Source organism: Salarias fasciatus, chromosome 4 (genome assembly GCF_902148845.1).
Source record: "Salarias fasciatus chromosome 4, fSalaFa1.1, whole genome shotgun sequence".
Classification (NCBI taxonomy): Eukaryota; Metazoa; Chordata; class Actinopteri; order Blenniiformes; family Blenniidae; genus Salarias; species Salarias fasciatus.
Window position 1 is genome coordinate 17,445,818 of NC_043748.1, and position 237,411 is coordinate 17,683,228.

Consider the following 237,411-nt stretch of genomic DNA (forward strand, 5'->3'; position numbering starts at 1 on the left):
ACTCTTCAACTGTCCAGTGCTTCTTTTCCATAGCCCAAGTCAGACACTTTTTCCATTGTCTTGAGTTCAGAAGTGGCTTGACCATGGGAATACGGCTATTGTAGTCCATTTCCCGGACACGTCTGTGAACAGTGGCTTTTGATACCTGGACTCCAGCTTCAGTCCACTGTCTTTGAAGCTCCCCCAAATTCTGGAAGCGGGTCTTCTTCACAATGCTGTTAAGCCTGCGGTCATTTCTCTTGATTGTGCAGCGTTTCCTGCCACATTTCTCCCTTCCAACAGACTTTTTGTGAATGTGCTTTGAAACTGCACTCTGTGAACAGCCTGCTCTTTGAGAAATTTCTTTTTGTGTCTTACCCTCCTAATGGATGGTGTCAATGATGGTCCTCTGGACAGCAGTCAGATCAGCAGTCTTCCCCATACTTGTGATTTAGTTTACTGAACCAAGCTGAGTGTTTTTCAAGGCTCAGGAAACACTTGCAGGTGTTTCGAGTTATTTAGATGATTCAAGTGATTAGTTAAATAGCCTACTAGTATACTTTTTCATGATATTCTAATATTTTGAGATAGGATTTTTGAGTTTTCTTAAGCTGTAAGCCATAATCAGCAATATTAAAATAATAAAAGGCTTGAAATATCTCAGTTGATTTGTAATGAATCCAGAATGTATGACATTTTTGTTTTTTCAATTGCATTTCAGAAAATAAAGAACTTTATCACAATATTCTAATTTTCTGAGACAGTCCTGTATGTGCCGCCTCAAACTAATGCTAAGCTAGCTATGGAGAAGCTACATGCTAGCATTAGCCTACACCTAGCGGCCCAGCCAGACAGCATCGTTATAGTGGCGGGGACTTTAATCACTCCAACCTGAAGTCTGTGCTGCCGAAATTCCACAAATATGTGAACTTCCCCACAAGTGAGAAAAATACACTGGATCAGGTCTACTGCAACATCCCACAGGCCTACAAAGCCAGACTACTGCCTCATCTGGGTCTCTCTGACCATATGTCTCTGGCCCTGACCCCAGCATACAAGCCACTCATCTGCAGACAGAAACCAACCTCAAATCACAGTCAAAGGCCCAATTCCAATTCTATTTTTCATCCCTACCCCTAGCCCAAGCCCTTAAACCCTCCCCCTCGCCCTACCCCTTGAAACGGAGTGTCAAGGGGTAGGGCCTGAAATTCCCCCCTAAGAAATGGGACAGCCCTTTGAGATCATCATACGTCATCAGTAGTCGCCCGTTACATAGTAAACTGATGCTGGTACTGTATACGAAAGAACTTATGATGCCGTCTCCAGCTGCACTAATCTCCCTTTCCTGGATAATTGGATTGTTTTTCTGACACCTCCTGCTTAAAACCCAAAAAGTCAGAAGGACCGTGAGGCTCCGCTTTCACGGTCTGTACCTACTCCAGTATGTGTCACGCTGTGCCTCCTCGCCCCTGAAAAGTTGTATTCAGTGTGTTCAGCTTCGCCTTCATGTGCACCATGAAGTTCAGCTTTTGCAGCACAGGAAAGGTGAGCCCTTTGCTGTTCATGAACGTTTTCACCTCTCCAATTCATGCAGCAAAGCGTTTCAGCACCTCTCCTCTGGGCAGCTACCGGACTCTGTTATCCAGCAGGAGATCAGAGTAAGTGCTCTCCACCTCATCCAGTAACGAATGGAACTGACGGTGATTTAAACCTTTTGTCATTATTTTACTGATAATCTGAATGACAACGTTCATGACTTCTGTGAATTCTGGAGGAAAAGTTTGGGCACACAATGCCTCTTGGTGCAGGATGCAGTGAAACGTCAGCAGTTTTCTATCCAGGGACTTCTGCAGCAAGGCCACCAAGCCTCATTGTGGTCCAGTCATACTGGGTGTACCATCAGTAGACACTGACACTGGGTGGGTTGTATTTATTTCTTTGGCTCCCAAACAATCAAGCACAGCCTCACAGATGTCATCACCCCATGTCTGGCATTTTAGTGGCGTCAGCTCAACCATTTCTTCCTGTGGTGCAGCAGAGTTCACGTATCGGCAGAACAGTGCTACTTGTTCAATGTCACTTTTGTGTTTGGACTCATCACAGGCGATGCTGGAGTGGAATTAATGTATTTGATTTGCTGTCTTGTGATATTTTCTGCCATTTTTAGTCTTCACAGAGAGAGGTATCGCTCTGAGTTTTTGCACAATTTCACTTTTGTTTCTAAAGTCCACAAATAGGTGTTCTGAAATCTTAATGAATGACTCTTTCAGATATTCTCTGTTTGTAAAAGGCTTTCCATCACTGGCCACAAAACAAACATATGTAGTTGAATTTGCAGAATTCATCCACTTCTTGAATTGATTTTTCCGCAGGTCAGCCCTCTGCATCAGTTCCGAAACAGCTTTTGTTCTCTCTTCTCCCTCCGGATATTTTTCAGCAAGGTCTGTGTGTTTATTTTGCAAATGTCATCTGACATTTGATTGTCAGCCAGTCTCTCTCCACAAATTAGGCATACCGGTAGGCCTCTCTCATCAGACATAAATGCAGATGAATATGTCCAGGCAAATTCTGTTTTCTTCAGATATTTTTATTTTCTTACATGTCTCCATACTTGACCAACCTGGGGTTGAAAGTCTTGATAAATGTACAATGTTTTAGCGGGCATAACGGCTTCCGTGAGTGTGACCCATATTTTGAGCCACGAAAAATAACAAAATGTAATTTTATTTTAATATTTCAAGATCATATTTTAAGATCAAGATCATTAATTCCATCAAGCTACTTGTCTGACACATTAAGTCAATGCTAATTAACCCTTCTGTTATGTTACGGTTCAAAGGGTGGTCGTCGAGAAACATTAATCAAAAATCTTTTTTCAAAATGATGCTTCTTCTGTTTGTCTTACGTATAACAAACATACAAAAGAAAAATTGTTCATCTCACATGTTCATTGGCCTGCCAGTACCCGTGAGCTGCTTCAGAAGTTCCACGACCCATCAAGACTCTATGGGACTCTTTCTTTAGCTCAACAACATCCTTTACTTCTGGTTTCCACGGCCAACACCGGAGACTGTATATCCACAGCTCTGAGCAGTTGCTTCAAGAATGGAGGCGGAGAACATTGGAGAAATGCTTGCGTAACGCCATCGTAGGAGCAGCAGAGCAGGTAGGATGGTCTGGCGCATGCGCGTTTTTCAAAAAGTGAGTAACAGATGTTTGGCTTCGACTTTTTCGAGAAAATCGTCCATTATACCTTTAATGTTACCAGCTTCCCGCGGGATTTGGGATAAGCTCTCCAGGAGGTGGGAGTTGTTTCCCAGCACATCCTCACATAGCCATACATCATTAATATAATGGATGGAGCTTTCGTGACGTCACCCATTGCGTTCCCAAAGGCCGTTATGCAGACTTTCGCGAATTTAGCAGGACGTCTCCATATTGAGACATTTGAAACCGGATGTAAATGTGATTGGTGCCGCCCGTCACGTGACCACATCACGGGGACAGGGGAGGCGCTATGATAGGGCGATTTATGCAAAACTTTAACTCGTAATATAAAATCAACAGATGATTGATCTGAAAATCAGAGTCTGGTGAAGCCAGCACGGCTGTAGAAACGAGTGATACAGACCAAAATATGTTCTGAAACCGGGCGCTTTATTTGTTTATTTTCACTCTGAAAATTGACATTTTTGAATGGGTTCCAATGAGCCCGGAGCTCTTTTTGAAACCAGCATCATCGCCCCATGCTGGAATTTCCCTGAAATTACAGCTTTTTTGCACTTCCCCATTATCTTCATGTTTTATGAGCGGAGGTTGCTGCTTGGTTTGAGCCCACTAAGTCTGTCTGGTTTCCTCCTCTGACAGCAGATCCAATTCACCACAAGTAGATCGTTCAAACAACAGCTCTGCCCCTCTCTTCATGCGAGTGTCCAAGACACATGGCTGGAGGTCAGATGATACGACAACAGTGTCGATCATCTGTCTCTGGTCTAGGATGTCCTGATGCCAAGTACCAAAGAAATCATCTGGTCAATTTTTATGTAAGAGAGAGCAGTGCATCATTATTTATGAAGCGAATGCAACATCAATGTGCAAATTTGAGTGAAACTCCAAAATAGTACATTTCAGAATCCTTGAATGATTTCGTGATTTTATTTTATTAGTTACATCCGATATATGGCCAAAACAAACACCGATTACAGACAAATAAAAGGGAAAAGAATTTTGTCCTGGTGCCAAGTAGTACCAACGAAATGATCATGTCCACCTTTGTGTAAGAATTTTGCTTTTATTTTTCTTTTAACCAAATTAATATTTTTAGTTTTAGTAAATCTGCACCAAAGTATCACTGCAGACCTGACAACAAACAGAATGTATCTACATGTAGCTTAAACTAGAATACATAAGTTACTGTGACAGTTCCAGTAGTGTTTGGGGATGCCACTCCTTCTCATCAGTTTTCTTTTGGGTGTGTTTTGCAGTGTTGAAATAAAGTTGTGGTGGTTCCACTGTAACCTATGTTTCTGCAAACGTCTCATCTGTTAGTTTATTCAGCAGCTACTATTTAACTGGTGTGGGTGTTGTTTTCCACAGAACTACGCGTTGCACAAAAAACATGCCCGTGTTATCTTCTTTTATGATTTTATTTTCCACATCTCTTATTACATTTATAACTTCCCTGTAATTACTTGTAAGAAGTTCATAAAAGCTAACCTGTCAAGTAGCCTTTTATGTTTATGATAATCATTAAAGTGTGTGTGTGTGTGTGTGTGTGTGTGTGTGTGTGTGTGTGTGTGTGTGTGTGTGTGGGCGGTCGACCCTGGGTATAGGCAATTGAGGTGGCCACCAAGTTTGCTGTATAAGGGGAGGGGCACCTCATTGAAGTCCCAACTGTTATTGTGACAGGTGGAAAGTCAATATCCTGCGCCCCCCCTGGTGGACATGCATTCAAATGTGTGGGACACGAGGTCCGGTGGTCTCGCCACCAGTCTACAAAGTCCTGGTTCAGTTCTCTGTACTCCCGATCATCATCATCTGAGATGAGACTGACGATCACAGAGTCATCAGAGGACTGCTGTAGATGACAGCTGCATGGAGTCCACAGTGTACAGGGTGAAGAAAAATGTAGAAAGACTGCTCCCTGTGGGGCTCCCGTGCTGCAGACCACCATGTTAGATTCACAATCTCGTGCCCTCAAACTGTGGGGCAAACTTGTCTGTGAGGTAGTCCATACTGTGTTTGTTTACAGTGTTCGGCTTTTAGGGTCCTCGAGTAATCCTCCTTGCATGTTCATTTGATTTGAGATGGCATGCAAAGGCAAAGTACAATCATGGATTACATTTATTACTAAAATTTGCCAGACTCAATCATGGAACAACACAGGAAAATTGCATGGATTAGTTTATCCACGTTTGCACGACTGATGTAGTGCAAGTATGTGAGGGCCAGTGTCAGTTACAGGAGCAGCATGCAGGCAGGTAAAAGTGTAGAATACAATTGGTTGTGAGTCAGAGATTCAAATCATCATGAAAACAGGACTCACTGTCTGTTTTTCAATTCAGCTTTACTACAGTCATTTCAAGGCACTTTTACGGAGAAAACGCAACAGTTCCTCATGAGCACATGAGCAACAGAGGCTGCCATTTGATATTCCTGTCAGTTGAGGAGCTATCAGCACCATATGGACATTAAGGTTTATGGCTGAACTAAATAATTAGTGATCACTTTGGTCACATTTTCTGAACATTTTTACAGTTGATTCAGTGGCAGGGTGCTCAGCAGCAGCAAAGCAGTATTGGTGCAATGAAATGTCAGTCAGCTGGAGGAGCCGCCCTGCAGTGTATATAAAGGCCTGTCTGGGTTCAGGGATGTGAGGCCCTGAAGCAACATCATCTCTTCTCAAGATCTGACCAACTTCAGCAAAGATGCAGAACGTAAGTTTTACTGTTTCCAAGTTCAGATTCAAGTCATGCTTTAAAAATGGAGTTGGCAGCTGATGTTAGCAGAGTCTATATCGGGCTGATGAAAGTAGTGAACTGGTTCAATTCAATTCAATTCAAAAAACTTTATTTGTCCCCAAGGGGCAATTCAAAGGGCATGCAGAGCAGTCAGTAAAACAATGGCTTAATAAAATATGTACAAAATTTAAAATTAAAATTAAGTTTAAAGTGAGAAATGAACTGTGCTTTGACAAATGCAGAATGTTGTTGATAGCACTGGCTTAGGAAACTGGTAGCACTTATTTTCTGTCCTAAATGGATCTCTGCTTGTATTAACACACAATAATCTTTTCTCTAAACCTGCTGTTGTCACTCTGTACCTCCACAGGGAGTGATTGTGAAGAACTTTCCCTTCAAGCTCGGACAGACCATGACGGTTGTTGGAATCCCTGAACTTGATTGTCCAAAGTAAGCTTGAATGCAAACCCTGACAAAAAAAATGATGATGAATCCGAGTTTGACAGAAATGTGCACAAAGTGTCACGTGGAGTTCGGGTTTTACAAGCATTGTGTCCGGTCATGTGTTCATATTGAGGAGTACTGGTGTAAAATTACAGGTAAACTCAATTTAATTTTTGATGTTTATCTTGACCCTGATCCTCCTCTTTGGCTCACCCAGCACTCGTGTCAATATGTGGATAAATAAATGGATATAACCTTAAATATCTGTGGCATTTTAATAACAATAATTCAACGACACATGACTTTTTAGAAGGAAATAAAGACAAAAAGTAACAATTGTTTGGGTATGTTCTGACAAAATAGATAAGTAAAAGCATTAGAAATTTCTGTTCAACAGAACCTTACATCTTTTCTGTAACAAAAAAAAAAAAAAAGAAAACCTCTGTGTGTGGGTGAAAATGTTGAACTGAGCAGTACTGTGAGCTGATGAGGTTTCGAAAAAAGACAAAAAGCAGTTTTTGAGGTTTTCTGAATGATTTCATGTGTTTGGTTTCACCCTCATTTTAAAGAAAGAACTTAAAGCGATACTTCAACATTTTGGCAAATTGGCCCATCTCGGGCAATTCGGTAGTCATTTAGAACAGCATACTTACTTTTTTTGTGAGGGCGAGCTGTTGTTTATTCAGCGGTGAGTCTGAGGAGAGCTTCACGGCGGACATAATGGAAGTGGATGGTACAGTAGCTTCCCTCGTCAAACTCATCAATCCAACACAATCCAACACAATCCAACAACCCCAAAACACACTTTGGTGGACACGTTATAATCCCCACATTCACTACGCTGTGAAATATTAATGCAAAATTACGAGATTGAGCGTTTTTTTGCGAAGATTGCTAAGACGGAACTACTTACTAAACATGGCATCTGGGCATAGTGATCTCAAAAGAAAAAGTAGTTCCCAATATTTGCTTCAATGTCGTAATGCCACAATATTATTTGTTGGTGTTTCACAGCGTAGTGAATGTGCAGATTATAACGTGTCCACCAAAGTGTGTTTTGGGGTTGTTGGATTGTGTATTTGATGAGTTTGACGAGGGAAGCAACTGTACCGTCCACTTCCATTATGTCCGCCGTGAAGCTCTCCTCAGACTCACCGCTGAATAAACAACAGCTCGCCCTCACAAAAAAAGTAAGTATGCTGTTCTAAATGACTACCGAATTGCCCGAGATGGGCCAATTTGCCAAAATGTTGAAGTATCGCTTTAAACTTAAAGAATTTTGACAAAATTGACTGACGTGTTTTCTTTTACATTGTAGATTTGAAATCAACTTTGGCTCTGATGAGTTCACCATTGCACTCCACTTTAACCCTCGTTTCAACGCTGATGGAGACCACAACACAGTTGTCTGTAATTCTTTCCAGGACTTCAAATGGGGTGAGGAGGTAAAAGTGGGAAGCTTCCCTTTCCGCCAGGGACAGGAGTTCACGGTGAGACATTTGAAACTGTTTTTTTTTTTTAATAGTATTTGTGGTAACACTTTACTTGAAGCCCCCCTGTATAACACATTATAAGTACATTTATAAAGCATTATAATGCCATTATAACACGTGTAGCTATAGTTATAAACATTCATAGATGATCACAATGCCAGGATCTAACCCTAACCATAACCCTAACCCTATCCTATAGTGCTGTATAGTGCGCTATAAAGCATTGTGATCATGTATGAGTGTTTATAACTACTTATAATGTGTTATACAGGGGGGCTTCAAGTAAAGTGTTACCGTATTTGTTGTTGAGCTGTTGAATTGACACATCTCTTTCTTAGCAGGAGTGTATACTCATCTCATGTTCCTTCTCACTCCTTCTTCCTGTTTAGGTCATCATTGATTTCACTCCAACGAAGTTTGTCATTACTTTATCAGATGGCTCTACAATCAACTTCCCCAATCGCATTGGTGCAAAGGAATACTCAGTCATAAACGTACGAGGGAAAGTTTCCCTCATCAGTTTGCAGATTAAGTAGATCTCCATTCTCCCATGTGCATGAGGTGTCACCTCAAATGCTCATCATATATTAATCTGCGAGATGAGATTTTAGTGAGATTAGAGCAGATGCAATCAGCCACACTTAGAATGTCATTCTGACAACTGATTTGCTTTTCTGTGCTTTTGACAATTATTTTCAACCTTTAGCGTCTTTGTTGACATGAACCTGTTTTGCTTTATAGAACTTCATAAAATGTGCCAAAGCTTTATTCACGGTGCCTTGAAGTGTTTGACAGTTTGCTTTCCAAGACATTCCATATTTGTAATTGGCTATAATGCTTACATGGAACAATGCCTATTAAAATATGTAATGATTAAAAAAAAGTTTTCTTTGGCTTCTTTTCAATTACCAGCAACTGTAAGTGAACCTTCATCCATCAGATCGGTCTGAGGTCCCGTCTCATTGTTTGATTTCTTTAGGATCATGCTCCACCGACGTGACTTGTGTTCCCGATACAAGTAAACTTTCAGATATTTTATCAACACTAAATCTGAGTTTAGAGTTTGCTGCTTTGAGTTTTGATTAAACTCATGATTAAAGTTAAAGTTTCCAGTGATGGGGACTTTGCAGTAATAGCTGAAGGAAAAGTCTCATTTTAAGCTTAAAGTGTTAGAATTAGGCTGTTTTTGTTGTTGTTTGTGTTCATTTTGTGGCGTTGGGTCAAATTCAATTCAAAGAACAGGATGGATCAACAAGCGAAGGTGGAGAAGAGAATTTGGGAGGACAGGTTCCCAGGCTGTGATCCAGTGAGACAAAGGCTGACTGGATCACGGCAGATGACCTTTTCTTTCTTCTTCGAGAGTATTCATTAACAGGAGCATGTGTGTTGTGTGTGTTTTATGTGTGTTATTGAGAGAAATAATGGATTTCCTGAAGCTACCTGTCAGTATCTATTTGATCTCTTTGGAGGAGATTTGTTTATCTTGATGGCTGCAGTTGAATCCTTCTGTCTGTCTTCATCTACATCTTTTTTTTCTTTTCTTCATCTCTGCTTTCTAAACATTTCCAGGAGTGAAAGTAGCCCTGGAAGAAGTATTCAAGCACAAGCATCATTAGATTCAACAGACTGTTGTTAAAACACAACTGAAACAGCAGAACAATAATTTTCTCATGATATTTATATGATCTACTCCTCAGCTGCATTTATTAATTTTGTCAGTAATTTTGATTTCATTAAAACTGTCTTCATAAGGTATAATTTGAAGCCCAGTTTCCAGACAATAATAAAGCATGAAAAAATTCAACAACAGGGTTAATCATCATATCTTAAATAATAAGACTGCACCTCATGTAAGGACAATTAATTTTAAACGAGACAAATGCAAACCTTGGAAGTTTCTCCCAGCACTGAAATGGAGTCTTAAGAACTCACCACTGATATCTTCTTCATGCTTCATTGGTATTGAAGATGTGATGCTCCTCTCGCTCTCTCAGAGGTGGTCTTTCCTCATTATCGAGGGCAGTTCAGTGATGTGGGACAGTCATCAGAAAACCCTGCTAACTTGTGGTTTTCAGCATGTAACAGCTGGCACGTGTTCATCTTGTCTTTCTCCCATTTACCAGTCATCAATCTTCAGTGCTTAGGGTTACCTAAGCAAGATGGCGGAGATGCCGAATCCTGCCTACAGCACCTTTATGTAACATAATTCATTTTTGTGGAACCTGTTGACAAAATAAATTTAATTAAAGTCAATGTTTCATTTTTTTTTTTTGAGTGTACGAAATAACACATTTTCATGATCCTTGACTGATTTTGTGATTTTATTTTATAGTTATGTCCAGTATATGGCCAAAACAAACACAGATTGCAGAGAAATAAAAAAAAGAAAAGAATTTGGTCCTGGTGCCAAATACCAACTAATTGATCTTGTCTACCTTTGTTGAAGGATTTTGCTTTTATTTTTCTTTTAGCCAAATTAATATTTGGAATTTTAGTAAAAATAAATCTGCACAAAAATATCACTGCAGACCTGACAACAAACAGAATGTATCTACATGTAGCTTAAACTGACAATACATAAGTTACTGTGACAGTTCCAGAGGTTTGGGCATGCCACTTCTCATCAGTTTTCTTTTGGGTATGTTTTGCAGTGTTGAAATAAAGTTGTAGTGTTTCCACAGTAACTTGTGTTTCTTCAAACATCACATCTTTTAATTTATCCAGCAGCTACTATTTAACTGATGTGGGTGTTATTTTCCACAGAACTACGCCTTGCACGCCATCTCTTACTGCATTTATAACTTCCCTGTAATTCCCTGTAAGAAGCTCATAAAGGCTAACCCATCAAGTCACCTTTCATGTGTGTATTGATTATTAACCCTCCTATTGTGTTCTTTTGTGACAAGCAGCAGTGATGTTCCCGAGTCACTTTTCCACAGAACTACAGCTTGCACAAAAACATGTCGATGTTATATTATTTTTTAATTTTATTTTCCACATCTCTTATTACATTTATAACTTCCCTGTAATTCCCTACAAGAAGTTCATAAAGCTAATCCATCAAATCATGTTGATGTGCATTGAGGCGTGTGTGTGTGGTGTGTGTGTGTGTGTGTGTGTGTGTGTGTGTGTGTGTGTGTGTGTGGTGTGTGTGTGGTGGGGGTGCTGTATAAGGGGAGGGGCATCTAATTGATGTCCCAAGTGTAAGTGTGACAGCCAGGTGGACAGTCATTATCCTGCACCCCCTGGTGGGCGCATGGAAGCATGCATTCAAATGTGTGGGACACGAGGTTCTGTGGTACCGCCACCAGTCTACAAAGTCCTGGTTCAGTTCTCTGTACTCCCGATCATCATCATCTGAGATGAGACTGACGATCACAGAGTCATCAGAGGACTGCTGTAGATGACAGCTGCAAGGAGTCCACAGTGTACAGGGTGAAGAAAAATGGAGAAAGACTGCTCCCTGTGGGGCTCCCGTGCTGCAGACCACCATGTTAGACTCGCAATCCTATGCCCCCAAACTGTGGGGCAAACTTGTCTGTGAGGTAGTCCATACTGTGTTTGTTTACAGTGTTCGGCTTTCAGGGTCCTCGAGTAATCCTCCTCGCATGTTCATATGATTTGAGATGGCATGCAAAGGCAAAGTACAATCATATGGATTACAATTATTACTAAAATTTGCCAGACTCAATCATGGAACAACACAGGAAAAATGCATGGATCAGTTTATCCACATTTGCACGAGTGATGTAGTGCAAGTATGTGAGGGCCAGTGTCAGTTACAGGAGCAGCATGCAGGCAGGTAAAAGTGTAGAATACAATTGATTGTGAGTCAGAGATTCAGATCATCACGAAAACGTGATTCACTGCCTGTTTTTCAATTCAGCTTTACTACAGTCATTTCAAGGCACTTTTACAGAGAAAACGCAACAGTTCCTCATGAGCACATCAGCAACAGAAGCTGCCATTTGATCTCCCTGTTAGTTGAGAAGCAAAAAAGCACCACATGGACATTAAGGTTTGTGGCTGAACTAAATAATTAGTGATCACTTTGGTCACACTTTCTGAACATTTTTACACTTGATTCAATGGGAGGGTGCTCAGCAGCAGCAAAGCAGTATTGGTGCAATGAAATGTCAGTCAGCTGGAGGAGCCGCCCTGCAGTGTATATAAAGGCCTGTCTGGGTGCAGGGAGGTGAGGCCCTGAAGCAACATCATCTCTTCTCAAGATCTGACCAACTTCAGCAAAGATGCAGAAAGTAAGTTTTACTGTTTCAGATTCAAGTCACGCTTTAAAAATGGAGTTGGCAGCTGATGTTAGCAGAGTCTATATATTGGTCGATGAAAGTGGTGAACTGGTTGAACTGTCTTTGACAAATGCAGAATGTTGTTGATAGCGCTGGTAGGTGGGGCTTATTTTCTGTCCAAAATGGATCTGGTACACTCTGCTTAAACACAATAATCTTTTTTTTCTAAACCTGCTGTTGTCACTGTCCTCCACAGGGAGTGACTGTAAAGAACTTGCCCTTCAAAGTGGGACACACCATGACAGTTGTTGGAATCCCTGATCTTGATTCTTCAAGGTAATCTTGGAAGCAAACCCTGACGAAAAAGACCTCTATTGAGCAATTTTGATATTCACACTGTAGATTTTTCCAAGTCTCTAGAATGCCAAAAAATAGAATGTCTACTTCTCAACAGAAGCAGGAAATCACTCTTGGCCGCTGGACTTAATCTTGCCAGTGATAATACTATTGGCTATTTGCGTCAGGTGTGGAAAAATGATCTCAATCTCCAAATGGATGAAACAACCGAGGCAGAAATTTGGGAATAAATGAGAGAGATTTCTATATGCAATACAACCAGAGAGACCTAGTTTAGGATGTTGCACCACTTTCAGATAACCCCCCAGGTGAGACATGGGATGAATCCAAGTTTGACAGAAATGTGCTCCAAGTGAAACCTGCGGGGCTCCATAGCATTGTGTCTGGTCATGTGTTCATTTTGAGAAGTATACTCACATAAAATTACAGATAAACTCAATGTAATTTTTGATATTTATCTTCACCCTGATCCTCCTCTTTGGCTCACCCAGCCCTCATGTCAATATGTGGATGCATGAATGGATATAACATTAGATATCTGTGGCATTTTAATCACAATAATTCAATGACAGTTGAGTTTTTAGAAGACAATAAAGACAAAAAACAGCAGTTGTTTAAAGCCAGATTAAAATGTTTTCACACACACGCACGCACGGACGCACACATACACACACACAAGCACCTTTAACTGATGCCATTACAGAGAATCCACATTTTAAGTAGTCACACTCCAGCTACAACTCTGGTTTCAAGAAGGGGTGTGGGACCCCTGAGAGGGACTCCAGAGATCACAATGAAGGTCAGCAGAAAAAACATCGTCTACCAATAAAAGTATTAAGAATTTCTGTACAACACAGTCTTTGGCTGTTTCTATAAAAATATAAATCTATAGAGATTTATTTTCTGTGTCTGGGTGAAAACGTTTCCATTCTTTCTACAGCTCCATCAAGAAATTCTGATTTCTTGGTTCCATTTTTACTTGATTTTATTGTTCGATTTTTTTTTTTTTTTTTTTTTTTTGGACATTCAGCCGTTAAAAATCCATTTTCAACTGACCATTCAATAAACAGGATGTAAAAGTCAATCTGGAAATATAGCTCTCTGTTTCTCCTTTAATTTTGTTGCATCCAGAAGTGCAAAAAAAAAAGGGACTTTTTTCTTCATTTCATAAATTTGCACAACGATGACAACAACTTTCTACAACATTTCTGAGACATTTTTCAGAAGAGAAACTATGTGGCTTTTGTATTAAAATTACAATGCTGACAGTACAGATATTTCTTTTCTTACTCACAAAAGAAAACTTTGCCAATTTCATTCACTGCAAAGCAGGGACAGTTTTTGCTTTGGGCGATGTGGGCAGACGCCCAGGGTGCAATCACTGAAGGGGCTCACCGTGCTCCATATCGGCACTCCCTGCACCATGCACTGTCAGCTGGATAGTCAGGTGGTTCTGCCTCCTTGTGGGCTCAAGGACAGAACAGTACATTTGATTATAGTACAGAATTTTTTTTCTTCTTTATTCTTTACTCCTTGCTCTGGTTTCCCTGCAGCACAGAGGCCAAACTTGACTTTATGTTCATTATTAAAATCCACAGAAGCACCGTGAACTGACTAGTACTGTGAGCTGATGAGGTTGGACAAAAGAAAAAAGCAGCTTTTGAGGTTTTCTGAATGATTTCATGTGTTTGGTTTCACCCTCATCCTAAAGAAAGTTGACAAAATTGACTGATATATGTTTTCTTTACTCTGTAGATTTGACATCAACATTGGCACTGATGAGTTCACCACCATTGGACTCCACATTTCTGTTCGTTTCGATTCTGTTGGAGACCACAACACAGTGGTCTGCAATACTTTCCAGCACCACCAATGGGGTCAGGAGGTGAGAGAGAGAAGCTTCCCTTTCTGCCAGGGACAGGAGTTCAAGGTGAGACATTTTTATTAATAGTATTTGTTGTTAAGCTGTTTTATTGAGATATCTGTTACTTCACAGGAGTGTATACTCATGTCATGTTCCTTCTCACTTCATCTTCCTGTTTAGGTCATCGTTGATTTCACTCCGACTCAGTTTGTGGTGACTTTATCAGATGGCTCTACAATCAACTTCCCCAATCGCTTTTGTGCAAAGGAATACTCAGTGATGGACTTAGAAGGGAAAGTTCGCTTCACCAGTTTGCAGATTAAGTAGATCTCCATTCTCCCATGTGCATGAGGTGTCACCTCAAATGCTCATCATGTATTAACCTGCGAGATGAGATTTTAGTGAGATTAGAGCAGATGCAAGCAGCCACACTTAGAATGTCATTCTGACAACTGATTTGCTTTTCTGTGCTTTTGACAATTATTTTCAACATTTAGCGTCTTTGTTGACGTGAATCTGTTTTGCTTTATAGAACTTCATAAAATGTGCCAAAGCTTTCTTCACTGTGCCTTGAAGTGTTCACAGTTTGCTTTCCAAGACATTCCACATTTGTAATTGGCTATAATGCTTACATGGAACAATGCCTATTAAAATATTTGATGATTAAAAAAAAAGTTTTCTTTGGCTTCCTTTCAATTACCCAGCAGCTATAAGTGAACCTTCATCCATCAGATCGGTCTGAGGTCGGGTCTCATTGTTTGATTTCTTTAGGATCATGCTCCACCAACGTGACTTGTGTTCCCAATACAAGTAAACTTTCAGATATTTTATCAACACTAAATCTGAGTTTAGAGTTTGCTGCTTTGAGTTTTGATTAAACTCATGATTAAAGTTAAAGTTTCCATTGATGGGGACTTTGCAGTAATAGCTGAAGGAAAAGTCTCATTTTAAGCTTAAAGTGTTAGAATTAGGCTGTTTTTGTTGTTGTTTGTGTTCATTTTCAGGAGTCAAGATGGCGCCGCTGTGTCTGGCAGTCCGCTTTCTCCTCTGTGTCCTGCTGTCTTATGGATTTGTAGTCGTGTCATCGGCCGTTACATATGACCGAGCTACGCTTCTAGAACTGCGTTTTCCGTTTATTCATCCTGTTAACGGGAAATTCTACAACCCTCCGCCACCACTGCTGTCATCAATTCCTGCCTTCCTCAGTCGCCCTGCCTGTCGGCGTCCAGGCAGTAAGCGCCGCAGAAGACGTGGTCGGAGAGGAGGGCTACATGTCAAGCTTCGATCCTACCTGAACCTGCCTTGGACTAGTGAGCTGATTGGACCTGCCTGCGCCGTCCCCAGTAGAGCTCGGGAATGTTACCGCTGGCTTCTTCCTGTTGGCCCGGACTCCGCCATCTCTACCCCAAATTGGTGTTGGTGGGAGAAATCCTCGCGCGGGCCGTGTCCTGGAAAACCTCCGCCGATTACTCGTATGACAGCGCTGCCTGCCGCCTCGTCCTCGCTCCGCATGGGGTTTTGCAACGCCAGATCGATCAACAAGAAAACGTTTGTCTTCAATGATATCATCTCCTCCCGCAATCTGGATTTCTTCTTCCTCGAGGAAACGTGGCTGCCACCAGGTGATGTCAGTCTGTTCTCGGGGCTCCTCCCTCCGGCTACCTGTTCCTAAACTCCCCGAGACAAACGGGAAGGGCTGGAGGGATAGCCACCGTATACAAGCAGTCCTTGAACTGCCGCCAACTGTCCACCAGGGGGTACTCCAGCTTTGAGCTCCAAATGTTTGTATTGACTCTGCCCTGTCCCATTCTGTGTGCTGTCATTTATCGGCCACCTAAACTGAAAAAGGATTTCCTGAGTGAGTTTTCCGAGTTTCTAGCAGAGTTTATGCCAAAGTTTGATAACATCCTAATCTGTGGGGACTTTAACATCCATGTCTGCTGCCCCTCAGATGAGTTGGCCAATAACTTTAAATCTCTCCTAAACTCTCTGGATCTCACACAGTCTATATCTGGTCCCACTCACAGGTTAGGTCATACATTGGACTTAATTATCTCTCGGGGGATCACAGTATCAATCTGTGAGTTGTCAGCTCTTCCCATCACCGATCACTCTCTTATAGAGTTTGGCATCTGCGCTGTTCCACCTGCGCCCACGCCAACTGCCCCCCAACGCCGCCGCATCTTTACCTCATCTGCTGTAAAGGACTTTTCGGCTGCCTTTTCTGCATCTGGCCTTTGCTCTGCTCCTGAACTGACATCTCCTTTATGTCCAGACCGCTTCCTTTCCGCCTTCCACTCCACCTGCTCCCAGATCCTGGACTCTGTAGCACCTTTTAAGACTGTGACTACTAGATCTACCTCTGTCCCCTGGCTCAATGACACAACTCGAGCCCTGAGGCGTCGGTGCAGACAAGCGGAGCGCAAATGGAAGAAAGACAGGTTACAGGTGTCACTGGACATTTTTAGGGACAGCCTCACCGCCTTTCAGAGGGCAGTAGGGGATTCTAAAAGGCAGTACCTCTCCAATCTCATCAGGAGCAATAGCCACCGCCCTGGAGTACTGTTCAAAACCATTAATTCTGTAATTAACCCTGTGTCTGTTGCTCTGAATGACGTTTCTGAACAAACCTGCAATGCTTTTAAGCAATATTTTTTGGACAAAGTTATGTCTATTAGGCAAGCGATTACACCTGTTCCTACAGCCTTCACATCCATTTCTGCTGCACAATGTGTGTTTGAGAGTTTTGACCCTGTTACTCTTGTGGACCTCAAAATAGCTGTCCAGGGGTTGAAGTCTACAACTTGTGCACTAGACACTGTCCCTACTCATATTATGAAGGAAGCTGTTGACATCTTAGGCCCATGCCTTGTTTCCTTCATAAACAGCTGTTTTAGTTTGGGCATTGTGCCAGCTGCTCTCAAGCACGCCATCGTAAAACCATTGCTTAAAAAACCCGGTCTGGATCCCTCCCTCTTATCTAACTTCCGTCCTATCTCTCACCTGCCTTTTTTGTCCAAACTGATGGAGAAGCTTGTTTTTTCGCAGCTTCTCTCTCACCTTAATTCTAATGGCATTGCGGACAAATTTCAATCAGGCTTCAGGTCGAGACATAGCACCGAGTCTGCGTTGTTGAGGGTCCATAATGATATATTGACAGCTCTAGACAACAGAAGTTCTGTTGTCTTGGTGTTATTAGATCTTACCGCTGCCTTTGATACCGTGGATCATTCCATCCTCATTTCCAGACTTCAACACACTGTAGGCCTGCAGGGTGCGGTTCTCAAGTGGTTTTCCTCCTATCTCTCAAACAGATCCTTCACGGTACATATAAATGAGTTTGCGTCTTCTGCTGCTCCTCTCTCGTCTGGAGTGCCTCAAGGCTCTATTCTTGGTCCCATTCTGTTTTCATTATATATGCTACCGCTTGGTCGACTTATCTCCAGTCACAACATCCAATTTCACTTTTATGCAGACGATCTCAGATTTATCTTCCAGTTATCTATAATGATCGCTCTGCGTTAGATCCCCTCAATAACTGTCTCCACACCATCAAACAGTGGTTGTCACAGAATTTCCTTCATTTGAATGGGGAAAAGACTGAATATATCCACTTCAGTTCTGACCCAACCCACAGTTCCCCAGATTTTGGTTCATCCACCCCACAATTTGCTTCTGCTGTGAGGAATCTGGGTGTGATTTTTGACAATGAACTTAACTTTGAAAAGCAAATCAGCTCTGTTGTGAGGGCGGGCTTTTTCCAACTAAGGCTTCTGAGCAGAGTTAAGCCATTCTTGTCTCGGGCAGATTTAGAGAAGGCCGCTCATGCTCTCATCAGCTCAAGACTTGACTATTGTAACGCCCTTTACGCTGGACTGAATCTCTCACTCCTCCATAAACTTCAGTTGGTTCAGAACGCAGCAGCTCGTCTCATCTCCAACTCCTCAAAATACTCACACATTACTCCGGTCCTTCAAGCTCTCCACTGGCTTCCGGTGCGGTTCCGAGTCCAGTACAAGATTCTGGTGTTTGTGTTTATGGCTACTAATGGGTATGCCCCCCCTTACATCTCAGAGCTGTTGCAAATTTATCAACCTGCCAGGACTCTACGCTCGTCAAGCCACACCTCCTTGGTTGTCCCCAGGGCGAGATATAGAAAGTTTGGTGACCGCTCTTTGCTGTTCTTGGCCCGAAGCTCTGGAACTCTCTTCCTCTGGATTTAAAGTCTATCACTGCACTTAATGTTTTTAAATGTCATCTGAAAACGCACCTTTTTCATTTAGCGTTTGATGTTTAGCCCCTTTTAGTACTTTGTGTCTTAAAGTGTTTTTACTTATTTATTTTGTTTTACTCTGTTAAGCGCCTTGTGCTCCGTTTGGCAGTTGGAAGGCGCTTTAGAAATAAAATTTGATTGATTGATTGATTGATTGATTGATTGATTTTGTGGCGTTGGGTCAAATTCAATTCAAAGAACAGGATGGATCAACAAGCGAAGGTGGAGAAGAGAATTTGGGAGGACAGGTTCCCAGGCTGTGATCCAGTGAGACAAAGGCTGACTGGATCACGGCAGATGACCTTTTCTTTCTTCTTTAAGAGTATTCATTAACAGGAGCATGTGTGTTGTGTGTTTTATGTGTGTGATTGAGAGAAATAATGGATTTTCTGAAGCTACGTGTCAGTATCTATTTGATCTCTTTGGAGGAGATTTGTTTATCTTGATGGCTGCAGTTGAATCCTTCTGTCTCTCTCTTCATCTACATCTTTTTTTTCTTTTCTTCATCTCTGCTTTCTAAACATTTCCAGGAGTGAAAATAGCCCTGGAAGAAGTATTCAAGCACAAGCATCATTAGATTCAACAGACTGTTGTCAAAACACAACTGAAACAGCAGAACAATAATTTTCTCATGATATTTATATGATCTACTCCTCAGCTGCATTTATTAATTTTGTCAGTAATTTTGATTTCATTAAAACTGTCTTCATAAGGTATAATTTGAAGCCCAGTTTCCAGACAATAATAAAGCATGAAAAAATTCCACAACAGGGTTAATCATCATATCTTAAATAATAAGACTGCACCTCATGTAAGGACAATTAATTTTAAACGAAACAAAAGCAAACCTTGGAAGTTTCTCCCAGCACTGAAATGGAGTCTTAAGATCTCACCACTGATATCTTCTTCATGCTTCATTGATATTGAAGATGTGATGCTCTCTCGCTCTCTCAGAGGTGGTCTTTCCTCATTATGGAGGGCAGTTCAGTGATGTGGGACAGTCATCAGAAAACACTGCTAACTTGTAGTTTTCAGCATGTAACAGCTGGCACGTGTTCATCTTGTCTTTCTCCAATTTACCAGTCATCAATCTACAGTGCTTAGGGTTACCTAAGCAAGATGGCGGAGATGCCGAATCCTGCCTACAGCACCTTTAAGTAACATAATTCATTTTTGTGGAACCTGTTGACAAAATAAATTTAATTGAAGTCAATTGTAACCCAGGTTTATTTCATTGCTCAAGTTAGATTTTCAGTATTAATTAGGGTTTTTTTATATATTGTTTCTATCCCAGGTGCAGTGAATGCACCGCAGTGCAACAAGTAGTTTTGTCCTATGCACCTTGAATGCACCTCGTGCAGCTTCCGTCTTACTTTCGGTTCTGGGGGAGTCGGAGGAGACGTGACTTGGATGAATCTGTGTGTTTTTTGTTGGAAATATTTCAGTTTTTGTGACAAGGAAGCATCTTTGTTGAGTCCGGGTGACGCCTTAAGCAGAGAGTTGAAGAATATTCCGGTGAGTGGCCGAAAATGTGTGTAAATTGCATCGTGTTCCACCATGAGGAAAAAAAAAGTGAAACTGAGTGTATGCAAACCTATTTTTTTTTTTTTTTTTTTTTTTTTTAAAACCAGTCGGGATATGTTCTTTTTTTTTTTTTCACAGAAATGAGGAAATGTGTTTTGACTTTGGTGAGATGTTAATTTCTGTAGAAAAATGTAGGAAGTGAGTTGTGCATCTACACGTTTTTTTTCCTGCAGACGCAATGCACTGTGGATTGAATCAACACACTGTGTAGAGTGACACGTGGGCCTGATGTGACTGTTTTTTTGTGTTTTTTATAGATAAAATGTTGTATTGGCCTATAATTGTGAAACTGGGGAACAAGAAAAAAAAGAGAGATTTATTGGAAGATGTTCTTTATTATTTTGTGACAGAGAATCAATTGTAAAATCTACTTGCTCATTCATTGATGGCTCTGCATGTTTTGTGCAGGCTGGTTTTTTGATATTAGATTGATAAGATCGGATTGAGGATCTGATCTGTGCTGTCCATGGGCCGGACTGCATCTGCGAAGACCACAGAGGATCCCAAGTTCGGAGGTCACCTATTTCCCAGGAGGGCGGTAGGAGAGAAACCCAATTGATCATTTTCTTTGGGAGTGAATTTCCCTTTCCCCAATTAACCTGAGATCTCAGACTACCCCGTTTTTTTTTTTGAGTCAGGCCTGACTATAATAATAGAGACTAACCATAATCAGAGAGACTGATAACAAAAAGAGACTGTGAAACTACAAGAGAAGGATCTGAACTGAAATGGACATTGTATCATCTGTTTTGTTGGTATATTTCTACGGTTGTATCATTGTTTTGTTTTGGAAGAGTTACAAATCTGTTTTTAATACATGTTCTATGTTTTCTTCTTACCAAAAAAAAAGCAAGGTGTCGGTGTTTTCATTGGGGTTGGAGGTTTCTTTTCTTTCCCTCTCTAAGCGAGGTCGTCAGCGCCAATCTCCTTACGAACCTATTAGAACCCTAAAATTTGTGTGGATTTAGATGGATTGGTGCTTCTGCGACACCACATTGATTTGATTTTTGATTCTTTAGACCACACAAAGAAGCAAGGGTGACACAATGTTTCATTTTTTTTGAGTGTACGAAATAACACATTTTCATGATCCTTGACTGATTTTGTGATTTTATTTTATAGTTATGTCCAGTATATGGCCAAAACCAACACAGATTGCAGAGAAATAAAAAAAAGAAAAGAATTTTGTCCTGGTGCCAAATACCAACTAATTGATCTTGTCTACCTTTGTTGAAGGATTTTGCTTTTATTTTTCTTTTAGCCAAATTAATATTTGGAATTTTAGTCAAAATAAATCTGCACAAAAATATCACTGCAGACCTGACAACAAACAGAATGTATCTACATGTAGCTTAAACTGACAATACATAAGTTACTGTGACAGTTCCAGAGGTTTGGGCATGCCACTTCTCATCAGTTTTCTTTTGGGTGTGTTTTGCAGTGTTGAAATAAAGTTGTAGTGTTTCCACAGTAACTTGTGTTTCTTCAAACATCACATCTTTTAATTTATCCAGCAGCTACTATTTAACTGATGTGGGTGTTATTTTCCACAGAACTACGCCTTGCACGCCATCTCTTACTGCATTTATAACTCCCCTGTAATTCCCTGTAAGAAGCTCATAAAGGCTAACCCATCAAGTCACCTTTCATGTGTGTATTGATTATTAACCCTCCTATTGTGTTCTTTTGTGACAAGCAGCAGTGACGTTCCCGAGTCACTTTTCCACAGAACTACAGCTTGCACAAAAACATGTCGATGTTATATTATTTTTTTAATTTTATTTTCCACATCTCTTATTACATTTATAACTTCCCTGTAATTCCCTACAAGAAGTTCATAAAAGCTAACCCATCAAATCATGTTTGATGTGTGTGTGTGTGTGTGTGTGTGTGTGTGTGTGTGTGTGTGTGTGTGTGTGTGTGTGTGTGTGTGTGTGTGTGTGTGTGTGTGTGTGTGTGTGGTGTGTGTGTGTGTGTGTGTGTGTGTGTGTGTGTGTGTGTGTGTGTGTGTGTGTGGTGGGGGTGCTGTATAAGGGGAGGGGCATCTAATGATGTCCCAAGTGTAAGTGTGACAGGTGGACAGTCATTATCCTGCACCCCCTGGTGGGCGCATGGAAGCATGCATTCAAATGTGTGGGACACGAGGTGCGGTGGTCTCGCCACCAGTCTACAAAGTCCTGGTTCAGTTCTCTGTACTCCCGATCATCATCATCTGAGATGAGACTGACGATCACAGAGTCATCAGAGGACTGCTGTAGATGACAGCTGCATGGAGTCCACAGTGTACAGGGTGAAGAAAAATGGAGAAAGACTGCTCCCTGTGGGGCTCCCGTGCTGCAGACCACCATGTTAGACTCACAATCCTTTGCCCCCAAACTGTGGGGCAAACTTGTCTGTGAGGTAGTCCATACTGTGTTTGTTTACAGTGTTCGGCTTTTAGGGTCCTCGAGTAATCCTCCTCGCATGTTCATTTGATTTGAGATGGCATGCAAAGGCAAAGTACAATCATGGATTACATTTATTACTAAAATTTGCCAGACTCAATCATGGAACAACACAGGAAAAATGAATGGATTAGTTTATCCACGTTTGCACTACTGATGTCGTGCAAGTGTTTGGTATGCCAGTGCCAGTCACAGGAGCAGCATTTCAGCAGGCAAAAGTGAAGAATACAATTGGTTGTGAGTCAGAGATTCAGATCATCGTGAAAACGTGACTCACTGCCAGTTTTTCAATTCTGCTTTACTACAGTCATTTCAAGGCACTTTTACAGAGAAAACGCAACAGTTCCTCATGAGCACATGAGCAACAGAGGCTGCCATTTGATCTCCCTGTTAGTTGAGAAGCAAAAAAGCACCGTCGTGAGACAGGTTAGTTTTACCCTACTGATGATGTGTTGTTGCAATAGTAAGGTTTGTGTTTTGCATTAAGGTTTGTGGCTGAACTAAATATTTAGTGGTCTCTTTGGTAACACTTCATACAAGTCAGCAGCTATCTGAACATTTTTACAGTTGATTCAGTGGGAGGGTGCTCAGCAGCAGCAAAGCAGTATTGGTGCAATGAAATGTCAGTCAGCTGGAGGAGCCGCCCTGCAGTGTATATAAAGGCCTGTCTGGGTGCAGGGAGGTGATGACCTTTTCTTTCTTCTTTAAGAGTATTCATTAACAGGTGCATGTGTGTTGTGTGTGTTTTATGTGTGTGATTGAGAGAAATAATGGATTTTCTGAAGCTACCTGTCAGTTTCTATTTGATCTCTTTGGAGGAGATTTGTTTATCTTGATGGCTGCAGTTGAATCCTTCTGTCTGTCTTCATCAAAAGTCAGTCAGCTGGAGGAGCCGCCCTGCAGTGTATATAAAGGCCTGTCTGGGTGCAGGGAGGTGAGGCCCTGAAGCAACATCATCTCTTCTCAAGATCTGACCAACAACTTCAGCAAAGATGCAGAACGTAAGTTTTACTGTTTCATGTTCAGATTCAAGTCACGCTTTAAAATGGAGTTGGCAGCTGATGTTAGCAGAGTCTATATATTGGGTCGATGAAAGTGGTGAACTGGTTGAACTGTGCTTTGACAAATGCAGAATATTGTTGATGGCGCTGGCTGAGGATACTGGTGGTGCTTATTTTCTGTCCAAAATGGATCTGGTAAACTTTGCTTTTATCAACACACAATAACCTTTTTTTCTAAACCTGCTGTTGTCACTCTGTACCTCCACAGGGAATGATTGTGAAGAACTTGCCCTTCAAGGTCGGACGGACCATGACGGTTGTTGGAATCCCTGAACTTGATTCTTCAAGGTAAGCTTAGATGCAAACCTTGACAAAAAAAAGACCTCTATTGAACAATTTTGACATTCAGACTCTAGATTTTTCCAAGTGCCAAAAAATAGAATGTCTACTTGTCAACAGAAGCAGGAAATCAGTCTTGGCCGCTGGATTTAATCTCGCCAGTGATATTACTCCAGCTATTTGCGTCAGGTGTGGAATAATGATCTCAGGCTCCAAATGGATGAAATAACATAGGCAGTAATTTGGGAATAAATGAGAGAAATTTCTACATGCAATACAACCAGAGAGACCTAGTTTAGGATGTTGCACCACTTTCAGATAACCCCCCAGGCGAGACATGGGATGAATCCAAGTTTGACAGAAATGTGCTCCAAGTGTCACATGGAGTTTGGGTTTTACAAGCATTGTGTCTGGACATGTGTTCATACTGAGGAGTACTGGTGTAAAATTACAGATAAACTCAATTTAATTTTTGATGTTCATCTTCACCCTGATCCTCCTCTTCGGCTCACCCAGCCCTCATGTCAATATGTGGATAAATAAATGCATATAACATTAAATATCTGTGGCATTTTAATCACAATAATTCAACGACAGATGACTTTTTAGAAGGAAATAAAGACAAAGAGCAACAGTTGGATTAAAATGATTTTTACACATACGTACACACACACACACACACACACACACACACACACACACACACACACCTACACACCTTTAACTGATGCCATTACAGTGAATCCACATTTTAAGTAGTCACACTCCAGCTACAACTCTGGTTTCAAGAAGGGGCGTGGGACCCCTGAGAGGGACTCCAGAGATCACAATGAAGGTCAGCAGAAAAAATAGCAAAGTCTAACAATAAAAGGACTAAGAGTTTCTGTACAACATTGCCTCAGATTGTTTCTAGAAAAAAATACATAAATATTTATATAGATTTTTTTTCTGTCTGGGTGAAAATGTTACCATTCTTTCTACAGCTCCATCAAGAAATTGAGATTTCTGATTTGGTTTTTACTTAATTTTATTGTTATATCTTATTTTTTATTTTTGCATTCAGCATTTCAACTGGCCATTCAATAAACAGGATGTAAAAGTCAATCTGAAAAAATGATACGGCTCTCTGTTTCTCCTTTCATTTTGTTGCATCCAAAGTGCAAAAATGTGACTTTTTTCTTCATTTGATAAATTTGCACAAAGATGACAACAACTTTCTGCAACATTTCTGAGACATTTTTTAAAAGACAAACTGGTTATGTGGCTTTTACAGTATACCAAAATTGCAATGTTTGAAGTAAAGGTCTTTCTTTTCTTACAAAAGAAAACTTTGCCAATTTCATTCACTGCAAAGCAGGGGCAGTTTTTGCTTTGGGCGATGTGGGCAGGCGCCCAGGGTGCAATCACTGAAGGGGTGCGCTGTGCTCCATATGGGCACTCCCTGCACCATGCACTGTCAGCTGGATAGTCAGGCTCACTGTAGTGGTTCCTATGGTACTGCCTCCTTGTGGGCTCAAGGATAGAACAGGACATTCAATTATAGTCCAGAAATTTTTTTTCTTCTTTATTATTTATTCACTGTACATTCTTGCTCATGGTGCCCCTGCAGCACAGAGGCCAAACTTGACTTTTTGTTCAATATTAAAATTCACAGAAGCACCATGAACTGACTAGTATTGTGAGCTGATTAGGTTCAGGAAAAGTAAATTCTAGACAAAACATTTGAAGTTCCTCACACATCTGAGTGTGTGAAAGCTACGGTTATTTATAACAAATCTAAGCACTACAAATCAATTAAGCATGCACTCATTTGGAAATTTCCGTCAGGAAAAAAAAGAAGAAAAAAGCAGCTTTTGAGTTTTTCTGAATGATTTCATGTGTTTCGTTTCACCCTCATCCTAAAAAATTTTGACAAAATTGACTAACGTGTTTTTCTTTATACTGCAGAGCTGAAATCAACATTGGCATTGATGAACACCAGCTTGCACTCCACTTTTGTGCTCGTTTCAATTCTGCTGGAGACCACAACAAAGTGGTCTGCAATTCCTTCCAGAGCCGAAACTGGGGTGAAGAGGTGAGAGGGGAAAGCTTCCCTTTCCGCCAGGGACAGGAGTTCAAGGTGAGACATTTGAACCCTTTTTTTTTTATAATATTTGTTGTTCAGTTGTTTTATTGAGATATCTGTTTTTTAGCAGGAGTGTATACTCATCTCATGTTCCTTCTCTCTTCTTCTTCTGGTTTAGGTCATCATTGATTTCACTCCGACGAAGTTTGTCATTACTTTATCGGATGGCTCTACAATCAACTTCCCCAATCGCATTGGTGCAGACGAGTACTCAGCCATGAACTTACAGGGGGAAGTTCAATTCATCAGTTTGCAGATTAATTAGATCTCCATTCTCCCATGTGCATGAGGTGTTGCCTCAAATGCTCATCATGTATTAATCTGCAAGATGAGATTTCAGTGAGATTAGAACAGATGCAAGCAGCCACACTTAGAATGTCATTCTGACAACTGATTTGCTTTTCTGTGCTTTTGACAATTATTTTCAACCTTTAGCGTCTTTGTTGACATGAATCTGTTTTGCTTAATAAAACTTCATAAAATGTGCCAAAGCTTTATTCTCTGTGCCTTGAAGTGTTTCACAGTTTGTTTTCCAAGACATTCCACATTTCCACATCTCTTTGGAGGAGATTTGTTTATCTTGATGGCTGCAGTTGAATCCTTCTGTCTCTCTCTTCATCTACATCTTTTTTTTCTTTTCTTCATCTCTGCTTTCTAAACATTTCCAGGAGTGAAAATAGCCCTGGAAGAAGTATTCAAGCACAAGCATCATTAGATTCAAATTATCATTAGCCAAATTAATATTTGGAATTTTAGTAAAAATAAATCTGCACAAAAATATCACTGCAGACCTGACAACAAACTGAATGTATCTACATGTAGCTTAAACTGACAATACATAAGTTACTGTGACAGTTCCAGAGGTTTGGGCATGCCACTTCTCATCAGTTTTCTTTTGGGTGTGTTTTGCAGTGTTGAAATAAAGTTGTAGTGTTTCCACAGTAACTTGTGTTTCTTCAAACATCACATCTTTTAGTTTATTCAGCAGCTACTATTTAACTGATGTGGGTGTTATTTTCCACAGAACTACGCCTTGCACGCCATCTCTTACTGCATTTATAACTTCCCTGTAATTCCCTGTAAGAAGCTCATAAAGGCGAACCCATCAAGTCACCTTTCATGTGTGTATTGATTATTAACCCTCCTATTGTGTTCTTTTGTGACAAGCAGCAGTAACGTTCCCGAGTCACTTTTCCACAGAACTACAGCTTGCACAAAAACATGTCGATGTTATATTATTCTTTCAATTTTATTTTCCACATCTCTTATTACATTTATAACTTCCCTGTAATTCCCTACAAGAAGTTCATAATAGCTAATCCATCAAATCATGTTTGATGTGCATTGAGGCGTGTGTGGTGTGTGTGTGTGTGTGTGTGTGTGTGTGTGTGTGTGTGTGTGTGTGTGTGTGTGTGTTCTTGTATTTCTATCCTTGTCGGGGCCAAATGTCCCCACAAGGATAGCAAAACGTGGAACAACGTGCCTTGTGGGGACCTTTTTCCGGTCCTAAGTAGGAGAAACAGTGTTTTCTTGACCATGTTGTTGTTACTGAAAAAGTAAAAGTGCAAAAACATTTCTTTAGGGTTAGGCTTTGTTGTGGTGTGGGTTAGGGTTAGGGTAAGGGTCAGGGTTAGGGGCTAGACATGAATGGGAGTCAATGGACGGTCCCCACAAGGATAGAAATACAAGACTGGGCGTGTGTGTGTGTGTGTGTGTGTGTGTGTGTGTGTGTGTGTGTGTGTGTGTGTGTGTGTGTGTGTTCTTGTATTTCTATCCTTGTTGGGGCCAAATGTCCCCACAAGGATAGCAAAACGTGGAACGACGTGCCTTGTGGGGACCTTTTTCCGGTCCTAAGTAGGAGAAACAGTGTTTTCTTGACCATGTTGTTGTTACTGAAAAAAGTAAAAGTGCAAAAACATTTCTTTAGGGTTAGGCTTTGTTGTGGTGTGGGTTAGGGTTAGGGTAAGGGTCAGGGTTAGGGGCTAGACATGAATGGGAGTCAATGGACGGTCCCCACAAGGATAGAAATACGAGACTGTGTGTGTGTGTGTGTGTGTGTGTGTGTGTGTGTGTGGTGGGGGTGCTGTATAAGGGGAGGGGCATCTAATTGATGTCCCAAGTGTTAGTGTGACAGGTGGACAGTCATTATCCTGCACCCCCTGGTGGGCGTATGGAAGCATGCATTCAAATGTGTGGGACACGAGGTGCGGTGGTATCGCCACCAGTCTACAAAGTCCTGGTTCAGTTCTCTGTACTCCCGATCATCATCATCTGAGATGAGACTGACGATCACAGAGTCATCAGAGGTCTGCTGTAGATGACAGCTGCAAGGAGTCCACAGTGTACAGGGTGAAGAAAAATGGAGAAAGACTGCTCCCTGTGGGGCTCCCGTGCTGCAGACCACCATGTTAGACTCACAATCCTATGCCCCCAAACTGTGGGGCAAACTTGTCTGTGAGGTAGTCCATACTGTGTTTGTTTACAGTGTTCGGCTTTTAGGGTCCTCGAGTAATCCTCCTCGCATGTTCATTTGATTTGAGATGGCATGCAAAGGCAAAGTACAATCATGGATTACATTTATTACTAAAATTTGCCAGACTCAATCATGGAACAACACAGGAAAAATGCATAGATTAGTTTATCCACGTTTGCACGACTGATATCGTGCAAGTGTGTGAGGGCCAGTGTCAGTTACAGGAGCAGCATGCAGGCAGGTAAAAGTGTAGAATACAATTGATTGTGAGTCAGAGATTCAAATCATCATGAAAACGTGATTCACTGCCTGTTTTTCAATTCAGCTTTACTACAGTCATTTCAAGGCACTTTTACGGAGAAAACGCAACAGTTCCTCATGAGCACATGAGCAACAGAGGCTGCCATGTGATATTCCTGTCAGTTGAGGAGCCATCAGCACCATATGGACATTAAGGTTTGTGGCTGAACTAAATAATTAGTGATCACTTTGGTCACACTTCCTGAACATTTTTATAATTGATTCAGTGGGAGGGTGCTCAGCAGCAGCAAAGCAGTAGTTGTGCAATGAAATGTCAGTCAGCTGGAGGAGCCGCCCTGTAGTGTTTATAAAGGCCTGTCTGGGTGCAGGGAGGTGAGGCCCTGAAGCAACATCATCTCTTCTCAAGATTTGACCAACAACTTCAGCAAAGATGCAGAACGTAAGTTTTACTGTTTCCCAGTTCAGATTCAAGTCATGCTTTAAAAATGGAGTTGGCAGACGATGTTAGCAGAGTGTATATCGGGCTGATGAAAGTAGTGAACTGGTTCAATTCAATTTAATTCAAAAAACTTTATTTGTCCCCAAGGGGCAATTCAAAGGGCATGCAGAGCAGTCAGTAAAACAATGGCTTAATAAAATATGTACAAAATTTAAAATCAAAATTAAGTTTAAAGTGAGAAATGAACTGTGAACTGACAAATGCAGAATGTTGTTGATAGCACTGGCTTAGGAAACTGGTAGCACTTATTTTCTGTCCTAAATGGATCTCTGCTTGTATTAACACACAATAATCTTTTCTCTAAACCTGCTGTTGTCACTCTGTACCTCCACAGGGAGTGATTGTGAAGAACTTTCCCTTCAAGCTCGGACAGACCATGACGGTTGTTGGAATCCCTGAACTTGATTGTCCAAAGTAAGCTTGAATGCAAACCCTGACAAAAAAAATGATGATGAATCCGAGTTTGACAGAAATGTGCACAAAGTGTCACATGGAGTTCGGGTTTTACAAGCATTGTGTCCGGTCATGTGTTCATATTGAGGAGTACTGGTATAAAATTACAGGTAAACTCAATTTAATTTTTGATGTTTATCTTGACCCTGATCCTCCTCTTTGGCTCACCCAGCACTCGTGTCAATATGTGGATAAATAAATGGATATAACCTTAAATATCTGTGGCATTTTAATAACAATAATTCAACGACACATGACTTTTTAGAAGGAAATAAAGACAAAAAGTAACAATTGTTTGGGTATGTTATGACAAAATAGATAAGTAAAAGCATTAGAAATTTGTGTTCAACAGAACCTTACATCTTTTCTGTAACAAAAAAAAAAAAAAAAAGAGAACCTCTGTGTGTGGGTGAAAATGTTGAACTGAGCAGTACTGTGAGCTGATGAGGTTTCGAAAAAAGACAAAAAGCAGTTTTTGAAGTTTTCTGAATGATTTCATGTGTTTGGTTTCACCCTCATTTTAAAGAAAGAACCTAAACTTAAAGAATTTTGACAAAATTGACTGACATGTGTTTTCTTTTACATTGTAGATTTGAAATCAACTTTGGCTCTGATGAGTTCACCATTGCACTCCACTTTAACCCTCGTTTCAACGCTGATGGAGACCACGACACAGTGATCTGTAATTCTTTCCAGGACTTCAAATGGGGTGAGGAGGTAGAAGTGGAAAGCTTCCCTTTCCGCCAGGGACAGGAGTTCACGGTGAGACATTTGAAACTGTTTTTTTTTTTATAGTATTTGTGGTAACACTTTACTTGAAGCCCTCCTGTATAACACATTATAAGTACATTTATAAAGCATTATAATGCCATTATAACACATGTAGCTATAGTTATAAACATTCATAGATGATCACAATGCCAGGATCTAACCATAACCATAACCCTAACCCTATCCTATAGTGCTGTATAGTGTGTTATAAAGCATTGTGATCATGTATGAGTGTTTGTAACTACTTATAATGTGTTATACAGGGGGGCTTCAAGTAAAGTGTTACCGTATTTGTTGTTAAGCTGTTTTATTGAGATATCTGTTTCTTAGTAAGTGTGTACTCATCTCATGTTCCTTTTCACTTCTTCCTGTTTAGGTCATCATTACTTTCACTCCGACTGAGTTTGTCATTACTTTATCGGATGGCTCGACAATCAACTTCCCCAATCGCATTGGTGCAAAGGAATACTCAGTCATAAACGTACGAGGGAAAGTTTCCCTCATCAGTTTGCAGATTAAGTAGATCTCCATTCTCCCATGTGCATGAGGTGTCGCTCAAATGCTCATCATGTATTAATCTGCAGAATGAGATTTTAGTGAGATTAGAGCAGATGCAAGCAGGCACACTTAGAATGTCATTCTGACAACTGATTTCCTTTTCTGTGTTTTGATAATTATTTTCAACCTTTAGCGTCTTTGTTGACATGAATCTGTTTTGCTTAATATAACTTCATAAAATGTGCCAAAGCTTTATTCTCTGTGCCTTGAAGTGTTTCACAGTTTGCTTTCCAAGACATTCCACATTTGTAATTGGCTATAATGCTTACATGGAACAATGCCTATTAAAATATGTAATGATTAAAAAAGAGTTTTCTTTGGCTTCTTTTCAATCACCCAGCAACTATAAGTGAACCTTCATCCATCAGATCGGTCTGAGGTCCCGTCTCATTGTTTGATTTCTTTAGGATCATGCTCCACCGACGTGACTTGTGTTACCGATACAAGTAAACTTTCAGATATTTTATCAACACTAAATCTGAGTTTAGAGTTTTCTGCTTTGAGTTTTGATTGAACTCATGATTAAAGTTAAAGTTTCCATTGATGGGGACTTTGCAGTAATAGCTGAAGGAAAAGTCTCATTTTAAGCTTAAACTGTTAGAAGTAGGCTGTTTTTGTTGTTGTTTGTGTTCATTTTGTGGCGTTGGGTCAAATTCAGTTCAAAGAACAGGATGTTGTATTTGTCCCTGTTTGCCAGTAGATGTCAGGATTGTGATATTTATGGGATTTACCAGAAGCTTGAAAGGAGAAAAGGCTTCAGGTTTGGCTTACAAATCAGTCTTAGTTTGGTTTCTGTATTCTTGTCTATGTAGAATGTTCGACCTTTATTTTCATTCCAAGCATGAACTGGGATACAAATCCCAGCTGATTTCCAGTGTACAGTATGTTTAGCTGGGGAGTATTGTTCACAAACTACAGACATCTTACACTCATATAATCTGACAGGTTTACTGGGTGCTTGCTGGCCAACATGTGTCCCACGTGCATTCAGTGGCAGGACTAGAAATACAATCAGAGCACTGCAGCAGTTTGAGTCAGACATTATTTTCTATGTGTGTGTGTGTGTGTGTGTGTGTGTGTGTGTGTGTGTGTGTGTGTGTGTGTGTGTGTGTGTTGTAAAGGCTCGTGAGTATTATAATAATCGAATCTGATGTAACTGAGGGCAATGTGTGTGAAAGAGATTTGAGGAGAGATGGATCGACAAGTGAAGGTGGAGAAGAGAATTTGGGAGGACAGGTTCCCAGGCTGTGATCCAGTGAGACAAAGACTGACTGGATCACGGCAGATGACCTTTTCTTTCTTCTTCGAGAGTATTCATTAACAGGTGCATGTGTGTTGTGTGTTTTTTATGTGTGTGATTGAGATAAATAATGGATTTTCTGAAGCTACCTGTCAGTTTCTATTTGATCTCTTTGGAGGAGATTTGTTTATCTTGATGGCTGCAGTTGAATCCTTCTGTCTGTCTTCATCTACATCTTTTTTTTCTTTTCTTCATCTCTGCTTTCTACACATTTCCAGGAGTGAAAATAGCCCTGGAAAAAGTATTCAAGCACACGCATCATTAGATTAAACAGACTGTTGTTAAAACACAAATGAAACAGCAGAACAATAATTTTCTCATGATATTTATATGATCTGCTCCTCAGCTGCATTTATTAATTTTGTCAGTAATTTTGATTTCATTAAAACTGTCTTCATAAGGTGTAATTTGAAGCCCAGTTTCCAGACAATAATAAAGCATGAAAAAATTGCACAACAGGGTTAATCATCGTATCTTAAATAATAAGACTGCACCTCATGTAAGTATTATATCCCAACAGATGGATCGGACAACGGCTTGACTTCAATGAATGAGGCTTTATTCTTGCATACATTTCCCATGATTCCGGGGCGCGAACAGCGCCTACAAATACCCGACGCGTGCTGACGTCAGCACCATGTGACCAACACCACATTTACCCCCCCCCTGAAAAACACAACAAACAATCGCGTTCAACCATGACGTAACAAAATAACTACTACACAACCTCCCTAGGTAAACTGGGTGGACTACCAGTTTACCTCCATAGCCCTGTGGATTATTCTGCCACATCACAGGCTATGCACCTAAACTCGACTCAAAAATCCGTGACGTAGTCCCTGAGGTATGCAGGCCTCTGACGGGCCCTAACCGGACGAGCTTCTGGCTGCGCTGACTGCGATGGCTCAGCCAATTCACCGGGTTGCCCTGCCGGAGCCTCCATCGGCTCATGAAGTGGATCCCAAACCCCATCTGTCGTGACGAGATCTGAGGGAGTCAGGTGATCAGTCAGTGACGGTGGCGCCACCCGTCGGAGACGACTGGCATGCCAGCGCGAACCGTCTGCCAGGCGGAAAGTGGCCGGTCCCAGCTGTGCTGCGACCTGCAGCGGCGTGGACCAGAAAGAGAGCAGCTTGTGGGAGCGAGTGGGTCGCCGGACTCGAACCCAGTCCGACACGGCCAGCGCTGGATGCCTAGCCCGATGCTCCTTGTCAAACCGCTGTTTCATGCGCCGTTGCTGCTCTGCCACTCTGCCCCTGGTGGAAGTCGCCACTGCCGGGACGTTGCTACCAGGCCGAGGCAAGCGATCCAGAGGGAGCTGCAGCTCACGCCCCAGCATCAGGAGTGCCGGTGAACTGCCAGTCGTGGAGTGTGGTGTTGCTCTGTAATGCATCAGCGTGCTCTGCAGAGAGTCCGAAAATGGGAGGCCGTCCGCCATGTGCGCCCTGAGCCCATTCTTAAGGGTTTGATTGAACCTCTCCACGCCGCCATTGGCCTGTGGGTGGTACAAGGCAGTCCTGATGTGCTTAATCCCCCTCCCCTCCATGAAAGCCGCGAAATCGGTCGAGATGAACTGGGGCCCGTTATCCGTGGTGATGGCATCAGGGACGCCCCAGCGGGCGAACAGGGAGGAGAGGAAACCGATGACTACCGTAGTGGTAACAGACCCAGCAGGCAGCACTTCTGGCCATTTGGAGTGGAGATCATAGGCCACCAGCAGGAAGCGTTGATGATGCGGGGTGCCGTGGAGTTCGCCACAGATGTCTACCTGAATGTGGGTCCACGGTGTCTGAGGCCATCCTCGTCGCCAATATTATATCCCAACAGATGGATCGGACAACGGCTTGACTTCAATGAATGAGGCTTTATTCTTGCATACATTTCCCATGATTCCGGGGCGCGAACAGCGCCTACAAATACCCGACGCGTGCTGACGTCAGCACCATGTGACCAACACCACAGTAAGGACAATTAATTTTGAACGAAACAAAAGCAAACCTTGGAATTTTCTCCCAGCACTGAAATGGAGTATTAAAGGAATACTCGGAAGATTTTGAACCCACGCCCTATCCCTATCATTTACAGAGTTAGAAAAGCTCATAAATACCTTTGTTGTGTCTGTTCGTCCAGCCGCAGGCTCCCAGCTGTTAGCATCGTAGTTAGCTTAGCTCAACTACGGCAGGTGAAGAGGAGGCAGAGCCAGACTGAGAAAGTGGACAAAATACTCCTTGCAGTGGTCCAGGGGACGGCGTATTAGCACGTGAAGTAAATCCGAATGGTTATAAAGCATTTTAAAAGACGTGTTATCTTTTCAATCCGTTAAAATAACGTTTTGATCCACACAAACCTGCGCATGCGCAGTGCTCCGTGGAAGGATATACCGGAGCACAGCAGTAGAAGCATAGACTCAGCCGCTGTGCGCCTGGTATATCCTTCCGCAGCGCACTATGAACGAAAAAGTAGCATGTCCAAAATAATTCACACCCTTCTCAATCATCAACAGAAAAGTCTTCATTAGCTATTACAGGAATCAAATTCTTCCCATCATTCCTGAAAAGTTTTTTGGCATGTCTCTGCTGCTATTTTTGACCATTCATTTTCAGCTATGAGCTCCAACTCTTTTGTTTTCAGCATGCTTCTGCATGTTTCATGAGGAATATAGCTGTCTTTGTCATATTTTATTTGGCATTGGTTAATAACATACAAATTTACAGATATTTCACATGATATGATTGATAAAGTGTTAAAGGCTATTTGCCAGAATAGGTATGTCTTGAAATGCATATTTATCCTTTGGTGTGCCTCCGGCACATAAAGTTTGGGAACCACTCCGCAAGACTAATCTGAAGTAAGCTTAAAGTAATCCAAAAGTATTTAGAATACATTACTTAATTTGCGTAATCCAAGGGAATACTTTACACATTACTTTACAGATTTTGTTTTAGGACAGTTAATCAGTAATCTGTAGGGGGATACATTTTAAAAGTAACCCTCCCAATACTGTGTGAAAGAGAGTGGAACATCGTTATTGATGAAGTGAATGCAATATCAATATGCAAATTTGGGTGAAACTTCAAAACAATGCATTTTCAGGACCTTTGAATGATTTTGTGATTTAATTTTATTTGTTATGAATATGGCCAAATGCTACTACAGCAGTAATCCCAGCGAAAGGGGGTACATGCAGAGAATGTGGGAACAATGGTTACTTCGAAACCCAACATCCAAGCTGACTAAGAAACAGCTACTAAGTCAGTGCTCGAATATCTGCAAGAGGAACTTACTGTCACAGTTGGAGATTGATGAGGTGCAACAGGAATGGGTACCAAGACCCAGCACCTCACCCACGGTACAAGATGCTACATCAAGGGGGAGCCAGGATGACAGGTCATACGAGATTGGGTACCAAGCCCCAATAACAGAGCTGAACACGAGAGCAGCTGACCTGAGAGAGAAAATCATGACGTCCTGGGGGAACACATTTTTTTTCATTATGTGTACACAAAAAAAAAAATGTGTTCTCGCCACCCCGGCTGTATTGTGTCTCTTCTTCCGAGCTCGGATCCTCCTACTGTGACAGTTCCAGAAGTGGTTAGTGGATGCCAGTCCTTCTCCATCTGTTTTCTTATGGGTGTGTTTTGAAGTGTTGAAATACACTTCTGAAATAAACTGTCGTTTTTTGTTCAGCAGCTTCTATGGAACTGGTGTGGATGTTGTTTTCCACAGAACTATGCCTTGCACAACACCTGCTGAAATAAACCTGTTCTTACTGATTTACTGTGTTCCTGTTAAGCAGGCACATTCGGTTACTGAAGTTCACAATCACAACCCCATTCATAGATATATCCTTCATTAACATTGATTCCATCTAGCTGGTTATCTGACACATTAAGTCAATGCTAATTAAAGCTTGGGTTGGCAATCCTGTTCAGAAACACTTTTTATGATAGCTACTGGGTGAAATGGGTCTTCCATTCTGAAAGCAGTCAATACACTACAAATTCAGAAATAGAAATGGAAACAAACAGACCGCTGTGAGAGCTGCAATGCTGTAAAAACTCTGACCAATCCCTGCCAGTCAGTCAGAATGTAAAGAACTTATAAAAGTCCAGTTTCCACCAGATTTACGCCAAACTTCTCTCCTGGAGTTCAGCACAGCAAGCACCTCACTCATCGAGTAACCCGTGGTTTGCGTAAAAAAACCAGCAAAAACGCGAGAAGTTGAACACGAGTCAATTTTGAGGTCCAAGGCTGAACAATGCCAGGCCCCCGAGGACATGCGCTGTGTCGACGCACGTCTGTGGTGGGAATCCTGTTCACTTAGCATCATGGCTGACAATGTTGAACGAGTGATATTTGCTAAATAAAGCCAAACAACGACGCTGTCGGCGGACAGTACACCGTGCCTGGGTGCCAGACGGTCGGAGTTTGGTGAGTTTCACTATTTGCTCCAGGAGCTGCGCCAGGATGAGTGTTGCTTTCACCTAGGGTTGCCAACTCCCAGAGATTGAAATAAGGAACGCCTCTCGCGGGCAGCTGAAAAAAACTGGGTTTTTGGGGGGTGAAAAACGCATATGTAACAGCATTTTGCCACAGTTATACCTATTACAGACTGTAAAAACACATTGGGCTACTGCATTACACCTACAGTAGCAAGATTGCAATAACTCATGATCAGCTTGATCAGTTTGTATTTGAGGCCTACAGTGAGACAGTTATCATTCAAGTATCATCATCATCATGGACAACAGCTCTCAGCCACTGCACCGGATAGTAGAGGAGCTCAGCAGCTCCTTCAGAGGCCGACTGAGACCCTCAGAGCAGGAAGGAGCTACCACAGGTCTCTCATCCCCACCGCTGTCAGACTGTACAATTCTACTGTGTAGAATATGTGCAATAATCCTGGACATTATAATATCCTGCACCCCCCCCATAAGCAAAAATTCAGCAACACTTTATCATCCATTCACTCTGCTGTATCCATTCACTCCGCTAAAACATATTGTACATATTATATATCATACTGTATAGTTATATATTGCATCATATATTGCATATTGTATTGTATATATTGCATATAATATATATTTCCTGTTATATTTTTAAGATTCAGGTTGTACATATAGTTAGATCTTCATTGTCTTTAGCTTCTATTGTCAATCCTAGTATGATTTGCACTATAACTTGTTAATTATTGCACCATTCGTTAGTTTTGCACCCCGCTGTGGGTTCTATGAGCCGATACACCTGTAAATTTCTCGACTGTGTGATTAATAAAGTCTTCTATTCCTATTCTATTCTATATTTATTGCTAAATGTGCAAAATAACATCAAACAGCTGCTGTCTCTTCTGGATTTCAACATGTTCTTTTTTTATTTTCAACTAAAAAAGTGCAAAATCAAAACTGAAAAACCTTCTGAACAAAAAAAACAACAAGGTGCCGTTTCTAAACTGAAAACACACCACAGTCTGCAGCAGCAGACACAAATCAATGAACTAAACATGATATATCTGATATGAAAACGGCACAAACTTACGTGTCTATGGAAGCCATGCTGCTCTGCTTTAATGTTTTGATTTACTTCTTCCCATGCGCTCTGTGACGAACTGACTATAGGCCAATGAGCTGCCGCAGCCTCAGAGGAACGGTCTTTTTTTGACCAATGAGATAAGAGTGATTCTGTGTTGTCAAGCCATATTTGTCAGCTCATTGGTCACAGAACGTCAGAGAGCCGGTGAACGATTTACCGTAAGTTTTCAAAAAAAAGCGCATGTTTCATTGCTCACGTTTTGACTCTCACAAAAATACGGAACAAAGTGCGTTCCTTTTCAGCTCAATATGGAACGCACACTTTTACATCCAAATACGGAACGATTCCGTTTTTCAAGGAACGGTTGGCAAATCTACTTTCACCGGTCCCCGCTCCCTGACCTACGTCACCATAGAGACGCTCTCTGATTGGTTTGCCGCAAAAACGTTGCGTCAAAAGTTCAGATTTCCCAACTTCCGCGTCGGTCGCAAAAATGTGCCGCAAAATCGCACCACCGACGCCAGAACGCCCCGATACGTCGCGAAAACGCGTCTGACAGGCCGCTGGGATTTTTGCCGTCGGTGAACACGCGTGTAGAAGGCCAAAACGTAATAACTACCAATAATGTAATAACGACCCATAATGTAATAAATTTGGCCTTTTTAAAATAACGCAGGGTTCCCCAATCGGCGGCCCGCGGGCTAGATCCAGCCCACTGAACCCTCCAATCGGGCCCGCAAGAGGATTCCAACACGCGCTCGCACGAACGCGCGCACGTACTCACACATTAAACCGCGGGCCTTCGAGCAGACGTACGCACCCCGAACCCGAATTGACGGTTCTCCCCCTGGTCTGCAGGTGCATGCCTTGGCCGCCGCCATTGTCGGGGGGCACCAAGACTAGAGGTTTTAGGAGCAAATTTATTCATTGTAAAACTATTCATCGCTATTATTTTACACCGTCAAAGCTATTTAAAAAGGGACTGGTACAGAGCGATACATGCTGGAAATGTGAAACGGATTCTGGAACATACCTTCACTGTTTTTGGGAATGTCCTATGGTTTTTCCATTTTGGTTAACAGTACCCCCCACTTAAAATGCAGGTTCACACATGCACCACACACACAAAACACACTTCACATATTGCAATTGAAGAATTGAAGGAAAGCCTTACCACAACCTGGACAAGGCATCAGCCACAACATTCTCACTCCCCTTTTTGTGGCGGATCTCAAGATTGTAATCCTGCACCAACAAAGCCCACCTCATGATTCTGCGCTGATTCTGGTTGTACATACGAGAGAGGAAAACCAGAGGGTCATGGTCAGTGTACACAACAACGGATTGACTACAGGACCCGAGATACACTTCAAAGTGTTGGAGAGCGAACAGCAAGGCAAGCGTTTCCTTTTCAATGGTGAAATAGTTTAGTTGATGTGTGTTAAACTTCTTGGAAAAATATGCAACAGGATGGTCAAAGCAGATTAGTCAGAGGTTGAACAACAGTTGCAAAGTTCCGACAGAAACTACGGTAGTAACCAGCCATGCCAAGGAAACTATGAAGTTCTTTCCTGTCCTTTGGCACGGGGCATTCTACGATGGCGGTTACTTTGACTTCAATTGGACGCACCTGTCCTCTTCCTACCTGTTTACCGAGGTAGGTGACGATGGCCCTGCCAAACTCACACTTGGCCAAGTTCAAAGTGAGATTTGCACCAGAGAGACGGCTGAATACCTTCCCAACTAGTTCAATGTGCTCCTTCCATGAGTTTGAATAGAGAACAAGGTCGTCCACTGTCAGGTTCAAAACCTGATAGAAAACGGACAACAGACATGACAAAAAGACACAAGACTCGATCGAGGTTTTACTTCCTGCAAGAAGGAGAGCCTGACTGAAAGACGTATCCTCCAGCCTGATCTCTGCTTCTGTCTTCCGACCACTCCCTTTTATTGAGAAGGCATCACATATACACATATAGAGCAAGTCTTTGGATAACAATGAACTTTCATCCTACTCGTCATATGCTGAGACAGGTAAAATGTTACACATGTGTTCGTACTCTTTGAACTTGTTCCATCATGATAACATATTGTGCATAACTGGGACATTTGTGCAACGATAAAGCACACATACTCAGTGGCAAAAGAATTTCTTCTAACATCCACATAAGCACAACAGTTTCTTAGTCCAGACAACACTATATTAATAAGTCGCTGGAATGTTGTCGGTGCATTTCACATGCCAAAAGTCATGACTTGGTACTCAAATAAGTGGTCTGGGGTCATGAATGCAGAAATCTTTGAGGTCCATTCAGTCAGTGGTACTTGCCAATACCCGTTTAATAGGTCAAGCTTGGTGATGAATTTTGCAGACCCAAGACTGTCGATACAATCATCAATACGTGGCAACGGATAAGAATCTGGAACCTTAACAGCGTTGACTTTTCGAAAATCTGTCATGAAATGCGCAGAACCATCAGGTTTCATTCCTACTAGACATGGGGAGCTCCACGGACTTGAGCTGGGTTGTGCAAAACTATGCTGCAGGAAATACTCCACCTCTTGTTTCATTAGTGCGCGCTTGGTAGAGTTTATGCAGTACGTATGTTGTTTGATGGGACGTGCTTTACCCACATCAATGTCATGAGAGAGAACCGTAGCCTCTGAGGGAACATCATTGAACAGTTCAGTAAACTAAGCTATGACTGCGAGCAGTTCAGCTCGCTGTTCAGACGTCAGATGAGTCAAAGTAGACGGTAAAACTTGCAACATCTTAGAGTTTGCCAGTCGTGCTGTTGAAGGAGCTGTACACCGGTGGTCTAACTTGTCCTTTTCATCACGTGCCTGTATGACTAACGCTTGGCCTGAAACAGTGCTTTCACGAGTGACATAGCCCTTAAAGGAATACTCCGAAGATTTTGGACCCACGCCCTATCCCGATCATTTACAGAGTGAGATAAGCTCATAAATACCTTTTTGTGTCCGTTCATCCAGTGCCTGGCTAACAGCTGTTAGCATCGGAGTTAGCTTAGCTCAACTACGACAGGTAAAGAGGAAACAGAGCCAGACTGAGAAAGTGGACAAAATACTCCTTCCAGTGGTCCAGGGGACGGTGTATTAGCACGCGAAGTAAATCCGAATGGTTATAAAGCATTTTAAAAGACGTTTTTTTTTTTCAATCCGTTAAAATGATGTTTTGATCCACACAGACCTGCGTGTGCACAGTGCTCCACGGAAGGATATGCTGGAGCACAGCAGTAGAAGCATAGACTCAGCCGCTGTGCGCCTGGTATATCCTTCCGCAGCGCACTATGCTTGTTCAGTTTTGTGTGTATCAAAACGCTATTTTAAGGGATTGAAAAGAAAACACGTCTTTTAAAAAGTTTTATAACCATTCGGATTTACTTCGCCATTCCCTGGACCACTGGAAGGAGTATTTTGTCCACTTTCTCAGTCTGGCTGTTTCCTCTTCACCTGCTGTAGTTGAGCTAAGCTAACTACAATGCTAACAGCTGTTAGCCAGGCACTGGATGAACGGACACAAAAAAGGTATTCATGGGCTTATCTCACATTGTAAACGATAGGGATAGGGCGTGGGTTCAAAATCTTCGGAGTATTCTTTTAAGGATGTTCACATGAAATACACGAGTCTTTTGACGTCTTTCAGGAGTGTACAGCACATAATCTGTGTCACACAGGATCCGCACTGGACGCAGATCTGCAGAATCTCCTGCCTGTGACACAAAACCACTGAAAGTGAAGGGTTTGAAACACTTATCAAGTGAGTCACTGATTCTTAGAGTTTCTGAACTTTTCTAATTAACCCTATAGGTTTTGAAGAGTCCAAATGATTTTGTGACTCTCTTTTCAAAGTGAGACAGTTGGCCATGACATGACCAGGTCTATGGCAGTAGAAACATTCTCTGTCTTTCTTCAGAGCTTTCAGTGACTTTTTAGGCTGAACAGACACAGAGGTTTCCACATCAGGTACACCAGGTTGAGAACAGAGTACAGTTTTATACGTGAGTACATATTCATCAGCCAACACAGCCACAGCAGAGAGAGAGAGGTAACCTTTTGTTCATTCAAATACACCACAATTCGATCAGGCAGACACCTTTTAAATTCCTCTACCAATAGCATCTCCCGCAGAGACTCATAATCATTAACTTTACAAGAGTCACACCATTTATTGAACAAAATTCTTTCCCTTGCGAACTCCACATAAAACTGGCCTGGGGCTTTTTTTTTTTGAGTTCTGAATTTCTGCCTGTATGCTTCCGGAACCAATTCATACGCACGCAGTATGGCGGTCCAGGGGCTGTAACACAGGAGGACAGGACACTGCATCAACAGTTGAGAAGTTACAACTTGCTCCAATAAAGAAAGCTGGAGTAATTTTAATGCATTCATACTTCAAAAAAGAAAATCAACAACTTCTACTGTCCTTATCTTCATTTATATCTAAGTATGCAGTATCGTTAGTTTACAAGGAAGTAGCTGAGGGATAAATGTCCTACGTCAGAATTAAAAAAATATGATACTCGGTTCATCGCACACAGATAAAAACCCATTGTTTCGAGTCCTGTTTGATCACATTCTCTCAACAGACCTGAAATGCCGTGTTTTCCCCACATGACACTTGAACCTGTGAACCTTATCTGTTTGTAGCTGAAAATATTTAATCCACTTTATTTCCTCAAGAATGAATCGATCATATATGTAAACTGTAGATCCAAGTTCATCTTGTCTGTTCTGCTTTGGATCTAATATGAGTCTATTTAACTATTAGATTTATTTTTGTTTAATGAATAATAGAGATTTATTTTCTACCTTTATGTAATGTCAACTAAACTGAAAGCTTAACCACCCTCAATAACATGCTGATGATACTTTTATTATCTACATGAATGATAAATTATTAAGGGTAGTGATGATTGGATAAAAATTACAGAGTTACAATTAGTCAGAGGCACGTCTCCTCGACCGTTTCAGCTTTCAGTTTCATTTTCAAAAATGTGGTGTAGCAAGACAAGGAGGACAAAGACAAATTTTAAATTTGAATGTCTTAATGAGGCTACGGCAAGTTGGCAACACATACTACTATAACCACCTATCCGGGGCCCCCCATCGGCTGGATCCTCTTCGGGGGAGGGCGCGCGCGCGGGGGGGGGTCCTCTTCATGAGGTCGGAAAGAGGAAGATTTCAGAACCGCATGTTTCAGTGTATATTTTCTTAAAAGTGGAGTGCACAATTGAGGGAGGTGACAGAATTTTTCACTTGTGGGGGATCATACAGAGGCTCTGGGAGGTAATATGACTGTAAAGACACCTTTTTAAAGGGGCTGTATCATGCTTTTTTAGCTAGTCCAAACCCTAGAAATGGCATTAACATGGTTATAGTTTATTTTTGGCGCTAAGGAAAAGTCATTTTGTGTGAAACAAAAGATTTTCAGGGGCTAATTCTGAAACCCGGAAGAGAAAACGCTCCGTTTCACTGAAAATCCCGCCTCTCCCCCTGTGGACTTTGACTGACAGCTACTTCAGCCAATCAGCACTTTAAAACAAATACGCTGGCTAGCTTTAGCTCTTTAGCTCTCGCTTCTCTACACGGAAATACACGCGAAAACATCTTTTCCTGTTAGAAACTCACCAAGCGCAGCCCTTCAGACTCTTGCTCCTGCTTGACTGTTGCTTTCAGACGATGGTTAAAGTTTATCTCCGTAATCAGAGTTAGAAAAACGCGGCAACGCTGATTGCCGAGGGCCTGCGGGAGGGGGGCTCAGGGAGCCATCTTCACAGTGTGACGTGACCATGGGAAATGGAGCGTTTTCACGGGTGCGGGAGGGGCTGCCTCTCTGAGCAGCGCAAACATTAGGAAAGCTGAAACACGCAGGCAGGAAGGAAAAGAATGCTTTGGGGGTGTTTTTGGTGAGTACATAACTACATAACAAGGTTAAAACATACAAAAAGTGAATTTTGCATGATACAGCCCCTTTAAAGTGAATTTTACATAATATGACTTCTTTAATGAAAGACTTCAACTTGAAATGATTGAATTAAGCCTTCTCACGGCGATGGCTTCACTGTCTTCATGTTACAACAGAACAGTTTTCTTTTGATAGCACTTGGTTCATTACAACGAACCTTTTGGATGCTTGGTAGTAAATTAAAGGCCAATCAAATAGTGGAAAACACATGGCCAACACTGAGCTATTATTTGCAGGAAGAGATCTCACAGCTGATCGGTTAGCCAACCAGTGGCGGCTGGTCAATAGGGGGCGCTGGGGCGCCGGCCTCACCTACAGTCAGTCTATAGTCAGTCAGTACAATCAGTCTATACAATCTTCAGAAAATATAAAACTTTGGCTGTGTTTGAAACCGCATACTGCCTACTACATCCTTCCATACTCATATTATCCATCCTGCATCCTGCTTACTCAGTCCATCAGACAGGACGCAAAGCGTTTACACTACAGCATACTACATAATGCATTGCACTCCTCTCCGAGCCGAAATCGACCTGCTAAAGCTGATTTCACTTTAGCTCTAAACTCTTCAACTGTACAACTTCATCGAGATTTTTTTTTAAATTAGGCGACAAAGTGGTCGTTTAGAGCCGAGTGTGTCGTTTATTTGTCCAAATACCAGCCGTTTATGATTTTGTTTGGACGAATTCGGCGATATGTGAGCCAGCCGCGGTGAGCGACTCCAGCACGCTCAGCGCTGTGACTGTGGCAGTCGGGTCCCCCGACCCGGCGGCCCAGCCTCCAGGCCCGGTCGGGCTTTGGCAGCGGGCGACCATGGATCACGCCGCCGGCCGCCCCCGCCCCCGCCACTCCGACCGGCTCCCCGCCGACCCACTTGGCAGCGGGACTGAGACGCGCGGTCTCACCCAGCGGTCCTACGGAGCGGGCCCGCCCCGGGCGTTGCACCGAGTCGGTTCCGGAGGTTCGGTGGCGGACCCCCGGGCCCCCCAGTGCGGCGCCCCCCCGGGCACCCCAGCGGTGGGCCCGCCGGCGAGCGCAGAATTTCTCACAGCCTCCGGCGCTCGACCCAGATCGCAGGGCCAGCCCTCCGACCACACCCGCCGGCTGCCAGGCGGCGCAAGCTCTATCTGGCGCAACCGCTGTCCGTCGCGTTGCATCTTGGGCAATTTCAGTATGAGTAGTGAACACACGACGTATACTCAACATTTCTGGAGAATGCAGTATGCATCCGGACACTTCTCGCATATTCAAAATCGCATACTGCCAGTGTAAACACACTGCATACTCAATAAATTAGTATGAGTAGTAGGTAAGTACGCGGTTTCGAACACAGCCTCAAACTTTTTACTGACACGTGACTTAAAGGAGTCATATTATGCAAAATTCACTTTTAAAAGGTGTCTTTACAGTCATATTGCCTCCCAGAGCCTCTGTATGATCCCCCAGAAGTGAAAAATTCAGTCACCTCCCTCAATTGTGCGCTCCACTTTTAAGAAAATATACATTCAAGCATGCGGTTCTGAAATCTTCCTCTTCTCGACGTCATGAAGTGAAACACCCACTCCCCCTCCCCCCCCCCCCCCCCCCCCCCCCCGAAGAGAATCCAGCCTCTGGCCGCCCCCGGATAGGTCGCTCATCTCGGCTGTATTTCCTCATCCATCGCCAGTGTTTTCATAAAGTCAGCTCATCCACCGTCTTCAGGTGGGTCAGCTGACAAGCTGACAGTTTTTGCTAACTTAGCCACATTTAGCTCGGATGGGAACGTAGCGGAGCTCCTCTCCCCAGCAGAGAGGCACTTTGAGTCGGCCGCGGCTGTGACGGCGCCCGGGCGTCTGACTTCCAGGGGCCGAGTTGGGGCTGATTGGGTAAACGGCCCGGAGCTGCTCCACGGAAGCTGTTCCCGAAGCCGGTGGAGACGCACGGCTCGCACGCGGCCGCTGGGCCGCTCCTCTCCTCGCCGGGAGGCTGCTCAGCTCCGGAGCCCAGCGGAGGCGCACTGCGCGCGGGGTGCAAAGTCAACACACACCGGCAGCGCCGTCTGGATGAAGAGAGCTGCTCCTCTGAGAGGCCGTCGTGCTCTCGATATCACACGAACAACACATGATATAAACAGAAAATAAAATTAAAAAAAACACACCTCATTTCGCTTCTGCGAGGTCGCTCTGCTCGTCCAGCCACATTGATCTGTGCAGTGGCGGACCGTGCATTTCACATTAAGGCCTTCAGAACAGATCCGCCTGAACCAATCCACCTCTCAATAACTATTTTGTCTACAAAAAAAATCTTATTATGCAGATATGCACATAAAGAGTTGTTGCACAGCAGATAGATACTTGTGCAGCCAGAATAAATGCCTTTGCTGAAGTGCACAATCCTCCTAATACATCTGCGCACATACAATGAGCATCAACAACTTAATAAAACAGCAATATTATTTAGGAAAAGAGGAACATGTTACTCACCAAAATCCCGATTATTTGTAAACAAGATCCATCCTCATTTCCTTCCTCAAAAAGAGTTAAATTGCTCTGTCATATAGATTATCCGTGCGTTTCAGTTCCATAAAGCCAGGTCTGAAAGTCCAGCTTGCCCTGTGGTATTTCTGGCATAAGTTTTATTTCTCTCCAGGTCTTCTTCTTCTTCTTTGGAATAATTGAGGTAGGCGACCAACAACTTAGGTGCATACCGCCACCTACTGTATCTCTTGGTGAATGTAAATCAGAGGGCCTGGATCTGCTGTTGTTAGAAGCCAGAAGGCGCTGAGTCGCCAACTCAAAATCTGATTGGTTGAAGCAGCTGTCTGTTTGACGCTTCACTTTACTTCACTGCGCCATCAGGAACGGATAGCGAAGGCCTCGGGCAGATTTCTTTGACCCTAGCAACAGATGATGCCTGAAATCTGATTGGTTAAATGATTTAATATGAAAAAAACATGTCTGGAAGCAGCGCAACCACGGGAAAACTATGAAAGGAACTGGAACATACCATTTGGAATCATTTATTAATTATTTATGGACAAAATATAATTTACATCAGTCTGTAATTCAGATAATTTTTAGGCCAGCAGAGAAGGCTTTGCAGGCCCTGACGGCCCACCACTGGATCTGTGATTTATAGACCTCCAGCAAGGATGAGTACATGGTTTATGTTTTGATCTCAAATGAGAGCTTTTCTTTATCCAATAGTTACTTTTGTATGATTCATTCTATATAAAAACGGTAATTTCCGCGTTCGCTGCTGTCTGGGACCCTGTTGAGCTGATTCTCGTGCCTCCCGAGGCGGCCGAATAACAACATATAGGAAAAAGTTTACGTCCATGAGGTCGCGCATTGTGTTTTATTTTGAAACTTCCGGTGTAACTTCCTGTAAGGTGCTTTCTTAACGACAGTGACTTTACGAGGTGGGCGTGGCCAGATGCGTTCAAGTTCATCACGGAAAATAGGCTGTCAAAAACAGGCTGTTCTGAAGAAGGCTCCTCAGAGCCACTTTTTAGAACGCTCAAACTCCGAAAATAGGACGAATTTGGGGCAAAAAAACTTTAATACTATGTTTTTAGGTGTCTGTGACCTGTATGACGTGACTGAAAAATAGCATAATAGGTCCACTTTAAGGCTGCATTTTAATTGGTTTCTTACAAATCGGGTTTGTGGCGCAGCTCTGTGCACCACGCATATGCCCACTTTTTATTTTCAACCAATTAGAATAGTTTTATTTCTGTTGTTTATTTGTGGTTGTTGAGGCATCTGCATTATAGGATATTTTTGTTGCTAGATTTTTTTTTTTTTCATTTACAAAGGTACTAACTGGTAATTTCCCTGATTTTTCAGTCAGAGCTCCATGTTTAATCATTTCTGAAGGCAGCTTTGTTTACAGAGACTTCATTATCTGTCATATCTATTGGTTGTGTTTGGTTTTCATTCATTGTTAATGACACTGAGAATCCATTCTGTTTTGTTTTTTTTTTTTGTTTGTTTGTTTGTTTTTTTTAGTTTAGTGGTTTAAATTTTTTTCCAGTTCCAGGATAAAATGTTCTTTAGAAGTGAAAGTTTATTAATTTTTATAGGATGTTCTTGCATTATTATGGCATATTATATTAGTTGAAAATGGTCCCAAAATAACATTGTTGTTTAGTGCAATGTTATCACTTTTTGCAATAATTTCTGAGACAATTAACTGCACAGAAAATTTTGTTATCACTGTATGTGTAAATAAGCTGGTTACCAGGCAAGTGGATTTCCCCAAGGGGACAAACAAAGTTCTTTTTTTCTGTCTATCTGGTTCTATAATCAATGTGTAATTGTTACAAAGACCAATACAGTGAACAATGTACCTGGATGTGGCAGACATGCCATTTCTTCAAAATAAAACAGATGACAATGTTTGATAAAAAACATATACTCAGTTTTTCTTTCCTCCTAACTCTGTAACTGCATGGACATTGGGCATCTAATTGATGTCCCAAGTGTTAGTGTGACAGGTGGACAGTCATTATCCTGCACCCCCTGGTGGGCGCATGGAAGCATGCATTCAAATGTGTGGGACACGAGGTGCGGTGGTATCGCCACCAGTCTACAAAGTCCTGGTTCAGTTCTCTGTACTCCCGATCATCATCATCTGAGATGAGACTGACGATCACAGAGTCATCAGAGGACTGCTGTAGATGACAGCTGCATGGAGTCCACAGTGTACAGGGTGAAGAAAAATGGAGAAAGACTGCTCCCTGTGGGGCTCCTGTGCTGCAGACCACCATGTTAGATTCACAATCCTCTGCCCCCAAACTGTGGGGCAAACTTGTCTGTGAGGTAGTCCATACTGTGTTTGTTTACATTGTTCGGCTGTTGTTTTAGGGTCCTCGAGTAATCCTCCTTGCATGTTCATTTGATTTGAGATGGCATGCAAAGGCAAAGTACAATCATGGATTACATTTATTACTAAAATTTGTCAGACTCAATCATGGAACAACACAGGAAAAATGAATGGATTAGTTTATCCACGTTTGCACTACTGATGTAGTGCAAGTGTTTGGTATGCCAGTGCCAGTTACAGGAGCAGCATTTCAGCAGGTAAAAGTGTAGAATACAATTGGTTGTGAGTCAGAGATTCAGATCATCATGAAAACGTGACTCACTGTCTGTTTTTCAATTCAGCTTTACTACAGTCATTTCAAGGCACTTTTACAGAGAAAACGCAACAGTTCCTCATGAGCACATGAGCAACAGAGGCTGCCATTTGATCTGCCTGTTAGTTGAGAAGCAAAAAAGCACCATATGGACATTAAGGTTTGTGGCTGAACTAAATATTTAGTGATCACTTTGGTAACACTTCATACAAGTCAGCACCTATCTGAACATTTTTCCAGTTGAATCAGTGGGAGGGTGCTCAGCAGCAGCAAAGCAGTATTGGTGCAATGAAATGTCAGTCAGCTGGAGGAGCCGCCCTGCAGTGTATATAAAGGCCTGTCTGGGTGGAGGGAGGTGAGGCCCTGAAGCAACATCATTTCTTCTCAAGATCTGACCAACTTCAGCAAAGATGGAGAGCGTAAGTTTGACCGTTTCCATGTTCAGATTCAAGTCACGCTTTAAAAATGGAGTTGGCAGCTGATGTTAGCAGAGTGTATGTATTGGGTCGATGAAAGTGGTGAACGAGTTGAAGTGTGCTTTGAAAAATGCAGAATGTTGTTAATAGCGCTGGCTGAGGATACTGGTGGCGCTTATTTTCTGTCCAAAATGGATCTGGTAAATTCTGCTTGTATTAACACACAATAACCTTTTTTTCTAAACCTGCTGTTGTCACTCTGTACCTCCACAGGCAGTGATTGTGAAGAAATTGCCCTTCAAGGTCGGACAGACCATGACGGTTGTTGGAATCCCTGATCTTGATTGTCCAAGGTAAGCCCAGATGCAAACAATGACAAAAAATGACCTCTATTGAACAATTTTGACATTCAGTCTGTAGATTTTTTCCTTTACTCACTTTTTGAACAACGCGCATGCGCCAGACCATCCGCCCGGCTCTCCTGCTTCTCCCAGAAAACGCGGAAGTGTACGAGCGCGATCTCCTCTTCTCCGGAGTGCACGGCTCTGTACAGTTTCCGCGATCTGCCTCGCTCATAAATAAAGCTTTTTTTTCCCGAAACAGCTACAGTTCCATTATGTCAGACTCGCCATCGGTAAGTACGAGCTCAGAAGCTCACCGGCTACATAAACACTCTGAATGCGCATGCGCAAAAGGGAGAAGCTGATTGGGCGCAAGCAGGTAGAACCGCCTTACGAAAGCAGCTCGTCAGAATGATTGACAAACAGACCCACCAATTATTTAGGTGATCCACCCGGAAATCAAAATGTTGTATTCCACCTTTAATTTTATTGTTCTATCTTTATATTCTATATTCTGTTTTACATTCAGCCGTTAAAGGGACTTAAGGCAACTTTACAAAATTTACCTCAGTGCTGCCGCGATAGGCGCTGCGGGTAACTGCAGCCACCAGCCAAGGGAGCGCGCACAAACATTTTACAGAATGTCCGCTTCACAGCGCTGCACCAGGGATGCTAATGCTGTTTACGACGTCGCAGTTTACTGCAAGACCACAGTGCATATTATATGATTTTTGTCAGCATCCGTTTTCACTCCCAAATGCAGCTGAAGTTCCCTCCATGAATCAAACGCATATCCAATATTTATTCGGGTGCCTGCCCGGCTTCGGTCATTTTTTTTTTTTTTTTTTTTTTGGACTCACGAGATAACGCTGATAAAGTCCTTTTTTTTCTTCGTGGTGTTTTTTGTGGGCTTTGAGTGGATGCAGTTATCCGATTGTATGGGGGAGGGGGCGGGCGGGGGTGCGCGCTCGTGCTTCGATTCACAGACCGGGAGTAAATGTATAATGTACCGGGAGAGCGGACAATTGAAACTACAGGCACACAGCCTGTATAAGGCAACAGACAGATACACGGATTGGCCTGTTATTTTAGGTTTTTAATGTTTCACGACCCATTAGCATTGAATAAACTGGAAATGCATGTGTAGTTTTTCACAAATCTTGCCTTAAGTCCCTTTAAAAATCCATTTTCAATTGGCCATTCAATAAATAGGATGTAAAAGTCAATCTGGAAATATAGCTCTCTGTTTCTCCTTTAATTTTGTTGCATCCAGAAGTGCAAAAAAAAGTGACTTTTTTCTTCATTTCATAAATTTGCACAATGATGACAACAACTTTCTACAACATTTCTTCGACATTTTTCAAAAGACAAACTATGTGGCTTTTATATTAAAATTAAAATACTTACAGTATCGATCTTTGTTTTCTTACTCACGAAAGAAAACTTTGCCAATTTCATTCACTGCAAAGCAGGGACACTTTTTGCTTTGGGCGATGTGGGCAGACGCCCAGGGTGCAATCACTGAAGGGGCTCACCGTGCTCCATATGGGCACTCCCTGCACCATGCACTGTCAGCTGGATAGTCAGGTGGTTCTGCCTCCTTGTGGGCTCAAGGACAGAACAGTACATTTGATAGTAGTACAGAAAAAAATGTCTTCTTTATTCTTTACTCTGGTTCCCCTGCAGCACAGGACATGAGTAGGTGGTAGAGACCACCTACTCATCCACTGTTGTTTCAAACACCGGGGCCCCCCAAGGATGTTGTTTAAGTCATTTGCTGTATAGTCTGTATACCTCTGACTGTGTGGCAAGACATCCCACGAACAGGATTTTTAAGTTTGCAGATGAGACGACAGTCATAGGTCTTATATCTGACAACAATGAGGTGTACTATAGAGAAGAGGTACAAAGCCTGGTCACTTGGTGTCACCAAAACAATCTTATCTGTGGACCTGTTCATATTAACAGCACTCCAGTTGAGGTGGTAAACAGCTTTAAGTTCCTGGGCATTTATCTCTGTGACAATCTTACCTGGTCTCTGCAAATCAGCTGTGCCATTAAAAGGGCCCAGCAGAGACTCTATTTTCTGAGACGCTTCAGAAGGCATGGACTGTCCAAAGAAATTCTCACAAACTTCTACAGTTGCACAATAGAGAGCGTTTTGACCTCTGGTCTCCTGGTGTGGTTTGGAAACATTACAAAACATGATCTCGCTCGGCTGGCGCGGACTGTAAAAACTGCATCAGGAATCATTGGATCCCCTCTGCCTCAAATTGGTCAACTGTTTGAAAAGCGCGGTGTGAAAAAGGACCTGAGCATTATGCAGGACCCCAGTCACCCTGCTCATGCTCTCTTCTCCTACCTGCCATCAGGAAGACGTCTGCGCTGCCCACAAACCAAGACCTGAAGATTCAGAGACAGTTTCTATCCTAAGGCGGTGCGGCTCATTAGCATTAGCCTGAAGAGGCGCTGATAACGTTCTATTTTTTTGTTGTTGGTGTTGTGTTTTTGAACTGTATTTATTATTTATTATTTTTATTGTATTTTTTATTAATTGCAGAGAGGCTGTAGAGGGCAAACCATTTTCCATTGCTTATAGTACCCTGTACCCTAATGTATATGACAAATAAACTTGAACTGAACTGAACAGAGGCCAAACTTGATTTTATGTTCATTATTAAAATCCACAGAAGCACCATGAACTGACTAGTACTGTGAGCTGATGAGGTTGGAGAAAAGAAAAAAGCAGTTTTTGAGGTTTTCTGAATGATTTCATGAGTTTGGTTTCACCCTCATCCTAAAGAAAGTTGACAAAATTGACTGATATGTGTTTTCTTTTACACTGTAGATTTAACATCAACATTGGCACTGATAAGTTCACCAACATTGGACTCCACTTCAGCCCTCGTTTCGATTACGGTGGAGACCACAACAGAGTGGTCTGCAATACTTTCCAGGACGGAAACTGGGGTGAAGAGGTGAAATGGGGAAGCTTCCCCTTCTGCCAGGGACAGGAGTTCAAGGTGAGACATTTGAACATTTTTTATTAATAGTATTTGTTGTTAAGCTGTTTTATTGAGATATCTGTTACTTCGCAGGAGACTCTGTACTCATCTCATGTTGCTTCTCTCTTCTTCTTCCTGTTTAGGTCATCATTGATTTCACTCCGACTGAGTTCGTGGTGACTTTATCAGATGACTCTGTAATCAACTTCCCCAATCGCTTTAATGCAAAGGAATACTCAGCCATGAACTTATTAGGGAAAGTTCGCTTCACCAGTTTGCAGATTAAGCAGATCCCCATTCTCCCATGTGCATGAGGTGGTGCCTCAAATGCTCATCATATATTAATCTGTGAGATGAGATTTTAGTGAGATTAGAGCAGATGCAAGCAGCCACACTTAGAATGTCATTCTGACAACTGATTTGCTTTTCTGTGCTTTTGACAATTATTTTCAACCTTTAGCGTCTTTGTTGACATGAATCTGTTTTGCTTAATAAAACTTCATAAAATGTGCCAAAGCTTTATTCTCTGTGCCTTGAAGTGTTTCACAGTTTGCTTTCCAAGACATTCCACATTTGTAATTGGCTATAATGCTTACATGGAACAATGCCTATTAAAATATGTAATGATTAAAAAAAAAAGTTTTCTTTGGCTTCCTTTCAATTACCCAGCAGCTATAAGTGAACCTTCATCCATCAGATCGGTCTGAGGTCGTGTCTCATTGTTTGATTTCTTTAGGATCATGTTCCACCGACGTGACTTGTGTTCCCGATACAAGTAAACTTTCAGATATTTTATCAACACTAAATCTGAGTTTAGAGTTTTCTGCTTTGAGTTTTGATTGAACTCATGATTAAAGTTAAAGTTTCCGTTGATGGGGACTTTGCAGTAATAGCTGAAGGAAAAGTCTCATTTTAAGCTTAAAGTGTTAGAAGTAGGCTGTTTTTGTTGTTGTTTGTGTTTATTTTGTGGTGTTGGGTCAAATTCAGTTCAAAGAACAGGATGTTGTATTTGTCCATGTTTGCCAGTAGATGTCAGGATTGTGATATTTATGGGATTTACCAGAAGCTTGGAAGGAGAAAAGGCTTCAGGTTTGGTTTACAAATCAGTCTTAGTTTGGTTTCTGTATTCTTGTCTATGTAGAATGTTCGACCTTTATTTTCATTCCAAGCATGAACTGGGATACAAATCCCAGCTGATGTCCAGTGTACAGTATGTTTAGCTGGGGAGGATTGTTAACAAACTACAGACATCTTACACTCATATTATATAATCTGACAGGTGTACTGGGTGCTGCTGGCCAACATGTGTCCCACGTGCATTCAGTGGCCGGACTGGAAATACAATCAGAGCACTGCAGCAGTTTGAGTCAGACATTATTTTCTGTGTGTGTGTGTGTGTGTGTGTGTGTGTGTGTGTGTGTGTGTGTGTGTGTGTGTGTGTGTGTGTGTGTGTGTGTGTGTTTTAGAGGCTTGTGAGTATTATAATAATCTAATCTGATGTAACTGAGGGCAACGTGTGTGAAAGAGATTTGAGGAGAGATGGATCGACAAGTGAAGGTGGAGAAGAGAATTTGGGAGGACAGGTTCCCAGGCTGTGATCCAGTGAGACAAAGACTGACTGGATCATGTCAGATGACCTTTTCTTTCTTCTTCGAGAGTATTCATTAACAGGTGCATGTGTGTTATATGTGTTTTATGTGTGTGATTGAGAGAAATAATGGATTTTCTGAAGCTACCTGTCAGTATCTAAGTTGATCTCTTTGGAGGAGATTTGTTTATCTTGATGGCTGCAGTTTAAGCCTTCTGTCTCTCTCTTCATCTACATCGTTTTCATCTATTTCTTTTCCTCGTCACTGTTTTCTAGGAGTGGAAATAGCACTAGAAAAAGTATCCAAGTGCATCGCTTAGATTGAATGTAATGTTCAAACAAAAAGCAGCACAGTACTTTTTTACTCTAACTGCTTTTTTAATTTTGCCTGCAACTTCTGTTTTATTCAAATTACCTTTAGAAAATAAAATTTGAAGCACAGTTCCCAGACAATAATGAAACATGAAAAGAGTTACTTTGGTTTTTTTTTTTTTTTACATATATGTAAATAAAACAGCAACTGTATGTTTTAAAATAATTAACTTACTAATTTCCCGAAATAATTGCAAATAAAAGTCTGCATATTAATTTAAATTGAGGGTGTGACTGACAATTCTGGAAAAACTGGCATTGAATTCATACTTAGATATAAGTTTAATTTGATTCTTAGAAAAATACTCACAGAAACACGAGTATCTAAAATAACTTGTCATTTCTCAACTTTCTTTCAAAATTGTATTGAAATTTGTTCCTTTTCTCTGCCAAATCGCCACTCCGCCTGTCATTCCTCTGCTCTGACCCTTCACTCTTCTCACTATCTTAATTGAAAATAACTCATTTCGGCACTTCCTGTTCTAATTATTTTGTGGCAGACAAGATCAATATCCAGGGCCGTCTGCAGCGTTGGTGAACTCATGTGTTTGTGTTTGTTCTGCATCCACTTGGATAATTTTAGCTCGGCTTGAGACTGTCCTCACGCCCTCTCGCTTTCCGTTTCAGGAAACGGCGTTAGGTGACGTGCGTGAACAACACCACGGAAAATCACATGCGTGTTGCTCACATTGATCCTTTATCGCCATTCTTACAGATCACCCTGGAGCATGTGGGAAGGACAAGAATGCTGCCGATCAATCATGTCAGGGCTTTGATTAGCTCATTTGTCCTCAGCGCGGCCCTGCAGGTCATACAAACGTACACAAGTCACTTAAGTAAATGTGTACGGCCGCAGCAGCCAGCAGCCGTGTGCAGTGTGGCCGTTTCATTTTTTTTTTTCCAGATCCATTCATCGTAATGAGTATTGGAGAGGTTTAACTCGCTGCTGTGTTTCCTTCACCTGTGCACTGTCATCCGCTGCGTGCGGGAAAAATGTGCTGAAATGTGTGCGATGGAATGATTCACCTCAGCTTACATAAAACCTTTGTCTATATTTAGTGCCAGCATGACTCCAGATTTCTGCACCAAAGCTATCAGCCACACATTGAGATGTGCGTGGGCCTGCCCTGAGCTGACTGCGTCCTGCATTCACGCTCTGCAAAAACATGACAAATGATTCTGAGTTTACAGGCTGCATGAATCTACTGTATCTATCACATGTTCTTTGACACTAAACAACTACGGGAACACAGATGGGGCCAGTTATCATATTTTGAATAATATCGACACTTCATGCAAGGACAATTAATGTAAAAACAAAAAAACAAAAAAACAAAGCTATTTTTTGCAAATTTCTCCGAGAACTGAAATGGTGGCTGAAGAAATGACCACATATCTTTTTAATGCTTCATCGGTATTGAAGATGTGATGGTCCTCTCGCTCTCTCAGAGGTGGTCTTTCCTCATTGCAGAGGGCAGTTCAGTGATGTGGGACAGTCATCAATAAATACTGCAAACTTGTGCTTTTCAGCATGTAACAGCTGGCACGTGTTCGCCCTGTCTTTCTGCCATTTACCAGTCATTAATCTTCAGCGTTTCCAGTCTGGACCATATGTGACTCCAAATCCATTCAAGGCATTTACAGCTAACTTCTGTTTTTGACTTGTTTTCTGTCAAGTTTATTAAGCACTGTTCAGACTAAGCAAATAGTCTTCAGTGCAAGTTTTTTTTCTTGAAGGTCATCGTTCAGAAAGAATTCTTTGTTGCTGTTCCCTACAGATAGAAAAAATGAATTAATGAATGTTAAATTCAGTGTGTTTGCATTGTTTTATCAGTGTGAGCATTTTTTCTCTTGCATATTCCCAAACATGCATTTCAGGTTATTCATCAATGGTTGCTCATTGGGGTCAATTTGAACGTGTGAGATCAGCTCACAAGGTGGATCAACAGAAGAGAAGATCTTTGAATGCATAAAAAGTCTTGAAACTTATGTAGGGTTTCGTCTTAGACGTACAGTAATTCATAGAAAATGTTCATGTCTTTATTCAGTATATCAGAGAAGAACCACTTTCATAAAACGTCTTCATCTGAACTAAAGGTCATAGTGAAAACTAACTTGGCGGGACCCTTTAAGGTTAGCATTAATGTGAACAGATAGATCATTGTACTTAGATTAAACAGTCATTATGCATCTGCATGTTTGTTTCCTTGCCCCATGTCCTTGCAGTCCACAAAAGGCTCGAACCCAGGGGAATTATTCGATTTGTCCCGAGCAAACACTGCCAATTCTGCAACAGCTTGGAGACTGTTCTGTCATTGACCTGCCCTACTGTGTGTGTGTGTGTGTGTGTGTGTGTGTGTGTGTGTGTGTGTGTGTGTGTGTGTGTGTGTGGGTGTGTGTGTCTGTACCTGAGGGTATTGGTGCCGATATGTGTATGCATGGCAGCACAGGTGGCCTTTCACATGCAGAAAGCCCTTTCAAACATCAAGTCTGGGCCTTCGGCTGTATACTGCAGATGTTTTGGTAATGCACAAACACCAGTGAATGAAGGAATGTAATCTCCCACAGAAGGAGCTGAATGAAACAAATGCTGCTCCTTTTTGTTTTTATAGCTGCTGGAGCTACCTCCAAGCATGATATTCAGAATATAACTATTTAAGAGACATCCTTTTTGTGTGGTCAGAAACATGAGAGCCCTGCGCATATAGGACATGGCCGACCTGGGCCAAATGTTTTTTATTCATGACTATACATTCTGCATTAGCATTATTTTTGTTTTCCTGATTATGAGCCCATTATCTGTATGTTATTGCTAACACAATAAAAAAACGTGCAACATAAACATAAATCATCCACCAATTGAGAAAGATGTACTTCAACAAAAAGAAAAAAAAACAAAACGGTGTTACAGCATGCATTATGTGCTTTTATTTCCATTTGAGTTATAATTTCTCGTTGACCTGTGGAAGGTCCAGAGGTGGCTTTGTACACAGGATCGTAATGAGGATGTTGCTGTGCAGTTTTCTGCAGTTTCATGATGCAACATGCTGTATTCACCTGTGTTTGGGGGGGTGGAGTGTGTGTGTGTGTGGGGGGGGGGGGGGGGGGGGGGGGGTGTTCAGAGGTGATACTTTGGTAAAATGTAAACGCAAACTGTGGTTTTCCTGAGAAAATATTCTTACAAATAGATTTTTTTTTTCATTTGCTTTTTATGCCCATCACCAGATGGTGCCTGATGAATATCAACACCTACATAATTCCACATTTTAGTGCCCAAAACTGCTTTTCCATTTTTTTTAGGTTTCATTGTCTAAATGTAGGTCTAAGACAGAGCCAGACAACCACAAATGTGCCAGACAGAGAGAGAGAGAGAGAGAGAGAGAGAGAGACAAAGAGAGAGACTGTAACTACACAATGACAGATTAAATAAGTTAAGTGATCTCTAAAGCACATGACTGTGTCAAAGTGACTCGTATTGTTTACATGAGTTGTCTGCTGGTTTGCTTTGCGTCTCATCAGTATTTAGAAGAAGCGAAGCTATTCGAGAAGCTTCAGCACCGGCCGGATCCCAGTGATCTTGTTCTTCAACCAGTCTAAAATCAGTTTGACATGCTACCTCAATCTGGCTTGATCCTATATCTTGATCCTTTGTATAAATTAAGATTTGTCGATTTTGTTCAATTGTTTCGAACACTTTTGCCGTCAGAGAGAAGGCAAACACTCGCTCTCTCCTTCATACGCGACGGTATGCACACGGCTTCACTGCCAATCTGCAGTAATCCCACAGTAATCAGAGCTTGGGGGTGTGTGGCAGGATGCACCAACCTGCTTGCTCAGCCAAATCGCTGCAGGCTTACACTGTAAGTACAGTTAAAGTCTTTCATGCTTTACTGAGCATTTTACATTTGTTCTTTCCTCACTGATGATTAACTTTTCAGTAGTTAATGCACCAGTTTTATAGCACTTAGAATTATTTCCCTCTGTCCCCTATTTATGCCGGAGGAACACACACATTTAACACTTCGCTTTATATCAAACAAATGTCTTCACTAAATGCCTCCATTTTAAATTCATTGTAGTTGGGAGACAGCGCAACGTCAGTAATGGCTTTGGAAGTCAAGCCTTTACTACGATGCGCTGCTCTGCATTTGTGTGCGATCCCATGGAAACATAAATTAACCGCGAGCGTGCATATAACCATCTGAAGCAGGCAAAGTCTTCACTGTTTAGCTCCGCGCCGAGTTTGCACTCAGTGCCCTCGTAAAATAGGACACCGTCATCTTAATGCTGTTGAATTGTGAATGTGGCCACCTCTTAAACTGCCCATGCAGTGCGTGATCCATCAGGTGACGATGAAGGCTCACACAGGGCTTCACAAGCTATTTTTGAAAATAAGCAGAAGGAGAAAACAAAATATCTGGCAAGACTTTCTGTTTGCCACTACAGGAAATTCAACAAATTTCTTTTGGTTTGCATACTGTGATAATCACCCAAAAAATCAGATAAGCTTTGCACCATATAGTCTGTAGATAATGGTCATGATTGCTGCCAGTGCTTCTCAGTATGCACATCCAATTATCCACCACATATTCACCTCTCATCACCAACAAATTCACAGGAAGATGACGTTATCTTGGAAGAGGTAGAATAACATACACTTTGTTCTTTTGTTTTTTTTTTTTTTTATTATTCTACTGCTCGACAATCAAGACCATTTCCAGACGTCCTATTGGTATGTATTGACTCATTAGTATTATTTATTGAAATAATTGGAAATTCTCAAGCTTCAGTATTGTTGAAAGCTGCACATCCACAGACCTTTTCAAAGTGTAAACCTGATGAAAATCAGACGTTTCACTGTTAGAAATCTCGACACTCTGACAGTATGGCTACCTTGTGTGAAGTGTTTTTTTTTTTTTCTCAGAGTGGGATGTCTTCGACATGAGAGAGCAGATTCATTATTCGTCTGTTTAACATACTGTCACATACTGTCACAGTAATTTTATGTTTATGCACAGTTTTCATCATTTCTATCAAAGTGTCAGGGGAAATGTTTCAATCAGGTGCAGCGATGCACGACTTGAAGGAAAGATGCCAAAGCAAAGAGAGGGGTGAAACATACCAATTTAGAGGTTATTACAAAAAAGAATTGCACAAAATAAGCAATCTCACCATTTTACAAACTCACAGAATAATAAAAAAAAATAATACTTATCTCATTGTATCGTGCAAATATTGAATCTTAATATATGCAGCTGGCTTTTTTTTAAAATCATGATTATTCTTAGTTTTAAAGTTCCAGTAAAACACGGTCAATTCTTGGTAAAGGGTTGACTTGAAATGAACAAATAATTAGAAAATAGATAACTATAAATCACAAGAAGATCAGTCGTTTCAGATTGTTGCACCAGACCCAAACAACGGGTGAGTTAAATATATCCATGTGTAGACCTTACAATTGGGAAAAAAATATACAACTGTCATTTAAATTTGAACTTCTTTAGAAATATAACAGATATTTTCTATTTCAGTCGACAGCTGCAGACTGCAGCAGGTGAAACACTCCAATGCCTATTTATAGACCTTTTCTTTCCTATGGCTGGAAAGATGATGTGTTATGAGCACAAAATAAATTATCATCCCAACACATTTCTGTCGTGGGAATCATTTTGATGTGAGAGTAACTATCATAAATTTCCCAAATGATGGTAACTTTACAGTAAATCTCTATCATCATTACCGTAGTGTCTTTCTGAGCTTTCCTTTGGGTTCTCAGAGCCGTTTGGTCTCCACCAGTTGGCTGGACGTCACTCTTCACTGCAGCGGGGATGGAAGTGGATCACACATCCCCACTCGGCTGATTTGTGGAGGTGTGTTCGTACCCTACGAGCTTTCTGGTCTCTGTAACTGCCTTGTGGAGTCGAAACTGCAGTGCATTTAACAGTGCCGCATAAAATGATGCCTTCGATGATGCGTGAGGACTTTCAACATTTATTGAGGAGCTGTCCTTGGACTCTACTGAACTTTTTTTTTTTATCCGAGTCCCTAAAATCAAATAAATTGTGTGCTAAGTCAGGGGATTTTTATGCAGTATGTGCATCATTAGACCATTTGTTACCGAAATGTCACTACTTTTGGCAGCTTTGCAGAACTAATTACAGTTGTACAACTACCTCAGTTTCTGAGTGCGAGTTACCCGTTTCCATTGTCCTGCACAAATCCATGTTTTACGAATAAGTAAGTGCTATGCCGAAGTTTTTGCATGACTGCTGACGTCTGTTATAACCTTTCAGGACTGCATGTTTTGGAATGCTTTAAAACGCCACAATTTAATGCAAATAGATCAAAAACTTTGCACAGCTATAAGACTTGGAGTTTAAGTATCTCCAAGTGAAACTAATGTATCGGTCATTAGGTGGGAGCTCTCGGCCCCGGTGGATGGACCAACGTCCTGCATAGTTTTAAAGTCTACTTGCTTTGAAAAAGAAAACCAGCAGGAGAGCAGCTCTCCAGGATCCACGGTTCACACCTCCGCTTTGGATTTCCAAGTCGCTGATAACTTCATATATGCAGTTTCCAGTTATTCACTCCACAAGAGGAGTAGGAAAGAGTTTAGAGGGAGCAAATGAAGTACTAATTTTCAGTAATTTGCTCCACACTGCCTACAATGAAAGAAGGATTTCCTTGCAAGGAAAAAAAAATATCCTCATCCAAAAATCAGAGATAAAAGATCATGCCTCACAAACTTGTCTCTCTCTCTCTCTCTCTCTCTCTCTCTCTCTCTCTCTCTCTCTCTCTCTCTCTCTCTCTCTCTCTCTCTCTCTCTTGCTGTCAAGTGAGACATTGTTCCAAATGACAAAACTAGAGACATGACAAGAAACAAAGTGTGACTGTGGGTGTGTGTCAGTGATAAAATAAGCATTTGAAGCCATGAATGCCACTGTGGTCTTAATTCAGAAAGCATTTTAGTAAACTGACTGCAGACCACAGGGTTGCTGGGTGATTTCTTTGTTTAAATAGTGTTTTTTGGAAAAAAAAAAAAAAAAAAATCTCATTCAAATAGTTTAGCAATTGTGGTTCCAATGATATACAATTTATTTTCCTGAAACACTGTCACCACAAGGACATAATGTTCCTGACTTTTGATGTGTTATTATCTTTTCCATTTTCTTTTCCATCTGTTCATTGCTTTATACTTTATCCAGCACCTTGTTGACCCAGTATTCCTGTTTGTCTCCTAAGTTCTATAATTAAAAATGATTTTGGCTTCCGGTAAGGAGCAAATGTGTTCTCATGTATGTGCACGCTCACATTAAGGCCTCAGTATACTCCCCCGTCGCCGCCACGGCGTTCCTACGCCGGCAACCCTACGCCGCTACTGAACATATCTTGCTCCTGCGTCAAGGGAACGCCCTCCTCTGCCAAGCCGCTAGCAGTCACAACAACAATGCGGCTTCCGTAGCTCCGGCTTTGCCTAGACATAGATCTATAGACATAGATTTCTAGACGTACGTATCTAGACACGCGTGCATTTACCTAACATATATCTGCATATATGACATATCTGGTGAGACCGGGCTGTGGTGGAGGAGAGGCTGAGCAGACCGTGATGAAATATTGGTGAAACTAATGAGCTTTTGGACGATTAAAGCCGTTTGAGGAGCGGCTATACACATAGCCCCGTCTGCTAACAGTGCTAACACTGCTAACAGTATGGGGATGTGCGCCGCTCAATTTTGGGTCTTAATTTCTCCCGAAGCACTGTTCGGAGCAGAAAAGCATTTCGGGTGAGTTCTACTTTATTATATAAACAACGCGAAAGCGGACCAATCACAGCCCTCGACGTTCACGTCATCACGCGTCGAAACGACGCGAAGTCAGAATTTTCGGGAGGCGCACGTCAAGCCCCGACGTAGCACGACGTAGCCCGTCGGTAGGGCTACGACGTCTACGTCGTAGGAACGACGTAGCGGCGACGGGGAAGTATACTGAGGCCTTTAGGCTTGATATGCTGCTCAATGAGTGTGATCACAGTTTCTTTTTTGATCAGGAGCTTCCTGCAGAGGTCCACACAGATACATTGTCCCTGCTGTGTTTCTGTATCCTCCCAATTCTTTGGTTAAATTATCATCCCTCTTCTCTTTTCCTCAAGCTGTACCTGATCTCTGCTCCTCCCCTCTAACCTTGGCTCCTTCACACATCTCCCTAAACTCATCTTTTCCTTTATCCGCTCTGTTGCCTCCCACTGCCACCTCTCTCTCTCTCTCTCTCTTTCTGTCTCTCTCTCTCTCTCTCTCTTTGCCTCACATCTCCATCCTACCTGCATCTCTGAAGAAGTGCCCCTCAAATCTCTCTTCTTATTCCACTGGTTTACTCACATCACCCCCTCAGGCAGGTGAGTCAGCTGTGGACCACATCTCTCGTTCCAGGAGCTGCCTGGGTTAAGATCACACACGCAAAACAAACTACAATCCCTACACCAAACAGCTCACGCTCCTGAGGTCTCTCCTACAGATACGGGGGTTTCTGTGTGTGTCGGGCTCTTGCTCTTGCACACCGCCCTGTCACTGCCGGAGTCAGTGTTTGTTTGTGTGTGCTGAATTCTCATCCTTTAACGTTAGGGCACGAACACACACATATATAGAGGATCACACTGAAGATCCATTCTTAAATAATGTACCAAGAGGTACATTATGCAAACTAAATAATGCAACTTTGCATGTGTTCACCCTGATTGCTGCACAGATGTGAAACACTTTTATGTTATACAAATGTCAGGACTGTCGATATGGCCACGCCAGCTCTTCAACAAGGATGCAGATGAAACTGTCCTTGATTTATTTTTATTTCTCTCTGTCTTTCCGTCTGCTCCCCCCTTCAGTCTCCCACCTTTTCCTGCCTCTGTCCTGAGACCACAGTGGCCTCCGCTGGGCTCTTCTGGCTACTTTTCTTGCATGTCTCTCTGAATGTTTGGATCGATAAGAGCCGGCTGCGTAATAGAATTAGGCTCTAATGGAAAGTACAAACTAGCTTTCTATTTACTAAATCCCTCCAGGGGTATTCTGGGTAGGTAAAGAGCAGACTGTGAAATGAAACTGTAGCTGAAGACGTGCATATGTGTGCAAGAGTGAGTGAGAGCGTGCTTGCAATTGTGTGTGTGTGTGTGTGTGTGTGTGTGTGTGTGTGTGTGTGTGTGTGTGTGTGTGTGTGAGAGAGAGAGAGAGGGTGATTGTAACCAGACCTGAATTCAGGTCCACTTCGTTTAACTTCTGTGGCGACCTGTTTGATTTTCCAGCAGGTGATGAGAGCGTCTGAGGACAGAATGAGTAACGGATCCATTTGCTTGTAAATAAATACAGTATTGCAGTAAAAACCATTGTATTGTTTAAATCACGGCTCAGCTGGAGGACATCTCAGTTACCAATCTACTAAAACAGGGTGAACTGTGAACAGGTCAGAACAGAAGGGCAAACACAACCATCGAAAATCCTCAAATGCATGTTTTTAGATTCTGGGAGGAAATTGGAGAATATGCAAACTTCACACACGAAGGGATAATCACACGGTGATGCAAGAGTGTGGACCACTTCATTACCCTCTTTAAGCAGACTTTATGGATCTTAATGCAGTTTATCTGTGCTAATGTCATAATTAATACTGCTTACGGTTGCATAAGCTTTGTGTACAATTCACCCAAATAGTTTTATTTCCAGTCCATTCCAGCAGCAACATACATTTTACTAAACACTATTTATTGTATTGAACATGCAGGTGACACATTGGTGCTATTGCAAATAGCAACTGCAACAGAAATGATTACTGTGTGAAATACCGGTTTATTAATTAAACAAGTACTGAAGATGAAGAAAGATTATTAAAATGTGTCCAAAAGAATAGATCATGATTTTTTTTTAGAACTATTAATACCATTAGAAATATTGTTTGTGTTGCATAATTTCTGTTTTGAATCAAAATGCGACTGCCAAAACACAAAGCTAAGCACACAGCTAAACAAATAATCCTGTCGAAACACAACTGCTGGTGTTTCAGGGGAGCAGAACTGGTGCTTGGACTGCTTCTATCGTAGCAATTCATTATTATTTTTTGCCAACCCAGATGTGTTGAACATGACCATTGTAGAATAATTTGAGGGTTTTGTGTGACTCTTTTTGAGTCAATTATCTCTTGTTGCCTGTTCATTTAATTTATTAGCTTATTCCCCTATACATTATGCTTCTCCACCTGTTCTATCCTCCTCTCCACCCACTCTGTTCTTCCTTTCTTCTCACCCCTTTTTCCGATCTGAACATCACTTTCTCCATTGCAGGAATGAGCAACATGACTCCCCTGTGAAGGCGCCTCATGCCTCCGTGTACTGATGTGACGCACACCTTGACATTCACACATGGGACGGTGGGACGGCCTTGTCTGTTTGACAAGGAACACATGTCCGGTCAACTGAGACTCTAAATGTTTCATAAGACAACATGAAACCCTGGTGCAGGTTTCAGGTTTCAGTTTATGAACAAAGAGAGAAAAAAAGCTTGGATTATCGTTATGACCCATGAAGTCATTGAGATGGATGTAGTTTAAACGGGGAAAACTCTGTTTGGCTCTTTATGCATGGCTGGCTTTGCATATGTAACTTAGACATCTCGACACACACCTGCTGGTGCCAGGGTGTTTGTGCTTCTCTCATTTTAATGTGGTTACCTGAATGGTGACAGTTGTTTATAGCAGTGTTTTGATAGAGAGAGTGTGGAGGCTTGCGCCTGCGGCATTAATCACCTTCTTCCAGACACATCCGTGCTCCAGGTGGCTTCAGGTCCCCCCCCCCCTCCCCCCTTATCTCTATCCAGAGAGGGTGACAACTCTCACTTTTGCACAAACACACACACACACGCGCACCTTGGGATGTGGCCTATCTCTCCCCTGCAGCCCCGGAGGCTGTGCACAACTGGCATCTCTGCAGAACCAGCCTCTATCGGCACGGCCATCCAGACTGACATAACAGATGTGAACGAGGCTTCACATGAGAGGTTTTTTTTCCCCCTTCGGCCTTTCTCTTGGGTTGAGTGGACAAGTCTGTAAAAACAGAGACAACATTCTTTTTTTTTGTTGTTGTTGTCTTTCTTTCTCAAAGCAAATTGCAGCATGCTGTTTCCTGGTCTTCATATGTCTTTCAGCATAGAGAATAGATCTGAAGTTGACGGAAGGTTGGGAATTTTTAAAGCTGGTCTGTGCTCGTTCACTTAAAATGCCAGTGACTGTTCACATTCATAAGGTAAAGAACTTACATCCTTGACTTGCAAATTGTATAACTGTTTACTTTTAATGTGAAAAACAAACCTGGAAGGTTTTACTTTGTCTGTCAGTACAGGGAAGTATTAAAAGGATTTTGAGTTGATTCCGACATATTATTGGGATAAGATATTGACTCAAATCTGGACCATATCTGTGATACAAATGTGCATTTTGTATAAGAAAATGTTGGCCGGAAGCTAATCCTGACTCCAAGTCAATGCCCTGAATTGAACACAACAGAGACCAAACACATGACTCATGAAGTCGCTGCTGTGTTGCATTGCTATGATGCCACACAATGTGACATGAAGTGACTTGATGTGACGAGATCCAGCGTGACACTAGGTGACAAGATGTGCCATGAAGTGACGCAACGCAATTTACAACCTTTCCAGACAACCACACACTGTTGAGTAACAGATATTTGTGCGAGGGTTATTATACTGCCTGGCTAAAGAGACTGTGATCAATAAATAAATAGAATTAAATAAGTTAAGTTATTTGTGAACTGGAAAGGATAAGACACATTTAGCAGCTTGTTGTTTATCAATAACACACTGATAAGCTTGTTTTCTTTCTTTGTTCTTGCTGCTAATTGCCTCACCCAAACATTGTAGTTCCTCATAAGTGCCAAGCGCAGACAAAGCACACAGTCAGCAAATATTCCAACTAAGTTCCAACTGTGCTCCCTGAACCTCAATTATTCACAACTTATGAATAACGCACTTTACCTCAAGCTGGCAAGTGGGGGTATTTTTGCACATGGTGCTCTGAATTACTCATAACCTCACAATGGCAAAACATGTAATTTTCATGTGTTTGGCCTTTTCTTTTTCTGGGGTATTAAAGTGCTATAATAAGTATTTTGCTGTCAATACATGTCGGGTGTGTCTTCAGCTTACCTGTATGCTTAAGCTTCAAAGTGGCTCGCTGTTTGCTTTCAGTGAGTGACCTCGCATGTGAAGGAATGCGTTCATGTTTAATTGATCTGAAATCTCTGCAGCTTCACTCTTTATACAACACACATCAGCATTATTTCTAAGGGGCAGCACAAAATACAACAACATTTTCAGCTTATGCTGCACATAGGTTGCTCTTCTGCACAATGTGTTTCTTGCAAAAATCATGTGAAAGCTGGACTTACATCACCACCCTGCTACTATGATCTACTTACATAGAAAATTAATACCTATCAAATTGATAGATTGACCAATAATGAGACTCTTGTCATTTATCTTGCAGTCATACAAAGGAAGTCCCTAACCTTTTTGATGTAAATGGTACAATTCTGAACGTTGTCATTTTGAATGTAGGGAAAGAGCTCAGGCTCTGACTCCTGTGTGTTTCAAGAGATACACAAATAAACCTGACTGTGAGCTCTGAGCCTCTGTACAGGAGAATGAGGCAGACAGATGGAAGTAAGAAAGAAAAGAAGAGCCGACATTAATGCAAGCCTTTCCAAATGAAAACTTTCAGCACCATGGACAGCGACAGAAAAATACCTCTGGCTTGGCAGCTGTCCATGGTCCTGAACACATACTACCACAAACAAGAAGGCACTGGAGAAGCAGCTGGAGTTTCATGGAGGCTCATTTGTAAAAAAATAAATAAATAAATAAATAAATAAAAATCTAGGGGTTAGGAAAATTGCTTTTTCCCAGCTGTATTTTTCCTTTTGATTTTCAGAATAAATTACGCTTTGAAGTGAAACAGATTACAAAACTGGTAATTATTTTATTGGAACACATTCCTTCAGTCTGCTTTATTGAACTAAGGGTTGCAAGAAAGAAAGGCGGTGCGACACGTGGGTGTGGTGGTTCACTCTCCAGAAGGTTGTTGGTTTGAATCTTGAATGTCCAGTTTCCAATTTGAAGCTCGGGATCTCTCAGTCTAAAGACAAGCATTTGAGGTGCATGGTTACTCACTCGCTGTAGATGTGTGTGTGGTTATCTGTCTTTGCTTTTGACTTATGATGGAGTGGCGATATGTCCAGGGTGTTCCAATAATCAGATGGGATCTGCTGCAGTGCTCAGCAACCCTGGACTGGATAAAGCATGGGTGGGTGAATGGATGGATGGAAATGACGATATTGGCTCTATACTGCAAAATCATTATTGTAACGACTTGCAGACTAAACAATACTTTCCAGGTATGCTTCCCCACCAAAAAAAAGTGCACTTGACGTGAAAGACTGTGCAATGTGAAGCTCTGAAGGAATAACTTGCTGAACAACGCATCTGCATGCGTGTATTGATGCACAAATGTGTGTCATAGACAGTCAACTTAATTCCGTTTTTGGTGTATTTTTCATCTGATGATGCACCGCCTCTTTCATCTTCCGTCTCTTTCACCTCTCTTCTGACCTGGACACGACTCCGCTTTGCGCTGTTATTACAACATACAGTATTCAGTCTCGTCATATGGCAAGGGATCGCCACCCACTCTCCAAAGACGATCCGCAGTGCGCTCCGTCCAGCGCGCACCGGCGTGCCTCGTGGTGGCTCCAACTTGCTCACGCGTGCGTGAGTCCGTGGCGTTCACGCCGCGATGGTGCGTCCGCCTGTCCGATCTCGTGAAGCCACGGCAGGCTGATCGTCCACCGCTGTCTGCGTGGCCGCGCGCACTCAGCGCCACATCATTACCCCGACGCCCCGAATCTCCGCGCCGGTGTGAACTGGTTATGAAGGGACACGCGCGCCTCGTTAAGTATGAACTCCTCCGTACACCGCCATATGCCACGTTGCCGTCCTCACATGGCACAAACGCACGGAGCGCGCTGGGAGACGCAGAGTCTTCCTCCTCTTCTTAGCCTGCGCTGTTTTCTATTAAAAAAATCATTTAAATTTGATTAAGTTCAGCTCCATTCAGCGAGAGATTTACGGGCCCCACTCAAGCTCTTTCCATGTGAGGACTGATTAAAGGAATGTGTCCCCCACACAACCAGAAGCGTCCCCCCTCCCTTCTCCTCCCTCTCTCTCTCTCTCTCTCTCTTTCTCTCACTCACTCTTCTCCAAGTCTTCACCCACAAGACGCGGTTTTGACGCGCCAGAGACAAATCCAAAAATCCAAATGCTCACGGAGCGTGGGAATGACTTAAAAAAATCCACTTTTTTTTTTTTTAACCCCGTGAGCATCTCTCTGTCTCAAGTGGAAAACTGTTTTGACATTTTTTTTTCTTCCTCAACCCGCTCATTTGTTGGAAGCCGCCTCGGGTGAACCTCCGTCAGATATTTCGGCTGGATGGATGCGGAGCTTGACCGATGCGCCGCTCCGTCCCGTATTCCACCAGGAGGAGGTCTGGACGCGTGATGAAGTGAAGACGATGCTCTAATCGAAATCCTTGTGTTTTAAAGCCGCGGGGAATTAACTGTTGCAGTTTTTTTTTTTTTTTTCTTTCTCTTTCTAAAGACAGGCACGCCTTTTGGATACAGAGGCTGCTGTGGAATATCAAGTTCAGCTCCGAAATGATGTAAAATGTTCTTCGTGCCAGTGTTTTATGAAACGCCTGAAGAGGATGGGGATGTTGTTTAAGAATGCTGGATATTACAGCTTTTCTCCTGCTTCGTAGGATTTTTTGCGGCGTGCTCCGTCAACGTGACCATGTTGAAAAAAAGTGTGCCCAAATTCCTTTGCGCATACGGCTTAAAGTGGAACTGAAATTATTGATCATTTTGACATTTGCCGGCTGAAAATTGCCTTTTTGTTTGTGGGGGAGCCTGGAGATAAAAGTTGGCTGGTTAAAATAAAATGAGATTTTGATTCTCTTCTTGGCTTTTTTTGGTGGAAATGTAAGTCCGGAGGAGAGCAGTGCGCACCACACAGAGTCGCCGGGGCTTCAACGCGCAAGCCAATCCTCCGTCGGGGAACCAGCGCCGGGCTTTGCACCGCAGCACCGCAGCGACAGCCTCGCTTCTTCTCACCGAAATGTTCCCGTGTGCACCGATTCCCTAAATGGCAAGTGGATACTGAATCTCCATGGTGCACGAAAGAAGGACAGTCCGCGACTGTTTTGTTCAGTAAATCCTGGACACACCTTTTTTAATGTCAGTCAAGGTAAGTTTGGCCTGTTGGCACTTCAAATGTTAATGGCATGTTGCTGTGGTTTGACATTCGGGGCCTACATGTGCTCGAGCTGGAAGAGAAAAAAAAGAATCAACAAGGGAGAAAAGGTACAAACGACACAGAGATGTTTGTTTGATAGACCTGTAGCCCAGAAGTCTGATATTTAAATAATATGCACAGAGATTATTTAGATTATTCGCGATATTAAAATAGGAATTTGAGAATCTTGAAATGTTGTTTGGTATCCATCTCAGCACTAGAACTAATTAAATTCCATGTTTTCCCATCAGAATCAGTACACTGCAAACGTCTTGACTACACAACAATCAGAAAACTCAGTATTTCAGAGACAAGCGGCCCCACAAACACATTATGATCCACATAGACAGCATGTTTTTTTTTAACCTGAGCATTTTATCTTTTTCATTCTGCACTGATCAAAAATTTAAACTTGTAGTCGTCTTCTATTCTCTCTCTGCTTGGATGCACAGCGGCTTGCCGGGGGCTCCAGTGTTGTGTCTGATGGACAATGAAGAGGAATTACAGCACCTAATGCAGCCAAGAGTCAGCAAGAACAAAATGTCACTGACTTTCCCCCTTTTTTTCTGAGAATGAAAGAAATGCCATCAGTTGACACATTTCTCCATCCATCTGACACAAACGTTTCTGGTAGTCGCCTCTTTTCCCACTGGCATCCTGCACCAAATATCAACTGAATGAACTCAACTTAAAAAGTATGTTATTTTGAACCAGTTTCTGAAGAAACAGGGTAAAGGTTATTTGTAATGCTATCTTCCTGCGCTTTCTATGTATTATATTTATTGTTTGGCAGTGCTGAATATAACCTTGCCCTCTGCACAGTGACAGCCTGTATTATTTCTTTGAAAGGTAAGCTCAACGTCCTGCTGCACTCACTGTAAGTGACTACACATAAAACTGCCACACTAAAGTCTGCCATGTCAAATGATTGAATTACACTCACAGACAGTCGTATTGTCCCCATTTTGCCTTTGCTGAAAAGTAATAACCTCAGAATTTTCCATCCCAAAATGAATCTCTTTGTACACGCTGACTGAGACAGAATGGTTCTAATGTGGAGGTCTTCCAATGATAAAGTGTCCTGAAGTTACATTACAAGAAGCAGTTGGTGACTGTTTGAAATGAACTCTGACCTCTCTCAGACAGGACAAAGCATCAGTACAACTGTCCACAACTGCAGCTTGTCCTGGGTTGATGTTCTGCAGTAGTTTCAGGCTGTGGTGGAGCGGAGCTGTAGTCTGTGACTGGTTTTCATTAAACATTTCAGCTCAAAAACACAGTGAAGTTGATGCTAAAGGCAAAAAAAAAAGAGCCAGTGATCTATTTCTGAGACTGACTCACCATTTCAACATAATGGTACACACTCTCACCTTACAGCAAGAAGGTCCCTGCTTCAAGTGCATGTTGAGCTTTGGGGATTTTTTTCTCATGGTTAGTTTGCATGATTTACTTCAGTCCAAAAACGTGCATTTTGAGACTGATTGGTGACTTCAGAATGTGCGTGTGGTTCCAGAATGGCTTTGTTCATGGTCAGGTGGGATCGGCTCCAGCGCCTTCTGACCCTGAATTGGATAAGCGTGGCATAGAAGATGGTTGGATAGATTTCAATGTGGAAAACTGTTTCAAACAATACGCTGCAAAACAGCTATTGCAGTCCAAACATTTTCGGGATCAATGGCTCGGTTGAAGACCAAATGTGTCATTTTGGGGAGTGCCAATGCCACATTATGCACACTGAGTAAAACGGGATGGGCTCATGCCTCTGATTCTCCCCTTTCTCCTTCTGTCAAACCAGGCCTTTCAGCAGGAACAGGCAGCAAGGAAACAGCAACAGCTCCTCAGACACATGTGCATTTCCTTACACACACAGTCCCAAACACATGCACATTCATACGTAAAAATTACACTCAGCCACGAGCACAAACGGACGTCAGGTCTGGCCTGTGTGAGATCCGGCATTGTGATTCTCTGTGGGAGAGAGAGAGAGGGCGTTCATGGCTCCTTTTGTCACAGCAGCTCACAATGACCTGAAAGTAACAGAGGGTGGCACAAATCGAGTGAAAAGGTGTGTGTATGGACAATGAAATGTGAGAATAAGCAAAACAGAGAATGTGTCATAAAGATAAAATGAGTCTGCAACGAAGGGAAAGGATGTGTAAGACTTAAAAGAAAAGGGAAAACGCACAAAAGAAGTGAATAAAAGACAGATGAGAGAACAAGGGGGTAATGGACATGAAGTCTAAAGATCAAGGCAGATGCTGGATTAAGCAGAGGAAGGAGGAACGATGGAGAGGATGAAAATGACAAAGGACTCAAGGGTGCACAGACAGAATGACAGCGAGCAGGATACAAGTGTGTCTGCAGTGAATGCTGGTATTATTAGGTTAGGTGAAACGATCGGTTTATGCTTGACAACTGTGTGGCGAGGGCAGCCACATACTGCGCCTTGAGAGCCTCCTGCGAGGGCCAGAACAAGTGAGAGCGGGCGGGAGAGGCAGCTGAGCAGAGAAGAGGTTTGGTAGCTGCGACCGTCGATATTCTCTGGCGGAGAACAAAGAAAGACAAAATGTGACGAGTGGAGAGATGGACACCAGCGGGGAGGGTAAGACACAGGGAAGATGGGCACGCCACGAAAAAAATGACTCCACGCCAAGGAAAGTGATGAGAAAACATGTTCACACGGCGGGTTTTCCTGACATTGCATGACTGAAATGGGAGAATCATGGAGCATGTTCTTATCATTGATTCTCACACAAATCCACTGAATCGGATGTAGAGAAAGAAAATTGGAAGCAAGATTTAAAGAACAAGTCCACTATTACAAAAAAGTATTACAAATCAGACGGTCTCTAACTGAAGGCTCACGTGTCTATTTCTATGTGTGTGTGTGTGTGCATGTCTTTCTTCTAGAAATGGGAGCTGTTGTGAACACCAGCAGCAAGCAAGGCTGTTGACTCATGATGCAAACCTGCGGCCTCTGCTATTGTGTCGTACTGAATGTGATCGCAGTCTAAGGTTGTGTGTGTGTGTGTGTGTGTGTGTGTGTGTGTGTGTGTGTGTGTGTGTGTGTGTGTGTGTGTGTAATCAACAGATTTCATAATGAAAATAACCATAAATAAGGGTGATGGATGATGAAAGTTATGCCAGGCGGACACTGTGCGATTTCGAGGGGATTTCACCACGACTTTGCCGTCGCAGACCACACTGCGTCATCGTGGCAACATCGTAGCGTCGGGACGTCCGGTCGGGAGGTTGGGAGCCGTACAGTGTGAGGACACTCACGAGGAAGGATTAATTGCTGCTACGTTCCAACGATAATGCTGCAACCTCCCGATCAAACTTCTGGCATGTCAGAAATTCTCGCCGGAGCCCGTACAGTGTGAGTGGCGTTACGTCACGATTCTACGTTCACACCTGCGCAGAAGACAGCGGTGGAGCTAACTGTATTCATCATAACGTTATCGGCTACAGATGAGGAATTCGCCGGGGCAGTATAGTGTTTAAAGCAACATTGGCTGGCTCAGTGCGGCTCAATGCTAATGCTAATTGCTAATGCTAATGTGAAACTATCATAGCTACAGTAAAACAATATATAGTTTACATTAACGTTACCTCAACTGCAACAACTTGCTGCCTGCTCGCCGTCTTGTCATGCACACTGTGGTTGTCATAGGAACGCGGAACCTTGGTTTTTCGTTGTTTACACTCGAGCACGTCGTGCCGTCACACGCCGACTGACGCCGTGGTTGTCAATAATCTTGACCGACAGCAGTCGTACAGTATGAGTGCACATGTCGTCGGGTCAGATAGAGTACGAGTGACGAACCCAATCGTGCAGTGGGAGCATTTCCCCGACAGTCAGATTTCTAAAATCGCACAGTGTCCGCCCAGCATAAGAGATATTAGAGTAAAACAACTAAGAGGATTTTCTCCACCTTTTTTTTACGACAGGCGCAAAACCATAATTACAAATAAAACTCTGCATGTACATCATATCCTGTTAAAGTGAACTACATTTTCAATTTACAATTTTAAAAGAAGGGATCCAAAGTTATTGAGATTTTAACAGACCAAAGTCTGATAGTAAAAGGAATCGAATATGGAAAGTTTTAGATCATTTAACACTACGAAGCAATTCAGTGGGGCGTGGAGCACAGTCTGGACTATCATGATCTGTATATGATCCAAAGTACTGATCAAAGTACCAAAATGTGTTTGAGAAGAGAGCTGGCCTTTGAGTTCAGAGCTGATAAAGACACTTCAGACCAGCAGGGCGATGTGTCTCCTCCAGCATCTTTGTGTTAGGAAGTTTGAGCCACCAGCTTACTCCTTTCTGGCTTCTCTCTACCGAAACATATGAGAGCATCTCTGAGTAAGAGTCAGCAAGTGTGTCAGATTTAACGAAAGCCCTTTGTTCATGGGCGTTATGGAGAATGTGATGTCCAGACACACAGACATGTGGACTTGGGGATAAACTGTGAACAACAGGGTTCAGAACTACAGAAAACAGGAAGAAGTATCTTTGCGTCAGAGTTTACTGAGTTATCGATTCTTAAAACTGAACAATAAATGATTATTGAATACAGTCGCGCTCCAAATTCAGTCCAAGAAATCCCAAAGAAATTCAGCCGTATCAGGACGGGACAGAACAGTGAATGATTATGAGTCTGTGAAGGTGGCTGCTTGTGTGAGATATCTCAGGTGGAGCCAGTAGTCACACTGATTGAGCCTGTATGGAAAGCTCTGATGTTCGAAGCACTTACATGTAGGGATGGGTACCGAATTTCGGTAATTTTTTGGTACCGACCGAATTCCCGCTGAAGTACCGAGTATCGATTCACGGGAAATCCGTCGGTACCACATTTCGGTACCTGAACGCACCTTTTTTTTTTTTTTTTTTGACCCTGAACGCACCTTGACATTATACATCGGCAAGAGCGGAGGACGCGGTTACGTGGGTCCAAAATCTTCGGAGTGTTTTGACTCGCAGACCGGGAGCAAATATATAATATACCGGGAGAGCGGACATGCACACGGGCCGTGAGAGCGGGGGGGGGGGGGACACACCGGCCGTTCGGGAAACCTCCCGATGGCCACCCCGCCCCTGTTCGGAGTTGTTCGCGGGAGGGACAAGCCTCTTCTGCTTCTGCGATGGTCGCTCCCGCTGCATGTCACTTCCTAAACAATGCTCTGCGCATGCGCGGCTCGAAACAAGAGCGCGCATCGAGGCGGCGACTCGACATGATATGTCATCACGCAAAAGCGGTCCCACGTGGCGTTTGATTGGCATTATGACTGCCCAATCACGAGTTGGAACCATACAATTCTGATCCTCCAGAAAAGGCTCTATGCACAACTCAGCCACTTCCTGAACTTCAGGAGGCTCCTTGTTTCCTGTTTTTCATGATAGGATGAGCTGATTAATTCAGGTGTGTCTGAAGCTGTTCCAGAGGCCAGACACACCTGCATTAATCAGCTCGTCCTATCATGAAAGACAGGAAACAAGGAGCCTCCTGAAGTTGTGCATAGAGTCCATACCTTTGAGTGTTTGTTTACTGTAGAGGTGCCTGGTGCTGCTAATGTGAAACATTTCATACAGCTATTTATTTTGAGTCTATTTTTATTATGTTATTTATTATTGTTATTTATTTAAATTTTTTACTTTATCCCCACACACATTTTTCTCAAGTTCTATGTTGGAGTTATTTCAGTTGATGTTATTGAAGCATAAATGTTGAAAATTCCTAAGTTTTGACTATTTTTTTAAATATACAAAATAACTTTAATTACCAAATGCATATTCCCCCCCCCCCCCAAAAAAAAAAAAAAGTATCGAAAACAGGTACCGAAAAATACTGGTATCGATTCGCAGGTACCGAGTATCGGTATCGTATCGATTCAGATGTGAAAGGTACCCATCCCTACTTACATGTCAGAATTAAAGTGTTATTACCAAAAATGTTAACATCTACCAAACACCTACCAGAAACTATTAGGAAGCTGAAACAAAAGGGAAAACCCTGCAAATCTATTAAGTTTGTGGAAACAGAGAAAATGCACAAGAGATCCAATTTAGTCACAGTGGTACTGAGCTCCCTCCTCACTGAATACGCCGCACTCAGCAACATTCAAGCAGCAGTGGAGGCTCACATTTTAATAAGAGCTGCTACCTGAACCTGGTACGAGGATCTCCGATGTGGAGAGACTTTCACCGCAAACAAACATCCCTCCTGCTAACATTTTGACGGAAACAACAGTCTGTTCCCACAGTTAATACAACCTGACATTGACCTTTTCTATGCTATTTTTAAGCTTTCAGACATTGATTTCTCTCTGCAGTTAATTCGTCCCTGCATGGTGGTGCAGTGTTTAGTGCTGTCGTCACACACTGATTCTGGTCTGGGCTTTTGGGGCCTTTAAGGAGTTTGCATGTTCTCCGTCTGTGTGAAAGTGTTTTTTTCCTGCTGTAGACCAGCACCCAGCAAGCAGTCAGTGGCTTTTACTCAAGAGTTCAAGGTAGTCGGTACAGGGAATCAAACCATGACAAGCTCACTTCTCTACTCTTTAGGCCACCATTGCATTATTTGCATATGAATGCCCAGTGTTTTGACTCAACCCGCAGTTTGCCTCGAAAAATCAGAAGAAAAGAGACGTCTGCAGGTACACCTCGTCTCATGTGGGTGTTTGTTCCCTGAAAGACATACCTTCCAGCATCACATTTAATCCAGGTGTTCCCTCTCGGTGTGCTCAGGTGCAACAACAGATACAAACCCCACATATACACACACACACATACACACCCGTCTGCAGTTAATCTCTGTTGACAAGCAGCGGTCGCCTGATCACACAGCATCCCAATTATAGATGATTGTATGCTGCACAGCATGTGAAGGTGCGGATTTATAGTAACTGGGAGTGTACGCATTTTAAGTGATGTGTTTGTCATGGGGGGGATTATGACATGATTATATGGCTTTTGAATTGTCGTGGCAGGTGGTTGTTGCTGGTTAAACAGCAGCTTTCTTGGGAAATAAAACGTGCCGCCTGATTGTTTTGGAATGGAGGGTTAAGGTTGTCCGTGTGGCTTAAAGAAATATATTTTTATTGCCAAATTATTAACCGAATCATATGTCAATACATGAAAGAATGATTCAGTTTGCATACCATTGTTGCTCTATTTTAGTTCACTGAAAAATGGTAAATTGATTTCACTGACTTTAACGTACAGACAGACGGGGCATTGAACCTGCAACCTTCCAGTTAAGCGATAATCCACTTTTCAGCGGAACCATAGCCACTCTTTTACAGTTTTTTACATCTATTTTGTTCACAGTCCCTCTATTTGCAAGGCCTCTCGAGGCCTTGAAAAACAGAGTTTATTGCTACTTCGCTTTAGCTTGGGTTAATGATCCTAAGCTTCATCTGATTGGCCCCTGAGCTCGGCCCCTGACCCCCAGCAGCCCCCTGGGCACTGTACTACAGCAGCCCACCACTCCTGCTATGTGTAGTTAAGGTTAATTATGAATAGGATGGGTTGGATGCAGGGAATTAATTTCCCTAAGGGTATCAATATAGTGTGCTTAATGCTAATTAATATCCTCAAAAACATGGCCTGTAAACATAAGTAGATCGCTGCTTTAAGAGGGATTACTGAACTCTCACAGTACACTTCATTTCAGCCAAATAAGCATCATAACTAACTTAGCTTTTCCTTCATATTAGCTTTGCTTCATACTATAGTGATATTGCCTGAAGAATGACTTTGTGGGCATAATATAAAAAGTTAATCTTTTAAGTTTTGTCTGTTATCCCCGTGGCCTGCCCTGCACGGCGTTATCATTGTTTGCAATCTCATCTCACAGCTTTCTGTGCAGACTGTAAGTTTTTACTTCCTGAAAACATCTCCAAGTGACCTGTACTTCTTTCATAATCAGTTGATAAGTTGGTTAAAGTTGAAGAAGGTGTTATTACAGCCTAACTTACCGGTTAGATTTTTAAAATCGTGCTGCAAATACGATGTGAAAACCAACAAGTTCAGTTGAGTTCAAAGGAGGAAACAGCTAACTTACGAAACGCCTTCAAAACCACAACCTGCCACTTCTATTCTTCAGCGCCGTGTGGATTATGAAACTAGATGTGCTTTGTTAATTAGTGAGACTTAAGGGTTTGGGGAGCAAAGTAAAGAAAGTCATTTCTATTCCTCGGGCTATGCAAAGCTGCACATCTGCTGGGGGCAGTGTCATAATGACCAAACAGATGGGAACAGGTATTATTTCTTGCAGGATCTTAACTCTGGGCATGGAAATAATTAGGCTTATCTGTCAGAAACTTTTTTCTAAAGTCATAGTTTTTAATTTCGACTATAATATATTCTGACAGTGCTTTTTTAGAATATCAAGCAGTTATTTTACAGATAACTGCAGCTAAAACCAACTCTAAAATACTGATGATTTGCTATCAAAAAAAAAAAAAAAAAAAATCCTTTCTCCGTTGCGTTGAGTTTACTTTGTGGAGTTTCTGTCAGCTGCAGATTTTGGCACAGCTTGGCAGCTCATTGTTGGGGTATTTAGAGTAAGTGCCTCTTTAAAAAAAAATTGTGTTTCAAGGGTTACAATCCCCTCACAGGTGTGCTGTTGAATTTGGACCACGGCGCCCCCAGAAGGCCCCTCAGCATGCTCTGTTGTCCCAGAAACATCCAACCTCGCACCTGCTCTCGACACTAATGATCATCTCTGCCGTCCTGACACACAACTTTTGCACTCACTCCTTGTTATTTCCATCTCGCCGCGGCTTCGGGCAACACGAGATTTTGACTCGCTCGACGCTAAGCAGTCTCATCAGGGGAATAAAGGTGCAACGCGAAGACCGGGGACCGCTCCGATTGTTGGGAGCGTGTGTCTCAGCCCAATTACTGTTGAGTTGTTGTTATCAACACTTAACACATTTCTGTACTGAAGCAAAATCATTTAAACCACTGAACTCTTTCACACACTGATGCAGCCACACACACACACACACCTATTCTTTGGCGCTCTCTCTGTAACACACATGCAGTCCCTCGGCGTTGCCCTTCCTCAGCTGTTTTGTCACCTGTCAGCGCCTGACACCGGTAAGGAAGGCCATCTCCGGCCCGCTCTACCGTCACTAAGTCATTTTGACGGACACCGCATCCCGCCATTCAACCACACTCTGCTCACTGTTCAGTGATGTGAACAAACAGCGCCCCCGCCATGAAGATTTGTGACCTTTGTGGAGTCAGACTGGCAGCTCTGCAGTGTTACTGTCTTCTGTTGTTTTGCACGCTCGATCGCACAATTAATGGATCATTTAGCACTTGTGAACTGAATGAAGAGTAAAGGCTGGAATGGGCTAGAATAATGCCATTCTTGCTAAGGAAAATTATTCAGAATTTACTAGAGAAGACATCAATTGTAGGCCACGATCGACACCAATTTTCCCAAATTGCGATCATTTTTGCAGGTCAGCAAATGACTTGAGATATTAAATAACACAACTGTACTTTAACTGGCTTAAGACTCAGATCTGCTTGTTTCATAAAGTGACAGGTTGTCTTAAACTGTGTGACTCATATAAAAAGAAGCTGAAGATTAAAATGTGTCCATAAGGTCTGCATGCCACATTGAAATTGTTGCTTTTATAATAGCTGTTTCTTTGCTTGAATTAAATGTTCTCTAATGGACTTTTGTGTTGAAAAGATGCTCTTTGGGAATAATCTTATTCTAAATACAGGCTGTATGCATTTAGAGGCTGTAACCATCCAAACAAGAGGGTTGCCAGGTCTGAGAGACAAAACTGGCAACTGGCATTGGGATAAGGAAGGCAGGTGGACACACAGTGAGCATAGGGTTTTGGTGACTCTGTGAGTGTGCGTGTCACTGCTGCAATGACAAAATTGCCCCTTGTGTGACCGTGGGGCAGTCGACCTGCTTGTGAGCATCACGTCTGTATGTGTTGATCTGGCCTTGAGTTAGTTTGATCAAACTTTAACTTTAACTTTAAACCTGGCTCCATTCAAAATATGGATTTTTTTATTCATAGATATTATTCATGTCATTTGCATACAAATGGGTCTACTTAAGCCCAACACATCAAGGAAGAAAAAAAAAACCATAAGTAGCTCAATTCTGCTGTAACGCCGCAAATCTGGCAACCCTGCAAAAACACTAATAACTTTCAGAAGTTGTTAGAAATCCTTCAAGTTCCTCTGATCTAATTTACTTATGCTGTATGGTTAAAATTAACATTTTACTTTAAATAAGCTCTGATAAAAGTAAACATTTTTCAAACCCATGTGTGTCACATGGTGTGGTCACATGACATGACTGCATCCCTCCCACTGCCCTGCTGTGGCACCATGGATCAGCTGACTGGACTCTGCTCAGCTCAATCAAGCCCAGCACACACACACACACACACTCACACAGGTAAGCAAGCTGGCAGTAAATTACACACAACTCTGATTAGATCAGCAAGTGTGTGCCCTTGGCAATCTACCAGGCTGGCTCAAGCTACAAACATTACCAGCAGTCCGAATGAATGAGCTCTGTTTGTGAATGGAAGTGAGTGACCAGTGTGTGTACGCTGAACACAAATCTAAATGCACCGCTTGTTTTTTGCTTCTATTTTTTCAGGAACTTACCTCTAAGATCTAAGACTTTTTCTAAATACACAAAAGGCCTATTTCTGTCAAATATTGTTAGCATTTGTGTAAATCTGTATGATTGAGCACTTCTCCTTTGCTGAGACAGTCCCTCCATGTGATATCTGATTATTAGCTGATTAAAACATCAATTGGAGGACAATAAAGGTTAATTTTTGACTTTTAAAGTGGTTGAGCTTTTTAGTTTTACCTGAAACAAGTGAGTTCAAGTGACTTGACCGACTGGACACCCTGAAGTAGCTTTATAGCCTTTTAAAGTCACAGCTGCTCTTTAGTGAGCAGTTTGGAGCGAGAGGCACATTTGACTGGATGATGCGAGTTATCTCTGGAAACCAGCTCCTCACTTTATCTGCTTCTTGCTGTTGTTCTCTTACTTTGTATGCACCAAACAGCAGCAGACCCACAAAGCATGTCCCAACAAGTAGAAGATTGTGTTTGAGGCTCTTAGGTTTCCACAAATATGCCGTATGATGCTTGATTTTTTTTTTTTGTGCAACATTGAGATTACATGAAATGATAAAACAAGTCATTAAATGTTATCATCAGCAGTTCATAGTTCATTTATTCTTTCTCGAAATGTCTCTGTCAGTTGCATGCAAACTAATAAGGCTAGCACCTTCTCTGCCAAAGGGGTTGTGTTAATGTGTGTTTTTGTTTGTGTTCATTGTCCATGTATTAGCAGATAAAAATGGTAACGAACAAGGAGGGGAGCACAGAAAAAAAACAAAAAGCAAAACTTGCCAAAAGACCCGTTATGTAGCCTTTCACTCAATAATGCTTTTCTTTTGTCACACTTTGCCTTTGTTTCTCCATTCAGCTCATCTCATCACCTGTGTATCCGATCAAATTATATTAGCGCTCAAAATGACAGAATATCACCTTCCCCCATTTACATAATTACTATTAACCCCCATGTTTACCCTCATAATGGAAATCAGTTTAGTGTTGACACTTGATGTGGATGTAGAGGCTAACCTCAGCCCAACCTGTTGCCGTTTGCTGTGGTGGAGAGCAACAGTTGCCTCTGCCTCTGCGTTCTTTGTCCATCTCAAGCCAACATAAAATCCACTTTTGCTTTTTCCTCAAAAACCGCAGTGGTTACGCTACTTGGATGTGTTCCAATTAGAAATGATCACCTTGAAAAAGACATGTTGTGTACATGGTTTGTATCTGATGTGGCAAATTTGTTTTCCCAGCTGATACATGCAAGCACACAAGGCACACACACACACACACACATTGTCAGTATCCCAGCAGCACACTTGCTATTTGTTCTCACAAGCGAGACAGGTCTGCATAATATGAATGTGTAAACATATCTGGGTTCCCTCAGCGGTACTAAATACGTATCCACACACACGAAAAGTGAGAGCTTCCGGACTGTAAATGTCAGCCCTCACGCTGTCTATTTGTTGATCGATTTGATTGATCAATGTGTGTGTGCGTGTGTGTGTGTGTGTGCGTGCGTGTCCACTTGCCTGACACTTGCCTGAATTACAGATGCCACATTTGTTAAAGAAACACTAGTGGGCAAACATACAGCTCACTTCAGATGTGCTTAAATTCTACAGTTGTCCATACTGCGGTCAGCTGAGGCGCCTCCATCTGGGCGTGTGTGTGGAGACCCTCACTCTCCAGTCACCGTGCAGTTCGTCGAGCCACGCGTTCGTCCCGTTAACCCGGAAACTATGTCGTCCCACTTGTGACATTTGAATCCCGTCCTCTCATCCGGAGTGTCTCTGGCTTGCTGCAGTGCGTTAGTGGAGGATCATGATGACGTGACACAGGAGTCGTGGAAAATGAGTAATTGCTGCGATCATGCTACATGACATGTAACATCAGAGAGAGACGGCACTGATGATTGAATCTGAGGAGAAGAAACCTGGAGGGCTTCGTGTGTGTACGTAGTGACATTTTAAGGCGAAGTAAAATTGATGCATTGTTGCCTTTAGATGCGTGACAACGGAGACTCTGAACATACTGAATAATTAGGAGAAAAAAATAGTTGAAAAGAATAGTTTAGGATTTTTTAATTAATATTTTAATAATAAAACTGGAAAAAGATTCTTGTGTGTGTGGTAAAAGTCCCAAGGCCCCATTTAACACCCAGCGTAAACCGCAGTGCAAGTGTCTTGGCGCATTGCAAAACCTCACAGCTGTCATTTTTCCATCTGGCATTCATTAAGCTGAAATAGACTTGTACACATTTGTGCATCTGCAGGCAACTGCATCTTAAAAATCACAAATAGTGTGACACGCCGATAATGTGTTTTTAATTTTTAATGCTGTTTTTTTTTTTCCTGTAAAATCTGAAGCTAAAGCATGTGTGTAGAAGTATATTCTTGAAATCTAGATCTTAATGCAGAAGTGTCTTTGCTCATTTCAAGACAGCACAGTTGTCTTTTTCCCATAGGGTGTCCATTATGCATCAGCATACTCGCATCTGCAGATATTTGTGCATCAGCAGGGAACACAGCTTTAAAAATAACAAATAGTCTGGGACCTTGATGATGATGTACAACTGATTTTCGGATGCATTATATGAATTGTGCGTGCATACACTGGTGACTTGAAATCCCCCACTTTGCTGAACACAAGGGTTTTGCTAAAGCATTACCTGGATCCAAATTGTGTTTGTTGCCTGAGGCTATTTGTAGAAGTGTTTCCTGTGAATTTATTTAGTATAACCGGCAGGAAGTGGATTTTCAAAGTGGGGCAGCATGTGTTTACGTATGCATGTGAGAGTGCTTATATTGTTATTTATTTATTGCCCAACATAGGGGCAAAATGAATCTTGACCCAATGTGAATGCTGATGTGTGTGTATCTATACATGAGTGTGTGTGTTTTATTTTTTTTTTGACATTTCAGAGAAGTGAATAATCACAGTGAAACAGTTGATTTGTCACACAGTGGACGATGTCGACTCCAGCTGTTTGATACCAATGCGACGTGCACGTCTGTGGTTAAGTAATTGGATTTAACCCCTTTCAGCTTTGTGCACAAACACTTCTGAAAAGTTGAAACGAAAAGAAAATGGACTTGGACACTTTGCTTTAGTGCCCCGTCCTTTAGAATACGTGCCTCAGGCTGTTAAAGTAGGGGCCTTCAATATTTAATGTGGAGCAGTTGTAAAACTGTTTTAAATCTGCCTTTAGCTGCCTTTTCATGCTATATTCACAGTTTAGCTTGAGGTCTGCAGGGTTTGTGCTATGTAACTATAATAAAATGTGCCCTGTTTTGACTCCAGGGATGGTCAGTCGCTGTGTGTCTGTCCGTTATTTCAATACATTTCGGATGAATTGTTGTGAACATTGATGAAGATAGAATATATGTTTATATATAGGAGGACTCTTCCAGGATGCAGTCTTTAAGGTTCTTCTCTATGGTTGAATCATTCATGCACCTGAAAATACACCGTAGCACATTTCTATGGGTCCTTCATGCCAGGTTTGGACTATGGAACATAATTGCGGCGCTCCAGTCGGCCCAGCTGTGAGATATGTTTCATGGCAATTAAAAATCTTGCTGACATGTTAAGATAGTGAACACGCTCTGTCACCCACTCAGTGTAACCCCCCCTCATGCGTCGGCACTGGTAAAGTTGTCTCTTATCTCAGAGCGCTGTACATTCTGCGTGCTGATAGACTGAAGCATTCTTTACAGTCACAAGGACGCACCAGTAGCTCTGCAAAGCGCTTGTGTTTCTTTCATTTCTATCAAGGGATTGCATTCTGTGGCTTTTTTGCACTGAAGTGTGACGTCTATCTGTGGTCAGAAATCACAGTCCAGACTGTACGTATTTGCACAATAACACGTTTTCTTCTGTGCTTCACGCTCAATGCTTGACTGCAGTTCATTACAATCGACTGGCACCTTGAATCTTCCCCACTGACCGTCTCTCGCACCTTCACCGCAACCATCCAAAGTGCTTGCTTGCCCTAGTTTTAGTCTGAGATCGGGTGATTGACTCTCCCGGTCAATAGGGCGCTTCGGCGGAGACATCTCCCCAGTTCTCTGTGAAAGGCTCTTTGGTTGCTTTGGTGATGGATCAGGCAATAGGATTTCATGCATGTGGCTGGATCTGAGCACACGCGATGCCCCTCAATGCTCCCATATTCACCTGGACTCCTGAGTCAAGCAGTGAAATGGAGACGTGGCCTTTGTGTTGGAAACTGTTTACGCCTCGGCTGTTATGCTGCAGGTCAGGAGCCGTTCCTCTGATTTCTTTTCTCAAGTTCACTGAAGTTAGTTTTTTTTATTGCCTAATCAATTTGCTTTGTGTGTTAAAACGGCTCAGTTCTCTGTCTTTCACCAGATGTTTCTATCTTGGAGTGAATCCCCTGCAGTTGTAGTCACTGATTTTTTTTTTTTTTTTTCTTGATTGCCAGAGATGCTTTCATCCCACAGAGCTCGTTGCTATGCTGTCACAGAGATTGTCATTTATATTGTACACGACTTTCTGCTCATTGATGATTTACGTAATTTCCAAAATGGCCAAGCATCCACTTCTTTTAAACACTTACAGCTGAAATGCCTGAATCTACTCTACAGTTTCAGTTTTTCTCAAATTAAACATTTTGCAGGTTTCAACCTGAAATGCTCAAAGCCGCTCTTTTGCTTGTGCGTCCTTGCGGAGATTTTAAAAGAAATTACAGTGCCACTACAATATACTATAGGTACGTTTTTAAATGAATCATCATGTTAAGAAATGTACATTTGAATTACATTCACTATTTGTCCATAAAAATCTGTTGTTCCTCTAAAGTAACAGTTATCACACCAGTGGTCTTATTGCCTGCTGATGTGCAGAACTCCTTTCATGTGTGATTAGAGATGCTAGTGCAGCTGTAGAAACACTGCGCACTAACTGTGAGATGAAAAATATGAAGGGATACAGTCCTTCGGTGACTTCTTAAAGGCTATTGTTTGACACAAAGTTCTTTTTTTACAAAAGCGTGTGTGTTGTTGCAATGGTAATTCTGCTCTCATATTTCTTGCAAGAAATACGCATATCATTTTTTTACAAATTTATGTACGTATATAAACTAGAGTACCTGAAATATTTTATTTAAAAAAGAGAACACTGTATTTTGTACATCTTAGCATAATGTCTTGAATAAATGACGAACACAGTGAATAGTCAGTAGTTTGACTTCCGTCTGTGTAACATCCAACAGATGAATTTTTTCGTGTGCTTTGTTTTGGCTCTTTTCTCGATCATCCATCACGTCTTTCCTTTCTCTCCCTCCCTGCATTGCCAGCAGTGTGTTCTCACACTCCGAGCGGCGGCTGACAGACTTATGGAGCTATTGTGGTTGTTGATGGTAATGAAGCCGTGGTTCCTTTGAGCACCGTGCTGCCGTCCTGATTCACTCCCTCTGGGAACTCGTAAAGCTATTGACCGCAAACACACACACACACACACACTCACAGGTTCATGCTGGGAAAATATACACATCCTTAAAAATAATATATATAAAAAAATGAAAATACAGTATAAGCACAGAAAATAGATTTGCACACTTTACCTAGTCAAACATGTCAACCTGCATCTGACCAGTGCAGATTAACAATCACTGATAAATTGAGAAATATTTTAAATAGATTTACACACACTCACATACACACACACACACACATCCACACACAAACTTGCAAGATGTGCTGACACACTGAAGGCACTCTGTCCTTTTTCCCCCCAAGGATTCTGGTAATTAGATTCCTACAGGCCAAGTCTCTCAATTTCACTGCATTTAATTGGAATCACACACACAAACACACACACACACATGCAGGCACCAGGACGCGCACGCTCACACCGAGAGAGCTCCACAGGTCCACGCTTGTTGATCACAAGCTGGGACTGTGCGCTCTAATAATTAATTTCTACGCTGGCCTCCCTCACACGCCTCATTTACCAATCAATCCCGTCTTTGTTTTATGAATTCTATTAAGTTGGCCCCCGTTCTGCCAGGATGAGGCGGCCGGGAAGATGCAAGACGGGTTCTCCGGATTGGAGCCTTGTTTCACGCCGGAGTTTAGCTGTGTATTAAGAGTCCACGGATGAGTGGAGCAGTTTGAGGTTTGAGGTGAGCGTGCTGAAACGTCGTACCGCACGCCGTGAGGTACGAGGCGAGACTGTCAGGGAAAAAGAAAAGGCCAACACATCAAAGGTCCACATGCTGGTTTCTGAATAGCCTGACACTGATTGACACCGACGTCTCAGCCCAGGGCCTTTTCCAGGGTTAAAAGCTCTGGTGCACCTGGATCCAGTGGGGTATTTGGGTAAAATGGTTGAAGCTGATCAGCTGTGTGTTCAGGAAGTGCAACAGGGGAGTGGGCAAAGATATATCAAATAAAATGCATTCCTGAAGAATGGACTTTGGACTCCTTTTAGTGCTTGGATCATGTTCCAAATCCTCTCTGCCAGCTCACTGAAACGCAGTTTCTCTCTTTGCATGAGAAGCTGGTCGAGCCTCGAAGCCGAGAGTCCAAATGAGACCGCAGTTAAAGCAATATCGCAACTTTTGGAAAGCACAACTATGTAGGCCTGCCTTTATTTCCTGAGAGGTTTAAGATGTGAGGATTGATAAGACTTTCATGTCTGCCTGGTAAACATGAATTTACTGCCAACAGTCATCAGCTTTAGCTTCAAGTTTTTCTTGCATTGGCTAAATTCTTGAAGGAAAAACTTTTATTTTTTCTCTTTACTCTGTTTGAAACACGAAGAGTATAATTTCACAGCGTGTCACACCTCACTGTTCAGTTTACGCACAGCATAGAAGATCTTTTGTGTGTGTGTGTGTGTGTGTGTGTGTGTGTGTGTGTGTGTGTGTGTGCGGGCCATAGTATTGACTTAGCTCATTAAAGTCAGGTCACGGGTGTGAAATATGTGGCCCACGGGCTAAAACTGGCACGCCATGTTTCGATTTGGGACACAGGACGATGAAAACTAACTGCTGTTTTCAATTTATATACAGTATGGACAGAAAAAACATAATAGCGAGAGCAGAGCTGATAGATTAGTGATGCAGAAGTTGCCTAATATTTTCGAATTGGAATAACTTTTAACGTCAAACAGTGAGGCTGCATTCACACAAATATGCATCTGGAATGGTAGAAATTATCACAAAAAGAGGATATTTCGCTGTATTTTGTACCTGGAGGCATTGTTAAAAGAGGGTGTAATGTTAAAACTTCACTTATTTTCTTGAAAAAAAAAAACAATCTAATAATGACTTAATAAGTAAATTAAAATAGAAATATTTTTTCAAAATATTTATATCCAAAGGCTGTTTAGATGGTTCGACCCCTTCAAGGTCAAATTGGGCCGTGGACTAAATGGAGTTTGACACCCTGAGCGAGATAATTCAGACATGAATAACAGAGCAGGGGTTTGCAGTCGTGGTGAAAAAGCTGTTGTTTCACCAACAATGACAACAACACTTTCTTTATTTCCGTCCTGTGGGACTCCTGACTGACACAACAATCTGCTTTTGAATCAAGGCTTTAAGTGTTTTGGGTGAGTTCCCGCAGCTTTTGAACACGTCTCAGAGTTGTGATGTTCGTTCAAATGGTTGAAGCAACTGCACTGAAGACAGTTTGAAATAATGACCCAGAGGGATTGAGTAAAGCTGCAAAGAGTAGATAAAAATGTCCAATTTATTTAACCAACGTGATGAAAAAACAAACCAAAGAAAACAGTGATTTTTCTTTCTTTCATTCTTTTTCTTTCTTTCTCTTTCTTTCTTTCTTTCGTTCTTTCTTTCTTTCTTTTTAATATTCTCATGAGGTTTCTTGATATGAACATCTTTGGTTCAGAAGCAAAAGTGAACCATTATTTATTGGAAAAATTGATCCCAAATAACCTTTTTTTTTATTTGTGGTTGTTGATGAGACAGCAGATTCAAGTCTGATGTCTTCAAACCAGGTCAGTTAAGACTCGGTTATTACATAACATGTATATCCATATACTGAGGAGATGAGAGTGCAAAAAAAAAAAAAAAAAAATCACGTACAGATGACACCTTGCTTGGCAGCAGCATCTGTAGACTGTATACTCCAGCGGGATTATGACCAGAGACCATCTGTCACTTGCTCTCTCCAAATCTTTCTCTCTCTTTTCACACACACCCCTTGTCAAAAAGAAAGGGCAGGACCACCTTAAAAAAGAAAAGCAGATGGATGAATGGATAGTTTAATAGATTGATGGACACATAGATGGATTATCACGTGGAGAAGCTGCTCAATAATGGCAAAATATCAGGTCCCAGTGTCCTAATAATGGAGACTGTGTCGTGTAATGTTTCTAATTTACTCTGATTATTAATAAGAAGTGGAGCAAGCAATTAATGAAGGCGCTTTCAAACTGTTGTGAATGCAGACACAAGCAGTGAACTAGACCATGAAAGCTCTCTATTTTTGACGACACTTCTGGTCTCCAGGGAGGCATCTCGCATCCTGGGGCATGCTCGCTGTTACCCCACACACACACACACACACACACACACACACACACACACACGGATGTGCGCCCAGCAGGAGCAGGCTGCGCCGGCTTCACTGAGACACTCGCATGATTATAGTGTTTCACTACATTCTTCCTCAGTTATAATGATAAACTGCAAGTTTAGGTTTTTATGGGATCGAGCTTAACATGACAAAAGAGTGTAGTTAGTGGGTACTTGCCAATACCAATTACTGACGAGAGTACTTAATAATTATCTCACCATTGTTAGAATTACTCGAAAATATATATTATTTCTACAAGATGCTTTCCATTTGCCGTCTTGTAGCAAATATTTGTTTCTGCTTCTCCTCAAACATGACATCAGAACACACTCCAGCAAAATATAGCCACACTGGCAAGCTGCTCAGGGCCTTTGACTCCTGGCGGATTGCCACCAGGAAATGACTCAATATTTAATGACGTGAGAAACAGTTTGTTGAGATACAGTGTTTTTGTCTGCATTAGGTGTGGCGCATCCGAGCACTTTCACGCAGCGTCAATCAGATTGAACACTGGGAAATACTGGTAAGGGTTGTGCTGAATATTAAGAAGAAAAGAAAAAAATTGAAGCTAATGTAGATTAGTTTCGATTAATAGTGAAGAATTCTCAGTCAGGCCGAAGAGTTGCCGATATAAGAATTTAAATAAAAACGTCTCGCACAGAGATCCATTAGATTCCGAGCATGAAGTTAAAAAAGACAAAATGGCAAAAACAATACGCATATATAGATGAAGATAGAACACTCGGTACTCTCCTGGAGGATATCGTGAATATAGTGCTTGTCAGTGAAGCCGGCACGCTGGCGATGTCGGCATGGGCCCAGCAGGAGCATGCAGCATCCTCCTGTTTGCAGAGGTTCAACCAAATTCACCGGAACTCACACTGGCATTTAATTATTCGGGAAGACAATGCTCCTAATCAAAGGGGGTTTTCAGCATAATCAGGTTGACCATTTTTGACTGGCTGAGTAAATTAACTAGCCTGATGGGAGACGGAGCATGTGGCTGTGGTTTCAGTATCTGTGTGCACATTCACGCTCATGTATACAGAGCTTCTCTTCCTCTTCCCTCCAGCTGAGGGAAACTGTAAAGCTCTTCCCATGTTGTGTTCATTTTTGGTAATTAACTCACTTGCTTACTTACAAACGACTCATTTGCAAGTAAGAGAGTGGGGGTTTTTTTAAATAGAATTTTCAGTTTCATTTTATTTTATTGATCCGTACTCATAAAGAGTCAGAGGTTTAAAGCAATTGTTGCTGTTGCATATGGAACAGGAGCATACAAACACACACATACACACACTCTGGCATTTTAAGTCACCAACACGTATGTGTTCAGACGATCAGTGAAAGCCAAAGTACTGTGAGAAAACTCTTCACCGGCTCTCAACCAGCTGAAAACCAGTGAACTTCTCATTGTGAGGCAAGAGTGCCAACCACTACACTACTGTGCGCCCCGAATGAGTCCCATAATATGAGTGTGTGAACAAATTTAGATCTGCTCACAAACGCATGCACACATGCAACTGTTTGCCCTGAGGCCCTTGAGGATATTTTGTTCCCACAATCATCAGACGTTTCTGAACCACCTGCAGATTTGTCTCCTGAAACTGTTTCAGGGTATAAAGACATCAGATTTGCCCCCGTGCACGTGAACACGTGAACGCGTGGCCTCAGTAAGGAGCAGCATAGTCCGAAGTCGAGACAACATAAGCAACGTCACGTTTATGTCGAGTCGAGCCCACATTGTTCATGGGTCTCACACGGCAATGACGCTCAACCGGAGAGGTGTTTGACATGCAGGGAGCTTCGTCTGAGCGTGTGTGTGTGTGTGTGTGTGTGTGTTGTTTTGTCTGGAGACCAACTGCGTAATGAGATGGAGCAGAAAAGCATTAGTATTTTTAGCCCTGTTAGCCTCACAGACAACAGTGTTTTGTGAATGGTATCGCTCTCCCGCTTTGCCTTTTAGTCTGCGCTGCTTGTTAAGGATAACTGCAGAGGCGAGGAGGAGGGGAGCGATGACACAAAAATAGGGGGAACTTCAGAAGAACGGGGAAAGGAAAATGAGCATGAGTATTCAAAAACGGGAGGAGGATTTTAGTCAGATTTGCAGTACACTGACTCTTGGAGATTTTTGCTACTGAGAGGAACGCTATAGCACCACATAACTGCAGGGAGCTATCGATCAGTTGAGGTTTTAGAGTAGAATTACCAGATAGGAACAGAATGAAATGCGTATATCTTAATTAGACCTAACTCTGTAGAATTTACATGTTGTTCTTGTGCATACATGACTTTTTTTCCAGACAGTCCAATCCAAAAACATGCAATTGAGGCTAATTATTGACTTTTAAGTTACCCAGAGTTGTGAATGTCAGTCCACGTTTTCCTGGTGTTCCCGGCGTTCACCTTTTGTAAGCTGGATTTGTCTCAAAAATCCTACAGCCATATAGGATGAAGCCATATAGGAGATTAATAGGCAGTTTCAGTCTGAGTGAGGCTCATATTAAAGCACAGAGTAGGAACATTACTAAGTGATGCATGCATAATCAACTGTATTTGCATGTACAGTCGATACGTAGGTCCATATAGTTCATATATATTCAGCTTTATGTCATTTTGAGAGGGTGATACTGCTCTAATGGCAAGCTCATATGTATGGTAAGCAGCGGAAAGTAACAGGCAACTCAGAAGTGACAAGGACAGCTGCAAAGTGTGGCGCAGGCTGCTGCTGTGGGAAGGTTCAGCAGGAGGTGGCTCTAACTTTAACTCCTGAGAAAAGAGAGGAAACGCAGAGACGCAGAAAGAACGAAGTTATCATTTTTCCAGACGCTTATTCTTCTTCCCAATCAGCAGTCTCTGACAAGATTATTAATGTCGTCAGTCCGCTGCCGTGAAAGCAAACCTACCAGGATGCAGAAAGCTATCAAGGCCGAGAGTGGCAAGCAAGAGACAAAAGACGACGGAAATAAGATGGGATGGATCGTGTTCCGGAGAAAGAGGGAGACATCAGAAGACACATGAATTGAGAAACAGGGGATGCAGAAGAGAAATGAGAGATGTACTGAAATGAGGGGAGACCTTTGAAGATCAGCAGGTGAATCATTCCTTTGATAATTGCGTCACATTCTCATTGTGCTGCTCAGCAGTGGCGTGTGCGTCTGACAGCAGGTGTGTACAATCTGTTTCCACGTGTCCCTTTTTTCCCCCGCTTTAGAATTTATTATGCCCTGTGCAAGGTTCAAAGTGTTCTCAAGATGTAGAGTAAAAACGAGACATGCAGATAACTGCCCACTCAATACGTCTTGACCTGCCAGTGGAAAATAATTCCACATTTTGTTCTTTTAAGTTGAATATGTGTTATTGGAGACAATTTACTGGCCAGGAGGCAAAACATGAACTGTGTGAAAACAGATTTCTACACGAGTCTGTATTTTGCATAATTCCAAGGACATTTTAAAGAAAACTCGCCATGCGTTATCATTTGTTTAATATATTCATCCCTTTATTTTCAGACCAAAGTGTGTGTGTGGAGGTCTAGCATGCTGTTCAGTCACACTGCTGTATTTGTCATATTGTCTGCATGTGTGGGATATGACTCACAGAACTCTGACAAATTTAATATTTCACTTCTATCTGCTTATAGAATCACATATTGTAAAGTTTATTTGATTTACTACAAAACACATGAAGAGATCTAATAATTACTGAGTTAATCCTAAATATCCTAAAGTTTGTGAATTTGTTGTCAACAGCTAAGAACGTCAGCGTGTTTCTTTTCAGTCGTTTATTGAGATGTCTGTGTATGTTGCGGTGTGTGTTTGTCAAGATGACTAAATTAAAACTTAATTGTTGCGCCATAGGAGTTCAGCCATGTACGTCTGGCATTTCACAAAATTATCTCATGAGAAGTTTGTGATCTTGGTGGTTTTCCTGGCTGCATGGTTTTTTTTTTCCTCTTGTGTGGTTTCAAGCAAACCACAGTGTTTTTTTTTTGTTTTGTTTTTTTCTTGTTGCAAAGGCAGAAACTTGGAGCGAGCAGTCGTTCTATGGGCAGAAACATCTTGTTAGCCAAGAACAGCAATTTGAAACTGCAGTGGGAGTAGGCACACTTAAACTAGACAGCTGATGACTGACAAATATGAAAACAAAAACTGATGAGTCACTGTAATTGCAGAGGCCTGTCAGCTTTTGGCTTGACTTCATCAAAACAACTGTACGTTGGTGCGTTGGAGTGTGAACGACCTTGGCGCGCTTAAGCTCAATGAGCTAGTGGCGTTTAAACGCCACAACCTGCCAGAGTCTTGTTTCAGACGTTCCCTTTACGATATCAACTTCCTCTGCTTTGTGACTTGGTGCATGATCATGTGTGAATTTGTTAGATTGACTTTGTGATTGTGATGAAACAGGACGTTTTCAGTGGGAGTATACAACTTATACATCTGCCGAAATTTTATTTTTCTATCAATGTGGTCCACCATCTCAGAGCAGTGCATTCAGCATCTTAGTGAATTCAAACAACAAGAACAAAAAGTCCTGCGGCTGTATTAAAGGGCAGAAAAATACAATATTAAGTCCATTAGCCGTCACTGTGACACTGTGCATCACCATATGTCCATCCTCCTTTGCGTGCGTTGCTGACATTTCACATGTCAAAGAGCAAAGTGACATACAGGGGCTAATCTGTGCTCATGGGAAAACTCAAAGGGTGTGCTCTTTGTGGGTGATTTCATACAGTCACATCAAATTAAGAGATCATATATTGTACAGTATGTTTGCATGTGTCACTATGTATTACTCTCACTACTTGTCAGCACATTTTTTTTTAAAGAGTTTGGCATGCCAGAAACTTCTGTAGACTCTTAAATTTGGATCATCTGATAATCAAAAGGTGAAATAATCATGCCACAGTCCATTGCCATGCATTTTTGCTGTATCGATTATACTTAAGTAACACCTGGGATGCCTGGCAACGTGGCACGGCACGCCATATATCTTGGATGTGACGTCCCACAACATCACATGTACAGTATGCAGAGTCCACTAAGCTCTCTGACAAATAGGCTGCATAATGAATCTGGTCTTCTGGGACATTTCAGTATTACGTCAAATTAAACTGCATACATTTAGTTTGACATTTATGTAAGGTCATTGCTCAACAGTTTTCTCTTCCAAGTCTGGGGTAATTGAATTGTGGATGCTCCTTTTGCCTGCAGCCATTGGTGGATTACTTACAGGGCATCTGAACCCCATACCCACATGCCCCGGACCACCACTGGCCCCGAGAGCTTGGTGAGACAATATGCAGGTTTTTTAATAATAAATGACACACAATACTGCGCAAAAGCTTCAGGCGCTTTAAATCTTTAGTTCCTTGTCACGCAGTGACTCCATCCAGGAACCTGATTTGTCCCAACTCATTCCGCAGCATGACGACAACCTCAAGTTGTGTCTCGGCGAAATATTTTTAGCAGCGCAGATTGACAAGGAGTCCTGCAACAGATGATGTGCCCCCACAGACCCCTAATCTCAGCATCACGGAGTCAGTCTGGGATTACATGAGCAGACGAGACGCCACAGAGCAGCAGCGATAGAGGGAAAATTGTTGCTGTGAGGACTTCCAGTCAGTTAGCCTGAAGCAGCGGGAACACGTGGTCTTAAGTGTTGTTCAGGAACTGACTGATGAAGCAAACGCAGGTGATTAAAGGTTAATATCAGCGAGGGACAGGATGAAATCACGGACAGCCTTTATGGCTTAGAGGGCTCGAACACATCAACCAGTGGCCCTCACGCCACAGGTCGTCGCTGCCTGTAATTAACTGTGGCATCCTTTAATATCGTGGGAGGGCTGTCAGATATTTCATAGCTTATCCAATATGTGTACATTTCCTGTAGTTAATGGATGAAAATAAAAACAGCTACAGGCTTATTGAATAAATTAAGCTGTTTCTTGCTTGGTCGTGCTGCAGTTTATGTTTCTCAGCAGGTGAACAAAGTTCTTAATACAAACTTGCACGTCGTTTTTTTCTTACTGTATGGAATTTGCATATTGTCCTTGTACTTGCTGTGCAGCCCAGCCTGCTGTCAGCAGTCATAGGCATGCATGTTAGGTGTATCTGAACTGGCCAAATAGGACAAAGTGTGTGTGCTTGCTGGTCATTTCACGTGTGCCCTGCCTGGTGTTTTGTGTTTGCTCAATAATCACCTACCGCCCCACAAACCTAAACTCAGTGAAGATGGTGTAAAAGGTAGATAGATGTGTTTCTACAATTATTACAGCTCTGAGCCATTCTGTGTTCTTATTCTTGGATAGTTGGTAGAGCACGCAGTCTTTTAATCCCAATATTGGCAGTCTGGTCTCCCATCTGTACCAGTCCTTATGTTGTCGTTTCTTTGAATTCTATGGATCCTGTAAAGTCCAGAGTCCGTGGAAACGTTGGTGATATGAATTATGCACTTATTTCAGTCTTAAGCATTAACTGGTGACCTCCTCGAAATTAATTGTTAGTTGCTAAAAATGTCAAAGGCCGACTTGTGAGTTTATTAGCCAGCAGCAGCAGATCTGCATCTGTGGCGTTGGAAGTTAGTGTGGATGCGTGCATCGAAGCTCCAGTAGTTTTCCTCCTCAAGCCGCCGTACAGCTAATCACTTCATTGCCTCCCGGAGGACAGGCCTAATGCATTTAACCACTCCTGAGGGACCTGATGCTTGACAGTGTGGAATAGCCTCTCTGCCCACTGCCACAACGCGACTCGCCTGTTGTTCTTTCTTTCTCTCCAGCCTTTCGCTTTCGCTCTTCTTCTGTCTGGTGGGTTCTAGATTTCTCTAAACTGTCCTTTCTACTTGACTGTTTTCGCCTCTGTTCTTGTCACTTTGTCTGCCTGTGTCCATTCACTGCTTCCTCCAGCACATTAGGTTCGAGATGAAATCATCTAAGCATTAAAAAAAAAAAGGCAGAGAATCCCACTTTGAGGAAAAAGCATAAAGTGATTGTTAAACTGTTGACGCCTTTCTTTTTCATTGGAGTAATAATGCACAGCACAGTACTCCTGGGCTTTATTGTTTTATACTGTGCACATCTGTCTCCTCAACAGTATCTTTTAGTCAGCCGGACTGTGACGAGGCAAAATAATTGTGTGGGCCCAAAATGTTGAGCTCATTGACACTGATGAAACAGTGGATCTCACTGTGAGTCCTTCTGTTTGAATTACCACAGCAGCCTTTTGTGCTGTTCAAGTTATGTAACACACACACACACACACACCAATTGGGACCAGGGTGATTCATCTAGATGAGCACCTGAACATATACCAGTGTCACTTTGATCAGGTCATAAAGGTTGAGCTGTAAGTGGGTAAAGGGAACAGAGCTGTTCACACACGATGCATGCCATTAACCTAATAGAATACTTTATTGATCCCTTCGGAGAAAGTGTCTCTCTGCATTTAACTCATCCTATTCATACCTTAACTACACACACTTGACCCTCAGCTGTCCGGGGAGCAAATAATGTCTGGAGTGAGGAAAAAAAAAAAGAAAAATCAACACGTGAAAATAAGTTAATATTGGATATTAAAAAGAAAAAAAAAAACACTTCATAGGAACGGTGCATATCAAGAGCTGAACGGATGATTCAACGTGGTTTCCCCTGGGTTTTTGTTTTCATGGCTACATGGTCATTCACATGTTTTACATTCACAGCTTCAAGGTGTAATTGTGTCCTTATTTGCTGGTGTCCCGCTGTGGAGTCACCACCACTTGGGATTACTGACCTATAACCTACAATTTCTCAGTTTGCAGATAAAACATGCAATCTAAATGTTATGCCTCATCAACATATGCAGATTGCATGACCTGCTGAGGCGACACTGCAGTGCAGCACCCAAATCACTCGCTCTGTAGGGGAATTTACACACCAAACTATTTGTTTAGATACAAAAACATCCACATATGAGCGACTTGAGGCATGTATGTATCATAGTATCTATGGTTAACAGGAAATTCACATTTACTGTCAGAATATATGTCATAAATAAGGACAAAGGCTTTTGGTTTGTTGGGGAGTCCTCAGGCTCACCCTAACTTCTTCTGTTGTCCCCGTTTAAATGACTTTGACCATGTGACATTGCAGTACCTGTCAATATGGGTTTGTCTCGCAGCCCAGTGGCGTCTGCACTGTGCTGTTTCAGCAGCGGCTGCCACCGGCTATCGGAGAGCAGGGACCTCGGCCGACGTGCTGCTGTACTTTGTGCGCAGGGTGATTAATTGCAAATCAAAAGTTATTCTTTGGTGTCCTTCTTTTCTTTTGTTGAGCAGTCTAAAGATTGCTAATCAGTAACGTAAACAGTGTGTGTATCTACTCCATCACGTGAGCAAATGGGATTCACTGCAATTAGCAATAAGCAAAGTTTATGTAATAAATATATACATTATATATATGCATATATTTTGGGGGTAAGTCTTCCATCTCTGCTTTTGTTTTTTTTTTCTCCTCCTTTTCCTTTTTATAGATAAGCCAGTTTTCACTGGAGTCCATCAGAACCAAAACAATACAGCAGGATCATAATATTGTGCCGGCTAGCTGGGGACAAGATAAAGTTTTCTGAATTTTCAGCCTGCAGCAGAGGATAAAACAGGACCGTTAATGCGAAGCATAACAAATTATGCTCACAGTGCAGGTGTCAATGACATAAATATTACTAAAAAGACTTAACTCACACTGCTCTCAAAGCTTCGGGCTCCTCCTCGCCCCTCAAGCTGTGCACTGTTCGTCCTTCTCAGACAATCTCCATCTTTGTCTTTTATCTCCAGCTTTGCTTTGCTCCTCGCTATGGCACATTGCCTTTAATCCCGTTCCCTCACGAGTCCTTGGCGTCCCTTCATTTCTTTATCATCTCTCGTTAACTTCTTTTCCCTCCTGTTTCTCTGGTTTTCCCTCTCTCTCTCTCCACCTCTGTTTGACCTTTAGTCCCCTAATGGAAGGCTGCAGCTTCCTGCTACCTACGTCTGCGTGAGGCTAAAAGAGAAAACAAGAGTGTGGATTTTCTGGGATTAGCATTTTAGCTGATTTATCTGCTCTCGCCAATTAACAGGGGTAATAAAACTTTTGTCTACGGGAAGAAACAGAGACTTTCTCATTCAGCATTATCAGAGCTGTGTTGCGAGATAGAAGGATCCTCAACAGAAGGCTAATGATATTCATTTAGTGTAGACAAAGACCTGCAGTGGGCGAGAAGTAATGGCGTCCTCCGTCTGAAAATAGGTTTATTTGTTTACTGAAGTGATAAATGGCTGAATTGTTTTCAAGTGGATGAACAAATTTGTAACCAATTGTAAGAAACCTGCATAGTCACTTTGAGCATGACTGGCAATTTGCAGTATGGACGTTGGTTACACACACACACACACACACACACACACACACCTCATGTTTCATGACACCAAAGCAACAACATGAAAGTCATTCATGAAAAGTAGACCTCAGATAAGGGGGCATTGGGTTGTTTAGGTATATTTAATTAGCAATCTAAAACAGTCGATGGAATGAGTGCAGATCTCATTAAGACTCTCTTCACAGGTTTTGAGTGGGATCTGTGTGCCCAGCTAATTTTCCCACTTTTAATTAAGGTCGCGAAGAGACGATTATTAAGTTGTGATAAGTCATAAAAGTAGGACAGCTTCCTGTTAAAGGTTATGTACCTAAGAAAGCGTGTTGAAAATGACCTGTATGTATTGACATAGTTTCTGATTTTGCCACTTCTTATGATCTTTTTTAATAAAGATGACTTTTGCTGCACATGCTTCAACTTTTGCTATTGCACAGAGCCTCTTTGGAGCTACGCTGCCCCCTTATGCTGTGGCTGAATGAAATGACAACCACTTTCCACATTAATTAGGGAAGACCGCTTCCAAAGGTTTCAATTTAACCAGGTCTCTTCACCACTTGCCAGGTCATAAATCACAGTAATTAGTGACTCAATATTTGCTTTAAAAACTTCATCCTTTTGTATTACATGTATTACACTAATGGAAACAGGGTGGGTAAGAGGAGCAGGGTTAAGCTTTGTGATTGTGGCAAATGGACTGTGCATGTATGCTTGAGCAGTGCGAAAAGGGCTTTACACTGTTGATCACATTCACCCATTCACACGCACTCACTCACACAGCCAGTGGAGGCTTCTGCCAGGGAAGGCCCTCAATCCATCCACTGGAGGTTCAGGGTTCAGATCACACTTCGACACGTGGACAGGAAGTGATGGGGAATCAAACCAACAACCTTCCCACTGCCAGACGTTCTCGGTGTGGAATTTACGTGTTTGTGTGTGTGAGTGGGTTTTGTCCAGGAACTCTGGTTTCCTACTTTGTGTCTTTTCTACTCTTTTACTGTAACCTTTTTTTTTACAGCCGTGTGTTCTTCATGGGGACAAACATTGGGGAAGTCATGACTTTTCCAGGTGTACACATGTTTTGAGTTTCGACTCTGATTAGGATCAGTGGTCATATCTGATGTTGGAGGAAATCTGAAGGAAATCAATGTCATTTCTGCTTCCTCCTCTGTTATCATTTCCCCGCCACCAGAACATCTTCGTCCAGTCCCTTTGCTTCCTGCCTCCTCCTTCCACACACCAGTCTCCTGCTCGTCCTCTCTCACTGCAATCATGAGCCTCCTCACTGCCTCTTCCTCTCCTGCATACATGAATAAACCATCTCAGCCTCGTCTCTCTCACTTTCCCACCAAACCATCAAACGTGAGCTGTCCCTCTAATGTAAGCGGTTCTCATTACTTCCTGTTGAAACTTCACATCCTCTGCTCTGCTACCGCCACTTCAGCCCCAAGTCTTTTGGTCAGTGTGTGTGTGTGTGTGTATTTTATCTCTTCCTCGTTAATTGACTTACTGAATACACGCTGTTGTACACATGTGTTTGTCTTGTTCCTTTTTTTTTAATTTTAATGATGTGCGTTTCTTTCCTTTCATGAATTTCAGTAATTTCTCAGACCAACATGTAAAACAAGAGAAATCCCAAATTAATTAAAGTGGGATTTAATAATCTTGTAGAGCTGTTACGAGGTGTAAGAACTTAATATTACTTTTAAAGGTGCACAAATTGATTTCTCAGATTTTTTTTTCCATATGTGCTATAATTAAAGATAAGATTAAAAAAAAGACAAATTTAGATATTGAAGGATCATTTAATTGTGTTATGTTGACTGACAAGGATCACATCTTTGAAACAAAGACTCCCGAAATGCAATCTGATGATAAAGCCGCGTTTATCAGAAGGATTTGGATGTGAGCGCTATTGAAAGAAAAAGACTGCAGAGGAGAAGATTGCTCACAGTGAGGTGAGCGGGAGAAGCTGTCAGGAATTGTGAGCGAGGCAGCAGAAACCGAGCACGGTACAGTAAAGATTGGAGAAATATTGAGGGAGAACTAGGAGGAGCGAGTGTAAATAATTTAGTGCATGTCAATAACGGCGTTTAAAGGTGAAATAGGGTCTTAGTTGCAGATGGGATCATTAAAGTCAGTTGGTTCCTGACTGGACTACCTGCTACCCGCTTTAACATCAAGTCGACCTCAAAACCAGGGCTAGCCAACCGCATCGCCGCTCTCCACAAATTAAAGTCCAGCCAAGCAAAACCAGGATGTTCCAGGCAATGTTTACGTTGGAGACGAATCTGGGCGTTTTACCCACAAGGCACGAAGTCGTCTTAAGGTGCTCCTTGCTGAGAAATGTAATGCCAATTCAATACCAATACTTTTAGTCGAAAGTATTCATCAGGTTCTTAAAATTTGAACAATAACAATAAAATAAACAATATTGAAGCTGAGGACGTCCCAATGAACAGTCATGCTGAAAACATCTTCCCAGTTCAATTGTTTCAATCTAATAAAGTAGCCTAAAGGTTTTAAATGTGGCATCGTGTGCAATTTTGTATTTCACATTTCTGAGTTCTTGTTTTTTTTTTCATAACATCTATTTATTTCTGGTTTCATAATATAAAAACTAGAAATTCAAAGCAATAGGCAGCAGAAATGTGCCTCCATTCATGAATCAATTGCTAACTTTCCCTCTAGTGATCTCTTGTGCAGGAGGCTTAAAAAAACCAATACTTCACAACCAGCTAATTGGTTTGAAATTGTTTATCAAATGATTGTGAACAGCCTCTCCAAAAAGCTCTTTTCATACTCGGTCAATTTGTTATCCATGAACCTCACTGGCTGCAGCTGTTTTCTGTGTCATCTTTTTTTATTTGCTTCTTTAAAATAAACAGTTGTCATGTAATCATGGGATATTTAATTTTGATAAGTTCTCTATTTTTGATTGTGAAATAATGTGGTTTTACCGGCTTTAAGTTTTTATTTAAATTCATTCTGTTCTCGCCACCTGTTGGAAGGATTTCTCTACATGTTAGATCTGCGTTCCCAGTGTTTGTTGGGTTTACTTTTCGTTATATATCCTTGGTGTTTTTTGAATTGATTGATCACGGCTGTTTCCTGAGAGGAGACAGCTGTCATCTGAAAAAGCTTTAAGACCACACCAGGAGACCAATTTCTGTGCCTCCGAACAAACCGAGTCCCGCTCAGATTCGAAATCTGTTTTTAGGCAGAGGCTATAAAGCCATTACTCTCTCTCTCTCTCTCTCTCTCTCTCTCTGTCTGTGCACACAAATGCATGCATTTCCTCATAGCCTGAGCGGATTTATGTGCGCATTTATATTTCCACGTGCGCTCACACACTTGGAGCTGAACTTTCTGCCTCCTCAACACAGTGTGGGGTTTTTGAACTGTGTGTGTATATTTTTGTTTGCAAAAGACAGAGAAGTTGATGGTGCAGTTCTCGAAAATAATCAAGCTTTTTATCCCTAATTACAAATTCAGAATTTATAAATTTCGTATTAAAGAATATTGAAATAACTGTATTAATAACTAACTATTGTATTTGTGTATTCCACTGTATATCCAAGTGCTGTCATATTTTGGGTTATTTGTACTCATCATGTGGCAAAAAGCTAAATTGACACACTGAAGGAAAGTCCCAGACACGAAGTCCTTCATTGTTTTAGATCTATGAACGATAAATATATTGAAAGTATGTGTAGGTCAAAACACTGAGATGACGAATGTGTTTATAAATGACTGTGAAGTAAATGGTTTCTTTGGACGTAAGTCAGAAACTTGATTGACTGAATCAGCTGGCAGGGGTCACAGACTTGGAGGGACTCTTGAATAATTACTTCAAAGCTGCATATTTTCTTTGTACATGACACATAAAATGAGGCAATTTCTTCCGAGTTCTTTGATTATCTTACCATGACTTATTATTATGAAATAAAGCCAAACTGGCCCGTAGCTACGCTTTCTTATTAAAAAGAAAAAATGTCATTAGCACAGTAATGACAAACCAGATAATGCACTGACATTAGTCAACTCCTAATTTATGGTCGGGAAGCCGTGGGTTCTAAAAAGAAAAACAGGAGCTTATGAAATCAAATGAAAATATGATGTATGAGAGAAAAAAACGAAGGTGTTACGCTTTGTTCTTTTTTTTTTTTTAGTTAAATCAATCCAATTTATCTCACAGACTCACAAGGAGCAAAGAAGTAACGTCTCATCAAATCCGTAACGTGTTGATTTGCCATCACACTGTGTAATGTGTGTTTTTCTAGGCTTTTGTGCCTGTCACATTTCCGCAATTTTGTAATTACAAGGTCTTGTCACAGCAGTGCACTTTTATGTATTCCTTCGGCTCGAGGCAAAAAAAAAAAAAAAAAAAAAAAAAAAAATTCAAGAAAGTATATCATTATAGCGACAACGCTGTGGACACACACACAGAAAACCCATGCTGCGACCTTTTCATCTCTCCCTTGTTTTCATCCTGAGAGGAGGCTGGCACTTGACACTTCATGGCCATTTTCTGCTGGGTTCAGTTTGGCTCTCTCTCCCTTTCTCTCTCTCTCTCTCTCTCTCTCTCTCTCTCTCTCTCTCTCTCTCTCTCTCTCTCTCTCTCTCTCTCTCTCAGTGGAGGGTCTCCGCTCAAAATGCAAAGAAACGGGTGAGCGAGAAGGTTAGCGCATTTCAATGAAAGTCTCTCCATTCTGTCCACTTTTACTCCGCTTGATCCCTTTCTATCTCCGTCTCGTTTTCATCCATTTCACACTTTTTCTCCCTTGCCGATCCCTTCTTTATATTCAGGGTTCTGTGGGGTGGCCCATTCGCTTCTTCTCCTTTTCTTCACGTCTCCTGCCTCTCCTCTCCAGTCTGTCTCCACTCACCTTCCTATCCTTCCTCCTCTTCCCTCCTGCGTTCATCCCTTTTTTCCTTAGACATGTAATCAAGTGGCATTATAATCCTTTATCTTTATGAGCGGCGTTCTCTCTAGTATTTTTGTGTGTGTGTGTGTGTGTGTGTGTGTGTGTGTGTGTGAGGGGAGGTGTTTATGGGGGGTTTGGCCAAGCCACAAATGCTCCAAGAGCCATATTCAAATCTCATTTCACACTGCTGAAGGTGAAAAGACCTGACACAGCACTCTGTGAAGAAAGGAGGAGGAGGAGGAGGAGGAGGAGAGGGTGAGAACGAGAGGAGTGGTGAAGGGAGGAATGCGAGAGATGCGAAGGAAATGACGGTGGAGACCGGACCTAAAGTGGAGGAGGAGAGCGGCGGACGTGCTCGCTGTTGGCATTAAGGTACCTGCATTGTCAAAACAGAGGGAGGGGGGACCGGGAACAAAGGAGGACTCTGGCCAATACAAACCTGGGAGGGAGAGGAGGATGGAGGGAACGGAGGAGACATACATCTGGGTCAGGGACAGGAAATCCTCAGACTGGGAGAGGTGGGCAAGTTTTGAAAGTTCCCTCATTGTCAGCAATCATCTTATTTCTGTTTCTTTTTTCAAATCTCCAAATTACACCTCTCCTGCTTACGCCCTCTTTTTTTTTTTTTCCAGGTGAAGTTAACCCCCCCCTCCTTCCTACAGCACCTCCTCCCTCCCCCTCTCTCTAGCACAGTTTGCATGTTTATGCAAATGAGGTAATTAGGAAGCTGCTTGGCTTCGCTGGAGCTGTAAGGTTTGAGGAGAGGTGTGGAGAGAGAGAGAGAGAGAGAGAGAGAGAGAGAGAGGACCCAGATTGATTCCGGCTTTGGTGTTTGACTGAATGCTTGAATGTGCATCAGCATTTCTCATCTCAATATTATCACATATTCCCTTTAAACTTCATTATGTTTCTCTGTATCTGAGCACAGTTTAGTGTGCTTCACTCTGCTTTCATCACTGGAACATCATCTCTTTTCTCCTGTCGAGACACAGCCGTCTGTTTTCTGCCTCCTCCTTCTCCTCAGCTTCCTCTTGTCCTCTTATCCTCTTCTTTTTGTCGCCATTGCTTCCAGTATTTCTTTTCTGCCTCTGTTATTGCTCTCTGTTTCCATCTCCTCTGTCTCACCTTGCCTCCTATGTTTTCTCTGCTAATCCCCCAACTTACTTTTCCACTTCTTTCATCTCCATTTATTTCCGCCTTTTCCCCGATGGCTCCCCCATTGTGCACGCAAAATTGTGGTTCCCTGCCTGTGTCAGATTTAATCTCTTCCCCCAACCCTTTCTTCTGTTTTGCCTTCTCCTAAATCATCTGCATTCATCCGTGCTGCCTGCATCATGCTTACAATGTGAAGTGTTTCTTTACCTGATCTGCGGGTACAAAGGTATCAGCCGCTCTGTTTGATCGATAAAATCTGTTTCCATCTTCCCTACACTCCCACAGAAACATTCACAAGCTTGACACCTCCTATACCAGGGACAGGCGGGTGTTATAGTGAGAACCGCAAATATTTTGGACAATCACGTAGCAGTTAGTGCAAGTTCATTTGAGCCCAGTTTGTTTCTTTTCTTTGTGGAGGTTGCATGTTCTCCCTGTGGAGGTGTGGATTCCCCCGGTGTATTTTGGCTTCTCCTCACAGCCCAAAGTCGTATGTGTGTGTTTGTGTATGAGGCTTATTGGTGTCTTCAAATTGTCCGTAGGGCATGTAAATAGCTGAAAGCATTAGATAAAAATGTTATGGCGGGTCGGTGAGCGTAGTTTCTTCAACAACACTGTATGCTGCAGTTCCAGGAAAGGTTTCACAAGTATTGAATGCTCACGTGCGCACGTACATGCAGCCACATCCCTGCTCCATCAGAAGAGCTCTCGTTTGTCAAGCTTGCCTCCTCAGGGTTGGCAGCAAGGCTGTGTTCTCTCTCTCTCTCTCTCTCTCTCTCTCTCTCTCTCTCTCTCTCTCTCTCTCTCTCTCTCTCTCTCTCTCTCTCTCTCTCTCTCTCTCGTAAAGACACAAAGCCACACACAGACATGTGCCGTTGCGCGCGCACACACACACACACACACACACACACACACACACACACACACACACACACACACACACACACACACACACACACACCACCTCACACCATTTCTCCCCGAGTTTTCAAACTTTGGATGGCAGTTTCCTGTCAGGGCATGAAAGCCACGGGAAAGAGATTTCTAAAAGGAGAGGAAGAGACGGGAGGAGAGGAGATAAGGAGTGCTGACAGATGTTCAAGTCGACGCTCTTTGCCCCACAGTGGAGGAAAAAGAGGAATGAATCTGTCGTTACTTCTCCTCCTCCTCCTCCTCCCCCCATATATCGCTCCGTCTTCCCTCAAAACTCTGTATCTCTCCTCCCCTTCTTGTTTTCCCCGCTTGTAAAAACCCACATTAAACAAAATTGACTTCATTCCTTTGATCTTAAGGCAATGAACCTTTTAGGCAACTCTAAACAGAGTACAACAAAAACAGAGCAGAATAGATTTCCAAGCCGCTCGCAGATCGTGCTGCCGCAGATTTCAGACGGCTACGAGCTTAACGGGAAAGTCGAATTCAAGACGAGGAGGGGCTGAAAGCTAAATCACGAAACCCTCGCAAATGCAGTCACATTCGCCTCTCTTGCGTTTTAAATTAGGAGGATAATAGTGCTTCCAGCCAATTAAGGAACACCTGGGACAATGATAGCACCCACTGTCCTCATTACTGCTGCTGAGTCTCCGAGTGTGTGTGCAGAGAGGTGAGGGGGATCGAGGACGCTGTGGCAAAAAGCCAAATCTCGCAGAGGAGTCTGTCTCAAACACACAGAAACGCCACACACGTATGTGCAGCTGCGCGGCAGTCGATGCTTTTTGCACTGCTTTCTGTAGCAACTGACACTATCAGTGTCCACAGAAAAGAGCAGAGAACTGCTTGATCTGGTTTGGAGTCGGAAAAAAAAAAAAAAAAAAAAGCAAGTACACACACACACAAACACACACAAGCGCTCAGAAGGTCCTGCGTCAGCCCGGAAGATTGACCGTTTGTTTTATTTGGCAAGCCTACAAGTATGAGGTCTGTCTGCCTCACACAGGAGCCACCAGAGGAAAACTTCTGTCATTTATCAGGGTGAAACCAATGACAGCAAGAGCTCTAATAGTAAATCAGTGGCAGCGTTATTGGACCTCCCCCTTCCTCGCCACTATGGATTTGTGGTGGGAAACCTGTTATAAATCAGTCAATAACAGACAGGAGTGTGCGCACACACACACACGCACACAAAATCCCTTCTCACTTGCAGTGAGTGTGCACACACACACTCACACGCACATACATAATAAATGATAATGAATGTGCCGAGTACTTACTCATGACGGGAATTCAGTGTTTTCTTTTGGATCAGATGTTACGTCTCGTTTTTTGTTTTTTCCCTCTCCAGTGTTCTTCAATTATTATGAATCATTGTAATCGGAAGATGTAGATCAATTATAACCACCGCCGTTGAACCAGAAAAGTTGCAGTTGACGTTAAAGCGTCCTGACTAAGTAGCGAGGACTGTTGTGGAGGATATTGCTAAAGGCTTGGAGGTGATCAGACTGCAGTAACGCTGAGGTGTTATGCATACCTAGGTCAGGTCAGGTGGCATGAAATCCTCCAAAAACCACCTTGAGACTCCAGGTTTGAAGATTTAACACAAAAATTTGCTTCATCTCAAAAATAAACTTTGAACCACTTAGTAATAGTTTAATTTTTTCTATTTAGCCTGTGCCAGAAACCATTGACATCACCTCCGGGTGAGATTCCGATATCTTTTAGTCCATTTCCTGGATAAATCTGCGTGTAATGACTCCAGCCTTCCTCCCTTCCTGATGAAGCTGTTCTTGAGTGATTGCCTTGGCTTGAGTTAATAATCTTGTCAGAGTTCCAGGTTCATTGCTTGTTTTTTGTTGCTTATGCAACTTTCAGCGCCACACCTTGCCCTTCCAGTCAACTCCATGCCGACGCTTTGATCCTGTGAACAGGCAGCCCTTCCAGCAGCGATCTGAGGCTGACGCTTCTTGTGGAGTGGATGGGGGTTTTCTGGAGAACTTTCAAGTCAGCAGTCTTTTGCATGATTGCAGTAGTATGTTCTGAACCTGACCCAGAAAGCCATGTGACTTTTACTGCATTAATAGTGATGAACGCTAAGACACCTTCTGAAATGCAGAGCAGACCAGGGAAACTGCGCATTGCTTTTATTTTAAAAGAAGGCTTGAGCTTTTTTATGTTGCATAGAATGACTGTTTTGCCAGTATTTGGCTTATAAGTGCTCCTAGGTGTTAATATGTGTGTCATATTGAATTAATTCATTTGAGATTGAATAAAAACAATCAAGCGAATGCAGTAAACTATCCCATAAAACCTATTCTTACCTAGTTTTTTTCTTATACTTCTTGAATTGTATAAAAATATACTGAAGGAAACTTTAAAGTAAAAAAAAAAAATGTTGCTCAAACTCAGAAGGGAAGTAAAAAGTGCATTTAAGGCAGCTTTTCTTTTTTTTTTTTTTTTTACAAGACTTTCCTTAATAGAGTGATGTTTGTGATCTTTAGTCAGCATCTAAGCTCAGCAAGTGCAGCGAGCCATGATCCTGCAGCTTCCACTCTCTTCTCACTTCACTTTCGCTCACGTCCCAGCTCGTCAGTCCTCCTGCCACCCAAGGATTTATGGATATGCACAAATTTTTTTAGGGTTATGCTCTAAATCTATTTCCCCAAGGAGTTAGCGTGAGGCTAATGATGAAAGCCTCTTCACCGTGCAAATTGTTGTCTTAGCATCAGTGAGGGCTTGTCGTGTCGCTGATAAGAATTTACTGAAGAAAGCACTCATGCTGACTTAAAGACACAATGCACTCAGTATCCAAACAGCGCACGCAGGACGAGAGTCTCGCCTGCTTGATTCGAGCTAATGCTGTTAAAACAGATTAATCTCATGGGGTCACCGCTTCAGTGTAATCCACTGGCAGCCGCTGTATAAAGACGATTTCTGACACAAAGCTCAGTTTCCTCTTCATCGCTGAAAGACAGACAGTGAGAAATGAAGAAAAAGAGGTGGAAGAGTGGAAAGAAAAAGTGAGACGGAGAATGAGAGCGAGGCGAAGGGGCAGCGGGGGACAAGGAGATGAGAGAGAGTCGAGGGAGGGGGGAGGAAGGGGAGAAATCAAGACAGATTAAGATACTCAAATGGAAACGAGATATTTAAAATTCCAAAAGGAGGATGCTAGATTAAAGAGGAATCAAAGGAAATCTTTCATCTTTTTTCTTTAAATGAAAAGTTAATTGCTGTGAAGACCAAAACTATATTTGACAGAAGAGTTTTCACTTCCTTCTTAAACTTATATAAGAATAACAATGTTTTTGCTTTTTAAATTTAAATAATTGGTCCTGATAAATGTTGGACATTTCTGAATGATCACCTCTGCGGTTCAGTTCATCATCACTTACACTGAACGGAGTTAGTCCGCATTAACTTCTGTGCCAAGAGCAGCTGCAAACAATTTCACATGAAGTGATCTGGTTCTGGATGTCTGTCAGAAAGGAAGATTGAGCTCAGAGCTGCTGATGGCTTCAGGCTCAATTCAAGACACGAGAGAGATTCGACAGTCAGAGTCATTTCATTTCAATGCTATAAAGAAAAAAAACAGCTTTTTAATTCACATTTAGCCTTCAATGACCAAATTATGATGTGATCTGTATGTCATTAATGCAAACTACTCTGTGTTCACATTATATTAATTGAGTTCTCGTGACAGCCTGTCAAAATGAATTGTGTTAGCAGGTTGTATTTTCAGGACTGACCCTTAAAGTGTTATTTCCACGGAGCATACGCTTCCTGGGGGGTAAATCTGCCCACTCGGCTGGTCTGTGATCCATAGCAAATGTCTGGACGGATCGGGCCGCACTGCAGACTCAGGATAATGCGGCTGGAGGCAGAAGATGGGTTTGACACCCATCTGTCACTGACTAGCTGGAATAGCTTGAAGTGTGTGCCTGTGGCTGCAGGTTAACAACCCATTTTACTGCAGAGGGCTGATATTTTAACTCATCTCTAGGAGAAATATTCAAGCTGCCAAACATGACACTGGGTAAGAGCACTAAATTTACCAAATGTAAAAATGTGCCACAGCGCTGTTGGACAGTTTTGAAATAATGTCTGCACTCAGTTAACCCTTTACCAGGCAGGCGATGCTTTGGTAATTTCCACATTTCCTCGAAAATAAAAATTAATTAGTGGTGCTAAACATTGCTGTTGTGGGATTTGTGTTGTTGGTAAAAATGACAACACAACAAAGTTATTGCAGTCCAAATTTGAGCCTCTTGTGGGCTGGTTTTTGGTCACGGGCCTTATGTTTCATACCCCTGATACGCAGAAATTGTAATAAAAATGTATCCCACTTGGAAACATTTTAAAGCTGATTTGGTATAATTTTGTCACATATAGTAAAATGCATGTAATCCATAATGAATATACAGAAGAAAAATAATTTCAGCAAACGACTCATGAAGGATTAATCTGTGTCTTTCTTGCTATCTATTTCAGGTTATTTTACATGGAGAAGTTATTATTGAAGTGATTGTATGTCTTCTATAGACAGAAATGTGAATTCATGTAATTGCAATGAATCTGGCTTTGAGATGCCAACAAAACCAGGTTTTTGCACAAGCATATATAATGTTTACATTCTATGAAGCTGAGTAACACCAGCAGTGCTCAGCATATTCCCCACAAGTTTCCTACGTCTTTATTCCACCGTAAGCCAACGAAGAACGGCACAAAAATATAATGGGATTGGACTCAGCTCCAGTGATGGAAGTCTGACTGCAGCTCCCAATTTGGATTCACGTCTATTTAATTAATTGTTTTATAATCATCCTCTTGTTTTTGGCAGAAATACCCCAGCTAAGAGACGCTTTTCATTACTAAACTAAAATGTGATGACCCAAAAGTTGATGATTAAACTGTGTGTGCAGCTTTGGCGGCCTTTCAGTGTGATATACTGTATGCTTTTGTTTCATTAGTGGCTTTTTTAGCCTTCAGACTTTGTTTCATGCTATGAATCTTTAACATTTTACATTTGTATTCCCCAGTCCTGTCCTTACGTGTTAATAGTTTTTTTTAGAAATGATCTCAAGAACAAGGTGTTCTTAAGGCTGTATTTCTTTGTAATCTAGGAGATACTAGATGTTTTGAATTAATCTGACTTGAATGGTATTATTGGCCCCCATCTGGTGAAATGTAAATGGAAAATAAGTTGGAAAAGCCTTTAATAGCAATTGACCTTAACTGTTTGGTGAAGTTTAACTGAACCACTTTGCCTCTATAACGGACCATAAAAAGCATTTGATCACTCCCAAATTTGCATTCAGTACAGGCTGATTTTAGAAAAATTACAGTGGCTCTAAACCACACGTGTTCAGGTTTACTCGGCGAGGTGCAAAGCAGAGTGGGGAATTATGGTCTTCTCCATAATGTTAGAGCCACATTTATCACATTTTAGAAGGCAATTTTATAGTGCTGTCAAAAAGCCAGCCATCATATTCAGTGTTGGCTCCTCCGTCAGTCGCTGGTGTATAAACACATTATAGTCTCACATTGGCTGTATTGATAGTCTGAGTAACAAAGTAATGTGTTGTTTTGATCACTCAGCAATAGGTGTCAAAGCCGGTTTGTCTCAGGTCACTGGATGAAGCATCGCCTGATAAAACCAAAGAGACAGGGAGTCTGTGCATATGTGTGTATCGGTGTGTGAGTGTGTTGATGTGTGTGTGTTGTTTATGGCAGCCTGAGTTGTGCTCTCAAGGGATACTTGCCCTGAAGTGATTGTAACAGCATTACCCACTGTCTGCGATTGAATGGCCCAATGGCGCGTCTCTTCTGATACACACACACACACACACACGCACACACAAACACATCCCTTTGGGAAATTGCCACTCATCAGGGATCTGACTTTTGTTTTGTTTTGCTGTTGTTGTTGTTTTGTTTTTTTTTTTCTCTCACTGCTCAGTTCTCTAATTTTTTTTCGGCTCAGTCACGCGCAGCTGTACGCCATCCAGGAATTTCAGACGTGACAGAACGCCAAACATGTTTACACAATCAGACCGCGTGTTTCCTGTCGAGAGTAGCAGTGTGTGTGTGTTTGTGTGTTGGCCACCAATATTTTGCCACCTTCGCTACATTCTGACACAGTGAAAGAAAGAATTAAAGTGATGTTGAGACGAGTTGTTGTGCTAAGTCGGTGTGAGTCGCGAGGGCTGCGATGATCCCAGAATTGTCCCAAATCACTTGACACACACACACACGCACGTACACTTGCACACACACTGTACACAGTGTACTCCAACTGAATTAAAGGGAAAGAAGGGAAAAAAAAGAGAAAAAACAACTTTTTCTAGAACTTTTCAAGTCAATCTTTCAAACTTGTGGAGTCATAATGTAACACAAGCAGGCACTTTTTTAATAACTTCCACACGTTGACTCTGAGGATGATGTGCTGCAGAGTGTCTGCATGGATATCAGATCAGATCACACGTCCTGATTCAGCTTCTGGTGAGTTTGAATTAAATTGTACACATAGTAATAGGAATTCTGTCATGCAAGGATTGTATATGCAGAACCTTACCTGGTATCTCTGTCTGAAATTATAAATCTGTTATTATAAGAAATAGAATATTTCAGAGAGATTTAGTCATGAGCCCAAACTTCCCTCTACTCCCATCGAGTCCTATGCATTAGGCTCATTCTGCAAGCGAGTGAAAGAAAGAATTTCAATAATTCACCATTTATATCAAACAATCAAGTATCCTGCTATCTGTCAAAAAAATATTTCAGTTTCCAGTTTTCTTACGTTACGACTTGGTGACACAGCCCTAAAGATAGGCCTCAAACAAATGCATTATTTTCTGCAACCATGCAAATAAATCAGAATTAAGAATTTACATGCATGAAATTTCCCTCTTTGAACGCACTCTGCTATTGTTAAATGAAATTCTCAACATACATCGCTCACAGCCCTCAATATCAGAATATCATCTGAAACTCATTTTTTGAGCTCACAGTTTCTTATCTCGAGCCTTCATTTTTTTTGAGAATTTCAAACATCACTTTTACCCTTTGGATATTAAATACCGGATGCTTGATCTCAGTGTACACACCCAGTGAGGACTGAAAACAAATCATTTCACAGCTCTTTTTTTTTTAATCTAATCAAAGTTGCTTGTGTCAAATGCGAGAGTGATGAATGTGCTGCTCAAGCCTCCCAGTATGTTTTCTGCTGTTGTTTTCCACGCAGCCTCTTCCTGTGTCTGTCTCAGACTGTCGCAGTGAGTGTGTGTGGGAGGGGGAAAGCAAGTTTTTCCATGGCTCATCACAGCCTTTAGCTCATAGTGCAGCTAAATGGGTGACTATATCCGCTACCCCAATTAAGGGTGTTAATGTGCGAGTGTGTGCGTTGGAAAAAAAAAAAAAGAAAAAAGTGCAAATGTGCTGTGTGTGTGTGTCAGCACATCGGCGACGGCCTCGTGTGTCGTCTTTCAGCCTCTCTCTCGCCCTCTTTTGTGTCGCACACGTTCATCAGTCACCCTCACTGTACACAAAAAATCCTTGAAGCCTACCCACGGCGCAGGATGTTTTGAAAAGAGACTGCAGAAGAGGCAAATTTGACACGCAAACGAATTGGACGGTGTTAATTTTTTAACCGCCGCTCACCGCCGACACAGGCGGACCGAATATTCACACAGGAGCGCACGCCTCCCAACCACTTCTGCAAAGCTGTCTCCTACTTAATTGTAGTCGCCAGTAATAGCTGCAGGGTCTCCCCAAGAAGCTTTGTCAGGGGAAATAAAACACAACAGAGTAAGAATAAACTTCCTGCATCCCCAGGAAGCTGCTGTTGCCATGGTAAAGCTAATTTGAAAGGCCAGTTATGAAAAGGTGAAACACTAACCCGTTTTGAAAGAGATTCTATTATAATACGCTGTAGAGTATGTAGAGTGCTCCTGAGATAATAAACGGTAAAGATGAGATAATGCAGGTTTATTATGACAATGATAACTCGGCTAAAGTGCTGGTAAGTCACCGAGTGTGATGGGTCATTCCTCTTTTTTACGATACGTCCAGCTGCTTTCGCATCAAGTCAGAGGATTAAAAAGATGTCAGCGACTAAATCAGCTTTTTTTTTTTTTTCTTTTTCACAGCTTGTAATGAACAGTCTTCAGTGTCATTACCCTATAAAAACAAGGTCCACTTAATCCTGTCATGAGATTTAGTGCTGACAAACACATTTGCTGTCATGTGTGCTCGTGCACGTTATAATAACCACAGCAACACATGCTATGCGCTGGATGGCATGCACCCAGCTCAAATGTGATCTTACACTTTCTCTTTAGTTTTCAGTTTATAGAGTATTGTTTTGTCCATGTGTGTTTGTGAGGGAGGGATAGAGTGTGTGTGTGCGTGTGCGTAAGGCTGCATATGTCTACTTATGCACATGTCCAGCGAGCGCTTGGCGTCTCGCCTCTTCCTGGCTGCCAGTTAAAAGCAAGTCGACTCACCAAGTCCGCTGTTATTATGCATTCACTCGGGCTCCGACTGCTACTGGCCAGCTTTGTAGCCTTCCTCACTGGTGACGACGCTCACGGAGGCCGGTGGAGCCAAAAAGAACAAAGTTTCTGTCATTCTGTCTCCCTTTTTACTTTTCCCTCACGTTATTCTGCTTCTTGCCTTTGAGTCCTCGCTCAAACATGCAGACCGTCTTGGCAGCAGCGGCTCACGAAGTGAAACGCTGCAGCGTTTGGCTCCTTTAAAAGTGTGAATGCTCTCAAAGCCAAAAACATACGCAGTCTTGAGTTCTGTTTTTCAAGTGTGCAAAAATATACAGGTGCACTGGAGAGATGTGTGCGCTTGTTTGTGTGTATTATATTCACAGATAAATGTGAAACCGTCCATGAGGTAAGTGGTAGGAGATGGAAAGCTATTTCCTTTTGCGCAACACCGTGATGGGCCTAAATGAATCGTCAATGAAGGCGCAATGACTGTTGACATTGATTTACTCTTCGCCGCCGTACCGCTCCGTGTGTGTTTGTTTGTGAGAGGCGATTGTTCTCAGTCAAGCAACGCGTTCTGTTATGCAGACGGGTGAGTTCACGACGAGAGCGTTGCTTTTACCGGGCCGGATCGGACTGATGGGCCTTTGGGGCGAAGACGATCATTAAATGCCTGCGAGTCGAGAGGTGATGTTTTGACGCGGGTGATTTTCAGACGCCAGGGAGTTACTCCACAGCCCCACAGCTCGGTCATTAAATAAACATCCCTGAAATCAATCATTTAATTGGAATAAATACCTGCTTCAAGCAGTATTAAAAACAACACTTTGTGGTCTTTGTGATCAAAGTGGTCTCCCTCCTTGTGTTCCAGACCGCGGCTGGGTCGCCATGACGAGCGAGGAGTGTCCTGCGCCGCTGGGGAGCATCTCCTCGGCCGGGCCAGGGCAGAGCGACGAGTACGGCTCGGCGCATGCTGATGACATCATCGAGGAGATGGGCCCGGGTGACGACGTCAGCATCGGCAGCGACCTGAGCACTCTGGTGGTGCCCTTCCCGGAGCTGGCGCCCGTGGTCTTCTTCTGCCTCAAGCAGACCACCTGTCCTCGCAACTGGTGCATCCGCATGGTGTCCAGCCCATATCCTTTCATCCGCCGCTCCGCAGCCTCTGCTGCATTCTCTCACTCACTCGCCCACTTTTACCCAACTAATTACACACCTTTGTGATGCTTTATGTCTGGATTTTGTGTTCTTCACCTTCATTTTGACTCCCGTAAACCCCAAAGTAATCATCCCTCGCTGCTTTAACTCGTGGATTTGCTGCCACAGTACAGTCATCCCCGAATCTTCTCAAAGTAAGTGTTTTTGACATCCTAATACAGCTACAACTGCAGCAATCAGCATTGCACTGCTTGGACAATTTAATGTGCACATTTGTATGCGTGTGTGTGTGTGTGTGTGTGTGTGTGTGTGTGTGAGTGTGTGTACTTTAAGCTTGTGCTCAGAATAAGCAGGTGTCTGTCTGCTGAATACACTGACAGTGCGAGTGGGATTGAGGATAATGCTTTCACATTAGGGATTCGCAGGAACACACTGGGCCTCGTGCCGCACTGCTGCAACACTCCTGCGTGTGTGTGTGTGTGTCTCTCTCTAAGTACAATATGACTGTGGCTCTGAGGACTGCAGCGTCTGAATGATGTTGGCTTGGTTAGTCTGTCGATTCATATCAATGCTGTGTTGTGGAAAAGACACAGCTTCTCCTCTAATTTTTTATTCACCCCTCAGTTTGTAGAGTTTAAAGGAAATCCAACCACAGGATTCAGTCCAGTAACACAGGTTTTTTCTCCTGGAATAAGATCTGCATTTAAGATTTGTCAGGTATAAAATCTTTTAATGTAGTAGTTTGAGGTTAGGAAAAGAAATTCATTAGTTTGCTAATTATGATAATATTGTAATTATGAGTTCTATTGATATCAAACTACTAAACTATACTGCTATTAAACTAGTTTGTCCTTAGCGTAACATTGTGATCATATTTTCGATTTGCTTTGCTTGACGCTGAGATACAAATGGTTTTTGAAGTTTGCTGAGAGTTACCTAATGATGATTAATTTATTTAATTTAGATTAATGATTAATTAAGCTGCCTAATGAGGCCTAATAGTTTTCAAAAACAGGGCATGTTCAAACAGGGCACTACTAGAAAATTAGGTTATGTAAGACCATTTTTTTCTCTATCTATAAATCCTGTGTGAAGTTTGCCTGTTCTCCCTGTGCGTGCATCCGCTTATGGGTACTCTGGTTTCCACTCACCGCCCAAAATCATGCACTGTGGCTCCCTGAGCAGCAGTCTCGGCCCCCCCAGCTCCCTTCAAGTGCCGCTCCGTGTAGCTGCCCATCTATTGGTCAGTTTGGAATATTAGCACATTTTCTAATTAATTGAAATATATAGAGATTTAAAATCAACATATACAAGACATTTCTTGTGCATTTCTGAAGTTTCCAATAATCATAAATCTGTTGTGAGGAAAAGTCATTTCAAGTCAAACTTTCCAGTAGAGTACTTTTAGTTTTTTACACAGCTTATTTTCACCAAGATACAAAAAAACCCATTTAGAAAATGCTTTGGCTTTCATATCAAGGCGACCAGCGTGGTGCTGACTTACATTGAAGCTACAACACTTATTTTACGCGAAACGTTTGATTTCTATTGTTACTGCGTCTGGTTTGAGAGCGGCAGATGAACATGTAACTTTGATGAGCTCCTTTATCTGTACACAGATCAACCTTCACAATTAAAACCACAGCAAAACCAGTCGCAGTTGCTTTGCTTACGCAGCATATACAGTAATTTGCACGTCGGCTATTGCAAATGGTATAACGACACGAAATCCCACTCACCGTTATGAACTTTTAAACAGTGTAAACTCCAGCTTTTCCCTGGGATGTGTGCTGTTGCTGGATGGCAACAGCTTAAAGGGGATTTATCAAACAGAATATATGGCAAAACATAACAGCATTAACAAGAGAAAAGCACAGGCTGTATTATTTGATGTGCTGTTTATCCAAAGTGTGTGCTGCCAGACAGACCATTTCTCCTAATGACTTTCGGTCTTTAAAGTTGGCAGGAAGGTCTTGTTGGATGGATCACTCCGTCTCCTATAACAGTTTGATTTGTGGACGAACATCTTTGCTTTGGCAGTGGCTGTAAATTTTGTCTTTCGGCATTTTTTTTTTTTTTTTCATAAGTTGATTTGCTTTTATCCAAAATGTTTCAAAATCTGTTTCCTCCATCAGTTTATTTAATTAGAACTTTTTTTTTCTGCTTTTTGGATTTGTGAATTGCAAAACAGGCTGATCAGTGAATGATGGCTGTGGATGCTGTTGATTTTAGAGCTGATATGATCCATCAAAGGGAGAACAGCGTCGGTGATAATCCAGCAGTGGAGAACCAGCAGACAGAAGGAGAGAGTGGGCAGTCAGTCAGTCAGTCAGTCAGTCAGTCAGTCAGTCAGTCAGTCAGACAGTCAGCAGCGGACAGTGAGACTCTCCGTTGGCCTTTCGGACTCCATCTTTCATGTTTGAAGGAAAAGGGGTTTCACAAGGATTTTGCACTGCTTGCTAATGGCTCAGCTCTGCTTCTCTCGGTTCGCCCCACGCCACAGGGTACAAACATGCCAGAGCAAAAAAACACACACACACACACACACACACACACACACACACACACACACACACACACACACACACACACACACACACACACACACACACACACACTGCATTGCTTCTACAGTCTGTGTGGGTTCCAACAAATTCTTGAATTCTCTGTCTTTGTGTTTTTATACACAAGTGTGTAGAACCAGAAGTATGTGTGTGTGTATTTGTATGTGACTTACCACTGGAGTTTGGTGCACTGGAACTATGATTTTCACCGGTGTGTGTGTGTGTGTATTGATCGTTTTGAAGTCGACAGTGCTGTATATATAGATATTCTGGGATGCTTGTGTACTGACCAAACATGTGCACGGGCCAAGTTATGTTCATTTCAAGACTTAAAAATAATCCAAACTATGCGACAGTGTTGTTGTTTCTAGATAAGCCTCATTAGGCTGTCATCAGATAATGCCGGGCTTGCAGTCGCTGCAGCGTGTCTTAAGTAAATTCCTTCTAGATGTGTGTGAAATGGGCCAATAAGTGCTTGTTTCGCCATCTCTTTGCAGATCAATAATTCTGTCCACCACTCAGTAGCTGTGAAAGGCCTTCAGTGACACACACAGCGGTCTCTCTCACTCTCTCTCTCTCTCTCTCTCACTCTCTCTCTCTTTCACACACACGAATGCAATGATGCGCTCCCACGCTCGCCTGCAGCAGAGCACCTGGAGCACCTCTCTATATTGCACCCCACACACTTCTTCTCCCTCTCTCTATTGTTTTCTCACTTCATACATACACAACACAGAGCCATTTCCCTCATTCTTCTTTAACTCTTTTTATTAATATCGATCCATTTTTTTTCTGAATTTGTTGACGCTAATAGTTCATGATTAGGAGACAGATTTGTCTTTTTTCCCTCCAAAGTTTAGTTTCTGGACTGTCTCCTCTCCTCTCAGCCCCCTCATCGCTCCCATCTTCCACTTCTCTTTCAATTGTCTATCTCTTCCTCTTCTTATTTTTCCCTTCTTGTCACTATTGCGCCTCGGTCTCCTCTCTCGTCATCATTTCTCTCCACTTATACTCGCCCCTTTAAACACTTCTCTCCTGACAGAAAATTGCACATATGTGCTTGACTGCAGTATCCGTGCTTCATCCGTCCCGACTCTGTGAAAAGAGTCAGAGCTGCCCTGCACGCTCATCTCCAAGACTCTAAACCGTGTGTTTATTCTGACTTTTTCTCTCTCGTTTTCGGCGGAAACATCTGGTCTTGGCTCTGCGCAGCCTTCCACCGAGTTGCGGAGAGATCGTAGCACCTGTCACTTCAGTCTGGTTGAGACTGAGAGCCGATCAGACATGTGTCCTCTTCCAGTCTGACTAAGCTTGATGGATTCATTACAGAAGACTGACATGCACAGACATGAGCGCCAGGTTTTGCACGTGCACTCCACTTAAAACAGAGCACTCAGCAGCTAATTCATAAGAGGGTCAGAGGTCTCAGAAATTCTCTCTGTCGAATGAATGGAAAAGACTGAAACTCGAGTGTGCGACACGCATTTTTTGGGTTCATCCAGTTTGCTGCATTGTGTCTCGCCGCGGGGAAGATTACCTCTCATTAGACATTAATTTTACAGATCAAAACGAGAGCAAATCAGCTCGCTCGTACCTCGTCACAACGCAGATAGCGCAATTAACTGCATTCAGTTCATCTTGACCTGTCTACCGTTCTTTATTCAGGCACACCGAAGGAAATTGACAGCAATTTTTCATGTGTCAATTGTAGCAATTCACATTATTCCCATAGCTCAAGATATGAAATCATGAAAGCTGCTCTATTTCGAGTTGTTTTGTTTTTGTGGTAGATTTGTGGGGAAAACAATCCAGATTAATTAATATCTTAAGTCTGAATGAGCCGTAATTGCTCCTATTAAAACTGAGACCATTGCTTAATGGTTGCTTGTTCGAGACTTGTAAATTTTAGTCCTCGTTAAAAAGTGGCTAAATTTATGACACATGTCGAAGCAGATTGCCAAAGTGATTAGTTTCAGCATGCCGGATTTCAGACGGCGAGCGCGGCAGGATTTGTGCGTGACTTGTTCAGGTGCGGAGCATTGATGGATGGATGACTTTGGGCATTATTACTTTCCATTCCAAACACCGTTGCGATTGCATTCCGCCTTGCTTATGCAGGCAGGACACATTTTTGTTTTCCTGTGGATAAACATTGTCGAGTCACCCTTAGATGTGCAGCTTTCTTGGCGGCCCTTTATCCCTTATTCAAAAACATTTTGCTTGTGCCTTGTTTTTTTCATCTTTTGCTGCATTTTCCCACACGGCGGCTCGCTGCCGGCGGACCGCTCTTCCCTTCGCATTATCTCGCTCTCTCGCTTTATCCTCTGATTGGCTCCTGTGGTGTTCAAGCAGAGTGACCGGCCTCCGTGGCCCGTGATCCTCTCTGGCCCTGACAGCTTGTTATCTCCATGGTGACGGATGGCTGAGGCGGCGCCGTGCCTTGCTCTTAACTACTGCTGAGGATTGAGCAGACACCTGGGACACATTACCTACCCTCCCTCCCTCCTCTCTTTCTCACCTTCTCCTTTTTCCATTTCTGCAGTTTTCTTATGCTTTTTACCGGCTCCCAAACTTTTGCTTTCCGTCTTCCCGCCTTCTGTTGTTCTACTTGGAAAAGTTACTGCAGTATTTCGTTTATCCTTTTTTTTCTTCTTCTTCTTCTGCAAGGACATCTGCTTTTAGGTGATCCTTGACGGATGCAAGTGACGAGAAGTTGAATGGCTGCTCCATTGTTTTGACATTTGTTTCATTAAGGAACATCAGAAGTCAGTCTTTACACAGTGACATCCTGTGTCTTTCTTTTATCTCCTGCTTGTTCTCCTGTCTTGTTTTCTGTCATTTCCTTTTTTTCTGGCTGTTTATTTTGTTCTCACTCAAAACCTTTCCACATGCTTGCATCCCTTCCACCCTCGCCTAAGATGCCGTCTCTTTCCAAATTTCCATTTGCGCCTTCATCTTGTGCAATAATGCAAGTGTTCCACTTATTTTAATGAGCCTCTGCTTCAAGTTGAGTATGAACCGTTGTCCTTTTGCCCCGGGGAATGTCTCTTTTTAAAAGAGGTGCAAACACTAATGAGACAAACCTCTCCTAAAATAAATACAACTTATTAGAATACTAATGCTTACGCTTCCAAAATAAATCCCAGTGCGAATGTTAATACTAGTACCAATACTAATTCTAATGATTACCCCTCTCTCTCTCTCTCTCTCTCTCTCGCTCCTCACACACTTTTTGTTTCCTCCCCCTGTCTTTGCCTCGCCTCTTCCCTCTCTCTCTTCTCCCTCAGGTCTAGTCCAAACTCCATTAGTGCCTGCGCTGTCTGAGCGAGATGAGAGGGGGACTGAGGAGACGAGATGAAGGGCTTAAAATGACTCTAATGACTACTGTAGTACCAAGCCTCAGTGCCTCCACTCCCTCCATGACCTCTCTCACATGCATTACTCTTTCATGGCAGTTATGTTGCGCCGAACGTGTGCTTTTTTTTTCATTTGGCGGCCTCTTTAAATTCACCGTTTTTAAATGTTGAATGTGACATCGTGTCACTCTCGTCCTTTTGTTACTCACGTTCCTTTGTACTACCAGAATTCTCGCGTTTCACAGCACCGATTGCAATCGTTTCGATGAATCTTTGATGAAAATGCATTTTCTTTCGGGGTAGAGTTGGAACTACAATGAAACTTTCCCATTTTTTCATAACTAACAGGACGTAAAAAATTCACAAGAAACCACAACTCTGCTTTGGCAACCTACCCGTGGCTGAGAGACGCTGTTCAACTATTAAAACTTCCCAGAAACACTTTTTTTTATAAAGAAAAAAAAAAAGTGGCTACATGTACACCTCTTCCTTCACCCAACTGGTTTAGTCCAGTCATTATTTTTTTCTATTTGTATTTATTTTGATGCTCCGGTTGTAGTAAATCAGTATGTACAGGTTGTATTGTCAAGACTTGCGTGGGCGTTTGTACTGTATGTCCTCCAAGGACAATGTGCATTCATCCATCATTGTGTGCAAACACACTTTGGATGCTCTTCTGTGTGTTTGTGTTTGTGTTCGTGTTTATATTGCAGCAATGCACTGTTGTTGAATTATAGATTATGTGAGCAGTGGTTTCTGAAGTGCAGGCGTAGTTTGGTGAAGGGTTAGCTCAATGTCACGTTCATAGACGAGAATTGCTTTCAGATGGCCGGCTGACATTATCCGATCACGGCTTTGGTCTATGCTAAATGCTATTTATTTACAGCAATAGCTATTTCTTTAAAGTCAGTAATAGCAAGGCAGATTGGCTTTGGATCAACCACACAGATAAATGTCAGAGGTGAATGTACATGAAGTGCATTCCTGCATAAACAAATATGTTTACCGGTATTTTTCTCCCTGTTTTTGTTTTCCACCTGTTATTCTCACAGTCTTGCAGCCTCATTTTTCAACTTATTAAAGAATCATGTCTTCCCTTTTTTTTGTGTGTGTGTCAGCTCAACTCAGAAGTATTGCTTTACACAAACTAGGACTCTTGAGAGAATTTAATAAGTCATTTAATGGCTCCATCACCACTAACTGCAGGGTACATTTTATCCAAGTGAGTGCTTTGTAGTTTGCTATTTCTCATCTATTATCCACAAAGTGCTATATAAATTGTATGAGTCATTCTGCACTGCAGTGAATCTGTTCTTTGCTTACGACTTCCCAGAAATTCTCTTGACAAGATCCAAAATTGCAAAGTACAGTTTTTGTCAAACATATTACGATTCACGATTTAGGGAGGTCGGAATGTGCATGATGCTGTTTGGCTTGTTCACCGTCGTTTTGCACGCAGTCAGTACGGGATTGAGCTCTTTCAGACACGTCAGAGACACCATGATGACAGAAACCTGCGACACTGACGGCGAGAGCGAGAGCGCTCTAAGAATGCGTTCACAGCGCGCGTATCGCCGGCGAGAACGAGAACAATATTCTGTCCACGCCACTGCTGAATTCCACACAGCCACCTCGCGCACTCCGCTCACCCGACCTCCCTCTGCTGCTATGCTGTTCGTGTGCATCTGTCATGCCATATGCCATCCCACGGATCACAGTGAGGTCTGGTGGAAGGAAAAAAAAAAAGAGAGAGAGAGAGAGAGAACCCTCAACATCACACTCCCTAAAATGACCTTCCCACTCCTGCAAAGCCTGCGGAGTTTTTCCCAGTCCTCTATTTGCAAAAAGCATCACATCTTCCCTCCTCTTCACTGTAATCATTCCCCTGCAGGGGACCTAACCTCTCCCACTCATACGTATCAGTCTGTCTCTTTTCTAGCACTCGTCTTTCACACGGGGTGCTGGCACAGCGTGAGTGTCATTAAAAGAGCAAGAGTTTTAGGTGTATTTCCACATTCCAGATTTTGTGCTGTGTAGATGAAATGAACACCCTGCAAAGTAAATCCAAAGTTTCTCTACTTGAAATGATGCTAAATTTACAAGCTGTTTTATGGAAATGCTTTTGTGACATGCCGGTCCCTCCCCGCCAGATTAAAATAGTTCATCTCTTACAATGAAATGTGTAATAAGCACTCCGACTTGTATTTTGCGGTTTTTGCTACTTCAGAACAGAAGGACAACTCTTCCCTGCATCACCCTTGAAACAAAAGGATTTGAACAAAAGCTTACATATTATTAGTTTGGATATTAACGCTGTGGTTATTACCAGAGGCTGCTGTAAAGACAGCTACAGATAAGCAAAGCAATAATTATTCTCCTCCGAATATTCTTGTGTCTTGTTAGAATTAAACTGCCAGCAGACGGAATTACTAATAAATCACATGTGACAGCTCATAGTCTGTCCTTACTCTTCAGAATACATTCTGCTATGCTTTTGCCTTTGGCTAATGCTTTAAAAACAATGAATAGCTCACACGGGCTGCATGCTTAAACACTCCGGACCACAGAGGACAATTCTCTTGATACACCCACCAGCCTCTTCAATAATTCCTTCATGCACACAGTTACCTGCGACTTTGAACATAGGATGGTATGAATATTAAGGAAACCGATGATCTGTTGCAGCTTTCATGCACAATTTAGGATAAATCCTGGAGTTTGAAGAAAATAATCAGTGAGCGGTAGCTCTCTGGCCCGAAGCGGGTTGTTGATGCTGGAGGTCAGAAGAGAATCGCCAGAGTGGTTCAAGATGATGTACAAAAAAAAAACGACATCACATCAGATGGGCTACAGCAGCAGAAGGCCACTCTGTATACCACTTATTTCAGCTTAGAACAGGATGCTAATGCTACAGTTTGTACCTGGTTCTCCAAAATCTGATAAAAAGTTGCCTGATCTGAATTTCTATTTCTAAGTCAGAATCTTTCCTTCTATCAACAGTTCAGGAAGTTCATTTTCCCTCACATTTTGTGCCCCATTTTGTCCATTTGAGTATTTAAACACAGTCTTAATATTTCCTGAATGCTTCCCACAGGATGACCCGCCATCTCACAAAGCGTGAATCATGTCAGACTGGGTTCTTGTGAATGAGTTCACTGTACTCCAGTAGTTTCACCAGATCTCAGCCCAGTAGAGGACTTTTGGGAAATGGTGTAATGGATGTGCAACTGACACAAATGTGCAGCAACTGTCAGGTCCATCTGGACCAAAATCTCAGAGGAATACTCCGAGTGTCTTCCTGAAGAAATTAATTCTGAACTCAAAAAAGGGATGAAACCTGATACTAGAACGATATACCTTCATAAAATGATCAGTCAATATTTTTGGAAAATAATGGGATAAACCAAGTGGGACTGGGTGGTTTTGTGGTCCACATGTGCCAATAATAACACGACAGCTGCTTTACAATATTGTATTTTATGGAGAGATAACATTTGAAACCAATTTGATACATAATTGAGCAGGATTTGCGTCTTTAACATTATGCAACTAAACAGAAACCTTAATTTGATAAAACTGTAAAAAGATTTGGTGGATGGATAAAACCAAACAAAGGGAAAAAAACATTTAGGTTGTGTCAAAAAGCAAAGCAAAATCTCATCTAACAGAGAAGAAATGGCTATTATAAAGCCTGGGAACGCCTCCAGCTCAGATTTTTAGGTTTGGAGGAAGTGTGGGGATGGCGTGAGTCACTAAGGGATGTTTATGAATATTCTGCTGTTTGATTGATCGTCAGTATGTTTCAGTATTGAACCATTTGCCCACTTGCTGCACATGCTTTGAGGTCTCCCCTTTGGTAATGAATACTTATGAGCACATTAGCAGACCAAGAAGACTCATTACAATATCAAGGAGAGGCGCAGATCACATGCCCTTTTACTGCCTTTGAGTGTCTGCCTTTGTGCTCCGGCTATATGAAGCATGAGCCACATGTGACAAATTCATGGGTCACAATTATGCTAAGCCCAGATGAGTCCATCACCAACTCCCTCTGACACGTCGGTGGTTAAGCCGTGGAAGGCTTGCGAGCGCCCCGAGAGCCTCTGGGACTGCGAGGAGAGTTTCCTTCGGTGGGTGATTGACATTCACCGCATCGGTGCTCGCGAAAACCCCGCTATGTTGTGTGCATGAAGTAGAGATCCTGCAATCCCCCCGGCTATCATGTGATGGTTCTTTCACCGCAGCTCGCCGAGGATGAATGACACACAACTGCCCATGAAACCACAATGGATGTGATGTGGGATTGCCCGTTTTAGGTCTCTCATTTCCTCTGATGAAAAGGGAGTCGGAGCCTCATGGCCGAGTCGGTGATCACCTGGGAGAGATCAAAGAAAGTTTTATGGAGTTAACAGATAAAAAAAATAAAATAATAAAATTCATTCCTTCAAGCCACAGCGATTTTAGAACATGTAATCACTTTCAGACTTCTTAAGAGTTGGGGAAAAGTCTCAGATGAGTATGCAAAGTCAAGGAGGTCAATCCAATATGACATGACAAAGAAGCTTATTGTAAAATTCTCTTCATATTCATCGTCGCCCCTCTTGAGTTCCTGCTCTTCTTATAAAATGTGATTGAAAGCTGACCAAAAAAAAGGATCAAAAAGAGACATGCTGGAGATGTTAAGGAACGGCAGCTCTGATAATCTGTTTTACACACTCAACACTGGGGCACAAATTTACTGCAAACATACGTGACACTCGAGAAATGAAGTGTGCACGTGATTAAGGAGAAAATGGGCTCAAAGACAAGTGAGAGACAGATGAAACCGGTGAATGAGATGGGATAATTATCATGCAGATTTACAGCGAGGGATGGAAAGTCGGGGTGAGCAAAGCAAAACGCAGAGGGAGGGATGAGACCGGCACGTCTGGAGACGACAGACAAAAGCAAAAGGGAAAAAAGACGGAGACGAAACAGAAGTATGATCGCCCTTGGTGAGGCAGGCAAAGAAAGGAAAGAGAGAATAGATGTGAGAGATAGCTAGTTAGAACTTTTTTTTTTTTTTTTTTTTGAGGGAAAAACCTGAGAAGGAGACTACGTGGAAGAGGAAAAAGGAGATAGTTAGCACAGCGGCAGAGTGAACTTTTGCCCAGTGGCTGTCAGTACGGAGGAGGACAGTGTGTGTGTGTGTTTGTACGCATGTGTGTGTTTACACGTGTGTGCCGTGTGTGTGTGTGTGTGTGTGTGTGTGTGTGTGTGTGTGTGTGTGTGTGTATCCCTGCCTCCTCTTGACAGTGAGGAGGAACATGAAGTCTCTAATTGCTCTGGTGACTGCAACTTCAGACCTCTTCCCCAGAGAGAGGGAGGAAGGGCGGAGGAAGACGGAGATCAGGACAGAAAAAGACAAAAGGTCGCAGTAACTGAAGGAGGACGCCGTCATTCCTCCATCCCCAAACAAACGGTGTTGTTACACAACCTGACGCAGGTTTACAACATCTTACCTTTGTCACATTACCTACTATTTATCATACCTGCTTTGAAATGTGTACCTGTTTCAGTTTGGAGAGGGACTAAAATGCTTTTCTTCATTTCCATTTCTTAACGATTCTTTATGATTTGCTTGGTTGGCTGGTTGGACATCGCTGAGCAGTAATACCGGTATGGACTCATCAGTGTAGTTCCCAGAATACCTGAGAAATCTTCTCTCTTTCAGCTTAAGTAGCTGTGATCTGCACATCTCCAGGTTTTGGATTTTGAAAGATCCCCTGATTTTGACAGGCCTCTTTCAAATCGCACATTTGCAGCATTTTCATGAAATAATCTTTAAAAAAAAGAAAAGAAAAAGCCAGAAGGTATCACATACCTGTTTTATATTACACTTTATTTTATGCAATTGCTACCTTGGCTATATATTGTTTGAAAAAAAAATTCTGTCATCTGTACTTCTGATTTAAGGTATTAAATACCTAAACAATTCACCTTAATAGCATTATTTTATTGTATATATTTCTGCATATTTACTTCAAGCTAAGTGATGCTATAGAGACATTAACTTAACTAAGAAAGCTTGTTGATCTCATTTTGAATTTTTTGTTATGCCTGAGGAGTGACCTGAGACTGACAGCCGTTGTTTTAAACAATATTTATCTATTGGGTAGAGTTTGTCAAACTTTGGACATTGTCTGACTTTGTGGCGACTTATGTAAATCAACAATATTTAATTTGAAGTCTGTACAGATCTCTGTCCGCGTTGCACAGAGCTAATGCTCCTCGTGAATTGCAAATTGAGAACATCAGAATGTTTAAAGTCAAAGTCGTTGTGCACCTGGCTCAAATCCCATTTCATTCATTGAACTTCAGGTTCACTCGCTCCTGATTTCAAATACCTTTTGTTGAATTACTATGTTAATTATTCATTCTAAGGTTTTCCACCTGTGCAGTGGATGTGTTTTCCCATAAAACTGAATTTATTTTAATTAACTTTGACTACCCCCATGTCGTACTTTGATATTCTGTTTGGCATAATGCATTTGAAGTGTTTGAGTTGTATTTATAAATCAGTCTTGGTCCACACAAAAGTAAAGCTGCTTTTGCTCTTCATGTGTCTTGTAAATGCAAAATGTTTACATGATAAATGTGTAAATATCTATTTCCAACAGTGTGTTTTTTTCCCAAGAGCAGGATAACCACCCTTTCTAATTGCTTCACCGTGATGCATCACTGATGAAAAATGCCTGCAAATTGCTGTGTTATCACAAGACATCCATTACCGCTTAACTCTACAGATGTTGCCAGGCCCCTTTACAAATTACCTAAAAGCTGTCTTTATTTGCACTATTTTTCAAGCGCGTGCCGCAAAATAGGCTTTAAGATGTCGTATTTCTTTAAGATCCATGCAGATTCGCCTTGCAGAATCCCTTTATGCTCTGGTGATTTAGTGATTTTTCTCTGCGCACCTTGACCTGCTGGACAGATGATATATCCATAATGCACACTTTCAACACTGACCCCTGGCATTTCTCTGACTTCTTTCCAGTGACCCTTACTCTCTCCTGGGCGTGCTAGCTTATTGCTCTGTCAGCTCTGGAGGAGAAGAAACACAGAAAAGGGGGGAGTTAGAAAATGAGGAAGAGGATGACAGGGATGAGGAAACAAAGAGGGAAAGGCACTATGGGTAAACGAAGCAGCAATAAGGGGGGAAAAAAAGACGAGTAATGATAAAGAGGTGAAGAAGAGAGAGAAGAGACTTACTGACCACAGGGGACCAGCTGAAATGGCCCCGCTTTGTCACTGTCTCACATGCACACCCGTGCACGTGCGCACACATACAACTCTCTCTCTCGCTGTCTCTCTCTTCTCACTCTCGTACACATAATCCAAGCTGTCAAATGTATGTTACACATATATGTATCACTCTCAACCCAAATCCTTCTCCTGTGTTTTTCCACCGGCGGTGGTGTGTATTGATGTGTGGGCGGCATCTGTCAGGGCGGACGCTAAAACCCTTCCTCTGGCCAGTGATAAAAGCTCAGCCCCAGTATGTGAGAGTAAGAGAGGGCGAGTGTGTGTGTGTGTGTGTGTGTGTGTGTAAGCCCACCCAGATGTTTGGACATTAGTTGACTGCTGGTATCTGCAGCTCAAATGAGCCTTGAGGCTTAGGTCATTAAAGAGCAGCTTTAAGCCTACTAACACACACACAGACACACAGACACACACACACACACACACTATATGTGTGCATACCGCTATTTGATGTTCTCCCCGAGCAGCTGACGTGGTAACTTTCCCCTGAAACTCTTCGCACTGCCATGCAACTGGATCAATGGCTGACTCACGAACCGCAGCAACCTGGAGTGATACCAGCTTTAAGGAGGACAGACTCCTCAATGGGGAGGGGAGTAACACGGTTCAGAACACAAGAGGGGACGGCAGAGGAGTGATGCAGCGCCGCTATGACTAAAAAGGATCGATATGGAAGAGTAGAAGTTCCCGCAAAGTAGGGTTGAGAAGAGAAGCCGCGCATCCACTGGCCTGCGTGGAAAATGGCTGTCGTCAACACAGAAACGAAACAAAACAAAACAAAGCCTACGGAGCAGTTCCTGTGGGAAGCCAGCAGGGGATTGCATCTCGGCCTCCGCGCCAGAGACTCCCACGATCAGAGTGCATCTTTCGGGAAACGGGGACGCCGCCGGAGCGAGCGCGAATCCCTGCATGTGTCACACTGGCGCTGCGGCGGCCCTCCTTGTCTGGTGGCTCCATGTGGAACTCCATGTGGGAGCAGGCGCATGTCATTTTACACTCTCCCCAGGCCAAGAGAGGAGTTGGCAGTGACAGGCACCACGATACAAATGAGTAGCTGTGAATTATTGCTGGAGGGAGAAAAAAAAAGAGTGAGAGAGAGAGCGAGAGAGAAAGTGGACAAATTGATAAAAATTTTGAGTGACAGAATTTGCTGATGCAAGAAAGTAAAATGACGCGCCAATGCAGCCATCATCATTAGGTGATCATTATTGTTATTTAACACCGTCTGATCAGTGCTTTGGCGCCCCGCTGACGTGTCACCTCTTCTCCTCGCTCCCCTCTGGCAACGACTCCACTAAAGACTACTAATAGTCTCAATTTGGACTTCTATTACAGTCGATTGCACAAACACATAAACTCCAGGCATACATCAGTCCCTAAGTTAAGTAAGTGAGGATGTTTTCTCCATTCTTTACCAAATATTATAGTTTAAATGTATGCACACAGAAGAGATGATTCATCAGAAGTCACCAAACAACCTGCTGTCCTCAGGTAATACCCACAGCGCTATTTCGCTCACAAATGAGAGCTGACAGCACAATTCTGTACAATTTAGTATGTTGGCAGGGGAGAAAGAGCGAGCTCGAAAGAGAGGGGTACGGGTGTGTGGGAGAGAGAGCCTGTGTGTCCTTTTGGCCCATCCTGTTGGCCGTTTTCCCAGTCAAACGAGTGTGAGAGAGAGTGTAAAGGCAGCCAGAGCCCTCAGAGAGCCAAGCACTGTTTAAATGATGTTATCACAATACATTTGTTTCCACTCCATCTGTTTCACTTACACGTCCGTTCACTCATGCTCCTCATCCCTCACCCTCGTTCATTATTTTCTTTTTTCCCTGTATGGCACAATTAACACGAAACCGTTTGGCAGATAATGCGGCCATATGTGTGCTTATCTTTACGTGTGCATCGCTGTAGTTGTGGGAGATGCTGTGATCTGATTACCACACCTTTCACAAGCCCGCTTCATTCCCAAACACCCTATAGGCCGCGTTCCCAAGGCATTTTGTGCTTCAGTACGTTATTGATCAGACAATACCAACGCGGCTGCAGGGGCCCTCAACTGTACAGCATCAGACTGCAGAGCTTGCACTATTGGTTTAATGACCAATCTCTTGGATTCTGTAGCTTGGTGCAAATCTTTGCCAACCTGTGTATAAATTTAATATTTAATATCTGAGTTATGTTGTCCCAGAATTTAATCTCGTGTCTTGTGTGAATGTGGGGTAGTGGTCAGCCTTAAGGCGCCTTTCTGATTAGAGTCTGCCATATTTTCCTTGTTCGTCTCTAGACTTTCTTTGGGAAATCTAGTTTCCCCCAATAGTCTAAAACCAACTGATTTTATTTTGGTGACTATAACCTCGACTCATGTTCACTGGCTGAGTTTGTCCTGAGAGGGACTGGCAGTCTGTTCAGGATGTGTTCTACTTTAAGGATGAATGCACGTCCCTTTTTGGTGTGTTTGCAGGATTTTGATGTTGTCATGCTTTCATCTATATCATTGTCTGCCCCTTTAGTCTTCTTTAATTGATGCAATTCATCAGTAACCTCACAGAAACACCAGCAGCAGTTGGTGTGATCTGAGGCTTTGCACTCGGTTGGCTCGTCTGGATGAATGCCCACGCACTTAAATGAGAGTTCTCGTTATCTTTATTTTGTCGACAAAATGATCTCATTAAACACTTTGGGTTCCGCACAACGTCTGCATAAAAACAGCACAGAAAAAGGTCAAGAAAGTTGCTCAGGTCTTCTTTACTTTTCTAAACACCTCAGCAAAGAGTCGTAAGGGCATGCTGGATAACCTTTTTGTTATGCTGGGTCAGTTTTTTTTGTACCTGAGTGCAATGCAAGTCAGTAAAGGAGGACTTTACATAATGCATAAGCATTAAATGCAACGTATTTAGCAGATATGGAGGTCTTTAGTTGGACAGGAGGACCAGATGGCTGCTGATTTGTGAGTAAAAGCCATTTATCGGGACCCCCCTCTCTCCTTTTCTCTCTCACTCCGCATCGCTTGTCTGGATATGTCACTCCTCCCCTCCGTCCTCTCCTCTGCGGTTTGTTTAAGTTAGAGTATCTCTTGCCAAGGCAAAGTCAGTTAGATGGAAGAAGAGGGGCAAAGACACAAAGTGAAAGTGTCAGCATGGCAGAGATCACTCAGGGAGCTGTCAGTAAGTCAGTGAGCAGATCTCCGGGTAAATCCAGACTGAAATGAATGTTATTACGTGCTTTACTTTGCAAAGCCACGTCGCACGATGCTGCTTGAGGGCTGGGTTACACATCAAACAAACAAATGAACAATTATAACACTTTCATACAGCAGTATACTGCATGTGATCAATGAGTGAGCTGTTGGGATAAACGAGTTTAAGAAGTTCATGTTAAAATGAATTTTTTTACAACAATATGGATCCCTTGGTTATGCCTTTTTTCCACATGAAATTTGTGTGAGATGTTGCAATATGTAATATTTACTGATTAAATATAGATGGAGACAAATCCTTTGGGCCAGGGGCCACACATTCCAGTTTGATCTGGTAAAATGAGAGTAGATTCTATACCAACAACTTCAGTTTTGGATAATATATAGAACAATCGCTGTTTTATTAAACTGCTGGTTTAGCTTGTCTCGATTTGATCCAATCGGTCTTTTCATATTGAATTTTCTGCCCAAGTCACCAAACATTAGAAATGGTTCTCTCATTGAGAGAAGAAGATGTGCAATTTAAAACAACAGGTATTGTTATGATAAATTAATATGTCTGTACATACACCTTTAATAGACCTTCTAATATTTTTTCATTCGATCCCAATACAGATAATAAAGACTATTAATAATTAAGTTTACATTAACTTAGATCACAAAAGAAAAAAGGTGGTTGTTATCAGCAGTAATTTCCCATCTCGCTGCTCCTTTTGTGTTTGTGAGTTCAAAGCATGAAGCAGGTGTGTTTTTCATGCCTTCAAGTCTGTGCATATCTGCTCTTCTGTCCTTGTATCCGTGTGTATGCGGAGGGATGTGTGTGTGTGTGTGTGTGTGTGTGTCTGTGAGTGATTCGTGCGTGTGCGCTCACGCATATTGTGCTTGCCCCTACCTGAGCTTGCCAACCTGCAGAGATGCAATCCCACAGGGCGCAGTCACTGCCAAGGCCTATTAATATCAATGGAACCAGTTGAGCTGCAATGGCTGACCTTGGTTATGTTTTAACTAAACAATAAGTCCATGTGGCTGGCTGTATTTTGCTATGAATTCTGTTCTTTGGAGTTATTGTCTGCTCTTCTCAATCAGTCTGAAATGAGTCATCAACAACTCTATTGTAAAAATCAGTATATATTGTTATATATGACTGTATAACTAGACATAGATGCCACGCCAGGTGTCCAACCTCTTTTGGTAACAATTTAGGGTTGTTCACCTGCATACATCTTCTCAGTGCAGACTTCAGGAGACCTGTGGATGTGAATATTAGTATTGCCCCCGCAGGATCAAACAGGCCTTGAAAACTAATGGTCACGCCTGACTGCTTTTCAAACTGTGGTCAGAGACATATCTGGTGGCTCTGCTGTCCTTCGACATACTCTGACATCGCCTCCAGGGAGGATTTAGTGTCAGAGTGGCTGTAAAATGTGCAAACTGTTCATGGGAGGAATAGAGAAAGATAGATAACTTAATACAGTGATTGAAAATGCTTCTATCAAATAAATGAAATGTTGCGGGCAGTGGAGAATCTTGGTAGTTGCTTCATCTTTACTGTTTGTTAGAAAGCCATGTGGACATCTGATGCTGTCAATTTTCAATTTCAAATGAAGTTATTTTGAAAGTGTAAACAACCCTTTGCACATATTTCACTTACTTTCTGAATTCAGCTTCTCTCAAAGTTTAAGGATTACTCATGTGATCACTGAGTACACTGGAATAATGTATTGTTTTTCGATCGGTTCCTGAGTGTTGTAGCATTTCAATATCCCTCAGGTTCCCCATTAATGTTCATTAATTTCAGCAGAGACCAGCAATGCCTTGCTTTATCATGGTTAAGAGTTTGACAGCTGCATGGTCACACTGGAGATCTGCCCTGCGCAGGGACACTCTTAGTACTGAACACAAACACACACACACACACAGACACACACACACAACTACCACCACAGCTGTTGAGGTTTACATGGCTTTTACAAGGGCACCTTGATGTCTGAAAGACAGGAGAGTTGATGTGCGCTGGGTTTTCTACCTGCTTTAAAAAAAAAAATCCAAACTTGCTCCCAAATTGTGAATGAAAAAAATGAATGCACCTTTTTCTCTCATTGGGTGATGTTCAGTCTTAACACTTGATAGGTAAACCCAATGGTGAGTGTCCAGCTCCCCCTTTTTTTATCATTTTGTTTTAGCATGCATGGCGGGGACACTTGGCAGCTGTGCTCACATTGTGCCCTTCACAAGAACGCTGATTATCAGGCCCATTAAAATGAGGGAATGGCCGTTTGACTCTTATTATGATGGTGATAAAAATGGGAATAAGGGTCGGTGCCGTGGAGAAGCTTGGAAGTATAACAGATGATAGTTATGAGAGCTGGAAGCAAGTTACAGTAGTCAATGCCATAGCTGAATTATGCCAATGAATAATGCAGAGCTAAAAAATAATAATTTGCCATATTTTTTGGGGTGTTTTTGCATGGAATAAAGGTTGTTGTTTTTTTTTTTTGTGGGATGCAATGTAGATTGTTTTTGTCAGCTGTGCCATAAATCCGTAGTTGGGGTTGGCAGCTCAGCGCTTCATTCTGCTTCATCTGTTTCTTCAATGCCCTTTCTGTCCCAAACCAACCATGAGTAAGTAGTAGTGCAGAGGGGACGTGAGGACAAATGGCTTGCTTCCTGTCTGTTGCTGCGATGGATGCGTGCGTGTGCGTGTGCTCGTGTCTCAATGTGGGACAGTGTGTAACACAGAAAAAAACAGAGGAGAAGATTCAGCGGCAGACAGGTGTGTGCGTGTGTGTTTGAATTAAAGCTTAATTGCATGTGTTTTCTGGAGTTACCTAATGGAGGTCTGAGTATATATCCACAGGCATGCGAGTGTGTGTGTGTGTGTGTGTGTGTGTGTGGTTGTCAGGTAGTAATTAATAAAGACAGGAACATTGGCTCTCATGCTGTGCTGACATGCCTACAAGGGCCTTGCCACCAGTCCAAACAGTCACTCTCCAGAAAAAAAAAAGACAAGCCTTATTTTAGCCAACTGCGATGCACCTAAAACTTTTATCAGCCAGTTAAAAAGTAAACTTCAAACTTTATTTAGCCAATCAAGTTTGCTCTTCATTTCAGTCTCCTTAATTTTACAAGCTTCACCTGAAGGGTGCGATACAGCAGCGACTGCTATGCATTATTAAGTGCCCTCTTCTACTTCATTTCAGTCTTGAAGCACATGTGGATTAATATTGCAGCAGTCTGATAAGGACAGAAAAAAGAAGGGTAAAGCGGACCGAGTGAGAGAATAAGTTGTGTAGACATAGAGGCTTTGTGACGTACTTTGTTCACCCTTTGAGGCATTTACAAAAATAAATAAATAAATAAATGAAGCCCTCAACAAAGTTAACTCACAAAAAAACACTGCAAGCCAGAGAAAATGCATCGAGGGAAACACAGTTTTAGAAGTTCAGTGTGCTCTACAAGTAAATGTTCGACCTGCACGCTGCAACAGAAGCAATCAGAAGCACATGAAGTGAACCAAGTGACAGAAATACTGTATAATGGACTATCCTGGTTTACAGTACTGGTGATGATGAGGTGCTTTGCACACTTTACATTTACTCCTGTCAACAAAGAAATCTACAGAAAAAAACTAAAAGAAGCTGTGAGCCCAGCAGAGTACAGTACAGTAAATGGCACCAACGCTGAATCTATGCATTTCAACTTCAATGTGTTTTTTTTTTCCCACAACCCTTCCACTTTCCTTCAAATCAATCCGATCAAAACAGAAATCTTTCCTTATTGAACAGACAGAAACTCCAGCACACAGAAACCAGGGTCACAGGGAGAAGGTAGAACAGCATGTAGAAATGCAATGGCAAAAATAAAAAAAATAAAAAATCCAAGGACAAGAAAACATTGAAATGATGAATTACTGTGTTTGAATGGTTACTGGTTAAAAAAGTTTCAATAACATGAAGTTTCACCTCTGCAAGCACAACGATGGCAACTCTCATTCTGGGCTTATTCTCACACTATGGTATATTGCATATTTCTTTGGAGCTTGACCAAACGAATAAGACTACCTGTACAACAGCAGGCGAAATTAGGATTTTTTTTTCCCACATCTGATGTGGATGCCCCTGGTTGTCTCCTATCAGAGAACCACCAGGCATGTCCCACCGGGAGAAGGCCCTGGGGTCGGTACAGGATCTGCTGAAAAGCTTATACTGTATCTCTTCTTTGGTCTTGGGGTCCCTCCAGAGAAGCTAGAGGAAATTGTGAGGACAGGGATATCTCGTCCTGTTTGCTTTCCATAATGCGACTCCGCACAGGACTAAGTGAGAAAAAGGATGTATGGATGTAATATTCCATTTTGTAGTTTTAAATCATGTGCACTCAGGATCAATCCGTCCGTGGCGTCAGGTGTCAGTCACTGTATTTCTGAGCCAAAATGCCTTGCGGGTTTTACACAGGGAGGTGGAAGTGACTGCTTTAAAAGTTGCTAGAGAGACTGTGTGTGTACAGAGCCGGATTTGAGCAGCTTTGCTGAGCCAGTGGCTGAAATTTCAGCAGAAGTAGTACTTCTTTACCTTGGCAGCGGTCCTGGTTCACAGTTGCTTCTGTTGGTTTACTCCGAAGCATTCGTGGTATTGCCTACAGTAAAATCCACACAGCATTCCTGTGTGAGGCTCTGCAGCAGAGTGCAGAATTTACAAGTGTTGTCTTAGCCTTGAGGAAACATGAATACAAGGTTCTAGAGCTTTCTATGCAAAACATTCTCATTTTGTTGTGAAATCTCTTGTAGGGAAGAAGCCTGCTGATGACACTTTATTTTTAGCATGTTTACGTGTTTGGCTTCAGAATATGGTCTTGCCGCGGTGCGTTTCAACTTGATCAATGTTCTTCTGACAATTTGAACTGTGAATGAGTTTCTCAATGCACCCTGAAACACAATATTGTCAAAGGACTTAACAAGTGAACCAGCAAGCGGAGGCCTATCGATTCCTATTTGTTTTTCTTATTCGTTCTCATGAGGGAGAGAAAAAAAAAAACCACAAAAACAAAACTTAAAGCTTTTTGTCTGGTTTAGCTGAGTCAGCAGTAAGGATCTGCAGATGTTTCAATATGACAGCAATAACTGGATAATCTCTTGACAAGCACTTAATCATGTGGTGACTGTTCGATTCGTGGGTCAGCGGTTTGATCCCCACTTATGCGTGTTCATGTGTCGGAGCAGCCCGGGCCAAAGCAATAAGCCCCACGCCGCTCCCGGTGGCAGGCCAGCACCTTGCAGGGCAACGCCGTCAGCATTTGGGTGACTGAAATAGGAAAGTGCTTTAAGACCACTAAAGTAAAAATAACGGAACTGCACTATAAGTGCAGACCCGTTACTGTTTATCACCATCAGGAAAAGTAGGATACAACCTCTGTCAGAACTATTTAGTTATGTTTTGTTCTTATTTTAGACATAACTTGGCTGAAGGTCAAAACTCCCCTGAAAATCTAAAGGAGCCACACAGAGGAGAGCAGACAGAGCGAGCTACACTTTTCTGATGGAAAATTAGCATCACAAAACGCAGGATCACAAAATTAATAATTCTTTTTGTTGCTGGCGTGTGTCTCACTCTGTGTCACTCACGCTCGCTCCCACTCGGTGTCGCCTCATTCATCCGCCGTGCTTCTCTCAGCTTGTTTGTTCTCCTTTCATGAAACACCTGTGATGCTCAGGCCCGGCTTACAATTAGGAGCTCATATTCAGGGAGCTGAACCAATCACATGGAAATCGATTGCCGGAGTGAAACCGCTGAAAGGAGCAAGAAAATCTAAAAGTTCAGACCCGTGAGATGTGAAGAGGAGGGGAGTCAGATGAGAGGGCTTGTCTTTTCTTTATACCTTTTCATTTATTTTTATGTCGTGAGAAAAAAAACATCATCCGTTGTTTCTGTCTTTCCAGTGTAGAGATATGGTTGATTTTGAAAAAGCAAAGCAAAACTGCTTTTATTACATTTTGCTTTGTTTGTCATGTCTTTAAAAATGACGGTTGTAAAAAAGTCATGGAAAACTCCGTCACTGGGGAATTGTCCTGTAATAACCACCACCGCCTCTCAGCGAGGCTTCAGCCCCCCCCCCCCTTCGCCTGTAACACGGGATCATGTCAGCCCATTAGACCTCTGTTGAAATATGGATGAAGAGATGAGAGAGATGAAGCCTAACAGCTCCCTTCTTAAGCAGAGCCTCTTCATCTCCATCTCCTCCTCCTGATCTCTGTTATCCTCAATCCCCTCTGTCACTTCAGACTTATGACCGTGTTGTTTGTGCGCACTTGTGAAGAAAACCTGACATTTTCCCAGTGAAGGATCATTTTTGCGTCGATATTTGAAGAATGCCCCAGCTGGCATTGTTTATTGTAGTTAGGGTTATATGAGCTCTTCAGTCCATGTTAGTGCGATTTTGAACTACAACTCTCTTGCTTCAGGCAGTTTCTGAAAGATCTGACTTACAATATAATTGCATTTTGAAAAACTGCGAGCACAGATCATCAGACCATATGGAGAGATCACACTGACTCGTCTCGCAGTATGTGACCCCCGAAGAGGTCGTGCATGCCGTAAACTCCTCTCAGACAGACTTTGTACACTAGACTCACTAAAACTTATTGTCTAGTTTATGCTGCTGATTTCAGTGTGTCTCGTTCAAAAGGATGAATATCAGAAGGGGTGAGGATTTGGACCAACATGAAGGTTCAGGGGAAAGAAGCTATTTTGAACAGATGGCAAATTTGTGTCGTTTCCCAACTGGCATATTTGTCAGTTTAAAAGGTGTGATTAATGCCTGCTTTTTGTAATCATCTATCATTCATATTACTACTCCCTGAATGGCCATGGGCCATTTCTATCTGTTCAAATAACTAGTGTTGTCTTTGATTTCCTCACACAGAGGCCTCCTGTACAGTATCAGTCATTGCAGGTGTGAACCAGATTTGCTTCCTTTATTCCTCACAAGCTTTGTGGTTTTTAATGTTCAAGGTAAACATGTCATTTCAGCTTGAGGAATCCTTCAGCAGCTACCAAAATACCAAATTATGACATTGTGTAAATTTCAATATTGCCTGTTGACACGAGCTGCGGTGTGTCACTCAGTACATTAAAAACAATGAATGTTGCGTCAGTTTTCTAAAAAAAAAACTTGTCAGTTTATCAGTGGTGTCAGTTTTTGGACATGCACGGTACTGTGATCAGCAAAGGTTACTCCAGCTGTGTGGAACGAGGCGGATTCTTCCCTGAGGAGGGACACGGGCCTCCAGCTGATCAGGCCACGGTGATCATAGCAACAGACTCATCAGCGTGGAGCAGTAACAGATGAAGATATAGGTAATCAGGTTCTTTGGTGTTTTTATTTTGACTAAAATGACTTTTCGCCATCAGATTATTGCATTTGTCATTTTCCCACCCAGAGCAGACGCTGTTTACTTGCAATGGTTTGTGTGATCATGAGCGTGAGTGAGGAGCAATGATGGTGTTTTGTAGAGAGACAGAGTGACTGTGTGTCCAAAATCAGGGTGTTCAGTTTTCACATTGCATGTGCCGTGTCGTTAAACAGTTATGCACTCGCACAAAAATGATCAGTTTGCCAAAACGTTGTAGTCATGTTTAAAAATGGTACTTCCTGTGTTTCCCTCTTATGTTATTCAAAACCTGCAGCATCACATAACAGGAGGAAACAAGCATTTTCACTTTGGGTTTCCCACCATTGATGGTAGGTGGAGTTTGGAAATGCCTAAATGAAGTCAATCATATATTTTGTCTTTCCGGTTGCTGGTAGTGGTCGGGTGCTTGTGATTTGTGGGGACCAACAATGAGCAGACAGTGTCCAGTGCTGACATTAATTTTCTGTCACAGCAGCTGTAAGGCAGTGGGAAGACGGTGGAGAGATCACAGAACAGATGGCAACACCACATGTGACCGGTCCACTTGCTCTGGAAGACTCGAGGAGCTCTTTGATTCGGATGCACATGATTGTCAGACATGTGTCTTTGAAAGCATCATGGATAAGAAAATTGACTTTTTTGTTATGTGAGGTGTTTGAGACTGGATTTAGAAAGACAGATGGCTGCAGGGGGGCTGAGGGCTGCTGAGGATGGTCACTTGTCACATCAGAGTCTGAACAGTCCCTGTGGATGTCAGCAACATAGTTCTGTCATCACAACTCTTTTTATTCTCTTCTTCTTCCTCTTGTCTTCAGTCCTCTGACCCTGTGTCGAATCCAAACTAATGGCCTGTGAGTACACAGCGTGCAGCTATCCACTAACCTCCCAAACTCTCCATCTTTATCTATTTCCCAGTTTCCCTTTTTTTCCCTGTGTGCATGCCTTTTTTCAAATTTCTCTGCCCGCTTTCTTCACCGGCATCCCTTTTCACCCTTGACTCGCCTCTATACTTTGAGTTTCTATCGGTCTCCCCGTGTCTGTCTTTTACTTTGCAGCTCTCCATCTCACTGTGTCATGTCGTTCTTTCTACGTCTCTGTCCCTCCAGCTTTTTCTCTCCCCTCTCGCACACATACGCAGGCACAAAGATTTGGCTCATATTTCCCCTGGTATCTGCGATACATTCAGCTCCACTAGCGGCAGCAATGTACTGGAGCAAGGCACCTGCTGTGCGGAGCTGATATGAGGGAAGAGACAGACACACAGTCACACATTTGCAAACATATAAACCACGAGCCTTCAAATGCTCAAGTGGGGCTGAAAATGCAATCATCCTCTGTCTGTAAATGCAGATGCAGCACATAACTACAAATCTGTACACAAAATACAGACTCACGATGGGGGGGAAAAAGGAAGGCTTCTAATTGGAATTAGTTGCTTTTGGTTTGTAGAGATGACAGCTAACCCATTTAGAATGACAAAAAACTTTCCTTGATTTTAATCACGTTGGAAAGTCGGTGAATTCCGCTGGCCGAACCCAATTATTACCTGTGCTTTAAGAACTCGGTGTTAACACTGGTTGCAATTTTGCAAGTTTTTCAAGTACGGCTGGGAGAGGCTTGAGTTAAGACTGTTGCCTGTCAATTAAAAGTGAACTGTGGCAAAATACAGTGGTCAAAACTCTTTCACATTTTTTTTCCTGCATATGCTGGTGAGTTTTTCAACCTTAACTCGAACTCTACCAACATTATTACTACTTCCTGAAATCGTAGTTATCGTCGACTTGTTTCTTCTTTTTAGTATCTGATCAGTCTGTTGATTTTGAGTGGCGACCTCTAGTGAAAGGTATGCAAAAGCACCAGATGCGTATCAAGGCAGGGACATTTACACCACTTGAAGTGCTCATTTCTGTTTTTTTTTTCTTTCTTTTTGCATAAGTAGAGCGTGAATGAGCCTTTAGTCTTGCACCAGTGAGTTTGTTTATTATTTTTTTGCCTTTCCTGATTTCCTGTGGTAAATTGACTTCCCTCAGATCGCTTGCCGCTCTGGTCTGTCTGAAAGCACTTCACACTCTTTGTCACATTCGTCCATTAACACACAAATCACACACACACTCACACAAACAGTAATGGCTGCTGTGGAAGATGCTGGCCCACAAATGGGCGTTCCTCGAGGTTCAGTGTCACACCAAAGCAATAATGAAGCTCCTAATCATGGGATTGGAGGACCGCATGCTTTACCACTAAGATAACTGAGACAAGGATTACTCATAAATACAGTGATTTATATTCTTGGAACTATGATTTAACTGGTTTTTTTTGGATATATGTGTTGAGATATGAATGCAAATGTAGACACATAAAATAATAATAATAAAAATAAGAAATTAAGTAATTGAATCAAAATAATTTTCGTTGTTTGTGATTTTTATGTTATTTTAGTTTGTGCATGTTGATATTGTGAGAATTTATGGCACATTTTAGCTTCACCAATAGCTGTGATATACGTTTAGTTTTTTGCTAATTGAGCTTGAATAATTTTAAAGGTCTCATAATGGCTTTGTGATTAAAAAATGCTGTTTTCTATAAAGCTGAGAAGGAATGCAAATTTATTACAGAACTAATACATAGATCAGAGTACAATTGCACTACATACAGCTTCTGTGAAAAGCACAGTCGCTCTGCTCGCTGGGGTGAAGAGACCACTCCAGATGGGCATTGAAGAAACCACTGGAGTTTTAATAGGAGACACAGCTCGAGCTCATGGCTTAACCCGATAGAGAGTGTAGACAGCCCTCAAGAGAGCTGTTCACATCCGTAGAATACAGCTCGAGCAGGTCTGCGGAAAAATAACACAACAAATCTCCATGAAATTCCTGCTTGTTCCACAGCTGCTGCAAGCACTCACAAGGTCGGAAGTTTGGAAGTTTTACTTCCAAAGGGTTCCTTTTCCTTTTCCTCCAGTAGTATGAATGCCTGGCGGGTGAGTTTAATAAAGACATGAAACATTTTAATTGTTTGTATGTAATTAGTGTGTTGTGCTTGTGTATGCTCCAGACAGAGATCAGATCTGAAAATCCCATATTATAGACAATTAATGCTGGAAACTGAACATGCTTAACACACACACACACACACACACACACACACACACACACACACAAATATTGATACGTACAGTTTGTGTTGTCTGTGTGGCTGACGGCAGCCCTCCCGCACTGGTTGCCGTGGTTACACGCCATAGGCTTGTTTGGAGAGGTGCTCCGGGTCTGTCTGCCATGTCAGCCGTGCTGTCGACACTTGGAGTCTGTTTCATCTTTCTCTCTCCACCATATGTGTGTGTCTGTGTTTTTATGGGTATTTGTGTTCCTGTGTATGATGTGGGAGCAGTAGCTGTGTGTGTGTTTGTGTGGATCGAGCACAACACAACACGTTATGTGGCATCACTAATAAACAAATTAGGTGTATAATTATGAAGTTAGAGAGCAGTTTGTGTTCTTCTCCTTTATGTTGATGTTTTATTATAATTTTCTTTAATGAGAAAAGGCTTTCAGCAGGATGCTGACTTTATCTTCCACCCTTAAAAAAAAGTTCTGTTTGTGAGACTGAAAGTGTAAGGATCCGAGATCTAAATGTTAGTGTTCTTCAAATTGCATTCGATACTGTTTAATGCATCCAGCATCGTCAGCTGTTTCCATTTCACAGTGAGACAGAGCAGTGGAGCAAGCCTTCGCCGATTTCCAGGGGACAAGTAAGCTGTTGTGCTTACATTAAGCCTGGCTTTATATTCTAATTGTATATCTAAATTGAACAAAATTGCAATCTCCCCAAATTCCTGACCGCATGCTGATGTACTCATTTTCTTTGAACTTAATGAGCAGTCAGTAATGCATCCATCAAGCTGCTGCGCATACAGAGGACACAAATCTATGTCCTTGCAGGAGAGGTGAAACTCCGAGAATCAAATTAATTAGAAAAAATGACAGCAAATCAAATCTAATACATTTATGTATTCTTATCTTGTTTCAAAACAAGCTAATTCAATAAAGAGCAAACTTGATCTGATCAAGGCAGAACTTAATAAAGACAGTCTTCATTTAGTTTTATGATTCATCACTTTGTGAGCAGCTACGGGACAGAAACAAGGTTTTTATCCATGTAATTTCATCCAAATACATCAAATTGTGCTTCTTCTTCTTTTCTTTATCTTTCTTTGGTAGATTAGTTGGTCTTCCAGCCCCAGTGTTAGCATCTCTTGCCCTGTTTGTGGAGTTTTTTCGGAGACACCGAACCACAAATTACTCCTGATTGAGGCCGAGCACTTTGCAGTGTGAGTGAATGAGTGAGCTCTACGTGCCAAATATACCGTTTACATTAGCTGTAATTCGACTGCAGTTATTTGAAAATACCAGCAAATGAGCAAAGACTTTACTCACATTACTTTGAGCATCAGGAGAAGCCTTAATAGGAACACTGAGCACATTATTGAGGGGATGCATCCATGGGCTGGTAAAATGAAATGAAGTTTTTCGGTGAGCTTGCAGGCTTTTCTTTCAAATTCTCTAATACTGCAGCTTCATATATTCTGTATGTAACACAGTTCTGTGTATAATGTCTTTTGCATATACATTGTTTGAAGAAATATCTGTGTTTCCTGGACTTCTTCTATCTACTTTTACTTATTGCATGACACAAGGCATTTTTTTTCTACTTTTCTCAACAACCTCTCCTTTTTCATATAATGAAGAAGGTCTTATCTTCAAGACTGCAAGTGTTGTTACCGAGCAAAGACGGATTTCAGCGCGGGCGGAATATGCAAAAATAATCCCTGATATTTGAAATGATGTTTTGAATGGGAGTGGCTCGGAGTGTGCACAGGGCAATGAGCGCTTTACTTGTAAGCAAACTTTATTTTTTTTTTTTTTGTTGTTCAGGGCTTGGAGTGAGAGGGGTGCATTTGCTGAGACAAGCACAGCAGCACTTACAAAACACATGCTGCAGTTTGCTCGAGGCTTTTAAGATGGTGGTTTACTTGTTATTCAAGGTGCGCCTTGCTTTGTGTGCCCCTTTGGATGCAGAGCTTTGAGCCTCCTGTTATACGGAGCTTTTTATTAAGAGCTTCAATGGAAACACCGCAAAGTGGCTTTTTCCTCACTCGTATTCTAGCAAATGGCTACTCATGCTCGATGAAAAGGTGACTTCCTGAGTTTCCAAAGTTGAAATGAGACAAAGCAAGGACTCTGCGAGAAATTTCAGAGGGAAATGAGATTTGGCAGACAGTAGGAAGGATGAGCCGAGCAGCCTTGTGCACCAAGAGGTATAGAAATTAGGCCAATCAGCCAGAAGGGCCAGACAGAGAAATTCTGCGTGCGACAGTAGATGGGCTCATTGATCAATTTTCCCACAGGGTACGATGAAATTAAGTGGGGTAAAGAGAGGAATGAGAGCCGAATGAGTTAGGTGAGAAGGTCTCTGGCAGTTTGCCGCGTGCGCTCACATTTCAGGGGACGAGTCCAGACAAAGGCAGTGACGCAAGGACAGAACACAAGAGTTTATAAAGTTAAAACAAAAGTGTGACTGATTCCCGACGCTGTGCAGAGACGCTCTGGATTAGATGCCGGTGAATAAGCAGTCTCTGAGCGTTTGTGATGGATTCCTCTTCCGGCAGCACCCTCTTCACCGTGCGGCACACAGTTGTGACACCCTCCAAAATTCTGGCTTTTATTTCTTCTTTTTTTTTTTTTTTTTTTTTTTTTGCACACAAACAATCTGAGAATTCGCCAAATGAGACGGGACAGTGGTTGTCACAAAGATTTTGGGAGAACTTAGTGTGTATATGACTGCCTGTCTGTTTTTGTATGTTCTGAGGAATACTGCAAGACCTAGGTGTTTTGTGTACTTGTGTGTGTGTCTGTGTGTGTGTGTGTGTGTGTGTGTGTGTGTGTGTGTGTGTGTGTGTGTGTGTGTGTGTGTGTGTGTGTGTGTGTGTGTGTGAGAGAGAGAGAGGGAGAGATAAACAGTGTGTGACCTATCATGCTGTGTTCTCATGTGGGAGAAGGGACGGGGATCAGTGCCACAGTGAGGAGCAGCATGTCATTTTGATTCACTTTGAATGAGAGTGATCCTGAGGGTGCTCACAGGAGTGCACACACACACACACACACACACACACACACACACACACACACACACACACACACACACACACACACACACACACAGATGGACGAAAGCCTAGGGCTTAATCAAAAATCCTCACTGTGAATTGCACATTACGGAACTCGTTCAGCCATTTGTTATGCTGCTCTTCAAAGTATAAACACATATGAAGCTGCTGATTGGGTTATTCCAGCCTGATTGGAGTCAGCCCTACGTTATTTATTGATTTACACACACGCACAAACCTTAATCGTTCATTCATTTCTTGCAAACTTTTTTTTTTTGTTTGTGCCTCCAGAAACAATTATGAAAAAATATTGAGGGCCCCGCAACAATAATAAATACACTTCCATGAAGACTCAAACAAATATTAAGAGAGCGAGAAAGAGAGTGCGAAATCAGGAGGGGCACACTGGATTTACTGTTGAATAGGATTAAAGAAAAAGAGTCATACAGATATGGAATGTTGCTTTCTGTGTATGCTCAACAAGCTCTGCTTGAGATGGAGTCTACCATCGGAGTGTTCACGTAAAGATCCAAAATAGGAAGACTGACTTCAGTCTCAACATCCAGCCAAGTTTAATGAAACCTTGTGGTGCAATACAGTGAAATGTCCAAAGGATTTCCTCTATAGCTGCTGGATAATGCATGTTTTTATAAACTCACCCTGACAGAGTGGCTTGGAGACTAGTTTGATAGCGATGCCGTAGCTACCTGTCATGGCAGAATCACCAATATCTCATCTCGGCTATCACTGTTCTGTTGTGTCCACTGCTCTTTCAGATTTTCACCATTAGCGCCGTAGCTTAGCAGGACGGTTTTGGCCCATGAGCCTTATGTTTGATACCCCTGACGTAAACATTTACTTGTTTCTTGCATCAAACTGAACTATTTGTTATATGTTGTTTTTATCGCTGCACCGAAGCTAGATTCCTAAATGTTTATTTCTTGAATTCTGTCTCTGCACTGCTGGTCTTGAGTAACAATGTTGGGTTACATGTGAAAGCATGGGACCTTAATTGATGAAATTAGTCATGTTTGCCTTAAAGAACAATGGTTCTTCTTTGAATCCAGACCGGGAGTGTTTTGTGTGGAGTCTGCATGCTTTTCCTTTGGGGTTTGATTTTCTGGGAGGTATGGAGAAGATGCACACCACCTACATTGCTTTAAAGTGTTCCCCCGTCTGCTTATTTACTTTTTCTGCCCCGAGGAACAAATTTACTGCGTCCCGTGCGAATAAACTTACTTCACCAGAGGCCGGAAATTTAAAGAGAATAACAAACTCTAAACAGTTTAATCTGAAAGTACACGCTTAAATTCTGAATGTTGAGGCTTGTGACTGTACAGTTTTATTGCAATCGCAACATACAATATACATATCACAAAATGCGGAATTGTAATACATTATGCAAACGTCATCATGTTTCCAATCCTTCGTAGAATCAGGTTCTGATGGTCAGCATGTTTAGCCAATCAGATAGAGATGCTCAAAATGCCCTCCCACCATGGAGATGTGAATGGCTGAGGTGACAACATGTGCAGAAAAAAACTAACATTTTAATTGACAGAACCAGTATGAAAGCTTCTGCTGTTTTGTATTTCCCCCAATAGTCGACAGGATTACTGTCAGGGATTCCACATGTTCACCTGATATCGCACAGCCCGAGTGCAGGTTAAGAGTGTTTATTCACATCTGTGACGTTCATTATTCAGTGTCATTACTTTGAATTCCACACACACACAAAAAAAAAGGTCCACCCTTCTAGTAGTGTTAAATCCAAACAGTCAGTGCCAGGTATGAGTCCATGAAGGGACCTTTCTGTGTGGATTTATCATGTTTCCTGAGTACTTCAGCTCTCTCCACCCAAAAGTCACGCAGGTTAATTGGAGATGTTGAATTGGCTGTAGGCTGTGTGTAAATGTTCAGAAATTACTTTATCATGTCTAACAGCAGGGTAGATTCATAATTTTTTCACACGCGAGTAAAAAAATGTGTATATTTAATGTCATTGACACAGGAATGTATGCCGTCCTAATAATGTAGGTTTGAAGTTTTTAAAGATTAAACAGCAGCTTTGTGCCGAGGCTTAATATATTATATGTAGTTATTCAAAATTTGTAGCACTGCTGGAGTTTCGTGTTTGGAAGTCGCGTTCAGCAGGGAAATACAGTTTTCTGAAAATAAATAAGAAAATCCACTCAGGTAATAAATTGTTTTTCGCACCGGAGCCCATCATTTTCACATAGTCATGATTAGAATGATTTGTTTTTTAATACAGTGTCTCCCAGCATCCTACAGGTGGGATGAATAAGGTCAAGCTCCCTTTGTTTGTTATTTTAGTGCATCTGAGGGTGAGACAGAGAGAGAATCACAGACGCAAAGTAAAGAAATGTTTTTGTCAAAGAGGGAGACAGAAAGCCTGATAAAGTCGGAAAGCCCCAAATAGGAAAAAAATGGATGAAAGGGGAGGCCAAGTGTCTGACGAAATCTGTATTGACGCAGAGGGACAGGCATAAAAATAGGTAGAGACGCGGAGAAGAAGAGGAGCGAAAAGATGAGACGGGAGTAAAGACAGAGAGGAGGCCCCGTCCGCATCCTAAGAAGATTAGACTGAATGCGAGAGCGGCGAGAGAGTGAGGAGTTGCGATGCTAAACGGAGAAGAAGACAGAGACACAACATCCCCGGTCACACGTGGAGGCTCAGCGTTTTCAGCATCAATCAAATTAAGTGTTGAAGCTCAATGACGGCGTTCCTCCATTCACTCCTGCTGGAAGCATCCTTTCGCCGCCGCCCTGCGTGATCGAGGAGCGGCGTGAGCGTGCGTCAGCTCACACCCTGGAATCAGCTGGGCGTGAGTCAGCCGCCTGCTGCTCCCGCTCCCCCGGGGAGGCCGAGGTCCGGGGTCAGCATGACGGAGAAACTCAGAAACTCAGCCCCGAACCGGCGCTGAGTCACGTCTCCACGTGTCGCGGCGGAGCGTAAGCGCCGCTGTTTTGCATGTAATGCAGGGAGCTGTTCCTCCTGAGCCGCTCTCCAAAGACTTTCATTGTCGACTTTAAGCTACGACGGGATTTTTCAGTGGGTTCAAAACAGGCGCGGCGGCGCCTGGCGGTAGCTTCTGTCCTTTTGTCCCACCGCCTTGTGTTTGTTTACAGCAAAGTCCCAAACAACTTTTCTGAGCTTTTTGAATACCTTCTTTTCTTCCCGACTATCGTGTTCCCCCCACCAGTTTTTTCAGCTCTCACTTTGCTAACACAAGACCTCAGGCAGGTTCTTTAGTTGCACTGTGGGAGCACTACACACTCACACATACACACTCACACAGTCACACAGTCGGCCTGATTGATTTTTCATTGCCAGTAGAGGTATAATATGTCCCAAAGTGTTTGTGTTTGTTTTTGCATGGAGAGCAAAATTGTCCGTTGTTTGTTCGGAGTGGGGGGAAAAAAAAAAGAAGAAAAGAAGCTGAGAAGGGGGGGACAAACGAAGGAGGGAGATGCAAGATGCAAAGCAGGGGAAATTGAAATGATATTGAGAAAGAATTGGTGCAGGGAGCGGAGGAGAAACGCTGTCGCCCAAAGGGGATTAGGCCTTTATTTCAAAGACAGAATTGGTGGTTAGATGAGGAAAGCAGGAAAAGAAGGCAGACCAACTTCATAAAAATATTTCTTTGAAAGCATTATTGTGATATCATTTCTTCCCGTTTCGCTCGCCCCAGAGAGAGGTGCGGGAGCGAGACCCGACACAGCGGAGAGGAGCGTGCGGTATGGAGAGACATCAAGATTAATGGATAGGGCGGCATTTATGTCCGCGTCTCCGGCTGTATTTTCTTGCAGAATAAAGACGAGAGAAAAGAGCAACAAGGATGTTTCCAACCGTATAATCCTAAGATAAAAAGAAATAAGATATATAGTGTATCTTCATGCGAGATTTTATTTAAAGTGTGCTCCAGATTCCTTTTGAATTTCCTCAAGCTGAACAAAATCCTTTTATGTGACTTTATGATGCATTTTCAGGTTTTATTTTATGCAGCCCGATGAGATATTAGGTGTGTCATTGCAAGGTGAGTTCACTGAGAGGTCATCTGATGACGGAAGCTGTTACACACAAGATGGTTAACACTCTTCCTCTGGGTTAATAATTCAAAGCACACAAATAATAATAAATTAAATAAATCAAAAAGGGCTTGTCCTGCAATTCAAAGTTGGCTATTAATCTTTTATGCAGACAACTTTGGGCACTGCAGAGTCTGTCCTTGGCTGAATTCATAAATATTTGTGGCGGCCATCCAAGTGAAAAATTGTTGCTGATAAGTGCGCGTCGAGCACCACATATGAGCACGCATCTTCAAGCAGAGAGCGGAAGGTCCTTCAGTGCGCCATCCATAAGAACAAAAGACGATTTTAAGCTCAGTCTGTAAGAAGAACAAACACAAAAAGTAAGACAAACCCTAAGAGGATAGAGCAGGCCCTCTGAAACTGAAGGAACATAAGCTGACAGCTTAAGATATTAAAGGAGTGGAAAACTGTGGAAGAGTTTTAACTGCATTATAGTGATTATGACGGGCACAAAGCCCACTATCGTATGCATGGCATGGAGCTTTTTTCCACTTTTATTCATATTTGCCTCAAATCGGTGCAATTATCTTGCATTAACTCTTAAAGAAAGCCCGTGCTGGAGGATCCAGAGTGCAGGTGTAAAGATGGGTGGTGAAGCACCCCGAGGCGTAACAAGCTGGATTTAAGGGGTGAGAAAAGAGGCAGACTGAGGTCGGAGGCAAGCTGTATATCAAACTGGATGTTTTCAGGTTGTTTCTCTCTCTTCAGTTGGGGCTGTATGATTGATCATTTTGATTTAAAAAGAAAAAAAAAAAAAAAGGGCGAGTGCACTTTGGCGAACCTGGGAAATAATACAGACATTTACTGTGGCATGGGTTTGATTACTTGACACCTGCGATCGAGCTGGAAAAAATAAGCCTCATTGTCAATAATGAATTGCTCCGTTACAGAGTGGCAGCTGGGTGATCACTCAGCCCGCGAATGCCTTGGTACGTGTATATGCGTGATGTGAATGTTGACACCCATTCAGTATTTGTTTGAATGCAAAGTGCTTTTTACCAGAAAACTCCTAAATTGTTAATATGATATGACTGCATTAAGTTTCCATCTAATAGTTGCAATATTTCTGACTGATAAGAGCAGCGAGCAGCACATGGACATCATTTCCACTTCCATCTCTAATAAGAGCCGTTTCGGATCCTCTTGTTAGCGTCTTTTCATCCTGTGGTGTCCGACAGCCCACCACCCACTCATGCTACCCAGGAGTTTACAACAAACACGCCTCCCTTCACTGCCTGGATCTGCACCGACAGGATAAATAAACATCCCAGGACACCAGATTAGGCTGTATTCAATTAATGTGTCCAACAAGAGACTAGAAAATAATTGCTCAGTTATGGGTTTTCATTCTAAGTCAGATTGATCAGTTTAGTTTCACTAAATTATTACATTAGGAAGTCATTTCGAATTAAGAAAAAAAAATTCTTAATTTTTTTTCCTAGCATAGTTCAGACAGGAGGCCAGTACAGGAGTATTACAGAAGTATTGCAAAAGAAACACATTTTAAGACTTCTTTATTTTTTGTTTGGCTGTTGGATACAGGCGTGAAACTGAGATTTAGAAAAGCAATTTTGTCAGAGAGGAACAAAATAAACCAAACAGATGTGATTAATTCTGGAGTTTTGTTGTTTCAAAGTTGAAAAGTTTTGTTTGTCTAAAGAATAACTAGAATATGGGAGAATCTGTTGATTGGGGTGAAGCTTTGTGCGGTATTGACAGAACTGCACAAACAACAGTGCAGAAAAAAGTGTTGCTTTTACATCTGTGCATTGATTTGGTTTGACATTAAACTCACTTCACTTTTGCTATTTATTTTCTTGGAGTTGTAACCACATCACTTCATTGCTGCATTCCAGCTTCAGATATTTGCATTTAGAAATGTATCCCTCCTCAGCTGTGACGCTCCTTAACCCCAGGCCTGTTAATACGTGGTTCGAGAGGATTAGCATCATGGTGATCCTGCTCAACTGTGTGACTCTGGGCATGTACCAGCCCTGCGAGAACATCGACTGCACCTCGGACCGCTGCCAAATACTCCAGGTAAGGCAGACCCGTGTGTGTGTGTGTGTGTGTGTGTGTGTGTGTGTGTGTGTGTGTGTGTGTGTGTGTGTCTATAAGTGTAAAAACAACATGTCAGCACACCGAGGAAAGCAGAAGACAGAATGATCAATTATTTGAAATAAACTCTACACCGTCACAGTTTCTCAACCTGTGACGCAGATACACTTTCAGTGTTTTCCCCCTCCGGGAATGTTTAGATTTCCTCCTGCGCTCTGAACCGTGGCACGGCGAGTTCATTTGTTCTTATACGGACTTCTGGAACCACGTGGAACTTTCTTCCACTTTGTGATGAGAAAACAATTTATGGAGAAAAAGAGCCGGCAGTTTAAAATGTGCTTGATAGCTGCGCGCACAGGCTATAGGTGACAGAGCTTTGCCCGCAGGCTTTAATTGTACTTTCACTGCAATTTATGGCTGAACTCACAATAAATATTTAAAGGAAGTTTGCCAGTTTATTATTTATATACAACAAACGTCCCCTACCAGCTGCTCATTATATACAGAAGACGTATAACGTTATACTTTTCATTGTTCGGAGAGTCAGGTTGTTGTATTAAATCTTCTTTCAGTTCCTTTTCATTTATTTTTTTTAGATTTTAACTGCTTAACTGATTCTTTAACAGATCATAAAGAAAAAAAAATAGCAAAACTGGAGACATGGATGATGTTATATTGTGAGCCTACAGATGTAACATTGTATTTTTAAAAAAGCTAAACATTTCGCCATTCTTTGTCTGGGCTGTGTTTGGCTGATGTGAGCAGTGTGTTTCTGAGTGGGTGCCTTGCCAGTTGGCTGTGGATGCGGTGTGTGTACCTCTGGGGTTGTAATTGCTTTTTATTGAAGTGAATTTGGCAGGCTCAATTTCAGGTGCGACAGGGACGACCTAATTCTGCCGCACATGCATCGGGTTGCTGATTTCTGATTTCTGTCCATTGACTCTGAGAAATCCTTGCGGCGGCGGCGGCGGCGGCAGCGTGCGCTCTCAGCTTTGTGTTGGTCTCGTTCGCCCGCTGTTCTGTTGACTGATTGCGCTGCCATATCTCAGTTGCCTACAGCACATTAAGGTGGATTATAAAATCAAATGAAGCCCTCGAAGCTGAACTATAATAGGTTTATTCATCTTGTCGGATTTTCTCTTCTTTTTTTTTACTTTTATTTGGTGGGGAGATTTAGAATAAGTGTTTACCACAGTTTAAAAACTGCAGCTCTTTCTGCTTTATCGCTTTTCCCGTTTGCATCTCCCAAACGCTCAAATGCCGTCTTCACTCCTCCCCGTGTTCCCGTTCCCCCGTCCTACACACTCCCTCCATCCTTTGTCTCTCTAACAAGCATATTGTCTCCCCAGGTAGTGTGAGGGGTCCTGTTCTCCTGGTTGCTAATGGTAACAGGAGGGATTTTTGCTGACAGGGCCGAGGTAGTTAGAGTGGCCCTCACATGGCTCTCTGGCCCGCTGTGAAATATCGCATCCAAATACCGCTTCCTTCCCGGAGGCGGGTAACAGCCGGGATCAGTTCAGGCGCCATTTTCAGAGGTTAAGTTGTGATATGTATCAAGGCAGAGCCTTGAACCGCAGCTTTCACAAGACTTTAGTGAAAGGGGGGCTTGGCCAGTGCCGATAGCCCCCCCAACAACAGTGCAGGACTAAATCCACACGAAGCCAGCTTTTGAAAAAGTGGCTTAGCCTTCCACCATGTAAGAATATTATTAATGATTTATTCATGTGGCAGTTTTGGAATCCAAGGTTCTGCCGTCCAAAGCTGAGCTGACAGCCCCATCAAGCTTATTTCATCATGAACATCCAGAGCAGGTGGATGTCATGACTGATGGGACAGATCACAATCTGGAGCAATCAGTGAATGTGTGACCTTTACAAAAGACGTTCAGCCGCTACAAACATCTATTCACAGCCAGAATCAGTCAGACAATCACCTTGGAGAAAGATGGAAATCTGCTCGGAAGGCAACGGTGAAAAGACACTGATGAAAACCTTTTTCTGTTAATAACCGAGAAGCTCAAATATTCTCATGATCACAAATAGAGGTCGATTAAAAACCTTCCTCTTAAACAGACCCACTCAACTCAACTTTATATCTATAGCACTTTAAAAAATGAGCCACATGGCTGAAGCAATGTGCTGTGCAATAATAATTATGATAAATTCACAATTGAGACTATAAAACAATAAAAGAAGATACAGTGCCATGCTGGGTCGGAAGCTAAAGGGAAAAATGATTTTTTAAGGCCAATTGAGAATGAATTTTACAGTTCACTGCAGAAAAGTCTCTTTCCTCTCTGAGCCTGAAGACTCGGCTGATCAGCAGACCTGAGGCACCAGGCAGGTCTGGAGGGGTGAAGCAGCTCAGAGAGGTAAAGCAGGGCAAGATCATCCAAACAGTAAGTAAAAAAAAAAAAAAAAGAAAATTCTAAAATGAACTCTAACGTTCAGCCAGTGGACCCAGGCTGGAATAAACAGTTACATTCTGGACCAGCTGGAGATGTGTGAGAGAAGATGTCTTTAGATAAAGTGTGTTCCACTTCTAAAGCTGTGGTATAATGAAAGCATGAATTACTGTTTGATAAGGTTGCTGTGAGCTTCATCTTTACCAGCTGCCCAAACTTAAGAAAAAAAAAGACGCCTCCTTGCAGATTTGCTGATCTGATTTAAAATCACTGTTAGTGTCTCAGGAGTTTGAAGTTGTTGGCTTCACATATCGTGCCAGGCATGGTGATTTCTGGAAGCTGAAGTGTGATGCTCTGTTGAATGTGAAACACGGTTTGTTATATGATTATAAATAGAATTAGATATTTATTAATCAATACAGAAACAATGTCACAGGTACAGTTTGGGTCATAAAATGTTACCTCAAATGAGAGTCACATGTTTATGAAACTGTCTCCATAACCAAATGCCCGTGCAACTTGTTTAACTCACTCTCATCTTTGGCGATCTCTCTCATCACAGTCACTCAAAGGTCTGCATTGAATTTAAATAAACAAGTCGTCGAAATAAAGTGAAACTCGTTTTCAGACAAGCTGCCTTCACTTGATTTTTGCTGTTGCTCTAAAGGAAATCTGCCGGTCCTCCTGCATTAATTTGTTTGGGACAAGGTTTATTATATCTTTAAATCAGCACCTGTGCTGCCGTTTTTAAGACATCTTTAAATCTTTGGAAGCCACACAGACGTCTGGCATTCCTCTTTATGTCCTCTCTGTCAGCGGTGGACAGGCGCTCGTCCTCATGTTGCCTTTGCTTTTATGCACTGATTAATTTTGTCAGGCACAAGTGGAGGAAGACACACACACACACACACACACACACACACACACACACACACACACACACACACACACACGGTCTTCTTCTTCTTCGATGCTCCACCACCACGGTCCTGATGACCTACTTACCATGTCCCTCCTTCCTGCCAAATAAAGTGGCGCCATGACAGCGTATGAAGTGGCTTTCCACACCAGCCCCGGTTTCAGATCATGAAAGGGAGCCGTCACACGACAGACCTCTTGACAAATCACGTTGATGATGAAACCTGATAGGCCGAGTGAAGAGGAAGCTACTGGTGGTGACAAGCAGCGATGATGAATCCATTTCCCTTTCAGTCAGTGCGGAACACGCCGGGGATTTGACTGATGCAGCCAACGTCGGATTACATGTGAAGCATGTAGGCTGCATTATTTATCAAAACATCATTTAAGCAGCATGTGAGACCGGTTTTCTCGTCTATCCTATTGAATTCCGCCAGCTCGACATGCCGGCTGTGTTTGAGCTGATGCTTGTGGTTTTCTGTGTGAGTGAATGAGTAATGATGGGACATGCGTGGACGTTTCAAATGCATTACGAGGCACAGTCATGCTCGTGCATTCACACACAAAGCCGGGCTTGCATTAGCGCCGAAAAGCACAGCCAATACGCTGATCACCATGTGCGTGTCACTGCTCACATTCGTGCAACCTGCAGTCAGTCCCGCACACCTCTGCCTCAGCTCTGAGAGATTTAGATCTTTAAAAATAACCAGGAACAACAGATAATGTCCACACTTATAGAACAAGACAACAGATCACTGTTTCTTTTTCCAATCTCTCTGACTGAGACACACACAAAAGACAAAACAAAAAAAAAACATCCTCTAAACTACCAGTGCTGGATGAATAAATCCACAGAATTTCACACTCCATTTGTCTCAATGCAGTCTGTAGCTGCAAACGCCATCTTCATCAATACCGAGTGAAAAATGTCTCCAAATGAAGCATATTACCTGTGGTTGGGGAAAAAAATCCCACAGATTTATGTTTTCTGGCCCACTGTGGGTCCTTGTTAAGTCTCTACCTGACCGAAAAGTGAAAAGGGTATAAACCTTGAAGTGCTTTTGGAAAATTGTTTCCCTTTACAGACCGTATATTGGTTTGTGTCATGATTTGTGGAAGATTCACACAAAATCCCTAAATTATATAGTGTACTTTATCATCTGAGAGCAGCATTTAGCTGTACTGAATATACTGTACTGTATTCAATCTGCACATTTTTAGCTTTTAAAACCACTCCTGTTCATCTCCTGATGAGGACAATTTATTATTTTAAACTCACTTTTTGCTCGTGTTTTGTCCTTACACATTGATGTTGTTATATATATTTTTAGAATCAGAATCAACTTTTATTGGCCAAGTTTGTACATGACAAGCAAGGAATGTTTCACTCTCTATAAGAAGAAGAAAAAAAAAAAAGAACAAACAGCAACAGGATATAAGAGGAGAGAGGCAAGTATTATGTTAGAGAATGGGAATAAAAATAAATATAAACATTTTGAAATTCAAAAAGTCCCAATATTTGCAATCATATGAACATCTATAAAGAAAGAAAGGGAAGAACAGGATATATATATATATATATATATATATATATATATATATATATATATAATAACATCTTTAACACAATATTTACAGTGATGAGCAACAAGCAAGGTTATTAAGGTTGTGCAGCAATTGCTTAGATTCCCCACATTGAGCATGAGGAAGTTGTGGATGTCCGGGTTTTTTTTCTTTCTGTGTCTCAGCACAGCCAAATGTGAACTAAGCAGAAAAAAAAGAAGATGGATCGGTTGTGTTGCACATTCTTACTGGGGATGTTTTCGGGGTTTACAGTTCAGTTTGCCCACTGTTGGCTGGAAAAACGTCTCTGGACCTCTGCAAGTGTACTCTGGGTAAAGCGATTACAGAAAATGGACCTTGTTTGGAGGATGGCGGCGCAGTGTGTATTTGTGTGTGTTCTGCATATGTCTGTGTGTGTACAGTGTGTGTGTGTTTTCCCCATGGGGATGGCTGACAAACTAAGCAGCCCAAATTCTAAAACACGATGATTCCTCAAGCAGCAGCGACTTCATTTGAATGTTTAGACCTCTGAAATCTTTGTGTCAAGAGGTAGCAGCTCGAGTTATCTGCTGCAGGAATATGTAACAAGGCAGCAAAGCCAGTCATACACCCCGGGGCCAAGCAGTGGGAAAGAGTTTTGTTCCGAAAATACAATAGACGGTTTAGCTAGCGATCTGAACATAACAATGCGAGCAGGACATGGCAGAGATCTGTCCTCATCTGTCTCTGGTTCTCTATTTATCTCCCTCCATCTCTGTTTTCTCGGAGGTTTGACCTGGATCTTCCCGCGTTATTTTTCCTTGTTTACTTCTCATTTCTGCTGTGATTCAAGTATTGCAGCGTGGGCCGCTTCAGATGGAACACCATATGTTTTGTGCAGCATTATATTAGGACTGATTAACAGTAAACTTGGCTCCATCAGTAGCCGCCGGTGCTTTTGTACTCATCTGATGAGAGCGCACAACACCAGCACACTTGCACGGACCGTCGCGATCATCGCTTATCATTTTGCTCGGTTGGTTTGCTATCAGACCATAATCTGTGGCATTTAAAAGGGCAGTTTGGAAAATAACTAATGTTAAGCTCCGAGATGAATATGCTGGAGTCTGAATTTGTGCTAAGCGATGGCTTTTGAAAGGTGGAAAACTGTAAAATCATCATTGTTTCGAATTGTCTAATAGATACACTTTAGAAAAAAACAGATTTTAACCATAAAAAGTGCCTTTTATCATCTTGAAAGAAGAACATTGACTTCTGTAAACAGCTTGAGCCTTGCGATTTCATGAACACACAAGATGAAGCAGATGCCTGGACCATGTGTTGCAACTACAGTATAAAAGGCATATTATGTTTTCTCCTCTTGCTAACGCCTATTTCTATTTCCTGTGCGCTTTTCCTTTCTGACAGGCCTTTGATGCATTCATCTACATCTTCTTTGCGCTGGAGATGGTGGTCAAGATGGTGGCGCTTGGGATCTTTGGCCGCCGCTGCTACCTGGGCGATACCTGGAACAGGCTGGACTTCTTCATTGTCATGGCGGGGTAAGAAATCTGCCTTAAAATGTCAGCAGTAATTATGCTTTTTGGCTCTTGAAATCGAAGCGAAAGAAAAAGTCAAAACCTCTTCTGAGTACTGTAATTTCTACTACCTCAGACATGACTGTATAACGATCACTATTATCTAATCATAGTGCAAAGCTGAATTTGTTTACTGGTAGTTTAAATCTAAGCTCTGTATTAGATGCACTAAGATCAACTGTAATGCAGCAATCTGAATTTAAAAAGAAAAAAGGTTTTTATGAGCCAACTTTTGTCTTTATGAAGATATTAATTATATTTTCTCAAATCATGAAAATGGAAAAACCTGGAATTAAATAGCTGTTCAAATCCTAGTAAAGGGACATATGAGCACACACTGGCCCATAATACAACTTTGCTCAACTTTTGAGATGTGTCCCCCTCTTACACACAGTTTTATTTACAATCCAGTGTGCAGTCTCTGTTTTTCATTCACACATATTTCATGCCCCGCTGGTTTCGTCAGCCTTGTACTGCGGCTCGTGTTGAAACCTCTCAACGGCTTGTTGACGGCAAGCATCCAGCGCCGGTCACCGGCTCGTCACCCCACGCCGTGATCACCACCTCACCGTTCGTTGCACCTTGTAACTGGCGGAGTCGAGGGTCCGAAGATCACATCCAAATGAATTCAGGGTTGTAATGGGAGCTGAAAATCAGAGATTTTCTCTGAAACGTTTTGCAGGGGAAAAAAAACCTGTCTCGTATGAAATGATTTCAAAATGTCATTGCGATATTGTAAACTATTACATTATCGGTTGCCACAAAAATATAACAATGCATCAAGCTTTTTGACAGAATAGAGTGCTACCCAAAGTAAACATACTGCTCTGATTTCTGGACGCTGAGGAAAACCACTTTTACTGGACATCGGCCAATTTCAGCAAATGCTGCAAAATGTCATACTGAAGCTGGATTGAGCCTTTTGGCAGCTGTAGAAGTTACAGACTGTTTTTTCTCCGTGTCAGTTGACAAAATTGCTTTTATTTCCGGGAGTGTGTGTTGTTACGGCTGCGGAGGCCTCCGACTAATTATGTTGTCCTGTCGATTGTGGGGTCAGATGACAAAACACTTACACGTGTCATTGTGAGAACCAATGACAAACAACCTATTTCGCAGTTTCATTTGAAGGACTCGTTGGCTCCAGGACTTGTTGTTTCCCAGCTTTTGATTATAGTAATCTGTCACTGTTCCTCTAGTCTAATCTGGGGAACAGTTTACTTAGAACTGCTTGTATTTTAATAAAATTGGAAATAATGTGGTCATTAAATACAGTTGAGGACACCATAATCTACACTTAATTGGGACATTTTCACTTTTTATCCTTAAATATCTCCATAGGGCCGATGGATCTGGAAGAAACATGCTCACACTATCAACTGACACAGCAACTCATGTATTGAAGACGTAGCTTCATTCTTCTTCAAATTAAACTGTGACAGTATTCTCGTCTTGCAGCGTCGAAGGCTGGAATGTAAATGTGTGTGTTTGTCTGTCTTTGTGCGTTTGCCCTGTGATGGATTCCTGACATTGTCAACTCTGCACCTGCCTTTTCTCATGTAGTCCGCTGTATAGCATTAGAGGCTTTTGTCCTTATTTTTTGCTCTGAAGTGATGAAAGTCAGATGTCAGTGTTTTCTGTGTTATCAGCAAACACCTTCCTTGATAGCTTCCTTGTGACTTCACAGTAATTTAGTTATGATTAGAAAACGCCTATTAAGTGGATTATTGTGAGAAAAGCAATCATCATCTCCCAGTCTTAACATCCCTCTCCCATCAACAATCACTGAGTTGTTTTTTTTTTAATTTAAATGCATTTGTGCTCCTTATCTAGCCATATAGATTCAGAGCACGTAGTAGACTATTTATGATATCTTCAAAGTTGTAAAACTATCAGAAATCAAATGTTGTCCACGCTGTAGTCATGATTGGTGAGTGCAGCTTTGTTCAGAGTTTTGTTTAAATGTCTAGATGTGACTTTAGTTTGGATAAGAGAGATCAGATCAGATCATCCACAGGTCCAACTTTTCTGAACCATTTCTCTAACACAGGCAGAAAAGATGTTTGGTAGTCTTTTCAGCTTTTTAACATGAAGACTGTGTTTAAGGTAAGTGAGGATTATCGTTTGACAGGTCATAGTTACAGGGGGAATTATTCTCTGGGAAATTAATATAAGTCAGTGTAATGTCTTCTGAAGTGACGGCTGAGTGTGCATGTGTGAGGGAGCGAGAGAGAGAGAGGGAGTAAAGGAGATGGATAGGGAGAGTGGCTGGTTTAAGGGCAACAAACAATGATAGAGCTACAGGCTTACCAGGAGAGGTGGAGGGACATTCATCTTCATTTGGGCTGAATCAGTTTATCCCCGGCGGATGCTCATAGTTTGTGAATGCGCGTCTGTGTGTTTGCGGTGCGGAGTTACCCGCACAGATTACTGTCTGTCAGCTTATGCCATTTAAGTTTGTTTAATCTGTGAACGTGTTTGACTGTGTTTGCGTATTTGTGCGAACGCCGCAGCCTTCCCCTTTTCTCCTGGCAGTATCCATTAGATTAGCGTCTAGGCTAATTGCAGAGGGCAGTGCCAGCCTTGCCGGGCCAAATCGCAGCCGACATTCTGCTGCGAACTCGGTGTGTGTTACCCACGGGCACCACCTCACTCTTTCATCCTCCTTCACTCGCTCACTCTCCCTTTCTTTTTTGACATGCCCTTTTTCAGACAAGCTCTGACAGAGGTTTATTTCCTTAACCCTGCTACACAGAAAGTGCTTGCTGAAGTCTGTGTTATTTTGTCTGCTGTATATATTTTCTGTAGCTTAATCCACTGCACCAAGACTTACTTCTTTTTTTCCACCCTCTCTGGAACTTGCAGTGAAAATTTAGTGTGCCTTCTCACGTATGGCAATTCTTGACCCGGCAATGAAGCATGAACATGAACATTTTTTACCCGAGTCAGTTCAGTCGGCCTTGATTGTCACATTTATTCTAATGCATGCAAATGACAGATTGAAGCAAATGTAGCAGGCGAAAGAAATGATAAAAGACCTTCTCGTATGAAGAAAGGCAGACTGATGTGTCCATGTGTGAAGCATGTTAAAGAGCAACATCCCTGCACGAACCGGACGACAAGGCTGGATGCAAGGATACAGGGCGAAGTAACAGCTCGCCGACCAGACCTTACCCTTTAGTAGCTTAGCTGTAATGAATAATTAAACGGGATAAAACAAGAGCGAACTGCAACTGTACCTCACAATTTCCATCACTTTCTTTGGAGATCTTCACAGTTGAACATTTTTAACTATCAAAGGCAAAGGCTGCTGTCGGCTTTTATGTAAATATTCCAGAAACACACTCCGCGGAAATACTTCCGCTTCAATGTTAACTTAGATTAAGGCCCTTCGCCCATGCCACGGAGTAGTTACCACACATTTCAGAGTTGATTCAAGTTCAGACCTTTTTGTTTTTTGCCCTTCAATATTTTTAAAAACACTGCATGCAATTCAGGGAGTCTGCAGTGACTTAGATTGATTCCCTGCAGGCTTACTTCAGCTCAGCCCTGACTGCTACATACATTATACCAACCTAACGCTGGTCTTTGACTCATATTGGGTCGTGTTAACACAAAGATCAGCAGCCTCTGTACCTTAAGTGTTCATAAAATTCAAAAACAGGCACATTTTTGACTGTATTTATTCAACAAAGTGCATCTCTGGCACAAACAAAGCCCTGATCTTAACCTCGCTTTACCATTATCTCTCAAATCACATACTGATCTTTAAAAACCGTGCACAATGTTGTAGGGCCTAATAATTCACTCCCAACCGCAACAAGTAAAGTGACGCACACACACACACACACACACACACACACACACGCACACACACCTACTGACCAATCACAATGAGATGAAGGCGTCATGGGGAGAAAAAAAAGGAAGAAAAAAAACCAAAGTGGAAAATAGAGAACAATCATGAAAAGGACGCTTGCGGCAGTCTGCTAATTACCCTCCCAAACACACCGGCCTGATTGATGTATACAGGAAGAAACACTTCTATAGAACACACACACACACACACACACACACACACACACACACACACACTATGTGTGTGCACTCATATTCACATAGACACACGTACACAAACCTCTGATCTTTTTGTTGTTCCCCAGTTTTTCGTTGCTTCGTGTGTCACTGCAGCTTTAACAACTCAATGTGTGTACATGCGAGTGTGCAGCTGTCTGTAATTTTGTTCGGTGTAATCTACCTGTGAGTTTATCGCTCATTCCATAACCTCATCAAGCCACACAAAAGACTGTCCTTGGGCTCACCAAGAGGGGGACGTGTATGTTTAATTGCTTCAACGCTCCCTTTTGACATTTTAGCCCTCTGCTCAGTCTCTCACCAGCTCAATAGCAAATCATTAGACCCGGCGCAGATACTATTGTTTGGGGGGGGTTTTTTAGGCAGGTTGTAATAACGCCACCATCCCCAGCTGGAAAAGCGCCGGTCCCCAGAACACTTGTTGTGCTCTTCTCTCCACTTTGACATTTTCATCAAGCGGCTGTGTGGCATTTCTGCACTTTCGCCTGTAAAACGAGGAGGAAATTGGTCTGCGACGTGCCTCTACATCCCTGCAAAGATGGATTCATTCAACTGTGGGACTTGAAACTTCAGAAGCAAAAGAAATATAAGTCCCGTCTTTCCAAGTAAAATTTCAAAGTAAGCATATCCTTAAAAGTGTGATCCTGATTTCAAATGCTCCAATACTACATGAGCACATTCTTTGCAGTTAGAACAACTGCCTGTCAGCTGCACAGCGCTTCAAAACCTTGTTAAACCAAGTAATCCTACTTAAGTGTGAGCCGGGGTGCTGCTCTGTGGATGGCTGTGCTGCTGGTGAAGGGCAAATGGAAAGATCCCCCCCACGGGATCAATAAAGTATCACATTATTGTAAATGACGCGGTTCATAAGTCCGTCTGTATGTGAGAGAGCGGGAGAGCTTGACTTGTTTTGTCAAAGCCAGCGGATGTGCTCTGGGTGCGATTAGCTTGTGATGGCGCTGCTGTCGCTGGTATCAAGCTGTCCTGACACTGCCGGCGCCTCAGGCTCATTAATCGTACGCAAACTCCCGCACAAACGCTCTCGGCTGCTGTGAGACAATGCGCACGGTTTGTGCACGTGCAGCGGCATTTTACTCACAGAGACACTGTGAAGGTCTTTCACCGACTCGGACATGCCGTGCGTGGCCGCGGCCATGTAACACTGTGTGGCACGTTCAAACATATGCGCTGCTTTCACACACGCGGCAAACCATGACTATTCTCCTGTGAAAGTGGTTTGGGTTTGGGGGCACAAACAGCTTAGCCATGCTGGGGAAATGACTTGCTAACAGATGCCAGGCTCTGACTGAGCCACAACATCCTGCGGGCAACACTTAGAATAGAATGAAACCCTTTTTTTCCCCGGCTCGCTTTCTCTTCCTCACCTCTCTTTCATGTCATTCTCCCCTTTTGATGCTTTGTCACTTTATCCCCCCAGCGTTTTCTCTCGAGTGTTGTACCTCTTGGTGCCGTACACGCGCCCGTACAGTTGAGATTCACACAGCTCGGGGAGGCTAGAGGTTAGACTAGAAAGAGGAAGGGCTGCGAGTGTGGGATCGCAAACAGGTGTTGAAAAGTACCGATGGTGAAAGTCTGTCATCCCACTTTGAAACAAAGATTTCACCAAAGCAAAGAAATAAATGATGTTCTTTTTCTCTGTTTTTCTCTCTCTATCTAGAATGGTAGAATACTCACTGGACCTGCAGAACATCAACCTGTCGGCCATTCGAACGGTGCGAGTCCTGCGGCCTCTCAAAGCCATCAACAGAGTGCCAAGTGAGAACTTTTTATTTGTTTTGTATGCATATTTCACAGATGGAAAATCTGAGTTTTCATGTCTGCATTTATCTTCAGCAACCATTATGACCACTGACATGATGAGCAAAACGCTGATCGGTAGGTGGGATATCTGGGCCGCGGCTGTTGTCATAGTTGAAGTGGTGAAAGCAGAATGAGTGAATACAACCGGCTTGGAGTGATATATGACCACTGCACTTCAAAAACAGCTCGAGTCCTTGATGTGCGGTGGTCATTTATGAAAGTCCGTTTTTGAAAAATGGCTTAAGAAAGAAACAGCAATAAACTGGCAATGGGGTAGAGCAGCAAACGTAGAACTTATGTAATATTAGACATGATGTTATGGCTGATAACATTATGGTCGATTGATGGACTGAATGAGCACTATAACAGTGCACAGGACCACGCACGAGTATACACATGTAGAAGTGACACTCAGGGATCTTGCTAGAAATTCAGACAAAGAAGTGAAAGGCAAACCCAGAAGACTAAAGAGAGAAGAAGTTCACAAGTGCTGAAAATAAGAGGATAACACAAGGTGCTTGACAAAACCACAGGAACACAAGCAGCAGGGAACAAGGAGGCAATATGGTCTCTGAGACAGAAAAACACAGCAAAAGACAAACCTAAATGCTTGTTTCTACAATACACAGTATGTGTTCTTACATTTTCAAAACTGTGGAATTGCTTTTATTCACATTTTAAATGAAATTCTATGTTAATTACGGGCGTTTAAATCATCAAGACATAAAGAGATGGGACAGTGACACAGGAAAGACGATACATCAGCACATTTCCTGCACGACTGGCGTTCAAGTATGAAAACGATGTAAAAATTAGAATGATTTGAAACAGATCAGAGAGAACGAGCATGGGGGGGAAGTTTCCCATTTAATGTGATGTCTGTGACAGGAGGATCCAGAAGCCACTGGTGAAAGGGAAACTCTGAGGATGGAGCGGATTCAGAAAGCAATACAGTCTATAATTCTATTTAACAAATTCACTGGAATGAACAGAAACAGAAAAGAGCGTACGTGTGTGTGCTTTAAGCTTCAAAGTTCTTTATCCAATGCTTGAATACGTGAGGACAAAGTTCGCCTTCGTGCGTCTAATTAGGCTATTTTGTGTCGGCAGTTTTTGAGTTTCTCCGAGTGTTTATACTTGTTTGTCAGTTCACATAAAGTACAAATGCATCTGCCTGAAAATTTATGTATATGTATTACATCCCAAGCTTTCGGTGGCATTCGCATGCCACCTGTTCCCTGTGGGCATCATTAAACATTCATCTTATGCTTAATCACACAGTCGGCCTGATCCCTGAGTCACAGCTTTATCAGATTTACAAACCATCCATTAATGCTGCTTCACTGATCAGTGTGTGACCATAACCTCCTTCTTCTCATCTAAAACTCAGCTCTTATCCAAACTTTATAACTTGGATTGATTTTCTTTGTCCTCCTGCCCCTAACAGGCAGCTCCTAATCACTGTAAGCAGCAATTATCAGGCCCGAGCTCGGTTCAGCCTGGTCTCATCGCTTCAGTTCCAGCACTTGAGCAGATAGGCATTAGCAAGTAATGCTAATTTTCAGGAGTCAAGTTGCCTCAGTAGTCATAAAAAAAGCACTGAAGCCCTCTGTTGATGAGGGTTTTGTTAATTTAACTTTATCAGCCTCGTCAGAGTGGATGAGCAGAGCAAACGTTGGTTTAGTTCATATCAAGTGGCTTCAAGTTCCACCAAATGATTGTATGTTTGGAAACGTCCTTTTATTTATTTATTTTTTCCTTCAATAAACTCGCTAAATGACGCTGTCTCTTCCATTTTTATTAATGATGAAATGAGTCTGCAGCAGATGCAGCTGATTGCGTTGAAGCACAGTTACATAATTGTGTTTGGACCTTGGGGATCTTTTCCATGAGAAAGAGACACATTTCTGCTCACTGAGGACAGTAAATCTTGCGTATAGAAAACCGCATTTAGCAGGATTTGCTTCAGAGCTTGAGTTGACAAAAATAAAGTACAACGTGGGGAAAAGAGATGGGAAGATTGAGTGAATTGTTTCGGTTTTGCGTGTTAGATGTGTTGTCTGTGGCCACGCAGGCCCCGGCCAGCACGAGCCAAGGTGACAAACATCTCCTTTTGGTAGGTTTCACTCAATTATTTAGCTACCGACTATCACTTGTGATAGTAGCCTCTCATTTTGTTTCACAGCTTCGACACGTGTTCTGCTCGTCCTTCAAATTCCACCACTTTTAATCATCCTCAAACAAATTTTTACTTTTTTTTTTTTCCAGCTCAACATTGAAGTGTCCAATTATAGCAGCTTCTCTGTGTTTAGTGTAATTACCTAAAAAGGCTATCTTCGGTCCCTGAAATGATTTCATCTCCCTGTACATTCAGAAGGACGGGCTACCTTTCAGGTGGAGCCGTCGGTGGGGAACGTTTCACACAGACGCAGAACATTCAGATGTCAGCCGCATTTCGCTTCAAGTGGTTTGATTAGACGATAGCGTATGGAGGGAGAGTGAGGTTTTTCAGGGACGAGTGTGCAGATTGTAAACAAATCTGCTGTTCTCCTGATTATTCATCATTTCAATCATTTCCAGATACATGGCTTTGTTTGTAAAGGCGCGGCGGATATGCAGCAGAAGCGCCATAGACTGTTGGCATTTGCGTATTAGCCTGCTGTCAGTTTCTTGTGTTTATATTTGTTTATGCCGTCCCAGACCGTCGCATGCATGTTGTTATTGATTATGTTGTCAGTAAGCTGCATGTAACAAATGAGCGGTTGTCAGATTCGGTCCTGTACTTATGACCCCATTAGAGGTGAGAAAGCACGGGGAGAAAGCTATTTGCTCCCTGTTTTGTCTGATCGCTACTTAGCTCACAGGTACGAAGAGAGCACGGGCACATCCTGACCCCTTCACACACCTCAATTTGTAACCCTCCACCAAAACGGCAGATTATAGCCCTGTGTGGTGTGTGTGTGTGTGCTGCCGTGTCAGACTTCTTCCGGATGAAATTGGTGCGAGACAGAGGGAGTACTAGACAAGAATAGAACTGGGAAAGACAACAGAAAGGGCGGGAAAAAAATGGTTAAAGAGGAGTCTTGATGTTGAGCGACACACAGTAGCTGTGGATGTGTTTCCATTGTAACACAAGGGGAGGCATCCATCTTTATTTGGGAACAGCAGGAGCTGGCAAAGCAGCCCAGTCACCAGAAGGGAGCAAACATGGAGGCAGGTGGATAAAAAAAAAAAAAAAAAAAGAGCAGAGAATTACAGACAGATATGTTTCCCTCCTTACTTATTAATTTTAGTTTTTGCCTTTATGCTGTTTTACTTCTTCTTTTCATTGGCGCTCGCTATTTTCCGGCGTACGCCCGCAGGCCCCGTTTCATTCTGGTTCTCCCATCCTCCGTTCCCCTCCATCCATCTCCCCCTCTCCTCACCCAATTAAGCCTAATGGAGTACTGGCCTAATGACAAGGACCCTGGGGAACAAATACATTTAGACTTGCCTCCAGCCGCCACCAGAGACACACGCGTGTTCGAAGCACTGCCGCGTTCCCGCTGTTATCGGTTGACGAGCCAAATTAGCCAGAGGAGGCAGACAGGTGCACACTCACCTCCGCAGAAAAAAAAAAGTGTTCCTCTGAGCTTTTTAGATAAAAGAAATCAATTTTTAATCAAGGGAAGATTAGATCCACATGTGTCACACCAACTTCAAATCAGCAGGAGCAGGAGTTTTCCAAACAGTGTAAATGACTGACTGAGAAGGAAAAAAAGAAAAAAAAAACTACTCGGTATCAGTTATGGAAAGTGTATTTGATCTGATATCTGAAATTGCACTTTTTTTGGATCGAAACATCAGAAAAAAACTCTTGGGGAAACAGTTAAAATTACTTTTTAACATTGCACGTATAAAAATGGCCACTTGATTAAAAACTGTCATTTGTCAGTCGTGCGTATGACTCAGCTTCAGGCCAGAGCAAGACCGAGAGGCTTGAATCAAAATAACACAAGTGGTGAAAGCTAAAGGAGCGTTTTTTTTGGTGTTTTTGTTTTCCTTTCTTTTTTTCTTTTTTTTTTGAGTACTCGTGACATTTGCTGCATGCTATTTGTCATCAGAGTGTTGTTTAGTTCCATAAAAATACATTAAAATAACCTTTACACACATCGTAACTGTCAAAAACTTTCTAAAACAACGCAGAAAACAACAGAATTTACAGAAAATGGTACAATATGTACAAAGATCCAACAAATTTCAAACACACTGACACACAATAGGAAGACTCGAGGCCAGTATAAATCTGCGCTTTAAATAATATGGAATGTTGCTTCTCTTTTCCCAGCTGGTATAGAGATATAAAGCTTTAGATCACAATGCAACTTTCATTGCAGCTCAGGGAAAAGGAAAGCCTGTTTCAGTGTACGCTAACATTTTTTTGGCCATGATTTTGTTTGTGAGCGTGAGCTGCAGGTATCTGTGTTCTTGTAAATACGATCATAATCGTCTCCCTCGGTTTCTTTCTCAGCTTCTCTCCTGTCATTCAGGCTGTTGGCAGTTTAGATGCACCGTTGCGACACATTAACCTACTGTTGAGTTGTTTTTCACGAATTCTCACTACGGCACTGGCAAACACAAACGCACGCGGCTCTGATAAAGCAGAGCGCACACACACTCACACACACACACATCACGCCGGCGCTTCGTAGTATCACCCTCGCAGAGACACGCCTCTCTCAGGTGCCAGTGTGGGCGTGCTGAGATCTCCTCAGTGGGTCTCGCCTCTCTCTTTCTCATTAGCCCAATCAGCTGTCATTATGTTTCACTAATCACTGGCTTAACATGTGATCACAGCGGGACGGCCCGGCTGCAGGGGACGGGGTCATCAGCCTTCTGTGCTCGCCTTCATTTACATTTTGACGGATCATAAATAAAACCTTGTGTTGCGTGATTATCATTCTGTGTCACTTCAACTGTTGGCCTCCCCAGAAAGAGGCCGGTAACTCCGAGCCTTGCTCAAAGGGTCCGTCTCATTTTTTTTTTTGTAGGATTTCCTTTTGAAATGCTGAATGCTTCCTGCTTCAGCAGTGCCTCACATAGATATCCAGAAAAGGAGCAATGACATGTTAGCATTCAGCGAACTTCAAATATATCGATTGTCACTTTCGCCTAGTTACAATTATAGAAAATAGCATTGCTTCATACCATAAATATTGGTTGACTTGTGTGTCAAGGATCCTGATATCTTGGATCTCCAGCTCTGAGTGTCTGTTTCCCAAAACAATGTCCAACTCAAAACCTCTCAAAACTTGTGAAATTATTATGCATGTGAGAAAAACCACTTCATAAGAACATACGTTTTCTTAAAAATTAACCAAATAAAAATTAGGACAAATAGGCTCTCCTCAAAGAATGCATCAAACAACCGACACAGGTGTTTTTTTCCTCTGATAACAACCTACAAAACCACCGATAACTTTTTTTTTCTTACAGCCAGGTAACGTTTGTTACAATAACATACAATGTTGATATTGATTTCTTCGTCCATATTCCTTCAAGGCAATTTCTTCATTCTTCAAATGTTTCCCAGATCAGCACCTCCTTTGAGTCTTTTTCTTCGTGAATTTAAAATGCTGCTCAAATCTCTAAAAACTTCCAACCAACTAAAGAAGAAAATCCTCCATTGCTATGGCGACCACAGTGATCAACTGGAGAGAAGTCTGACAAATGAATGACTATTAACAATGATGGTATACAGTGGTAAATGGACTACACTTATATAGCGCTTTTACACTGCATTGACAGAGCCCAAAGCGCTTCACACTGCATTATCACATTCACCCATTCACACACACATTCACACACCAGTGGAGGCAGCTGCCATGCAAGGCGCTCAGTCCATCCACCGGGGGCAATTTGGGGTTCAGTGTCTTGCCCAAGGACACTTCGACATGCAGACAGGAGGAGACAGGAATCGAACTAACAACCTCCCGATTGCAAGACGACTGCTCTCTCTACTGCTCTCCCCACTCTCCCCATAGAGCAGATTATCTCTCTTTTTCAAATAAATTAACTATACAGGACAGATCAGGCTGTTAAAATGTGCATATTTTCACTTTTTTTTTTGTCGACAATGGCAACAATTTTGTGAAATTGTTTAAAAACCTGCCCAATGTTGTGAAAGGATTATGATGTGCTAACAACGTATAAAACTCTGTACTGATATCTCTCATCTAATAACTTCCCTCTTTTCAGTATTACCAAAGCATCATCCTTAATAAGTATTCGCCTCACCGTATGCTGGACTGGAATTACAATCTTTATTCTACATTTAGTGCACCAGCTGCCAAGTACAGCTCCCTCCCCGTCACGTCTGAACACTTCGAGTGTTCTTATGGTCTGAAATGAAAAGGCACACGATTCACAAGGCATCAATCATGTTTCCACGAAGACCAGGGCACAAACAATTTAGCGCTAAATGCATGCGATTACCAACAGACAGGAACATTTTGAGCAAAGATGTACTATTCATAAGCTGGACTATACCACCATGATTAACCGATGATAAAACAATCTATATGCAAATACTATGTTCATCTTTCATCCAACGCCGTGAGTGTGTGATGGCGCTCTGTTGATGGATTGATCTCTCGTGATACGCAGGTATGCGTATTCTGGTGAACCTGCTGCTGGACACGCTGCCCATGCTGGGCAACGTACTGCTGCTGTGCTTCTTCGTCTTCTTCATCTTCGGCATCATCGGAGTGCAGCTGTGGGCGGGCCTGCTGAGGAACCGTTGCTACCCCGAGGAGAACTTCACCCTGTAAGTCAGTTTGTGCACTGTGTGTTTTAAGATTCATACACACTTCACTGCATGTCCATTTCCAACGTATATGAGCATTTTATTTTTGCTTCAAAAAAACCAATTTTTTTACCCGACCTGTGTGTTCTCCACCTCGCTCCAAAGCGACTGTAACACGCCTTTGTCCCACTTTGCGACTCAGATGGTGATTAGGTTCCAGCTGCATGCCTCCATATTCATGACCCGACGTGGCGGCGTCACCCACTGCGTCCGTGTCTGTGTGTGTGTGTGTGTGTGAGCGTGAGTGACATTCAGCAGCTTAAAGCGGCGTTTGATTCCATTCTCTGAGTTTTATGCTGGCATCAGCTCACCAGAGATACACACACACACACACGCACCCCTGATGTGCGGGGGTTATAATATGGATATAAGCCATGTATACGACCCGGGGCCTCCGTGCACCGTCGTGCTGACGCTGCATGCGCTAATGGCAGATTTAATAACCAGATGAAAGCAGACACATGTTGTCCCGCCTGTTGTGTCCTCTGCTAAATTTACCCGGCTGACAGTTACACCTATGAAAGGGTCACATTCATGATTATTCTACCCAGAGTTCTGCTCACGCAGGTGATGGAGCACATGGGTGTGTATGCAGACTTAGTGGTGTAATTTTGTTAAACTTCTCAGATGTTTGTTTCTTTGCTTCTCAACATAAACGACCACCGTCATTCAATATAGAATATTTGATATTTAAAATAAAGCAGCATCGTCATTGAGAGTTTGATAAAATCATCTTGGTTCAGGGAGAGGTTGATATGCAGCCTGCCTTCCTCCCATCTCTCCCCTGGACAGACGACCGGCCTCCCTGGTTTTTCTGTAGCTGTGGACGCTTTCAGGCTGTGATTCAAACCGACCCTCACCCCTTTGAAAGCCTTTGGACAGCTTTTTAACTTCAAAGTTCCTTCTCACACCCCTCGTGTGATCGGCAAGTCAACGTTCACTGAGCTCACCTGGCATTTTCCTGGCTCATTCAGGGATCCGCGGGTCGCACTGGGAGCTGAATATTAGACCCCAAATGTAATCTCCAGGGACTGAAAACAGCTTTTCTTTTCCTCCGGAATAGTGTCTGCACACCTACCTCTCACTCATATGCTGATTAATGGAGCTGCGTTGTTTGTATTCGTCTCACATTAAATAATGTTGTTTATTATTCCACCTAAGTGTTAGTTTTGCATACAATTTATAATATTCAAATCATTGTATTACTGTGCTCTATTATACAGGTTCATCGGGGTGCTTGAGTGCTTAATTAAAGAGGTGTTACGGAGTTAACGCCTGAGGACTATTATGCTAAGTAAAGGCCTAATGCCGGCTGTTTGAGAGGTCATAATGAAGTGGGCTGAGTGTCACAGTCAAGTGCAGCATTCAGATTTTACACCCTCTGTTTTCTGATCAGCTTCTCCTTGCCTTGATTTGTTTTCCTTATTCTCTCACTCCTGCTCCAGTGTTTCATTGTACGTTTCAACGTGATGCTTTTAAGTTTCTCTGACTACCCTCTCTTCATTAGTTTGATTCCTTTTCTGTTCCTACAAGTTGAGAAAGATTTATTGCGGGTTTTACTGCTGAGGCTGATTAAGTCGAATAACTCAAGCACAATAAATATCTTCCTCTAGATAGAGACCACAGAGAAAAAAAAAGCCAAGGTCGTTTTAGAAAGATGTCATTTTGTAAAGAAAGGTTTGTTCCTTCTTCCACTGAAACCTGCTATTCTCTTTGCCTAAACCTCCGTCAGCGTCGCTCTAATCAGGGAACATTTGTTTTCCATTTGTTCATTACTAATCTGCCCTACAGGTTCACTCAGATTCTGAAAGCTTTTCTTTTTCTTTTTACCTCCCTGCTTCTCCTGATCATTTACGCTGCCTCCTCGCTCTATATTAGCAGGTATGTTCTCAGTGTGGAGCCAGGTTTTGCTGTGCCATGCTGTGCAGTGCGGAGCCGCCAGCAGGGGGGCAGCAGCCCTCATTCATGCTCCACTACTCTGACAGGGCCTCTCTGTGTCTTATTTTTCCCTCCTCTGTCTTTAAGTATTTATCCCTTCGTTTTTAGCACTGCTTGCAAAGCAACTATTTGAATTCCACTGCCAGCCTCTCACCACTTCTTTTATGTCCGTTCCTGCTGCCAGTCTCTTTTGTGCCGTGCTGCATTGTATTAACTCCACTGCAGGCTCACTGCATACCTGTAAACTTTGTTGTGCCACTAAATCAATGCCGGGTTTGTAAGCTGCTCTCTGTGTGAAGTTGTACATCCACGGTTATTGATCATGGAATTAGTCTGCATGGATGTGTGTTGCTGGGCATGTGTGTGGTTTGTGGTGGAACTACAGGAAAGAGATTCTACTGCCAGTGATATATGTCAGCAGTATCTATACTGCTATTGACTGAAGGAGACGGGCTGCGATCAAGTGTATCAACAGAAGAGAGGGAGTATGAAGAAAGCGAAGGAGGACTAAAACAGGTTATTTTCTGGGAACAGAATCAATAAAGACTGAAAAGGAACAGTAAAAACAATCAAAGAGGGTAAAAAAACCATATTTGAAAAATGAAGCAAATGCAAGTGGAATAACCGAGGGCAAAGAAGCTCTTGGAAAGACAGACAGAAACTCAAATGGAGAGGCGGCAGCAACAGGGGGGCAGAAGTGACAGATAGAGACGGTGCAATGAGTAAATACTGCAGGTGAGTGACCCTGAATGTGTGTGTTCAGTAATGGGCCTGCTGATGGAGAGGGTCTATTTTTGTCTTCCTCAGGCCTCAGACCTGTAAGAGCAGCAACACTCTGCCCTCTTTTACTCTCCAGTCATGCAGGAGAGCAACACACTCACCAGTAGTCCTGCCTGATTGGTTCAACCTTCGGTTTTGAATGTTGTGTTACACAATTATACGTCGGATTGTCTATTTCTTATCCTCTGTGAACCAACAAAGCATTTTTTTTTCTTTTATTTATTTGTAATGCTGCTGGGGACGTGTTGCAGATTATGTAGCATCAACCCTGGGGTGGCATGTTTGTTTTGTAATATTTCTAATCTATTCGTGTACTGTATGCAGAGTGGAAGGTAACTAAAATGTTGTTAGTCAAACTGCAAATATATGAAGCAGTGAGATCTCTTTTGAAAGTCATATTGACAGCATACATAGGTGCACATGCAAAAAGTTGTAGTTGCTTTTCCCTCACAATTATAAGCCAAGACACAGTCTTTCATGCGCTTTTCACTCAACTCAATTTGTTTTGCCACGATGTTCCTTTGAGATGCATAATCTACACAAGGAGATGACAACCCTGCAACAAGGCCATCAGTAAACCGTGTCTATCGTTTAATGTGCAGTGTGAAGAAAACGTTCATGTCAGCACCTTTGTTCATCATTCTTCGTTGCACTCAACAAATTCTGGAAATCAACGTATCTGAGCATATTGTGCCTGAGAGAGCGATGATTGATTGTCGCCACTTGTCGCAGTCAGAGGAAGTCGGCGTTTTCACGGAGGTAGTCAGGGCAACGGCACGTAGCTGCCATTGTTTCAAATAGCAGGATTCACTTGATAATTCTGATTTGTCGAAAAGACACCAATTATTTACTCACCAAGGCTTTGAGTCTCAGTGGACTGCACCAATAGCTAGCTGGATCTCCTCCAATGCTGCTGATATTCAAGAAACTATTCATTTGTTTATTTAAAAAAAAGAAAACTGCTGAACAGTGTGTAAACTCACCCTTACAAAGCGTGATGATAGCTTCACATCTGCTGCATTTTTCCAATCTTAAACACAAAAGACAACATGCCAGTAAAGTCTCAGGTGTGTCTTGATTTTCTCCTCGAGATGCTCATTTTGACCATCTTTGACCAACACATGATCTTTTTCCTCTCATCCAGCCTGTCAGCCTGCCTCTGGCTGGCAGCAGTAGCTTCAGGCATTGGGTTCACTGCTTGGCCATGCTTTCACATGCTTCCTGTAAATATCATGTATCTAGCACGGTGATTCAGACTCTAGATCATTCCTCCTGTGTATACATGTGCTTCTGAGACTGGGTTGGAGAAAAAGGCCTGGAGACCGAAGCGTACATCACAGAATGAATGCGAGTGAATTTTGAAACATACAGTGAGGCTACAGTGAAAGTAAGAAAGTAAACTCCTTGTGCTTTCAGCATCATTTGCATTTCTTTATTCACATGCTCGCCTTCAGCAATGCATTCATCCCAAAGGCTTGGCTGAGTGCTTAAAGGGATTCGCTGCTTCATGCGGCATCTTTCATCCGTATTCCCCCTTCTTCTCTCCTTTTGATTGTGTTATCACAAAAAACAGTGACATAAAAAAAAAGGTGTTGACCTTCGATTCATATTGATTCTATACCATAACACCAAGCTCATTTTCTTGCACACCCCAGCTCTTCGGGCATGACCCTGCCGGCGCCGTACTACCGGCCGGAGGAGGATGACGAGCGCCCGTTCATCTGCTCCCTGGCATCGGATAACGGGATCATGTCGTGCACCGACGTGCCGGCGAGGCGCGAGGGAGGACGCACGTGCTGCCTGGACAAGGAGGACGCCCTCCACAGGCAGGCTCTGGGTCTGAGTCCCGAACCCCTGGCCAACGGCAGCGGCGCCGGGGAAGCCGTGGGTCTGTGCATCAACTGGAACCAGTACTACACTCGGTGCCACACTGGCAACACCAACCCCCACAAAGGTGCAATCAACTTTGACAACATTGTCTACGCCTGGATTGTAATCTTTCAGGTATGTTGCACTCGTCTGTGTTTTGGCTCATAAATATGTCTTCAGTCATTCAGTAATTTGTTTTGGGTTTTTTTTTTCCTTTCAGGTGATCACTCTGGAGGGCTGGGTTGAAATAATGTATTATGTAATGGATGCCCACTCGTTCTACAACTTCATTTACTTCATCTTACTCATCATCGTAAGTAATAATATTGCTGCACGTTCCTACCACACACATTTTGATGATCAAAAATGAGTAAATCGGGAAAAGGAACTGCAGCTACAGCACAGGGGTGGGCCTGCCGTGACATTCCACTGTCAATAAACTGAATGACAGTATTTCTCGAGAGGTGAATCGAAATGTGAGGAGATTTGTGAAAATCAATAGTAGCATAAAGGACTGTCTAAAATCGATGTCTGGAGGAAGGACGAGAGGAGGTAGATCTTACGTAAGTTTGTACTTGGTAGTGAGAAAAGAGTAGAAGACAGACAGCTGGAAAAAGACTGAAAAGAAGTGTCCAAAGGGGGAAAAAAAGGTATTGCATTCTTGCTCTGTACAACAGCTACATCAGCTTTTTGCATGCATTGCCAGATGGCAGCACAATGGAGGTTGTTAAATTCAGCGTACATATGCCACTGGCTGCCTCTAAGCTGCATTCAGTCTTTCTGTGTGGCAATACAAGCACAATAAAAGTCCCAGATGTTGCACTTTCCCATCAGCAGGGTGAAAAATTGTGATACAACGTCGCAAGGCTTGGCAAGAATACAGCAGAAGAGAGGAAAGGAGGTGATCATGGAGGATATAGAAACAAAATGACAAGTTAGAGTTAATAAGTGAGAAGTGAGTGAGGATGAAACAGAAGTGAGTGCATCATAAGAACAGTAATATTTATGTACTTCTTTTTAAGGAGAATTTAGAGATTTTTTTTTTTTTTTTTAATTGACTACCGGCTCTTCCAAACATGATTGGACTAATCTCACAGAGATGTTTAATGGTGTCAGGAGCGCAGCTGTAAATTTTTTCCGCCCGTTGGCAGATCTGACCTGAGCTGGCATCGCCAGCGCAAAGCAACCTCTTGGCAAGACTGCGAGCACGGAGTCCCATCACTGCATGATCACCTTTGCCGGGTTTATGCTACCCCGATGATCGCAATGTCATGCGGATCGGTCAGCACGCGCACTGGAAACACAAATTTGTGCTTCCTTGCAAGGCTCCGGTTTATTTGGCAACTTGTAGTCAAAGGTCCTCGGGGATCGCTGAGAAGCACTGCTGACCGGAGAACTTTTCCATCTTTTTATTCCACCCCGAGTGGTGCTGTACACTCAACCAGGGTCACCTTGGCTGCTCTCATTGTTCTCTTTGTAATACTTATTGTCTTTTAGTCATCCTATTCTTTATCCCTCCCTCGTCACCTCTCTTGCGTTCTCTGTTGGGTCATTAACTACTCTGTACTTTAAAGTTTGTTAATTGATCCTGTAAGAGTCTGTTCCAGGATACAGAACTCAGACACAAAGAGAAGTTTGACCTCAGTGGTGTCAAACGCAAAGTCTCGTCTCTGTCTGCCTGATATTTGATAAATTGTCAAGTGCGCAGCCCTGACGCCCATGCATGGTGACACTGATGAGTGTGCAGAAATGGAAGTTTGTAACTTGGATAGAAGTTCTAAGTTTCCTTCAGCAAAAAAAAAAAAAAGAAAAGAAAGAGGAAGGAAAGGCGTGCTGATGAATGTAGGTGACAGCTGCTGTGATCGCAGCACATGTACGCACTCAATTACACTAGAAGCCCACCATCTTAATTTGTGCACGAGTGTGTGATCACACATACTTGTGTGTATGTGCGTGTGTGTGTGTGTGTGTGTGCACCCATGCATGAATAATGCAGCGATCATCTGAATACGTGATATCGGGCTGCCCTCCCTGATTATGCGTAAAGCTGTCGACTGATCAGAATCACAGAGTGGACGCACACACAGATGCAGGCCTGGAGGGAAATCAAAGCCCCACGCACCTGCAGACCTTCTTTGACCCACAGGCCACAGATGGGCATCTCTCCTCCTCCTCTGTACAGACACACATTTCTCCTCTGTGTTTCCCCTCTGTGTCCTTCTCGGTAAATATGACGAGCACCGCTTCATTTTCTCCCTCCCAGCTTCCCCTGCACTCTTCCAAATGCATCTTCGATCACCAGAAATTCTCTAGGTTTCATATCTGCATGTTTTATTTATCTGTGCTGCTTTATATATTTACATAAATAGAGAGAGATGTGGGGTATGAAGGCCACAGTAGTGACCGGGGCACTGGGAGCAGTAACCCCCAGGCTGGCTGCAGGTCTCCAGGAAATACCAGGAACAACATCTGAGATCTTTGTCCAGAGGAGCGCAGAGCTAGGAACAGCTAAGATCCTGCAGAACCCTCAAGCTCCCGGGCCTCTGGTAGAGGACCCGAGCTTGAAGGACATACCGCTCAGGAGAGGCGAGATCACAGCTTTTCAGTTGTTTATATATGTATGCCTCTATCAGACCTGAGACGCTGCTGAAAGCTGTTTAATCCATCCAGCAGTCTGATTTTTGAGTTGTTCCGCATTAGCCAGTATTGATTTCATCATTGTTCTGTAACCTGCTCTGAGGGCTTCAATAAAAAACCATTTCAAGAGTCCTCTAGTCATTGTGACTGCTGTCACTGAAAGGGTCCATCAACATGTACCGTTCGCATTTCAGCCCATCCTCTTTCCATACCTACCGCACACAAAGCCTCACTCTGATCTATGAGACGGATATTAATCTTATTTTGTGGAAAAAAGGGGAAAATAGAGCTAGGAGTGGGTAAAAAAGCAATGTGGAACATAAGCGTGAGAAAACTAAAGGATGGTGCTGAGTGCAACGGCTGGGAGGGAAAGTTAAGTCGAGTCAGAGAATGAAAAGAGAAAGATAGCCAGACGCTGAACTGTGCTTTGGGCATGTGTTGGCTCTGTCTGTCTGCTCCAATCAGCCTTGGTTTGGTGGGAAGCCAGTCTCAGAGACCTTTGGCATGTGTGCAAGCATTCCTACAGGGGCATTGAAACACTTTATTAAAATCAGCGAGTGTGTGAGCTTGATTTGCGGCAAAGTGTGTATTTACGCTGCAGTTCTTCACATAATTCATGTTTCTTTAAATGAGTAACATCTGCTTCACCCACAGGCCGATTATTCAAATCGAACAATAAACTTGAGCTATTCTTTTCAGCTCGAGTAGACTCTTAAGTTTGTTGAACCTTGATTTATGCACTTGATTTTTCTCACATTTTTGCACAGAACAAGTCTTTCTTCAGGCTACATATTAACCCATGAATCCCTTCAGTTGCACTGGATTTCCTCACTATGATTTAAACTAATCTAAAGTTCCAGATTCATACTGAAGTTTATCTTTCATTTGTTGATGCAGATTGGTTCCTTCTTCATGATCAACCTGTGCCTAGTGGTTATCGCCACCCAGTTCTCAGAGACCAAACAGCGGGAGCACCAGCTGATGCAGGAGCAGAGGGCGCAGTGCCTGTCCTCCTCCACCCTGGCCAGCATGACCGAGCCGGGGGATTGCTACGAGGAGATCTTCCAGCTGGTCTGCCATGTCCTCCGCAAGGCTAAGAGGAGATCGGCAGCTCTCTACTACACGCTGAGGGGCAAGCCCCCGCCGCCTGGCGGAGGCAGGGGCAACCGGCGCGGCGGAGGCAATGTGAACGGAGAGCGGCATCACACCAGGCACCCGAGATGTGAGTAACAGGTCCTCCGAATAATGCATCACCGTTTTGTTATTTATCTAGCAGTCCTCCAATTTATTTATATTTTTAACAGTCATAGCTGACTCAGCTGCAGTATTAAAGAGAAAACACAACATTTCAGCAAACAAAATGGATCTGAATCTTAAACCTTCCTGCTTCTGTCTTTTTATTCGTGCAGCTCCCCACTGTCCACACCAAAGCCACCCCGACCACGGCTCTCAGCCGCAGGCCAACTGCATCGCCCTGTCCGTCCCTCAGAACCCCGAGGACTGCCCCATATGCGCTTTATCACTGCAGGAGGGCACGAAGGCCGTCGGCGAATCTGCTAATGGCGACGAAAACGAGGAGGATGCTGTGAGGGAGACGGATAAAGAGGAGAACCACTTAGACGAGAGGGGGGACGGAGGGAAGAAGCGGAAGAGGACGTGTTTCGGACACTGTAGGGACCTTTGGAATGGGATGAGACGGAAACTTTGGGGAATTGTGGAGAGCAAGTATTTCAGCAGGGGGATTATGATCGCGATTCTCATCAACACCATCAGCATGGGCATCGAGCATCACAACCAGGTAAGATGCTGCATTGTCTATATATTGTATACTGACATATTTTATGAGGTGGTTGCAGTTATTTTTATTGCATTATTAATGGCGATGCCGTTAAATGTGTTCCAGATTTGTGCGGGGGCCCGTCTTCTATTCAGAACGTCACTGTTGTTTATTTACTCATAAATGGATTCTGAAAACTGTGAGCCCGCAAAAGATAGTGATTGTTTTGGACTATTGCCTTGAATTCTTGAGCGATACACTCGGTGTCAAACGAGTGTGTTAGCGTAATCATTCCCCGCTCCCCTCTCACTTCCGCAAATCAGCGCAAAGAAAATGTCATAATGGCAGACGACGTTTGGCGGGATGAGTGTGGGAGAGGAGCGTCGGCATCGCACAGCTTCCTGACAGAGGTGTAAACATTTAGCCTCGCAGCAGACACAGCCGAGCTGGCTTTTAACATTGGCCAAGCTCCTCAGAGGCGGACAAGGCAGGTGTCTGAGAGCGCGAGTGGGAGATGCCTGCCAAGAAAACACATGCGCGCACACACACATACACAGATAACTGCGCACGCATGCACAATACACTTCCAATTTTGCCCAGTGTGTGAATGCACGTAAACAAAATAGCTTTTTCAGCGCATCAACAGAAAGCACACGCAGCCACGTCGACTCACAAGCTGTTACATAAGACAGCTTTCTTTTGCATTTCTCCCCATCAGCTCCTGTCATTCACTTTTCGCTCCCTTCCTTCAACTCCGGTTTGCTAATTTAGCTCTCGCCGCTCTTTCCTTCTATTTCTTCATTAATTCCTGTGTGCACCTTCCTTGTTCCTTTGTTCCTGGCCGCCTTCCTTCCTTCCTCCCTTCCATCCTCCCCACCTTACCCCAAGTGTCTCATCTACTCTCTGACTCTCTCTCTCTCTTTTTTTTTTCTACCTCCCTCAGTTTCACCCCTCCGTCTTCCCGCTTCTCCCGCTCTCATCCACCCACTCACTGTTTGACAGCGTACAGAGTAGTTGCTTTCTCTCATCTCCGAAGACTCTAAAAATAAACGAGGGTAGGGGGTGGGGGGGGCCGACGGGGGAGGGGGGACAGTTGGGGGAGGAGACAAGCGGCGGGGAGAAAGCGCTCGGCAGACGCCGGTTACACAGCAGTTTTCAGCACAATTCCCTGTGTGATTCTGTGTGTGAGCGAGTGTGTGCATTTCAAAGCAGACATATATGGAGAAAGACACGCCACACATTTGTATGCGCACACTCGCAGACGCATTGTCTGTCTTGTCTTTTGAGCCTTTCTCTCCCCCCTTCTTTTTTTTTTTTTGAATCTTTCTCTCTCCACAATTTCCTGAGGCTGACTCTGAAGGGGCGATACAAGTGTGTGCTCTCGCTCTGCAGTCGAAAAGTCTCACCTCATGCGATCTCGTCCCGAAACAAAAAACTCTGAATCTGAAAACATGACTTGCCACAGGGCTGATGTTCTTTCACCACGCCCTGCTCAAAGAAAGTTTTCCTTCTTGTTTTCCACCTGGAAAAATAAAATGCACAGTGTTCCCAAAAGTCATGACCTTGCGTTTTCAACTTACAGAGGTTTATTTATCTTCAACTCTTGGCTCACCATTAATTTACCAAGATGTTCGTCTATTCATTCAAACAGAACTCGTGTTTAGCAAGACTGCTTTTCAGATGTGGGACATTTGCATCTGTTATAAAAATAATGAATATTTGCGGGTTTGTGGTAAAGAAGGAGGTAATATGAGGGGAAACGTGCTGGGAGACATTGTCAGTGAATTGAGAGATAATGGTGCGGGAAGAAGGAAAGCAAGAGGCAGGAGTGGGGAGTCATTCTGGTATTTTCTCTGAGTTAAACTGTGGCGTTGAGAGTCGTGACGTTTCTGTCAATAGCAATGAATCTCAGGTCCTGTTTGTGCAACTGAGTTCTAGACATGGTTAAGGTGAGACCACCTGCTGCCTGTTCCTGTTTGTGTATCTCTTTCGTTGAGCCACATTTTAATATCCGTGCCATGACATTCCGATTTTTAAGGTGAATCATGCAGTTATTATAAACTCCCCATCGCCTCCTTCCAGCTGTTGTTCTCAAATGAGTCTCTGAAGAGTTTTTTCTCCAAACGGAAACATTGTGAAAACTGACCCCAGGAGATCTAGACTGTTTTTAAAGGAGCTTGTTTCAGTTTTTTTTTTTTTTTTTTTCCAACTCTTGTTTTCATCATTCTCAAATCAGGTATTTCTTCTCCCTCACGCTTCATATCTTCATCTGCTTCCAAGCGATCCTTCAGCTTTCTCATCTTCCTCCTTCTCCATTACCCGGGTTCTTCTGCTCCTGTTCTCCCTGCTCTGATCGACAGGAGGATATTGATTGGGAAGAGATGGGTCCGCCTGATAATGAGACTCAGAAAGGAGAACCAGGGGGATGGAGATAGATTGGGAGAAAAAGCGGATTAGAGGAGGGGGGAAACCGAGAGTGTGTTTCTCTGACATGGTTTGCTAACTTTGGCAGGGCTAGCTGGCTATTTCTCCACTGGCTTTGAAAGTGAAACTCACAGGGGGTATCAGAGAAAGCATCTGATCCATATCCTGCACGACACACAAAGCATACTTGCATAAAGCCAGTCTGCTTTGTGCACACACACACACACAGATGGAAATAAACCCGGAATTGACTGGATGTGTCTGCCGTTTAGCATGCATGTGTACTTTTGCCAATTCCAGATAACAGGCTCTCCAGTTTAGCCGATGTTTGACACCATGTGCGACACAGACAATACGCACTTTCAATTCCCTTTTTCATTTCCGGCTCATTTGCGCCGGTGTGGGATTTTCCTTTACAATTTCACATAGACAGCTGTGCTAGAAAGCACAATTTGGATCCACGTTTTCCGTGCTCTCCCTTCTTCCTTCTTGACCGTTGCCAATGTCAGACAAAGTGTGTCTTAATTTTATTTGCCAGGTGGAGGTGAACTCTCCTGTCAAGGGACTGACAGCTTGAGTGGCAGCCTTTCCAGCACAGACACTGAAAATGTGATGCGCACACAAGTGTATTATTCATTTGTTGAAGTCCCTCTTGCATCTTTTGTAACAGCGTCTGTGATCGTATACACTGGCTCAGTATCAATTCTGGTTTCATAATTCTCTTCCTGCCTTGTTGAGGCGATTGCAGCTCTGTCTCCACCCCAGTTTGCTTTCTTTACTCTGTGTCCATTCGTTTCTACATCTTCCTTGCACATGTTTGTTTTATTGTATATCTGTTGTTTATCTGTTCTCCTCTTGTCCTTCCACCCAGCCCGAGGAGCTGACCAATGTCCTGGAGATATGCAACATTGTCTTCACCAGCATGTTCACCCTGGAGATGATCCTCAAACTGACTGCTTTTGGCTTCTTTGAGTACTTGAGGAACCCGTATAACATCTTCGATGGCATCATTGTTATCATCAGGTTTGTATTCTTGGAAGACATGAACTGGAGTTTGTGATGCTCTTCTAATTGATTTTTAGTTTAGTAAAATGTTTGTTTCACAATGTGATGTTTAATATTTGTACTATTTAGAGTTTAATATAAGCTTTCAGTTATGTTTACTCTGGTCCTCTTGTTTAATTCCATTGCAAAACTATAACAATCCCAAATGCTTTTCTCTGTAATGTTGACTTCATGAAATACAGATTCTGGAACAGAAGAGCTTATATCTTTACTACTGCAACATCATCAGTAGGGTTAAAATTAACCTATTATGGTCTAAACTCAGCTCATTTTCCCAGTTAGTTGGTGAACGATCCAACGCTTGGCGAATTCTGCTTCCGAAGGATCAAAGAGCGACATTGCAATCATAACTTGGCACCACAAGCCAGTTATCCTTCAGAAAATGTATATATAAGTAATCAGCATTGTTCATTTGTCAGATGTTTCTTTAGAAGTTTGGATGAAATAAGACTCATTCCCTCTAATAAACATCTAAAGACATGATTAACTTCAATTGGATAAACATGATTAATGTGTTTAAAGAAGGCTCAGCCTTTTATTTTTTATCTTTTATTTCAGCTTCACTTATCTGTTTTTTCACTTTTTTCCTGGCTTCTCACAATAAATCTATTTTCCTTCATGTTTTTTGATAATAACAGATATTTTTATTCTTCCTTTTTTCCATTTTCTCACTTCTTTGTCAAACACGTCTGCAGTGTGTGCGAGATCATCGGGCAGGCGGACGGCGGGCTGTCCGTGCTGCGGACGTTCCGGCTGCTGAGGGTCATTAAGCTGGTCAGGTTCATGCCGGCGCTGAGGCGGCAGCTCGTGGTGCTGATGAAGACCATGGACAATGTGGCCACTTTCTGTATGCTGCTCATGCTTTTCATCTTCATCTTCAGGTGATTTTCAAACCGCAGTAATTGACAATAAAGCTCACTTTGACTTCCAAGGCTGGAGAAAATAGCTCTTTTTGTGATATTAGAAACATTTTTCTGTTAGATATCATTGTGCTGAGAAAATCAACTGTTCAAATATTGCTTTAATCATTCACTAATTTACTTTTTAACATTTAAAAGTACAGTGAGGCGTTTCAATCTTACCTAAACGAATATCATGATGTGCAATTTAATGTAAATGGATCATTTCACCTGATCTCACCTCTCCCTTTATTTCTAATGCATACTTGCACCCACTCAGTAATGTTTTCACTCACATTCCACCCATGAGTTGAGTTGTTGAAAATGGAGAAGCTTTTCTTCTCATGAAAACATTAAGAACAACAAACAAGTGATTCAGAGCAGAATATTGCTATTATCCCAACCCTTCTTATGTCCCCATGCACATATGTCAGTGACTTCATATGTGTGTGTGTGTGTGTGTGTGTGTGTGTGTGTGTGTGTGTGTACACACCTGCCAACCAGCTTCTTTCCCCCTTCAGCGCAGCAATCAAGCATAAGTGTGCCAAGACAGATGGTGCCGGAGCTTTTAGCCAGCGAATGATATCCTGAGCGAGTGGCATTTGGCCCGCGCATCTAAGCCACTGTAGCTTTTAGTGAGCAGTTAATTTACAATGCCACTCAGCCTTTAACTGATAAAACATTTCTAATGGCTCTAAACAAATTAACACTGAATGATAATACGTGTGACTTTGTCTGGATTTCATTACAACAGCAACAAGCACTGGAGCGAAGCGAAGTGTCGGCTGGAAATGACACAGAAGGCATCACCGGCTTGGATATTAGTCATATGTTGATACCTTGCTGTTTGTGCATCTAAAATTTACTGAGCAGTGTGTGTTGGTGTTAACTGAAGCCCGCCTTCTCGAAATGACCTTGAGTGAACATCCTGTGCACGTGTAAACAACTAACCTGTTCTGTATTCTTGGTGTGTGACTGTGTGTGCGTGGCTGATTTTATTCTTAACTTGGGGAATTAAAAAAAAAAAAACATTCTTCTTGTGTTTCAGTATTCTGGGGATGCATATATTTGGTTGTAAGTTCAGTTTGAAAACCGAGGCGGGGGACACTGTGCCTGACAGGAAGAACTTCGACTCCCTGCTGTGGGCCATCGTCACTGTCTTCCAGGTAACAAGCCTTCACTTTGCAATTCACACGCGTGATTTCTGTGTTTCCTCGCTTACCTCGTATTTTTGTGCTCTTGTTTTTGTAGATCCTGACTCAGGAGGACTGGAACATGGTGCTGTACAACGGCATGGCGTCCACCTCCCCCTGCGCCGCTCTCTACTTCGTCGCTCTTATGACATTTGGAAACTATGTGCTCTTCAATTTATTAGTGGCCATCCTGGTGGAGGGTTTCCAAGCTGAGGTAAGACATTGATTTAAGCATTTGTTCTCTGAAAAGGACAAACTGACAAAGCCCAAATGTCGTTAAGGACAAACTTGCCAAAAATGTTCTGTTTTTGAGTCTTTTTCTGATGTGAGAAACTTTTTTTTATTGAAGATTTTGGTACTTTTTCAAAGAAAAAATAGATGTATTCACTGTATTCATTAGGACTAGTTCATATTGATGCAATTGATAGATTTTCTGACTTGTTTCAGAAGTACACTGCAGGTAATTCTTATGTTTGTGATTTGGATTTGACAAGTGAGCGCCGCACACCAGTTGGAGAAAATATCTGTCGATAGATGTGTAATAGGAGAGATTGTCAGATTCCATTTAAACCAGCTTTTAATTGCTCATTATTTCTCTTCTCTTGATCCGTTTTGTATCCTCCTCTCTCCGACCCGCCCCTGTTCTCTCGCTGTCACCGGCACAGGGTGATGCAAATCGCTCTTACTCTGACGACGACAGGTCTTCCTGTAATTTTGATGAGAGTGACAAGCAGAAAGACTCCCTGCACCTCTCAGGTACAACTGCCTGCACAAGCTTCATGCTGCTTTTTTGTGGGTTTTTTTTGGTTTAATACAATCGAATTTTCTTCCCAGCTCAGAAAGGATGTGAATATTTTCACCTGAGAATGTGGAGTGCTGCTGTACAAAGACCGCACTGTAGAAAGCCCAAACTCTTGCTGAGCGTATCTGACTAGTTTCCAGTCAAAATATCTCATTGTACTTTAATTTTTTTGCGCCATGAGCATTACGATTGTTAAACGAAGTCTGAAGAAATAATTACTGAGGGCCTTTTCCTGCTCTGAAATGTGAGCTGAGCAAACTTTAAATAATGCACGTCTCCGTCGACTCCTCTCCCCGTGAATTCACCAACCCCAGCAGTCTGTGGTGTGAAGTAGCGTCTAAGCATCCTCCGACGATGAATGATCACTGTTCTCTTTGAAATATTTGCCTACATGGAAAAAAAAAAAAAACTCATCTGAAGTGTGTTTTTTTCATGATTTACCAGCAGACATATTTTCTGAAAATCGCGGTGTCTGTAAGGCAATTTATTGAAAATTAAACCTCCCTCCGGGATTTGGGAAGAACATCATTTCAGGCCATTTGTGGCAGACAGTCCTGCTTTCAAAGCAGCTATTGAAAGAAACTCTTTCTTCGTTCCTCCATTCACGACCTGTGGTTATTTTCTCCGTCATATTGTCCCTTCTTCTCCCTTTTCTCTGCAGACCCAAAGATCTGCACACTGACCCCTAATGGACACCTGGACCTGTCCCAGTTGCCTGCTGGTCTTTTTCCTGGAGAGAGGTTGACCTTTGCTCTTGGCTCCAGGAAGAATAGTGTTATTTCTCTTGGCAGGGCCAACCTGGAGCAAAGGGCTGTGGTAAGACCAAAGGAACTAAAGGTGGGGGGGTGCTATTAGTGACTGTGGTGACAGAAACTGTGCGAACAAAATAAATTGGGGCAATACTTTGAAACAGGAGTATTCATTGATCCACAATAGATTTTCATCTGCATCGCATCAAAGGTTTTACAATTCCTCGTAAATCTGAAGAACTATAAAATGCAACGGCAGTTTTTCGACCCGGCAGACAGAGTGTGTGAGTAGTTCATTTTCACGCTACAGCAGGTATCTGACTAATAGTTTAATTACAAACTCCTTCTGCAGAAGGTTTTCGTTTTTACAGGTTCCACAAAATGAGTAATACATCATCACATCGCTTTGTTTTTTTATTTATTATGCAGGATCTGATGATGATTTATGTGCTCTCGTTATTTGTGTTAGTAGTTCAGTGTGCCAGGGCAGGTTTGGACTATTTTTCTCGCTGTGTCTCAGTATCCAGGTCGAGGTTATCACAATTGGGGTCGCTCGGTGCCTCCCCAGCCTCACGCCTTGTGGGCCCGCCGTTCCAGCTGGAATAACCTGGGGGTGGGCCGGCCCTGCTCCTCCTCGTCTCCCACTGGCAGCCCGGGCTTCACGCCGCCCTCCGCCAGGCCGTTCTATGGCTACGGCCTGGGGGGTCTGGGAGGGGTGGTTGGAGGAAGTCTCCGGATCAGGGGCCCGCGCGCCTCCTCGTCCCCGCGTCACCACCGCCATCACGTCCAGCCGGACGAGGAGGAGTCCCTTCTCTCGCCGCCGCCCGTGGCCCCCCACTCGCTCCACCTCCCCCCTCCCGTGCTCCCGGGCTATTTCGCCCCCAGGAGGGACCGCAGGGCTCTGTCGCTGGAGCTGCCCCACCTGCTGCAGGTCCCGGGACAGCCACACCCCCCACCGCCGCCCCCCGGGACCCACCACGGCCACCACAGGAAGAAGAGCTTCTCCGGAGGGATGGTGATGACTGGGGGCGGCGACCTGGGAGGGATTCACCAAGACTGCAATGGGAAGACGCCGCTGTCCCAGCTGCTCCAGCCCCCTCCCAGACACCCCACGGAGCAGACCGAAGGAGCGAACCCCCCCAGCAACCTGATGGCTGAAGTCTTCCCCCAGGTTAACACACGGAGCAAAGACCGGGAGGACCTGGACGACGACATCGACTACGTAGGTTCCTGCTGTTTGCCTGTGGGAGGGACGGGATTGGGCTCTTATGAGAAAATAATTTAGGGGTTTGCAGTCATGTGTTTCTCATTAGGTGCGATTCGATTGTTCAGATTTCGATAAGCATCACTAACCTGTGAGCGTCACACAACACAGCTGCTGGAGCTGATAGCAGAGTCAGGCTGGCAGTTCTACCGCAGCGTTTTTCAGACAGGCCAAAAAAATGCATGTACATGATTTTAATAAAAAAGAGCAGATTTTTCTTTTTCCTTTGCATGAAATCAGATTTAGCACTTTAAAATATGTTTTATGTCCAGTACAAAGCAGAATAATCTTAAGGATGAAAAACATTGCATCTCTCTGCTGACTGACGCAGGCTTCAAGTATTTTTTCCACTTGTCCTATTGTCCTTAATCCAATGCTTTCTTGCCGCGGTGAGGCATGTCCTTCAGGTAACTTTCACTGAACAATGAAGTGATTCAGTTCTCGCCAAGGCCAAAGCCAGTGTTGCTTTACTTGTTTTTGTTTGCAGAATGTTTCTGGATGCAGAAGGGAAAGTCACTTTATATCTCTGCTTATAGTCGTCAGTTTTAAATCCTCAACAATTGAACTTCCTGTGACCGCAGATATTTCTCTTTCTTTAATGTTGTTTCTTTTAAAAATGTCTTGCTGTGTTGTGTGACTCAGGGCAGACACCATCGTCACGTTTCAGACCCTGCAGTGGAACTTGTGATAAAACATTTTGATATGGACATGCCTGGATAGAATTTAATATGCCTGAAGCACAGTTATAAAGGAAAAACTAACCAATGGCAAATAAGTTGGGTGAAGGTTGAGTCTCACACTCTGTGAAAGCGCCGAAAAACTCCATCCTCACACGAGTTAAGTGACAGTTTCACAAACTCCTGAACTATTAGCTTTTATGTGCAAGTAAAAGATTTTACACATGCCATAATCTCTCGCCGTCTTGTTGGATTTTTATCTACTCGGAATAAGGAATGCTCTCCGTATCACCTGGGCCTCCTGGGAGTCTCATTGTTTCCGTTGCAAACACGTTTGTGCGTGAGAGAAACCAGGTTAATTAGAAAGGACTGTTTAGACAGCAGGGGGTAAAGAGCTGTACAGATGGTGATGCTGGAAGACGCCCCGAGCGGTTGCTATAGAAATGATTCAGATACGGAGTCCAGACACACGCTTCCTCAATGCAGCGCTGAATGTGTGTGTGTCCGTTTGCAGAGCTTGTGTTTCCGCATCCAGAAGATGTTGGAAGCGTACAGACCGGACTGGTGCGAGACGCGAGAGGATTGGTCCATCTTCCTCTTCTCCCCACAGAACAAGTGAGCCGACCTCATCCTCCGCTGTATCACGTGATGTTCATTCCTGCCTTAATTAAAATCCTGGTCAACGGGAAGGGCAGGTTTTTGTAGAGAAGGACTGCATTTTTTTTTTTTTTTTATTTCTCCCTCCTGTTGGAAAGTGAAAACAATTCCTTAGGCGACAAATGCAACAGCAAATGATATTCATTAACGCATGCCTCAACTTATTGTGATGTTGTGTTGCAATCATCACTCAGGGGTTTGACTAACCACGGCTGAGTACTTTAATAAAAGCCATTTAAATGCCTCCGTGTGTCTTCCACAATAGTCGAGAATAAATTTGATCTCTCCTCTCGTCAATTCATTTTCATATTTACTCCGTCCCGTTTTGTCCCTTCCAATAAACAGTGCAGCAAAGATATTTAATTGCTTTTTGGCGGTACACAGTGTCACGTGCTGACTTTTGGAAATGCATATTCAGTATTTATACGTCGCTATGCCTTCTGTCTTTCCTTTTCTCGCCTTCCCTGTTTGTTTCTCTCTTATCTGGATATTCTGTTCTCCCGGCAGAGCACTGTACTCAGGAGTCTGGTGCTTCTGAGAGTGCTGTTAATGTAATTTGTTTTGAATTAGGAGCGATGTAAACAGAGGCTGAATGAGGCTATTTACTCACCAAGATGTGAGGGAGCTCCCGTGCGCCGTCGGGGGGGCTTGGCTCTCGTTCTGGTTGGATTCGGGAGGTTTATAGATTGTGTTTGGGCAAAGGGTGGCCTTTACATATCGTCCTCCCACTGTGGCTGCTGCCTCTTTGTGTGATCCCAACAACTGCAATGCTGGATCCTCTGTTTCGCTCTCTTCTCTCTGTTCACTTCCTCTTTTGCTCCTCTTTTCTCTGCAGGTTCAGACAGATATGCCAGTCCATCATCGCCCATAAGCTCTTTGACTACGTGGTTTTGGCCTTTATCTTCTCCAACTGCATCACAGTGGCTCTGGAGAGACCCAAGATACTACAGGGCAGCCTGGTAATGTCTGAAGTGTGTGTGTGTGTGTTAGATGCCACAACTGCTGGTCTGCAGTGTGTGTGTGCGTGTGTGTGATAGCTGTTTAAAATCTCCGAGGATGAATTCAACTTTATTATCCAAAAGGTGCAGCAAGTAAGGTTTTATTACTCCTAATTGGCCAATTTTCTCTTTCTGTCAACCCTCTCTCCCTCTCTTCCCATTGTCCTTCCAGGAACGAGTTTTTCTTACCATCTCCAACTACATCTTTACTGCAATCTTTGTGGGCGAGATGACGCTCAAGGTAACGTTTTACAACCTGGCCCTCTATTACTGCTACTGCCGCTGCTCCACAGAGGTCCTTTCTTTCTTCTGCCTGCGCCGTCCCCATGTAATCCAGCACGCCTCTCGCTCTCTGAACTGACTTTGCCTTCGTGGCCCCAAAGCCCAGCCTCTTCCCGTCCCCTCGTTTTCAGCCATCCCCATGTTTCTTGGGAGAATAGAGCAATTAGGCGCTGTCATTAATTAGTGGCTAGTCTACTCTTATGGATGCGGTCCATCTCTCGCAGCACTCCCCCACAGTCTGTCTCTCCTCGCGCCTCCTCCTATATTAAGTGCTTCTTTTTAAAGTCTGTTTCCTCTTCCTTAGGGTCCCTCTCTTCTCATCAGTCGCTTATCTGACTTTAATGTCCCTCCCTGCTTTTTTTTTTTTCCTTCCCCTTCCCTTTCGCCTCTGTGTTCTCCGTGAAGGCTCGGGCACAAGTGGGTCATCAATTATGCACTCCCACAATCAATTATTAACCAATCACAACCCGTCATAGAGCCGCAGACTTGTCAGCCCCGTGGCCGAGTCGTGCGCGTCTCCCTCGGCGGCTCTGTCTGCCGGAGCCTCGCGTTCCTCCCGTATTGTTGCGTTCGGTTTGCGCAGCATTAATCTCTCGGCGGGGCTCCGCCACCCAGTTCAGTGCTGTGCACAAGATGCAGCCAAATAAATGAACAACACAGCAGGGCTGAGGAATCGGTGAGCATGTGCTTTTGGAGAGCAGGAGGCATCTACATACACAATGTAGCCCTGTTGCAAAATATGCCCTGTTGTTTTAATGATCCCGGTAACAAATAATACAAAACCGCGTGCATAGAAGGTGTGAGTCTCTGACTGGAATTACGAAGTACGCTTCTTTCAAACTCGTTTTATATTTTATCATGGAGGACAGTTAACGTTTTGCTGTTTGCTGAGCACTGATCCTCCAAACCATCTTCATGTTTGTGCACTAACCTCCCCAGTCCCTCTAAAGCTCTACTGGACACTCAGCAAACACGCTTCAAATGTCAGAGGCTGATTTTTTTTTTTTTTCCCTCCAAACAGCCGTATTGCAGCTTCTGCTTCTCAGCAGCACACAGCCTGTGTATTGTGTATCTCAACAATAGCTTTCCCTCACCAAAAAAAACAAAAGCACCGCAGCCAGTTTTAAACAGTTAAGATAAATAAAACTGAAAGAAAATAAAGATAAAAAAAAATTAAAAACATTTAAATGCGTGGTGGTTAATGTCCAATTTGCGATTAAAACAGCAGAAATATTTAATTACTTTTTTTTTCACCAACTGGACTAATGCGTAGTTTAATTAAGATACACTGCTTGGAACTGATTGTTTGAAAAACAAAATGCAAATAATGGAATTAAAAAGTTTAAAAAAGATAATGGGTATTTCTCAAGTGTAAACTCATTGTCAATTATGTGAGACAGAGTCAATAAAATGACAACCACTATAAATAATATAGTATATTAAGAAATGTAATCCGGAAAAGTTTTTATTTAATTAACTTTTTGCTGTCTTTAAAGGAAACTTCCATTATTATTATTAATGGTTTCCAATAATGTATCTCTGATCTCTGAATGCTGCCAGGTATTGTTCGGTGGATTTCGGTGTTGTGGAATGTCAGCTGCTCTAATTAAATAATTGCAGTGAAATAATTAATGATAGGTTGTTCGATTTTGACAAACATTGACAAATCTTATTTAAACAGTCGGCATCCCTTCTTAAAATGTAGTCTAGGGGTTATTTTCCCACATTTGGCAGTTTCATACATGGAGCCTGTTCAGAAACGCGCCGCTCGCCGGTGTCTGTGATTCTCTTTGAGTTGCCAAATCCGGTTCAGATATGCAGCTTCCCCTCTTCTCTGCCATCCACAGGTTGTGTCCATGGGCCTGTACATGGGTGAACAGGCTTATCTGCGGAGCAGCTGGAACATTCTGGACGGCTTCCTGGTTTTTGTGTCTTTGATTGACATTGTTGTGTCCATGGCGGGAGGCGCTAAGATCCTGGGTGTGCTCCGAGTCCTCCGGCTGCTCAGAACACTGCGTCCCCTCAGGTATGCAGCAAGCCATGCCATTTGTTCCATCCCAGTTTTTTCTTCTCCTTCTTTTCTTTTTTTCTTTCTCAGGTAATTTGCATCTGCAGAACAGCCTTTTATAAATTGCAGCTCTCTGCCTTGTCGGCACACTTCTGTCTTTGCAAATTCATAATATTGTTTTGTGGAAGAAAAATGTTCTGTGAGCAAGCAATTCCAATTCAAAATGAATACAAACTTTGAGAGAATCACATGATTAATACTTTTTTTTCTTCAAAACATATATTTTCCATTAAAAAAGCGTCACTCTGAGAAACTGATGAGGAGTCAGCAGCAAAAACATTTGTTACATCTTGCTATTACCGAGTTGAACCTGCTTTTATCTTCAAAATATTCATTCTTTTTTTTTGTCATAAATTGAACGAGGTGCTCAAAAATACCCGGGATTGATATTGACAGGATGGCGTTGCACAGTATCTTCATAAAATTCTTCCATGCTAATTTCTCTCCCCTTCAGTTCAGTGGTTCTGTATTTATGGATTAACAGTGCAACCTATGCCTCAGATGTATAAATCCGAGATATAAGTCTGGAAAAGTAGATTCGTCATCTGTTAATTCACACTATTCAGTGGTGTTAAGTGAAGTTCTGTCAGGAGTGCACGATGAATAATGCCTGGGTGATCCTGAAGGGGAAGTGAAGCAGCTATAGGTGCTGAACACTGTGGTTAACAAGCTGTTTGAAGGTTTTATGTAACCAGGAAACATCCCAGAAGGTCAGCAAAGTTTCATTAAGTGCATGTCTTGCTTCTGGTATTTAACTGATTTAACCACAGCTGTTTAATTCAATGTGATGTTATTTCTTTATTTTAAAATGTGAATTTCATGAATTCATAAAAGAAAATGTCCAAACATAGCTTTGTAAAGAGAGTCTTCTTATAGTATTTACTCTGCACAGATGCACCTAATGTGTGATTGTAGTGTGTTCCTGTATTTAGACTCTGTCTTGAATTTTGTATTTGCTGTGTTTCCCTCTTCAGGGTGATCAGCAGAGCTCCGGGTCTGAAGCTGGTGGTGGAAACTCTCATCACTTCCCTCAAACCAATCGGCAACATCGTCCTCATCTGCTGCGCTTTTTTTATCATCTTTGGTATTCTCGGAGTTCAGGTATGAAGAAAGAAACAGCTGCCTTTAGACTGAGTATTATTTATTATTTATTAGGAGGAATATTGAATGTATGTAAACTTTGTATAACCCAGCTGATCGTATTGAGTGTGGCTTCCCTGGCTGTAATTCTAACACGCCTCATTCCTTCTCTCCTGTTGCTTCTTCATATCTTTGAAGCCCACATACATTTCTGTTTTCCTCTTTTAAGTAAACTCATTGTCTTCCTACTTCTTTCATCACAGCGTTTTCAGCTGGTGGGATCTTTGACCAGCTCATTATTTCACTGAAGTACACCCTTTCATCTCATCAGAGGGGCCCACAAAGGCTTATTTCTGGGGTTTTTTTTCTTTTTTCTTCTTCTCCTATAAATACTCAGACGTCACAAGCTTGGTGTTATTGTTCTTGTACTGACAGTTGTTTAAAGGCAAGTTCTTCTACTGCTTCGGCCCTGACGTCAAAAACATCACCAACAAGTCCGACTGTCTGCAAGCCAACTACAAGTGGGTCCACCACAAGTACAACTTTGACAATCTTGGACAGGTGAGCGTGATGCATATGTGGGGCTCGTCTTCTTCGTTAAAGTTAACCTGTTTGTTTTTCCATTCTGGAGGGATGACCGTCCTTTTTACCCCCACTGCTGTTCTACAGGCTCTGATGTCCCTGTTTGTCCTCGCTTCCAAAGACGGCTGGGTCAACATCATGTATCACGGCCTCGATGCTGTGGCCGTGGACCAGCAGGTACCCGGACACAAGCTGCACAGAAACAAATTGTCCGACTAACCTCTCTGTTTCTGTTCTCACGTCCTGTTTTTCTCTCTTCCATCTCACTTTCTTTCCATTCCATCGCATCAAAAACAAACACGCCCTCCGATCCCCGCCAGCCGATAACCAACAACAACCCCTGGATGTTGTTGTACTTCATTTCCTTCCTCCTCATCGTCAGCTTCTTCGTCCTCAACATGTTCGTTGGCGTGGTGGTGGAGAACTTCCACAAGTGCCGCCAGCACCAGGAGGTGGAGGAGGCCAAGAGGCGCGAGGAGAAACGCCAGCGTCGCATGGAGAAGAAGAGGAGGAGTAAGAGAGGCGGGGGACGGAGGGCATGCGAGGGGGAAGGAGGGGGAAGGAGACTGAAATAACAGCTGCAGAAGAAGAAAGGGACAGAGGGATGAGGATGTGACAGAGAAAGGAAGGGACTGGTGAGGAAAAAAAGAAGCAGGTGCAGATTCGTGGAGGAACTCTGGTAAATAGAGACAGACAGGCAATAAGCACACGAGCAGCAGGTGTGATCATTACTAATACACTGCAAGCTGAAATCCTACCAAGTTATTCGTGTAATTTCTCGTCTAAATGTCTCATTATGTGACCCGTAATAACTTAAGAAAACTATTGTGGACTAGTTTCTGATACCTTCAAAACAAAATTGACAAAATGTGGGCAATTTTACAGACGATTTGGTAAGAAAAACCAAAATAACCGAAGAGTGAATTCAAATCAAGAATAGTGTTTCTAATCGTTCCAGTCAGTCGTCTAAGTGAGTCGAAGGAAAACAAACATCAAGCGAACCCTCAAGGTGTCTCAGGCATTATAGCACTTATTTACTGAGGTGTTATTAGGTTTTTAAAGGATTTATTTGATCCTTTATTTATCTTTTCAACAGTTTCACTGTTAGAGGATGTTGTTGTCTGCAGCTTTATCGGGATTTCAAGCAGCTACAATCATCGGTGTAAATATTTTCAAGACTTTGGCCACTTGAATTTTTCAAAACACAAATTTATCTCCGGGTATCGACAGCGTGACTCCAAATTGAAGCAGATTTTTAAAAGAGTGCAGGGACACTCTGCTCAAGTGTTTCCAGTCATGCCCTCTCTGGGTTAATGAAGCTTTGCTCAGCCCACCTTTAGTACCTGCAGAGAAAGAAAGCTCACAGAATAATAAGCAGATCGGGGCTCTCATCACACCGTAAATACTTCACATCTATTGCAACCATTTACTTCCCGACAGCAAATTCTTCATAGTCTTTAAAAGCGAAAAACTTGGTAAGATTGCAGGATGCGCTCTGCAGTCTGGAGTTTGTCCACAGCATGATTAAAGTCTTTAAATTCCCAAGCAGTCATCAATTTTTCATTGTGGAGATCACTTGTTGTGCTCTTCTTGCTGCAACAAGATCAGTGAATCGCTACAAGAGGGGCTTGAATATGGCCGAACACTGAATGACTGCATATTCTTTAAAAAAAAAAAAATGTGTTTTTACCAACAGAGGCCCAGAAGCTGCCCTACTATTCCAGCTACGGCCACATGCGCCTGATGATCCACACACTGTGCACAAACCACTACCTGGACCTCATCATCACCTTCATCATCTGTATCAACGTCATCACCATGTCTCTGGAGCACTACAACCAGCCTCACGTAAGGAGGAATGCTTCGCCGTGCGCGCGCAGCGATGCTTCTGGCGCGGCTGTGTAAAGAATTGGATTTCATGTTCAGGGTCTCGAGCAGGCGATTTGATCAAACAGCAGATACACTCTCCCACAGGCACCGTCCCGTCAGTAGCAGGAACATATTGCAAGGTTTTCATGCTGAGTATTAATCTGTCAGATATTTATGATTTTTTTTTTTTTTTTCCCCCCCTCTGAAGTTAGACCACAGCTTTCAGTCTCCCTGCCTTCTCCTCTCCTGCAAACAGCAGCGTCTTTAAAAAAGGAATAATGACGCCACTGACTGGCCAGCCACCGTGAAACTGTAGCGAGGCTCCGTAGCATGTGTTGTGAGTAGCTGCAGTCCACACAAAGGGGCCGTGATTGCGCTGTTGATTTGACTCGTGCCGCTGTCGGTGGTGGCGTAAGCCGAACGGCCCGTGTATCTGTCCGTCGGCGTGCGACGGCCAGAGGCTCCAAGGCCCGGTAACACTTTTTTTTTTTTTTTTGCGAGGGAGAGAAAAGTGATTATCCTTGAGATAAGACGCCTGTTTGACCTTTTAAGATGGAGCGAGCGTTCTCAAACTGACCGAGCGTCAGATAAATATCACAGGTCTTGGCTGTATTTGTCAGCTGCTGGTCCTGACATTTGGCAGTCTCCCACTTGTTCGAAGACGGCGCTCTGTTTATGAACACAGAAAACAAGCCAATCTAATATCCTCAATAACATGAAGACGGGACTGGATTCAAATCAATCAAAGCAGGCCTGCCCTGGGAATTTCTGAAAAGAATTTTGTTAAAAGTGTGTGTTTATTTGGGGAATTAATTTATGTGTAGCACTTTGAAGAGAGGGTGATCTGTTTTGGCCTCTGGCATGTTGTATTTTGTTCTACACACAACTGGAAGAACTCTGCTTTACGGTTCCTCTTGGCTGATGCTGCTAATAATTCTCTTTACCCCATTGCTCATGCACACACACTCGTACAAACACGTGCCTCTCTGTTTTTCTTTTTTTTTTTATACTCTCTCCCTCCAGTCTCTGGATCTCGCTCTGAAATACTGCAATTATTTCTTCACCTCTACGTTCGTGCTGGAAGCAGTGCTCAAACTCATCGCCTTTGGCTTCCGCCGCTTCTTCAAAGACCGGTACAGTACCTGTTTATATCTTTTGTGACGGCGGGGTTGATGTGATTGCCCGCAAAAAGTGTTTCCATCTACCACCAGGTACACCTGCAGGCTCGTTTGCTTTAGTCTGCGAGATAGTGACGCATAATTCTCATACAAGACAAGTTGATGGCGCTGCAGAAATTGTCTATCCACTGTGGGATTTGTTAGTGTGCCATCCCATCGCAGAGTCGGCTCCATCAGCTTGACTGTCAGATTGCTTTTCGTCTGGCCCGTTCTCTGTCAAACCTGAAGCACCCTTTGGATTACTTACTGAAAAATGAGCTTTCTATCAGCCACAAATGATGTGATTCTATGTTTTCTGTGTTCAGCTAAGTCTGTTATCACATACATTATTTAGAAAAAAAAAGGTTTTAGACGTTAAAGCGACTATCGGAGCTGTAGGCACATGCTCTAATCATGTGAGGAAATGTATGGTATAAAAATAGTGCCACAATAAACAGTTATTAGTTCTAAGTGTAATGTCTGTATTAATCCCCTTTTGCTTTGATCTTTATAAATGGAATCGGGAATAACAGCGTTGACGGCATTGGCGGATTATGAAACGTGCTGAAATATGTGAGCCGGCTCGCAGTCATCCTGTTATTAAGTTGACTAAACCGTACTGTATTGCAAATATGGATTTTGTGTCGGCACACATCACCAGTTCTGTCAAAGCAAACAAAAATGTCATTTTTTATTTATTCATAAGTATATCTGTTGTTCTGAATGCTATCACAGTTTTCCATCCATCCCCGATACTGCAAGGGGCTCGGGCTGATCCCGCGGGGCGACGGGTCTCGCCGCTGTGTGGCCGTCGACAAGATTCTTCTGAGCTTCATTTCAATGAGGGATACATCCGAGATCTAGCTTAGTAGCTTTTTGCCCCACAAAATTGAATTTTGTAATGAGTCTGTGCATGTGAGGATACTGCCGCTCACCCTTGTTTGACTTCCATGGGAAGTCTGCTCGATTCCCTCCCACACCCATTCACACTGAGCCCAGACTAATTGATTTGTCATTCATACTAACTTGCACAGTGATGAGACTGATGTCTTATTCTTTTGAGGGATGTGGGCTGACTAATTAAGGCAGAACCAGATTTGGGAGCTTATTATGCTGATAGTGGCTTAATGTCACTGACCTATTTTAGTTATTGAATAGAAAGGGGAGAGCAGGAGAGGTAATGCGGAGAGAGACTGGGGAAAAGGAGAACAAGCTGGGCAGATCAAAGACAAAAACGGATTTGAACAAATGAGCAATGAAATGAGATCGAGATGGGCGGATGTGGAAGAAGGAAGAGAAACGTCCCCCGGTCATCAGTCGGCACTTTGTCTCTTTTTACGTTGTGTCAGCAACATCAAGAGCGAGTGTGATTTATAGAGCGGGGTGACGCTCAGGTCAGCTTAGGAAATGGGTCAATGGAGTAGCAGGTAACAGACACGCAAACTATGACCACGAGCGCAGCTCAGGCTCTGACAGAAACATCGAAGAGAACAGTGGAGGAGGGAATATTCTGTATTTAAGGTAAGCTGACGAAACAGAATGAAGAAGTGGGCAGTATAATTTGATGAGGGAGCAGAATGACTCTCCATGAGAACGTCTCATAGCAGAGGGAAATATGATCACGAGCGTGATGATAATGAGCCACAGGTGGCAGTTCATATTTCGTTATCACTGGAGTTTTAAATAATATAGTTCAGTGCGTTAAACAAATGATGTGGCAAATGTTTAGCAATGCTGAGTAATCTTAGGACTACGTTGGCTCCATCAATATGAGAACCGCAGCTCTCCTTCATCAGCCAGAGGTTTCAGAAGTTTCCACCTTGCAAGCCTTTGCAAACATTCCGTAATACATGCCCTCAAGTCAGATGTCGCTGCAATGTCTTCAAACTCTTGGCACCATCTGTGTCCCATCTGTTCTCGAGTCTGAAAATTAAATTCTCTGACAAGAATTTGCTTCACATGATGACTTTATTAAAGGCGTCTTTGTTTTGTTTTGTTTTTTAGTGGCATGTGTTGGAGCCCAGGACTTCCGTCCCGCCGACTCCACCCGGTTCTTTTATTCTATGCTTGGTATAAAAAATGCCAAAACGACTGACTTCAGATTATTACCATTTATTTAAGTTATTTAAGTATAGCCAGATGTAATGCTCAGCGCTGGACCTTACAGGGAAAGATTCGCAGTATTTCGCCCCGAAAGGATCCTGATTGTTGATGAGACGGAGCTTTTATTCCATGTTCTTCTGGGCTGGGCCTGCCCCGACAGATAGGTTGGACTTTGTTCGCAATTGGACAATTTGGTGTTGATGTCAGCTGCCAACCAAGAGCTGACATCCTTATCCAGTATGTTTCGGAACACTAGTGTGAGTGTTGGTGTCTCCGGAACGTGTGGGTATGTTTACACTTTAGCAGAGCATCTTATAACCTTGGTGTACTTCTCTCTCAGTGCTAAGTAAAGTATATACCTAACACATGTCTTCCATTAAAGCAGAGGGAAGTGACTCGCAGCGTGTGCCACCATATTTTCATAACTCCTGCTTTGTAAATGTTCACGTTCAGAAAACTACATGTGTGCATATTTGTGTCTGGGTTATGCTGCACTTTCTTCCTTCATGTAAGTGTGCGTGGATGTGTGTGTGGGCTTGTGCTAAGGTGGAACCAGCTGGATCTGGCCATTGTGCTTCTGTCGGTGATGGGCATCACTCTGGAGGAGATCGAGATCAGCGCCGCCCTTCCCATCAACCCCACAATCATCAGGATTATGAGAGTACTGAGGATCGCGCGAGGTATGCATGCCAAACGCCAGAATTATTCACACATGCACACAAACAGTCACACAGCTCCACTGCACATCAATGAAAAGGTAAAGAGTCTTTTTATTGATAAAACAGATTTCCTATTCTCTAACCCGAATCCTCACCCTTCTCCTCACTCCTCAGAAGGCTGTTTGAACCATGCATGATGGCTTCATACTTTATTTTGTTTATTTAAACTAATATCAGAATCAACGGATATCATTTTTCTCATGAAAATTTAATTTCTTAGATACAAAGCGGTGATTGTTAAAAAAAAAATCAAAGCCAGTAGGAAAATTGGCCTGTTTAGAACTCTTTTGATGAGATACAAATTGCTGTATTTTGGGGGTCAGTTTTACTTTTTCTGAAAGATTTTTATTACGCATGCTTAATATTTAGTTGTGTTTTTGAAATACTCTTTGTCAATGCCAGCATGTTTTAATGTCAAACCATTTAAATGAATGCCCTGTAAAGAGTTAAAAACATGAAATGTTGTGAGGTCCTGCAGACTGGACTCCGTCAGTGTATTTGGTGTAACGGTTTTTAGACTACATGGCATTCACACACAATCCTTTGCTAGAGTCGCTGCTTGCTGTTTTTTGTTTTTTTGTTTTTTTTACATTGCATTAAGCGATATTAAAAGCATTGAATGGTAGATCTGATCTTATTGAGGTGATCAAGTTAAATAGCTTAAACTGTGAACGGCCAGCAGCGAGTAATTATCGTCTTGTGTGAACACACGTGTGTGTGTGTGTGTGTGTGTGTGTGTGTGTGTGTGTGTGTGTGTGTGTGTGTGTGTGTGTGTGTGTGTGTGTGTGTGTGTGTGTGTGTGTGTGTTGCTCCTAACAAAATAATGTATCGACCTTTCCACAGTTTAACATCCTCCATTTAGTAGTTAATTGAACCTCAGGGATTTTCCTCTAAAGTCCCCCTTCTCTTCTCCCCCCCAATGCGCTCACACAGTCCTGAAGCTGCTGAAGATGGCAACAGGAATGCGAGCCCTGCTGGATACCGTCGTCCAAGCCCTGCCTCAGGTACAGCTCACACGGCGCTCTCACTGTCTGTTTTTTTTTCACCCCACACAGACACACTCTCCACTCTCCACTCCCCCCGGGAGAAGCTTTACTCGATAACCAGGGGGGTTAGGAGTCCCTCATCTTCCTCTTTTCTTTTGGCCTTTAGGAAGCTCTAATAGATGACTCACTCTCACCGCAGACAAGCAGAGTGAAATACACATCCTGTACGAATATGCACGCGGGGTTTGTCATCTTTCCACTTTCAGCACCATGGAGAGCACCCGGCCTCCCACTGAGACCACAGAACGCTGGAAACTGCTTTTGAATCGCTCTGTAGATCATCCAGAGGTGGACTGTCCACGGCATCAGGCAGTTTTTTAGGCCGCCCTCATCATTCAAGTGCATTTCAAGTTCAGCTGAGGTTCAGTTGAAGTAATCTGGCGAAATGGGAAAACATATGAGGGGTTTCTTTGTACCACATACACTATATGGATGATGTGTCTTTCAGTTCGGGCTGTGAACACATATATGCACAATAATTGTGTAGCATTCATGATGAATACAAGCTCTTACAAACTTACAATTATTTCAATAGCTCGTTTTCTTGCAGTTCAGCATCTGCATTGGAACCACCAGGTCTCCAATAATAAGCAGTGTCAAACAATTAAAATAAATCTTCTAACAAATTAATCACGTGTTTTTTATAGGTGGCATTAATCACAATTTTATGTAAAATCTACATTTCTGTCATTTTGAATTTGCAGAATGCAAATGCACTGTGCATGAAAGCAGATCATTTATTGCAGTGTGTACATTGCACACGTTCGCATCACAACAGCAATTAAATTTGCAATATATTGTGCATTTCTGCTTTGAATTTCAAATTTTATGAACTGTTTGGTTCTGTGTTTCTTGGTATTTCTTGACATCCTGATATTATCAATGTCATAATTTAGGCAGAGCCTGTGTGTCAAAGTATCTCATCAGGCTGCAGAATATATTGCAAATTTATTGTCATCAGGATTTTATGCAATGAAAAAGTAAACTGCATTGAATTATGTTTAAATGCACTGTTTTTTAAGTCAGTCAGACCACTGCTGCACTGGATTATATTTACCTTCATTGTTTAATCATAATCACATATGATGACAACTGAAGTAAACAGAAGCATCAAAGCACAAAAGGAAAAATGAATAAAAGCAAAAGTAATAAAAACGACTCTCCTTCTGAAATGCTGGTGGACACTACACAGGTGTGAATAAAAAAATCAACAAAAAAACAAACATTGTGTAACTGTGACTGAATAAAATCAGGTCCAAGTATAGCAGATGGTGAATGGGAGAAAACATCCAGGACTGATGTGGATCGAGTTGAATGGATGGTGAAGATGCTCTAATCTAACGCACCGTTTATCTCTTCCAAAAACATCTCATTTGTGTAGGAGGAACTGTGGAAAAGTTTATAAGTTTACCCATAGATTTTGTGAATGTCCAAAGAGAGAAGATGTTTTTGGGAATTGTGTGCAGCAGAAAGTCACAAGAATAGCAATATAAGAGAAAAAGACAGCATCTTGGCAGAAGACTCAAAATCCCAACATCACAAAATAGAGAGATTTAGAAGTGATTTTGGAGCCTGTCGCTTTCTTTTATGTTTCGTTTCTTGTCAACAACTTTTATCAGTTCCAGAAGAGCATTCCAAACTTTTTTATTGATACTGAAAATGCTGTTTCGTCTTAACATCAGTCATATCATGATTGCAATGCTAATGTAGCAAACCAATTTACCAGTTGCTTTGAGATGCCTCCGACCAAGACAGATAAGACTATCACACTAAATAAAATCATCTTATAGCTTAATCTGTCCATTATATTTACTTATATTTCACACCTGTAGTATCCAAGGGTATCTCATCCATGTTATTTATACATCTTAAACATCCTGCCTTAAAATTCCACCTCATACAAGTATTGGAATTTCTCAGAAAATCAAACTTCATTACTTCAACATTTTTTTATCACCTGAAGCGTAGTTGTTGGGCTTCGTTCAGGTCTGTACTCATCACACACCTTTGTAATCCACTGACCATCCGGAGCGAGGTTAACCAATCACAGAGAAGCAGGCTCCGTGGCGAGCGAGGGTCGGCAGAGGTGAGGAGGGAACAGATTCCTTGTCTTTCTTTTCTATTGATCCCCCTCTCATTAACGCCGGGCCCTTTGCTCCATCCCAAGGGCAACAAGGAAGGTAATTAAAACTGGGGCTAATTAAACAGTAGCAGGAGGTCTCCCTCTCTGCGCGTACGGAAATGTGCGCATTTCGAGGTGCTGAAAAAAAAAGCCGCACTACACCTGGTGAGAGAGGCTTCACCTCGGGTGATATTGCACCGTATTTCACAGTGAAAATGAACTGGCGAGCTGCCAGCGCCATTTCATCACGTCACGTTTGATATGGAGGACGCTATTGACGTTTCAGTCAAAGCTTCGGGATGTCGCTGAACAAAAGAGCAGGCGAATACTTGATATTACCCCGAGAGGACAAGAATTTGAATAATGCCTACATGGCAAAACCATTGTCTGCTGGAAGAGTAATTCATGAGATGTAACATCATTAAGCCACTTCGCAAGTTCCACAGTCGGTTTATACAGTTAACAGGTCGTGACAAGACATGAAGATGTAATGAGGGATCCATATACTTACATTAAATGGGTGAGTAAGCTTGATAACTCATTGACATGTTATAAAATGTATTTTCACGACTTGGTCTTGGCAGACGCAGCAGGGCCAAGTCGTTTCCCCACCAGCGATCTCCATCACCGTTTCCCCCCCGACTGATGCAAAACAGCTGCAACACGCCGTCCACTAACACTAATAGCCTGTTCTGTGTCGGCGCTGCGGTCGGCCCAGTTGTTTTATGTGTTGTCCTGGAGCGGCTGAGAAACCTCCAGGATCGCCTTTGGCAAATGTAGACTCCACGTGAATGGACAGACTTTTTTTTTTCTCTTCTTCTTTTATCAACACTGAGCCCTGTGAGCGACTTCTGTTTAGCTTCGCAAATAGATTTCCTCAAATCTAATCAGCAAAAATAGCAAAGGACATTTTTGCAAAATATACACAGCTTAATAATGTAGGAAAGTCTGGTTTGATTTTCATCAATTGGAGTTCAACACTTGTTTGGAATAATCTATTTAGAGTTAAATCTATGAGTTACTAGCGACAGAAAAGTGCATTTTAATTGTTGGTCTGTCCAAAAAGACCAACAGTTACCTACAAAGTTCATAGACAGTGGGAGGGAACCTGAGGATCCACAGAAAACTCCTGCATGACAATTTCACATAAAAAAGAAGAAGATTCAACCAGGGACAATCGTCCTGCGATTACCAGCAATGTCCTTGTCTGAAATTTCATTGCATTTCTACTGACTTTAACCTCAGCAGATTTGCAGTCGTTTGTTTAACTCGGCTCCAATTTAGCGAGAGCTTTTTCCCTTCCATCAAATTATTGTCAGAACTGCTCTTTCCGACTCGGCACCAGGCGCCGTTTGAGCCCGAAAAATCCTCCTGCTAGTAGGATCCAGAAAACGCCGCCGCAAGCATCTCAGCATCGTTTCTAATATAAACCTCATTTTGCATAGCAGCTAATGTGTGGAACAAGTTCTGTCATCATCGTAATGTCGATGCTTTATTTTCAGGCTAAACTGCACAAAGTGAGCAGCGCATCTTAAGTGTTCTTTTCCTGGAAAACCAGGTGGCGTTCCGGGACCTCCGTTTTGACGCAGCGCCATGCAGCTACTGCAGCTTGTGGACTGAGCACGTCTCCATCCTCAGTGGAGCGTAGCTGCTGCATGAGAGGCTTTCGTGGAGCTCTAATAGGATTAGATTCTGGCCCTGAGCGTTTACTGTGCAAAATCATCATCACTATTAACTTGTAGCAACAGAGGCCTGTTTTGTGGTGGAAGCGAGCCAAGTCCCAAACCCCGGAATATACACAAAGATAGTCCAGGTCCAGCTGCTGAAGTTAAACTGAGAAAGATAATATGAGAACAGAATGACCAAAAAAATTTAATCTTGACTTTCCAAAACTTTTATGCAGTTTCTTATCAATTTATTTATTTATTTATTTTTTAAATGTGCGTGATTGCAAACATAAAAATAAATTAAAAGAAAGAAAAAAGTATTGTGCAGAAATGTGGCCTATTTTATGTTATTGTGGACGACTATCTGGCCTTTTGTGCATATCAGTGTGCACCAAATGGGAACACATTCTCTTAGGGTTTAGATTTAGAGTTGAAAACTATATATTTCTGTTTAGGAAGTTTCTTTTAATGTTTATGCTTATGCAACAGTTTATGAGATCTTTTTTTTTTTCTGTGTGTGTGTTGCAGGTGGGTAACCTGGGCCTGCTCTTCATGCTACTGTTTTTCATCTACGCCGCCTTAGGAGTAGAGCTTTTTGGAGAACTTGGTGAGTCCACATGACATCCAGTCACAGGCCTGTGAAGGTTTGTCACTTCTCTACACTAGAGCCATGTTTTTGTATTTCACTGGTTTTTCCTGAACCTGAGCTCTCAGGCGGGGCAAGAGCCAATATAATTTATTAAACTCAGACCTCTGACGGTCCTGGATCACTGTCCGACTGATGTGGATGATATTGTTGCTTTCTTATAATCTGCGATTGGTAAAATGAATTCTGATTCACGAGGTTAAAAGAACACCAAAAGTAAGAGCAGGTAGATTCAGTTCTTTGTTTTTAACTCCGCTAATACTCATATTGGTATGAATACAATTGATGGGTGTTTTTAATAATGGTTTGCTTAACTAGTCATTGATCTTCCTTTGACAATGAACTGACTGTTTTGTTTTGCGTGCTAATCTTAAAACCTATTCTTTCTGGCAAGGAACAAAATGAGCCTCTGATGTGCGGTAAAGTATGTAAAAAATAATAATAATAATAATGTATTATATTTGTGTTTCACCTGTGAACTGATTCAGCCCAAATTGTCTCTATAGGAAAGACATAAATACTGAATGAATCAGTTCCAACCAGTTAAAGATAAACTGTACAAAACCAAAAAGTCCTGTAGCTGTTATCACGTCTGTGTCTGTCCCTGTAAGTCAGTCAGTCTGTGGTTGGACGTTTGCGTTGTCTTATCACTGTGAGCTCAACCTGTGTATATAAAAGCATGAGTTCTTTGTTATTGAGAAATCCTGATTTTCTCTTTGTCCTTAAGTCAATATCAAAGGTATCTCTCCCGCAGTGTGAAAGCAATTCCCCCGGATTCCGATACATCCTGTCCTCGCTTAGCCTCATTAAAGCTGAAGATATCGCCAGCAGAAAGTCACGTTTTTCCTTTCTGCGTGTCGCAGCCGCAGCCGGTGGCAACACTATTTTGTGACTGGAGCTTGGCAGGAGAAGGGATTAGTGGCAAATGCAAGTGTTGCGTTCTTTAGGCATTGTGGAGATTATCTTGGGATAGAGGCTCGAAAACAAATAGAGTGTTTGGTCACATTGCTTTGGGTTTGATGAGTGACTGTGTCTACACTGGCTTGGTGTGTTTGGACAGTCACCCAGACAGGAAATGCCGCATGCTCGCTACAGCAAATTCATGTAAAGCGTTTTATTATTGAATTGACATCCGTTCTCTCTTCTGCCACGAGCGATTTTTTTTTTTTGTTTTTCCTTGTCTGATCTGCTGTTCTCTCTCTCTTGTTCTGGTCACCACTTTTTTCATTTATAACACTTAAATCTCCTGCTCTCGCTCCATCCGCCCACCTCACTCTCACCCTCAGTTTGCAATGAAGACTACCCCTGTGAGGGTATGAGTCGTCACGCTACCTTTGAAAACTTTGGCATGGCCTTCCTTACTTTGTTTCAAGTCTCCACGGGCGACAACTGGAATGGCATTATGAAGGTACGAACTTTATGTTAAATATTTGCTTTTGTTTGCAGGAATGTGTTTGTGCATGAGGAAAAATAATCCTCTTTGTCTCAGTAAGCTGGATAGATTTTTCTGGTTTAAATTGTGGAGATTCCTCAAAAGTGCCCCAGAAGCTCCAGTGTGTTCTGTGTAGCCTTTAGTTGTTTCATCCTAATAGAGCACTCATTAAAATACTTGAAAGTGGAAAACTTCTTGAAGGCTGTGTCAGGGGTCAAGTGTCAAACGAATAACACCGTGATGTGTTTTTTTTTTTTTTTTATCTCGAATGAGATCTGTTGGAAAAGTGTAAGATTGAACAAAATCACTTAGATTTCATGATTTACATCTTGAAAAAGTTTAAATGAGACTTTGAAGACTTTCAATCCTAGAAAGTAATTCTTTTTGATACAGGTGCAATTCAAACCCAATGGGGCAAAACTCATCAGTGTTGGTCTTTATATTATAATACTTTGTCTTTATTGATGCAATTTTTATTTCGAATTGACTGCTTCAAGCTGATATTGTTTGTTAGTGATCCACACGGACGTAGCCAAACGTTCATCAAAGCCAAACTTTGTAAAGGTTTTTGCAAGTAAGTGAGCCGAAGAGCAAAGGGGAAGATATTAGAAGGACAGGCGATGAACTCTCTCTCAATCACTCCAGTGAACTCTCTGTGGATACCGAGTAATGGGAAGGGAATGTGCTTATTCAGCACTGGATCACAGGAGGGACCGTGCCTCATTGCACACTTGTAAAAAAAAAAGAAAAAAAAGACTAGAAGACTAATTTTCCCTGAATGCACTTCTCCCACCAGCAGCTTTCGCGTCTCGTCCTCGTAGCGACGCTGCGAAGGGAATAGAGATTATGACTGACTGTGCTGGCCGTGGACCATTTAACACAAACTGAATACAGGCAGTGTTGATCGGGGTCATGAAGCAAGCCAACGGGCCACAGACGCTCCCACTCAGACCACGGTCTCTGCCGTTAGGCTGTGAGAGAGGAGGAGGGCCTGCCTCGGTTCACTCCCAAGCAGAAAGAAGGGAGGAAGATGTAAAAAAGGATGATGAGAGAGAGAAAAAGAAATAAAAGGCCAGTTATTATGCTTTCAGTATACCCAGAGGACAACAGGAGTGAAATAAGAGGGATTTACATGAGGAGGAAGAGATAAGGGTATGTAGAGAAAGACGATGGAAGGTGGAGGACGGAGACGCGTTTGAAGGAGCGCAGTGTGTAAATGTCAGGCCAAATTAGACCGAAAAGACCAGCTTCAGCTCAGAGGGCTAAAATTGTTATGTGTGGTCACAGGCTGGGTGAGATATGTGTACTTCCTCCAGAAAACACTTGTCACTTTGGTTTCCGCTCCGGCGGAACTACGCGGCGTGCATGTTAACCAGGGTGGAAATCCGCTAGAATAATTTTCCTCACGTAATGACTCCTGTTGTTCTGCTTGGATGGAAAACAGCGAAGTGTATGATAATAATACAACTTGTCAAGAACGTAAACGGCCGTGTTAACATCATCAAGATCGATTATTGACGATAAGAAGCTAAGTTGTTTCATAGAACCTCATCGAGATTTAGATTTTGACTTAAAATTACAATAAAAATCCAGACATTGCTGCTCAGACGTTGCCATAATACAAAGATAAGCTCATTATTTCTGATATTTACTGCTGCACCCCTGCTTGCTCCTTTCCGCTGACCTTTCCCCTCCTCCTGTGTCTCTCCAGGACACATTGCGGGAGTGTCCACCAGACCACAACACGGACGTGGACTATGCCTGCAATCCGAGCCTTCAGTTTATCTCGCCCATGTACTTTGTCTCCTTCGTGCTCACCGCCCAGTTTGTGCTCATCAATGTGGTGGTGGCCGTGCTGATGAAGCACCTGGACGACTCCAACAAGGAGGCCCAAGAGGAGGCGGAGATGGATGCAGAAATTGAGCTGGAGCTGGCCCAGGGCACCCTCTGTTGCATGGGCGCCCCCGGATGCGGGGGTGGCGGCGTGGACAAGGGACTGGTCGCTGCCGGATCGGCGCCCGGCGGAGCGGCCGGGGGGAGGGAGCGGGGCAGCGCCAGAGGAGACAGGGGAGATGGGTCGAGGAGGATGCGACACGCGGTGGCCGCCGCGCACCCGGGACCGTACAACCCCCACGACTCCGAGCGGACCCTCTACTCGCCAGTGCAAGTGAGTTGGAGTGTGTGTGTGAGAAAGAGTGCAGTCATATCTGGTTGTGGTGGTGTGAAGGGCTCGTACGTGTAGTGTGTTTGGTATTTGTGTGTGAGGGCGTGTGTTTTTGACTGTGCGTACAGGGGAGGGGTGTCAAACACAATCCTGAAAGAGCAAAAAACTGGCAAACCAGAGCTTCAGGATGGTGAAGCGACCCGAAAGACATTAACCGACACCTAGAAGGAGACATCTGCATGTTATTATTTCATGAAAACATAAAATATGAACCCAGTGGGAAGCGACAGAATGTAATCAGTATATTTAGCCAAGAGAGAAGAAAAAAATGTGGCAAAGATGCTGTTAAATTCCCCATTTTTTAATAGAAACGTCCTATTTTTTTGTAAATTTTCATACTGTGCTCTGATCTGAAACAAAAACGAAAGTTAAATGTTGATAATATTCCTAGATTATCGTGCCACCGTGTTACTGGTCCAGCCCAGCTGAGATAAAATGAGGCTCTAAGAGTTTGACACCCCTGACCTAGAGGATCAGGCCGATCAAGGGTTTTTATACATATAGTCATTTAGTTTTATTTATTTATTTATTTTTTTTTTAATTAAACCTGAATATTTTTTTACTCACATCAGCTGTCCAAGCTGCGAGGCTTTGCGTGTTCTCCGTGAAAGCCGCGGAACAGCATTACCAGCGCAGTGTGCTGTAAGCCAGTACACGGCAGCGTGAGAGAGATCAATAGTGGCCAGCAGCTTCTGGTAAAAATGAAAAGGTTCGAGATGCTTTTGGTCCCAGAAATAAAAGGATAAATGTCTGCCGTGGGTCTGTTTAACTTCGCTGTTCCGCTGGGCGGTGCCTCTGAAGTGCTGCTGTTAGTTGGAAACTGCAACTCCGCTCCAGTATTGGTCTCTGTGGTGAGGATAGTAGGAAAAAAGCGTAAATGTTCACACATTTTCTGGAGATGCCGTCCCCTCACGCTCCTCTTTCCAGGAAGGATAGTATACAACAGGAAACCATAGGACGCGCTTTGCGGGCCAAATCATTAATTAGACGCTTTTGTAACTTTGGTGTAGGCGTACTTTTGGCTGAGTGGGTCAGAAAATATATCTGCAGGTGTATATATAGTCAGCGAAGAAGTTAAAGGCTTAAACTGGTATCTGCTAAATGCAAAGTATAGTGAAGAAATCTTCCAAAGTGATCTTTCTGCCTGCGTGGTTGCCTGCCAGTCGCCTCTTGACACAGTGTCAATGCATTAGCTCATGCAGAGAAAATTGCTCATTTGATTCACAAGCTGGAAGAATACAAAAGATGCGAACAATATGTGAGTGATTTCTCCATACTGTATGAATGGCGCTGATGTCAGGGAGAAGAGAAAATCATTGCTTTATATGTCTCTCTTTTTTTTTTTTTAATACTGGAAGCCCCATGTCTTGGCTTTGCTCAGTTATTCATTCTCTTTAAATAAGTTGTTTAAACTTTTGTTCTCTTTTTAAAGATTTTCTTTAAAAGACACGAGGGCGAGGAAGGTTAAGCATTTACTCAAACAAAGAGAGAGAGAAGAAAAAAGAGGGAAACAGTGAGATTCACCTCAGCATCGCCGGCTCACTGAAGCCACTGCGTTGGAGCTGCAGTGTGTTGCAGGGCGCATTTGCATTTTCAGCAATAGGGAACGTATATCCCCCTCTGATCCACTTATCCCACACTTCTGCTGAATTATTTTTATTGCAGAGGGGACAAAAATCCATCCCCTCCCTCCTCGTAATCAATGCTACCTCACCAGCAGAAACCCATCAGATAAATGTGTTTAAATTCTTAATAAAGGAGAACCGCCAGTTCTCACACACTCGGACTGAAACTTGGTGGCAACATCTGAACTCACGTTGGGAATACAAACACTTTGTCCTCACGATGAACTCTTAATGTAGAATTTCAATTTAATCTATCCCTTTATTTAGATGTTTTTACATTTGTAAATTGGTGGGGGAAAAAAAAGAAACAAGCCATGACAAATTACTGCCTACTGTTCCTTTTCTGCTTTCTGGTTTTGTCTGGTTATTTTATCATTCCCAGCCTAACTGTGAAAGTCTTCATACGACACTGTTAGTTTGCTGTTTTCCTTGAACAACAGAGGCAAACCTTTTCTCTGCAGGTCGACTTTGCTGTTACACAACAGAGTATGATTTCGAGATTGTTGTGTAATTATCAAAGATGAAAACGCTGATTTTCATGGTGTGTCAGCCTATAATTTGCATAACAACTTGGTTTGCACAGATCTAACGGTGCCGCAGTACCGGGAAAACAGCTAAATCCAGACTTATGCTGCTATCATCGCCTCCACTATAAATCAGTGGCGTGTCGTTTTCACACATGTATCCGTAATGTAGACATGAATTAACCCTTTAAGGAGCCTCCTTAATGAATTAGTCCAACTAAACAATACACTAATCGTGGAGACTTATAGTGTTGTTACAGGATACCAGCTGCTAGAACAAGATATTAGCCATTCATTCATGCTGAGAACATAACCAATAAAACTAATACAGATATGGAGATTCGATCCATTCTCCTCTCTCAGACAGTAGGGCTCTGAAACCTGGTTCTCTAAAACAAATGAAAGCAACAACTCCACAGATTACGACAATAGGATTAAATAAATACCAACTACAAGTATAAAGGCTCAAGACACTTTCTTCCTAAAGAAAAAATCATGTTATGCAGATGATCCTTCTTTTTAAATGTCCTTTTCCTTCACTGCAGTGAAAGCAACATATGCTGTTTGCAAGTACAATTGTAATATTTCTCTCAATTAATCTGATTTAATTGTGGCTTTATCAGCCTGTACAGTCTGTGTGAATTTGCAGGCGCACACACACAGGTCGCCATCTTTGAAATCAGACTTTTCCTGCCGTTCTCGCCATGTGTGTGAGCGAGTAGAGGGTCTCTCATTCCTGCTGGCAGTCAGCAGAGACACACACACTTCCATTATGAGATCGCTAATGATCCACACGTAAAGATGAGTCACCGGCTGCCGTGAAGAGTCTCACCTTTGTAGAGCTAAACTTGGCCGCACGCTGCCATTTTTAGCTCAGTGTTGGCTGACAAAGGAATTTAATGCAGGCCGGGGAGAACACACTGGCAGCATCCGCGCTCCTCTCTCTTCCTCAATCTCCCTCTCTTTGTTTCTTCGTCTCTCAAGTCATGCAGGAAGGGCTCTGGCAGGCCGGTGTAATTTATTCAGAGTGCAGGTCTTGGTGTTTGAGTGTGTGAGTGGGTGTGTGTGTGTGTGTGTGTGTGTGTGGGTGGGCCAATATGAGTCTGTTTGCGCAGTTGAGCAAAGCTCACGTGAAGTGTGTCATCCAAAACATTGGGAGTTATTATCCATTGCTATAAACTATATTTAGAAACATGATTACATGATTTTTTCTGTGGCAGAGAACAGGGAAATATTAAACAAAATTCCTCACCCCTATCTACCCCCACCCACCACCCCCACCTCCTACATTATTATTTATTAATCTTAGACCCAGAACAACATAGATGATGTGAAAACCAGAGTAAAATTACAGCAGAACAAGAACACCTGAATTAATCATTTACTAAATATCACATCAGTGTCTCAAGTTAAATATATAGTTTTTTCTTTATAAATCAAATCATCATAAATCTATATAAAGTACAAAATAAGGGCTTGATTTAGTGGAATTGCAGATGGGAGTCAGGTTTCTTTGAACTGAAGTTGTGGGGTAAAGGTGCCGTACGTACAGTACGTACAAAGTCATGTTACATTGTAGGACTCTATACAAAGCACATATTTTAGAACACATTATTTTCTATTTAAAAGATAGAAAAAAAGATCTTTAATCCTTGTTGCAATATGTTCATTTTGAGTTTGGGTGATTTAAAAAGCACTCTAAAAAGAAAATGTTATTAGTAATCTTAATGGATGACTATCAACAAACTGACTTTGAATTGGCAATCAACGTCAAACAACAAAACGTCCTGTAGTTTTTTTGTATTCAGCTCCTCAAATAAAGGGTTTGAGGAAACAACGGTATACCTACTAAAGTGACGGCAGTGACAATGTAAATATCTCCAAATAGTTTTGTTTTGGTGTCTGTTGTTCTCAGTATTTCATTCTGAAAGCATTAACTCCTAGAATCTCTTTTACTAATTAACCCATTCAAATGTTCATGATTTGACATTCGATGTGTTTACATCAACGTGGTTTAAAATATGATGTAGTGGTCATTTTATCGTAGACATGTGATAGATTTAGGATGTCCAGGACGATTAATTTTTGGATTGACTGAATGAAAATATTAGTTAAAAATACTTGAAAACACTCAGAATTGAGTTCAATTCATAGTCAAATATAAAAGCACTGCCTGAGAAAGCAGTGTGGATGAAGAGTTTTTGAAGCCTTTTCATCAATCATATCGGATTTTAAAAGCTGCTGAGGCACGAGACGCTTTGCGCCTCGCAAAACTCAACATGTTGAAGTAGCTTCCTGAAGTTTTTTCGCCTCTTCAAAGTTAAGCGGACGTCCATATGGCAATTAAGCAGCACGATGCACATGAACGGTAAATTAACCAACCGATATTTCTACTTCCATTGATTGAAGCGACGGACGCGTCGTCGTTAAACAGACCAGTTTCAACCCTGAAGAGGATGAATAAAGTTTTCCACCTCTGGCCCACATGAGCAAATTGCACATGTGGATTTTTTTTGGGTTAAAAACACATTTTCAAGATATGGATCAGGATCATATGTTTGCATACCCAAACAGTAAAACGCAAGAAAAATCTGACCATTAGAACCGTCATTATGTGGATGCAGTATTTATTCTCAGTCCATATTAATAGTGAGTCTCATTAAATTTGCCATTCGAAGACGCCCAAGCTGCCCCATTCTCCCCAATGTCTAATTAATACAGTCCTCCATAAAGCCGAGGTTTATGTACACAGCAGTGACAGAGCTGATATTTATTATTATCTAATATTATAAGCAGAGTTGAACAATTTAAATATATTCCACCTGCAGTTAATATATTCTATAGTCTGCCTCATGAGGCAGGAAAAAAAAAAACTCTTTGACTGTTTGGTGAAACACCGGTAATATATTGCTCAGCTACTAAAGGAGACGCTGCAGGAAGCTGACACACACACACACACACACACACACACACGCAGGGAGGGAGAGAGTAAAGGAGTAAGAGAGTTGAGATAATGGCTGAGCCGGTGACAGTCAGATAGGGCCAGTAATTAATTTCAGCTCACTCCTCTCTCACTCTCAACTTCCATTCCCCGCAGACGAGGCCCATTGTTGTCCACTAATACAGTTAATAACGGAGGTCAGCGCGCAGGCTGCCGCAGTCAATCAAACATTATTTTTATGTTAAGCTTCCCACCTACACAGAGTGCAGAGAGAGAGACGTGTGTGTTCCTCTTATTCATGTATGTGTTGAGCCGTTACGGCAGAGTCGGTTTGTCTTTGGGCCAAAATTTAGCTGCTTCATGAAGCTGTTTGATTTACGGCTATTTATACTGTGGCGAGTACAGTAACCTGCCGTTTGATTTCCCAGCCCCCCCCCCCGCCCCCCCCGCCCAATTTTCAAAGCATTAGTAATGAGTGATTTTAATATAGCCATATGAGTCAGAAGTGTGTGTTTGCATAACAGATCTAAGTCTATTCCTATAAGCAGTGTTGTAGAAATGTGCGATGAAAATAGACCTGCGTGGGGATTGAGGAGGAGTGACCTTATTTCACAGCATCTTCTGGGATGGATCTGCTGATGTAAGGCAGTTATTTTGGCTGTCGGGGAAGCGCTACAGGCACAACACATTCCGTTCATTGTGAAAATACTGTGCTCTGCCAAGCAAAACAGGCATTGTTTTTGAAGTAGTTTCCCTATTTCAGATGGTAGTTTCCTTCTCTCTCTCTCTCTCTCTCTCTCTCTCTCTCTCTCTCTCTCTCTCTCTCTCTCTCTCTCTCTCTCTCTCTCTCTCTCTCTCTCTGCCCGACTGGATCCCAGGAAAAGCCAATCGGACAGATTTAAGCGAGGAGGAATCATTTAAAGTCACAGAAAAATCCCTGAGTGATTCAGTCTAAATTGCTTTAAACCTAATAATACCCAGAGCACAAAGCAAATGCTTAAATCTTAAATTGTTTCAACAAGGTATTGAACACTCTAATTGAGGTGATATATCAAATGTAATTGCACTGCTCTCTGCTCAAGGCTTTGATAGTAAAATTATGTGTTACTTGGCTAATGAGGGTTTGGAGTAGTATTATTGAAGAGCCTTTTTTTTTTTACTGTGTTCAGCCCTGAAGGCCGACAAAGTGGAAGAGGAAGTCTTGTTGCCGTTTGTTTTTGTTTATTTGTTTGTTTGATTGTAGTCTCTGTCACAAAGTGTTCTGTGCAGGTTTTTTTTTTTCAGAAAGTGATCGGTGCGTAATGTCAGATTTGCATTTGTAGGGGTGATTATGCACATGAGTGATCATGCGCATCTGTGTGTGAGCGTACGAGCAAGTGTAAAAATCATGACGTGCGTGCGCACACGGGCACTTTTTTGTAACCCTTATGATGGTTGTATGCGTTTCCCTCCGTGTTCTCTGTCCTCGCATGTCCGCATGTGCACATGTTTGCGCCTGCGTGCACTCTGGTCTCCCGGCCTGCGTCCCGTGTGCGTGTGCGCTTGTGCGCGTGTGTGTGCGTGTGTGTGTGTGTATGTGTTCCAGGAGAGCCAGTGGTTGGATAGCGTATCTCTCCTCATCAAGGATACGTTGGAGGGGGAGATGCTGATGATCGACAACCTCTCCGGTTCTGTCTTCCACCACTACTCCTCTCCTCCACCCGTCTGCAAAGGCTGCAAGGGCCACCCGCAAGAGGTACCACCCTGAACACACGTGAATACACACACGTATGAAGCACACAAACACACACACACGACGGCCCGAGGATGGGTCTAAGACTAAAGGCCCAAATACAGCCTTTTTTTTTTTTTTTCCTGAGATCATATAAATTCTTTAAACACTGCACCTGAACAAACCGTCTCAGTAGCAAGATTCTAAACATTCATTACGTAATATTATCTTTTATAAAAATGACCAACAAATCTTGCGGCATTCAATGAAAAAACATGATCGTTCCCTCTTGAAGGGATTCGCAGGTGAATCTCCAGTCGTCTTTGTTCGCCGCTGCTGCAGCTCCCTGGAGTAAACGCTGTGTTTATTGAGCGAAAGAGAGCGGCACAAAGGAGCTCTGCTGAAAATACCAACCAATGGCGTAGTATTTATACGATAATATATATTTAATAATAGCAGGCAGGCTTCCTTGTGGTTGACTGTGTTTGCTCCTAATAACTTTCTTAGTTAAAACTTAGAAATGCTTTCAAAGAAACAAGAACTGCTGCTTCATCTGCATTTTATTGATTTCAAACCAATTTTGTTATTGATTTCAGCTCAGTCAGGGCATGTTTTTCTTCTCTTCTATGTGTGCCTGGCCTGCCAGATTAGGACAAATTGTCTCATTCTTGGCAGGATTAACACTATTTTATTTGTTTGCGTTCTTTAATCCTTGTACCCTTGAAGTAGAATCTGATTAAAGAACCAAGATTGAGTTAATTAGCACTCATTTCTTGCCGTGATATTATTTTTTAATTCTGCCATGGTATTCTTTGACTCCAGGTGTAGGAGTGCAAATATATCAGAATGAATAAGTGAGAGCCCGAATTAGAGTAAAGCTCTTAAAAAGTAGAAATTTAATACTAAAAATATGTTTTTCTTTTCTTTACAAGTTTCCATTGACCAATGGTGTGAGCAGAACGTACCGCACCAAACTTTTAATCTGCACAACTGATGTATAGAAAAGCTACATTAGTTACACACGTACATGCACAAAGGAAAACGTGCACCATTGTGTTTGCACCAGACTGAATGCATGCAGGGGCACAAAAGTGAACATACACTGGGCTTCATTCATCACACAGAGCTGTGTGAATGGAAAGTGCGGCGGCCGTGCGTGCTTTGGGAAGCCTGCCAAACCCTGGACGGCGGGGGATTGTGACCCTTAATTAAAAAATATTACCAACGTCAGATAAGAAGCAACTTTCCATGCGTGCAGAAATGTAGATTGATGATGCCCTTTGCACACACACACACACACACACACACACACACAGGCGACCCGCACAAACACGTGCACGCAAAACCGTCCTCACCTATATCTCAGGGTGTTTTGTAAATAGGAGATCCTGCATAAAACACACACAAACTTATTGTCCTGTGCCGGTGTTGTCCATCACAATGACAAAGTGCAGCGGGTCAGCCCAGAAGAAGCAATAACTGGGCTCCACACCTCCTCACCTGTCAGCCCTGCTTTCTGCCTGTCTGGAGATGCTGTCAAACCATCAATCCCCCCCCCACCTCCCCTTCTCTTTTACGTGTTTCCTCTCTCCAGCTGTACCTCCACTCCTCCGGCTAACCCCACTGTCTATGTCTGATTTATCGTATCTGATCTCGTGCCGTCCTCCTTCGATTTGCCACGTCTCCTAAACATCTGACTTTCACGTTGTTGGACGTGTTTGTGTGTGTGCGTGAGAGACTCGCGCGCGTGTCGGTGTGTGTGTGCCACTTTCCGACCAATGAGCCTCTTGCTGCTCACGCGAGTGTGCAACGTTAATGTGTCGGAGAGAGCATCAAGGCGCAGCAGGATACCTGCGTGCAGTGTGTGTGTGTGTGTGTGTGTGTGATAATGGAAATATTCATCTGCAGCCTGAGAGTGACTGTGCTTGAGTGTGCAGGAAACAGTTCATTGAAGCAGAGAAGGACTTTGCCATTAATTTGACTGCTACCATAAACAGACGCTTCCCAGGAGGACGTTTCCATTTCTCAGTATATTTCCAGCTCCTGCTCTCCCATCGGCGTGTTGCGGATCGCACATCACACAGTTCCTGTATCACTGCTTTTAGTCATAGTTAAAAGAAATGAAGACCGTATTGTGATGGGGAAAGGCTCCCACTTGAAATTTAATTTGCATTTTGAAGGTTTAAGTTGAAACGTGGAACAGGAAGCTGCTGCAGTCAGCTGGTTACTGCGGCTTTAATCACTGGCTCGCATTTTCTCAGCAGACGTGGCAGTCGCTGTCAGGACTGACTTCTGCAGCTCGTCGCCGCAATGTAAAGAATTTCTGACAACTGCAATTCACACTCCGAATGTTGAAGATGTGCTGTCAGTGTGGGGTTTATCTATAGCACATCCTTGAGGAGAGATTCACTGGCAACACAGACACATTCTGATCATTCACACCACTGAAATGTTATCTTAAAATGTAAAGAAAATACTCCTTTTTTTACTTTTTTTTAGGAGGATATTGAAGATATTGAACTGTGTAAATAACATAATACAATATGGTGCAGGAATTTCAACGTCAAGAACGCATGAAGGGAGGAATCAGATTGGTCATAACTGCCTCGAACAGGAGTCGTGCAACATATGGCGAGGCCCCTCAGAGCGCTGTTCTCAACTCCGGAAAGTCTGGGATCGGATGAAGGATTGGAAAGAATTAAAACAACTAACAGCCACAGAAGAACAATAGCAAGTTCTTCAAGATGTCAACATCGACCCGTCTTTAAAAAAAAAAACAAAAAACACTCGTGAACATGACCAGATATCTTGTTGTTGTATTTTAAAGACTTCGGAGCCCTGGTGTGAAATAATAAGTTATGTAAATAGATTCATGTTGCGGTTGTTAATCTGCACACATGTTGTGCATCATGTCTACACATCTCATGGGAGAACACAGATCGGCGCTTTGATGCAGTGATGACACTGTCTTAAAAGGTTTCAGACGCCTTCTGCAAACAGCAAGATTAAAAACCCGGAGGTGTGTCTGTCTGTGTGTGTGTCTGCGTGTGTGTGTGTGTGTGTGTGTGTGTGTGTGTGTGTGTGTGCAGAGGGAAAAATCATCATCTGACTACTGGTGCACTCTCACTCTTGAATATATGATCCTGAACACACACACTGTGTTGTGACTAGCATGACTCATGCAGCTGCGAGTTATCAGCCATGCATATTTTCTCTTTCAGTCGCACAGCCTTCTCCTCGCGTTCCCTCCCAGCAGCGCCGAATAACGGATGCCTTGCTTCGCTGCTCTCAGGCTGCAGCGGACGCTTTCAATTGGCTCTTTCCTGAGCCCACTATCTTGTTAGTGAAGCCTTCAATATTTCTGCAGTTACCTTGGAAGCGCCGGCGCACCGACTCTTCCTGTGCCGATTGCGCTTTTTTTTTTTGTTGTCCCTGGAGGCAGAGCCGACATTACAGGAAGAGAAAGGCTGTGGTTTCTATTACCTGTCGATGAAGGTACCAGGTGATGACTTGCAGGGACCATCTCTGGAGCTATTTACAGCCCACCTCTGAGACACACAGCGAGTCGCAGAGAGCGTGCGGCGCTCTCACACGGCAGCATAAGTGAGGACCGATATAATGAGACAAAACAAGAAAAAAAACCTGCAAAGTCTTTCTTAAAATTAATGAGTTGTGTTGCTGTGCTCTTGCCTTGCTTCCTCGCCTCATCCCATATCTTCCTCCTTCGTGCTTCCGCTCTCTTTCTTTCCTTTGGGGCTTCGGTCAATGGTAATTTACTGCCTCATATCTGCCATGACTCTTTTTTCGATGAATCTCTCTTTCTCGCCTACCGGCAAGTGTTAATATATCGCTAACTGCCCTCACTTCATTGGATTTCACCCAGCCATTTTTAATTATCCCTTTCGATTCCTCGGCACGTCTCTTTAAAGAAACATCACATCACAGCAACGTCCCAGAACCCTGAAATTCTACTCAATCTCACTGGTCGCAGTAAATTTTTTTGAATTTGTGTTTGAGAAAAGTGCCAGACGATCGTTTTGAAAATGGATTCAGCTGCCATGAAACAAACCTACCTGGAATAAACAAGGAAGAACAAAGTAACCCCAATTATTTTGCTTGTAGGGTGAGGCTGAAACAAGCAGCCGTAAACACATTTTATCATGTTTATAACGCCTCAGTAGAATTATGCGGTTCTGGTGCTTCATGACCAAAAAAACTAGAAGAAAAAAAACTTTCATTCTATTTAATTTCTATTTGCGCATACAGGCATACTCTCATTGTGCTCCCACTGCCTGGACACATGCCTCCCGCCTCTCGTCTCATAGTTTCATGCTGCCGCAGAATGTTGATGATGCCGACGTGATGTTCCTCCTCCTTGAAACCTCTCACCCTGCTTTCTTCACAGACAGGTCCCACAGCATTATGGCCGCTTTGAATTGTCGGCGTCTGGTAAACCGTACCGCAGCTCGGTGGAGGTGTAGTCTATCTTGTCTGTTTAGCTCAGGTCGGCCGCTAAAAGATACTGGATGCATCAAGGAGTCATTCATCTTTAAAACAGATCAGAATCTTTGGAAATGTCATATCTATATACACCAAAGTGTGAAATATTAATGTCACGGTTGCTGTCAACCTCAGATAAAAACCCCAAATCCTCATGTTGAGCGCTGATGCTCTCGTAAGTAAATCTTGAAACATTGGCTGCTCCTGCGTTGCAGCCCACAAAGGCACAAATAACTGAGGTGAATTCCTTGCAGCAGATCAGGATGGCAGAGATCGAACAGGCGTCGCTGAAGTCGGAGCAGCTCTCTGATAAGTCCTCGTCCCCCGCCCTGCCGGACGACCTCAGCCTGGACGAACACACAGCCTACCAGCTGCTGGCGCAGGAGAGCAAGGTGAGTGTGAGCAGACCGAGACTCAGTTCTTCACCCCCCGACGCTCAGGTCAACACTGGTTTTATTTAATGCTAGCATAATAATCTGACTGGATATGACTCGATCGACGTGTGCTATTTCCCTAAGAACGCTCTTTTTCTGCTCATCCAAAATAAAAGACTTGCAGTATTTTTTTTATTAATGACCAATTTGCAAGCTAGTTTGAGCAATCGGGAACGGTAACATTTTATACAGCTGCACTGATGCGCAGCATTAAGCCAATTTTACTGCTACATAAATGTGACTTTGATTTTTAATTGGTGGTAGTGCCATGTGTTTTACAAAGATGATCATAAATTCATGTGCTGTGCTGTTCATTGCTTTAAAGTGAAATATGGGCTGTTTTTTTATTTTCATGTAAATCATTATAGCTTCACATATTTTGCTGAATGACACAAAACAGAAAGGAGAATAGATAACAACAGTATTTTCTCCTACGGCTGTAGTTTATGTGATAAATAGGGAAACTACATGTAGAAACCGGACCTAATCTGATCACTGTAACACGATAAAAGACAGACTGTCTCTACAGTGACTCGACACCACCACCCCGTTTACAGCAGAGGCACGAATTAAATGTGACACGTTTCCCCTTAAGTAAAAAAGCTTCCAATCATGTAAAGATGATCAGATTGAAACCCGCTGCAGCACAATGTTTTGACTCGGAGTGAGGATCTGTTTTGATGATGATTGCCTCTTATATCGCTACATCTAATATTAAACCAAGTAGCTTTGTGGCAAGACAATATTTTGTGTCACAGAAATTATTATAAGCAGAAATTCCAAGCTCGTGTTCAGGGATTTGCTGTAGGCTCTCCTGTGATTTACAGATATTCCACAGACCCCCCTCCTCCATGTATCAGAGAAACTATCTTGTCTTTAAAGAGACCACAGTCTCTGTACACTGCAGATCTCCTCATGAATAAATCTTTCCAGCGTGCCCTCCTGAGCCGCTGCCCTGTGAGGCTGTCGTGGCCTTCTCCCTCACCCCGAGACCCCCACCCCCCCACCCCTTCCTTTCCTCAACTTTATCTTTCATGTCTTCCCTTTCTCAGTCTTACCCCTCCGGTAATTGCGCACCTGCCCTACTCTGCACCTCCCTCTACCCGCACTATCTGCAGCCTTTATCATCCTTCCTTCCTCGATTTCCTCCTCTGTAATGGGGCAATGCTCCTTGGTTGAGGATAGCCAGATAAGCCTGCAATCACCACGCATGACTGTGAGGCGCTGCTCATTAGAGGAGGGGGAACGAGAAAGAGAGGGGAGGAAAGACAAACTAACCTTACATCCTAAAAAAAAATGGATTTAATATGCCAAGTATAGTTTGAAAAAATTGTTATATGTGTGCAGTTGTGTTGGTTTTGCTGTAGGACTATAAAACTGTTTACATTTTGGGAGCCCAGTGTGCTTCTGGAGACAAAACACAAATCCCAACAACATAAATCTTGCAGTTGGAGATTGGTTTAAACAAGGTCTGGGGTTCAAGTCTCCAGTAATTAATTTAAATAAATATGATTGTTGTGTATGTGTGTGTGTGTGTGTGTGTATACGTGCCTCATGAGTTTATGCGTGGCGAAATCCATTTAAGGCTTGTATGGGTGTGGGTGGCTTCTCCTTTGAAATGAGGCTTTTCAGGGGTGAGGACTGAATCCCTCAGAGGTGCAAAACGCTAATGAAAAGCAGAAAGGCAGACCTACACGGCAGCGCTCACACACGCCGCTCTGACACTTCCACCGGCTTGGCTCAGTCTGCCTCCCGCTTCCCACTTTGAGCCGTCAGCCTCGCTCACAAACGTCTAACCAAACATTTATTGTTACAAGATGCACAATTACCATGACAATAACGGAGCGTAAACAGCTCACGCCCTTTCTGGAGAACGACAATGAAAAGCCAATGGGATGGTGTGAATCAGCGGCCATGTTTAATTTCTACATAAAGCCTGAGGGACTTCTTTTTTCTGTCAGGCTTTCAACTAGGAATTGTCACTTTACAATCTATAATGTGGATCCTAAACTTTAATTGCCCCTTTCGAGAAGAAATTAGCATTAAAGGCTACTTTTAAATGACGCTAATGATCTTCTTCTTTTTTATTTTTTTTTTTAACTGATCCAAGCTTTTGCACTCTGTTGCTCAGCCTCATCCAGCACAGAATCTGCCTAATTTATCCTCTTTAATATTTATGACAAAAGTGACTTTCACTTTGTTGTTCTCGTGTGCACGTCTTTCCTCAGAAACTTTTAATTCAGTGTCAAAACGTTTCTCCTCCTCCAGGGAAGGTGCTGCAGTGACTCCTACAGCTCCGAGGAGGCCTGTGGTCGAGGCAGCCGTGAGGGGCTGCAGCAGGCTCAGACCGTGGTTCAGAGCCAGGTGCAGGGTTTGGGCCATCCGTGTCGGGCCCTCGCCGCCGGCATTGAGATGGAGACCGCGCTTCAGGAAATAGAGATGCAAACACACACACCACAAAACGCACCTCACCACAGTCCCGGTGAGTGAACTTATATTTACTGCACTGCTGAAGTAACTTTGTTAGACCTGATGTTACAAATGCTACAAAAAAAAATATTCTCAAATCAATTCAGATGCACTCAGAAGCATTTCAAACACAACATTCGTTTGTTTGTGGATATGGAATTACACTGCTTAAACGGGCAAATTAAAATCTATTGAATTTAAAAATTGGATCAGCAGAAGACAATTATCTGGAAGCACAGCAGAGCGATGGCACCCCGGTGGTTATGTTATGTTGTGCTTCTCGGGGTTTCTTTAAAGATTCTTTATGTCGTTACCCTCATAAAGAGGTGCAGAGCAATACATATATAGTCTAGCAAAGGATAATCTGCTCAACTCTGATCAAGCAGCGTTGAAAAGAGAGCGAGTTAGCAAGAGGGCTCAAAGTAAAGTAGCACAGCTAATACAGACAGCACAGTACAGTTTGGCCAGTTTGGAATTTACATGCAAAAATCACCTGTAACGTCTTCTCACAATTTCATTGCAACTTAGTTTTTAGTTGAATGAACATAATTCATCAAAGCAAAAGACTTGACACCTACGTAGAGATGACCGTTCATTCCTCTCTTGACCGTTTATTCCCCTCTTCAAGGTGGTGTTCCCAGCAGCAGCAGCAAGGAGAGAAACAAAGAAGGCGGTGGAGGAGCCAGTGGCATTTCTGCTCTCTTCCATCTGCCTGCAGAGTTCTTCCACCCTGCAGGAGCATCCATCCCAGTACCTCCCCGGAGCAGAAGCCTGCGTTTGTCAAGGGGCCTTAAGCTGACCTCCCCAGCCACCTGGACCTCGTTCCGCTCTCCTGGAGCCCAAAGAAAAATCCTCTGTACTCAGGTGAATGGGGGGAGACAGGGGAAATGCATTATTGGTGCTGTTTTATTGGTCAAAGTTGCACAATACAGTGTGATATCACATTTCATCGCAGTAAGTGAAACATGGTCGACAGCACTGTTGTTAACACGATGGATTATGGTTTATGGCAGACTTTAATTAAAGGGAGATTTATCTGTTATTTGCTAACCGTCCTTCTCTCCTCTCTTTCCACTCTTTCTCATCAGTACCCATCCCACAGTGACTCCTCCCTCGCGACGGGCAGTTCTGAAGGAAGCCTTCAAACCACCCTGGAAGAAGGGCTGAGCTTCAGCGTCTCTCCGCCACAGAACCTGGAGCTGCCTTTGCCAGCAGCTCCTTTGCCGCTCATGTGTCCCGTCCAGCTGCCCGAAGACGGCACCACCACCTCCTCTCCGGTCCAGACCACGAGGCCGAGACCCACCCCCTCATCAGCTTTAACCCTCCTGGCCACCAGGGGTCACCAACGGAGCCAGAGCAGCGGGCGGGGCAGCACCAGCCCCGGCTACACCCGAGACGACTCCATCGATCCGTCAGACGAGGATCTCGGCATCGGCATCGGGTCGTCCATCGGAGGCTGTGGGTCCAGTCAAGCTGGAAACAGTGAACATTTGTCCGAGGCGCTGAGCAGCTTGTCGTTGACGTCGCTGCTGTCGCCCAGCTCCTTGATGTACCCAGGAGGGGCGGTGAAGAAGTGCAACAGCACAGGCAGCCTGGACCAGGGGGGGATGCTGTCTTCTCGGGGCAGGGAGAGCCGCAGGGAGATCCTGGGCCTGGAGTTGATGGACCCCCAGGGCTTTTTGGCCAACCCCTGGACGGGGGTTTTAGTTGACACAAGAAGAGGAGATATGAGAGGAGAAATAGGAGACGGAGAACAAGGGTTGAAAGCAAAGAGCTCAAGCCAAACAGCAGTAGGGCCCTGTCGGAAAAATAGATGAAACCTACTGTTTAGTCTTATTTTGTCTCTCCATTCCTTGGATCTAAACCCATTGCTGTTCCTCTCGCCCTCTCTGCTTCAACAGTGAGAGAGAGGTCCGATGACACATGATGTCCTGTATTCCAAAGCCAAACCCTCATCTTGCCCCTTCAACCCCTTTCAGTACATTTGTGACAAGCCGGCGTCCTATTTTGATATTTAGGCAAGTGGTCTGGGTTATGGTCTGTTGGCGAGGGAGTGGCCAGCACGGTTAAGGCCCTTCCTCCCTCCTTGAAGCGGTACCAGAGGAAGCCATGGAAGGTTCTGATCGCACTGGGAAGAGAGGAGGATCAAATCAGGAAGTCAATGGGAGCAGAAAGAAATGAGCTCAAACATCAGACACAACAAAGAGTCTTAAATGTTGCTCTTCTGTAGTTTCCTGCAGTGGCTCGGATTAATGAGGTTGAAAATGCAAAAAGCCAAAAAAAAGAAAAAAAAAAGACACAAACCCAAAATAGTCATCCATGCCAACAGAGATTGTTTTGATCTGTTTACATCTCTGAGGCAGTGCAGCAAATAAGTGGGCGGAGGCTGGTTGATGGCAGAATATATCAAGGTGGAAGGAAGACCGCGAAAGGAGAAAGCGGGTCATTTATTGGGCTGGAAAGGCAGAAAGCGGATCTAATGTCCATCTGCTCTGGCAGACGGAAACAACAGGTCCTACTCACTCTGGCACAGGACCTTCTGCTGAGATCAGAGCAAACGGCGAGGTGGAGGAGAGTTCAGGAATGTGTGCTCGTCGCGTGTGTTTGTGTGTGAGAGCGCTGCCTCAGGTATCCAAGGCATGAATTAAATCATTCTCATCGCCGCACCATACCTCTGTGTTCCTGAAAGAGGAGATGGGTATCGACTGGGTAAAGCTTTGTTCGTCTGTCAACTCGGTCTTCAGCTGCGGCGGAAAATGAAAAGAAATTGACGGACTGCGGAGGTTCAACCGTGCATGGAGTGATTCGTGAAATTGGTTATTTTTCTTTTCTATCTCTAGCATCTCTCACTCGCTCATGAACATGGAGAAATGAATACGAAAGCAAGAGATGTTGGATGGAGATTTACAAAACCCGATCAGAAGGGACGGCAGTGTGTGTGTGCGTGTGCATGGAGCAGCCTTGTGTGCACTAAAATCAAGTTCACTGCTATTTCTTGAAGTGAGACTTTAAGCACACTCCTTTTTGAGACCACTTTCTCTCACCGTGTTCCAGGATTTAAGAAAAATGGACAAAACCACAAAAATGTTGCAAGGACCTTGACTGCATGATGGGATCGCATTTAACCAAGATTTTTATCTATAAACAGAAGTGTATAAAGATGTCAGTGTTGGGTGATGACCATGTGATTTCTATTCCTCTATTTTTGTAGAAAAGAGAATAGGCACGTGCAAGTGTTGCCGTTAGTTTGTCCCGATTTAATTTCCCCCATGCAGTGTCTTTGACTTGTCGTCTAGGACTTTTTTGTCTGCCAGTGGCTTCCAGTTTTATAACATTTTTTAAGGTGTGGACAATGTATAAAACAATGAAGCAAAAAATTTCAAACAAACTGCGCGCTGAAGCGATTGTTCCCTCCAGCACATTTCTCTTAGGGAACAAGGGTTCCTTGTGGATGATTTTTTTTTTTTTTTTCCAGATGTTGGAGCCTCAGAGGACAACCAGAGATGGGAACAGCCATATTCACTCACTAAACAAAGACTGTCGTGCTCACAGACATTCCTGCACACAGGGAACTTTGTTTGCTTTTAGCCAGTTGTACTAAAAAAAAAAAAAGAAAAGAAAAAAAAAAAACACACGTCGCATAAACCATCTCTACAAAAGCTTTAATTTGGGAGTTACACCACACAACATATCGATTCCGGGCACGATAGTGTTCCTTCAGCATGGTTCTGGGATTGCAATACAGTATGTTTATCCTTGAAATGACACTCTGATGCACTCATCATCTCTCCCCCATCTCTTTACACATACAGTATGTTGTAGCAACCCCTCCACGCCCCCACGGTCCCAAATCAAAAGGTGACACTGTAAACGTGAACAAAACTTTTGCGTCTTTCAGTGCAAGCTTTCTTTGGCTTCCTCCGCCACTTGCTTCACTGCTCCGTCCGACAAAGCAGGCGCTCATCTTTAGGCCTGATTTCTAGAGGCAGACTGTTGTCTCCCTGGTGTTTTCATCATTACCTGACTTTTTATTTTCTCAAAAAGACTGAGGTGATGTGAGAAAATCTGGGGGTCTGACCTTTTCTATCATGCAAAATCACTTTGATGACTATGTTTTGCCACAGGACGTTGGGTATTAATAGGCGAGACAAGAGTGTGTGTGTCTGTGTGTATTCGTGAGTGAATGTGTGTTTTTGACTTCAGGTGAAGTGATTGCCTTTTCCTGAAGTGTCCTGTTTGTCACGGAGGTTAAAAGGAGCGGAGATGGAAATACATGAAGCAACCAAGGGCTGTTTTAGCTTCAAAGATATGTCCTCCTATCTTTCTGAGACAAATCCTTGTGTCACTGAACATGGCATCAAAGGTCAAAGCCTGACTACACAGCAATAAATGTTCCATGTGTGTGCCCTGAGTAAATGATGTCAATGTGATTTTTATCTCCTCAGAATACAGCAGTATTCATTACTGTCTCTTTTCGCTTCTCTTTGTCTGAACTTACAACCAATCAGATAGCACCTCTGCCCTCTCAGAGTCTGGTCCGCGGAGAGACGGGCTGCAATTGGACAACATGGACAAATGAGGTTCTTGAACTCAGGTCGGGGGGTAAAAACCACTAGTAGAATTTAAAGATAGCTGTAAAGCTGTGTTCAGACGGAATGCAAAGCCTTTTATTTGTTTATCTGTTTGCCTTGCTTCTTAATTCGTTTGCAAAAACCTGACTCCTGGAGTGTTTTTTGCACTCCGGTTGTACGCTACAAAAAGCCAATCCATCTGACAGCTGTACAATACACCAGGTGTGTGTGGATGTGTGTGTGTGTGTGCGTGCGTGCATAGAATATGCATCTGTATACTGCGTGTGTACTACAGCTCCCACTAATTTCCAAATTCAACCTGCTGTTTTCCTGTCATTTGCCCTCTCTTCTTGTCTTTTCATGATGAGAACAAAAGCTCAGCAGAAGTGCGCCTTTTGCACTCTTGAGTATTTCTTCCTATTCCTGCTGCTTTGATTAAAAGCACCTGTATCCAGTCACACTGTCTCCAAAATCTGCTTTGCCTTCAGTCTGAACACACCTTAAGAGTGTACAATTCACACTTGTACATATCTTTGTATTTTGATTTGCATGTGTGCATTGCTGCCAGTGAACATGATGATATCGTTAGTATGCATTTCATAAAGTTGTACAAAGTTCATGGGAATGCCCCAGTGTTTTTGACTGCTGCTATGAAACCACTAAAAAAAAAACCCACTTTGATTCACATAAAAACTGTTTTCTTTCAACACATAAAACTCTTAAAATATTACATTTGGATGTAATATTACAGCATTCCTCTTCAGACCTGCTGTTTATTTTCAAATGGAGTGGTCTGATAGGACTGGGTCGGACACAGTTTACTCAGAATAAGCGACACGAAGGTAGACAGTGCGCAGAGCGGACCCAGCGGTGGTAAAAGACTGGAGTGGTGAGATGCTGCAGGAGTACCAGACTTCTCCCAGACAGCTTGTCATCGGCCGCCTTGCCCAGCGGAGCCGTCAGAGCGAGCGAGCGCATTAGGCATGCACGCTGAACTCAAGAGGTGTTGTTTACCTCACACCCTCAACCAGCCGGCCCTCCACCTCGCCTAACCCCTCAAAACCAGTTCTCCCTCCAGGCTCCTGTCCTTCAAATGTCACTGCGGGAGGCGCGAACGTGTGTGTGTGTGTGTGTGTGTGTGTGTGTGTGTGTGTGTGTGCGGTGGGTGGTGAAGTGGGCTCGTGGCGCCGAGTGCAAAGGCTGAAGTTGACGTCGCTGCTCCAGTTACCTGCGAGGTCTTTAAAGGAAGTGTCCCGCCATCTGATTTGTTTTGTTTTTTTTTCCAACCTTTAAATCCAGATTCCTCCCCGTGCCAGAAGCGCCCTCTTACAACATGAACTCCAAAGGTCAGCCTGCAGCGGCTCGTGCGCTGGCTTGATTGATTATCGCCCGTGGGAGCACACAGATCCCCTGAAACGCCAAACCTTCCTGGGTCCACGAGTTTTCCCAACCTACTAGCTGCGTCTTCACTCGAGCAATTATCAAGCTTCCTGCGGTCATGTCAAATTACGATCTCAGGCTGTTAAAACTCATTCCATACGTTTGCTTTTAGTTGGCAAAAATACATATTTTACTGAAGTAGAACATACTGTCAGACACACATTATGAACGTTATTTCAAACCTATTGTCAGCATTTATGCAGCTTACTAATTAGAAATTACTTGAACACATTTTCGAGACCCCCCCCCCCCCCCCCCCCCCCCCCCCCCCTTTCATCGGTGTGGTTGACATGAATGAAATTCAGTTAAAGTTTCTTTTCACAGAGGAAATAAAATGTTAATCTCAGGCTTCTCTGCAGAAGACGTCAGGTCAGGAGGTAGCGCTGTCATCGGAGTCCCTCTCACCAAGTCTGATAAACAACAGCCACACAGATGTGTCTCATTACTGTTTGTCTCTGGGCACGAAGCGGGAGGGCCTGGGAACTTCTGACAACATCCAGCTTGTTTTCACACTGCAGATGAATTTTCTTTTTTCCTTGTTTTTTTTCCAGGGGGAAGTGTGAAGCTCTTACTCAGAAAGTCGGTAAATTAGCAGATGTTTTTTTGTGCTCTGTCACTTAATGAGTCACGGAGCCGGGGGAAACGTCTTTGATGTGCACAGCGATGACCTGACTTTTGTTTAAATGGACCGTGAGAAAACATCACCAGGCCTCTGCTGTGTGTATGACACTGAAAACTATCAAGAAGGTTGGTGATCTGTTTGAGAATTTCTACAGAAAAATGTTGCTTAGGTTTTATTTTGTTTTCTTTCTTTTGAATAGTTAGAAAATGGCGATAAAAAATAATGGCAATCTATTTAGTGTTCGGTTTTAAAGGATTATCCAGGTGATGGTGTGTAGATCTTAACGCTGCTTCTTTTTCTTCTTGGTTTTTTTTCTTCTTTGTTTTCATTTATTTAATCAGATCAGCCTGTGAAACCTTAACCCGCAGCCTACACCTGATGCTGCCACGGCAGACACACACACACACACACACACACACACACACACACACACACACACACACACACACACATCAAGGCCTGGTGCATGGAAGCCGGCTCCTGTCAGCTGTCAAGGCTAAGTGCCCGGGGAGTTGTCCAGACCTGCTGATTGTATCACAGGCTCAGGGGAGAGAGTCAGATCGAGGCAGGTGGTGCAACAGAAGGATGAATAAAGTGTCAGTGAAATCAGCTGATTATATAAAATCAGGGGAAAAGGAAGGATCCATCTTCATCCAACATTGGAATTTTGAATAAATTAAACCAATTCCAAAGATTGCTTTAACCATATGGACATCTATTTCCTGTTTATGAATGCTCTTGGTCTTTTCCACTATTTTTATTGGCACTAAACTGTATTTAGAAGATGATTTCTTGGTTGTAACAAGGCTCTCAGTCAATCAATCCTACAGTATTGAAAAACCAGTTTATTTCAAACCGGCTCGCATTTGTAAAGTGGATGCATTTGTGGGATGAGCAGCTGAGATGCACCTTTTGCCAAAACACCTTTTCTAACTGAAAAGGTGTTTTGATTAACTGGATGATTGAAGTCTGAAGACCCAACAAATGTTTGTCATGAAGACTATTAATTTAACACGCGGGCCTCAGTAGCGTGTGGAAGAACCACACACACCGACATCAGCCTCCCCCTCTTCACCACGGTGGTCACCAGAATGCACACACACTCTGGTTCGATCAATTCTTCATTGGAGCAAGTCACATATGCATGTCCCTGACAATTGTGACCCCTGTTAAAAGGGAAATGATTAGGGTTATCAATGGTAAATGATTTTTTGCTGATCTGGTGATTGTGTCACCAGTTCCTGTTCCGCTGTTCGTTTCCAGCTCCTCCATTCTGTACAACCCCGTTTTCTCTTTCCCTGCAGGTTTTAGACAGCGTTTGTCTTGTGGTACAGTCTCTGGGTTTCCTGAGTGTGTGTCCGATTCACCTTCACTTCCTTCTATATATTTGGTGTGTAATTCTTTCCTCCCATAAATCTTCATTACGGATTACCAGCGAATATTGAATCCCAAGGATGGGACTTAGACACCGGTTATCAAACATCTGGGCCGTGTGTATGACGTTATAGGTTACCCTCCAGGTCTGCAGGACTTCTTTGATGCTGTTCTTGAAGATCTTCAGTTTGGTCTAAAAGAAATGCTGCCAAATACAAATTTAATTGCTTTCTGTATATACCTCAGTTTCATTCTCCAACCCAACTCTGCAGTACTTCAGAGGAAGAGTTCGTAAGGTTCAGCATCCTCCCTTCCTCCAGTCTGCTGCAGTTCAAACAGACCTCTCTCTGACCTTCATGAACTTTCACATAATTTGCATCGGCGCGTCAGCGAGTTAAAGCCCTCCATCCGAACGAGCGCCATCAGCTCTCCTGTTCCTCCCGCCACGAGTCTGCCGGCTGGTCTACTTATTGATGCTGATGGTTGAAGCTTATCTCCACGCCGCCCTCCCTTCTCATTCTCGTCTCCCTGTTTCTGCATTTTCTCCGCAACTTAAAGCCATTAGCTGAGAGAGAGAAGCCATGACGGCTGAAACGGCGAGATTGGGAGCCGTGCTGACGCTGCTTCTTTGAGCCGAGCTGCTCTTTCATCATGATGGATGATTGACTGGTTTCCCCAACACCTGGCCTGCTGTTTTATGAGATAATGGTGAAAAATAATACAGTAACAATGCTGAGCGACTGGTTTGCGCTTTGAAAGATTGAGCCGGAGTGAGCCCTGATGGTTCAGACGTGCGGTGTTCGCACCAGCCCCACTCGGAATCCCAGCTGTCATATCTGTGTTCTCTTTGAATTTGGAACGCTGCAATTTTCTTTAACATGAAGACTCCCTTGGCATTTCAAGAGAGAGCCGGAACATTTACCACTGAGTGACTGAGAGCATCAGGGAGTTAAGCAAAATGTTATTGACCTCCATTTCACCCACAAAACAAAAGGAAAATGTGTTTTCATAGTAACTGTACAGCCTCTCTTACGGGCGCAAGTATTTTCCAGTCATAACAAACCCAGTGGAAGGAAAAAAAACAAATTGGCATTTATATTTCTCATATTTGACATTCAGGGAGTCACCCGGCGCCTACCCGTTCTCCTCTTGTAGCGTTTGACATTGTAAACATGGCGCTACCCTTGAGCCCAGCGCAACAATAATTCTATCATTCTGGAACGATAACACAAGAAACCTGCGACTCCTTCGCCCGCCAACAGCTGCTGACCGGATAGTGTCTCTCTCCGTACGTCCCAATTCTGCCTTCACAATATCTCTTAAGCCTTTTTACAATTTTTCAACATTTCTATAAGGTCACCATCACTACACAAACGGCTCCAGGCAAACATTGATGCGCTGCATCTTCCCTGATTGGAAAACAACCACGACAACATGATAATTCTTCTTTTGCATTCGAAGAGCAGCTCGCAGATGCTGCACCTGTTCACCCTGAGTGTGAAAAAGCCCTTGACAGGTAAGTCGCTGGAAGTTTTTTCTTCTTTTGTTTTGTGCAAAAACTCATTATTTCAGAAAAAAACAAAGCCAAAAGTTTGTTGTTTTAATGTGATATGCTTCCATATAGTTTGTAGCTGCTTTGCTGTGAGAAAATGATCTTATTTCTTCACGATAGCAGTTTACAGTGCTCCTGTAATCACGCTTCTTATGAAAAAAACAACAGACGTCTCACTTATTATGCTATGCTGATAGAGTTGTTTAAAGAATTACCTAAAAATGCATTACAATTGCTTATGAAGCCAAACATTCGTAGAAAAATAAATCATAACCTGCTTAGCGGATGCTTTCTTGTGCAGCTTTGCTGAATTGGTAATAAAGTTTGCTCTGCTGTGAAGTCATGGCGTTCATCCTTTGTAACTGAGGATGCTCCGTGATTTCGAGGACAAAGGCAGCACTTCTTTATTCATGAATTTTATTTTTTGGGTATTTACTTGGAGCTTTAATTATGGTAACCTTGTAATTTTGTGCACTTCAAAGCGACTGTACTTGAAAGTTGTTCTAAAAGTCGAGCTGTGTACAAACAACAAGCTTTCGGTTGCGGCTTTGTTGACGTTCCACTGAGCTCAGCATGTTTGCATGCTGGAAATATGAAAGGCTCATTGAGCAGACTTCACTTCGTCGACCTCGTCTCACTTTCTGTCCCTCATTGAAGAGAAACCACTGAAATATCTACAACATGTTGGAGATGGCGAGTAGATTTAATGATCGAGTGTTGGACTGTTGTATTTTGAAAGCTGGGCTCCTCGTGACGGGGTCTGGCTGCAGACTTTCCGGCGCCCTGCGCTACGAGCCCATCGAGAGCAGAACATCAGCCTGAACTTAGACACTGCTGGATTAACATAATGCACGGAACAAGGCTGTGGTGAAGGGCAAACTTTGAAAACGCTCATGAATTTCAAAGACTTTAAGTTTGCTTAATGGTATCTCAAACAGACGGGTAATCTTTATCGTTTGTGTGCCACTCAGAATCCTGAATTCCATTGAGCCCTGAGATCACTGAGATCACTGAGATCACGGTAAGATTGCACAAGGTCTGAGGGAAAATATTAATTTTGAAAAAAAAAAATCTGTAGAACTTTTATTGACTTATTTTACTCTTATTACTTTACTTTGAAAGATTGTTGCCAGCATAAAAAAAATCAGTTTTCCACATTTTTACATGTGGTTTTTTTTGTTTGCTTTGCCAGATCATTCTATACTATATCAGATCTCTATTTCATTGACAAGATAACAATGCTGTTTGGTAGCACTTGAGGAAATCATAGAAACCACAATGTGGGTCATTTCCAGTCCCAAGGTTGCTGGTTCACAATTCATATCTGCCGGAGTGGTGAAGCACAAAACCTCGTTTCCTAATGGCAGCCGTTGTTATGTGTGTGTATTTGTGTGAGAAAGAATAATTTTACTGTCCGCTGTAGCATTGTTGTTTCCAGGGATGTTTAGTATGTAATTACACTTCGGGAACTCGGTTTAGTCGTTTACAACTGTAGCTCATCTGTGTAAGTGATGTGTGTTTAAAGATAATTGTGTATCCAGAATGTACACAGTAAGGATTTATATAAGTTTTGTAGGTCAGCGTGGTCTTTCTCTGACATCTCGTACCAGTCTGATTATTCGGCGTCACTTTAATTATTTTCTTTGAAGTTCAGACGATCTGTTTCTTCTACTTAATGTTGTTTTTATAGACTGATTGAAATTTAAGAGGCGAAGCTGTGACAGCAACATAAACCGTTATTGTGTTTGAAAAATGGCTCCCGAGCTGGTCTGCTGCTCGTCTGCGTTTCCACGCTGTGTGTGTGTGTGTGTGTGTGTGTGTAAGCACACTCACTCCTTCAGCGTATGCATCCACCTCATTTATGTGGCTCTGCGTTAAGCAGAACCACCATCTCATATTTATCACTGCAATTAGCTGCTCTGCTAAGCATGCAGACCCTCACTGGCCGAGCGTTCCTCTTCCACTGGAGAGCCTGTCTGCCCCTGTTTACCGGCCGCTCTGCTGTGTGGGTGAACACGTTTGGAGGAAGGAGACTGCAAATGGAGTTCAGCGCGCCAGCTGATTGTCAAGTGTTCTTTCCTTTTGTTACGGGCGGGATCAAAAAAGCGACTCAGGCTTCTTTTCCAGCTAATGTTGCCTTTTGTCCTCGCCGTATCTGCATCTGCACTCGTGTGGAGTGACAATATCGCTGACACACAGAGCGAGCTGTGAGGGCAGGGGAGAGAGAGACGGCGGAAGACACGGAGCGGCAGGCTGCGCTAAAGCAAGCAAAGGGCGGCTGGAAAGATGGATGAGGCTGAATCCAAATCGAGAAAGATGGCCCAAAAAAACATTTTGAGAAAGCATTATTGAAATGAAATCAAAAGACAGTGGACCGTGCTGCAGTACTGCAAACATCAGTGTTAGAGGAAGGAAAAGTCCAAATTTAGCTTTCGAGCATATGTCGCGTGTCCACAGGAGCTCGGGAAGTGACACTGAAGCCAACACTTCTTGCACAGGATGTATCCATATTGAGATTACACACTTTCATTTTCTCCTTTTACTAAGACAGGGAGCCAAGGAAGCAAATTGTCTGGACAAAGGGTGAATTTAAAAAAAAAGGTGTCAGAAAAGCAATGAAGAGAAAAAAATATGGAGAAAAGAGGGAGATGAAGTAGAAGATAGAAGTGATTCACATCACCGCGAAATCATGGAGGCCTAATTATCTACACACTCACAATGCCTCCTGTATCATTACGGTGCACTCCTTGTTTTGAAAGACGAAGACGAGTTTTCTCTCCTATTATTTTTCCACAGTGAACACGGCGGACGGCGCTGTGGTCAGTTAGGACGACCACAGCAACGAAAGCCTGCTCGCCTCGTCTTACTGGATCAACACACACTTCAGTAACAGACGTGTGCGTGCAATTATTGAAGTGTTTTTGGAAAAGTTTAAAACCCTCCAGAATTTTCTCACCAAAATCTTCCTGCTGAGTGAGAACTTTTTTGCGAGGTGGACCGACTTCAACCGGCTTGTTGTCGTTCTCCTCCCTCCTCTCCGAAGCGCACACTCATGTCGGAAGGCTTTATTAGTGCCCAGTCTCCACATGTAACATTAACTGATTACTGAAGTTCCTCCGCTCCAGTTCAAAGTCTGCCCGCGTGCCAGTTTGCGGGATGGAGTCATTTTGAGATTGCGTGCCGGCGCGCCCGCGTCTTATTTGGCCTCCACAGCGCGAACACAGTGGTAAATGCATTGAAATGAGTGGCCGCGTAAAGCGTTTGATGTCTGTGGCTTTGATGGTGCTGCGGAGGAGAGGGGGGGGGCGGGGGGGGCGAGGTGAGGGCAGATACTGATGGGAAGAAAGAGACAGAAAAGAGGATGCATCTAATGCAGGGTTGCTTCAAGGAGATGGATTTAATAAACGAGGCGCTATCGGGACTCCATCAAATTCCAAGTTTGTCACATGAGGAGCAGAAGTGATGCACGCTCCTCCCCTGGGTTATTTCAGTACATTCAAATCTTTGCTGTATTTTGCACGAGATGAGTCGAATTTCAGGACTAATCAAGGATGAATACAATATGTGGACTCGGTTATTAACAATATTAGAGCTGGCTGCAGGATTCATGAGATCATGAATTGTTTTTTAAATCATCCTGTCTGACCTCTGGCATAAACAGGATGTCTTTGCAGGGAGAACATCCTTTAGCTGTATTCTTGTCTCTCTTGCAGGTCATTTTCTGGAGGTGGATGTCTGTCGGATCAGCATTTTCTGAGATACTCTGACTTTTCCCGGCACGGATATTCCATTGAAAGTCACCTTAAAACACTCAACTATTGATTCTTTACTGATTTATCCAATTTGAAGTCACAGTTATTTGGCACTGATCCCACACCACGGGCAAAGGCAGGGTAGAACATGGAAAAATAAAAACAGGAAGAACATGCAAACTCCACCCAGAAAGTCAGAAACATTAGATTAGATTTAAGGTCACTTAACTGAGTTAATTCTGAGAGAATTTCCCAAATTCACCCAAATCACTTACATTGATTACAATTCAAGTTTATTCCAGAGTGAAAGGCTGTCTGGCAGAACTGTTTATACTGAGAAAAATCTATTTACATTTTTC

At 42.7% G+C, this 237,411-nt stretch overlaps 5 protein-coding genes and 1 long non-coding RNA gene across 9 annotated transcripts; all 6 read left to right on the forward strand.

Moving 5' to 3' along the window:
- Positions 1-2,621: 2,621 nt before the first annotated feature.
- On the forward strand, positions 2,622-8,749 carry LOC115386679 (beta-galactoside-binding lectin-like). Its single transcript, XM_030089095.1, has 4 exons — positions 2,622-2,630; positions 6,310-6,389; positions 7,702-7,873; positions 8,266-8,749. Exons 1-4 carry the CDS (start codon positions 2,622-2,624, stop codon positions 8,410-8,412), a joined length of 408 nt encoding a protein of 135 aa, XP_029944955.1. The 3' UTR covers positions 8,413-8,749.
- A 3,556-nt stretch (positions 8,750-12,305) lies between these two features.
- On the forward strand, positions 12,306-14,902 carry LOC115386862 (beta-galactoside-binding lectin-like). The gene is made up of 4 exons (XM_030089310.1): positions 12,306-12,314; positions 12,380-12,459; positions 14,236-14,410; positions 14,525-14,902. Exons 1-4 carry the CDS (start codon positions 12,306-12,308, stop codon positions 14,669-14,671), a joined length of 411 nt encoding a protein of 136 aa, XP_029945170.1. The 3' UTR covers positions 14,672-14,902.
- Positions 14,903-19,984: 5,082 nt separating this feature from the next.
- Positions 19,985-26,632, forward strand: LOC115386678 (beta-galactoside-binding lectin-like). The gene is made up of 6 exons (XM_030089094.1): positions 19,985-20,132; positions 20,610-20,739; positions 23,521-23,646; positions 23,915-23,994; positions 25,933-26,104; positions 26,229-26,632. Exons 3-6 carry the CDS (start codon positions 23,638-23,640, stop codon positions 26,373-26,375), a joined length of 408 nt encoding a protein of 135 aa, XP_029944954.1. The 5' UTR covers positions 19,985-20,132; positions 20,610-20,739; positions 23,521-23,637; the 3' UTR covers positions 26,376-26,632.
- A 3,080-nt stretch (positions 26,633-29,712) lies between these two features.
- On the forward strand, positions 29,713-53,338 carry LOC115386677 (beta-galactoside-binding lectin-like). Of its 2 annotated transcripts, XM_030089092.1 has the most exons (4): positions 49,386-49,484; positions 49,755-49,834; positions 52,671-52,845; positions 52,971-53,338. In XM_030089092.1, exons 1-4 carry the CDS (start codon positions 49,476-49,478, stop codon positions 53,139-53,141), a joined length of 435 nt encoding a protein of 144 aa, XP_029944952.1. In that variant the 5' UTR covers positions 49,386-49,475; the 3' UTR covers positions 53,142-53,338. The 2 variants fall into 2 exon arrangements, with proteins under 2 accessions (XP_029944953.1, XP_029944952.1); XM_030089093.1 differs by lacking the exons at positions 49,386-49,484; positions 49,755-49,834 and adding an exon at positions 29,713-29,757.
- Positions 53,339-69,917: 16,579 nt separating this feature from the next.
- LOC115387012 (voltage-dependent T-type calcium channel subunit alpha-1I-like) lies at positions 69,918-227,364 on the forward strand. 3 transcript variants are annotated; one of them, XM_030089521.1, is made up of 37 exons: positions 69,918-70,144; positions 115,149-115,413; positions 151,463-151,574; positions 157,885-158,018; positions 163,825-163,922; positions 170,613-170,772; positions 175,185-175,533; positions 175,619-175,711; positions 178,933-179,257; positions 179,445-179,833; positions 183,108-183,259; positions 183,997-184,182; positions 185,249-185,366; positions 185,452-185,607; positions 186,059-186,149; positions 186,857-187,011; positions 187,465-188,166; positions 189,400-189,500; positions 190,378-190,501; positions 190,713-190,781; positions 192,670-192,848; positions 193,865-193,991; positions 194,406-194,531; positions 194,640-194,729; positions 194,873-195,065; positions 196,249-196,400; positions 197,445-197,554; positions 200,228-200,361; positions 201,334-201,404; positions 205,764-205,842; positions 207,168-207,289; positions 209,025-209,480; positions 216,213-216,362; positions 221,093-221,230; positions 223,541-223,754; positions 224,370-224,605; positions 224,830-227,364. In XM_030089521.1, the coding sequence occupies exons 2-37, from the start codon at positions 115,166-115,168 to the stop codon at positions 225,556-225,558; spliced, it is 7,068 nt and encodes a 2,355-aa protein (XP_029945381.1). In that variant the 5' UTR covers positions 69,918-70,144; positions 115,149-115,165; the 3' UTR covers positions 225,559-227,364. The 3 variants fall into 3 exon arrangements, with proteins under 3 accessions (XP_029945381.1, XP_029945383.1, XP_029945382.1); XM_030089523.1 differs by having other exon boundaries at positions 224,460-224,605; XM_030089522.1 differs by having other exon boundaries at positions 221,096-221,230.
- LOC115387014 (uncharacterized) lies at positions 117,730-117,862 on the forward strand. Its single transcript, XR_003931332.1, has 2 exons — positions 117,730-117,763; positions 117,805-117,862. It is a non-coding gene; the product is annotated as an uncharacterized LOC115387014 (long non-coding RNA).
- Positions 227,365-237,411: the final 10,047 nt, after the last annotated feature.

Excerpts from the sequence above, each read along its gene's own strand:
- LOC115386679 (XM_030089095.1), top strand. Across the intron at positions 6,390-7,701 it reads CCTGAACTTGATTGTCCAAA|ATTTGAAATCAACTTTGGCT; the intron begins GTAAGCTTGAAT and ends TTTACATTGTAG. Across the intron at positions 7,874-8,265 it reads GCCAGGGACAGGAGTTCACG|GTCATCATTGATTTCACTCC; the intron begins GTGAGACATTTG and ends CTTCCTGTTTAG.
- LOC115386862 (XM_030089310.1), top strand. Across the intron at positions 12,460-14,235 it reads CCTGATCTTGATTCTTCAAG|ATTTGACATCAACATTGGCA; the intron begins GTAATCTTGGAA and ends TTTACTCTGTAG. Across the intron at positions 14,411-14,524 it reads GCCAGGGACAGGAGTTCAAG|GTCATCGTTGATTTCACTCC; the intron begins GTGAGACATTTT and ends CTTCCTGTTTAG.
- LOC115386678 (XM_030089094.1), top strand. Across the intron at positions 23,995-25,932 it reads CCTGAACTTGATTCTTCAAG|AGCTGAAATCAACATTGGCA; the intron begins GTAAGCTTAGAT and ends TTTATACTGCAG. Across the intron at positions 26,105-26,228 it reads GCCAGGGACAGGAGTTCAAG|GTCATCATTGATTTCACTCC; the intron begins GTGAGACATTTG and ends CTTCTGGTTTAG.
- LOC115386677 (XM_030089092.1), top strand. Across the intron at positions 49,835-52,670 it reads CCTGATCTTGATTGTCCAAG|ATTTAACATCAACATTGGCA; the intron begins GTAAGCCCAGAT and ends TTTACACTGTAG. Across the intron at positions 52,846-52,970 it reads GCCAGGGACAGGAGTTCAAG|GTCATCATTGATTTCACTCC; the intron begins GTGAGACATTTG and ends CTTCCTGTTTAG.
- LOC115387012 (XM_030089521.1), top strand. The coding sequence starts at position 115,166 with ATGACGAGCGAGGAGTGTCCTGCGCCGCTGGGGAGCATCTCCTCGGCC. Across the intron at positions 189,501-190,377 it reads CTCTTCTCCCCACAGAACAA|GTTCAGACAGATATGCCAGT; the intron begins GTGAGCCGACCT and ends TTTTCTCTGCAG. Across the intron at positions 196,401-197,444 it reads AGCACTACAACCAGCCTCAC|TCTCTGGATCTCGCTCTGAA; the intron begins GTAAGGAGGAAT and ends CTCTCCCTCCAG.